Source organism: Schistocerca gregaria, chromosome X, assembly GCF_023897955.1.
Source record: "Schistocerca gregaria isolate iqSchGreg1 chromosome X, iqSchGreg1.2, whole genome shotgun sequence".
Classification (NCBI taxonomy): Eukaryota; Metazoa; Arthropoda; class Insecta; order Orthoptera; family Acrididae; genus Schistocerca; species Schistocerca gregaria.
In genome coordinates, this window is record NC_064931.1 from 397,975,023 (window position 1) to 398,263,380 (window position 288,358).

The 288,358-nt window shown below is 43.1% G+C and overlaps 1 protein-coding gene across 1 annotated transcript; it reads left to right on the forward strand.

Moving 5' to 3' along the window:
- The first annotated feature begins 39,875 nt into the window (after positions 1-39,875).
- On the forward strand, positions 39,876-161,818 carry LOC126298092 (protein enabled homolog). The gene is made up of 3 exons (XM_049989408.1): positions 39,876-40,113; positions 76,949-77,210; positions 161,473-161,818. The coding sequence occupies exons 1-3, from the start codon at positions 39,876-39,878 to the stop codon at positions 161,816-161,818; spliced, it is 846 nt and encodes a 281-aa protein (XP_049845365.1).
- Positions 161,819-288,358: the final 126,540 nt, after the last annotated feature.

Sequence of the window (288,358 nt, forward strand, 5' to 3'; positions counted from 1 at the left end):
TACGATTCTGGACCGGTTAGGGAATCGTCATTGAGTACGCAGCGTTCAGTGATTGAGAGCACTTCTCCTGTCTACGCTCATGTTGAGTCGTTATCTGAATTCTGTCCCTGTGGGTGGGAGTTCGCATTTCTTATCTGTAGAAAACAGAGAGAAGAAGATAGTATTAGATTATACTAGTCAGAGAACCGCCCTCTGCCGTCCTAGTGTTTAATGAATTTTTTTATTTTGTGGCTGAAGTTTGTATCTCTTTATGTCCATTGCACGTCGACATATAGACATTTGTAATGTATAAAGATATTTTAATCTACAATAAATGTATAAGCAGAAACGAGATTGTTATTTAGTAGTTACTCGCTCACTTAATCATTCATTTATTTTAAGTAGTTATTTATATGTTAAAGAGAAAGAAGGAGAAATAATATCACCGTTAAGAGATCCTAAGATCTGCTTCACGGGGAAATCAGAAAGGGCAAAATCTTCATGTTCGCCTTCAGTATTTTTCACGGCGCACATTCAATTCTACAATCGCATTTCAGTACTCAAAACATCTTCAATACAATAAGCCTTATTGATAGCTTTCTTTGTCACCTCCTAAGTATCTACAACAAAATTACTGTCGGAAGTTGCACTCTGCAAGACACAAAAGTTATCGGCACATGCACTTCCCTGCACATCTGGTCCAGGCTGCAGAAATGATTCAACTCTTCCGCCAGGGTATCCCACACTAATTATGCAAACAACAAATGTGGAGAACAAAACAGTACAACGACAAGGACACTTAATCTAATTCTAGCGTAACACTTACAATATCTTAACTTCTCCGCTTGAGCGGCTATCCAAGTCTACTACTTTACGTGCTTAAACGCAGTGAGCCACATTTATTGCTCAAAATGAAATACATTGCCCATTCAAAATGGGGAAATATATCACAAAATTCAGACTTTTCGACAAAACTCATCTTCATCTCCTAAGAAGCTATGCATGGTTAACGCCTTATACACTTCCACACAATAAGCCACACTCATTGATGATAGTTAAAAACGACGTTCATATTTACACATCCTTAGAACACAGTCTGCGTTTACTTGAGACATGTCACACATGAAAGCAGAACTGATAAGTTGCTAAAAGGTGCTCTAACTCGACGTGATACTCGCAGGGGTTAAAATGGAACAGTTAGTGCACTCACCCACTGCAAACTTGGCTTCAAAAGGCTCTGAGCACTACGGGACTTAACTTCTGAGGTCATCAGTCCCCTAGAACTTAGAACTACTTAGACCTAACTAACCTACAGACATCACACACATCCATGCCCGAGGCAGGATTCGAAACTGCGACCGTAATGGTTGCGCGGCTCCAGACTGAAGCGCCTAGAACTACTCGGCCACTCCAGCAGGCCCAATGCATACTGATGCTGTGTGTCGATGAAAATGCAACCCTGAGTTAGTCGAGAGTCATCGTCTCCAGGGAGGGTGGCTGGTGAGGTTCCTCTGTCACTGAAATTTAAAGGTGACACACAGTTCTGACATCAAAATGTGGAGGCCCAAAATGGATCACCTGTACATGTGGAGGTCTGAGTTGAGGTGGGCGATGGCTGCTCATAAAAACTTCACTGTTAGCCATACATTTTGCTGAAGGACAAACTAGAACATTCCGTGGTGCATCTTCCTCCATAGTGTCTGCTGAAGACAGCGAGTGTTAAGGAACTGATGCAACAGTTGGCCATGGACACAAACGACTGCACACTATGGCTGAAGGCTGGTTGCACCTGGTAGTCGGACCACAGGTTGGAAGATGCTACACTCACGGCACTCTTAAAACGATTAGCAGGGGCCCACAGTTAGTGGAGTACAAATCCCATGGTGGCAGCTTGTAGGCTCATGTCGCCTCGTGGAGCGGTATACACCTCTCCTCTTAAGTAGTAGCTACAAGACTGAGACACCTTTGACTGAAAATAATGGGAATTTGTGTTGGGACAGAGCGTTCTTGCTCTGCATATCACAGCGTGTAATCCATGTAGACCATAAGACGTCTGTTGGTTGGATGTGTAGTAACTGGCTGTGGTGTGCGTACTGTAAGACCTTCGGTACACTCACCATCAGATTATTTGACTTGTCACTCTACCGTCGGTCGCGGTGTCAGCGCTGGCTACAGTGGCGGCGGCGTCAGCCTGTGACGGTGTCTGGAATCCTGCGAGCTGCTCGGGGTTGACATCTGCTTCTGAGTCTGCAAAATGAAACAGCATAGGAGTTCTGCCTATATGTGGCTGCTGTCTTTGCTGCCGTAATTGATTAGTATGGCGAATAACTATGCCGCTTTTCGTTCTTATTCTATACATGACATTTCCATTGCATTCTACAATGATTCCTTGTGTCCAAGTGCGCTTTCCTCGACGGTAGATAGTTACGAGGACTTTGTCGTTTACGTGGAATCGTCGTCCTTTCGACGTTTGTTGATCATTTTCTGGATGCATTTTGGGTTTTAGGATGGACATCAAAGTCCTGAGTTGTCGCCCATGCACTATTTCTGCTGGTGACTGTGCCTCGTGCGGACTAGCTCTGTTTGTGACAGAAAAATTAATAAGGAAGTCTGCTTGTTGTACTGTTGCACCAACTTTGTCATGTGTGCCTTGAACGTTCGTACAAATCGTTTGGCGAGTCCCTTAGCCTCAGGGTGAAATGGTGCCGTCCTGTAATGTACAATTCTGTTCATCTGACAGAATGACTGGAATTCTTGCGACGTAAATTGTGTGCTGTTATCGGTCACTATGATTTGAGGGAATCCTTCAATGGAAAAGATCTTTGACAACGCTTGAATTGTTGTCGCTGAAGAAGTTGTACACAGTTGTAGTACAAAAGGGAATTTTTAAAATGCATCAATGACAATTAACCAAGACGTTCCAAGAAAAGGACCTGCATTGTCAATATGTAATCTTGACCAAGGTTCTGTTGCATGTGGCCATGGAAGATATTGTCTTGGCGCAGCTGATTTATGCGTCTGACATAATTTACAGTTAGAAAGCATTGTTTCAATATCTTTATCAATGTTCTTCCAGTAGCAATGTTTCTGGCCATGCGTTTTGTGCGTACTATGCCCCAATGACGTTGGTGTAACATTGTTAGCACTTTAGTCCTGAGAGCTTTGGGTATAACTAATCTTGTTTTTTCCGTTTGACTGTGAACTAATATGACGCCTTTGTGCACTGTGAGAGCATGTCTCATGTTCCAATAAGATTTCACTTCTGGCTGAGCGAACATGTTCTTATCGGTTGGCCATTCCGTAAGAGTATACTGCTATATCTTTGATAACACTGGATCTTTGGTCACTAACTTAGCTATTAAGGTGGCATTGGCGGGGAAATTTTTCACTACGTCCTCACTGATTACGTCTATCTGAAAACATACGTCCTCTGATTTGTCAAAATGTTCATCTTGACCCGCCGGTAGACGTGAAAGTACATCGGCGTTGGCATGTTTTGCCGTCGATCTATATAAGATCACGTAGTTGTAATTAGACAGTAGCAATGCTGAACGTCGTAAACGCTGTGCTGTTTTAGTGGATACACTATTATGTGGTCCGAATATTGTCATCAATGGCGTATGGTCCGTGAGTAGAATAAATTTTCTTCCGTATATGTAGTCATGAAACTTCTTCACTGCAAAGATAATTGCTACTGCCTCTTTTTCTACTTGGCTATAATTTCGTTGACATGAGTTTAAAGTTTTCGATGCGTATGCAATCGGTCGTTCAATTTCTTGATGTCTATGGGACATGACTGCACCGATCCCGTAATCTGACGGGTCCGCCGCAGTAGTGATCAACTTTTGCGGGTCATATGTCGTTAGACATTTTGCGTCTACTAAACTTTGTTTCAGTTTGTTGAATGCGTGCTGGCATTCTTTGGACCAATTCCGCGTGACTCCTATGCGAAGCAATCTGTGCAACGGTTCGGAAATTGCAGCTGCTTTCGGTATGAATTTCCGCTAATAATTAATTTGGCCTGATAAAGCTCTTAGTTGCTTTAAGTCTTTCGGAACTGGCAATTCCTGTATTGCTTCTTTATGCTGTGGTGTCGGACTGATTCAGTTATTTGACAATATATGTCGTAAATACTGAATTTTCTTGACAAAAAATATACGTTTGTCCTTGTTGCACCTGAGATTGGCCTTTCTGAGAACCATGAACAGTTCACCCAGGTTATCTAGTAAATATTGTGGAAATTTTCCTGGGACGATTTTGTCATCGATATAGTTAACTGAGTTATGACAGTGCCTAATTAATTGTTCATAGTAACGTTGAAAAATGCTTGGTACGCTAGCGACACGAAATGGTAAGCTCTTGTATCTGTACAATCCATATGGAGTATTTATTACCATAAACTTCTGTTTATCTTTGTCTAAAGGGATCTGCAGATATGCTTCCTTTAAATCCAGTTTGGCGAAATACACACCCCCTGCTAATTTATACATCAGTATGTACCTATAATGCACTGTGAATTGAAAGTATTCTTGAAATCTCCACAGATACGTAACGATCCATTGGGCTTTTCTATTACAACGATTAGTGTTGCCCAGGCGCTACTTGTGACAGGTTCGATAATACCATTGCCTTCTAAACGGTCACCTCGTCGCCAATGTGGTGTGCGGACTGTAAGACCTTCGGTACACACACTATCAGATTATTTGACTTGTCGCTCTAACGAAGTAGAGCAATGTGTCTCGTGTCTTATCATGGCGTGTTTATCTTCTGCCGTTAGGTCAGACGATAGAAATGTCACTTGCGCCCTTAGAGTAGCAGATTGACGGTGACCAGCTTTAAACAGAACTTGATCATTTTCACACACATTTATTAAAATAATAAAAAGCATACATATTACGTAACTTGATTCTGGATGCTGTTTACAACTGACAATCTGAAGTTCCTTTGGTCTTGGTACGTTAATCTTATTCTCACATATCTCTGATACTTGACAAAGTGTCTATGCATTTATCTTCATGGCTATGTACAGAAATATGATAATTTTATCAGGCGCAGACTGAAACTTGACTGTAGACTGGTACAGACTAATGCAGACTCGTACAGACTAATGCAGACTGACTAATCGGAGGTCTGTACAATCGTTATAACACCTCACCCATTCAAGTATCACTGCGTGAGTGTGATCCGCGAGGAGAAAAGGTTCTACATTAGCAGTAATCACATTGGCTGCGTTACACATTAATACGCGGATCAGCGGAAGCAGAATTTGGTCAGTCTCTAAGGCAACGCGAAATCGTAGTGCGGAGACGGACGAGCACTGCGCCTGCGCTGTTGTGCTTAGTGGGGCACACTCTAGTGGGAAAGTTGTGTACCCGCTAACTACGCGGAACTATGTACACAACACTGTCCTAGCAACGACTTTCTGCTGCGTCGTCGTTATGGCGGTGCCAGCCCCTTTCCTGGAGCACAATGTGGAAATCTGCCAGTGGCATTGCTGCATCTGACGTAATGGTGTTTGGTCGGCTCTGAGCTGGCCAACTCCTAAGATCTTTTGCAACAGCCATGACAACATCACAATTTTACTCAGTAGCGCTGAAAAATAGCGGTGGAACTGAAGATCGAATAACTGATTAGAAGATACTGTGTCGAACAGGGGAAAACAAGGGATTTATGGCACAACTTCGTTTCATAGGGCATATCCTGAGGCATCAAAGAATTGTCAGTTTGGTAATAGAGAAAAGTGTATATGTGGGTGCTGAGGAGAGGGGGGGGGGGGTTAAAATTGTAGAGAGAGACAAAGTCGTGAATACAGTTCGCAAGTCCATAATGATGTACACTGCATTAGCTGTGCAGTGCTGAAGAGGCTTGCACATAATAGACTAGCTTGGGAAGCTGCATCAAACCAGTCTTCAGACTGAAGACCACAACAACATTTGGGAAGGGAAGGGAGAGAGATTTACGCTTCTGTTTCACAATTTTGATAGTTCTTTACTGGGAGAACTCACGAGTAAGGTAGATCTCGTGTGATTCAGCGCTCTCGGCTGTAGACATGGCAAAAGAATTTCTATATTGCTCTAAACTAACGGCGCTGCTAATTATGGTATGAGAAAACATGTTTATCTCACACTGTTGGCCGATACAACCAACCGATGTAGCGTTTCTTGTATTATTTTGTTGTTGCAAACGTAAGTGTCTCTGGTATGACGTTAAAACTGCAACCACACGTGGAGTGACCAAAGTATAAGTGGTCCCCATCCAACAATAGCAACAACGTCTCGGGAAGGTGGATGAGCGAATGGAAGTTGTGACCTGTAACTGTTACCTTGCCTGCTTGCGAAGGTGGAAGGAAGATAGAGACTGCAAAGAAAATAGTCGTGATCACCAACCACTTTCCAGCAGGTAGTCAACTCAGTAACGTCAATTAAATTAACCAAGGGTTGCTTGTTGATTCCTGTTGTTAATTCCTATTAACCCAGGTTGGTGTTCGAGAGAAACGCAAAGTTAGAAGTATGGTTCGAATGTAATAGTTATAAGGGAAGTGCATAACATGATCGGTCAGTCGCATTATGCTGTATAGTTAACTGAGAATCGGACTTCGTTTCTGAGAGACTGCAGGTTCGTTGGAGCACCATAAAAGATCTGATAAATTGCTAATCTGAATTTGGATCACACTAATGGCGGACGGGATCCACGTCATCAGATTTGCATTTCTTTCACGAATAGCTGTACACAATGCGGATAAAGATATTAATACAAAGAGATACGTTTAGTTTGTTAAATTAGTACATCTGAAAAGTATTCATTAAAATGTACTTAAATATATTCATGGCTTTTAAGAGCTAACAAAATAGATGCTTACATAGCGAAAGCTGAAGAACAAAGGACGATACGAAACAGGAAGGCATCTCCTAGCTTGTTGCAGACAAAATGTGAAGGGTTCTCTGTTCTTTATTATCATAGAGAGTATTACATGTACTTATTAACATTTGTGGACTCTCTGGTAAACACATATTTCATAAACATAAAAAAAGAAAATTTTTATTGGTGTCTTACATTTTCCTACGATATTCAGGGTGTTACAAAAAGGTACGGCAAAACTTTCAGGAAACAATCCTAACACTCAAATAAAGAAAAGATGTTATGTGGACATGTGTCCGGAAATGCTTAATTTCCATGTTAGATCTCATTTAATTTCGTCCACCTACGCTCAATGGAGCACGTTATCATGATTTCATACTGGATACTGTACCTGTGCTGCTAGAACATGTGCCTTTACAAGTACGACACAACATGTGGTTCATGCACGATGGAGCTCTTGCACATTTCAGTCGAAGTGTTCGTACGCTTCTCAACAACAGATTCGGTGACCGATGCATTGGTAGAGGCGGACCAATTCCATGGCCTCCAAGCTCTCCTGACCTCAACACTCTTGACTTTCATTTATGGGCGCATTTGAAAGCTCTTGTCTATGCAACCCCGGTAGCAAATGTAGAGACTCTTCGAACTCGTATTGTGGACCGCTGTGATACAATACGCCATTCTCCAGCGCTGCATCAGCGCATCAGGGATTCCATGCGACGGAGGGTGGATGCATGTATCCTCGCTAACAGAGGACATTTTGAACATTTCCTGTAACAATGTATCTGATGCCACGCTGGTACGTTCTGTTGCTGTGTACTGAAATTCCATGATTAATGTGATTTGAAGAGAAGTAGTAAAATGAGCTCTAACATGGAAAGTAAGCGTTTCCGGACACATGTCCACATAACATATTTTCATTCTTTGTGTGTGAGGAATGTTTCCTGTAAGTTTGGCCGTACCTTTTTGTTACACCCTGTACTTGACTACGATACTGGCTGGTACATGAGTAGTCATTCAAGTCGGGTACAACAAGGTACAGTTCAGGGACGTGCCTGCCCGTGGGAATTGATGCAGCCACTGCTGGAATGACACTGCAGTTGGCTTGTATGGTGTCAATTGGACGGTGACAACCGGCTCAGAGCGAGCTCTGGTTGTGCAGTTTGCAACAGAGGTGGGCATCGTGGCGCGGCCTGTCCAGGAGCATAGCCATGGCATCCGTGTTAGCCTTGCCTAACGCTGCCGAGTCAGCCAGGGCAGCGGCATGGAGGTCTGACGGGCCGCACGGTGCAGAGTCGTGTGGCCGCACTGGGCTACAGCAGTCTCGAGCAGAGCGAGTCCCTGACGTCACCCCAAGGGCCGAGCAGTGCTGTTGCGGAAGAAGCCGAGTTGCAAATTAAGACGCAGCCCACGAGCCGCGGCCTCACTGCTGCGCACTGAGCGAGACTGTGACGTCACTGCACCAGTGCCGTGTGCAAGGTCTGGTGTGCTGCACCTACGAACTGTTGGTAGCACTGACCGCAGTTGCGAGCTACGGGCTACGAGCGGTGAAAAGAGCAGTGTTTAGTGGAGTGATGGGATTTCTTCATTTTTTTCGTGACACTCACTGCGCGATTATTCACGACTGAATTGTTCCTGCCATATGCTAAAAACAGGGCTATGAAATAATTTTGATGCCGAGTATACATGCGTTAATTATCCATACGTTCATGGTCTTTTGACTGCGCCGAAATAACACATCACTTACATGACGAAAGTGGTCTTCTTAATGTACTTGATGGCTCACTGAGCTAAGCTTACGATACTTGCTGGAATAAGCAACTGACAATGTTAGAATGTCTTCGTACAAGAAGCTCTATGAGAAGGGAGAAATAGCCCAAAATGAAGGAACTGATAATACGCTGATGAGAAATTACCTACACTGCACCTTCTCTTGTCATGGACGATGGCAATACAAAAGCATTTGAGCCAGGCGCCCCAGGACAGAGAAACTTGTGAAATCGGACTTTTACATAAACGTCTTAAATTGTAGTTATATGAAAGCTATTTGTTCAGAGATACTGTTAGGAAGCAACTTCCTCTGGCCATCATTCGTCATTGAAAAATGATATCTGAAGATAAGAGGTGTAAAGTCATGAAAAGGATACAATACATACCCTTCCTCATACTTTTGCAATCCCACAATACACTCTAACGACATTTTCCTTTACTGCATCTCCAACCGTCTTTTCTGTTTGTTCTCGCTAGTGGGTTCGAACGGAAGCGGCTTACCTTTCGATCTAGAAATAGTTGTCTCAATGTACTCTGCTCATCTGGGAGTTACAAAAAAAACAATTAGTGTTCTGAAATAGGAGAGACGCTCGTTCCTAAATGTTTCTTCACAACTGGTAACATGTGAATCCTTAGGAATCTATCTTGTCCTAAATCAGAGTTTGAATTTTCGCTATATATGCACTGAAATATGAATTTTGCTGTCCTCCGGTAAAATGAAGCAGGAGTAATGAGATATCATAGCCCTTCCCCATCAAAGAATAAATCTTGTTGAAACACATAAATTCTGCTGCTCCATTTAATGCTCAATTTTTACCCTTCACGCTACCCTCCAATACTACATTGGCGACCCGTTGATGCCTCAGAATATACCATACCAACCGATCCCTTCTTCTAGTGAAGTTGTGCCACAGATTTCTCTTCTCTTTAATCAACTCTGTACCTCCTCATTAGTAATGTGATCTACCCCTCTGATCTTCGGAATGCTTCTGTAGCACCACATTTCGAAAGCTCCTATTCTCTTCTTGTCCAAACTATTTATCGTCCATGTTTCACTTCCATACATGGCTACACTCCATACAAATACTTTCAGAATCGACTTTCTGACACTGATATCTATACTAGATGTTAACAAATTTCTCTTCTTCGGAAACGCTTCCCTTGCCATTGCCAGTCTACATTTTATATCCACTCTACTTCGACTATCATAATTTATTTTGCTCCCCTAATAGCAGAACTTATTTACTACTTTAAGCCTCTCATTTCCTAATCTAATTCCCACAGCATCACCCGATTTAATTGGACTGCATTCAATTATCCTCGTTTTACTTCTGTTGATGTTCATCTTATATCTTCCTTTCAAGGCATTGTCCATTCCATTCAGCTGCTCTTCCAGGTCCTTTGGTGTTTCTGACAGAATTACAATGTCATCGGCGAACCTCAAAGTTTTTATTTCTTCTCCATGGATTTTAATTCCTGCTCCGAATTTTTCTTTTGTTTCCTTTACTGCTTGCTCTATATGCAGATTGAAAAACTTCGGGGATAGGCTTACAACCCTGTTTCACACCCTTCCCGACCACTGCTCCCCTTTCATGCCCCTCGTCTCTTATAAGAGCTATCTGGTTTCTGTACAAATTGTAAATAGCAATTCGCTCTCTGTACTTTTCACCTGACACCCCAGAAAGAGAGTATTCCAGTCAGCTTTAACAAAAGTTTTCTCTAAGTCTACAAATGCTAGAAACGTAAGCTGCCTTTCCTTCATCTTTATTCTAAGATAAGTCGTAGCGTCAGTATTGTCTCATGTGTTCCAATATTTCTACGGAATCCAAACTGAACTTCCCCGAGGTTTCTAACAGTTCACCCATTCGTCTGTAAATAATTAGTGTTCGTATTTTGCAGCCGTGGTTTATTAAACTGATAGTTCGGTAATTTTCACATCTGTCAACACCTGCTTTCTTAGGGATTGGAATTATTATATTCTTCTTGATGTCTGAGGGTATTTCGCCTGTCTCATACATCTTGTTCACTAGGTGATAGAGTTTTGATAGGCCTAACTCTCCCAAGGCTTTCATTAGTTCTAATGGGGTGTTTTCTACTCCTGGGACCTTGTTTCGACTTAGGTCTTTCAGTGCTCTGTTAAACTCTTCACGTAGTCTCATATCTCTTATTTCATGTTCATGTACATTCTCTTCCATTTGTATAATATTGTCCTCGAGAACGTCGAACTTGTAAAGACCCTCCTAAGTATCTACAATAAAATTGCTGTCGGCAGTTGCACTCTGGAAGACACAAAAATCATTGGCACATGAACTTCCCTCCTCGTCTCACTAATTAAGCAAACAACAAGCGAGGAGAACGAAATAGTACGACGACAAGGACACTTAATTTAATTCTATCCTAACACTTACCGTAATTTAACTTCTCTCATTCAGCGGCTACTCATCACTACTACTTTACTTGATTAAAAGTAGTGAGCCACATTTATTGCTCAAAATGACATACATTGCATATTAGAAACGGCGAAAACTACCACAAAACTCCGACTTCTCGACAAAACTCATTTTTCCCTCCTAAGAGGTCACGCATGGTTAACACCTTATACACTTCCAGACAATGAGCCCCACGCAGTGATGATAGACAAAAATAACGCTCATATTTACATATCCTCAGAACACAGTCTGTTTACTTGACACATGTCACACATGAAAACAGAACTGAAAAGCTGCTAAAAGGTGCACTGACACGACGTGATACTCGAAGGGGAAAAAATAGAACAGTCAGTGCACTCAGGCACTGCTCACTGATGCTGTTTGTCAAAGAAAGTGCAACGATGAGGAAATCGGTAGGCATCGTCTCCACATAGGTTGTGTGGTAAGGTTCCTCTCTCACTGAAATATAGAGGTGACACGCACTTCTGACATCAAAATGTAGAGGTTTAGGATGGATGACCTCAACACGTGGAGGTCTGAGTTGAGATGGTGTATTGTTGTCGCGATGATGATCCATCGCTGTTCATAAAAACTTCACTGTTAGTCATACATTTTACTGGAAAACAAAGTAGCACATTCTGTGGTGCAATGTCCTCCATAGTGTGTGCTGAAGACAGCGGGTTTTAAGGAACTGAAGCAACAGGTGGTCATGGGCGCAAATGATTGACCTCTATAGCGGAAAGCTGGTTGCACCTGGTAGTTGGCCCACTGGCTGCAAGATGCTAAGCCCACAAAACTGATCTTAAAACCTGCAGCAGGGACCCACAGGTATTGGAGGCCATATCTCGTGGTGGTTGCTTGTGGCAGCATGTCGCCTCGAGGAGTGGCATACACCTCTTCTCGTAAGTAGTAGCTACCAGACTGAGACACCTTTGACTGTAAGTAATTGTAATTTATGTTGGGACAGAGCGTTCTCGCTTCGGAAATCACAGCATCCAACCATGTAGATCAGAGGAAGTCTGTTGATTGTATGTGTAGTATCTGGCCTAACAACGCCTTTCTGCTGTGTCGTCGTTACGGCGGTGCCACCCCCTTTTCTGGTTTACAATGTGGGAATATGCATCTGACGAAATGGTGTTTGGTCTGATGACCTTAGCAGTTAAGTCCCATAAGATTTCACAAACATATGAACATTGAACTAAGCTCTACTCTACTCACCGCCCGCAGCCCGTAGCTCAAAGCTGCGGTCAGTGCTACCAATAGCACATAGGCCACAGCACGCCACCGCTTGCGCAAGGCATGATGCAGTGACGTCAGAGCCTCGCGCAGTGCGGAGCTGTGAGTCCGCGGCCAGTAGGCTGCGTCTCCACACGCGACTCTTCTTAGCCCGTAGCATACAACTTGTTTCGCAACAGCACTGCTCGGCCCTTGGGGTGACGTCAGGGACTCGCTCGGCCGGAGATTGCTGTAGCACACTGCGGCCGCATGACTCTGCACCGTGCGGCGCGTCGGGCTTCCATGCGACTGCCCCAGCTGAACCGGCTGCTCTAGGCAAGGCTAGTACGGCTGTGATGGCTAAAATCCTGGGCGGGCCGCGATTCGATGCCCACCTCTGTTGCAAACTGCAAAACCAGAGGTCACTATCAGCATTGTCACCGTCCGATTGACATCATACAAGCAACTACGACGTCACTCCAGCAGTGGCTGCATCAATTCCCACAGTCAGACACATCCTGAACTGAAGTAATCTTGTCGTACACGAAATGAATGACTACTCATGTAACAGCGAGTATCATAGTCAAATATATAGCAGGAAAATGTAGGACACCAAGAAAACCTTTCTTTCGTTATGTTTATGAAATATGTGTGTACCAGAAAGTCCACAAATGTTAATAAGTACATGTAATACATTTTACAACAATGAAGAACAGAGAAGCCTTCACATTTTCCTGCGATCGGCTCGGAGATGCCTTCCTGTTTCGTATCGTCCTTTGTTCTTCAGCATTCCATCTTGTTAGCTCTTAAGTACAGCGAATATACGAGTGGCGTTTGAAAAGTCCGTAAAAAAATAAAAACTGCTTACGTGTTTGTGATAAACATTTTTTATTTTTCTACATAGTCCCCTTTTAGACATATACACTTCGTCCAGCGCTGTTCTAATTTGTAGATCCATTCCGAATAATAGGAATTGTCTAAGTCTCCATTATAGCTAATAGTTGCTGCCATCACCTCCTCGTTTGAATAAAATCTTTGTCTCGCCAGACATTTCTTCAAATTGGGGAACAAATAGTAGTCCGAGGGAGCCAAGTCTGGGGTATACGGGGTATGGGAAACGAGCTGGAATCTTATTTCCATTAATTTTGCCAGCAGAACTGCTTAGGTTTTTGCTGGTACACTGTCATGATGGAAAAGGACGGTCCTATAATAATAAATAATATTCACATGTAGTAGTTTACCCTTTTCCAGATTGTCGATGAGGATTATCCCTTGCGAATGCTAAGAGACAGTCGACATAACCTGTCTGGCCGAAGGAATGGTCTTCACCTTTTTTGGTCCAGATTCTCCCTTGGTAACCTATTGTTTAGATTATTGTTTGGTCTCAGGAGTATAGTAATGTATCCATGTTTCATCCACAGTGACGAAACGACGCTCAAAGTCCTGCGGATTCTTCTGAACAGCTGCAAACCATCCTTGCAACACTTCACACGATTCCATTTTTGGTCAAGCGTGAGCAATGGCGGAATGCTTCTTGTGGATAGCTTTCTCATATCCAAATGTTCACGCAAAATATTATGTACCCGTTCATTCGATATGCCCATAAAACTAGCAGTCTCACGCACCTCAACCCTTCTGTCATCCCTTACCATATTATGGATTTTATCAATGATTTCTGGAGTGGTAACCTCCACAGGGCGTCCAGAACGTTCAGCATCACTTGTGCCCATATGTCCACTTCTAAAAATTTTTAAATCACTTATAAACTGATCTAAGCGAAGGCTCAGAGTGACCATAATGTTTACCAAGCTTCTCTTTAGTCTCCTGAGGCGTTTTTCCTTTCATAAAGTAATATAAAATCACCACACGAAATTCTTTTTCGTCCATTTTTTGACAATCACTCGACTTCCTTAATTCACACGGGTGCCAAACACAAGGAAATAGACCAATATGACTGAAACTTGGTGTGTGTTCTTTCCAAAGATGCTACTAACTAAACATGACCTCTAAAGGCGACGGTGGTGTAATCTCTTGGAATTTGCAGAGACTTTTAAAACGTCCCTCGTATTCAAGTAAATTTAAATTAATACCTTTCAGATGTATTAATTTAACAAACTAAACATATATCTCTGTATTAATGTCTTTATCAGCTTTGTATACAGTTATTCATGAAATAAATGCAAAACTGCTGAGCCCGTCCGTGGTGGCCGAGCGGTTCTAGGGGCTTCAGTCCGGGATTGCGCGACTGCTACGGTCGCAAGTCGGAATCCTGCCTCGGGCATGGATGTGTGTGATGACCTTAGGGTAGTTAGGTTTAAGTAGTTCTCAGTTCTAGGGGACTGATGACCTCAGATGTTAAGTGCCATAGTGCTCAGAGCCTTTTGAACCAATTTCAAACTGCTGACGTGGAGCCCGTCCGCCATTGGTGTGATCCAAATACTGATTATCAATTTATCAGATCTTTTGTGGTGCACCAAACAACCTACAGTCTTTATTAAACGAAGTCCGATACTCATTTAACTATACAGCATAATTCGATAGACCGACCGTGTTATGCACTTGCCTTATGAAAATAACATGGGAACCACACCTGTAAGTTTGCGTTTCTCTCGAACACAAACCAGGAGTAACAGTAAATCACAACAGCAATCAAAAAGCACTGCTCAGTTAATTTCCATTGACAATACTGAGCTGACTACCTGCTGGTGAGTGGTAGGTACCACGACGATATTCTTTACATTCTCTATCTTCCTTCAACCTTCCTGCTCTTGATAGGTCACTGAGCCAGTCTAACGATAGTGCCTGGAATAAGCAGTTGACAATGTTAGAATGTCTTTGTGCAAGAAGCTCTCTGAGAAGGGAAAATGAAGAAACTGATAATACGCTGATGAAAGAACCTATTACGTTATGTATGCTATTCGATTTCTGTAATTCTTATACCATATCGTTTCTTTTATATCTTTTAAAACATAAGTGTTTTTGTAGCTCTTCCAAGCGGTGTCCAAGGAATTAGAACTGGGGAAATCGCCTACACTGCACCTTCTGTTGGCATGGACAATGACAATGTTAAAGCATTTGAGTCAGGCCCCCCAGGAGAGAGGATTGTGAATTTGGATTTTTACATAAACTCCTCAAATTATACGTAGATATAAAGCTATTTGTCCCGAGATGCTGTGAGGTAGAAACATTCCTCTGGCGACCAATCGTCATTTAAATATGGTATCTCAACATAAGAGGCGAAAAGTCATGAAAAGGATACAATACTTTTCCTTCCTCATACTTCATCAATCCCAGAATACACTCTAACGACATTCCGCTTTACTGCATCTCCAACCGTCTTTTCTCTTTGTTCTCGCTTGTGGGTTCGAACGGATATGGCTTACCTTTCGATCTAGAAATTGTTATCTCAGTGTACTCTGCTCTTCTGGAAGTTACAAAAATAAAATTAAATTTTCTGAAATAGGAGAGACGCTCATTCCTACTTGTTCCTCCAAAACTGGTAACATTTGAATCCTTGGGAATCCATGTTGTCCTAAATTAAAATTTGAATTCTTACCATATATGTACTTAAAAATGAATTTTGCTGTCCTGCGATAAAAGAAAAGAGAGGAGTAACGAGACTGGACATTTATTTCAGAGCCCCACCCCATCAAAGAACATATCTTGTTGAAGCACATAAATTCTTCTACTCCATCCGGTGGATTTCTAGTTGTGCAGTGGGTAGATGGGAGTGAGACATTCAGATAGCCTACACTAGATGCTATTCAACATCTTCAACGAACAATCAGTAAAGTATACAAGGACAAATTTGTAAACAGAATTAAATATTAGAAAGAAGAAATAACCATTTTTAAGTTTACCGGTGACACTGCAGTCCTGTCAGAGACAGCAAAGAACTTGGAATAACATTTGAATGGAATAGATAGTGCCATGGAAAGGAATTATTGTCTAGTACAACCTAACACTATCTTTTTCTCTCTGTATTCTACAGACAAGAAATGCGAACTCCCAGCCACGAGGACGGAATTCAGATAATGACTCAGTGTGAGTATTGACAGGGGAAGTGCTCTCAATCACTGGGCGCTGCGTACTCAACGAATATTCCATACCTAGTGACGAAGTCTAGAATCGTAAAAGTTAGCAACACCTTCGGTCACCTAAAGCAACTTCCCAGTTCCTTGCGGCACTATATCATACAAATTAAACATTAGTTATTATGCCCACATTTGTCCTATCATAACAAACGAACTTTGCGACGATATTTCAGTGGTGACAGCTTTCCCCAGTCTTTAACATTCTTCCACAGAGTTCCACTGCACGTCATCGAAAGCCAGTTTCGGCAAACGAAAAGAAGGTCTATCCCTGGGATTGCACAGCAGCCTTCGACTCCATCTCGCATTACACTGCAAGTGTTGTCACTTTGTCAATCTCCTGATCCACTGGCACAAGCCTTGTCGGCCCGATCATAAACCTTGCAAACACATTTGCTCTCTCTTCTCCTCCCACCTTATGAGGAGGCAGTGCTGTCAAATATGGTGCCGAAACTGCGGCCTTCGGAAATACTGAATGCGTTTGTACCATTTCAGTACCCAAAACATCTGCAATACAGTCAGCCAATTTGATAGATTTCAGTTTCACCTCCTAAGTATTTACAATAAAATTACTGCCGACAGATGCACTCAGCAAGACACAAAAATTGTCGGCATATGCACTTCCCTCCACATCTGGTCCAGGCTGCAGAAATTTGCAACCTCTCCGCTAGGAGGTCCCCCACTGATCATGCAAACAACAAACGAGGAGAACAAAACAATACAACGACAAGAACACTTAATCTACAGTAATTCTATGCTAACACCTACTGTAACTTAACTTTTTCGCTTGAGAGGCTAATCATGACTACTACTTTTACGCGCTTAAACGCAATGAGCCACATTTATTGCTCAAAATGATATACATTGACCATTCAAAATGGCGAAAATTACCACAAAACTCCGCCTTCTCGACGATACTCATATTCCCCTCATAAGACGCTACGCATGGTTAACACCTTATACACATCCAGACAATGAGCCCCAAACACTGATGATAGGTAAAAATATTTACACTTCCTCAGAACACAGTCTGAGTTTACTTGACACATGTCACACATGAAAACAGAACTAAAAAGCTGCTAAAAGGTGTACTGACTCAACGTGATACACGCAGGGTGTAAAATACAACAGTTAGTGCACTCACCCCCTGCATACTTGGCTTCAAAAAGGCTCTGTGCACTATGGGACTTAACTTCCGAGGTCATCATTCCCCAAGAATTTACAACTACTTAAACCTAACTAACCTACGGACATCACACATATACATGCCCGAGGCAGGATTCGAAACTGCGACCGTAGAGGTCGCGCGGCTCCAGACTGAAGCACCTAGAACCGCTCGGCCACTGAGGCGGGACAACCTGCATACTGATATAGACGAAACTGCAACCCTGAGGTAGTCGAGAGTCATCGTCTCCAGGGATAGTGGCTGGTATGATTCCCCTGCAATGTAATTTAGACATAACACACATTTCTGACATCAAAATGTGTTGTCCAGGATGGATGACTTTTACACGTGGAGCTCTGAGTTGAGGTGGTGGATTATTGTCGGGATGATGATCCATGGCTTCTCATAAAAACCTCACTCTTAGTCATACATTTTGCTGAAGAACAAACTAGAACATTCTGTGGTGCATCTTCCTCCATAGTGTGTGCTGAAGACTGCGAGTGTTAAGGAACTGACGCAACAGGTGGTCATGGCCTCGAAAGACTGCCTTCTATGGCCGAAGGGCATATCCTGAGGCATCAAGGACTTGTCTGTTTGGTAATGGAGAGAAGTGTGTATTTGTGGGTATTGGTGAGGTGTGGGTGTTTAAATTGTAGAGGGAGACAAGGTCTTGAATTCAAGTAGCAGGATCAAACTGATGCACATGGAATTAGCTCTGCAGCGCTGAAGAGGCTTGCACAGAATAGGCTGGGTTGGGCAGCTGTATCAAACCAGACTTCAAACGGAAGACCACATCAACAACATTGAGGAAGGGGATGGGAGGGAGATGTAGGCTTCTGGTATACAATTTTGCAAGTTATTTACTGGGACAACTCATGAGTGAGGTAGATCTCGTGTGATTCAGCACCCTGACTGGAAAAAAACGTTTGTATATTGCCCTAAATTAAAGGCGCTGCTCTTTCTCGTATGAGAGAAGCTATTTATCTCACACTGTTGGCCGATGCAACGAACTGATGTACAGTTCTTGTATGTTTTGTTGTTGTAAAAAGAAGTGTTCCTGGCATGACGTTAAACTGCAACCATACAGTATAAGTGGTCCCTATCCAACAATAGCAACAACCTCTCTCGAATGTGGATGATCCACTGGAAGTTGTTAGCTGTAACTGTTACCTTGCCTGCTTGCGAAGGTGGAAGGAAGGTAGAGAATGTAAAGAAAATAGTCGTGATCACCTACTACTTACCAGTAAGTGGTCAACACAGTATTGTCAATTGAAATTAACTGAGCAGTGCTTGTTGATTCCTGATGTGATTTCATGTTACTCCAGGTTTGTGTTCGAGAGAAACGCAACGTTACAGATGTATCTCCAATGTAATTTTCATAAGGCAAGTGCATAACGCGACCGGTAAATCGAATTATGCTGTATAGTTAATTGAGTCTCGGACTTCGTTTCTGAAAGACTGTAGGTTCTTTGTTGCACCATAAAAGATCTGATAAGTTGCTAACCAGTATTTTTATCACACCAAAGGCGGAGGGGTTCCATCTCAGCATTTTTGCATTCCTTTCATGAATAGCTGTATAGAAAGCTGATAAAACATTGAACAAAGAGATATGTTTAGTTTGTTATATTAATACATCTGAAAGGTGTTAATTTAAATATACTTAATTACGAGGTGCGTTTGAAGAGTCTGTGCAAAGTCCGAGAGATGCCACCACCGGCGCCTATCGAGGTCATGTTTAGTTAGTAGCATCTTTGGAAAGAACGCACACCAAGTGTCAGTCATATTAGTATTTTTTTTCTGTTAGGCATTCGTGTGAATCAAGGAGGTCGAGTGACTGTCAAAAAATGGGCGAAAAATAATTTCGTGTGGTGATTAAACATTACTTTATGGATGGCAAAACGCCTCAGGAGACTAAAGAGAAGCTTGATAAACATTACGGTGACTCTGCGCCTTCGCTTATAACAGTTTATAAGTGATTTCAAAATTTTAGTAGTGGCCACATTGGCAAAAGTGATGCTGAACGTTCTGGACGCCCTGTGGAGGTTACCACTCCAGAAATCATTGATAAAATCCATGATATGGTGATGGATGACAGAAGAGTTTAGGTGCGTGAGGCTGCTAGTGCTGTGGGCATCTCGAATGAACAGGTTCATAATATTTTGCATGAACATTTGGACATCAGAAAGCTATCCGTAAGATACGTTCCGCGATTGCTCACGTTTGATCAAAAGGGAACTGGGTGAAGTGTTGCAGGGATGGTTTACAGCTGTTCTGAAGAATCCGCAGGACTTTGAGCGTCGTTTTGTCACTGTGGATGAGACAAGGATACATTACTATACCCCTGAGACCAAACAAGAATCTAAACAATGGGTACCGAGAGAGAATCTGCACCAAAATAGGCGAAGACAATTCCTTTGGCCGGAAAGATTATGGAGACTGTCTTTGGGTAATCTCAAGGGATAATCCTCATCGACTATGTGGAAAAGTGTAAAACTATTGCAGGTGAATATTATTCATCGTTATTGAACCGTCCTTTTCGATCACGAAAATGCACCAGCACATACCTAAGCAGTTGTGGTCGCAAAACTAATGGAAATAGGATTCCAACACGTTTCAAATCCCCCACCCTCCATATTCTCCAAACTTGGTTCCCTCGGACTACTATTTGTTCCCCAAACTGTAGAAATTGCTGGCAGGACAAAGATTTTATTCAAACGAGGAGGTGATTACAGCAACTATTAGCTATTTTGCAGACTTGGACAATTCCTATTATTCGGAAGGGATCAACAAATTAGAACAGCGTTGGACGAAGCGTATATGTATAATAGGAGACAATGTTGAAAATAAAAATGGTTTGCCCCAAACATGTATGCAGTATTTATTTTTGCACGGACTTTTCAATGGCCCCTCATTCATGGTTCTTAAGAACTAACAGGACAGATGCATACATGCTAACAAAGAGAAAGCTGAAGAACAAAGGACGATACGAAACAGAAAGGCATCTCCCAGCTGATCGCAGAAAAAATGTGAAGGCTTCCCTCCTCTTCATAACGTTCCGTATTACAAGTACTTATTAACATTTGTGGACTTTCTAGTACACACATATTTCATAAACATAAAGAAAGAAAAATGTTCTTGGTATCTTATATTTTCCTACGATATATTTGACTACGACACTGGCTGTTACATGAGTAGTCATTCAAGTCGTGTACAACAAGGTTAATTCAACTTCTTGGCAGATTAAAATTGTATGCCCGACAGAGACTCGAACTCGGGACTTTTGCCTTTCGCGGGCAAGTGCTCTACTTGCCCGCGAAAGGCAAAAGTCGCGTGATCGAGTCTCAGTCGTGCACACAGTTTTAATCTGGCAGGAAATTTCCTATCAGCGCATACTGCGCTGCAGAGTGAAAATCTCATTCTGGAAGGTTAATTCAGTTTAGGGACATATCTGCCCGTGGGAATGGATCAGCCACTGATGGACTCACGCCGCCGTTGGCTTGTATGATGTCGAACGGTCGGTGAGGACTGCCTGAGAGCGAGTTCTGGTTTTGCAGTTTGCAGCAGAGGTGGGCATCGAGGCGCGGCCCGTCCAGTAGCGTAGCCACGACAGCCGTGCGAGCCTTGGATAGCGCTACCCGTCCAGCCGGGGCAGCCGCATCGGGGTCCGCCGGGCCGCACGGTGCAGTGCCGCTTGGCTGCACTGGGCTACAGCAGTGGCGGGCCGTGCGAGTCCCTGACGTCACCCCAAGGGCCGAGCAGTGCTGTTGCGAAACAACTTGTATGCACCGGGCTCAGCAGAGTCGCGTATGGAGACGCAGCCAACGGGCCGCGACCTCACTGCTACACACTGAGCGAGCCCGTGACGTCACTGCACCAGTGCCTTGCGCAAGCGCTGGCGTGCTGCGGCCTACGGTCTGTTCGTAGCTCTGACCGCAGTTGTGAGCTACGGGCTGCGAGAGGTGAGTAGAGCAGAGTTATTTCAAATGTTTAAATGTGTATGAAATCTTATGGGACTTAACTGCTAAGGTCATCAGAGAAAATGAGGGCGGAAACTAAACGTGGTATGCAGAAGAAGGTGCACGTGTCAATAAAAAGCGAAGTAAAAGAAAAACTAATGAGTGGTGAGTGGAGAACCACACAGCCTGAAGTGAATTTTAAAGGTTCAGTTTGGACCGTGGTGAAGCCTGTCGTGGATGGTGTAAGGAAAAGCGTTCATTTTGTTTGCTGTTCGCTGTGCAGTGAATTTTACTCTCATGCTGAAGGGTCAAGTGAAACTTCGCACATTTCTCGCCATCCAGGCACGTCTAATAATCAAGGGTCTTATGTAGACGAAAAACGACTTCCTAAACCTGCTCAGGACATAACTGTTGGTAAATGCGTGGCTATGTGTGCACGAGACGTAAGGTCCTACGAAACTATAAGTGGTGAGGGTACCCTGCAAAAGCCATTATGTTTCACCCCCCCCCCAAATGTGGCGCGATACATAGCATAAAGTGCTAAAAGCCTACGACATATAATTATGCCTGAGGTAATTGCTCATATAAGAGAAGGTGAATACTCAGCAACTACAGACATGCGGACATCCAATGTGAGAAGAAACAATTATCTGACATGAACTGTCTCCTGTTCCATTGACTGCACTCTCAGATATCGCATGTTATTTACAACCCAGTTTCCAGATGAACCAAAAATTCTAAGAGAATTGTTTAGACGATTTGTGTCTCTTCGTATCCACCACCCCACTTTGAAAGACATCAGCACACTACTGATCAAGGTACCAACATTGTCGTTCCACTGCCGGATATATTCACGACTGAATTGCTCCTGCCATATGCTAAATATGGGACTACAAAATAAATTTAATGCGGAGTGCATATGCGTCAATTGTCCATAACTTCATGGTCTTTTGACTGTGGCGAAAGAACACGTCACATACGTAAAATAAAGTGGTCTAATTAATGCTCTTGGTAGATAACTGAGCCAGTCTAACGATACTCTCTGGAATAAGCAGCTGACAATGTTAGAATGTGTTCGTGCAAGAAGCTGTATGAGAAGGGAGAAATAGCCGAAAATGAAGTAACTGAAAATACGCCAATGAAAGAACTTTTTATGTTATGTATGCTATTCGATTACTGTAATTCTTATACGCTAACGTTTATTTTACAGCTTCAAAAACACTAGGGATTTTGTAGTTCTTCAATGCGGCGTCCAAGGAATTAGAACTGGAGGAACCACCTACACTGCACCATCTGTTTGCATGGACAATGACAATGATAAAGCACTTGAGTCAGGCGCCCCAGAACAGAGAAGTTTCTGAAATAGTACTTTTACATAAACGCCTCAAATTTTAATTAGATGAAAAGCTATTTGTCCAGACATGCTGTGAGGTAGCAACTTTCCTCTGGCCACCATTCGTCATTTAATAATGATATCTGAGATAAGAGGCGTGAAGTCATGAAGTGGATACAATAGTTTTCCTACTTCATACTTCTCCAATCCCAGAATAAACTCTAACGACATTTCCCACTACTGCATCTCCAACCGTCTTTCTATTTGTTCTCGCTAGTGGGTTCGAACGGAAGTGGCTTATCTTTCGATTTAGAAATAGTTATCTCTATATAGTCTGTTCTTCCGGAAGTTACGAAAACAACATTTAAAGTTCGTAAATAGGAGAGATGCTCATTCCTACATGTTCCTCCACAACTGGTTACATGTGAATCCTTGGGAATCCATGTTGCCTTAAATGAAAGTTTGAATTTCTGCCGTAATGCACTGAAATATAAATTCTGCAGGTAAAAACAAGAGAGGAGTAATAAGGCTGGACATGTATTTCACAGCCCCACCCCACCAAAGAACAAATCATGTTGAAGCACATAAATTATGCTACTCGATCTGCTGGATGTCTAATTGTGCAATTTGAAGATGGGAGTGAGAGATTCGGGTAGCCTACACTCTATATCCTCCCCCCATGAACAATCGAGTTGGCGGTGGTCGGGAGGCTTGCGTGCCTCAGCGATACAGATGGCCGTACCGTAGGGTCAACAATAACGGAGGGATATCTGTTGAGAGGCCAGACAAACGTGTGGTTCCTGAAGAGGGGCAGCAGCCTTTTCAGTAGTTGCGGGGGCTACAGTCTTGATGACTGACTGATCTGGCCTTGTAACACTAACGAGAACGGCCTTGCTGTGGTGGTACTGCGAAGTGCTGAAAGCAAGGGGAAACTACAGCCGTAATTTTTCCCGTCGGCATGCACCTTTACTGTATGGTTAAATGATGATGGCGTCCAGGTGGATCAAATATTCCGGAAGTAAAATAGTCACCCATTCGGATCTCCGGGCGGGGACTACTCAAGATGACGTCGTTATCAGGGGAAAGAAAACTGGCGTTCCACGGATCTGAGTGTGGAATGTCAGATCCCTTAATCGGGCAGGTAGGTTAGAAAATTTAAAAAGGGAAATGGATGGGTTAAAGTTAAATATAGTGGGAATTAGTGAAGTTCGGTGGCAGGAGGAACAAGACTTTTGGTCAGGTGAATACAGGGTTATAAATACAAAATCACATAGGGGTAATGCAGGAGTAGGTTTAATAATGAATAAAAACATAGGAGTGCGAGTTAGATACTACAAACAGCATAGTGAACGCATTATTGTGGCCAAGATTGACACGAATCCCACGCCTACTACTGTAGTACAAGTTTATATGCCCACTAGCTGTGCAGATGATGAAGATATTGATGAAATGTATGATGAGATAAAGGAAATAATTCAGGTAGTGAAGGGAGACGAAAATTTAATAGTCGTGGGTGACTGGAATTCGAGAGTAGGAAGAGAAACAGAAGGAAGTATAGTAGGTGAATATTGATTTGGGGTAAGAAATGAAAGAGGAATCCGTCTGGTAGAATTTTGCACCGATCATAACTTAATCATAACTAACACTTGGTTCAAGAATCATAATAGAAGGTTGTATACATGGAAGAATCCTGGAGATACTAGAAGATATCAGATAGATTATATAATGGTAAGACAGAGATTTAGGAACCAGGTTTTAAACTGTAAGACATTTCTAAGGACAGATGTGGACTCTGACCACTATCTGTTGGTTATGAGCTGTAGGTTAAAACTGAAGAAACTGCAAAAATGTGGGAATTTAAGGAGATTGGACCTGGATAAACTGGCTAAACCAGAGGTTGTACAGAGTTTCAGGGAGAGCATAAGGGAATAATTGACAGGAATGGGGGAAAGAAATACAGTAGAAGGAGAATGGATAGGTCTGAGGGATGAAGTAGTGAAGGCAGAAGAGGATCAAGTAGGTAAAAAAACTAGGTCTCATAGAAATCCTTGGGTAACAGAAGAAGTACTGAATTTAATTGATGAAAGGAGAAAATATAAAAATGCAGTAAATGAAGCAAGCAAAAAGGAATACAAACGTCTCAAAAATGAGATCGACAGGAAGTGCAAAATGACTAAGCAGGGATGGCTAGAGGACAAATGTAAGGATGTAGAGGCTTATCTCACTAGGGGTAAGATAGATACTGCCTACAAGAAAATTTAAGAGACCTTTGGAGAACAGAGAGCCACTTGTATGAATATCAAGAGCTCAGATGGGAACCCAGTTCTAAGCAAAGAAGGGAAAGCAGAAAGGTGGAAGGAGTATACGGAGGGTCCATACAAGGGCGATGTACTTGAGGACAATATTATGGAAATGTAAGAGAATGTAGATGAAGATGAAATACGCATATGATACTGCGTGAAGAGTTTGAGAGAGCACTGAAAGACCTCACTCGAAACAGGGCCGTGGGAGTAAACAAAAATGTATTAGAACTACTGACGGCCTTGGGAGAGCCAGTCCTGACGAAACTCTACCATCTGGTGAGTAAGACGTATGAGACAGGCGAAATACCCTCAGACAGAAGAATATAATAATTCGCCCGCCTCTAGTGGTCGTGCGGTAGCGTTCTCGCTTCCCACTCCCGGGTTCCCGGGTTCGATTCCCGGCGGGGTCAGGGATTTTCTCTGCCTCGTGATATCTGGGTATTGTGCGATGTCCTTAGGTTAGTTAGGTTTAAGTAGTTCTAAGTTCTAGGGGACTGACGACCATAGATGTTAATTCTCATAGTGCTCAGAGCCATTTGAAGATGCTGAGATGCTTAAAGTAGTAAAGGAGTTTTGCTATTTGGGGAGCAAAATAACTGATGATGGTCGAAGTAGGGAGAATATAAAAGTAGACTGGCAATGGCAAGGAACACATTTCTGAAGAAGAGAAATTTGTTAACATCGAGTATTGATTTAAGAGTCAGGAAGTCGATTCTGAAAGTATTTGTATGGAGTGTAGCCATGTATGGAAGTGAAACATGGACGATAAATAGTTTGGACGAGAAGAGAACAGAAGCTTTCGAAATGTGGTGCTACAGAAGAATGCTGAAGATTAGATGGATAGATCACATAACTAATGAGGAGGTATTGAATAGATTTGGGGAGAAGAGGAGTCTGTGGCACGACTTGACAAGAAGAAGGGACCGGTTGGTAGGACATGTTCTGAGGCATCAAGGAATCACAAATTTAGCATTGGAGGGAGCGTGGAGGGAGACTAAGAGATTAATACAGTAAGCTGATTCAGAAGGATGTAGGTTCCAGTACTGGGAGATGAAGAAGCTTGCACAGGGTAGGGTAGCATAGAGAGCTGCATTAAACCAGTCTCAGGACTGAAGACGACAACAACAAACACAACAATCTATCTCATTCAACATCTACTCGGAACGAGCAGTAAAACATACAAGGATAAATTTGTAAACAGAATTAAATATCAGGGAGAAGCAATAAACATATTGAAGTTTACCGGTGACACTGCAATTTAGTCTGAGACAGCAAAGAACTTGGAATAACAGCTGAATGGAATAGACAGTGGCTTGGAAAGGGATTATAAGATAACCCTCAATGCAACTAAATGAAAGGCAATGTAACCTATTCGAACTGAACCTAGCAGTACCAACGGATTTTCCATAACGTGTACTACAAAAGGGGGGTGTAATATATGACCAACACATACCGATTTCGTTAACTTTCGTTCTCTTTTAGGCACAGCATACTTTTGAAAGATATATTTATGTGTAAGAAGTGTCATAAACCGGAAAATATGAATATGACACATGTTCTGAAAATTCTCATCCACTGACAAGACCTAAATTTTTGCGTTAATTTTTACTGAAATATTTAAAACATAATCTGGTAGAAGAAATCATTAAAAATCAGAAATACATTTTTTCAAAATTTTAAAATATAATGTACTTGACTAGATTCCAGCTTTCTGAATAGGTGGGGAAAAAGTATCCCTTCCCTCTCCCTTGGTATTCCGAGGGAATCTGATTACGGAATGAGACACTAAAAGCACTATTGGGCGGCAAAATAACTTATGATGGCCGAAGTAGAGAGACTACAAAATGAGGAGTAACTATAGCAAGAAAAGTATTATTGAAAACGAGGGATTTGCTAACGTCGAATATAAATTTTAGTGTTAGGAAGTATTTGTTGAAGGTATTTGTATGGTTTCACAGATGCTGCTGTAGGCGGGTTTAAAAATGAATGTGGAAAGTACTGCACGCAAATATACAGATTTGGCCCTGTCTGACTATCCCCTGAAAAAAATCTTAGTATCTCTTAACGGTGATATTATTTCCTGCTTCTTCCTCTTTAACATATAAACTAGAACATAAAAATAAATGAATGATTAAGGGAACAAGTAACTACTAAATTATAATGTTGTTTCTTATTACATATTTATTTTAGATTTAAACCTCTTTATATGTTACAAATGTTTCTATGTCGATGTGCCATGGACATAAAGAGATACAAATGAATTTCCTGACTAATATTGTAGATAAACTACCCAAATCTGCCCCTTCGTATGGCTACGCGATCTAATATAAAAAAAAAAAAAAACACGAAATGACTGATATCATCTACGTCCCAAACACTAAAAGGCACTACTTTCAAAGATGATCTACAGCGGTTTGCAACCTCAGTGGAAATGAAACTTACGTGATCACAGCTGTTCAGCTTTATAGCCCAAATAAGCCGAAGCAGTTAGCAATATCAGAGAATACACTGCGTTAGTGTGTCGGAGTGATGAATCTCGAGCACGTCTGCGGCGATGGAAGGACTCCAGCCACAAAATAAAAAACTCATTAAACGCTAGGACGGCAGAAGGCGGTCCTTAGACTAGTTTAATCTAATACTATCTTCTCCTCTCTGTATTCTACAGACAAGAAACGCGAACTCCCAGCCGGAAGGACGGAATTCAGATAACGTCTCAATGTGAATATAGGAAGGAAAAGTGCTCTCAATCACTGAACGCTGCGTACTCAACGACGATTCGCTACCCGGAGGCGAAGTCCAGAATCGTGTAAGTTAGCAACACCATCGGTTACCTAAAGCAAATTCCCAGTGCCTCGTGGCAATATATCACGCAGATTAAAGCATAGTGATTTTGCCCGTATTTGTTCTATCATGATATACGAACCTTGCGACACTATTTCACTGTTGGCAGCTTCCCCCAGCTTGAACATAATCCCCCTGAATTCCACTACACGTCATTAAAAGTCAGTTTCGGCATGATGCTTGATGAGTCTAGCCCTGGGATTGCACAGCAGCCTTCGCCTGTATCACCCCTTACACTACAAGTGTTGTCACTTTTGTCAATCTCTTGATCCACTGGCACAAGCCTTGTCGGCCCGATCATAAACCTTACAAACACATTTGTTCTTTCTTCTCCTCCCACCTTCTGATGAGGCAGTGCCACACAGATGGTGCCGAATATGCGTTCTCCGGAAATACTAAATGCACCTGTACCATTTCAGTACCCAAAACACCTGCAACACAATCAGTCTTATTTATAGATTTACGTGTCACTTCCTAAGTATCTACAACAAAATTACTGTCGGCGGTGGCACTCTGCAAGACACCAGAATCATCGGCACATGCACTTCGCTCCACATCTGGTCCAGGCTGCAGAAATTCGTAATCTCTCCGCCGGGGTATACCTCACTAATTATGCAAACAACAAATGAGGGAAACAAAACAGTATGACTACAAGGACAATTAATCTAATTCTATCCTAACACTTACTGTTACTTAACTTATGCGCTTTAGTGGCTACTCATGACGACTATTATACGCGCTAAAATGCAGTGAGCCAAATTTATTGCTCAAAATGAAAAACATTGCCCATTAAAAACGGCGAAAACTACCACTTCTCGACAAAACTCATATTCCCCTCCTAAGAAGCTTCACATGATTAAAACATTATACCATTCCAGAGTCTTCGCATAGTTAACACCTTATACTCTTCCAGTCAAAGAGCCACACACATTCATGATAGGCAAAATGACGTTCATCTTTACACATCCTCAGAACACAGTCGGAGTGTACTTGCCACATGTCACACATGGAAACAGAACTGGAAAGCTGGTAAACGGTGCAATGTCTCAATGTGATAGTCGCAGGAGAATAAATACAGTCAGTCCACTCACCCACTGCACACTGATGTGTGCCGACGAAACTGCAACACTGAGGTAGTCGAGAGTAATCGTCTCCAGGGAGAGTGGCTGGTAAGGTTCCCCTGTCACTGAAATTTAGACGTAACACACACTTCTGACATCAAAATGTGGAGGTCCAGGAAGGAGGACCTCTACATGTGGAGGTCTGAGTTGAGGTGGTGCATTGTTGTCGGGATGATGATCGATGGCTGCTTATAGAAACTTCACTATTCGTCATACTTTATACTGAAGAGCAAACTAGAACGTTCTCTGGTGAAACGTCCTCCATAGTGTGTGCTGAAGACAGCGAGTGTTAAGGAACTGACTCAACAGGTGGGCATGGCCTCAAACGACTGCGTTCTATGGCCGATTGCTGGTTGCACCTGGTAGTTGGCCCACGGGGTATTAGATGCTAAGGTCACAGCACTGATTTTAAAACCAACAGCAGGGGCCCACAGTTAGTAGAGGCCAAGTAACATGGTAGGTGGTTGTAGCCTCATGTCGCCTCGTAGAGCGCCACCTCTCTTCTTAAATATAAGCTACATGACTGATACATCTTTGATTGATAATTATGGTAATTCGTGTTGGGACAGAGGGCACTTGCTTTGCAAATCACAGCTTGCAACCAATTAGACCATAAGAAGTCTGCTGATTGGATGTGTAGTTACTGGCCTACCAACGCCTTTCTGCTGTGTCGTCGTTATGGCGATGCCAGACATTAACCTGGAGCACAAGGTGGGATTCTGCCAGTGGCACTGCTGCATCTGACGTAATGGTGTTTGGTCGACGCTGCTCTTTTGCAACAGCCATGGCAATGTCACAATTTTACTCAGTAGCGCCGAAAAATAGTGTGGCACTGCAGATCAAATAACTGATGGGGAAAACAAGAAATTTATGGCACAACTTCGTTTCGTAGGGTATATCCTAAGGAATCAAGGACTTGGCAGTTTGGTAATGGAGAGATGTGTGTGTATGTGAGTGTTGGGGTGGGGGGGGGGGGATGTTAAGATTGTAGAGGGAGACAAAGTCTTGAATACAGTTATCAGGTTCAAGCTGATGTACATTCCGTTAGCTGTGCAGCGCTGAAGAGGCTTCTGGATCAAACCAGTCTTTAGACTGAAGACCACAACAACAATATTGGGAAAGGAGACGGGAGCGAATGGTAGGTTTCTGGTCCATAATTTTGCAAGTTCTTTAGTGGGAGAACTCATTTGTAAGGTAGATCTCATGTGATGCAGCACCCTCGGCTGTTGACATTGCAAAAGACATTTCTACACTCCTGGAAATGGAAAAAAGAACACATTGACACCGTTGTGTCAGACCCACCATACTTGCTCCGGACACTGCGAGAGGGCTGTATAAGCAATGATCACACGCACGGCACAGCGGACACACCAGGAACCGCGGTGTTGGCCGTCGAATGGCGCTAGCTGCGCAGCATTTGTGCACCGCCGCCGTCAGTGTCAGTCAGTTTGCCGTGGCATACGGAGCTCCATGGCTGTCTTTAACACTGGTAGCATGCCGGGACAGCGTGGACGTGAACCGTATGTGCAGTTGACGGACTTTGAGCGAGGGCGTATAGTGGGCATGCGGGAGGCCGGGTGGACGTACCGCCGAATTGCTCAACACGTGGGGCGTGAGGTCTCCACAGTACATCGATGTTGTCGCCAGTGGTCGGCGGAAGGTGCACGTGCCCGTCGACCTGGGACCGGACCGCAGCGACGCACGGATGCACGCAAAGACCGTAGGATCCTACGCAGTGCCGTAGGGGACCGCACCGCCACTTCCCAGCAAATTAGGGCCACTGTTGCTCATGGGGTATCGGCGAGGACCATTCGCAACCGTCTCCATGAAGCTGGGCTACGGTCCCGCACACCGTTAGGCCGTCTTCCGCTCACGCCCCAACATCGTGCAGCCCGCCTCCAGTGGTGTCGCGACAGGCGTGAATGGAGGGACGAATGGAGACGTGTCGTCTTGAGCGATGAGAGTCGCTTCTGCCTTGGTGCCAATGATGGTCGTATGCGTGTTTGGCGCCGTGCAGGTGAGCGCCACAATCAGGACTGCATACGACCGAGGCACACAGGGCCAACACCCGGCATCATGGTGTGGGGAGCGATCTCCTACACTGGCCGTACACCTCTGGTGATCGTCGAGGGGACACTGAATAGTGCACGGTACATCCAAACCGTCATCGAACCCATCGTTCTACCATTCCTAGACCGGCAAGGGATCTTGCTGTTCCAACAGGACAATGCACGTCCGCATGTATCCCGTGCCACCCAACGTGCTCTAGAAGGTGTAAGTCAACTACCCTGGCTAGCAAGATCTCCCCATCTGTCCACCATTGAGCATGTTTGGGACTGGATGAAGCGTCGTCTCACGCGGTCTGCACGTCCAGCACGAACGCTGGTCCAACTGAGGCGCCAGGTGGGAATGGCATGGCAAGCCGTTCCACAGGACTACATCCAGCATCTCTACGATCGTCTCCATGGGAGAATAGCAGCCTGCATTGCTGCGAAAGGTGGATATACACTGTACTAGTGCCGACATTGTGCATGCTCTGTTGCCTGTGTCTATGTGCCTGTGGTTCTGTCAGTGTGATCATGTGATGTATCTGCCCCAAGGAATGTGTCAATAAAGTTTCCCCTTCCTGGGACAATGAATTCACGGTGTTCTTATTTCAATTTCCAGGAGTGTATATAACTCTAAAATAACGGTGCCGCTCATTCCCGTATGTGGAAAGCTGTTTAGCTCACACTATTCACTGATGCAGCGAACTGAAGTAGCGGTTCTTGTATATTTTGTTGTTGTAAACAGAAATGTCTCTGGTATGACGTTAACTTGCAACCACTCATGGAGTGACCACAGTATAAGTGATCCCCATCAAACAATAGCAACAAACTCTCTGGTAGGTGGATGAGCGAGTAAAAGTTCTGTGCTGTAACTGTTACCTTGCCTGCTTGCGAAGGTGGAAGGATGATAGAGAATGTAAAGATAATAGTCATGATCTCCTACCACTTACCACCAGGTAGTCAGCTCAGTAATGTCAATTGAAATTAACCGAGCATTGCTTCTTGATTCCTATTGTGATATCTCATTACTCCAGGTTGGTGTTCGAGAGACATGCAAAGTTACAGATGTGGCTCCAACGTAAATTTCATGAGGCAAGTGCACAACTCGATTAGCATTGTGCTGTATAATTAATTGAGTGTCGGACTTCGTTTCTGAGAGACTGCAGTTTCGTTGCTGCACCAGAAATATCTGATAAATTACTAATCAGTATTTGGATCACACCAAAGGCGGACGGGCTCCAAGTGAGCAGGTTTGCATTTCTTTCACGAACAGCTGAACACAGATCTGATAAAGACATTAGACTAAGAGATATGTTTAGTTTGTTAATACATCTGGAAGTTATTAATTTAGATACACTTAAATATATTCATGGTTTTTAAAAGCTAATAAGATACACTACTGGTCATTAAAATTGTTGCCCCAAGAAGAAATGGAGATGATAAACGTGTTTCATTGGATGCGTATAGTCTGGCCGTAATAATGTCCTTGATACACCTGGGCATTCAGTCAAACGGAGCTTGTACGGCGTGTACAGGTACAGCTGGCCATGCAGCTTCAACACGATACCACAGTTAATCAAGAGTAGTGACTAGCGTATTGTGACGAGCCAGTCGCTCGCCCATCATTGACCAGACGTTTTCAGTTGGTGAGTGATCTGCATGATGTGGTGGCCAGGGCCGCCCGTAGTGGCTGAGCCGTTCTAGGCGCTACAGTCTTGAGCCGCTCGAGCGCTACGGTCACAGGTTCGAATCCTGGCTCGGGTATGGATGTGTGTGATGTCCTTAGGTTAGTTAGGTTTAAGTAGTTCTAATTTCTAGGGGACTGATGACCTTAGAAGTTAAGTCCCATAGTGCTCAGAGCCAATTTTTTTTGTGGTGGCCAGGGCAACAGTCGAACATTTTCTGTATCCAGAACGGTCCGTACAGGTGCTGCACCATAAGGTCGTGCATTATCCTGCTGAATTTTATGGCATCGAATGAAGTGTAAAGCCACGGGTCGTAATACATCTGACACGTAACATGCTTCCAATGTGCGTTCACCGCGATGTCGCAAACACAGATGCGACCATCACGACGCTGTAAACCGAATTCATCGGAAAAAATTCGTGCAACAAAATTGGTCGTTGAGTTTACCATCGCAGGCGCTCTTGTCTGTGATGCAGTGTCAAGGGCAACTGCAGCCATGGTCTCCGAACTAAAGGTCCATGCTACTGCGAGCGTCGTCGAACTGTTCATGCAGATGGTTGTTGTCTTGCAAACGTCCCCATCTGTTGACTCAGGGGTCGAGACGTGGCTGCACGATCCGTTACAGCCAAGCGGATAAGATACCTCTCATCTCGACTGCTAGTGATACGAGGCCGTCGGGATGCAGCACGGCGTTCCGTATTACCCTCCTGAACCCACCGATTCCATATTCTGCTAATAGTCATTAGATCTCGAAAAACGCGAGCAGTAATGTCGCGATATGATAAACCGAAATCGAGATAGGCTACAATCCTACCTTTATCGAAGTCGGAAACGTGATGATACGCATTTCTCCTCCTTACACGAGGCATCACAGCAACGTTTCACCAGGCAATGCCGGTCAACTGTTGTTTGTGCATTAGAAATCGGTTGGAAACTTTCCTCATGTCAAAACTCTTTAGGTGTCGCCACCGGCGGCAACCTTGCGTGAATGCTCTGAAAAGCTAGTCATTTGCATATCACAGCATCTTCTTCCTGTCGTTTAAATTTCGCGTCTGCAGCACGTCATCTTCATGGTGTACTAATTTTAATGGCCCGTAGTGTAGATGCTTACACTGCGAAAGCGGAAGAACAAAGGACGGTACCAAACAGGAAGGCATCCCCTAACTGATCGCAGTAAAAATGTGAAGGCTTCTCTGTTCTTTATCAGCATAGAAAGTATTACATGTACTTTTTAACACTTGTGGACTCTCTGGTAAACACACATTTCATAAACATAAGGAAAGAAAAATGTTCTTGGTGTCTTACGTTTGTCTACGATACATTTGACTACGATACTCGCTGATACATAAGTACTAATTGAAGTCGTGTACAACAAAATTACGAGATTAGTGCATACAACAACAAAAAATATACTATTTGGCATGTATTAAATAAACCGTTTGACAAATCATTTACATAGGCACGTGAGATATTTGTACAAGATACACTAACTTAAAATTGAGAGGTATCAATGTTCTGAGTATAAGAGATTAAGTCAGTTCAGTGACGAGTCTGCCCGTGGGAACTGATGCAGCCACTGCTGGAGTGACTTCACAGTTGGCTTGTATGACGTCAATCGATCGGTGACAACCGGCTGAGTGCGAGCTTTGGTTGTGCACTTCGCAGCAGAGGTGGGCATCGAGGTGTGGCCCGTCCAGGACAGTGGTCATGACATCCGTGCGTTCCGTGCCTCGCGATGCCGGTTCAGACGAGGCAGTCGCATCGAGGTCCGCTGGGAAAGTCGTGCGAGGGGCTCGGCCCATGAGCTGCGGCCGCACTGGACTACAGCAGTATCGGGCTGAGCGAGACCCTGACGTCATCGTAAGTGCCGAGCAGTGCTGTTGCGAAAGAACACGTATGCCACGGGCTGAGAAGAGCTGCGCATGCAGACGCAGCCGACGGGCCGCGGCCTATAGTTCAGTTCTTTTATCTTGGCGGCTCGCGCATGCCCGCCCAGACGCGGCAGATTGCTGCGTTGCCAGTTGCACACGACGCACGCTCCAAGAGAAGCAGCGCTATTGTATAGCATAGTTCGCAAGCTTACGTTTAAGGCGGAGCGCGCAGTTTATGAAGTAAAGCCACCACGGGCGCATTAACCCTTCCGCTGCTACACAGACGTGCTCCCCGCATTCCGCGCTGTGCGAGAATTTGTCACTGCACTGCTCGCTTGTGCAGACACATGGTGTTCCGACTGCTTTGACACTCTTATCATTCGATTCCACAAAAACTATTTGTCCCAAAAATTAGATTTTCACACATCTTCTTGACTGATATCTTCCCACCATAAATGGCTTAATTTTGTTTCGATGTTCAACGCAGTTATTATGAAGCATTAAATATAGTAAACTATTGCACGAAATTTCGAAGAGTATGTGCCAAGCAAGATCGTAAAAGATGGAAAAGAGCCACCGTGGTACAACAAGCGAGTTAGAAAACTGCTCAGGAAGCAAAGGGTACTTCACAGCAAACATAAACATAGCCAAAGCCTTGCAGACAAACAAAAATTACGCGAAGGGAAATGTAGTATGAGGAGGGCTATGCGAGAGGCGTTAAATGAATTCGCAAGTAAAGTTCTATGTACTGATTTGGCAGAAAATCTTAAGAAATTTTGGTCCTATGTCAAAGCGGTAGGTGGATAAAAAAACAAAATGTCCAGACACTCTGTGACCAAAATGGTACTGAAACAGAGGATGACAGACTAAAGGCCCAAATACTAAATGTCTTCTTCCAAAGCTGTTTCACAGAGGAAGACTGCACTGTAGTTCCTTCTCTAGATTGTCGCACAGTTGACAAAATGGTAGATATCCAAATAGACGACAAAGGGATAGAGAAACAATTAAATCGCTCAAAAGAGGAAAGGCCGCTGGACCTGATGGGATACCAGTTCGATTTTACACAGAGTACGCGAAGGAACTTGCCCCTCTTCTTGCAGCGGTCTCTAGAAGAGCGAAGCGTTCCAAAGGATTGGAAAATGGCACAGGTCATCCCCGTTTTCAAGAAGGGACGTCGAACAGATGTGCAGAACTATAGACCTATATCTCTAACGTCGACCATTTGTAGAATTTTGGAACACGTATTATGTTCGAGTATAATGACTTTTCTGGAGACTAGAAATCTTCTCTATAGGAATCAGCATGGGTTTCGAAAGAGACGGTCGTGTGAAACCCAGCTCGCACTATTCGTCCACGAGACTCAGAGGCCCATAGACACGGGTTCACAGGTAGTTGCCGTGTTTCTTAACTTCCGCAAGGCGTTTGACACAGTTCCCCACAGTCTTTTAATGAACTTGCTGTTCCAACAGGACAATGCACGTCCGCATGTATCCCGTGCCACCCAACGTGCTCTAGAAGGTGTAAGTCTACTACCCTGGCCAGAAAGATCTCCGGATCTGTCCCCCATTGAGCATGTTTGGGACTGGATGAAGCGTCGTCTCACGCGGTCTGCACATTCAGCACGAACGCTGGTCCAACTGAGGCGCCAGGTGGAAATGCCATGGCAAGCCGTTCCACAGGACTAAATCCAGCATCTCTACGATCGTCTCCATGGGAGAATAGCAGCCTGCATTGCTGCGAAAGGTGGATATACACTGTACTAGTGCCGACATTGTGCATGCTCTGTTGCCTGTGTCTATGTGCCTGTGGTTCTGTCAGTGTGATCATGTGATGTATCGGACCCCAGGAATGTGTCAATAAAGTTTCCCCTTCCTGGGACAATGAATTCACGGTGTTCTTGTTTCAATTTCCAGGAGTGTAGTTCAACTTTCTTCGTTACTCTTCTCAGAACAACATATTTTTTGTGTATGTAATAACTCAGTTTCAGTTAATACACAGAGGCTGGATGCCACTGTACGAAAGAATGACAAATTATTTATTTAATTGATCACATGTGCACTCCCACAAAATAAATCCCTACATCCAATTATGTGAGATCTGTGAAATGAATGAATCTACGGTTGTCTGCTAACCGCAGATAGTGAATGTGCAATATATGATCATCTTTGAGACGGTCCTTTGGTCACCTTCACTTGAATACGGTATCATGGTGCTCCCCCACCTCGATGGAGGTGCGAGCTGACCTGAAGAACGGTCATATTTCAGCACTCTGGCGCTGGATCTTGTGTTGGTAAGACCTGTCATAGTTGTGCTCCGTATAAGACAAAAGAGTGAAGAGATGGTATGCATGTGAAATACTTAAGAGTAGTTTGGAATAATTATTTCTCTATTTCAGGCACTTTTGTGGGCAGAATTAAATGTCAGGCAGGTTACATTAAGGGGATCGTAGTATTCTTCGCAAGTGACCAATGGTTACAGTGAAACCACGTGTAACAATAAGTTGAAATACTTGCGAGTACTAGTACTAAGTTTAAATACTTCCGAGTGCTAAAGTTAAGCTGAATTACTGGCGTGTGTACTATAAGTTGGAAATATTTAAGAAATTACCTGTGCGGGACTAGAAATTATAGACGAGCACTTCCACCTGGTGAGTACTGTGTGAGTCTCAATCTGTGGATGACACTAAGGATAAAGAGTCCAAGGTATCAGTTAAGGACTCGCGTGTGTGACGAATATGATATTAATATTACCTTTGCGTGTTATGTTTACGTGTGACGCTAGATTCAAACTCCAATACTCTGAGAGGGAAGTAAGGTGAGTCAGCCGTCTATCCAGCAACGCCACTTGGCTTGCATTGCACAGGAAGACGTGCATATATCCTCCAGAGTTCATAGTAGGAAAGAAAAGTTACGAAGTGGGGCAGTGCTGTGTGAAACTTGAAGTGGGAAAGCTGAAAGTGAAGAGATTCTAACGTTGTGACTATTCTTTGTGGTGTATTCTGTGTTGTCAGTGGGATGTATTTCATGTAATGTAAGTATGTGTGGTTTGCATGGAAGAGTAGAAATATAGGTTCAGAGGCAGTGGGTAATTCATGTTCCTTTTTGTACCGCTCGGTCTGGAGGAATTTTCGTGATGATGGGTGTGACAGTTGAAGTGTGAGATAATGCAAAAGATCCACCATCCTATCCAGAAAGTGCACTGTAGCGTTAGATAATTACGAGAGCATTAGTTAGAGAATCACTAATTCAAAGCCATGCCCACTGGGCGGAGTTTCTCATCTGTAATTGTAGTATAAAATGTAATGGTGTGATTAGCTCATCTGTGAACCATAATAGAATTTATCTGAATAAAAAAGATGGTTAAAAGAAAAAGATTGGTGGCCTTGTTCTTCAAATAGTGTGTAGTCATGATATCCAGAATTTATGACGTGTGCGCCATTCATATTCAGTGCGATGGCTACGTGTTGATCAAAGCCGTTGGGTGAGAAAGAAAATGTGGTATTGCCAATGCATAGTGAACAATCATCCTTTTTGTGTAAATTTTTAATAGTCAGATGTGCGTTATCCGTTTCCGTTGTGTAATATTCAAACAGGAGATTAATTTGTAGTTTAATTTTGGGTACTTGAGCTCACAATCAGTCATTGATGTTTTGCGATAAATAAGAATAAATCCACTCGCTTGGTAGACCACTCATCTTGCAGGCCTGACTGCTTGATGCCACAGTATGAGCAAGGCATGTGGGTGCCTCTCATAATTTCGACCCTGCCAGGATTGTGCTGTTAGGGTTTGCTGTTAATATTTTTTAAATTCTTTTATGGGGTTTGTCAAGATTTTTACGTATATTGTGATAGCGCTAAGAAGTAAAATTTTTTGTTTCCAGTTTCTTTCTCGATTGGTGAGGATCTTTTATTTTTTTATGATTGCTATGTCGTCCAAGGCTGGAAGATCGCTGTACAATTTTTTTTTTTTTTTTTGCGAAATGTCCGTAGTAACTAGGTCGCAGTCGAAAAGAAGAGCGATTTTGGGGTGAACGTAGCAGTCGAGCAGGAAGTAGGTGTCGACCTTGGGTTAATGAGCGAGAACGGCAAACATTCGGAAGGGGCTGAATTGGTCAGTGGACCGCGGCTAGGTGATCCTTAAGGCGGCGGGCTTTGTCCACAATCGGGAGCTTTTCCCGACGACGCTGGCGACGTGATGAAAAAGTGGTAAATAAAGGTGAGCAGAATTGAATAATGTGGAGATATCTTAGATGTATGTTACAGAGAAGCCTGTGTATGCTGCAATCGAGATTGATGCGAATGGAGAAGGAAGGCAGGAAATGATGGAGTAATGGACGGACAGAGAGCCGAAATACGAACGAAGAGATGAGGACAACTGCACAACGTGAAAGGACACAAAGGGAGTATGAGATCCAGATGGTGAACGTTGTGGATACTGGCGTAAGATGTAATATAAGTGTAAATCTAATTCTTACCATAACATTTGCAATATGGCAAAAATAATATATTTGTTGTTGTTGTTGAAGCCTGGTACCAGTATAACTAACCAAAACATTCCCAAGAATGTGTACAGTTATTTTGCAGGATGAATAGTTTGTGTATTTTTTGTTCTTAGAGGAAATGTCGCAATTCTAAGTTGATATTTAGCAGGATGGATAATGGGTAAAGTGAATGCAGAGGTAAGCCGACGGAAAGGACGAAATCGGAGACTGTAATGCTATCTCCGAAACAACTCCATGTGTTATATGGTTGAGTATAACGGAGTAAAGGTATGTTAGCAGGATGGATAATGGGTAAAGTGAATGCAGAGGTAAGCCGACGGAAAGGACGAAATCGGAGACTGTAATGCTATCTCCGAAACAACTCCATGTGTTATATGGTTGAGTATAACGGAGTAAAGGTATGTTAGCAGGATGGGTAATCGGTAAAGTGAATGCAGAGGTAAGCCGACGGAAAGGACGAAATCGGAGACTGTAATGCTGTCTCCGAAACAACTCCATGTGTTATATGGTTGAGTATAAGGGAGTAAAGGTATGTTATGTTGACGTGAGTGAGGTGGTGTTAAGGTATGCAATGAAAGTGTAGCTAACCTTATCTAAGCTACAGTTTGACAGGCAAACGAGGTGAGCGCACCGAAAGTAGCCAATTACAATGTACAACTGCAGTTTTTACAGGGGATGTATAGAGATAATAAGGAAGGAGTTGAAGCGATGGATAAAGATAATAAGGAAAGATGGGAAGCATATAAAGAGAGATTGGAAGCGATGGATAAAGATAATAAGGAAAGATTGGAAGCGATGGATGAAGATAATAAGGAAAGATTGGAAGCGATGGATAAAGATAGTAAGGAAAGTTTGGAGGCAGTGGATAAGGGAAATAAAGAGGCAACGAGGAAGCAGGGTCTGTCCGCAGTTAATAATCGGTTAGATGAATGGGAGAAGAATCTGGGTGCGTTAAAGCAAGTACGTGAGGCCGTGAAAAAAAAAAAGCCAATAATTTGGAGGTACGAATAATTGCAATAGAGAGTGATATTATAGAACCTAGGGGCATGTTGCCGGATGAGCGAATCAAAGAGGAAGACGACATCAGTGAATTAGAACAACGGTTGTGTCGGATAAAGCAGGTGGCAAACCCAACTGGGTATAATCCAAGATCGCAAAACATAAATGCGGAAGAAGGCATGTCGTGTCGGTAGAAACGTACACTTGTTTTCCTGATCCTGATAACAACCAACATCCATGCCTGTGGCTGTCTCAATTTCAAGATTCATTACCTTCATCGTGGGGACCGCTCCTCAAAATGAAGTGTAACCATTTGAGGGACGAGGCTAGAGCGAAAATGCAGGAAGTTATTAAAGAGTGTAGTAGCTAAAAGACATTTTGTGACAAGTTTTTAAATGAATTCTGGTCGAAAAGTAAGCAGGACCAGGTTAAGCAAAGCATAATGATGATGCCAAATTGTAACGAAGGTGGTATATGAGATCCAGTGGTGTGCTATCAGAAAATGCTGGGACGAAATAGGTATTTGGATGTGCCATACGAACCTGGGGACCTCATTAGGATCTATATAACGAAGTTGCCAGTGAAATTGCGCAGAGATATAGCGATAGCAGGCAGAGGATTAGACGATTCTGCGTCATTTCAGCACTTGTAACAGGAACTGGGTTATGAGAGCAACATCGTGAACGGAGGTACGACTGATAGGTGAGACAGAGTCGAGGATAGGAACGGCAGAAACTGTCATAATGACAGGAGGGCAATGAATCCTGGCATTTCATTCTCGTCATAATGGATTGATGGATAGGAGAAACTAATCCAACATATCAGCCCTTAGCATATTGCTTTAAAACACATGCCGCTGTCACAGAAAATTGTCCATGTAGCAGACATACTCTACTGATATGTAGGTATGCAAATACCATACTTCTGATCATAGAATAAAACAGCAGTAATGACATCTGTTAGGCTGGTCTCTCAGAGCAAGTAGACAGTAAGGCTTACAAAAATTTGCAAATTTTGATTTGGAGCACTAAAGTAAAAGGACTGTTCCCTAAAAAAACCAGTTGCTAAAAACGTTATGTAGTGATGCCAATGAGTACAGTTTAATAAGTGCAATTTGACTACTGCAGGTACTTAACACGTAATTTAAAAAGTCAACAATGTGATCTGTATGGCATGGGGTAGATTTAAGCTGCTGTTACAGGTAACATCAGCTATGTGATCGAAGTTTTTAGATTAGCTGCCGTCTGATATATAGTATGTCATTGTCGCGGTGACAGTTATAATGAAGTGCTGCGTATGGTTGTTCGGAATCTGGTGTTAGGGAAAGAGGCCACTGGCACCAAAGTTTCTAACACTTGTGTTGTCCCTTTCTCCCAGCTTGTATATTCTCTGCACACATTTAATTTTCATGTAAGCACAGATTCCTAACTGGCAAATTCTTTACTGTGTATAGTGAACCATTCAGAGTGAGGCGGATTGCCGATGAAAATGCCGTACTGATTGAGACGATCAAGGAAAACAATCGTATGGGCTTCTTCACATTTCTAACATCAAATTATGGAAAAGTTAAGGATAGATCGAAAGGAGGCGAGTTATGGTAGATAGTCAGTTTATTTATTTGTGGTGTGCAACGCTATGCAGGGTCAAATCGAACATAAGAATTTTCAGGTGGGATGTCAGGAAGTATGATGGAATAGATTGGTCGAATGAGTCATAAACAGGAGTCGACAGAGTGGTGTCAAGCAGAAACGACGTGATGATTAATGAGTGGATAAAGATGGTAGATAGAGAGAGAAGCGACGTGATAAATAGTAGTGGATAAAGCTGATATTTAAGGAAAGAAGCGACGTGAAGCAGTGTGATTAATAAAGAAGAGATTCGAAATGATGAAACAGTGGTAAATAAAGGTGAGTAGAATTAAAAAAATGTGGAGATGTCTTAGATGTATGTTACAGAGAGGCCTGTGTATGCTGCAATCGAGATTGGTCCGAATGGAGAAGGAAGATCAGGAAATGATGGAGTAAAGGACGGGCAGAGAGCCGAGATACGAATGAAGAGATGAGGACAACTGCACAACCTGAAAGGACACAAAGGGAGTATGAGATCCAGATGGTGAACGTTGTGGAATACTGACGTAAGATCTAAAATGGTTCAAATGGGTCTGCGCACTATGGGACTTAACAACTTAGGTCATAAGTCCCCTAGAACTTAGAACTACTTAAGCCTAACTAACCTAAGGACGTCACACAACACCCAGCCATCACAAGGCAGAGAAACGTAAGATGTAATGTAAGTGTAAATCTAATTCTTACGATAACATTTGCAATATGCCAAAAATAATATTTTGTTGTTGTTGTTGAAGCGTGATACCAGTATAACTAATCAAAACGGTCCCTAGAATGTGTACAGTTATTTTGCAGGATGAATAATTTGTGTATTTTTTTGTTTCTTAGGTGAAATGTCGCAATTCTAAGTTGATATTTAGCAGGATGAGTAATCGGTAAAGTGAATGCAGAGGTAAGACGAAGGAGAGAGATGCCAGAGAGAAAGGACGAAATTGGAGACTGTAATGCTATCTCCAAAACAACTCCATGTGTTATGTGATTGAGTATAAGGGAGCAAAGGTATGTTATGTTGACGTGAGTATGGTGGTGTTGAGGTTAGCTGACTGCTAGGCCTATTCTTTTGGTATATTAATGGATCGAATGAGAAGGAAAATGTGTCAGTTGAGTGAGAGTCGTAGAGTAATGTGATCAATGCGCACATCCCTGTAAAGGGTATGCTACCTATCAATATGTAAAACATTATTGTGCTTTATTGTTTGATTTGGATGAACCTCGATGGTAGGTCAGAATATGACGTCATGTGGATGGTACATACATGTCCTATAAATGTTGTTATATATAATAAAAGTTAAAAATATGTAAAGAGATACTAATTTCTGTCTGTCACAAGCACGAAGGTGCAGTGTATGTTGTAGATTTAGAGTCATCAGTTTCTAAAATGTTTATTGTGTTAGGATGTAAAAATAGTTTACTATTTGATATTACGTAATAGGTAATTGTGAGCTGTATAGATTGTTCCTTATTTTTTTGTTGTTTCAGTCTGTCACAAGCACAAAGGTGCGTTGTATATTGTAGTTTTAGAATCAACAGTTTCTAATATGATAACTGGGATAGTATGTTAAAGTAGTCTACTATTTGATATTGTAATTATGAGATTATCGATTGTCTCTTATTCCTTTTTTTTAACACTTTCATTTTTTGTATGAGGGACGACAGTTACAATCAATAGCACAAGTGTGGGCTGTTTACAGAAAAGGATTAAATGTTGATGTTGTATGTGTTGAAAACTAGGGTGTATGATTTTATGTTTTTAGAACAAAGATTCTTTTATTACCAATGTATCTAATAGATCATACATGTAATCAATGAATATTTAAATATTGTAAGAATATCCTTTTGTCTGTAATTTTGCGAGATGCACGGAAGGGCCCGACTGATAGGGTGTCGTAGTGCTTAGGTGCCCACGCAGAACGCGCCGGTACCTACATAAAAATGCGGGAGGGCAAGCTCACGTCCGCATGAGAGAGGCGACAGAGCCGCTGCACTCCCCACTCCACTGTCGGTTGGGGTGCACTCCTTGCGCCCGCTACAACAGGTCAACGGCCTGGAGCGACACGCACCTACCACTGCCATTCATAAGTTGCGTCACCCTTACGAATGGAGACAGTATCCCGCACAGGCAACAGCAGGTGGTTTTTCTGCTCAACGGGTCGCCTGTCGGCGGCGCGACGGTAGAATGAACGACGCGCGGCAGAGTCCGGCTGCGTTTTTTTAACATCAGCTATTAACTAGTACTGGACTGTGGAGCGGTGAAACAAGATGACTGCTCGTGTGTCTCAATAAGTTGTAAAGTGAAGGACTAGTGTTTTCATGTTGTGAGTGGTGGAAAAGATTTTGTCTTCAGCAGACAGGACGAATATTTTGTTTTGTCTTGACCACGGAATGGTGGGTTCCATAAACGTTTGGGAGTGACTTGTTAAGTGTGCTTTCTAAAATGCATGTGGGACGCTTGTTATACTTAAAGAGGACAGTTGTCGTTTGGTGACTAATTATTGCCTGAACACAAGAAACTAAAGTGGGACACAGACATTTGCATTTGTAGTAGGAGACATTTCTTTAATTGGTGCGCGAATAAGTTCTGTTTGTTGGAACATCAAGACTTTTAATTACACCATGAACTGAAAGGAAATGACCGTGTGGAACAGTAGTTGTAGGGCAATTTCTGGACGACTACATTCGTGTGGATGGTAATCTGAGAGTGACTATGACATTTGAGATTAATGTGAGATACATTTACTGTTTAGTGTGTGTTCTAAATGCCGATTTGAGTGTCCTAAATACTTTCGTCCGGGTAACCATGGGAGAGCTTTGACACCGAGGCAGTGTTTCTAGGAAAACTGTCAGCGACTTTTTGACCCCGAGAAAATCACAGAATCAAATGGTTCTGTGTGACTCACAAGATAGGGAATAATGTATTTGCATTTGTAATTGTGTAAATATTTTTATATGTTTTATTCCTGAAGGGACAGTAAGTGTAATTGTATTTTAGTAACATATGTGTTTAGCATAGTTAGTGTGTTTTTTTGTTTGTTCTTGGTTAACAAGTTTATGTCGCATGTTTATTAGAATATTTGGTACAATGATGGTTTATTAGCCAGTGTCGTAATACTAAAATAGTGGCTCTTGTTGCATTGGTCAGTAAGGTTGTCACAGGGGACAAGAGTCTGCATTGCACAAAAATTAACTGATGCATTTTCATGCTGTGTACAGAAATAATCTAGTTGGTGTGTTGACTGAAGCCACTTATTTACATTATCACAGTGGTGATATTTCACATTGAAGTGTAACGGAGGCTAGTCGAAATGCAAGATCTTGTTGTCTAAATATGTAACAACAGAGAAATTAGCAGTAGAGTAAAATACGAGAGCTACTGGTGGATTCAAGCACTTATTGCTAACTATTTACTGCGTGTATTGATCAAAGTTGATGGACTGACTAGCTCACTAGCAGGTATTTATACTGCTGGACATGGATAAGGTTTAAACTCACAGTCGAGTAGTGGTGGCAATTGCTAAAGTGATGATAGTTACTGAGGTATGTCATTGTGTCTTAGATTGACTATATTACATAACCAGTACGTAACTTGTGTTATATTTCATTGTTTTTTCCTCAGTTTTATTTCTCTGTAGGTCTGATGTACATTTTAAAGTAATGGTATGGAGACTGACATTCTACATGTAACTAGTGTACGCAATTCTTTTTATTTTTTTATTTTGTTTTGTATTTAGACATTGCTGTGTAAAGATTATACCCCAAATTTATGTATGTCAGATTACTTACTATGTGTGGACGGTGAGCTTTTTAAAATTTCATTAGTACAATTAGTATTTTTTTATTTGTTATAGAATTAGTAAAGTTTGGATTACTCCTAAAATTAACGGAGGTCCAGGTAACTAAGCAAATTTTTATCTCACCATTTTCTTAATTTGTATGATGTAATGTTTTATTTGTCATTTGGATTGTTGTAAATTTGTATGTGTACATTACTCCGGATTGTGGAGAGTACAATAATACAACAAATGTGTCATTAAGTTGGTAAAGTAACAGCATTTGGTTGTCTACTTCAGGTCACAAGGGGGTAAGGTCTCCTGGTTGTTATCGTTCCTTGCTAATTTTGTTCGAATACAGCTTTCTTAAATAAATGTTCGGAACTACCCTCGCATTGCAAGGATAGTACCGTGATTTTTTTTTGCACCGGTAGGCGGTCAGAACAACATATTTTTTTTGTGGGTAATAACTAAATTTCACTTAATACACCGAAACTGGATACCAGTGTAGGAAAGAATAACAATTTATATATTTAATTGATCACTTGTGCACCCCCACAAAATAAAGTATTACATCCAGTTTGGTGAGATCTGTGAAATGAATGAATGTATGGTCGTCTGCTAACCGAAGACAGTGAATGTGCAATATATGATCATCTTTGAGACGGTCCTTTGGTCACCTTTGGTGGAACCAAAGAGGTGAAATTTACCTGAGCTTTGAGCGCCTGAAATGTGGCTGACCAATACGGTAACATGGTGCTCCCCTACCTTGACGGAGGTGCAGGCTGGCCTAAAGAATGGCCATATTTCAGCTCTCTGGCGCTGGATTTAGTGTTGGGAAGACATGTCTTAGGTGTGCTCTGTAAAAGACAAAAGAGTGGAGAGATGGCATGCATGTGAAATACTTAAGAGTAGTTTGGAATAATTATTTCTCTATTTCATGAACTTTCGTGGGGAGAATTAAATGTCAGGCAGGTAATGTTAAGGGGATTGTAGTACTTTTCGGAAGTGACCAACGGTCACAAAGAAACCACATGTAGCAATAAGTTGAAATACTTGCGAGTGCTAGTACTAAGTTGAAATACTTCTGAGTGCTAAAGTTAAGCTGAATTATGGCGTGTGTACTATAAGTTGGAAATATTCAAGAAATGGCTTGTGCAGGATTTGAAATTAGAGACGAGCAGTTCCACCTGGTGAGTACTGTAAGGAAAGTGCACTGTAGCGTTAGATAATTACGAGAACATAAGATAGAGAATCACCAATGTAAAGCCAAGCCCTCTGGGCGGAGTTTCTCATGTGTAATTGTAGTATAAAATGTAATGGTGTGTTTAGGTTATCTGTGAGCCATAATAGAATTTATCTGAATAAAAAAGATGGTTAAAAGAAACAGGTTGGTGGCCTTGTTGTTCGAATAGTGTGTGGTCATGATATCCAGAATTTATAACGTGTGCGCCATTCATATTCAGTGCGATGGCTACATGTTGATCAAAGCCGTTGGGTGAGAAAGAAAATGTAGTATTGCCAGTGCGTAGTGAACAATCACAGTTGTATAAATTTGTAATAGTCAGATGTGCGTTATCTCTTTCCGTTGCGTAATATTCAAACAGGAGTTTAATTTGTAGCTTAATTGTGGTTACTAGAGCTCACAATCAGTCACTGATGTTTTGCGATAAATAAGAATAAATCCACTCGCTTGGCAGACCACTCATCTTGCTGTCCTGACTGCTTGGTGCCACAGTATGAGCAAGCTATGTGGGCGCCTCTCAAAGCAATAAAAATTTTGCAGTGTACCGGTGACACTACAATTCTGTCAGAGACAGCAAAAAACTTGGAATAACACTTGAATGGAGTACACATTGCCCTGGGTAACCTCCCCACAAAATAAAATAGTGTAACTTTCCAACAAAATAAAATAATATGAATAATATTCTCATTTAGTGTAACTATCCAACAGTGAAAATATAATACAATATGTCAAACATTAGAAATTTTCCTGGCGCAGCTAAGTGCAATGCTGGCCAATAGATTTGTCTTATATAAAAGGAAAGAACTGATTTTTTTTCAATAATCGGGATGGCCAAAGATTGGAGAAATTAGTGAATTCTTTAAATTGAGATTAATGTCAAAAGTTGCTTTTTATGAGAAAGATTATTATTAACAGATTTTTTTTAAAAACATTTACATGGGACTTGATGTGACAATACTACATATGCGCGAGGCTGCTTTTACCTTATCCTACAACGCTGAGGCTCTGCCATCGCTGCACACGACCAGCCCAGCCAACACGAAACACCAGACACGACTGCTCGCTAGCAACAAAATAGTGGTACTGCAGTCAATACTGCTCTTTGGTCTCAGATTCTCTTCCAGCTTACATATCGCAGGCAGCTCGTGAGCAATACATCGAAATTACATCACCTCGAGTGCGCTAGCAACAAGTTCTTTAATTATGGACCTGTTACATAACCCTCCACTGGGGGGGGGGGGGGGGTCAAAAATTTGGCAGCGATGGCGAGTCAATTGGACTTGTCATGAGCAACAAATTTTTCTACAATCTATTTAGGTTACTAAGGCTACAATCACAGAGTATATACATCATTGATAAGTGGCGAACATATTAAGAAATTAAATAGAGTGCACATGCCCTGAGTACAAAACATATTCAGAAATGACAAAGTATATACGCAATGAGTACAAAATATATTAACAAAATAGAATGCACAAGCACGATAAAAGTTTTTAGCGTTTTTTAGTACTGAATTTATTAAGAAAAGAAATAAAGTGCACATGCACTATAAAAGTTTTTATCATTTTATAAGAATTTAAATGCACTGTATAAGCCTTTAGTATTTTACAGGAACTAGGAAAGTAACGGGATGGATTGCATCATGGTTGTAGCAGAGTAGGTTGCACGTAGCTGCACTGAAAGTCCATATCTTTCTACAGAAGCACAACACCAAGTCAGACAATCTGAAGTTCTCTTCCCTGAAGTATTTATCAGTGTAGCCATGACACTGAAATGTTGTATTAATATTTAATGTTATCATTTTGGTAGTACATTAGGTACACCAAACAGTAGGACCATAATAACATCTCCATCGTTCAAGGTGGTGGACAACTTGATATGTCAACACCATATTCTTGTAGAATCCATACTCTTACAACAACGTAGAATAACTGCAAAAACCAATATAGTGCTCCATGATCATGAGTATGGACAGGATAAACGGATATTGCAGTAATTAGGTCTGAAGGTGAAGGACACATTAAGTCTTATGCTAGTCATAGAATTACACGAGTGTATCAACCGATATGAACAATTATTGGCACTCATTGGCTAGTTACTAAAGATGTAGTAAATATTGAGTATTACAAAACACTATTCATAACTCATCTGATTGAATCAGTGGCATTCATTGGCCAGTTACTAAACATGTAGCAAGTATTGAGTATTACAAGACATTATTCATACCTCATGTGATTGAATCGCATTCATTGGCCAGTTACAAAGTATTCATATAGTGTTACAAAACATTATTCAGTGCTATTTACAAGTCATCAGTTAAAACAGGAGCTATTGGGTGTAGCATCAAGTTACTGGTGTTTATATACGATATCATGTAAGTGACATAAGACATATTTAAAATGTAAGACATTGGAACTATTACTCAAGGTCGGTAGTCCAATAATACATAGACATAATGGAATCAATACACAGAAAAATTCAATTTTTATTTAAGACTAAAAATATATCTTAAACTGGTAGCATTATTTAGTTGTATACTGGTAATAGTTGGGACTCTTAATAATTTTTTTAAGCAATGCATTGCACTGGGATCGATAATTAATTGCTGGAGCATGAAAATATTTGCTTTTGACTTATTGCTGGAAATAAGGATTATTAACGTCATTCATCATGAGTCAGCTCTAGAGAGGTTTACGAAATAAGTACAGTATATGTGATCACATTCATAACTGATATACACCACAGGGTAAAAAATGCAAGTACTAGAACAGGTTTAATAACTAACTGCTTATAGCATGTTATGTCACGAAAAGCTTCTCCTGGAAAAAATACAAAATGAATTATTGAGCTGAAAGAAGAAATGCATATTATGCAGAAAAATAGTGAACTTCGAATTAACAGGTAATGAAACGTGTACTTAATATGTATGTACTCTAGCTGTCTTTTCCAAAACATTCAGTCATTATACTATGCGACATAAGACATACTGTCAAAAGGAACTGCAAGAAATACTTAAATAACTACATAGCATTTCTTAACTAACAGTAAATAAATAAACATCATTATCATCATCTGCGAAGAAAAACATTATTCATATTAGCATATTCTTCATATAACTATTCATCATCATTTATTATCATCTGCAAAAAATAGATACTTCATTATGCATATTCATATTACCATTTACTTCATACAACTATTCATTATCATTCATTAATTCATATAGTATAGAGTTTCTTACTTCTATCATATTTCATCACAAAAATTAACATCTGTAGTTCTATCTGACAGTCTGCATCAATCGCCTTGTATTCTGAAAGAAAAATAATTAGTCAAGACTGCTATCATACGATGTATACAGTATATTCTGGTTAATGCTTGTTCATTCTGATCCATTTACTCTTCATGACAAGATATTGCATTTTCTTTCCTTCATTCTGATGGTAAAATTTCTATTTCATAGTAAACCACTGTGGTTGTTTAATTCATTTCTTTTACACGGTATTGCTTTCTGAAAAATGATGAATATGGATTAATATCTTGCATTTAATTCATATACCCATTAAATAAAAACTTGGTTCTAGTAATATAATTAAGCATACAGCATAGCATGACAGAAAACGTATTAGGTCAAAAACATAGAGAGTTTTCAAGTGCAAAAAATGTACACACAGTATCATAATGTAGTAGCAAAAAATGTAAAATAGTCAAGATGTTGAGATATAAGGCAAAATGTCAATGTCAACTGGTGTTTGTTACATCTTAAACATTTCATAGTGCATACAGACCAAAATTCTACTTTCAATAGGAAAACAATCATACATACACAAAATCGAAAATGTGCACGGTCTGATATATAACGACAAGAAAAGCGACCTGCTAACCTTACCTTGCCGGACACTTGCCAAGAAAAAATATGATAATCATCAGTAAGTGTTCACATCAATAACCGGAAAAGGCATTACAATGTGATAAATCATAATGTATGTTCATTCAATAAAGGGTTTAATGTTGGAGACATGGTGATTGCCTTTGCTTTTTCTGGTTCTCAAAGTTTCAGCATGTACCACATTGGGATGAGGAATGCTGCGAATTCTGTATGGACCTGCGTATAAAAGTTCAAATTTACTGCATCTACTCTTTCCTCTGTTGGATAAATAGTGTGTGCGTACTAATATCTTCTGTCCAATGTGAAAGTCACGGCGTGTACAAACCTGTTTTTGCTGTCTTCTCCGGCGCTCTGCGGCACGTTTGATGTTGTTGAGCGCAATCTCAATTATTTCATGGTGGCGTAGTCGACGAGATGTAGGAAAGGATACTAATTCTTTAATTTTGTTAGGTGGTTCAACATTTTTCAACATAACAGTCGGAGATAGCATATTGGATTCATTTGGTATGGAGTTAATTACGTCCCGGAATGAGAGTATGTGTGTATCCCAATCAATATGTCTTTTATGGCAGTATATTCTACATAATTTACCAATTTCTTTCATCAGTCGTTCACAAGGGTTCGAAGAAGCGTGCTACTTGGATATATAAATCGGAGAAATGTTTCTAGCTCGTAACATACGTGTCCATATCGCAGATCGAAATTGTGGTCCATTGTCGGAAATTACTTTCAATAGATGCCCTACATGAAATAAAAAATGTTTTACAAATGCATTCGAGATAGATTTAGCAGTAGCTTTGCGCAACGGAGTGAAGGTAACAAATTTCGAAGTGAGTTCAACAGCGACAAAGATGTAGCAAAAACCTCTATTAGTTCTGGGAATCGGTCCAAAAATGTCTACAGCGTCCATGTGTCTCAATTTAACAGGTACAATAGGATGTAACGGAGGAATATGCGAAGTCGTGTCCGATTTAGCTTTCTGGCAGATTTTACATGACGCTAAAAATCGTCGAATACGTTTCTCCATGTTGGTAAAATAACAGTTCTGTCTCAGTATAACAAAACATTTTCTGGCTCCATAATGTGCGTAACTTAATGAGTGTACCAAATTAATTTGTTAACAAGTTCGTCAGGAATGCATAATAACCAGTTGTTACAGTCATGGTGAGAGCGGCGAAACAGAATCTTATTGCGTACCGTGTAATGGTTTCTAATGGTAACGTTATTCTTATCTTGCCAAAGGTGTTTAATTTCTTTCCATACGTTGTCTTTACTCTGCTCTTGTGCTATGTCTCGTAATGACGATGAAATGAAATTTTCAAATGAGATCTGTTGAATATACATGATGCTGGAATTTGCTTGCCAGAAGTTGTTTGCGATGTCTTGCTGATTGTTGCAGAGAGAACGGGATAGTGCGTCTGCTACAATATTTTGTGTACCGGGAATGTAAACAATTGTAAAATTAAATTCCTGTAAATAAAGTTTCCACCTGCTTAATCTGTCATGTGTAAATTTAGCGGAAAGTAAAAACTGGATAGCTCTGTGGTCTGTGTAAACGGTAGTATGTCTTCCATAAAGAAAATGACTAAATCGGGGAAATGCTCATACAACACATAATGTTTCAAGTTCTGTAACAGAATAATTGCTTTCAGCAGGTGACAGAATGCGACTTGCAAAGGCGATGTTTTTAATTACTGTATGACCGTCTTCTTCAATTTCCTGAAAAACGTGTACGCCTGAAGCTGTGCTAGATAATAATGTCGTTGACGTGACGCGAATCAAGTACGAGTAGAAGTGATCCATCCCTTTTCTTAACAATATGGAGCGGGTTTATGTGCGGACTACCTGCTGATTTAATAATACCTTGGTCAAGCATAGTTTGCAGTTCTTTCTTAACTTGTTCTCTGTGAATATACGGAATGGGATAATGTTTAGCTTTAAATGTGTCGTGCTGTTTAACTTGAAATTCATACATGAAATCGGACATAGTACCAGGGATGTTGTCAAAAACTGGAGTTTGCTGTAAAAGAATTTTGCGTATTGCGTACGTTCGACGTCTGTATTTGCACTGCTTTGTTTAACCTTATCCGAAATCATTTGTATAACGTCATAGTCGGCTTCGTCTGGTGTATTGTAGTTGTGAACATACGTATCTGTGAAAAATGTGGAATGGCAGTTTATGTTACGTGATGCAGAAATAACCTCTGCTCGATTAATTGAATGTTTATATGCATATACAGCGTGCTGAAATTGTAATGCCAGTTGTACATCTTCATCTTTTAACATTAAATAGGAATTTTGAAAGTCAATAATTGCGTCATGTTGTACCAGAAAATTCGTACCTAAAATAAAGTCTGTTGTCAATAAGGGAAAAATCCAAAAATTGGAGTGGAACGTATGACCTGCAATACAAAATGATAAGTGTGTCTGTAATCTTACATCTACTCCTTTACCAGATACTGCTCCTTTTAGTTTAGTTTTACCTAATGGTAACGTAGGATAAGTATTCTCTTCGTTACATTCGTTGAAAGTTTCCTCATTTATAACTGACATAGGTGATCCAGAGTCGATTACTGCTGAAAATGACAGGGTGGCAAATGGTTTTTTGAATAACTGGTTTTCCCTGCAAAAGAGTGTCTCGGATGTCGTCAAAAGTAATAACATTCTCGTGAACAAGAGTCTGTGTATCAAAAGTATTGCTTACATCGCTGGAAGGTTCAATCTGTGCTGTATTTAGTCAAATTCTATCTCACGTGCTGTTATTTGCGGGAGGATGCTGTGGCATTTCCACTATTTGTACTGTTCTGTTACTTCTCCCTGACGTACACTCCTGGAAATTGAAATAAGAACATCGTGAATTCATTGTCCCAGGAGGGGGAAACTTTATTGACACATTCCTGGGGTCAGATACATCACATGATCACACTGACAGAACCACAGGCACATAGACACAGGCAACAGAGCATGCACAATGTCGGCACTAGTACTGTGTATATCCACCTTTCGCAGCAATGCAGGCTGATATTCTCCCATGGAGACGATCGTAGAGATGCTGGATGTAGTCCTGTGGAACGGCTTGTCATGCCATTTCCACCTGGCGCCTCAGTTGGACCAGCGTTCGTGCTGGACGTGCAAACCGCGTGAGACGACGCTTCATCCAGTCCCAAACATGCTCAATGGGGGAGAGATCCGGAGATCTTGCTGGCCAGGGTAGTTGACTTACACCTTCTAGAGCACGTTGGGTGGCACGGGATACATGCGGACGTGCATTGTCCTGTTAGAACAGCAAGTTCCCTTGCCGGTCTAGGAATGGTAGAACGATGGGTTCGATGACGGTTTGGATGTACCGTGCACTATTCAGTGTCCCCTCGACGATCACCAGAGGTGTACGACCTGTGTAGGAGATCGCTCCCCACACCATGATGCCGGGTGTTGGCCCTGTGTGCCTCGGTCGTATGCAGTCCTGATTGTGGCGCTCACCTGCACGGCGCCAAACACGCATACGACCATCATTGGCACCAAGGCAGAAGCGACTCTCATCGCTCAAGACGACACGTCTCCATTCGTCCCTCCATTCACGCCTGTCGCGACACCACTGGAGGCGGGCTGCACGATGTTGGGGCGTGAGCGGAAGACGGCCTAACGGTGTGCGGGACCGTAGCCCAGCTTCATGGAGACGGTTGCGAATGGTCCTCGCCGATACCCCAGGAGCAACAGTGTCCCTAATTTGCTGGGAAGTGGCGGTGCGGTCCCCTACGGCACTGCGTAGGATCCTACGGTCTTTGCGTGCATCCGTGCGTCGCTGCGGTCCGGTTCCAGGTCGACGGGCACGTGCACCTTCCGCCGACCACTGGCGACAACATCGATGTACTGTGGAGACCTCACGCCCCACGTGTTGAGCAATTCGGCGGTACATCCACCCGGCCTCCCGCATGCCCACTATACGCCCTCGCTCAAAGTCCGTCAACTGCACATACGGTTCACGTCCACGCTGTCGCGGCATGCTACCAGTGTTAAAGACTGCGATGTAGCTCCGTATGCCACGGCAAACTGGCTGACACTGACGGCGGCGGTGCACAAATGCTGCGCAGCTAGCGCCATTCGACAGCCAACACCGCGGTTCCTGGTGTGTCCGCTGTGCCGTGCGTGTGATCATTGCTTATACAGCCCTCTCGCAGTGTCCGGAGCAAGTATGGTGGGTCTGACACACCGGTGTCAATGTGTTCTTTTTTCCATTTCCAGGAGTGTATTACGTTCGGGATGATATCTACTGTCTGGTTCATTCATGATAAGCTGTTGTTGCCGATGATTCTGCTGCTGGTAAGACCGACTGTTACACTGAAAACTGTGCTCATTACTTTTACTTCTGTCATAATAATCGTTGCGATATGAGTTGAAATGGTGTGTTTTCTGTACGTAGTGATTTCCTTGTTGCTGTGCGTTACTATTTGGTGGAGCCGGCGCTATACGTGTAGGCAGCGAAACATTAAAGCTTGGTTGACCTTGCAGACTGCATTGTTGGTTAGGTATGCTAACCGACTTGTTGCGGAGAAAACCCTCTACTGTTGCCAAAATATGTTTGCGATTGCTGAAAATTTTGTACATACTGATGATTAAAATTTTACCACTTATTAAAATTACGCTGGTAGTTCTTGTCATTTCAGGAGTGTCTAATGAAAATGGTCACTTTCCGTAAAACTTGTCATATCTGGTTTTCTTTACTCATTCCTAATTCTAGATAGATCGATAGTTGAAGAGCTGTTTTGATAGATATAAAGGATAGTAGAACAGAAGGCAGCAGTGCAGAAAACTAAAGATGAAATAGCACTACTACGGCTCGGGGCCCTATGCACGCTACGGCACATATTTATGGAAGTGTAATGAATCCCCTGAGGTCACTTAGACGCTGCAAAAAAATTTTAGTTTCTGCGTTACAGGCAATGCCGGTGAAAATTCAAAAGCAAATTGTATCCAGTCCAATTCTAGTTTCTGCATTAAAGGCCAAGCTGATGAAAATACAAAAGCAAATTGTCGTATCCAGTCCAAAGGATGTATTTGTGTTCTGTCATTTTTAAATACCTTAGATTTTTGCACGGATAAAAATTGCTTATAATCAACGTTATCGTCTCTGACTGTGTGAACTGGTTCAGGATTGTATGACAATCCGTTTGTCTGTGTTTGCCCGGAATCAAAGTCACGTACTCTCTGTAAATTACCTAAATTGTACTTGCTATGTGAGTGTGAGAAATGTTCGGAAAGTGGCGTATGCTGTATCGTGTTACAGGCTGAGACATTTTTCATCTCCGTCAGTTCTTGCTGTAAAGACGACACTTTTCTACGCAATGTATTGTTGGACGAACCTATCTCATTAATTGTCTGCTGTAAATGCTGGAATTCGGGTGTCTGATTGAAAGAAATTGGTGACGTATCGTCTGATTTGGTGTCATTGTTATTTTCGGTAACGTCAATACGACTGGGCAATTCATCAAATTTTTCAGTCAGTGCTTTTACCTGATCATCATTTTTAGTGTTACAAGCATTAATTTGTTTTTGGTTTTTACGGGTAGTTTTGTTCAATTTCTTAACGTCTGCTTTAATGGCATCGGGATCCTGTATTAATTCTAATTGTTCAAGTCTGTTGGTCACTGTCTGAAAGTCTACTGTGTGTGTGTCTGTTGTTGTTTTAAGCAACAACTTAGTGCTACTGCAGTCAATACTGTTCTTTGGTCTCAGATTCTCTTCTAGCTTACATATCGCAGGCAGCGCGTGAGCAATACATCGAAATTACATCACCTCGAGTGCGCTAGCAACAAATTCTTTAATTATGGACCTCTTACACCTGGAAAGGGATTATGTTCTGAAAATTCACATCCACTGACAAGACCTAAGTTTTCCTTTAATTTTTACAGAAATATTTAAAACAATTACAATATCTGCTGGAAGAAATCATAAAAGATAACAAATATTTTTTATTTTATTTTAAAATATGATGTACATGACTAGATTACAGTATTCTGAGAAGGTAGGCAAATAGGACCTCTCCCTTGCTATCACGTGGGTTAAATCAGGAAGTGTTATGGAATCTGTTACGAAATGAGACACTACACATACTATAGGGCAGCAAAATAACTGATGACGACCGAAGTAGAGGAGATATAAAATGAAGACTGACTACAGCAAGAAAAGTATTAATGAAAAAGAGGGATTTGCTAACATCGAATATAAATTTTAATGTTAGGAAATATTTACTGAAGGTATTTGTATGGTTTCCAAGATGCTACTCCAGGCTGATGTAAAAACGAATGTGCGCAATGGAAAATACTGAAAGCGAAAATAAAGATTTGGCCCTGTCTGACTACCCCCTGAAGCAGGTCTTAGGATCTCTTAACGGTGACATTATTTCCTCCTCCTTGCCCTTAACATATAAATTACAACATAAAAATAAATGAATGATTAAGGGAACTAGCAACTACTAAATTGTAAATGTTGTTTCTGCTTATACATTTATTGATGATTAAAACACCTTTATATATTACAAATGTTTATGTGTGGATGTACAATGGACATAAAGAGATGCAAAATGAATTTCCTGACTAATATTATTGATAAACTGTCCAAATCTGCTGCTTTTTATGCCTACGTTATCTAATATAAATAACGCAAGGTAACTGATATCATCTAGGTCCCAAACACTAGAAGACGCTACTTTCAAAGATGATCTACAGTGGTGTGCAACCTCATTGGCAATGAAACTTAGATGATCACAGCTGTACAGCTTTATAGCCTAATAAGCCGAAGCAATTAGCAATATCACTGAATGTACTGCAGTGATGGATCTCGTGCACGTGTGCGACGATGGAAGAACCTCAGCCACAAAAGAAAATACTCTATAACACTAGGATGGGAGAAGGCGGTCCTCTTACTAGAATAATCTATTACTATCTTCTCCTCTCTGTATTCTACAGACAAGAAACACGAACTCCCAGCCGCAAGGACGGAATTCAGATAACTTTCCAACGTGACTATAGACAGGAGAAGTGATCTCAATCACTGAACGCTGCGTACTCAACGACGATTCCCTACCCGGAGGTGAAGTCCAGAAACGTGTAAGTTAGCAACACCTTCGGTCACCTAAAGCCACTTCCCAGTGCCCTGTGTCCATATACCACGAAAATTAAGGTTTAGTGATATTGCCCAAATTTGTCCTATCATGATAAACGAAATGTGCGACAGTATTTCACTGGTGACAGCTTCCCCGAGCTCGAACATTTTCCCCCTGGGTTCCATAGCTACGCATGGTTACCACCTTATACACCTGCAGACAATGAGCTACACTCACTGTTGATAGGCAAAAATAATGTTCATATTTACACATACTCAGAGCACAATCAGAGATTACTTGCCACATGTCACACATGAAAACAGAACTAAAAAGCTGCTAACAGGTGCATTGACTCGACGAGATACTCGCAAATGGGGAAAAATAGAACAGGCAGTGTACTCACCCACTGCATACTGATGCTGTGTGCCCGCGAAACTACAACCCTGAGGTAGTCGAGAGTCATTGTCTCCATGGATGGTGGCTGGTAAGATTCCCCCGTCACTGAAATTTAGACGTGACACACATTTATGACATCATAATGTGGAGGTCCACGATGAAATGCCCCTACATGCGGTGGTTTGAGTTGAGCAAGTTAATTGTTGTTGGGATTATGGTCAATGGCTGCTCATAAAAACTTCACTGTTAGTCATGAATTTTACTGAAGAACATTCCGTGGTGCAACGTCATCCATAGTGTATGCTGAAGACAGCGTGTGTTAAGGTACTGACGCAACAGGTAGCCATGGTCTCAAACGATTACCTTGTATGGCCGAAGGCTAATTGAACCTAGTAGTTGGCCGACAGGCTGGAAGATGCCAAGTTCACAGCACTGATCTTAAAACCAGCAGCAGGGGACCACAGTTAGTGGAGGCCAAATCTCGTGATGGCAGCTGGTAGCCTCATCTCGCCTCGTGGAGCGGCAACAGCTCTTTTCTTAAATAGCACCTTTTACTGAAAATAATGGTAATTTATTTTGGGATAGAGCGCACATGCTTTGCAAATCACAGATGGGAAACATGTTGACAATAAGAAGTTTGCTGATTTCATGTGTAGTTACTAGCTTACCAACGAATTTCTGCTGTGTCGTCGCTATGGCGGTGCCAGCTATTTTCCTGGAGCACAATGTGGGAATCTGCCAGTGGCACTGCTGCATCTGACGTAATGGTGTTTGGTCGACGCTACTCTTTTGCAACAGCCATGGCAATGTCACAATTTTACTCAGTAGCGCCGAAAAATAGTGTGGCACTGCAGATCGAATAACTGATGCGGAAAAAAAGAAATTTATGGCACAAGTTCCTTTCATGGGGCATATCCTGAGGCATCAAGGACTTTTCAAGTTGGTAGGTAATGGAAAGAAGTGTGTATATGTGGGCGCTGGGGAGCGGGGGTGTTAAAATTGTAGAGGGAGACACAGTCTTGAATACAGTTAGCAGGTTCAAACAGATGCATGTCGCATTAGCTGTGCAGCGCTGAAGAGGCTTGCACAGAATAGACTAGCTTGGGCAGCTGCATCAAACCAGTCTTCGGACTGAAGACCACAATAACAACATTGCAGAAGGGGGCAGGAGGGAAAGGTAGGTTTCTGGTCCTCAATTTTGCGAGATCTTTACTGGGACAAGTTGGAAGTAAGTTAGAACTAATGTGATTCAGCGCCCTCGGCTGTTGAAATGGCAAATGACGTATATATAGAGTTCTAAATTAACGGCGAAGCCCACTCTCGTATGAGAATAGATACCTATCTCACACTGTTGACCGATGCAACTAACTGATGTAGCGGTTCTTGTATTATTTTGTTGTTGTAAACAGAAGTATCTCTGGTATGACGTTAAACAGGAACCACACATGGAGTGACCACGGTATAAGTGGTCCCTACCCAACAATAGCATCAAGGTGGATGGGGGAGTAGAAGTTTTGTGCTGTAACTGTTACCCTGCCTGCCTGCGAAGGTGGAAGGAAGATAGAGAATGTAAAGAAAATAGTCCTGATCACCTACCACTTACCAGCAGGTAGTCAACTCAGTAATGTCAATTGTGGTTGTTAATTCCTGTTGTGATTTCCTATTACTCCAGGTTGGTGTTCGAGAGAAACGCAAAGTTTCAGATGTGGCTCCAATGTAATTTTCATAAGGGAAGTGCATAACGCGATCGGCCAATCACATTGTGCCGTATAGTTAATTGAGTATCTAATTTCGTTTCCGAAAGACTGTAGGTTCTTTGGTGCACCATAAAAGATCTGATAAATTGCTAAGCAGTATTTGGATCACACCAACGGCGGACGGGCTCCACGTCAGCAGTTTTGCATTTCTTTCACGAATAGCTGTATACGAACCTCATAAAGACATTATTACAAAGAGACATGTTTTTTGTTAAATTAATACATCTAAAAGGTATTAATTTAATTATATGTAAATACGAGAGTCATTTGAAATGTCTGTGCAACGTCCAAGAGATGGCACCACCGGCGATTAACAAGGCTATGTATAGTTAGTAGCATCTTTGGAATGAACGAACACCAAGTTCCAGTCATATTGGTCTATTTCTTTATGTTATGAATTCGTGTGAGTCAAGGAAGTAGACTGATTGTCAAAAATGGACGAAAAAGGAACCTCGTGTGGTGATCAAACCTTACTTTATGAAAGGCAAAACGCCTCAGCAGACTAAACACAAGCTTGATGAACATTACGGTGACACTGCGCCTTCGATTAGAACAGTTTATAAGTGATTTTAAAATCTTAGGAGTGGCTATATGGACACAAGCGATACTGAACGAGCCGGCCGAGTGACCGATTGGTTCTAGGCGCTACAGTCTGGAACCGCAGCGACCACTACAGTCGCAGGTTCTAATCCTGTTTCGGGCATGGATGTGAGTTATGTCCTTAGGTTAGTTATGTTTAAGTAGTTCTAAGTTCTAGGGGACTCATCACCTCAGATGTTAAGTCGCATAGTGCTCAGAGCCATTTGATGCTGAAGGTTGTGGATACCCCGTGGGTGTTACGACTCCAGAAATCATTGATAAAATTCATGATAAGGTGATGGATGACAGAAGAGTTCAGGTGCGTTAGATTGCTAGTGTTGCGGGCATGTCGAAGGAACGGTTACATAATATTTTGCATGAACATTTGGACGCTAGAAAGCTATCCGCAAGATGTGTTCCGCAATTGCTCACGCTTGACCAAAAATGGAATCGTGTGAAGTGTTGCAAGGATGGTTGCAGCTGTACAGAAGAATCCGTAGGACTTTGAGCGTCGTTTCGTGACTGTGGATGAGACATGGATACCTTACTATGCTCCTGAGACCAAACAACATTCTAAACAATTGGATACCAAGGGATAATCTGCACCAAAAAAGGCGAAGACCATTCTTTCGGCCGGAAAGGTTATGGCGACTGTCTTTTGGGATTCGCAAGGGATAATTCTCATCGATTATTTGGAAAAGGGTAAACCTATTACAGGTGAATATCATTCATTGTTATAGGACCGTCCTTTCCCATCATGACAATGCACCCGAACAAACTTAAGCACTTCTGGTGGAAAAATTAATGGGAATACGATTCCAGCTCGTTTCCCATACATCACTATTCTCCAGACTTGCCTCCCTCGGACTACTATTTGTTCCCCAATTTGAAGAAATCGCTGGCGGAACAAATATTTTATTCAAACGAGGTGGTGACTGCAGCAACTATCAGCTATTTTGAAGCCTTGGACAATTCCTATTACTTGTAAGGGATCAACAAATTAGAACAGCTTTGGACGAAACGTGTAAGTCTCAAAGTAGACTATGTTGAAAAAAAAATGTTTTATCCCAAATACGTAAGCAGTTTTTAGTTTTGCAGGGACTTTTCAAACGCCCCTCTTATATTCATTGTTCTTAAGAGCTAACAGGATAGATGCGTACATAGCGATAGCTGAAGAACAAAGGACGATACGAAAGTGGAAGGCGTCTCCTAGCTGATATCAGAAAAAAAGTGAGAGCATCTCAGTTCTTCATTATTCTAGAAAGTATTACATGTACTTATTAACGTTAGTGGTCTTTCTGGTACACAGATATTTCATAAACATAAAGAAAGAAACTTTTTTGGAGTCTTACATTTTCCTACGATATATTTTACTACGATACTGGCTGTTACATGAGTAGTCATTTAAGTAGTCAGTACAACAAAATCACAAGATTGGTGTAAACAAGAAAAAACAATACACAATTTGACATGTTGTAAATAAACAAATGATTTTAATTCACACACGAGATATTTTTACAAGATGTAGTTACTTAAAATTTCAGAGTAATCATTGTTCTAAGGATAAGAGCTTAAGTCAGTTCGGGAACGTTTCTGCCCATGGGAATTGATGCAGCCATCTCAGTTGGCTTGTATGATGTCAATCTGTCGGTGACGACCTACTCAGCTGGAACTGTGGTTATGCACTTTGTAGCAGAGGTCAGCATCGAGTTTCGGACCGTCCAGGACCTTAGCCATGACCCAAGTGCGAGCCTTGCCTCGAGCTGCCGGTTCTGTCGCGGCAGCCGCATCTAGGTCCGACGGGCCGCACGGTGCAGAGTCATGCGGCGACACTGGGCTACAGCAGTCTCGGCCCGAGCGAGTCCCTGACGTCACCCCAAGGGCCGAGCAGTGATGTTGCGAAACAACTTGTATGCCACGGGCTAAGCAGAGTCACGTATGGAGACACAGCCCACAGGCCGCGGCCCCAATGCTCCGCACTGAGCGAGGCTGTGACGTCACTGCATCAGTGCCTTGCGCAAGCGCTAGTGTGCTGCGGCCTACGTGCTGTTGTTAGCACTGACCGCAGATTTGTGCTACGGGCGGCGAGCCTTGTGTAGAGCAGTGTTTAGTGGGATCGTGGGATTTTTTCATTTTTGTCGTAACGCACAAAATGAGGTTGGAAACTAACCGTGGTCTGGAGACGAAGGAGGGCATGTCAAGGAAAACGGTAGTAAAAAAAATTAATCAGTGATAGTGGAGAACCACAAAGCTTGAAGCGTATCTTAAAAGTTCAGTTTTTACCGTGTTAAAGCCTATTTCTAATTTCGTTAGGAAAAGCGTTCATTTTGTTTGCAGTTCACTGTGCTTTTAAATTTGCTCTTATGCTAAAGGATCAGGTGGCACTTCGCACATTTCTCGCCATCCATGCGCGTCTAATAAACAAAGGTCTTATGTGGACGAGGGACGACTTCCTAAATCTGCTCTGGAGGTAACTGTCGGTAAATTTGTGGGTATGTGTGCACGAGATGTTAGGTCGTATAGAACTATAAGAGGTGAAGGTCTTATGGATCTTGTTCAGACGTTAATTGACACTGCAAAGGCCATTATGTCTCACCCCACAAATGTGTCGCGGTACATGGAAGGAAGTGTTAAAAGCTTACGACATATAATTATGCCTGAGGTAATTGCTCATATAACAGAAGATGGATACCCAGCAACTACGGATATGTGGACGTCCAATGCGAAAAGAAACCATTAACTGATATGTACTGTCTCCTGTTTCGTTGACTGGACTCTCTGATCTCGCATTTAGTTTGCACCCCAGTTTCCAGATGAATCAAAAACGGGCGGCCGCATTCTAAGAGAATTGTTTAGATGACCTATGTCTCTTGGTATCCACGACTCTGCTGTGAAAAACATACAGCACACTACTGATCAAGATATCAACATCGTCGTTGCACTGCGCGATTAATCACGATTGAAATGTTCCTGCCTTATGATCAATACGAGGCTACGAAATAATTATGATGCGGACTGTATATGCTTCAATTGTCCATAAGGTGATGGTCTTTTGACTGTGTCGAAAGAACGCATCAATAACATAAACAAAAGTGGTCTTCTTAATGCTCTTAATAGATCACAGAGCCAGTCTAACGATACTCGCTGGAATAAGCAGCTGACAATTTAAGAATGCCTTTGTGCTAAAATCTCTATGAGAAGGGAAGAATAGCCCGAAATAAAGGACCTGATATCACGCTAATAAAGAACTTTTCACTGTATTTATGCTGTTTTATTGCTGTTATTCTTATACGCAGTCGTTTATTTCAAAGCTTTTAAAACACGAGGGATTTTAGTAGCTCTTCAAAGCAGCGTCCAAGGAATTACAACTGGAGGAATCACCTATACTGCACATTCTGTTGACATGGACAATGACAGGACAGAGTATCTTCTGCAATCGGACTTTTACATAAACGCCTCAAATTATACTTAGATGAAAAGCTATTTGTCCAGATATACTGTGAGTTAGCAAGTTTCTTCTGGCCACCATTCGTCATTTAAAAATGATATCTGAAAATAAGAGGCGTAAAGTCATCAAAAGGATACAATCTTTTTCCTTCCTCATACTTCTCCAATCCCACAACACACTCTAACGACATTTCCCTTTACTGCATCTCCAACCGCCTTTTCTCATTGTTCTCGCTTGTGGGTTCGAAAGGATCAAGCTTACCTTTCGATCTAGAAATAGTTATCTCAATGTATTCTTCTCCTCTGGAAGTTACAAAAATAACATTTAATGCACTGAAATAGGAGAGACGCTCATTCCTATGTGTTCCTCCACAACTGGAATTCTTGGGAGTCCATGCTGTCCTAAATGAAAGTTTCAATTTTTGCCATATTTGCACTGATATATGAGTTTTGCTGTCCTCAGGTAAAATGAAATGTATAATGAGGCTGGACATGTATTTCAGATTACCCCCCCCCCCCCCCTCACCGCCCAAAAAAAAATCATGTTGAAGCACATAAATTCTGCTACCCCATCCGCTGGATTTCTAGTTGTACAATTTGAAGATGGGACTTAGACATTCGGGTAGCCTACACTCGATGTTACTCAACATCTACACTGAACAAGCAGTACAGAATACAATTATAAATTTGTGAACAGAATTAAATATGAAGTAGAAACAATAAACGTTTTGAAGTTTACTGGTGACACTCAAGTTCTGTCAGAGACAGTAAAGAAATTGGAATAACAGTTTAATGGAATAGATAGTGCCCTGAAAAGTGATTATGGGATAACCCCCAATGTAACTAAATGAAAGGTAATGAAACGTATATGAATTAAACCTAACAGTACCAACGTGTTTGCCATTACGTGTACTACAAAATGGGGGCGTAGTGCATGACCAATACATAGATATACGGATTTCGTTAATTTTCGTTGTCTTTTACGCACAACATACTTCTTAAAGATATATTTATGTGTAAGACCAAAATTTTTGCGTTAAGTTTTACTGAAAAATTTAAAACAATTACGGAATCTGGTAGAAGAAATGAGATAGTGGGTTCAAATGGCACTGAGCACTACGGGACTTAACATCTGTGGTCATCAGTCCCCTAAAAATTAGAACTACTTAAACCTAACTAACCTACGGACATCACACACATCCATTCCCGAGGCAAGATTCCAACCTGCGACCGCAGCGGTCACGCGGTTCCAAACTGAAGCGCCTAGAACCGCATGGCCACACCGGCCGGCAAGAAGAAATCATTAAAAATCATAAATATATATTTTTTTTTAATTTTAAAATATAATTTACATGAGTTGATTACAGCGTTCTGGAAACGTAGGAATAAAGTACCCCCTCCCTCCCCCTTGGTAATGCGAGGGTTAAACCAGGTAGTGTTCAGAGAACCAGATTACGAAATGAGACATTGGAAGGACTATTTGGGAGCAAAATAACTGATGATGGCGGAAGTAGAGAGGATATAAAATAAGGACTGTCTATACCAAAAAACTATTAATGAAAAAGAAGGATTTGCTAACATCGAATATAAATTTAAGTGTTAGGAACTATTTCCTGAAGGAATTTGTGTGGTTTCCTAGATGCTACTCCAGGCAGGTGTAAAAATGAATGTGCACAATGGAAAATACTGATCGCAAAAATTATGATTTGGCCCTGTCTGACTACCCCCTGAATCAGATCTTAGGATCTCTTTACGGTGATATTATGTCCTTCTTCTTGCCCTTTAACGTATAAATCTCAACATAGATGTAAAAGAATGATTAAGGGAACTAGTAACTAGTAAATATTAATGTTTCTGCTTATACATGTTTGTACATTAAAACCTCTTTATTTATTACAAACGTTTATATGTCAATGTGCAATGGACATATAAAGATACAAATGAATTTCCTGACTAATATTATTGATCAACTGCCCCAAATCTGCACCTATTTATGGCTGCGCGATCTAATATAAATAACGTGAGATGACTGACATCATCCGCGTCCCAAACACTAGGAGACACTGCTTTCGAAGATGATCTACATTGATGGGCAACCTGAGTGGAAATGAAACTCACGTGATAGCAGGTGTTCAGCTTAATAGCCCTAATAAGCCGAAGCAATTAGCAATATCACCGAATGTACTGCGTCCGGTGCCTCGGAGTGATGGTTCCCGTACACGTCTGCGACGATGTTGGATCTCCAGCCACAAAATAAAAAACTGATTAAACACTAGGACGGCAGAAGGCGGTCCTCTGTCTAGTCTTTTTCTCTCTGTATTCTACAGACAAGAAACACGAACTCCCAGCCGCAAGGACGGAATTCAGATAACTTTCCAACGTGACTATAGACAGGAGAAGTGATCTCAATCACTGAGCGCTGCGTACTCAACGATGATTCCCTACCCAGAGGCGAAGTCCAGAATCGTATAAGTTAGCAACACCTTCGGTCACCTAAAGCAACTTCCCAGTGCCTTGCGGCACTATATCATGCAATTTAAGCATTAGTGATTTTGCCCGCATTTGTCCTATCATGACAAACGAGCATTGCGACGGTATTTCACTGGTGACAGCTTTCCCCAGCTTTAACATTATCCCCCTGAGTTCCACCGCACATCTTCGAAAGTCAGTTTCGGCATGATGCTTGATGAGAAAGTCTAGCCCTGGGATAGCACAGCAGCCTTCGCCTGCAACACGCATTACACTGCAAGTGTTGTCAGTTTTGTAATCTCCTGATCCACTGGCACAATCCTTGTCTTCCCTATCATTAATATTAGAATCCATTTCCTCTTTCTTCCACTACGACGTTCTTTGAGGCAATGCCGTCACAGGTGGTGCAGAATTTGCGTCCTTCGGAAATACTAAATGCGTCTTTACCATTTCAGTACCCAAAACATCTGCAATACAATCAGCCTTATTGATAGCTTTCTGTGCAACCACCTAAGTATCTACAGCAAAATTACTGTCGGCAGTTGCACTCTGCAAAACGCTAAAATCATCGGGAGGTGCACTTTCCTCCACATCTGGTCCATGCTGCAGAAATTCGCAACCTCTCCGCCGGGGTATAACTCACTAATTACGTAAACAACAGACGAGGAGAACAAAACAGTACGACGACAAGGACACTGTATGCTACCGGTTCTGCCGCCCGTAGTGGCCAAGCGGTTCTAGGCGCTTCAGTCTGGAACCGCGCGACCGCTACGGTCACAGTTTCGAATCCTGCCTCGGACCTTTATATGTGTGCTGTCCTTAGCTCGGTTAGGTTTAAGTAGTTCTAAGTTCTAGGTGACTGATGACCTCCGATGCTAAGTCCCATAGTGCTGAGAGCCATTTGAACACTATTACTGTAATTCTTATACGCAATAGTTTTTTTATAGCTTTTAAAACTTAAGGGTTTTTGTAGCTCTTCAAAGCGGCGTCCAAGGAATTAGAACTGGAGAATCACCTACACCGCTCCTTCTGTTGGCATGGAAAATGACAGTGTTGAAGCATTTGAGTGAGGCGCCCCAGGACAGTGAAGCTTCTGAAATCGAACTTTTACATAAACGCCTTAAATTATACTTAGATGTAAAGCTATTTGTCCAGATATACTGTGAGGTAGAACGTCTCCTCTGGCCACCATTCGTCATTTAAAAATGATATCTGAAGATAAGAAGCGTAAAGTCATGTAAAGAATACAATAGTTTTTATACCTCATACTTCTCCAATCCCACAATACACTCTAACGACATTTCCCTTTACTGCAGTCTCGTCCAAACTGTGCCCCCGGGGCGCCAGCGCCCGCGATTGCCCGCGGCCAGCGGCCTGGGAGAATTCGGGTGTTGTCGCAGTGGCCGAGTCGTGTCGCTTAGCTGGCCGTGCGGACCGCCCTCCGTGCCTCGCCGTGCCCCTTTACGTGCCGGCAGCGGCCAAAAGCCGCACAAAGCCGTTAAGCAACAGACGTACGGCTGCAATGAATCGAGATGGATAGTCAACGGGAAGCAGACAAAAAGAAAGAGGAGCTAACCTTAAAGAGTTAGTCAAATTTTTATCGCCAAGTAATGAAGGGTTCTTAGATTTAGCAAGCTTTAACAGAGAGAAAAAGCGCTCATAAATATATGTGGAACCAAACATTGACAGAACTTTGGCCGCGTGCTTGTGCAAAAGAGGATCTTTCTCTAGTGGAAGACAGCTGTAAAAGTCATCCAGAGATTTACGCATAAGAAATCGGTCCTTCAGCCGGATATCACACTGCAGGTCAATCAGCTCTAGTTGAGGCACTTGTAAGACGCCCTCTGCCCGAAGGGAAAACAGGCGAACAAATATATCTAAGGCCGGCTGAAACTCACTTATCTCCAAAAGTCTGTTTTCAAACTGTTCTTGTAATTCGGAAATGATGTGAACATGATCTGAAAAATCCACATCTTCTTTAACGCTGTCTAGTGCAGAAATGTGACAACAATTCTTCTCGTGCAACTGTTTTTCTCACAAAATAAGATTTTTTGAAATGCTTGAATCGTCTGCACTAAATCAACAACAGAGTGATTTTCGCCATGGAGTGAAATGTTCAAAGTATTTAAATGACCACTGACAACACTCAAAAAAGCCAAATACGCCACACACATAGGTTCACAAAGTAATTCTTCTGGACGTCCTTTCATTTCCAAAAAGGTATTTATTTCGCCTCTCAAGGAGAAAAACCGACGAGGCACCTTTCCTCTGCTCATCCATTTAACTTCGGCGTGGTAGGGGATGTCGGGTTACTGTGCTTCGATAGCAGCCAGAAATTCTTTAAATTGGCGATGTGTGAGTCCATGCGATCGAAGATAATTAACCGTTCAAAGAACTGTCTCCATAACATTTTTATGTTGACAATCATCCCACAAATTGACTCCTGGTGTATCACACAATGGACTGCCGCGAATAAGGAACAGCCAACTTCAGCCATTTTTGACCTGACAAAACTCAGAACTCCAGTGCGTATCCCTCGTAGCGCAGGGGCTCCGTCCGTTGTTACACTGTTCAGGCGTTCCCATTTTAAACCCATTGACTCTAACACGTTTTCCGAGGGTAGAAAAATATCCAACCCCATGGTTGTGTCTTTTAGTGGTATAACGTAGAGAAATTCGTCTGTGACACGTAGAGTCTCGTCGACACCTCGAATGAATATGACGAGCTGAGATATGTCCGCAACGTCCGCGGACTCGTCAAGAGCGATAGAAAATGATATGAAGTTCGCCGCTCTGTCCATTAATTGCTGTTCCATGTTTGAGGCCATTTTTCAATTTTTTCCGTGAGGTCTGCTGGACAAATACAAGCCGAGTCGACGAGGCAATCCTTGATGAGATTCCTAGCCGCAAAGGGTTTCCCTGCTTTCGCAACTCTCAGCGAGCATTTGTAACTTGCGCGCAAACTTTTCCCACCTGTTTCCTGCTCCTACCACGGCAAAAAAACACAAATAAATTTTGTACAATCCTGTTTTTTAAAACACTTTTATCATTTCAACAATTGTTTCTTTCATCGAAACTCAAATAAAAAAACTAACAATGAAAGATTGGTTTTAGATGCGTTTTCCCCTAGTTACTCCGAGAAGCGGCCTAACACGCTAACCAGGACAGCGAAATGTGGTCGCAAAATAAATATTTATCTATTGGAATATCTGAATTTTAATTAATTTAAAATATAGATCAAACTACAACATAATTTTCCCATCCATAAAACACAGATATACAAAAACAAAGAATGACTCTTAATAACACTTTGCTTCCCGAGAGAGCATTTGTGACGGCTTTTCAGAAAGTGGCAAAAAAAGAACGCACCTGAAACTTTTTCTTATGCCTGTGGTACGCGATTTAATGCAACCCAAATATAAAAATTAACCGAAAAGAAATTTTCCTTGTTGCGGACAATGTGATATTCGATAAATGGCACATTGCTGAGTGACAGATTATAAAATATAGTTTTATTTATCATCTTTATAAATTATAAAGAGTCATGTGATAGGAAACACTTGCTTCACTCTTGAAATTTTCTTTCAGTTTTTCAAACTTTGACTTGCGTTCCTCTTACGACAAATTTTCGAACTGATGTTTGTGACAGGTATTAAAGTGCCGTTGAATCGAGTACTATTTTAAATACGTAAGGTTCCCGATGTCATACTAAACATTTGGCATGATTTTCGACAGCAGTACAAAGGAAATTAATTTCCCACTCGGGTTTAAATAGCGCGGACTCGCCGCTCCTCTTTCTTTTTGTCTGCTTCCCGTTGACTATCCATCTCGATTCATTGCAGCCGTACGTCTGTTGCTTAACGGCTTTGTGCGGCTTTTGGCCGCTGCCGGCACGTAAAGGGGCACGGCGAGGCACAGAGGGCGGTCCGCACGGCCAGCTAAGCGACACGGCTCGGCCACTGCGACAACACCCGAATTCTCCCAGGCCGCTGGCCGCGGGCAATCGCGGGCGCTGGCGCCCCGCGGGCACAGTTTGGACGAGACTGCAGTAAAGGAAAATGTCGTTAAAGTGTATTGTGGGATTGGAGAAGTATGAGGTATAAAAACTATTGTATTCTTTACATGACTTTACGCTTCTTATCTTCAGATATCATTTTTAAATGACGAATGGTGGCCAGAGGAGAAGTTCTACCTCACAGTATATCTGGACAAATAGCTTTACATCTAAGTATAATTTAAGGCGTTTATGTAAAAGTTCGATTTCAGAAGCTTCACTGTCCTGGGGCGCCTCACTCAAATGCTTCAACACTGCAATTTTCCATGCCAACAGAAGGAGCGGTGTAAGTGATTCTCCAGTTCTAATTCCTTGGACGCCGCTTTGAAGAGCTACAAAAACCCTTAAGTTTTAAAAGCTATAAAAAAACTATTGCGTATAAGAATTACAGTAATAGTGTAGCATACATACCGTAAAAAGTTATTTCATGAGCGTGATATCAGTTCCTTCAATTTGTGCTATTTCTCCCTTCTCAGAGAGCTTTTCGCACAAAGACATTCTAACATTGTCAGCTGCTTATTCCTGCGTGTATCGTTAAACTGGCTCACTGATCTATCAAGAGCATTAAGAAGACCACTTTTCTTTACGTAAGTCAAAAGTCCATGAACCTATGGACAATTGACACATATATACTCCGCAACAAAATTATTTCGTAGCCCTGTATTTAGCTAATGGAAGGAACAATTCAATCATGAATAATCGCGCAGTGCAACGACAATGTTGGTATCTTGATCAGTTGGGTGCTGCATGTTTCTCAAAGTAGAGTCGTTTATACCAACAGACATCAATCGTCTAAACAATTCTCTTAGAATGTTACCGCCCGGTTTTGGTTCATCTGGAAACTGAGTTGTAAAGAAAATGAGAGATCTGAGAGTCCACTCAAGGAAACAGAAGACAGTACATGTAAGATACTTGTTTCTTCTCGCACTGGATGTCCACATGTTTGTTGTTGTTGAGTATTAACCTTCTGTTATATGAGCAATCACTTCAGTCATAATTACATGCCGTAGGGTTTTAGCACTTTCTGCCATGTGCCACGACACACTTGTGGGTTGAGACATAATGAGCTTCGCAGTGACAGTTAAGGTCTGAATAAAATTCATAATTCCTTCAAACTTATAGTTCCACACGACCTTAGGTCTCGTGCACACATAGCCACGCATTTATCGACAGTTAGCTCCTGAGCAGGTTTAGGAAGTCGTTTCTCATCTACATAAAATCCCTTGTTTATTAGACACGCATGGATGGCGAGAAATGCTCGAAGTGCCACTTGACCCTACAGCACGAGAGTTAATTTCACAGCACAGCGAACAGCAAACCAAATGAAAGCTTTTCCTAACGCCATCCACAATAGGCTTTAACACGGTCCCAAATGAACTTCTAAGATTCGCTTCAAGATGTGTGGTTCTCTACTCATCACTGATTAGTTTTTCTTTTACTACCCTTTTTCTTGACATGCGCTCATTCCTCTGCAGACCACGTTTAGTTTCCGTGCTCATTTTGTGCGTTACGACAAAAAGGAAGAAACCCCATCCTCCCACTAAACACTGCTCTACTCAACTCTCGTAGCCCGTAGCTCGCAACTGGAGTCAGTTATACCAAACGTTGTAGTTTTAGCACACCAGTGCTTGCCCGCGGCGCTGGTGCAGTGACGTCACGGGCTGGCTCAGTGCGGAGCAGTGAGGCCACGGCCCATGCGCCACTCTGCTGACCCCGTGGCATACAGGTTCTTTCGCAACAGCACTGCTCGGCCCTTGGGGTGACGTCAGGGACTCGCTCGGCTCGAGGCTGCTGCAGTCCAGTGAGGCCGCTACTCGCGAGCCGGGCCTCCGTGCAGCACGACTCTGCACCGTCATGCCCGTCGGACCTCGATGCGTCTGTCCCGGCTGAACAGGCAGTGTGACGCAAGGCTCGCACGTCTGTCGTGGCTACGGTCCTGGACTGACAGCGCCTCGATTCCCACGTCTGCTACAAAGTGCACAACCAGAGCTCGCGCTCTGACCGATTGACATCATACAAGCGAACTGCGACGTCATTTCAACAGTGGCTGCATCAGTTCCCTTGAGCAGACTCGTCCCTGAACTGACTTAACATAACCTGTCAAATTGTTTATTTAAAACATGTCAAATTGTGTACTGTTTTTTTCTTGTCTACACCAATCTTGTAATTTTGTTGTACTGACGACTTGAATGACTACTCATGTAACAGCCAGCATCGTAGTCAAATATATCACAGGAAAATGTAAGACACCAAGAAAAATTTTCTTTCTTTATGTTCATGAAATATGTGTGTACCAGAAAGTCCACAAACGTTCATAAGTACATGTAATACTTTATACGACAATGAAGAACAGAAGCCATCACATTTTTCCTGCGATCAGCTAGGAGATGCCTTCCTGTTTCGTATCGTCCTTTGTTCTTCAGCATTTGGTATGTATGCATCTATCTTGTTAGCTCTTAAGAACTATGAATATACGACGGGCGTTTAAAAAGCCCGTACAAAAATAAAAACTGCTTACATGTTTGGGGTAAACCTTTCTTAATTTTCAACGTGTAACGAGTTAAAATCCTATTTCCATTAATTTTGCGACCACAACTGCTGAGGTGTGTGCTGGTGCATTGTCAGAATGGAAAATGACGGTTCAATAACGATGAATAATATTCACCTGTAATAATTTTACCCTTTTCCAGATAGTCGATGAGGATTATACCTTGCGAATCCCAAAAGAAAGTCGCGATAACCTTTCCGGCTGAAGGAATGTTTCTCCCTTCGTTTGGTGAAAATTCTCCCTTGGTAACCCATTGATTAGACTGTCGTTTGGTCTCAGGAGTATAGTAATGTAACCAAGTTTCATTCACAGTGACGAAACCACGCTCAAAGTCCTGCGGATTCTTCGGAACAGCTGCAAAGCATCCTTGCAACACTTGGTACAATTCCGTTTTTGGTCAAGCGTGAGCAATCGTGGAACGCATCTTGCGGATTGCTTTCTCATGTCCAAATGCTCGTGCAAAATATTATGTACCCGTTCATTCGAGATGCCCACAGCACTAGCAATCTCACGCACCTTAACTCTACTGTCATCCATCACCATATCATGGATTTTATTAATGATTTCTGGAGTCGTAACCTCCACAGGGCGTCCAGAACGTTGAGCATCACTTGTGCCCATATGGCCACTCCTAAAACTTTGAAATCACTTATAAACTGTTCTAATCGAAGGCGCAGTTTCACCGAAATATTTATCAAACTTCTCTTTAGTCTCCTGAGGCGTTTTGCCTTTCATAAAGTAATGTTTAATACCATACGAAATTTTTGTCGCCCATTTTTGGACAATCACTCGACTACCTTAACTCACACGAATGCCAAACACAAAGAAATAGACCAATATGACTGAAACTTGGTGTGCGTTCATTCCAAAGTTGCTGCTAACTAAACATGATCTCGATAGGCGCCGGTGGTGTCATCTCTCGGACTTTGCGCGGGCTTATCAAACGTCCCTCCTATATAAGTATATTCAATTTAATACCTTTCAGATTATTAATTTAACAAACTAATCATATATCTTTGTATCGAAGCCTTTATCAGCTATGTATAAAGCTATTCGTAAAAGAAATGCAAAACTGCTGACGTGGAGCCAGTCTGCCATTTGAGTGATCAAAAAAACTGATTAGCAATTTATGATATCTTTTATGGTGCACCAACGAACCTACAGTGTTTCAGAAACGAAGTCCGATACTCAATTAACTATACAGCACAATGCGAGTAACCGATCGTGTTATGCACTTACCTTATCAAAATTACATTGGAACCACATATGAAAGTTTGCGTTTCTCTCGAACAACAACCTGGAGTAATAGGAATTAAACCGAGGAATCAACAAGCACTGCCCAGTTAATGTCAGTTGACATTACTGATCTGATTACCTGTTGGTAAGTGGTAGGTGAACACGACTATTTTCTTTACATTCTCAATCTTCCTTCCACCTTCGTAAGCAAGCAATGTAACACACAGCTCACAACTTCCACTGGCTCATCCACCTTCGAGAGAGGTTGTTTCTATTGTTGGATACAGACCACTTACACTGTGATCACTCCATGTATGGTTGCAGTTTAACGTCAAACCAGAGACACTTCTGTTTACAACAGCAAAATAATACAAGAACCGCTACATCAGTTCGTTGCATCGGCCAACAGTGCGAGATAAATAGCTTTTCTCACAAGAGAAGCGCCGTTAATTTACAGCAATATAGAAAAGTATTTTCCCATGTCTACAGCCGAGGGCGCTGAATCACACGAGATCTACCTTACTCGTGAGTTCTCCCAGTAAAGAACTTGCAAAATTGTGGACCAGAAGTCTACCTCTCCCTCCCACCCCCTTCCTCAATGACGTTGTTGTGGTCTTCAGTCTGAAGACTGATTTGTGGCAGCTGCCCAAGCTATTCTATTCTTAGCAGGCCTCTTCAGCGCTGCACGGCTTATGCAATATGCATCAGTTTGAACCTGCTAACTGTATTCAAGACATCATCTCCCTCTACAATTTTAACACCCCCCGCCCCTCACCAATACCCACATATACACACTTCTCTCCATTACCAAACTGACAAGTCCTTGATGCCTCAGGATATGCACTGTAAAACGAAGTTGTGCCATAAATGTCTTGTTTCCCCAGTTCGACTCAGTATCTTCTTATCAGTTATTCGATCTCCAGTGCAATCATTTTTTGTTTTCGGCGGTACTGAGTAAAATTGTGATGTTGGCATTTCTGTTGAAAAAAGTCTAGGGAGTGGGCCAGCTCAGAGCCGAGCAAACACTATTTCTTTCAAAAATGGTTCAAATGGCTCTGAGCACTATGGGACTCAACATCTTAGGTCATAAGTCCCCAAGAACTTAGAACTACTTAAACCTAACTAACCTAAGCACATCACACACATCCATGCCCGAGACAAGATTCGAACCTGCGACCGTAGCGGTCGCGCGATTCCAGAGTGTAGCGCCTAGAACCGCATGGCCACCCCGGCCGGCAAATACCACGACAGTTGACGCATATATACTCCGCATTAAAATTATTTCTTAGCCTCGTATTTAGCATACGTCAGGAACAATTCAATCGTGCATATATCGCGCAGTTCAACCACATGGTTTGTACCTTGATCAGTCATGTGCTGTATGTCTTTCATAGTAGAGTGGTGGATAAATTCTCTTAGAATGTTACCGCCCGTTTTGGTTCATCTGGAAACTGAGTAGTAAACAAAATGCGAAATCTGAGAGTCCATTCCATGAAACAGAAGACAGTACATGTCAGATAATTGTCGCTTCTCGCACTGTATGTCCACATGTCTGTAGTTCCTGAGTATTCACCTTCTGTTACAGGAGCAATTACCTCAGGCATATCTATATGTCGTAGGCTTTCAGCACTTTCTGCCATGTACCGCGACACATTTGTAGAGTGGGGTATAATGGCCTTTGCAGTGTCAACTAACGTCCAAACAAGATCCATAAGACATTCATCTCATAGTTTCGTACGACCTTACGTCTCGTGCACACATAGCCACACATTTATCAATAGTTATCACCTGAGCTGGTGTAGGAAGTCGTTCCTCGTCCACACAAAACCCTTGTTCAATAGTCACGCATGGATGGCAAGAAATGTGTGAAGTGCCAGTTGACCCTTCAGCTTGAGAATCAATTTCACCACTCACAATAGACTTTAACACGGTCCAAACTGAACTTTTAAGATTCGCTTCAGGATGTGTGGTTCTCTACCGAGCACTGATTAATATTTCTTTTAGTTCCCTTTTTATTGACATGCGCTCCTTCTTCTGCAAACGACATTAATTTCCTCGCTCAGTTTGTACGTTACGGCAAAAATGAGGAAATCCTACCACCCCACTTAGCACTGCTCTACTCACCACTCGTAGCCCATAGCTCGCAACAATGGCCTCCAATTCGTGTCCTCAGAGTTTGAAGCGTCCTGTGCTGCTAATGGCATTCGCCATCTGACCTCAGCCCTGTTCCACCCCCAGTCAAACGGCGAGGCTGAACACTTTGTGCATACGTTTAAGTCGCAGATGAGCAAGTTGCGCACCAAACACTCTCACAAGTACGCGCTCTGCTCTTTCATTGCTTCATATTCCTCGCACCCGCTCGGCAACCGTTCCTCAGTGGAATTGCTACATGACCGCGCCCATCGGTCGCTCCTGCCGCACCCGCCGCCGTGCGCTGCCGCTGCTCCGCCACTTTCTGGCTTGGCGCCGCATGATTTAGTGTTCTATCGCGTATTCTCTGACAGCCAGCGCTGGGAGCAGGGACGCGTTCTTCACTAGCTTGGCCGCGCCTTATTTGTCATTTCTGGTTACTCCAGCACTGACAAGCGACACCGGAACCGTATCCGTTTGTGGCGTCGTCAGATTTCTGCCGTTCGTTGTATTTCTGCCGTTCGTTGTTTTCCGGCAGAATTGGAGGCTTCACAGATTCCGCCGCCTCAGCCCACGACTCCAGCGGGCGCGCCTGCTATCGTCGCCTTGCAGTCACCATCAACGGACGGGCGCCTCTCGCCGCTACCACGTGCCCACCTCCGGCCGCCGCCACCGCGTTCCTCCACAGTGCCGGAACCGATGTACGCTGAGGCTGCCGTCACGCCGCCGCCGCCGTGGCCCACAGAGGTCGTTGCTCCGCCTCCTCATCCGAGCATACCCAGTGGTGGTGCGCGGCCTGGGCGGGTTTCCAGGGACCGTTTTCCTCGCCCCTTCGCGAGCAATTCGGGGTCACGGGTGGAAAGTACGTCCTAGCAATTCCGCTGTCTGCTGCGCCCCCCTGGATTCCTCCACCCCTCGTCGGAAGCCCTACTCAACGACGGTGTGTCGTTTCAAGGGGGGAGGGATGTGGTGCCACTGAGTAAAATTGTGATTGTGGTATCGATAGCTACGATGCCACGCCGTAGGTGAAAGTTCTTAAGTTGGTACTACAACAGACAGTTGCTGTGGAGGTCTACGAGCTCCGTGACAGATTCTTCCCATTTTGATCAAGAGCAGATGGCCAGGAGACTTTGCTTGCTATTGAGACTATGTACTACTTATGATGGGTCTAAGGCTTCGCACCTCAGTGCAAAGTTATGTATTAAGTTAAAATTGTGATGCAGTAAAACCATTTTTAAGAGCAGTACCTAGAGATTTTCACCTTTTCCTACTCCTACTCACTTCTTTCATTCGGCCAACCTTTCACTTTACAGGAGCAGACTCATGTGCGGCATTCCAGGCGGAATACAAAAGTGATATTGCCATGGCTGTTGCAAAAGACTTTGTTAGTGGGTCAGCTCAGAGCCGACCAAACACCAATACGTCAGATGCAGCAATGCCACTGGCAGATTCCCACATTGTGCTCCAGGAAAGGGGCTGGCGGTGCCATAACGATGACACAGCAGAAAGGCGTTTGTAGGCCAGTTACTACACATCCAATCAACAGACTTCTTTTGGTCTAATTGGCTGCGAGCTGTGATTTGCAAACCAAGAACGCCCTGTCCCAACATAAATTAAAATTATTTTCAGTCAAAGGTGTCTCAGTCTGGTAGCTACTATTTACGAGGAGAGGTGTATGACGCTCCTCGAGGCGACATGATGCTATAAGCAGCCACCACGAGATATGGCCTCCACTAACTTGGGCTCCTGCTTCCGGTTTTAAGATCAGTGCTGTGGCTTAGCATCTTCCAGCCAGAGGGCCACGTTCATGCCAACTACTAGGTGCAATCAGCCTTCCGGCTTAGAAGGCAGTCGCCTGAGACCATGGCCACCTGTTGTGTCAGTTCCTTAACACTCGCTGACTTCAGCACACGTTATGGAGGACGTTCCACCACAGAATATTCTAGTTTGACCTTCAGTAAAATGCATGACTAATAGTGAAATTTTTATGAGCAGCCATCGATCATCATCCCGACATCAGTCCACCACCTCAACTCAGACCTGCACATGTACGTCTACATCTACATGGATAGTCTGCAAATGACATTTAAGTGCCTGGCAGAAGGTTCATTGAACCACATTGAACCACCTTCACAATTCTCCATTATTCCAATGTCAATACCGCGCGGAAAAAATATCTTTCCGTAGGAGCCCTGATTCCCCTTATTTTATCGTTGTGATCGTTCCTCCCTATTTAGGTCGGTGTCAACAAAATAATTTCGTATTCAGAGGAGAAAGTTGGTGATTGGAATTTCGCGAGAAGGTTCCGTCGCAACGATAATCATCTTTCTTTTCATGATTTCAAGCGCAAATCGTGTTCATTTCTGCGACACCCTCTCCCATACTTCATAATAACACAAAACGTGCTGCTCAGTCAGTCCTCTCTGGTAAGGATCCCACACTGCGCAGCAGTATTCTAAAAGAGGACGGGCAAGCGTAGTATCCACTTGTAGCGTAGAGTCCTCTTTAGTTGGTAGGTCCCATTTTCTAAGTGTTTTGGACTCCTGATGACTTTATTAGTCGATAAACGACAGTGTCATCTGCAAACAACCGAAGACGGCCGCTCAGATTGTCTTCCAAATCGTTTATATAGATAAGGAACAGCAAAGGGCCTATAACGCTACCTTGGAGGAACGCATGAAATCACTTCTGTATTAGTTGATGACTTTGCTTTAATTACTGCCAACTGTGACCTCTCTGACAGGAAATCTCAAATCCAGTCACACAATTGACACAACATTCCATAGGCACGCAATTTCACTACGAGCAGCTTGCGTGGTACCGTGTCAAAACCTTCCGGAAATCCAGGAATACGGAATCGATCTGAAATCCCTTGTCAATAGCACTCAGCACTTCGTGTGAATAAAGAGCTAGTTGTGTTTCACAGGAATGATGTTTTCTAAACCAGTGTTGACTGTATGTCAATAGACGGTATCCTTCGAGGTAATTCACAATGTTCGAACACAATTTATGTTCTAAAATCCTGCTTTATATCGACGTTAACGATATGGGCCTGTAATTTAGTGGATTACTCCTACTACCTTTCTTGAATGTTGGTGAGACCTGTGCTACTTTCGAGTGTTTGGGTACGGATCCTTCGTCGAGCGAACGGTTGTATATGATTGTTAAGTATGGAACAAATCCAACAGCATACTCGGAAAGGTACCTAATTGGTATCCAGTCTGGACCAGAAGACCTGCATTTGTTAAGTGATTTGAGTTGCTTCACTACTTCGAGGATATTTACTTCTACGTTACTCATGTTGGCAGCTGTTCTGAATTCGAATTCTGGGATATTTACTTAGTCTTCTTTTGTGAAGAAATTTCGTGAGGCTGTGTTTAGTAACTCTGCTTTGGCTGCACTGACTTCAATAGTATCTCCATTGTTATCGCGCAGAGAAGACATTGATTGGTTCTTGCCGCTAACGTACTTCACAAACGACCAGAATCTTTTTGGATTTTCTGCCAGGTTTCGAGACAAAGTTTCGTTGTGGAAACTGTTATAGGCGTCTCGCATTGAACTCCGCGCTAAATTTTGAGCTCCTGTAAAGGATCGCCAATCTTGGGGATTTTGCGTGTGTTTAAATTTGGCATTTTTGTTTCGTTGTTCAAAAAAATCTTCAAATCTGTGTGAAATCTTATGGGACTTAATTGCTAAGGTGATCAGTCCCTAAGCTTACACACTAATTAACCGAAATTATCCTAAGGAAAAATACACACACACACACACACATGCCCGAGGGAGAACTGGAACCTCCGCCGGGACCAGCCGCACAGCCCATGACTGCAACGCCCGAGACCGCTCGGCTAATCCCGAGCGGCGGTTTCGTTGTACCTGCAACAGTGTTCTAACCCGCTTATTGTACCAAGGAGGATCAGCTCCGTTGTTTGTTTGTTTATTTGTTATAAGTTTCTCAATTGCTGCCGATACTATTTCTTTGAATTTAAGCCACATCTGGCCTACACTTATATTATTAATTTGGAATGAGTGGAGTTTGTCTCTCAGGAAGGCGTCAAGTGAATTTTTATCTGCTTTTCTGAAAAGGTATATTTTTCACTTATTTTTCGAGGACTTGGGAACTGCAATATTCAGTCTCGCTACGACAACCTTTTGTTCACTAATCCGTATATCGGTTTTGATGCTCGTTATTAACTCAGGATTGTTTATTGCTAAGAGGTCAATTGTGTTTTCATAACTGTTTACCATTCGCGTGGGCTCATGAACTAACTGCTCCAATAATTTACGGAGAATGCGTTTACAAAATTTCGGATGATATTTTATGCACACTTCGGAATTAAACATGTATTTTCGCCAACATATCGAGGGTAAATTAAAGTCACCATCAACTATTATCGTATGAGTCGGGTACGTGTTTGAAATCAAACTCAAGTTTTCTTTGAACCTTTAAGCAACTGTATCATATGAACTGGGAGGTAAGTAAAAGCATCCAATTATTATACTATTCCGGTTGCCAACAATGACCTCTGCACATACTAACGCACAGGAAGTATCTACTTCAGTTTCGCGACATGTTAAACTACTTCTGACAGCAGCAAACACACCACCGCCAACGGTGTTTAGCCTATCTTTTCGGAACACCGTTAGGTTGAAAACTGGCTCTCAACACTATGGGACGTAATATCATAGGTTATCAGTCACCTAGAACTTAGAACTACTTAAACCTAACCAACCTAAGGGCATCACACACATCCATGCCCGAGGCAGGATTCGAACCTGTGACTGACAAATTGCAACTGTTATACCAATATAAATCGGAGAAAGACGAAGGTAATGAGAAGTAGTAGAAATGAGAACAGCGAGAAACTTAACATCAGGATTGATGGTCACGAAGTCAATGAAGTTAAGGAATTCTGCTACCTAGGCAGTAAAATAACCAATGACGGACGGAGCAAGGAGGCCATCAAAAGCAGACTCGCTATGGCAAAAAAGGCATTTCTGGCCAAGAGAAGTCTACTAATATCAAATACCGGCCTTAATTTGAGGAAGAAATTTCTGAGGATGTACGTCTGGAGTACAGCATTCTATGGTAGTGAAACATGGACTGTGGGAAAACCGGAACAGAAGAGAATCGAAGCTTTTAAGATGTGGCGCTATTGACGAATGTTGAAAATTAGGTGGACTGATAAGATAAGGAATGAGGAGGTTCTACGCAGAATCGGAGAGGAAAGGAATATGTGGAAAACACTGATAAGGAGAAGGGACAGGATGATAGGACATCTGCTAAGACATGAGGGAATGACTTCCGTGGTACTAGAGGGAGCTGTAGAGGGCAAAAACTGTAGAGGAAGACATAGATTGGAATACGTCAAGCAAATAATTTAGGACGTAGGTTGCAAGTGCTACTCTGAGATGAAGAGGTTAGCACAGGAGAGGAATTCGTGGCGGGCCGCATCAAACCAGTCAGTAGACTGATGACCCAAAAAAAAAAAAATACCAATGGTTCCTGTATCAACGTTCTTCCTGTGTTCAGCTTGCACCCTTTGAGACTGAAAACCTTCTTGTGTTTTCCCGAGACCCTCTAACCTAAAAAACCGCCCAATCCACGCCACAAAGCCCCTGCTACCCGTGTAGCCGCCTCCTGCGTATAGTGGACACCTGACCTATTCAGCGGACCCCGAAATCCAGCCACCCGTTGGCGCAAGTCGAGGAATCTGCAGCCTACACTGTCGCAGAACTGTCTGAACCTCAGATTAACCCACCACTCGGCTCTGAACCAGATGTCTGCGATCGGTAGTGTCGACTATGCTGCAAATGGTCAGCTCTGCTTTCATCTTGCAAGCAAACCTGGCAGCCTTTACCACTTCTGTTACCCGCTAGAAACCAGAGAGAATCTCTTCTGATCGAAAGTGACTCACATCACTGGTACTGACATGAGCAACCACCTGCAGGTGGCTGCACCCTGTGCTCTTCGTGGGATCGATGGAAGACCCTTTCCACATCTGGAATGACTCCACCCGGTATGCACACGGAATGCACATTGGTTTTCTTACCCGCCTTGTCAGCAAGGCCCTAAGGAGTCCCATAGCGCGCCTAACGAGCGAGCTCCCATGTACCAATAATGCCACCCACTGCTATTGCCCGGATTTTGCAGGCTGAGTGGTTTCCTATGAAACAGGACAGGCGACAGCATCTGGCTCAGCGATAGCGTCAGCCACAGACAGTGCCTGGAACCTGTTTGTCAAACAAACTGGGGAGGCCTTACGTGAGGCCGCTTGGGAACTCTTTTGCCGCCTGCTTCGCCCTGGGGCGACATCTACATTTTGTTGTCAGAAGTGTGTGTGTCACCACTAAATTTCAGTGACAGAGGAACCTTACCAGCCACCCTACCTGGAGACGATGACTCTCGACTACCTCAGGGTTGCAGTTCCGTCAACAGTCAGCACCAGTATGGAGTGGGTCATTGCGTTTACTGTTCTTTTTTTCCGCTACGAGTATCACTTCGAGTCATTCCACCTTTTACAAGCATTTCAGTTCTGTTTTCATGTGTGACATGTGGCAAGTAAACACAGACTGGGTTCTGAGGATGTGTAAATATGAACGTTACTTTTGCCTATCATCAATGAGTGTGGCTAATTGTCTGAAAGTGTATAAGGTGTTAACCATGCGTAGCTTCTTAGGTGGAGAAGATGAGTTTTGTCGAGAAGTCGGAGTTTTGTAGTAGTTTCCTCCGTTTTCAGTGGGCAATGTATTTCATTTTGAGCTATAAATGTGGCTCGCTGCATTTAAGCGCGTAAAGTAGTAGTCATGAGTAGCCGCTCACGTGGAGAAGTTAAGTTGCAGTAAGTGTTAGGGTAGAATGAGATTAAGTGTCCTTTTCGTTGTACTGATTTTTTGTCCTCGTTTGTTGTTTGCATAGTTAGTGAGGTATACCCTGGCAGAGGTAGCGAATTTTTGCAGCCTGGACCAGATGTGGAGGAAAGTGCACCTGCCGATGATTTTAGCGTCTTGCAGAGTGCTACTGCCGACCGTAATTTTGCTGTTGATACTTAGGAGGTTGCACAGAGAGCTATCAATAAGGCTGACTGTATTGCAGATGTTTTGGGTACTGAAATGGTTGGGGTTGTTTGGGGGGGGGGGAGGAGACCTAACTGCAAGGTCATCGGTATCATTGGATTAGGTAAGGACGGGGAAGGAAGTCGGACGTGTTCTTTCAAAGAAACCATTCCGGCATTTGCCTGGAGAGATTTAGGGGAATCACGGAAGACTTAAATCACTATGACCGGACGCGGGATTGAACCGTCGTCCTCCCGAAAGCGAGTCAAGTGTGCTAACCACTGCGCCACCTAGCACTGTACTGAAATGGTGCAGACATATTTGGTATTTCCGAAGGACGCTGATTCGGCACCGCCTGTGACAGCACTGCCCCCTCAGAAGGTGGGAGCAGAAGAAAGAGGAAATGTGTTTGCAAGGTTTAGGATAGGCCCGAAAAGGCTTTTGCCACTGGACCAGGTGATTGACGAAAGTGACAACACTTGCAGTGTAATGGGTGATGTAGGGGAAGGCTGCTGTGCAATCCCAGGGCTAGACTTTCTCATCAAGCATAATGCCGAAACTGACTTTCGGTGACTCGCGGTGGAACTCGGGGACATAATATTCAAGCGGGGGGAAGCTCTTACCAGTAAAATAATGTCGTAAGGTTCGCTTATCATGATCGGATAAATGAGGGCAAAATCACTAAGGCTTAAATTGCATGATACAGTGACACAAGGCACTGGAAAGTATCTTAAGGGGGCCAAAGGTGTTGATAACTTATACTACTCTTCGCCTCCGGTTAGAGAGTCGTTGTTGAGTACGCAGCGTTCAGCGACTGAGAGCACTTGTTCTGTCAATACTGACGGTGAGGCAGCTAAATTCCGTCCTTGTGATTTGAAATTCGCGTTATTTATCTGTAGGACACAGAGAGGAGAAGATAGTATTCCATTATATTAGTCAAAGGACCACCTTCTGCAGTCCTAGTGTTTGAATGAGTTTATTATTTTGTGGCTGGAGTTCTTCCATCGTCGCAGACGTGCGCGAGAACCATCACTCCGACGCAAAGGACGCAGTACATACGGTGATATTGCTAATTGCTTCGGCTTATTAGGGCTATAAAGCTAGACAGGTGCGATCATGTAAATTTCATTTCCACTGACGTTGCACACCACTGTAGATCATCTTTGAAAGTAGTGTCTTCTAGTGTTTGGTATGTAGATGATGTCAATCATCTCGCGTTATTTATATTAGATCGCGTAGCCATAGAAAGGGGCAGATTTGTGCAGCTGGTCAATAATATTAATCAGGAAATTCATTTGTATCTCTGATGTCTATTGCACATCGACATGTAAACATCTGTAATATATAAAGGGGTTTTAATCTACAGTAAATGTATAAGCAGAAATGACTTTTATTATTTAGTAGTTACTTGTTCCCTTAATCATTCATTTATTTTTATGTTGTAATTTATATGTTAAACAGCAAGAAGGAGGAAATACTATCACTGTGGAGAGATCCTAAGATCTGCTTCGGGGGGTAGTCAGACAAGGCAAAATCTTCATTTTCGCGTTCAGTATTTTCCATTGCGCACATTCATTTTTACACCCGCCTGGAGTAGCATCTACGAAACCACACAAATACCTTCAGGAAATACTTCCTATCACTTAAATTTATATTCGATGTAAGCAAATCCCCCTTCATCACTAATACTTTTCTTGCTATAGCCAGTCTTCATTTTATATTCCCTGTTCTTCGGCCATCATCAGTTATTTTTATGCCCAATTGTCCTTTAGTGTCTCATTGCGTAATCTGATTCCCTTAACAATACCTGATGTAACCCTCGCATTACCAAGGGTGATGGCTACTTTTCCAGAACACTGTAATCTGGTCATGTACATTATATTTTAACGTTTTGAAAAAAAATATAATTCTGATTTTTAATTATGTCTTCTACCAGATTCCGTAATTGTTTTAAATTTTTCAGTAAAACTTAACGTACAAATTTTGGTCTTGTCTGTGGATGCGAATTTTCAGAACCGGTGTGATATTCATATTTTCAGGTTTAGGACACATCTTACACATAAGTGTATCTATAAAAAGTATCTTGTGCGTAAAAGACAACGAAAATTTCGAAACCCATAAATCTTTTTGTTGGTTATATATTACGCCCCCCTTTCGTAGTACACGTTATGGAAAATCCGTTGGTACTGCTAGGTTTAATTCGATTACGTTCCATTACCTTTCATTTAGATCCATTGAGGGTTATCTCATATTCTCTTTCCAGGGCACTGTCTATTCCGCTCAACTGTTATTCCAAGTTCTTTGCTGTCTCTGACAGAATTGCAGTGTCGCCGGTAAATTTCAAAATGTTTATTGCTTCTCCCTGATATTAAATTCTGTTTACAAATTTATCCTTGTATGCTTTACTGCTTATTCGGTGTAGATGGTGAATAACATCGAGTGTAGGCTACCATAATGTTTCACTTCCATCTTCCCATTGCACAACTAGTAACCCAGCGGCTGGAGTAACAGAATTTATGTGCTTCAATAAGATTTGTTTTTTGATGTTGTGGGGCAGTGAAATACATGTCCAGCCTCATTATAACTCTCTTCTTTTTACCTGAGGACAGCAAAATTCATATTTCAGTGCATATATGGAAAAAAATTCAAACTTTCGTTTAGGACAACATGGATTCCCAAGGATTCACGTGTTACTAGTTGTGGAGGAACATGTAGGAATGAGCGTATCTCCTATTTCAGAATATTAAATGTTACTTTTGTAACTTCCATAAGAGTAGAGTACATTGAGATAACTATTGATAGATTGAAAGGTAAGCCAGTTCCGTTTGAACCCACTAGCGTGATCAATGAGAAAGGAAGGTTGGAGATGCAGTAATGGGAAATATCGTTAGTGAATTGTGGGATTGGGGAAGTATGAGGAAGTAAAACTATTGTATCCTTTTAATGACTTTACGCCTCTTATCTTCAGATACCATTTTTAAATGATGATTGGTCGCTAGAGGAAAGTTGCTTCCTCACAGCATCTCAGGACAAATAGCTTTTCATCTAAGTATAATTTGAGACGTTTATGTAAAAGTCCAATTTCAGAAGCTACTCTGTCTTGGGGCGCCTGACTCAAATGCTTCAACATTGTCATCGTCTATGTCAACAGAAGGTGCAGTGTAGGTGATTTCTCCAGTTCTAATTGCTTGGACGCTGCTTTGAAGTGCTACAAAAACCATTATGTTTTAAAAGCTATAAAATAAACGTATGCGTATAATAATTACATTAATAGAATAGCATACATACCGTAAAACGTTCTTTCATCAGCATGATATCAGTTCCTTCGGTTCCGGTTATTTCTCCATTCTCATCGAACTTTTCGTACAAAGACATTCTAACATTGTCAGCTGCTTATTCCAGCGAGTATCGTAGACTGCTCAGTGATCTATCAAGAGCATTAAGAAGACCACTTTTCTTTACGTAAGTGATATGTTGGTTAACGTGTAGGTGATTTCCCCAGTTTTAATTCCTTGGAAGCCGCTTTGAAGAGCTACAAGATAAGGGTATTATCTTTTAAAAGCTAAAAAATAAACGATTGCCCATAAGAATTACAGTAATTGAATAGTATATATAACGTGAAAACATTCTTTCATCAGCGTATTTTCAGTTCCTTCATTTTGGGCTAATTCTCTCTTCTCAGAGAGCTTCTCGCACAAACACATTCTAACATTGTCAGGTGCTTATTCCAGCGAGTATCGTTAGACTGGCACAGTGATCTATCAAGAGCATTAAGAAGGCTCCTTTTCTTTACGTTTGTGACGCGTTCTATCGCAGGAGTCAAAAGACCATGAACGTATGGCCAATTGACGAATATATACTCCGCATCAAAATTATTTCGTAGCCCTGTATTTAGCATATGGCAGGAACAATTCAATCGTGAATAATCGCGCTGTGCAACGACAATGTTGATATCTTGATCAGTTGTGTGATGAAAGTTTCTCAAAGCAGAGTGTTGGATACCAAGAGACATAAATCGTCTAAACTACCCACTTATAATGTTACCGAGCGTTTTTGATTCATCTCGAAACTGAGTTTTAAGGAAAATGCGAGATCTTAGAGTCCAGTGAACGAACCCTCACATCTTATTGTTCTGTACGACCTTACGTCTCATGCACACATAGCCACGCGTTTATCGACAGTTACCTCCTGAGCAGGTTTAGGAAGCCGTTTCTCGTCCACATAAGACCCTTGTTTATTAGACGCTCATGGATGGCGAGAAATGTGTGAAGTGCCACTTGACCCTTCAGCAATAGAGTAAAATTCACAGGACAGCGAACTGCAAACAAAAGGGACTGTTTACCTAACGCCATTCACACTAGGCTTTGACACGGTCCAAACTGAACTTTTAAGATTTGCTTCAAGCTGTGTGGTTCTCTACTCATCACTGGTTAATTTTTCTTTTACTTCCCTTTTTCTTGACATGCGCTCCTTCCTCTTCAGACCACGTTTAGTTTCCGAACTCATTTTGTGCGTTACGGCACAAATGTAGAAATCCCACCACTCCACTGAACACTGCTCCACTCACCGCTCGCAGCCCGTAGCTCGCAACTGCGGGCAGCACTTCCCACAGCCCGTAGGCCGCAGCACGCCAGTGCTAGCGCAAGGCACTGGTGCAGTGACGTCACGGGCTCGCTCAGTGCGGAGCAGTGAGTGCGCGGCCCGTGGGTTGAGGCCGTGGCATACAGTTTCTTTCGCAACAGCACTGCTCCGCCTTTCAGGTGACGTCAGGACTCGCTCGGCCGGAGTCTGCTGTAGTCCAGTACGGACGCATCTCGCGGGCCGGCCCTCTGTGCACGGCTCTGCACCGTGCTGCCTGTCGGACTCGATGCGGCTGTTCCGGCTGAACCGGCAGCGCGGGACAAGGCTCGCTCGTCCTGGAAGAACCGCGCTCGATGCCCACCTCTGCTACAAAGTGCACTAGAGACACGTCCCTGAACTGACTTAACCTTTTATCCTCGGAACAATGATTCCTCTGAAATTTTAAGTTACTCTGTCTTGTACAAATATCTCATGTGCCAATGAAAATTATTTGTCAAACTGTTTATTTAAACATTTCAAATTGTCTATTGTTTTTTCTTGTATACACCAATCTTGAAATTTTGTTGTACTGACGACTTGAATGACTACTCATGCAATAGCCAGTGTCGTAGTCAAATACATCGTAGGAAAACGTAAGACATCGAGAAAAATTCTCTTTCGTTATGTTTAAGAAATATGTGTGTACCAGAAAGTCCACAAATGTTAATAAGTACATGTAATACTTTCTACGATCATGAAGAACAGAGAAGCCTTCACATTTGTTCTGCGATCAGCTAGCAGATGCCTTCCTGTTTCATGTCGTTCTTTGTTCTTCAGCTTTCGCTATGTATGCAGCTATCTTGTTAACTCTTAAGAACTATGAAAATGCGACTGACGTTTGAAAAGCATAAAAACAAATTGCTTATATGTTTGGGTTGAACATCTTCTGTTTTTCAACACAGTCTCCATTTAAACTTATTCACTTCGTCCATCGCTGTTCTAATTTGTTGACCCCTTCCGAACAATAGGACCTGTCCAAGTCTGCAAAATAGCTAATAGTTTCTGCAATCACCTCCTCGTTTGAATAAAGTCTTTGCCGTGTCAGCCATTTCTTCAATTTGGGGAACGAATAGTAGTCTTAGGGTGCCAAGTCTGGGGAATAGGTTGGGGGGGGGGGGGGGGGGGGGGGATGTGAATTGGAATCGTATTTCCATAAATTTGCAACCACAACTGCTGAGGTGTTTACAGGTGCATTCTCGTGATGGAAAAGAACGGTTCAGAAATGATGAATAATATTCACTTGTAATAGTTATACCCTTTTGCAGATACTGGAAGACGATTATCACTTGCGAATCCCAAAAGAAAGTCGCCAAAATCTTTATGGCCGAAGGAATGGTCTTCGCCTTTTTTGATGCAGATTCTCCCTTGGTAGCCCATTGTTTAGATTGTTGTTTGGTCTGAGGAGTATAGTTATGTATCTATGTTGCATCCGCAGTTACGAAACGACGCTCAAAGTCCTACAGATTCTTCTGAACAGCTGCAAACCATCCTTGCAGCACTTCACACAATTCCGTTTTTGGTCAAGCATGAGCAATCGCTGATCGCATCTTGCGGATAGCTTTCTCATGTACAAATGATCTTGCAAAATATGTTCTGACATCTATCACCATATCATGGATTTTATCAATGATTTCTGTAGTCGTAACCTCCAGAGGGTGTCCACAAAGTTTATCATCACTTGTGCCCATATGGCCACTCCTAAAATTTTGATATCACTTATAAACTGTTCTAATCGATGGCGCAGAGTCACCGTAATGTTTATCAAGCTTCTCTTTAGTCTCCTGAGGCGTTGTGCCTTTCATAAAGTAAAGTTTAATCACCACACGAAATTATTTTTCTTCCATTTTTTGACAATCACTCGACTTCCTTGATTCACAAGAATGCCAAACACAAAAGAAATGGACCAATATGGCTCAAACGTGGTGTGCGTTCTTTCCAAAGATGCTAATAAATAAACATGACCTCGATAGGCGCCGGTGGTGGCATCTCTCGGACTTTGCACAGACTTTTCAAACGCCCGTCGTATTTAAGTATATTTAAATTAATACCTTTCAGATGTATTAATTTAACAAACTAAACATATCTCTTTGTATTAATGCCTTTATCAGCTCTGTATTCAGCTATTCGTAAAAGAAATGCAAAACTACTGACTTGGAACCCGTCCGCCATTAGTGTGATTCAAAAAATGATTATCAATTTATCAGATCATTTATGGTGCGCCAAAGAACCTACAGTTTTTAAAAAACGAAATCCGATACTCAATAAACTATATAGCAAAATTCGATTGACCGATCGCGTTATGCACTTGCCTTGTGAAAATTACATTGGAGCCGCATCTGTGACTTTGCGTTTCTCTCGAACACCATCCTGGGGTAATAAGAATTAACAACAGAAATCAACAAGCACTGCGCAGTTAATTCAATTGACATTACTGAGCCGATTACCTGCTGGTAAGTGGTAGGTGATGACGACTATTTTCTTTACATTCTCTATCACCTTCGCAAGGAGGCGAGGTAACAGTGAAGCTCACAACTTCCACTCGCTCATCCACCTACCAGAGAGGTTATTGCTATTGTTGGATAGGGACCACTTATACTGTGGGCACTACTTGTATGGTTGCAGTTTAACGTCATACCAGAGACGCATCTGTATACAACAACAAAATACTACAAGAACACCTACATCAGTTCGTTGCTACGGCTAACACTGAAAGATAAATACCTTTTTTCATACGAGAATGAGCAGCGCCATTAATATAGAAATGTGTTTTGCCATGTCAACAGCCGAGGGCGCTGGATCACACGAGATCTATGTCACTCGTGAGTTCTCCCAGTAAAGAACTTGCAAAATTGTGGACCCGAAGACTACCTCTCCCTCACGCCCCTTCCTCAATGTCGTTGTTGTCGTCTTCAGTCTGAAGACTGGTTTGATGCAGCTGCCCAAGCTACTCTATTCTCTGCAAGCCTCTTCAGCGCTGCAAAGCTAATGCAATGTGCATCAGTTTGAACCTGCTAACGGTATTCAAGACTTTGTCTCCCTCTACAATTTTAACACCCCTCTCCCCATCCCCAATACCCACATATACACACTTCCCTCCACTACCAAACTGACAATTCCTTGATGCCTCAAGATATGCCCTATGAAACGAAGTTGTGCCATGAATTTCTTGTTTTCCCTATTTCGACTCAGTATCTTATCATCAGTTATTCGATCTGCAGTGCCACCACTATTTTTCGGCGCTAGTGAGTAAAATTTTGATGTTACCATGCCTGTTGCAAAAGATCTTGGGAATCGGCCAGCTCAGAGCCGATCAAACACCATTTCTACATCTACATCTACATCCATACTCCGCAAGCCACCTGACGGTGTGTGACGGAGAGTACCTTGAGTACCTCTATCGGTTCTCCCTTCTATTCCAGTCTCGTATTGTTCGTAGAAAGAAGGATTGTCGGTATTCCTCTGTGTGGGCTCTAATATCTCTGATTTTATCCTCATGGTCTCTTCGCGACATATATGTAGGAGGGAGCAATATACTGCTTCACTCCTCGGTAAAGGTATGGTGTCAAAACTTCAACAAAAGCCCGTACCGAGCTACTGAGCGTCTCTCCTGCAGAGTCTTCCACTGGAGTTTATCTATCATCTCCGTAGCGCTTTCGCGATTACTAAACGATCCTGTAACGAAGCGCGCTGCTCTCCGTTGAATCTTCTCTGTCTCTTCTATCAACCCTATCTGGTACTGATCCCACACTGCTGAGCAGTATTCAAGGAGTGGGCAAACAAGCGTACTGTAACCTACTTCCTTTGTTTTCGGATTGCATTTCCTTAGGACTCTTCCAATGAATCTGTTGGCATCTGCTTTATCGACGATCAACTTTATATGATCATTAAATTTTAAATCTCTCCTAATGCGTACTCCCAGATAATTTTTGGGATTAACTGCTTCCAGTTGTTGACCTGCTATATTGTAGCTAAATGATAAGCGTCAATTCGCTGCAGATCCTCCTGCATTTCAGTACAATTTTCCATTGTTACAACCTCTCGATATGCCACTGCATCATCCGCAAAAAGCTTCAGTTAACTTCGGATGTCATCCACGAGGTCATTTATGTATATTGTGAATAGCAACGGTCCTACGACACTCCCCTGCTGCACACCTGAAGTCACTCTTACTTCCGAAGACTTCTCTCCATTCAGAATGACATGCTGCGTTCTGTTATCTAGGAACTCTTCAATACTATCACACAACTGGTCTGATAGTCCATATGCTCTTGCTTTGTACATTAAACGTCTGTGGGGAACTGTATCGAATGCCTTGCGGAAGTCAAGAAACACGGCATCTTCCCCAGGAACCCGTTCCAATGGCCCTCTGACTCTCGTGGACGAATAGCGCGAGCTGGGTTTCACACGATCGTCTTTTTCGAAACCCATGCTGATGCCTACAGAGTAGATTTCTAGTCTCCAGAAAAGTCATTATACAACTAATGACTACAACTGATAGACTCTAGAGATATAGGTCTATAGTTCTGCACATCTGTTCGACGTCCCTTCTTGAAAAATGGTATCATATGTGCCCTTTTCCAAACCTTTGGAACGCTACGCTCTTCCAGAGACCTACGGTACACCGCTGCAAGAAGGGGGGCAAGTTCCATTGCGAACTCTATGCAAAATCGAACTGGTATCCCGTCAGGTCCAGCGGACTTTCCTCTTTTGAGCGATTTTAATTGTTTTCTATCCCTCTGTCATCTATTTCGATATCTACCATTTTATCATCTATGTGACAATATAGATTAGGAACTACAGTGCAGTCTTCCTCTGGGAAACAGCTTTGGAAAAAGACATTTAGTATTTCGGCCTTTAGTCTGCCAACCTCTGTGTCAGTACCATTTTGGTCACAGTGCCTGGACATTTTGTTTTGATCCACCTACCGCTTTGACATAAGACCAAAATTTCTTAGGATTTTCTGCCAATTCAGTACATAGAACTTTACTTTCGAATTCATTGAACGGCTCTCGAGTAGCCCTCCTCACACTACTTTTCGAATTGCGTAATTTTTGTTTTTCTGCAAGGCTTTGGCTATGTTTATGTTTGCTGTGTAGTTCCCTTTGCTTCCGCAGCAGTCTTCTAACTCGGTTGTTGTACCACGGTGGCTCTTTTCCATTTCTTACGATCTTGCTTGGCACATACTCATCTAACGCATATTGTACAATGGTTTTGAACTTTGTCCACTGATCCTCAACACTATCTGTACTTGAGAAAAAACTTTTATGTTGAGCCATCAGGTACTTTGTACTCTGCTTTTTGTCACTTTTGCTAAACAGAAAAATCTTCACAACCTTTTTTAATATTTCTCTTTACGTCTGAAAGCATCGATGCAGTATCCGCTTTATGATCGCTGATTCCCTGTTCTGCGTTAACTGTTTGTCACCAGAAGGTCTAATATGTTATCGCCACGAGTCGGTTCTCTGCTTAACTGCTCAAGGTAGTTTTCATATAAAGCACTTAAAAAAATGTCGCTGGACTCTTTGTCCCTGCCATCCGTTATGAACGTTTGAGTCTCCCAATCTATATCCGGCAAGTTAAAATCTCCACCCAGAACTAAAACATGGTGGGGAAATCCACTTGAAATATTTTCCAAATTATCCTTCAAGTGCTCAGCCACAACAGCTGCTGAGCCAGGAGGCCTATAGAGACGTCCAATTACCTTGTCTGACCCTACTTTAACCGTGACCTTCACCAAATTATTTCATATTTCGGACCTCCGTCAATTCCCTTCGATACTATTCCACGTCTTATCGCTATAAACATGCCTCCTCCTTCACTGTCCAACCTGTCTCTGAAGTATACATTCCAATCTGAGTTCGCTGCAGCAATGCCACTAACAAATTCCAACATTGTGCTCCAGGAAAGCGGCTGGCACCACCATAACGACGACACAGCAGTAAGGCGTTGGTAGGCCAGTAACTACACATCCAGTCAACAAACTTCTTATGGTTTACATGGTTACAAGCTGTGACTTACATAGAAGGCCCTCTCTGTCCCAACATAAATTATCATTATTTTCGGTCAAAGGTATCTCAGTCTGTTAGCTACTATTTAAGAGGAGAGATGTATGCCGCTCCACGTGGCGACATGAGGCTACAAGCAGCCACCATGGGACTTGGCCTCCACTAACTGTGGGCCCCCGCTGCTGGTTTTAAGGTCAGTGCTGTAAGCGTAGCAACTTCCAGCCTGTGGGCCAACTACCACGTGCAACAAGCTTTCAGACATAGAAGGCAGTCGTTTGAGACCATGGCTAACTGTTGCGTCAGTTTCGTAACACTAGCTGTCTTCAGCACATACTATGGAGGACGTTGCATTACAGAATGTTCTAGTTTGTTCTTCTGTAAAATGTATAACTAATAGTGAAGTTTTTATGAGCACCCATCGATCATCGTCCCGACAATAATCCACCACCTCAACAACGCGTGTAGATGTCATCCATCCTGGACCTCCACTTTTGATGTCAGAGGTGTGTGTGTCACGTGCAAATTTCAGTGATAGGGGAACATTACCAGCCACCATCCCTAGAGACGATGACTCTGGACTACCTTAGGGTTGCAGTTTAGTCGACACACAGCACCAGTGTGCAGTGGGTGAGTGTGCTGAGTGTTCTATTTTTCTCCCTGTGAGGCCGACCGCGGTGGTCTCGCGGTTCTAGGCGCGCAGTCCGGAACCGTGCGACTGTTACGGTCGCAGGTTCGAATCCTCCCTCGGACATGGATGTGTGTGATGTCCTTAGGTTAGTTAGGTTTAAGTAGTTCTAAGTTCTAGGGGACTGATGACCACAGCAGTTGAGTCCCTAGTGCTCAGAGCCAGTTGAACCAGTATCTCCCTGTGAGTATCACATCCAGTAAGTGCAACTTTTAGCAGCTTTTCAGTTCCATTTTCATGTGTGACATGTGTCAAGTAAACTCTGACTGTGTTCTGAGGATGTGTAAATATGAACGTTACTTTTGCCTATCATCAATGAGTGAGGCTCATTGTCTGGAAGTGTACAAGGTGTTAAGCATGCGTAGCTTCTTAGGAGGGGAAGATGAGTTTTGTCGAGAAGTCGGAGTTTTGTGGTAGTTTTTGCGTTTCGAATGGGCAATGTATTTCATTTCGAGCAATAAATGTGGCTCAGTGCGTTTAAGCACGTAAAGTAATATTCATGAGTAGCCGCTCAATGGGAGAAGTTAAGTAACAGTAAGTGTTAGGATAGAATTTGATTAAGTGTCCTTGTCGTCATAGTGTTTTGTTCTCCTCGTTTGTTGTTTGAATAATTAGTGAGGTATTCCCTAGCGGAGAGGTTGCGAATTTCTGCAGCCTCGACCAGATGTTGAGGGAAGTGCATGTGCCGATGAGTTTTGCGTCTAGCAGAGTGCATACAACTGCCGACCCTAATTTTGTTGTAGCTAATTAGGTGGTTGCACAGATAGTTATCAATAAGGTTTATTGTGTTTCAGACGTAATGGCTAATGAAACGGTAAAGACGCATTTAGTATTTCCGAAGGCCGCAGATTCCGTACCGTCTTTGACGGCACTGCCTCCTCAGAAGGTGGGAGGAGAAGAAAGAGGAAATGTTTTTGCAACGTTTAAGATAGGGCCGACAAGACTTGTGCCTTGTACTCACGTTGAGACGTTATCTGAATTCCGTCCTTGTGGCTGGGAGTTCGCTTTTCATGTCTGTAGAATACAGAATGGAGAAAGTAGTATTACATTGTAGTAGTCAGAGGACCGCCTTCTGCCGTCGTAGTGTTTAATGAGCTTTTTTTTATGTGGCTGGAGTTCTTCCATCGTCGCAGAGGCGTACGAAAACCATCACTCCGACACGTGGGGAGCAGTACATTCGGTGATATTTCTAATTGGCTTATTAGTGCTATAAAGCGCTGTGATCACGTAAGTTTCATTTCCACTGAGGTTGCACACCACTGTAGATCATGTTTGAAAGTAGTGTCTTCTGGTGTTTGGGACGTATATGATATCAGTCATCTCTCGTTATTTATATTAGATAGTGTAGCCATAAAAAGGGGCAGATTTTTTCAGTTTATCAACAATGTTAGTCAGGAAATTTATTTGTATCTCTTTATGTCCATTGCACATAGACATATAAAAATTTGTAATATATAAAGGGGTTTCAATCTACAATAAATGTATAAGCAGAAACAACATTAATATGTTGTAATTACTAGTTCCCTTAGTCGTTCATTTATTTTTATGTTGTAATTTATATGTTAAAGAGCAAGAAGGAGGAAATAATGTCACCGTTAAAGATCCTAAGATCTGCTTCAGGGAGTAGTCAGACAGGGCTAATTCTATATTTTTGCGGTCAGTATTTTCCATGGCGCACATTAACGTTTCCAACCTGCCTGGAGCAGCATCTTGGAAACCATACAAAGACCTTAAGAAATACTTTCTAACACTTAAATGTATATTCGATGTTAGCAAATCCCTCTTTTTCATTAATTCTTTTCTTGCTATAGTCAGTCTTCATTTTATATCCTCTCTACTTTGGCCATCATCAGCAATTTTTCGGACGAATATACCTCTTAGTGTCTCATTTCGTAATGTGATTCACTTAACACTACCTGATTTAACCCTCTCAATAGAGAGGGAGAGGATAGGGATACTTTACGCCTACCTTTCCACAATACCGTAATCTAGTCATGTTCATTATATTTCAAATTTAAAAAAATGTATTTGTGATTTTTAGTGATTTCTTCTACCAGATTCTGCAATTGTTTCAAATTTTCCACTGAAACGTACCGCAAAAATTTAAGTCTTGTCAGTATATGTGAATTTTCAGAACATGTGACTATGTCATATTTTCAGGTTCTGGACCATTCTTACACGTAAATATATATTTAAAAAGTATGTTGGGCGTAAAAGACAACGAAACTTAACGAAATCTGTGTTGGTCAGATATTACGCCTCCCTTTTGTAGTACACGTTATGGAAAACCGTTTTCTACTGCTAGCTTTAATTGTAGTACGTTCCATTACCTTTCATTTAGTTCCAATGAGGGTTATCTTATAATCCTTTTCCAGGGCACTATCGATTCCATTGAACTGTTATTCCAAGTTCTTTGCTGTCTCTGACAGAAGTGCAGTGTCACCCGTAAACTTCAAAATGTTTATTGCTTCTCCCTGATATTTAATTCTGTTTACAAATTTATCCTTGTGTCCTTTACTGCTTGTTCGGTGTAGATGTTGAATTACATCGAGTGTAGGCTACCCGATTACCTCAGTCCCATCTTCAAATTGCACAACTAGTAATCCAGCAGATTTTGTAGCAGAATTTATGTGCTTCTACAAGATTTGTTTTCTGATGGGGTGGGGGTCTGGAATACATTTCTAGCCTCATTACTCCTATCATCTTTTTAGCGCACGACAGCAAAATTCATATTTCAGTACATATACGGCAAAAATTCAAACTATCATTTAGGACACTATGGATTCCCAAGGATTCACATGTTACCAGTTGTGGAGGAAAATGTAGGAATGAGCGTCTCTAATATTTCTGAACATTATTATTGTTATTTTTTTTGTAACTTCCAGAAGAGCCGTGTACTTTGAGATACCTATTTCTAGATGGAAAGGTAAGCCACTTCCGTTTGAAGCCGCTAGCGAGAACAAAGAGAAAGGAAGGTTGGAGATCCAGTAATGGGAAATGTCTTTAGTGAATTGTGGGTTTGGGGAAGTATGAGGAAGGAAAACTATTGTATCCTTTTTATGACTTTACGCCTCTTATCTTCATATATCATTTTTAAATGAGGAATGGTGCCCAGAAGAAATTTGCTACCTCACAGTATCTCTGGACAAATAGCTTTTCATCTAAGTCTCATTTGAGGCGTTTATGTAAAAGTCCGATTTCAGAAGCTTCTCTGTCCTGGGGACTCAAATGCTTTAACATTGTCGTCGTCCCTGTCAACAGAAGGTGCAGTGTAGGTGATTTCTCCGGTTCTAATTGCTTGGAGGCCGCTTTGCAGAGCTAAAAAACCCTTATGTTTTAAATGCTATAAAATAAACGTTTGCGTTTTAGAATTATAGTAATAGAATAGCATACTTCTGTGGCGTAGCATGAATGGAGACTTTGAGACTTAGTCGTCCCTGTATTCTTGCTTAAAAAAGATGCAATAGTAATTCATAACAACAATATAAACAACTTTCTACTATGAGCACTAAATGAACGAAGGCATCAGCTTTGTAGGCCGCGCCGCCGCACCCTGAGTATTGGTGTATCTGCCTGCTTGAGACTCGACTGCTCTGTCTCCGCCTCCCTTCTCTTACCTGGCTGTGTGCGTCTGAGCGTTAGTGGCGTTCTCGGCTCCCCTCCACTTCCCCTTCCACGAAGGCCGCTGTGCTTCACTTGGTAACAGGTATCGAGGCTAGTACCTGCCGCTTCTACGCTGACTTTTAACACGGAAGTGAACAGTCGCACGGTTTGTGTTCATAGTCATTCTTGTGAGATTTTAGTGCATATTTTCGTTGTGTCGCCAACAGGAGTGAGCCAGCAACTGAAACACTTTACAGAATTTTTATTGAAAACGCCTTTTTCTACATTAACGTACGAAAAATGTGCGAATTGAAGGACAAACGAGCTACTCCTATACTGAGTGTAGTTTTAAGTGAAGCCAAAGAAAATCTCACTTTTCAGACAGCTTGGTACGAAAAGTATGCTCGGCTGACTTCAAATGCAGTTATTAACAGATTATATTGTTATATATGTCTTCTGTTTGGTTGTGAAAAGAAATGATGCAGTAAGGGCATTTGTACAATAAAGCCGCTCATCTGACAGCAATAAAATACAACAAACAAGTAGCATCCAGCAGGAGAGTATTGGCTCGTCTTATTCAAGCAATTATATTTCTTTGTAAACAAGAACTAGCCTTTTGCGGCCACCGAGAAGACGAATCCTCCAGCAACAAAGGTAACTGTCTGGAATTGTTGGATTTGCTTGGTCAAGGAGAGCAGTTAATCCGAGACCATCTGTCATCATCTTCAACCTTTAAGATATACAAAATGATGTAACAGAAATGATAACTTTGACAGTTAATGAGAAAATATAATCTGAAATTCAGAACTGCAATTTCATTTCCATTCAGGCTGATGAAACATTAGACGTGTCATGTAAGATTCAAAGGAGTATAACATTCAGGTACTGTATTTGAGACAAAATTGAGGAAAGATTAACTGGATATTACGATGTTTCTGGAGATAAAACTGCTGAAGGTTTGTCAAACATTATTCATGCATTATTGAAAGAATGGAATGTGGAAGGAAGAGTTGTCAGTCAAACATATGATGGCGCTTCCGTAATGGCAGGCGGAGAAAGGGGACTACAACAATTGGTGAAGCAGTTCTGTCCCTATGCGCTGTTTATTCAATGTTACACATACCAACTGAATTTGGTACTGTTACATGCCTCCAAAATCATTCGACAACTACGCATGTTTGTAAGTAATCTTATTGCATTCCATTCGTTTTTCAGCAAATCATCAAAACGAACTGTATTGCTAACTGAGAAAGGATTTGAACTGCCACCTGCAAGCAACACTCGCTGGAACTTCCGTTCCAGGGCAGTTTCAAGAACATCTAGTCATTTCTTAGGGCTATATAGTGTTTTTAATTATATATTTGATGACACAGACTCTCAGTGGGACCCAGAATCTTTGAGCTGTGCTGTGGGAATGAAACGACGGATGGATGATCCTACGTTTGTCTTCTTGCTTTGATTATACCCAGGGTTCTTGGTTTATGTTGAGCATCTCTTTAATGTACTTCAGTCAAAATCTGACAGTATAACAGCTTGCCACGACAAAATAAGAACTGTTTTGACAAATGTACGACAGTTAGGAACAGAAACATTCGATGATGAATGCATTAAATGCAGCTTGCGTTTAAATGGCAACTTATCACGCTGTGACAGTCAAAACACATCTCTCAGGGCACTAACGTACGAGATACGGGATTTTTATATTGTTCTGATGGAAAGGTTTCCATAAACTCAGTTTGTTGAACTTTTGAAAGAAAAGTGTTTCCTGAACTATCAAAAAGAGTTCCCAAAGTTCAAACTGCTTCAATTATTAGAAAAATGTTCTTTTTTCAAACAAGAACAACTTGAAAGTGAACTGTGTAACGTAAACGCTGATGAGAAAAAACACATATCTCCAAGAATTCTCTTAAAGTACATTGTCAACAATGATTTAGACTCCGTTTATGAAGAAACTTCGAAGTTCCTGCGTTTGGTTTTGACCCAACCTGCAACTACAGCAAGCAGTGAACAAAGCATGAGTGCTCTTAAACGAGTGAAGAACTATTCATTACGCCACGAGAAGTCGAAAATACACATCGAGTGAAGAATTATTTGAGATATTCAATTTCCAACATCCGGCTGTCGTTTTTTAGCACGTTAGCCATAGAAAAGACACTACCTGGAGAACTATCCAGTGACCATATCTAAGTAGACCGACTTCTAGACTTATTCGTGGAAACAAAAGACAGGCGCATTGCACTTGTGTACAAGAAAATATAAGTGCTTCTTCTCTTGCTGCTGGGGTTCTACAAATTTGTCATCGTTTCTTGAAAAATTAGTTATTATTATTATTATTATTATTATTATTATTCGTGGTGGTGGTAGTAGTAGTAGTAGTAGTAGTAGTAGTAGTAGTAGTTGCTGTTTTACTTGCTGCATTTCGTTTCATTTGTTTAAATTATTGTTTATTGTACTATTTTGCCTCCCTATAATAACTGCACAGTCTCCCCAACCTTTACAACCACGCTACGCAACTTACACACATACAGTGAAAAGTTCTTTCATCAGTGTGATATCAGTTCCTTCATTTTGGGCTATTTCCCTCCTCTCAGAGAGGTTCTAGCACGAAGACATTCTAACATTGTCAGCTGCTTATTCCAGCAAGTATCGTTAGACTGGATCAGTGATCTATCAAGAGCATTAAGAAGACCACTTTTCTTTACGTAAGTGACTCGTTCTTTCGCCGCAGTCAAAAGACCATGAACGTATGGACAATTGACACATATATACTCCGCATAAAAATTATTTCGTAGCCCTGTATTTAGCATATGGCAGGAACAATTTAATCGTGAATAATCACGCAGTGCAACTACTATGTTAGTACCTTGATCAGTCGTGTGCAGATGTTGTTCATAGTAGAGTGGTGGATACCAAGAGACATAACTCGTCTAAACAAATCAATTCCTATGTTACCGCCCGTTTTTAATTAATCTGGAAACTGAGTTGTAAACAAAATGCGTGATCTGAGAGTCCAGTCAATGAAACAAGAGACAGTACATACCAGATAATTGTTTCTTCTTCCACTGGATGTCCACATGTCCGTAGTTGCTGAGTATTCACCTTCTGTTATATGAGCAATTACCTCAGGCATAATTATATGTCGTAGGCTATTAGCACTTTCTGCCATGTACCGCGACACAATTGTGTAGTGAGACATGATGGCCTTTTGCAGTCTCGATTAACGCCTGAACAAGATCCAAAAGACTTTCATAGTTCCGTACGACCTTACGTCTTGTGGACACATAGCCACTCATTTTTCGTCAGTTATCTCGTGAGCAGGTTTAAAAACATAAGACACTTGTTTATTAGACACTCATGGATGATGAGAAATGTGCGAAGTGCCACTTGACCATTCAGCAGGAGAGTAAATTTCACTGCACAGCGAAAAGCTAACAAAATGAACGATTTTCTTAACGCCATCCACAATAGGCTTTAACATGGTCCAAACTGTACATTAAGATTCACTTCAGGCTGTGTGGTTCTCTACTCACCGCTGATTAGTTTTTCTTTTACTTCTCTTTTTCTGGCCATGTGCACCTTCTTCCGCAAACCACGTTTAGTTTCCTCGCTCATTTTGTGCGTTAAAAAAAAAAATGAGGAAATCCCACCACTCCACTAAACTCTGCTCTACTCACCGCTCGTAGCCCGTGACTCGCTACCAACAGGCCGTAGGCCGCAGCACAGGAGTGTTTGCGCCCGGCACTGGTGCAGTGACGTCACGGGCGCGCACACTGAGGAGCAGCGAGGCCGCGGGCCGTGGGCTGCGTCTCTACGCGCAACTCTGCTGTGTCCGTGGCATACAGCTGCTTTCGCAACAGCACTGCTCGGCCCTTGCGGTGACGTCAGGCATTTGCTCGGTCCGAGACTGCTGTAGGTCAGTGCGGCCGCTGCTCGCGGGCCTGGCCTCTGTGCACGACTCTGCACTGTGCGGCCCGCCGGACCACGATGCGGCTGCTCCGACTGAACCGGCAGCCCGAGGCAAGGCTCGCACGGCTGTCATGGCCGCGGTCCTGGACGAACCACACCTCGATGCCCACCACTGCTGCAAAGTACACTCAGCCGGTCGTCGCCGACCGATTGACATCATACCAGCCAGCTGCGACTTCACTCCAGCAGTGACTGCATCAATTCCCAAATGGACACACATCACTGAACAGACTTAAACTCTTATCCTCAAAACAATGATAGCACTCAAATTTTAAGTTAGTATACCTTGTACAAGTATCTCCCATGCCAATTAAAGTGATTTGTCAAAATTTTTATTTGGAACATGTCAAATTGTGTATTGTTTTTTCTTGTATACACCAAGGTTTTTATTTTGTTGTACTTAAATGACTTGAATAACTGCTCATGTAGCAGCAGTATCGTAGTCACTCAAGGTGGCGAATGGAAGACACCGAGAAAACTTTTCTTTCTCTGTGTTTATGAAATATATGTGTACCTGAGAGTCCACAAATGTTAATAAGTATGTGATCAAATTTTCTATGAGAATGTAGAACAGAGAAGCCTTCTCCTTTTTTTCTGCAGTCAGATAGGAGATGTCTTCTTGTTTTTTATAGTCCTTTGTTCTTCAGCTTTCGCTATGTAAGCGTCTCTGGTGTCAGCTCTAAATTACCATGAATATATTTATGTATATTTAAATTAATAGTTTTCAGATGTGTTAATTTAACAAACTAAACATATCTCTTTGTATTTATGTGCGCCTCCGCAGTGTTGCGGTGGCTTTGTGTGTCCTTCATCATTATTTTTATTATCATTTACTCGCAAGTTGCCGATGTAGCGACATCTAAAAAGGGCTTGCAATGCGGCGGCCGAACTCCCCTGCATGGAGCCACCCAGCAAACAATGCCATAAAATAACTTGTTTTACATTTTTGTGTTAATGTCTTTATCAGCTTCGTGTACAACTATTCGTGAAAGAAATGCAAAACTGCAGACATGGAACCCGTCCGCCATTGGTGTGTCCAAATACTGATTATCAATTTATCAAATCATTTACGGTGCACCAACGAAACTGCAATCTTTCAGAAACGAAGTCCAATACTCAATTAACTACACAGCATAATGCAACTGACCGATAGCGTTATTCACTTACCACATGAAAATTACATTGGAGCCACATCTGTAACTGCTGGTAAGTGGTAGGTGATCATGACTATTTTCTTTACATTCTCTATCTTCCTTCCACCGTCCGCCGCTCGTGGTCTTGCGGAAGCGTTCTCGCTTCTCGCGCCCGGATTCCCGAGTTCGATTCCCGGTGGGGTCAGGGATTATCTCTGCCTCGTGATGACTGGGTGTTGTGTGATGTCCTTAGGTTAGTTAGGTTTACGTTGTTCTAAGTTCTAGGGGACTGATGACCATAGATGTCAAGTCCCACAGTGCTCAGAGTCATTTCAACAATTTTCTTTTTCCTTCCACCTTCGCACATAGGTAAGGCAACAGTTGCAGCTCACAACTTTCACTCTCTCGTCTAAATTCCAGAGAGGATGCTGCTATTGTTGGCTATACAGTGGTCACTCCACGTGTGGTTGCAGTTTAACGTCATACCAGAGACATTTCTGTTTACAACAACAAAAGAATACAAGAACCGCTGCCTCAGTTCGTTGCATCGGCTTTTAGTGTGAGATAAATAGCTTTTCTCATACGAGAATGAGCACCGTCGTTAATTTAGAGCAATACAGAAACGTTTTTTACCATGTCAATAGCCGAGGGTACTGAATCACACGACACCTACCTTTCTCATGAGTTTTCCCAGTAAAGAACTTGCAAAATTGTGGACCAGAAGCCTACTTCTCCCTCCCACCCCCTTCCCCAGTGTTGTTGTTGTGGTCTTGAGTCTGAAGACTGGTTTGATGCAGCTGCACAAGCTAGTCTATGTTGAGCAAGCCTCTTGAGCGCTGCACAGCTAATGCAGTGTACATCAGTTTGAACCTGCTAACTGTATTCAAGACTTTGTTTGCCTCTACAATTTTAATACCCCCCCCCCCCTCCCCAACACCCACATATACACACTTCTATCCATTACCAAACTGACACTTCCTTGGTGCCTCAGGATATGCCCTACGAAACGAAGTCGTGCCATAAGTTTCTTGTTTTCCTCAGTTCGACTCAGTATCTTGTTATCAGTTATTCGATCTGCAGCACCAGCACTAATTTTCGGCGCTACTGAGTAAAATTGCGATTGTGGTTTCGATAGTTACGATGCCACGGCGTAGGTGGAATTTCTTAAGTTGGCACTGCGACAGACACCGACGACAGCGCCCTCTAACCGGTGCTGCGGAGGTCTACGAGCTCCGCGACAGATTCTGCCCATTTTGATGAAGAGCAGACGGCCAGGACACTTCGCTTGCTATTGAGAGTATGTACTACATATCACGGGTCTAATGCTTCCCACCTCAGTGCAACGTTATGTATTCAGTTAATATTGTAGTATAGTAAAACCATTTCCAAGAGCAGTACTGGGACATTTTCACCTTTTCCTGCTTCTAGTCACTTCCTTCATTCAGCCAACCTTTCAGTTTATAGGAACAGACCCACGCACTGCCTTCCAGGTGGGATACAAAAGTGCATGTGCCGATGTTTTTTGTGTCTTGCAGAGTGCAACGGCGGACGTAATTTTGTTGCAGATAATTAGGAGGTTGCACTGAAAGCTATCAATAAGGCTGATTGTATTGCAGATGTTTTGGGTACTGAAATGGTACAGACGCATTCAGTATTTCCGAAGGCCGCAGATTCTGCACCATCTATGACAGCACTGCCTCCTCAGAAGGTGGGAGAAGAAGAAAGAGGAAATGTGTTTATAAAGTTTCTGATATGGCCAACAAGGCTTCTGAGAGTGGATCAGGAGATTGACAACAGTGACACGACTAGACTTTCCCATTAAGCATCATGCCGAAACTGACTTTTGATGACGAGCGGTGGAACCCAGGTTGATAATGTTCAAGCTGGGGGAATCTGTCACCAGTGAAATACACTCGCAAGCGTTGTTTGTCTTGAAAGACAAATGCGGGCAAAATGACTAACTCTTAATTTGCATAATATAATGCCACAAGGCACTGGTAAGTTGCTTTGGGTGACAGAAGGTGTTGTTAACTTATACGATACTGGACTTCGCCTCCGGGTAGGTACTCAGCTTTCTGTGTTTGAGAGCTCTTCTTCTGTCAATACTCACGTTGAGCAATCTAAATTCCGTCCTTGTGACTGGGAGTTCGCGTTTCTTCTCTGTAGAACACAGAGAAAAGAAGATAGTATTAGATTGTACTAGTCAGAGGACTGCCTTCCACCGTCCTAGTTTTTGATCGAGTTTTTTATTTTCTCACTCATACGCACCGGACGCAGTACATTCGGTGATATTGCTAATTGCTTCGGCTTATTAGGGCTATAAAACAGAACAGCTGTGATCACGTAAGTTTCATATCCACTGAGGTTGCACATCACTGTAGATCATCTTTGAAAGCAGTGTCTTCTAGTGTTTGGGACGTAGATGATGTCAGTCTCTCACGTTATTTATATTAGATCGTGTGGACATAAAAAGGGGCAGATTTGGGCAGTGTATCAGTAGTATTAGTAAGGAAATTTATTTCGATTTCTTTATGTCCACTGCACATCGACATATAAACATCTGTAATATATAAAGGTGTTTTAATGTACAATTAATTTATAATCAGAAACTACACTTATTATTTAGTAGTTACTTGTTCCCTTAATCATTCATTTATTTTTATGTTGTAATTTATATGTTACAGAGCAAGAAGGAGCAAATAATATCAGCGTAAAGAGATCCTAAGATCTGCTTCAGGGGGTAGTCAGTCAGGACCAAATCTTTATTTCCGCCCTCAGTATTTTCCATTGTGCACATTCATTTTTACACAACCGCCAGGAGCAGCATCTTGGAAACCATACAGATATCTTCGAGAAATACTTCCTAAGACTTAAATTTATATTAGATGTTAGGAAATCCCTCCTTTTCATTAATACATTTCTTGCTATAGTGAGCCTTCATTATATATCCTCTATACTTCGGCCACCATCAGTTATTTTGCTGCCCATTAGTCCTTTTAGGGTCTCATTTCGTAATCAGGTTCCTTTAACAGAACCTGATTTAACCCTTGCAATACCAAGGGGGAGGGAAAGGGTACTTTATGCCTACCTTTTCAGAATTTAAAATTCTGAAAAATATATTTATGATTTTTAATGATTTTTTCTACCAGATTCTGTAATTGCTTTAAATTTTTCAGGAAAACAAAATGCAAAAATTTAGGCCTTGTAATTGCATGTGAATTTCCAGAACAAGTGACACATTCATATTTTCAGGTTTAGGACTGTTCTTACACATAAATATATCTATAGAAAGAGTGGGGGAAGTTTGAATTTTGGTGGGAAAAAAGACCAGTTGTGCTATGTGCACTAACGGAAGCCTCCAGAAGGAAAAAATGCGGGAGTTCGAATTCTAACAGGATAATGCATGCAGAACTGTACTTGTCTTTATTATTATTCATTATTATTGATTATAATTTATTACATTCATTATCATTTATTATTATTTAAATAAACAAATTTAGCTATGTCCTCTAACCTAAGCTCACAGAAAAAATAGGCCCCAAATTCAAATTCCAACAGGATAAAGCATGCAAAACCGTACTTGTCTTTATTATTATTCATTTTTGTTGGTTATCATTCATTTATTATTATTATTATTGACCTGCCTCCACTGGAAAATTCCTTTCAAATACCAATTCCAACATGATAATGGCTGCAAAACATTACTTTTGTTCATTATTATTCATTATCATTTATTAACATTCATTATCATTCATTTTCGTTTATTATCATTCATTATCATTTATTATAATATATTATTTTATTATTTATTATTATAGGCCTACCTCCACTAGAAAATTGCGCCAAATTCAAATTCCAACACGATAATATCTTGAAAACTGTACTTCTATTTATTATTATCATTTCTTATTTATTCAAGATATACGATTATACCGGTCAGAAAGCCATTTTCCTTACATCCATAACAAAAATCTATCACAAGTTCAAATCCCAACACCATAATCGATCACACGTACGAACTTTCTCCGTCGCTAATCTTTTTTCACTGGTGACCTATCACAATCGCGTCAAATAATAAACTGCACTTATAGTAACTTAAGCCATGTCCTTTGACTTTGCAGGGGGGGAAGCGACTGAAGACTTTATTTCAAGCAGTACGGTCATCACTTTTTCTCCAGCACAGTCAACACACATATTTGATATCGTAGTGCAGTCGCCACTGCACCCGTACTCCAACTGAATTAGTTCAAATCCTCGCCACCCCCTGGCCAGCAGGCGGAGACAATGCCGACGCATGTCACGTGTGGCGGCCGCTCGCGCTGGACTGCCGGTACACTGGGGGCGAGCCCAGCGATCGCTCCCACGTCATCAACTCCACCCTTTTGGCGCCAAAGTTGTTTTCCTGGGCACGTTCAAACCTGTCGATGACGACCGCTTACCATCCACTTTTGGCCGTAAAGTTTGCTCGACAGTGGAATCCGCCATGACTGTATAACAGCACGTTTGGTCGGCACTAGAACGCTCGCTAATTGACTCTCTCTCGCGCGTGTGTTATAACAGGAAAGTCGCTGCTTCCGCCCCACTTACGTCACACACCCTCCATACACGCGACGGACAAAGTCTTCTGTAAATATGCTAATTCCCACATCGCTCATCTAACCTATCAATTAGCTAAGTACTTAATTCCATTACAGTTTTAATCATTTTAAATAATTCAATTTACAATTTCATATACGTATGCAAACTACCTAATTTCGACTACTTTTCGAGGACCAGACAGCCATCTCTTCCTAGGAACCAGGGCCGAGTTTGAGTTCTGGCAGTAAAGAAAGGTCACTTCCACTTTCTCTACCTACCTAACAAGACTGTTCGAAGGAATGGGCACTTGTACTAACCTCAGCCACCTGACCGCCACTTCCTTCTAGGAACCAGAGCCAAGTTTGAAACCTGGCAGTGAACAAATCTCACTTGCGCTTCCGCCACCAACCTAAGAAAATTGTTGCAAACCAAGCTCATCACCACTGAACTAAGCGACCAGCACTTAAACTCTCCCTACACGTTTCGGTTAAAAGGACTCACCCTGCACTAGGCCCATGCATGGACGAACCAGTTTACTTTATTTTGGAATGGAGTGTATGTATCACACCGACATGTTCCACACCATACACACCTGCAAAACACTCCTACATAACTCATTTATAACGCTCTAGACATACGCTTGCTAACTGTAAACGGTTAAAAATAATTTTAATTTGTAATAGCTTTGAGTAATTTCATATATGTCACAACTTTGTATTTCCTAGATCTATGTTTTCTGTTAAAAACGTGAACGTAAAAAATTTCATAATATGTGTCGAGAAACATCGCAGTCCATAATAGCTTTATAAATTTCTATATATGCAACTCCTTCACATTTGCTGTGCCTAAGTTCTTTGACCAGAACCGACGAGTTTCAGTGTGAGCAACATCTTTAGATTTGCTACATCTAAGTTCTTTGACCACAGCCCCCATGTTTGTATGTAAACATAGTGTATTTCACGAGTGCACATCATAATAATGTAATATGGAGCTATACCTGATATATGGACATGAAACTGACCATAAGTGTGTAACTGAGTGGCAAAACTATCATCACAGCATAACTGTAATAATGGAGCTTCATCTTTTTGAAAGTACAGATATATTTTCGTCAAATGCTGCCTTACCACTTGCAATTGTCCCACATGTATTTGTGTAGTCACCAGCAAATAATCTTTTTGTATTTATACAGTGATCTCCAGCAGTACAAACATGTAAATGAATGTATAAACACCTGAAGATGAGCGCAAGTTCGTGTCGTGTGACGAATAAACAACCTTTTATTGTGACTGGTAGCAGATATTTTTCTACAACCCCATAAAGGAACAGTCACGGAGTTCAACAGCATCCACTATGGATAAAATTCATTTAATGTTACCTAGCCAGGTATTACGAACTCTCAATGCATTGAAAACATGTAAAATCAAAATGATGAAGGCCATTCAAGCAATCAAATTCAAGAAAAAGTGCCTTTTGTCTAAAGTAATACCGAAATACATTAAAATTAATGTTAGGAGCTACATTAAGTTAGCCAAAATAGCAAAGTCAAAATGTGAGACTGTTTGGTTAAAAACTGAAATCCAGTCATTATACAAGCGTAAAGATGCCCTTAACAAACAAATGCTGAAACTCCACTTGGCACTAAGCAACTCCTTGACTCAAATGCAATTTATGTGTATTGTAGATCAAATTAATGACCAAGTGTGCAAAGGACAACTAGTACTTTCAACGAGACATAATCAAAAATTACTTGGTCTTAATCCTAACAAACTGCAACAACTACAATCTCCTTCCACATCAGAACAAAGTTTTTACGATAGGGTGATTAATTCAACCACCATCTCATTTGACAAAAATGAAACTTAATTACTTGAGAAGGGTCTCAAATATAATATGCCACCTTTACTCACTGATAACAATATCAAGGAATTAATTGTCTACTCTGAAATGGCATGTGACTCAGCTCAAATAAATAATAATGAAAAGATTAGTATTGGGCTGCAAGTTAACAATATCACACACAAAACTTACAAAATCAAATAACTTTGACTCCTAATGCTCAGAAATATTAAAAGAAAACTATCTGAAAACAAAGCTCTGGTAGTCAAATCTCATAAAGGGGACTCAGCTGTTGTTAAGTATGAATCTGAATATATCTCAAAAACTATAGAATTTTTCCAGAATAATAACATATATGAAATACACAATGACCGCACACCCAAATTTCAGGGCCAGCTTAAGAAACTACTGAAATCTTCTGACTTCCTTTTATCTGACTCTGATGTTCTAAAATGCCTTGTTATGAACCCATCTGCACCAAAACTGCGTTCGCAACCAAAGTTTCATAAGGAAAGCTGCCCTATATGCACCATAGTCAACTCAAGAAACAGTCCAGCATATTTTATCAGCAAGAAACTTAAAGACATTCTTAGTAACTTTTATACCTATGAAAACAATTTTTCAGTTAAGAATAGCTATGAACTTATTGAGCACATCAAAGACTTACCAATACCAGAGGGTGCCAAATTTTCTTCAATGGACATAATAAACATTTACACCAACATTCCTGTACATGACTATTCAGATAATTAGAAACAACCTATCAAAACACAAAAAGCTAACCATGGCTGAGATATGTGAACTCATTGACTTGCTAGAAATAATTCTATCACACAGTTATTTTACTTTTAATAACAACATTTATAAACAGGAAGATGGTCTTGCAAATGGCAGTAGTTTGGCAGGAATACTTGCAGATATTTATATTAGCCACATAGAAAATACATTTTTCAGATCAGATAGTTCACTTAAAAATAAAATAATATACTACAAAAGGTATGTGGATGATACTACTATTGCCGGCTGGAGTGGCCAAGCGGTTCTAGGCGCTACAGGCTGGTACCGCGCGACCGCTAGGGTCGCAGATTCGAATCCTGCCTCGGGCATGGATGTGTTTCAAGTCCTTAGGTTAGTTAGGTTTAAGTAGTTCTAAGTTCTAGGGGACTGATGACCACAGAAGTTAAGTCCCATAGTGCACAGAGCCATTTGAACCATTTTCGATGATTCTATTATCTTGTACAATGGTACAACTGAGGGGATTGAGAAACTAGTTAAAGGCCTCAGCAGCATGCACAACGACATCAAATTCACTGTAGAACATCAAGTAGATAAAGGCACCAATTTTCTTAACCTTACAATATCTAATGTAAACAACAAACATGCCTTCCAGATTTTCAGAAAACCTACCACTAGTGACGTTGTCATTAACAACTCCTCATGTCATCCAGCACAACACAAAATGACATTCTTCAGATCCACACTTAATCGTATACATAAAATCCCACTCAGCCTCCATGATGAAAAAAAAAAAGAAATTAACATTATAAAAGAAATTGCACGGAGTGAAGGATACAACTCAGATGTATTTGATAAACTTAACAACAAAATCAAGAAAGAAACATCCACACCTACTAAATCAGATTCAATAGAAGGAAAAAACACATTCTCTTGCATACCATTTATGGGTAAGTTTTTATACCAAATTGCCAACCTCTTACGGAAAACTGGTATTCAAATCTCTTTCAGCACTAGCAACAAGCTACAACAGCACATCATCCACATCAGTAAGACAAACAACCAATGCCACCACAAATCAGGTATTTACAAATTTTTATGTGACAATTGCCCACAGTTCTGCATATGCCGAACTGCAAGGAGTTTCACTCTATAATACCGAGAGCATATGGATGCCTTCTGGCTAAATAATTTTGATAAATCCACCTTTACAATGCACCTAAAAGACCATGGCCACTCAGCCACAGCCTTTACAGAAGACCTACAAATACTACACACTGTGAACAAAGGCAAGAAAATGAATCTGCCTGAAGAACAAGAAATTTATATCCAGAGCTCTAACTCAACAGACCTTGTTCTAAACGAACAAGTGGAACTTGCAAATAATTCCTATCTTTACATATTTCATGAAATATTCAAAAACAGAAAATAATTATCCTCTGATATAAAAACAAAGTAATATTCTATGGAAATTCGATGTAGCAGTCATACAACAGTCCAAGGGTCATTGACATAATTTGAAATAGTCATATTATAAACACAAACTGTAACTGGCATTCTATAATGTGTAATAGCTTTAAACAAAATTTTCATATATGTAACATTATTGAACCTCCTAGACCTAAGTTCTCTGACACGAGTGTGGCACAAAACAGTTCTAGCTGTCATTTTTTGGTTTTTAAATTTTTTTAATTTTTAATTTGAGTAATTTCATATATGTAACAACATTGCACTCCCTAGATCTAAGTTTTCCGTCAAAAATGTGAACGAAAAAAATTTCATAATGTGTGTCAAGAAACATCGCAGTCTATAATAGCTTTTTAAATTTCTATATATGCAACACCTTTGCTCTTGCTGAGGCTAAGTTCTTTGACCAGAATCTACGAGTTTCTGTGTGAGAAACATCTTTACATCTGCTACAGGTAAGTTCTTTGATCACAGCCCACATGTTTGTATGTAAACATAGTATATTTCACGAGTGCATGTCATAATACTGTAATATGGAGCTATACCTGATATCTGGACGTGAAATTGACAATAAGTGTGTAACTAAGTGGCAAAAGTATCGTCACAGCATAACTGTAAAAATGGTGCTTCATCTTTTTGTAAGTGCAGATATATTTTCGTCAAATACTGACTTACCACTTACAATTGTCCCACTTGTATTTGTGTAGTCACCAGCAAATAATTTTTTTGTATTTATACAGTGATCTCCAACAGTACAAAGATGTAAATGAATGTATAAACACCTGAAGATGGGCGCAAGCCCGAAACCGGTCGTGTGACGAACGAACAACCTTTTATTTCGACTGGTAGCGGATATTTTTCTACAACCCCGTAAAGGAGCAGTTACGGAGTTCGAGAGCATCAACTATGGATAAAATTCATTCAGTTCAAAATAACTCATAGCACAGCCTACAGACATGTGAACCACTAGAAAATAATGCAAAACATTTACGTCCAAATAGCAAAACAACTCCTAATTTTCAGAAATAATTTCAGTCCATGGGCTGGTGGAAGGAGTGAACTATATTTATTTTGGCCATATCTTTTTGAAACTTTGGCATCACATAGGTTTAGATATGTAAGGCTGACGTAAAGCAGGTTCTAAACTCCAGTAGTGCACTACACGTGACAACACAACCACACCCATCAAGATATTCATTCCAATCCAGAACTGTAACTCCTCTTCAGATAAATTTTTCCATTAATTTGTTGACTCACTCACAGTCTGGCCAGATTGCCGTTTTTGCGCAAAAACCACTCAGGCTGCGCTGTGCTGCTCGAGGAAGTAAGGAAGGACTGCACTCTATTTATTAGGAACCCTTTTATTTAGTCGTGGAGTATATTTGTCACAAAATACCCGCACTGATCCGCCTGTGGTCATCTGACACAGGCCACAAACGTGTAAACAACTCCTAATTTCACCATACAATAGCAAACAGCTCTTAAATAATGCAGTACAAAATATCAGCAGACTAGCTCTGTACTCTTAAACTCTCCAAATAAAGCACAGCACAGTGCACAGACATGTTCGAAAAACAGTGCAACAGACGCGCCCAAACACCCACAGCTGCCAAACCGACCGAAAGTCTTTGCTCGGCCTTCCCCAGACATGCACTCAACACAATTGCATTCGCACCTAACACCGGAGAAATTGATATCGCCTATGCACCTTAGATTACGCTCCAAGGCAGGCCGCGCACACGAGCAGTCGGCGGGGAGGGGGTTCCAGAGCCTCCAGCCAAGTTCAGCATCCGAGCGCTCGTGACAGCCGACCAGAAAGGGCTCTCACCTCTGACACATGTGAAAGCTGCATTGTTCTTCTCATGTATACAGCCGGCGTCTATTGTCAGAATAGTCCACAGATTGTTGACACACGATTAACACGGCCGGGAAAACATTTACTACTCGCATGCAACCAAGATGGTGACGGAAAACCAATCACTCTGATCTGCACTGCAGGCGCGTGTAATCATTGAGAACACTCTATTTGTTTTTTCGAACAACTTATTTAAACATACAGTATATCTATCACGCAATTACAAAACACCCACCCAGATGTGCCCTGTGGCATGTTGCACAGTCCACAGACACGCACCCAATCATAATTTCAGTACACACTATAGCAAACTGCTACTAAATAATTCCTCACACAGATGTGTAGATACGCTCAGTACTCGTAAACTATCCTAATAACACATAGCAGAGCCTGCAGATCCGCTCTCAAAATAACTCAGCAGACGTGCGCTGGTAACCCTCTCCCCCCCCCCCCCCCCAACCTCACTCCACACCCTGCCCACAGGATCGTGAAGTCACCCATCCGTCTGATTTCAGACCTCGGACAGGCCCTGCACGAATGGGCAATCGTTAGTTGACGCGGTCAACGCGCTCGTCAGTGGTCAAAGCACACACATACGTCCACCCAGGACAGCGATCCGTCACAATCGGGGCCGCGACCACCGAACGCTGGTGAAAGTCAACTTTATATCAACGTAGCATATTTCGAAAGCGCAGCCACCGTACGCTAGACACATCATAGCAGCACATGTCTTTACTTCCTATGACACTGTAGCACACTGCCCATTGCTCCTGACATGACATTACATGGCCCTTTAACTAAACATAACTACACATCCCTGCTCTCGCCTCGTCATGTGACCAGCCATCTAAAACCTTCTAAATATTATTCTTAGGTTACATTTTCTTTAAAAATAAGATGTAATTTACTCCTCCCACAGCACCTAACCTCACACCCATCCCACCATCAACATACACAAACGTCCTCAACCCTATCTTGATGCTCATATATGACCCCACAAACCATGTCCATCAATCAATTCACCATTCTCATCCTCTCTTTTCGAATTACAAATGTAGCCTCTATCTAAACACCAATCAACTCATCTTTCCCGCACTTTCAGCACTAAAACTAATTTTACACACACCCAGAAATACCAAACCCAATTAAAGAGTGAACCTTTTATACAGAGCATCAAGCACATACGTCACTCACACCAATATTCAAAGCCTGGTCCATATTTACCACCTCCATCTTTAATTAAATATTATTACCATTGCCTCAACACTCTGCCAGCACTCGATTTGGACCTATTTTCCACTCTTAACTCTTATCACTAGAAGTAGAATATCACTATCTATAGATTGAATAAATTACCACATAAAAAAATCTCGCCCAGCCGCTTAGAGACTACTATATCTGAACACATAGCATCATTCAACAACTATCACTTTCTCTTATCTAATAACTCATCCATCATGTCTGGGGGGCAGGGTCACCCCTTTCTTTCGTTCTTTCAGCAGCAGACAGCTATTTTTTACAGAGGTAGCTAAATTGCGCCATCAACTTAACATCACCAATCGCGAAACATATCTTCGAATACATCAACACTCTTACTCAATTACACAGTGGTCCCGCTGAGGACATGACCTTCAATATTACAGTTCTTAATGCAATAACCACCGAAACAAGTACTAAATGCTCAAACTAATCCCATAGCATGTTACAAAGCGAACGTCTGAGCGCTGCCGCCGGCACGCCAAAGCGACATATCAGTCCATCTAAACCGCCGTCCACTCAGCCCCAGGACCAGCATGTTGAAGTGGGCTCTCTCTATACCTTAATTCCAGCTATTGTCTAACGACACACAGTGCACAAATGGATTCCTGAATAGCGCAGATCTCTATCCCCCCCTGCATCTCCAACTGGACACGTAAACAGTGTCCCTTCCAGCCAGCAAACCCAACGTCATTCACCCTTCGTTGGCAATTTCCACTCACAAACCTTAAACACTCGCATATATAAAACCATATTCACTCCTGCCAAAACTCACTTAATAACAAAAAAGCATTCTCCCTTTCTAAGCATAGATGAGTATGCATTTATCTTCACCCATCTGATATCTGCAATTTAAGGCGGAGATACACATATACATTACCTTCTGCAGCCTAACTAGAAACAGAATGACCTCAGTTACTGCAACAGGACCTTGTTTTGACCATTCGCTGGAAATGTGCGCAGTGTTGTATGTCCCAAACTAGATACAAGTACAACAGATCCATAACATCCTATCATGTTTATTCATTACCATCAAACAGTGAAAAAAAATTACCAGCTAAAAAAGCTCATCATATTTACAAGTCACAAAGGCACCAATGCGATCCACCTCCAGCACGGACAAAGCAAATTCATAATACTCTCCCTGAATAACTCAGAGTGCATGAACACAGTCATACAGAAAACAGAGCAATCACTCTCCGAATGTGAAGGTGGCTGGATACACCTGGGGTACATTTACATGCAATTTTAAAACACTGAACGATAGGTTATGTCACGGGCGCATGGATGGATCTGACATAAAATAGAAAGAAATGCGAAAACCGATTAGCGCATACGTATAAACTAACCTAACATACACCGAAATGCGGTGAGAATGAGGACGTACTTGCTTATCTTCTGTTTCGCATGGAGCAATTTGCAAATGGAGTAAAGTATGCGGCAACAAGAGGAATGTAGGAAAACGATGACATTGAAGCGAGCACAATCAGGATGGTAGTCAATCTTTTCTCGTCGAGTACGTATTATAGTGTATGTCTACTGAGGTAGCACAGACACAGGCAAGTTGAATACTGTATTTGATGCCTTTGAGGAGGACAGAGAATCATTCACGTCTAAACTTACTTACCTCTTTGTTAAAGGATAACAGAGAGTTTATCGGATGATCGATTGAGATAGAGCTGTAACTAGGTACGACGTAAACGTTGACTCATATATTCTAGAGAAGGACAAGTTGCTGAAGGTCAGTTTTTTTCTTGTGTTCTATTTGGGTGCTTTAGTCACTTGATATAGCCTGCATTCTAATCGTATACAGCTACATGTTCCATATGTGATTTAAAGCACTGTCTACTTGCGATCGTTAATGGTGAACCCATCGGTCATCAGAGGACTTCCATCTCATGTGTGATGAAAGTTGACACATTCCTCTAAACGCACTTTGATTTACGTGACCCCTACCCTGTCGCATGCTTGGTGTACAATCGAGATTTCAGCGCCATAATTAAGTTAGCTGTGGGTATTTGTGAGGGGCTGTAATCATTGTGTACACACTTTCCGACAGACGGGTGTTTACAGAGTTGGTGACGGGATGACTTTTAATTTTCACACGTTGGACGCTGCTGTTATGCGTATCTGTTTGCTTGTAGGAAGTACCACCTGCTGCTACCATTTTTATGTATACCTGATGGAGTAATAGTATAATTTCTGACTCGTGATCGGATGTGATCAGTGGGAAGTAGATGTGTCCACTCGTATCATAGAAAGAAAAAGTCTTACGATTGGGGGAGACATAGCTCAGCGTAGGGGAACTGGGGATAAGGCTGTATGTCTGACAGGATGAAAAATTAGGCGAGCTAAGGTTGTCGTCCGTTTTTAAGTGCTCAACGTTGTAGTCTTAGGTGTGTGTGTGTGTGTGTGTGTGTGTGTGTGTGTGTGTGTGTGTGTGTGTGTTTATGTTCTCTCTCTCTCTCTCTCTCTCTCTCTCTCTCTCTCTCTTTTACTAGAATCTTCGATGCACCAATCCTAGACTCTAGAACAATACATTACACATGATAGATTGGATGATTTACGTAAAAATCTGTCGAACTATGCTGTGTATAAATATCGCTCCGTTCTTGTTCTTCTTAACTGTATGCTATTAAATTAAGGCACTTTGAGGTCTGTTACTATAGATCGATATGGTGTGCTAAGCTCCAAGACTTGGTTACATTTCGAGAAATGTAGTGCACTTGGAGGGGTTAGGACTAGGAAAGCTCTATTCAGTGAAGAGAGGTGGAGTGTAGCTGTATTCGTCTGCTCGGTTGAGGAATAAATGGGTAGTGATGTTGTGGGATAGGTTGGTCAATGCCGAGGTGAGGATGGTCTTTTAATTTAAGAGGGCGAGATTGCTCTGTGACTGCCATACGCAGAGAGATTGATCGAGTACTATGCGCGAGGTCTTAGAAATATGTATAGCGTTGTCTGGTATACTTTGATCGTTTTTATGTGTTTGAGAATTAAGTGTGAATGGACGTGCTGAGCAGTCATCTATGAATGTTCACAATGATACTTGCAAAGCAGAGGAGGTATGGCTTAGCTATGATAGTGAAATTAGGAAAACAAGCTGCCACATGATTGGTCAGTGTTGGACATAATGTAAAATTTTTCGCGATATCAGCTGTGATGGATAATATTACAGTAGATCGGTGGTGTCTTACCCATTGCATCTGTGCATAATGATTGAGTGACAATGCTTGTTTGAGTTGGGGGACAAATTTTGGTTGATGGACCGCAACTTCCAGGGTTGCTAACACTGAAAACGGTGATCGCGTATTTGTGTACAAAAATGACCAATCAGAGTTATAAACTATTCGGTCACTGCGACATATGAGTTGAAATGTATAGGTGGTCAATCACTTTCGAGGGAAGTCGCCACAACGCCACCAGGCTCTTCTAGTTTCCTTGTGTTGTGGCTGTCCTTTATTTAAAATCATTCAATGTTATGCTATCGACTGTAAGAATACGTTTTACAAGGTGGAAGGTATAGTTTCCTGCGAGAGGCCGTGCATCAGTCCGTGTTAATGTCTGTTTAGAATCAGACACTGACTTCGAAGTCGTGGCAGTAAGACGAAATGTTTGTCAGTGTGCAAAATCATGTTACAAAACACTGTTGGAACAAGGGTCAGAGGTAGCTTCTCATTCGCTTAGAGTATGGGTGATGAAACTTTAAAGTGGTCTGTGCAGCGTCTGTATATTTAATATGATCTTGTTAACATAGGCAGCTGCAGTTTGCGGTGTCTGACTTGGTGAGCTGTTAGGAATTCTTGGATGGTCGCATTCAGGGAGAGTATTGTGAATTCGCTTTGTCCTCGCTGGAGGTGGATCGCATTGGTGCCTTCGTGACATATAAATATGATGAGCTTTTATAGCTGGTAATTTTGTTTCACTGTTTGATGGTAGAGGATAAAGATGATTGGGTGTTGAGGACCTGTTGTACTTGTATCTAGTTTCGGACGTACTACATTGCGCTCATTTCCGGTGAATGGTCAAAACAAGATCCTGTTGCAGTAACTGAGCTCGTCTTGTTTCTATACAGCATGCAGAAGGTAATAGATATGTCTTTCTCCAACTTAAATTGCAGAGATCAGATGGGTGAAGATAAATCCATACTCATCTATGCTTAGAAAGGGAGAATGCTTTTTTGTTATTAAGTGAGTTTTGGCAGGAGTGAAGATTGGATTAGTACCAGGTTTGGTGGTTATCGGATTAAGGACTGTAATATTGAAGGTCATATCCTCAGCGGAACCGCTGTGTAATTGAGTAAGGGTGTTTACGTATTTGAAAAAATGTTTCGTGATTGGTGATGTTAAGTTGATGGCGCAATTTAGATACCACTCTAAAAAATAGCTCCCTACTGCTGAAAGAAAGAAAGAAAGAAAGAAAGAAAGAAAGGGGTCATCTTGCCCCCGGACCTGATGGATGAGTTATTAGATAAGAGCAAGTGATAGTTGAATGATGCTATTTGTTTGGATATAGGAGTCTCCAAACGGCTCGGCGAGATTTTTTTTATGTGGAAATTTATTCAATCAATAGATAGTGACATTCTACCGCTAGTGACAAGAGTTAAGAGCGGAAAAATAGGTCCAAATCGAGTGCTGGCAGAGTGTTGAGGCAATGGTAATAATATTTAATTAAATGTGGTGGTGGTAAATATGGACCAGGCTTTGACAATTGGTGTGAGTGTCGTATGTGCTTGATGCTCTGTATAAAAGGTTCACTCTTTAATTGGGTTTGGTATTCCTGGGTGCGTGTAAAATTAATGTTAGTGCCGAAAGTGCGAGAAAGATGAGTTGATTGGTGTTTAGGGAGAGGCTACATTTGTAATTCGAAAAGGGGGGACGACAATAGTAAATTGATTGATGGACATGGATTGTGGGGTGATATATGAGCATCAAGATAGGGTTGACGACGTTAGTGTAAGTTGATGGTTGGATGGGTGTGAGGTTAGGTGTGGCGGGAGGAGTATATTACATCTTATTTTTAAAGAAAATGTTGTAAACTAAGAATAATATTAAGAAGGTTTTAGATGGCTGGTCACATGACGAGGCGAGAGCAGGGATGTGTAGTTATGTTTAGTTAAAGGGCCATGTAATGTTGTGTCAGGGCCAATGCGCAGTGTATCGTAGAAGATAAGGACATGTGCTTCTGCTATGATATTTGTAGCATATGGAGACTGCGGTTTGGAATTATGATGCGTTGATATAAAGTTACTTACCCACGTTCAGTGGTCCTGGCTTGGTGTTGTGACGGATCGGTATCCTGGACGTATGTATGTGTGTGCTCTGACAGCTGACAAGCGCGTTGAGCGGGCCAACTCATGCTTGCGGAAGCCGAGTAGGGGCTGTGTGAGGTCTGAAATCAGGCGGATGTGTAATTTCACGATTCTATGGGCAGGGTGCGGAGGGAGGGGGGGGGGGAACCTGTGCACGTCTGCTGAGCTATTTTGTTAGAGGATCTACAGGCTCTGTTATGTGTTATTAGGATAGTTTACGAGTACTGAGCGTATCTACACATCTGTGTGAAGAATTATTTAGTAGCAGTTCGATATAGTGTCTGTTGCACTGTTTTCAAGCATGTCTGTTCACTGTTCTGTGCTTTATTTGTAGAGTTTAAGAGTATAGAGCGCGTCTGCTGATATTGTGTACTGCATTATTTAAGAGCTGTTTGCTATTGTGTGGAGAAATTAGGAGTTGTTTACACGTTTGTGGCCTGTGTCAGATGACCACAGGCGGATCAGTGCAGGTGTTTTGTGACAAATATACTCCACGACTAAATAAAAGGGTTCCTAATAAATAGAGTGCAGTCCTTCCTTACTTCCTCGAGCAGCACAGCGCAGTCTGAGTGGTTTTTGCGCAAAAACGGCAATCTGGCCAGACTGTTAGTGAGTCAACAGATAAATGTAAAAAATTATCTGAAGAGGAGTTACAGGTCTGGATTGGAATGAATATCTTGATGGGTGTGGTTGTGTTGTCACGTGTAGTGCATTACTGGAGTTTAGAAGCTGCTTTACGTCAGCCCTACATATCTAAACCTATGTGATGCCAAAGTTTCAAAAAGACATGGCCCAAATAAATAAAGTACACTCCTCCCACCAGCCTATGGACTGAAATTATTTCTGAAAATTAGGAGTTGTTTGGCTATTTGTACGTAAATGTTTTACATTATTTACTAGTGGTTCACATGTCTGTAGGCTGTGCTATGGGGTATTTTTAACTGTTTACAATTAGCAAGCGTGTGTCTAGAGCATTGTAAATAAGTTATGTAGGAGTGTTTTTCAGGTATGTATGGTGTGGAACATGTCGGTGTGATACATATACTCCATTCCTAAATAAAGTAAATTGGTTCGTCCATCCATGGGCCTAATGCAGGGTGGGTCCTTTACCCAAAACGTGTAGGAAGAGGTTAAGTGCTGGTGGCTTAGTTTAGTGGCGATGAGCTAGGTTTGCAACAATTTTCTTTGGTTGGTGGTGAGAGCGCGTGAGAGCTTCATTTACTGGCAGATTTCAAACTTGGCGCTGGTTCCTAGGAGGATGTGGCGGTCGGGTGGCTGAGATTAGTACAAGTGCCCATTCTTTCAAACAACTTTGTTAGGTAGGTAGAGAAAGTAGAAGTGATGTTTGTTTAATGCCAGAATTCAAACTCGGCACTGGTTCCTAGGAAGAGGTGGCTCTCTTGTCCTCGAAAAGTAGTTGAAATTAGGTAGCTGAAAACCTTTGCATACATATATGAAATTGTAAATTGAATTATTTAATATGATTAAAACTGGAATGGAATTAAGTACTTAGGCAATTGATAGGTTAGACGAGCGATGTGGAACATACCTTATTTACAGAAGATTTTTGTCCATTGCGTGTATGGTGGGTGTGTGACGTAAGCGGGGCGGCGGCGCAGCGATTGTACTGTTATAACGTGTGCGCAAGAGAGAGTCAATTAGCGAGCGTTCTAGTGCTGACCAAACGTGCTGTTATACAGTCATGGCGGATTCCACTGTCGAGCAAATTTTGTCCGCTAAAAGTGGAGCACTGCATCTCGCTCGCACAAGAACACATCGTGGATGGTGAGCGGTCGGCATCGACAGGTTTGAATGTGCCCTGGAAAAAACTTTGGCGCCAAATGTGTGGCAGGGAACATCCGACCGTTGCGTGATTCAGCTCCAAGGCCAACAATTTCAGCGGGAAACGTGCAGAGGGAACGAATACACGTGGTGAGCGGACAAGGGACAATTGTGACGTCAAACTCGGCAAGTTCCAGCCTGTCCAGAAAAACATGTTTACGACGTGGGAGCGTTTGCTGGGCTCGCACGCAGCGTACCGGCAGTCAAGCGCTAGAGACCGCCTCACGCGACAGGCTTCGGCAGTTGGGTCGCGGACGCCGTGGCGACTGCACTCAGATATCAAAGATGAAATAAAGTCTTCAGTCCCTTCCCCCTTACAAAATCAAAGGACGTGACGTAGGTTACTATAAATCCAGTTTATTATTTGACGTGATTGTGATAGGTTACCAGTGAAAAAAGATAAGTGACGGAGAAAGTTCGTACGTGTGATCAATTACGGTGTTGGGATTTGAACTTGTGATAGATTTTTGATATGGATGTAAGAAAAATTGATTTCTCACCGAGAAAAGTGGACATCTCGAATAAATAATAAATGATAATAATAAATAGAAGTACAATTTTAGTGACATTATCGTGTTGGAATTTGAATTGGAGTGAATTCTCTAGTGTAGGCAGGTCAATAATAATACATAATAATAAATGATAATAAATGATAATGGTTAATAATAAATGATAATCAATAAAAATGAATAATAATAAAGACAAGTACGGTTTTGCAAGCATTTTCCTCTTGGAATTTGAATTTGGGACCTATTCTTTCTGTGGGCTTAGGTTAGTGGACATAGCCCAATTTGTCTGTTTAAATAATAATAAATGATAATGAATGTTAATAAATGATAATCAATAATAACGAATAATAAGAAAGACAAGTACAGTTCTTCATGCATTATCCTGTTGGAATTGAAACTTCCTGCCATTTTTTTCCTCTGGAGGCTTAAGTTTGTGAAAACAGAACAATTCGTCTGTTTTCCTACCAAAATTCAAACTTCCCGCCATGTTTTCTGTGAGGTTAGGTTAGTGGACGTAGCACAATTGGCCTATTTTCCGCCAAAAGCCGCCATCTTGGATAACGTCAAGCATTGTTACCAAGTCTAAATGCCGATATCCTGGATGACATTATTGCCGCCATCTTGAATAAATTTGGCAACAATGCACTTTGTCATCGTACATAGGCTGCCCCACTAAACACACAATGTTTATAGCTTCTCCTTCATTGTGTTTAAAAATTTATCCTTGTATACTTTACTGCTGCATCTTCCCATTGCACAACTAGAAATTCAGCAGCTGGAGTAGCAGAATTTATGTGCTTCAACAAGATTTGTTTTTTGATGTGGTGCGGCTCTGAAATACATGTCCAGTCTCATTACTCCTCTCTTCTATTTACTGGAGAACAGCAAAATTCATATTTCAATGCATGTACAGAAAAAAAACAATCTTTAATTCAGGACAACAAGGATTCCCAAGGATTCACATGTTAACAGTTGTGGAGGAACATGTAGGAATGAGCATCTCTTCTACTTCATAACATTCAATGTTATTTTTGTAACTTTCAGAAGAGCAGAGTAGGTTGAGATAACTGTTTCTATATCGAAACGTAAGCCAGTTCCGTTAGAATCGACTGGCGGAAACAAAGAGAAAAAACGGTTCGCGATGTACTAAAGGGAAATGTCGTTAGAGTGTATTCTGGGATTGCTGAAGTATGAGGAAGGATAACTGTTGTATCCTTTTCATGACTCTACGCCTCTTATCTTCAGATATCATTTTTAAATGACGAATGGTCGCCAGAGGAAAGTTGCTACCCACAGCATCTCTGGACAAATAGTTTTACATCTAAATATAATTTTCTGTGTTTATTTAAAAGTTCGAGTTCTCAAGCTTCTCTTTCCTGGGGCGACTGAATCAGATGCTTTATCATTGTCATTGGCCATGTAAACAGAAGGTGCAGTGGAGGTGATTTCCCCAGCTCTAATTCACTGGACGCCGCTTTGAAGAGCTACAAAAACCCTCATGCTTTGACAGCTATAAAATAAACGTTTGCATAAAAGAATTGCAGTAATAGAGTAACATGTTGTTGTTGTGGTCTTCAGTCCTGAGACTGGTTTGATGCAGCTCTCCATGCTACTCTATCCTGTGCAAGCCTCTTCATCTCCCAGTACCCACTGCAACCTAAATCCATCTGAATCTGTTTAGTGTATTCATCTCTTGGTCTCCCTCTACGATTTTTACCCTCCACGCTGCCCTCCAATCCCAAATTGGTGATCCCTCGATGTCTCAGAACATGTCCTACCAACCGATCCCTTCTTCTAGTCAAGTTGTGCCACAAGCTCCTCTTCTCACCAATTCTATTCAATACCTCCTCATTAGTTATGTGATCAACCCATCTAATCTTCAGCATTCTTCTGTAGCACCACATTTCGAAAGCTTCTATTCTCTTCTTGTGTAAGCTATTTATCGTTCACGTTTCACTTCCATACATGGCTACACTCCATACAAATACTTTCAGAAACGACTTCCTGACACTTAAATCAATATCTCTGTATTTTATCCATGTCACCTTCAGAATTTCAAAGAGAGTATTCCAATCAACATGGTCAAAAGATTTCTCTAAGTCTACAAATGCTATAAACGTAGGTTTACCTTTCCTTAATCTTTCTTCTAGTATAAGTCATAGTGTCAGTTTGCATCACGTGTTCCAAAATTTCTACCAAATCCAAAATGATCTTCCCCGAGGTCGGCTTCTATCAGTTTTTCCATTCCTCTGTAAATAATTCGTATTAGTATTTTGCAGTGTGTCTTATTAAATTGATAGTTTGGTAACTTTCACATCTTTCAACACCTGCTTTCTTTGGGATTGGGATTATTATATTCTACTTGAAGTCTGAGGGTATTTCGCCTGTCTCATACATCTTGCTCAACAGATGGTAGAGTTTTGTCAGGACTGGCTCTCCCAAGGTTGTCAATAGTTCTAATGGAATGTTGTTTACTCTGGGGGCATTGTTTCGACTCAGGTCTTTTAGTGCTCTGTCAAACTCTTCACGCAATAATATATCTCCCATTTCATCTTCATCTACATCCTCTTCCATTTCCATAATATTGTCCTCAAGTACATCCTCCTTGTATAGGCCCTGTGTATACTCCTTCCACGTTTCTGCTTTCCCTTCTTTGCTTAGAACTGGGTTTTCAAAAAAGCTCTTGATATTTTTGTATGTGCTTCTCCTTTCTCCAAAGGTCTCTTTAATTTTCCTGTAGGCAGTATTTATCTTACCCCTAGTAAGATAAGCCTCTACATCCTTACATTTGTCCTCTAGCCATCCCTGCTTACCCATTTTGCACCCCCTGTCGATCTCACTTTTGAGACGTTTGTATTCCTTTTTTCCTGCTTCATTTACTGCATTTTTATATTTTCTCCTTTCATCAACTGAAGTCAATATTTCTTTTGTTACCCAAGGGTTTCTACTAGCCCTCGTCTTTTTACCTATTTGATCCTCTGCTGCCTTCACTATTTCATCTCTCAAAGCTACACATTTTTCTTCTACTGCATTTCTTTCCCCCATTTCTGTCAACTGTTCCCTTATGCTCTGCCTCAAACTCTGTACAATCTCTGATTCTTTCAGTTTATCCAGGTCCCATCTCCTTAAATTCCCACCTTTTTGCACTTTCCTCAGTTTAAATCTACAGTTCATAACCAATAGATTGTGGTCAGAGTCCACATCTGTCCCTGGAAATGTCTTACAACTTAAAACCTGGTTCCTAAATCTCTGTCTTACCATTATATAATCTATCTGATACCTTTTAGTATCTCCAGGGTTCTTCCATGTATACAACTTTTTTTATGAATCTTAAACCAAGTATTAGCTATGATTAAGTTATGCTCTACCCAAAATTCTACCAGGCAGCTTCCTCTTTCATTTCTTAGCCCCAATCCATATTCACCTACTACACTCCTGGAAATGGAAAAACGAACACATTGACACCGGTGTGTCAGACCTACCATACTTGCTCCGGACACTGCGAGAGGGCTGTACGAGCAATGATGACACGCACGGCACAGTGGACACACCAGGAACCGCGGTGTTGGCCGTCGAATGGCGCTAGCTGCGCAGCACTTGTGCACCGCCGCCGTCAGTGTCAGCCAGTTTGCCGTGGCATACGGAGCTCCATCACAGTCTTTAACACTGGTAGCATGCCGCGACAGCGTGGACGTGAACCGTATGTGCAGTTGACGGACTTTGAGCGAGGGCGTATAGTGGGCATGCGGGAGGCCGGGTGGACGTACCGCCGAATTGCTCAACACGTGGGGCGTGAGGTCTCCACAGTACATCGATGTTGTCGCCAGTGGTCGGCGGAAGGTGCACGTGCCCGTCGACCTGGGACCGGACCGCAGCGACGCACGGATGCACGCCAAGACCGTAGGATCCTACGCAGTGCCGTAGGGGACCGCACCGCCACTTCCCAGCAAATTAGGGACACTGTTGCTCCTGGGGTATCGGCGAGGACCATTCGCAACCGTCTCCATGAAGCTGGGCTACGGTCCCGCACACCGTTAGGCCGTCTTCCGCTCACGCCCCAACATCGTGCAGCCCGCCTCCAGTGGTGTCGCGACAGGCGTGAATGGAGGGACGAATGGAGACGTGTCGTCTTCAGCGATGAGAGTCGCTTCTGCCTTGGTGCCAATGATGGTCGGATTTAACTTTAGATGTATCAGCGCTTTGTTCAGGCTTAGAGTACGTAACAAACTTAAATCTATTCCTCCTACTATATTTACGCCATGGTACACCGGTTGACCTCTGAGGATTCAAATCAAATGCACCCATTTTATTACTACAAGCTATACGTACTTTTTCAAGTGCGCCCTGATCCTTAAATATTTTTTTGTTAGCTTTATCGTCCAAAGTTAGTCGTTCAATCCTAACATTAACCCTGTAAACTTATGTTACAATTTTATTAATGATTACAGAACCAAATTTATTACCAAAAAACATAAATTCTTCAGTAATATCATAATGCTGAAGCATAGAAAAGTTCTTTGCTTTTTTGTCATGTTTCTCCAAAACCTTTTCGCCCAATAGTCGTCAACAAACCCAAGTTGATGAACATAACACAGTTAATTCTTCGCCGGAGCAGAGGAGAAGTGAAAACTCTTCCCAATATCATTTTGACGACGGATGGGAAGTGCCACTGTCGTGCATGCCAGCGTACCAATTCGGAGCTGCAGGGGCATCCTGTGCGAGTGAAAACCCTGTGGGTATGTGTGTTTGTCCTTGGGATAATTTAAGCTAAGTAGTGTGTAAGCTTAGGGTCGAGTGACCTTAGCAGTTAAGTCCCAAGCTTTCACACACATTGGAATATTTGACGAAAACTCTGTCCTACTCACCGCTCACAGCCCGTCGCTCACAGCTGCAGTCAGCGCTACCAACAGCACGTAGGCCGCAGCACGCCAACGCTTGCGCACGTCACTGATGCAGTGACGTCACAGCCGCACACAGTGCGGAGCAGTGAGGCCGCGGCCCGTGGGCTACGTCTCCATACGCGACTCTGCTGAACCCGGTGTGTACAAGTGATTTCGCAACAGCACTGCTCGGCCCTTGGGATGACGTCAGGGACTCGCTCGGCAAGAGACTGATGTAGCCAAGTGCGGCCGCATGACTCTGCACCGGGCGGCCCGTCGGGCGTGCATGCGGCTGCCCCGGCTAAACCGGCAGCGCTAGGCAAAGCTCGCACCACTGTCATGGCTACGGTCCTGGACGGGCCCCGCACCTCGATGCCCACCTCTGCTGCAAAGTGCACAACCAGATCTCGCTCTCAACCGGTTGTCACCGTCGGATTGACATTATACAAGCCAACTGCGACGTCACTCCAGCAGTTGCTGCATCAATTCCCCCCGGCAGACACGTGCCTGAACTGTCTTAACCTTGTTGTACACGACTTGAATGACTACTCATGTAACAGCCAGTATCGTAGTCGAATATATCGTAGGAAAATGTAAGACACCAAGAAAATTTTCCTTTCTTTATGTTAATGAAATATGTGTGTACCAGAAAGTCCACATATGTTAATAAGTACATGTAATACGGGCCGATAATGAAGAACGCAGAAGCCCTTACATTTTTTCTGCGATCGGCTGGGAGATGGCTTCCTGTTTCGTATCGTCCTTTGTTCTTCAGTTTTCGCTATGTATACATCTATCCTGTTGGCTATTAATAACCATGAATATACGAGGGGTGTTTGAAAAGTCCGTGCAAAATAAAAACTGCTTACATGTTTGGGGTAAACCTTTTTTATTTTTCAACATAGTCTCCTATTAGACTTATACACTTCGTCCAACGTTGTTGTAATTTGTTGATCCCTTCAGAATAATAGGAATTGTCCAAGTCTGCAACGTAGCTAATAGTTGATGCAATCACCTCCTCGTCTGAATAAAATCTGTGTCCCACCAGCCATTTCTTCAAATTCGGGAACATATAGTAGCCCGAGGGAGCCAGGTCTGGAGAATATTGGGGGTGGCGGATGTGAAACGAGATGGAATCCTATTTTCATCAATTTCGCGACCACAATTGCTGAGGTGTCTGCTGGTGCATTGTCGTGATCGAAAAGGACGGTCCAATTACGATGAAAAATATTCACAGAGTTTTACCCTTTTCCAGATAGTCGGTGAGTATTGTCCCTTGCGAATCCCAAAAGACAGTCGCCATAACCTTTCCGGCCGAAGGAATGGTCTTCGCCTTTCTTGGTACAGATTCTCCCTTGGTAACCCATTGTTTAGATCGTTGTTTGGTCTCAGGAGTGTAGTAATGTATCCATGTTTCACCCACAGTGACGAAACGACCTCAAAATGCGGGTTCTTCTGAACAGCTGCAAACCATCCTTGCAACACTTCGCACAATTCCTTTTTCGTCAAGCGTGAGCAATCGCGGAACGCATCTAGCTTTCTCCTGTCCAAATGTTCGTGCAAAATATTATGTACCGTTCATTTACGATGCCCACAGCATTAGCACTCTCACACACACCTTAACTCTTCTGACATCCATCACCATATCATGGATTTTATCAGTAATTTCTGGAGTGGTTTCCTCTACAGGGCGTCCAGGAAGTTCAGCATCACTTGTGCCCACATGGCCACTCCTAAAATTTTGAAATCACTTGTAAACTGTTCTAAGCGTAGGCGCAAAGTCAACGTAATGTTTATCAAGCTTCTCTTCAGTCTCCTGAGGCGTTTGGTCTTTCATAAAATAATATTAAATCACCACACGAAATACTTTTTCGGCCATTTTTTGACAGTCACTCGACTTCCTTTATTCACACGAATGCCAAACACAAAGAAATAGACCAATATGAGTGAAACTTGGTGTGCGTTCTTTCCAAAGATGCTAATAAATAAACATGACGTCGATAGGCGCCGGTGGTGGCACACCTCGGACTTTGCACAGACTTTTCAATCGCCCCTCGTATTTAAGTATATTTAAATTAATACCTTTCTGACGTTTTAATTTAACGAATTAAACATATCTTTTTGTATTAATGTCTTTATCAGCTTTGTATACAGCTATTCGTGAAAGAAATGCAAAACTGCTGACATGGAGCCCGTCCGCCACTGGTGTGATCCAAATACTGATTAGCAGTTTATCAGATCTCTTATTGTGCACCAAAGAACCTACAGTCTTTCAGAAACGAAGTACAATACTCAATTTAGTAAACACCATAATTCGATTGACCGATCGCGTTATGCACTTGCCTTATGAAAATTACGTTTGAGCCACATCTGTAATTTTGCGCTTCTCTCTAACACCAACCTGCGGTAATAGGAATTAACAACAGAAATCAACAAGCACTGCTCAGGTCATTTCAATTGACATTACTGAGATGACTACCTGCTGGTAAGTGGTAGGTTATCTCTACTATTTTCTTTACATTCTCTATCTTCCTTCCACCTTCAGAAGCAACAAGGTAACAGTTACAGCTGACAACTTCCACTCGCTCATCCACCTTCAAGAGAGGTTGTTGCTATTGTTGGATAGGGACCACTTATACTGTATGGTTTCAGTTTAACGTCGTACTAGAGACACTTTGGTTGCATCGGCCAACACTGAGAGATAAATAGTTTTTCTCATACGAGAATAAGCAACGCCATTAATTTAGAGCGATGTAGAAACGTCTTTTCGCATGTCAACAGCCGAGGGCGCTGGTCACACTAGATCTACCTTACTCATGAGGTTTCCCAGTAAACAACTTGCAAAGTTGTGGACCACAAGCCTACCTCTCCGTCCCACCCCCTTCCGCAATGCTGTTGTGGTCTTCAGTCCGAAGACTGGTTTGATGCAGCTGCCCAAGCTAGTCTATTCTGTGCACGCCTCTTCAGCGCTGCACAGTTACTGCAATGTGCATCAGTTTGAGCCTGCTAACTGTATTCAAGACTTTGTCTCCCTCTACAATTTTAACACCAACCCTCCACAACATCCATATATATGCACACTTCTCTCCATTACAAAACTGAGAAGTCCTTTTTGCCTCAAGATATGCCCAATGAAACAAAGTTGTGCCATAAATTTCTTGTTTTCCCCAATTCGACTCGGTATCTTCTTATCAGTTATTCCATTTGCAGTGTCACCACTATTTCTAGGTGCTACTTAGTAAAATTTTGATGTTCCCATGGCTGTTGCAAAATATTTAGGGATTGGGCCAGCTCAGAGCCGACCAAACGCCATTACGTCAGATGCAGCAATACAACTGGCAGATTCCCACATTGTGCTCCAGGAAAAGGACTGGCACCGCCATAATAACGGCTCAGCAGAAAGGCGTTGGTATGCCAGTAACTACACATCCAATCAACAGACTTCTTATGGTCTACATGGGTACAAGCAGTGATTTGCAAGCCAAGAACGCTCTGTGCCAACATAAATTACCATTATCAGTCAAAGGTGTCTCAGTCTGGTAGCTACTATTTAAGGTAGTGGAAGGTAGGTGGTTAGTGTTTAACGTCCCGTCGACAACGAGGTCATAGGAAACGGAGCGCTAGCTCGGGTGAGGGAAGGATTGGGAAGGAAATCGGCAGTGCCCTTTCAAGGGAACCATCCCGGCATTTGCCTGAAACGATTTAGGGAAATCACGGAAAACCTAAATCAGGGTGGTTGGAGACTGGATTGAACCGTAGTCCTCCCGAATGCGAGTCCAGTGTGCTAACCACTGCGCCACCTCGCTCGGTTACTACTACTATTTAAGAGGAGAGGTGTTGCCGCTCCATGACGCGACATGACGCTAGAAGCAGCCACCGTGGGATTTGGCCTCCAGTAACTGTGGGCCCAGCTGCAGGTTTTAAGATTAGTCTTGTTAGCTTAGCATCTTCCAGCCTGTGGGCCAACTACCAGGTGCAACAAGCCTTCAGCGATAGGAGGCAGTCAGTTGAGACCATGGCCACCTGTTGCATAAGTTCCTTAACACTCTCTGTCTTCAGCACTATGGAGGACGCTGGACCACAGAATGTTCTAGTTTGTTCTTTAATAAAATGTATGACGAACACTGAAGTTTTTATGAGCAACCATGGATAATCATCAGGACAACAATCCAGCACCTCAACTCAGACCTCCACATGTAGAGGTCATCCCTCCTGGAACCCCACATTTTGATGTTAGAAGTGGCACCTCTTAATGTCAGTGACAGGGGAACCTTACCTGCCACACTCCCTGGAGACGATGACACTCGACTACCTCAGGGTTGCTGTTTCTTCGATACACAGCATCATCGTGCAGTGGGTGTGTGCATTTACAGTTCTATTTTTTCCAGTGGGAGTATTACGTCGATCATTGCACCTTTTAGCAGCTTTTCAATTCTGTTTTCATGTGTAACATGTGTCAAGTAGGCTCAGAATGTGTTCTGAGGATGTGTAAATATGAACGTTGTTTTTGCCTGTCATCAATGAGTGTGGCTGTTTTTCTGGAAGTGTATAAGGTGTTAACCATGCGTAGCTTCTTAGGAGAGGAAGATGAGTTTTGTCGAGAAGTCAGAGTTTTGTGGTAGTTTTCGACGTTTTGAATGGACAATGTATTTCATTTTGAGCAATAAATGTGGCTCACTGCCTTTAAGAGTGTAAAGTAGTAGTCATGAGTAGCCCCTCAAGCGGAGAAGCTAAGTTACAGTAAGTGTTAGGATAGAATTCGATTAAGTGTCCTTGTGGTCGCACTGTTTCGTTCTCCTCGTTTCTTGTTTTCATAATTAGTGAGGTATACCCTGGCGGAGAGGTTGCTAATTTCTGCAGCCTGGACCAGATGTGGAGGGAAGTTTATGTTCCGATGATTTTTTTGTCTTGCAGAGTGCAACTGCCGACAGTAATTTTGCTCTAGATATTTCGGAGGTGACACAGTAAGCTATCAATTAGGCTCATTGTATTCTACATCTACATCTACATCCGTACTCCGCAAGCCACCTGACGGTGTGTGGCGGAGGGTACCCTGAGTACCTCTATCGGTTCTCCCTTCTATTCCAGTCTCGTATTGTACGTGGAAAGAAGGATTGTCGGTATGCTTCTGTGTGGGCTCTAATCTCTCTGATTTTATCCTCATGGTCTCTTCGCGAGATATACGTAGGAGGGAGCAATATACTGCTTGACTCTTCGGTGAAGGTATGTTCTCGAAACTTCAACAAAAGCCCGTACCGAGCTACTGAGCGTCTCTCCTGCAGAGTCTTCCACTGGAGTTTATCTATCATCTCCGTAACGCTTTCGCAATTACTAAATGATCCTGTAACGAAGCGCGCTGCTCTCCGTTGGATCTTCTCTATCTCTTCTATCAACCCTACCTGGTGCGGATCCCACACTGCTGAGCAGTATTCAAGCATTGGGCGAACAAGCGTACTGTAACCTACTTCCTTTGTTGTCGGATTGCATTTCCTTAGGATTCTTCCAATGAATCTCAGTCTGGCATCTGCTTTACCGACGATCAACTTTATATGATCATTCCATTTTAAATCACTCCTAATGCGTACTCCCAGATAATTTATGGAATTAACTGCTTCCAGTTGCTGACCTGCTATTTTGTAGCTAAATGATAAGGGACCTATCTTTCTATGTATTCGCATCACATTACACTTCGGTACATTGAGATTCAATTGCCATTCCGTGCACCATGCGTCAATTCGCTGCAGATCCTCCTGCATTTCAGTACAATTTTCCATTGTTGCAACCTCTCGATACACCACAGCATCATCTGCAAAAAGCCTCAGTGAACTTCCGATGTCATCCACCAGCTCATTTATGTATATTGTGAATAGCAACGGTCCTATGACACTCCCCTGCGGCACACCTGAAATCACTCTTACTTCGGAAGACTTCTCTCCATTGAGAATGACGTGCTGCGTTCTGTTATCTAGGAACTCCTCAATCCAATCACACAATTGATCTGATAGTCCGTATGCTCTTACTTTGTTCATTAAACGACTATGGGGAACTGTGTCAAACGCCTTGCGGAAGTCAAGAAACACGGCATCTACCTGTGAACCCGTGTCTAAGGCCCTCTGAGTCTCGTGGACGAATAGCGCGAGCTGGGTTTCACACGATCGTCTTTTTCGAAACCCATGCTGATTCCTACAGAGTGTTGTGGGTACTGAAATTGTACAGACGGATTTAGTATTTCCGATGGACGCAGATTCGCACCATCTGTGACGGCACTGCCTCCTCATAATGTGGGAGGAGAAGGAAGAGGAAATGTGCTTGCAACGTTTATGATCGGGCCAACAAGGCATGTGCCAGTGGGTCAGGAGATTGTGCATGCTCTGTTGCCTGTGTCTATGTGCCTGTGGTTCTGTCAGTGTGATCATGTGATGTATCTGTCCCCAGGAATGTGTCAATAAAGTTTCCCCTTCCTGGGACAATGAATTCACGGTGTTCTTATTTCAATTTCCGGGAGTGTATAAAGGGGTTTTAATTTTCAATAAATGTATAAGCAGAAACAACATTTATAATTTAGTAGTTGCTAGTTCTCTGTATCATTCATTGATATTTATGTTGTAATTTATATGTCAAGGGCAAGGAGGAGGAAATAATAGATTCTAAGACCTGCTTCAGGGGGAAGTCAGAATGGGCCAAAACTTTATTTTCGCGTTCGGTATTAACCATTGCGCACATTCATTTTTACATCCGCCTGGAGCAGCATCTTGAAAACCATTCCAATACCTTCAAGAAATACTTCCTAACACTTAAATTTATATTCAATGTTAGCAAATCCCTTTTTTAATAATACTTTTCTTGCTATACTCAGTCTTCATTTTATATTCTCTCTACTTCGGCCATAATCAGTTATTTTGCTGTCCAATAGTGGTTTTAGTGTCTCATTTCGTAATCAGTTGCCCTGAAAACTTTCTGATTTAACCCTCACAATACCAAGGGAGAGGGAAGCGGTACTTTATGCCTACCTTTTCAGAATAGTTTATTCTATATTTTAATTTTTGAGAAAGAATATATTTTTGATTTTTTATGATTTCTTCTACCAGACACCACAATTGACTTAAATTTTTCAGTAAGACTTAATGGAATAATTTACGCCTTGTCAGTGGATGTGAATTTGCAGAACAGGTGTCAAATTCATATTTTCAGGTTTAGGACCCTTCTTACACATAAATATATCTTTATAAAGTATGTTGTGCGTAAAAGAAAAAGGAAATTGACGAAATGCGTGTATCTTTGTGTTGGTCATATATTACGCCCCCCTTTTGTGGTACACGTTATGGAAAATCCGTTGTTACTGCTAGGTTTAATTCGAATACGTTCCAGTACCTTTCATTTAGTTCTATTGAGGGTTATCTTATAATCCCTTTCCAGGGCACTGACTATTCCACTCAAATGTTCTTATCTGTCTCTGACAGAATTGTAGTGTCACCGGGAAAATTTCAAAATATTTATTGCTCCTCCCTAATATTTAATATTATTTACAAATTTATCATTGTATGATTTACTGCTTGTTCGGTGTAGATGTTGAATGACATCGAGTGTAGGCTACCCCAATGTCTCACTCCCATCTTCAAATTGCACAACGAGAAATCCAGTGGCTGGAGTAGCAGAATGCATGTGCTTTAACAACATATGTTCTTTGATGTGATGGGGCTGTGAAACACATGTCCAGCTTCATTATTCCTCTCTTCTTTTTACCTGAGAAGTGCAAAATTCATATTTCACTGCATATATGGAAAAATACAAACTTTCATTTAGGACAACATGGATTCCCAAGGTTTCACGTGGTACCAGTTGTGGAGGAACATGTAGGAATGAGCGTCTCTCCTATTTCCGAACATTAAATGTTATTTTTGTAACTTCCAGAGAAGCAGAGTACATTGAGATAACTGTTTCTAGATCGAAAGGTAGGTCAGTTCCGTTCGAAACCACTAGCGTGAACGAAGAGGAAAGTCGGGTAGAGATGCACTAAAGCGAAATGTCGTTAGAGTGTATTGTGGGATTAGAGAAGTGTGAGGAAGGATAACTATTGTATCCTTTTTATGACTTGACGCTTCTTATCTTCAAATATCATTTTTAAATGACAAATGGTGGTAAGAGGAAAGTTGCTACCTCACAGTATCTCTGGACAAATAGTTTTCATCTAAGTATAATTTGAGGTGTTTATGTAAATGTCCGATTTCAGAACCTTCTCTGTCCTGGGGCGCCTGACTCAAATGCGTCAAAATTGTCATTGTCCATGTCAACAGAAGGTGCAGTGCAGGCGATTTCTCCAGTTCTAATTACTTGGGCGCCGCTTTGAAGCGCTACAAAAACCCACATGTTTTGAAAGCTACAAAATAAACTATTGCATATAAGAATTACAGTAGGAACAGCATACATATCGTGAAAAGTTCTTTCAAAAGCGTTATATCAGTTCCTTCATTTCGGGCTATTGCTCCCTCCTCAGAGAGCTTTTCGCATAAAGACATTGTAACATTGTCAGCTGCTTATTCCAATGACTGTCGTCAGAATGGCTCAGTTATCTATCAAGATCTTTAGGAAGACCACTTTTATTTACGTAAGGGAAGTGTTCTTTCAACGCAACCAAAAGACCATGAACTTATGGACAACTGATGCATACATACTCCGCATTAAAATTATTGGATACCAAGGTACACAAATCGTGTAAACAATTCTCTCAGAATGTTACCGCCCGCTTTTGGTTCATCTGCAAACTAGGTTGTAAAGAAAACGCGAGATCTGACAGTCGAGACAATAAAACAGGAGACAGTACATGTCAGATAATTGTTTCTTCTGGTTGCCACATGTCCGTAGTTGCACAGTATGCGTCTTCTGTTATATGAGCAATTACCTCAGGCATAATTATATGTCGTAGGCTTTTAACACTGTCTGCCACGTACCGCGACATAGTTGTGGGGTGAGATAAAATGGCCTTTGCAGTGTCGATTAACGTCTGAACAACATCCATAAGACCTTCACCTCGTATAGTTCCGTACGACCATAAGTTTCGTGCACACATAGCAACGCAATTATCGACAGTTATCTCCTGAGCGGGTTTAGGAAGTCGTTTCTCGTCCACATAACACCTTTGTTTATTAGACACGCATGGATGGCGAGATATGTGCGAAATGCCACTTGACCCTTCAGCATGAGAGTCAGCTTCACCGCACAGCGAACAGCAAACAAAATTAACGGTTTTCCTAATGTCATCCGCGATACATTTTAATAGGGTCCAAATTGTACTTTTCGTTCCAGGCTATGTAGTTCTCTGCTCACCACTGATTAGTTTTTCTTTTACTTCCCTTTTTCTTGACATGTGCTCCTTCTTCTGCAAACCACGTTTAGTTTTCATCTCTCATTTTGTGTGTTACGAAAAAAATGAAGGAATCTCACCACTGCACCAAACACTGCTCCACTCACCCCTCGTAGCCCGTAGCTTACAACTGCGGTCAGTCCTATCAACAGCCCGTAAGCCGCAGCACACCGATGCTTGCGCAAGGCACTGGCGCAGTGACGTCACGGTCTCGTTCAGTGTGGAGGAGTGAGGTCGCGGCCCGTGGGCTGCGACTCTACGCGCAGCTCAGCTCTGTCCGTGGCATACGTGTTCTTTCGCAACAGCACTGCTCGGCCCTTGAGTGACGTCTGGGACTCGCACTGCCCGAGACAGCTGCAGCCCAGTGCGGCTGCAGCTCGTGGGCCGAGCCTCTTCGCACGACTCTCCCGGCGGAGCTCGATGCGGCTCCCCTCCCCAACCGGCAGCGCAAAGGAAGACTCGCACGTCTGCCGTGGCTACGGTCTTGGACGTGCCGCGCTTCGATGCCCACCTCTGCTGCAAAGTGCACAACCAGAGCTCAAACTCAGCCGGTTGTCACCGACCGATTAACGTCATACAAGCCAACTGCGAAGTCCCTCGAGCAGTGGCTGCTTCAATTACCACGGGAAGACACGTCCCTGAAGTAATCCCTCTTATCCTCAGAACATTGATACCTTTCACATTTTAAGTTTGTGTATCTTGTACAAATATCTCACGTGCGAATGTAAATGATTTGCTAAACTGTTTATTTAAAACATGTCAAACAATGTATTGTTTTTCTTGTATACACCAGTCTTGTAATTTTGTTGTAGACGACTTGAATGAGTACTCATGTAACAGCCAGTTGTTTCTTGTTGTTGTTGTCTTCAGTACTGAGACTGGTTTCATGCAGCTCTCCATGCTACTCTATCCTGTGCAAGCTTCTTCATCTCCAGTACCTACTGCAACCTACATCCTTCTGAATCTGCTTAGAGTATTCATCTCTTGGTCTCCCTCTACGATTTTTACCCTCCACGCTGCCCTCCAATACTAAATTGGTGATCCCTTGATGCCTCAGAACATGACCTACCAACCGATCCCTTCTTCTGGTCAAGTTGCAGGTTTGTCAACAGACAGCATCAGTATGGAGTGGGTGATTGCGTTAACTGTTTTTCCCCTGCGAGTATCGCGTAGAGTCAGTCCACTTTTTACCAGCTTTTCAGTTCTGTTTTCGTGTATGACATGTGGCAAGTAAACGTAGACTGTGTTCTGTGGATGTGTAAATATGAACGTTATTTTTCCCTATTATCAATGCGTGTGGCTCATATTCTGGAACGATGTAAGGTGTTAACCATGTGTAGCTTCTTAGGAAGGGAAGATGAGTTTTGTTTAGAAGTCGGAATTTTGTGGTAGTTTTAAATGGGGAAAGCATTTCATTTCGAGTAAAAACGGTGTCTCACTACGGTTAAGCACGTAATGTAGTAGTCATGTGTAGGTGCTCAAGCGGAGAAGTTAAATTACAGTAAGTGTTAAAATGGAATTAGACTAAGTGGTCTTGTCGACGTACTGTTTTTTGCTCCTCTCTGTTGTTTGAATAATTACTGAGGTATACCCTGTCGAAGAGGGTGCAAATTTCAGTAGCCTGGACCAGATGTGGAGGGAAGTGCATGTGCCGATGATCTTTGTGTCTTGCAGACTGCAAATGCCGACAGTAATTTTGTTGTAGATACTTTGGATGTTGCACAAAAAGCTATCAATAAGGCTGATTGTATTGCAGATGTTTCGGGTACTGAAATGGTACAGACCCATTTAGTATTTCCGATGGCCGCAGATTCGGCAACATCTGTGACGGCACTGCCTCCTCAGAACGTGGGAGAAGAAGAAAGAGGAAATGTGTTTGTAAGGTGAATGACATGGGGCGACAGGGCTCGTGCCACTGGATCAGGAGATTGACGTAAGTGACGACACTTGCAGTGTAATGCGTGATGCAGTCGAAGGCTGATGTGCAATCCCAGGGCTACACTTTCTCATCAAGCACCAAGCCGAAACTGACTTTCGACGACGCGCGGTGGAACTCAGGGGGATGATGTTGAAGCTGGGTCAAGCTGTCACCAGTGAAGTACAGTCGCAAGGTTCGTTTGTCATGAAGAACAAATGTAGGCAAAATCACTAAGGCTTAATTTGCATTATATAGGGGTAAAAGACCTGAATGTATATTCACTCACGTAACAGCCAGTATCGTAGTCAAATATATCGTCGGCAAATGTAAGACACCAAAATAAAGTTTCTCTCTTTGTGTTTATGAAATATGTGTGTACCAGAAAGTCCACAAATGTTAATAAGTATATGTAATATGGGCATATAATGAAGAACAGAGAAGCCTTCACATTTTTTCTGCCATCAGCTAGGAGACGCCTTCCTGTTTCTTATCGGCCTTTGTTCTTCAGCTTTCCCTATGTATGAATCTATAATACTAGCTCTTAAGGACCATGAATAAACGAGGAGCGTTTGAAAAGTCCGTGTAAAAATAAAAACTGCTTATATGTTTGGGGTAAACCTTTTTCAACATAGTCTCGTGTTAGAATTATACACTTCGTCTTACGCTGTTCTAATTTCTTTCTCCCTTTCGAATAAAAGGAATTCTCCAAGTCTGCAAAATAGCCAATAGTTACTGCACTCACCTCCTCGTTTGAATAAAATATTTGTCCTGCCAGCCATTTCTTCAAATTGGGGAACAAATAATAGTCCTAGGGAGCCAAGTCTGGAGAATAGGGGGTAGGGGTGGGGTGGGGTGGGGGACGTGAAACGATTTCGAATTCTATATCCATCAATTTTGCGACCACAATTGCTGAGGTGTATGCTGGTGCAGTGTCAGGATGGAAAATTACGGTCCAATAACGATGAATAATATTCACCTGTAATAATTTTAACCTTTTCCAGATAGTCGATGAGGATTATCCCTTTCAAACCCCAAAAGACAGTCGCCCCAATCTTTCGTGCCGAAGGAATGGTTTGCCCCTATTTTGGTGCACATGCTCCCTTGGTAACCCATTGTTTTGAGTGTTGTTTGGTCTCAGCAGTATAGTAATGTATCCATGTTTCAACCACAGTGACGAAACGACGCTCAAAGTCCTGCGGATTCTTCTGAACAGCTGCATAACATCCTTGCAACACTTCGCACAATTACGTTTTACGTCAAGCGTTCTTTATTAGACACGAATGGATGGCGAGAAACGTGCGACGTGCCACTTGACCCTTCAGAATGAAAGTAAATTTCACTGCACAGCGAACAGCAAAGAAACTGACTACTTTTCCTAACGCCATCCACAACAGGTTTTAACACTGTCCAAACTGAATCTTTAAAATTCGTTTCAGACTGTGTGGATCTCTACTCACCACTGATTAATTCTCCTTTTACTTCCTTTTTTAATTACATGCGCACCTTCTTCTTCAAACCACGTATAGTTTCCGCGCTCATTTTGTGCGTTACGAAAAAAATTAAGAAATCCCACCACTCCACTAAACTCTGTCGATCTAAGGCGCTGCAGTTATGGACTGTGCGGCTGGTCCGAGTGGAGTTTCGAGTCCTCCCACAACCATAGGTGTGTGTGTTTATCCTTAGCATAATTTAGCTTAAGTAGTGTGTAAGCTTAGGGTTTGAAGACCTTAGCAGTTAAGTCCCATAAGATTTCACACACATTTTAACATTTGCATTAAACTTTGCTCTACTCACCACTGACAGCCCGTAGCTCACAACTGCGGTTTGTGCTACCAACAACCCGCAGGCCGCAGCATGCCAGCGCTTGCGCGAGGCACTTGTGCAATAACGTCACGGGCTCACTCAGTGCGGAGCAGTGACACCGCGGCTGCAAATCCATACGCGACACAGCTGAGTCCGTGGCACACAAGTTGTTTCGCAACAGCACTGCTCGGCCCTTGTGGTGACGTCAGGGACTCGCTCGGCCCGAGACTGCTGTAGTCGAGTGTGGCCGCACGACTCTGCACCGTGTGGCCTGTCGGACCTCGATGCGGCGAATGCTGGACATCTGCCACGCCGGACATTTGCCACGCCGGACATTTGCCACACTTTTCCTTTCGCCAGGTAGCCTCAAGTAAGGCACGCCCTTTCTCGTACTACTTCTGTACGCTTTCAAAGCGACGTCTCCACATCTTACTCGATACAAGCAGTACGTAAGGACCTTCTTCTTCGACATCTTGGTCAAATACAGAGCTTCTATCCCAAAACCGAAATATTTATAACTTTTGGGAAACGAAAGCAATATCGATGATTATGTCAGTATGTGATAAGTTCTGCCAAGCATAAATATAGAGCCTTCTGTCTGTACGGTAGCTTCCTTTCATGCTTACTGATTGCGATAGAAACAGTCCATCGCCATGGGGGTAACAAGAAAGAACGATGTAAAGAGAATTCGAATGTACGCTTATCATTCCTTTTTGATCACTGCATTTGTGCCTACTTTAATTACTACAATTACATGCTCAAAAGACAATAAGGAAAGAAGAAATGGGTATGTGAATGTTTGAAAAGAAGAACGACGTACTCCATGTTAATTTACTCTCTAAAATGCGATATCCCTTGCGGCGAAATACTAGTTAATAAAGTGTAAAGGGAAAATGTTCAAAACACGAGTGCAAATACGTTCACTAAACAGAGATAAGAACATGTATGATTGACATGTCATCTAAAGTCGACGTACAATTCTAAAATGTTAGAAATAAGGAAATGAAGTAATACAGAATACTGTACTTGTAACGTACGTTGTTGTTCTACAGTGTTTAGCTCTGGTATTTACAGGGTTACAGAAAGCATCCTAGGTCTTGGAGGGAAAAGACGTAATTGTAATGATTTGCACTACAACAGAAACAAGAATTACAACTTAAGGAAAAATAATGTAATGTGTGTTCCAGCTCACAAGCGACATTGAAGCAGATAGTTCCTGTGACTTAGTATGGGCAGACGTTATATTCGACAACCGGAATAAATTACTAACTGGCTCCTTTTACCGAACCTAGGTCTCAGATGAAACAGTTGCTGAACAGTTCAAAGAAAACTGGAGTCTCATCACAAATAGGTACCCTAATCATACAATTATAGTTGGCAGTGTCTTCAGTCTACCTTCCGTATGTTGACAAAAATACATTTTCAAACCCTACTGTAGATAGAAAAAAACTTCCGTAATTGTTCTAAATGAATTTTTTAAAAGTATTTTGAATAATTAGTTCATGAAGCCATTCAAATTGTAAATGGTTATGAAAACACACTTGACCTCTTAGCCACAAATAATCCTGAGCATCACAACAGGTACAAGGATTAGCTAACACACAGTCGTAGCGAGGCTCAATTCCGTAACAAAGAAATTCACCAAAACTAAACACGAAATATATCTATTTGTAAAAGCAACTAAAAATTCAAGTGACGTCTTTCTAAGAGATAGTCTCCAATCCTTCCAAACTATGTAAGTGAAGACCATATATGGCTTAAAGTTCAAAGAAATAGTATCAACAGCACTCAAGAGGTTCACACCGAATAAATTAATAAGAGACGGAACTGATCCCCCACACCGGCCGGGGTGGTAGAGCGTTTCTAGGCGCTACAGTCTGGAACTGCGCGGCCGCTATGGCCGCAGGTTCGAATCCTGCCTCGGGCATGGATGTGTGTGATGTTCTTAGGTTAGTTAGGTTTAAGTAGTTCTAAGTTGTAGGGGACTGATGACCTCAGAACTTAACTCGCTCAGCCAGAGACTGCTGTAGTCCAGTGCGGCCGCACGACTCTGCATTTTGCAGCCCGTCGGACCTCCATGCCGTTGCCCTGGCTGAACCGGATTAGGGAAGGATGGGGAAGGAAGTCGGCTGTGCCCTTTCAAAGGAACCATCCCGGCATTTGCCCAGAGTGCTCTAGGGATATCACGGAAAACCTAAACCAGGATGCAGGGACGCGGGATTGAATCGTCGTCCTCCTGAATAGTCTGAGAGAGCAAAGCCTGGAGAATAGGGAAGGGGTGGGGGACGTGAAGCGACTTGCAATCCTATTTCCATTAATTTTTCAACCACAGCTGCTGAGGTGTGTGATGGTGCATTGTCAGGATCGAAAAAGACGGTCCAATAACGATGAATAATATCCACCTGTAATAATTTTACCGTTTTCCAGATAGACGATGAGGATTATCCCTTGCGAATCCCAAAAGACAGACGCTATAACCTTTCCGGCTGAAGGAGTGTTTTTCCCCTTTTTTGGTGCACATTCTCCCTTGGTAACCCATTGTTTCGAGTGTCGTTTTGTATCAGGAGTTTCATTCACAGTGACGAAACGAGGCTCAAAGTCCTGCAGATTCTTCTGAACACCTGCAAACCATCCTTGCAACACTTCGCACAATTCCGTATTTGGTCAAGCGTAAGCAATCGCGGAACGCCTCTTGCGGATAGGTTTCTCATATCCAAATGTTCATGCAAAATATTATGTACCCGTTCACTAGAGATGCCTACAGCACTAGCAATCTCACGCATCTTATCCCGCCTGTCATCCATTACCATATCAGGGATTTTATCAATGATTTCTGGAGTGGTAACCTACACAGGGTGTCCAGAACGTTCAGCATCACTTGTGCCCATATGGGCACTCCTAAAATTTTGAAATCATTAATAAACTGTTTTAATCGAAGGCGCAGAGTCACCATAACGTTTATCAAGCTTGTCTTTATTTTCGTCCTTCTTTTTTTTTACATTCACTCGACTGCCTTGATTCACAAGAATGCCAAACACAAAGAAATAGACCAATAAGACTGAAACTTGGTGTGCGTTCTTTCCAAAGATGCTACTAACTAAACATGACCTAGATAGGCGTCGGTGGTGGCATCTCTCGTACTTTGCGCGGGATTATCAAACGCCTCTCGTATTTCAGTAAATTCAAATTAATACCTTTCAGATGTATTAATTTAACAAACTTAACATATCTCTTTGTATTAATGTCTTTATCAGCTTTGTATACAGCTATTCGTGAAAGAAATGCTAAACTGCCGACGTGGAGGTCGTCCTCTATTGGTGTGATCCAATTACTGATTAGCAATTTATCAGATCTTTTATGGTGCACAAACGAACCTTCAGTCTTTAAGAAACGAAGTCCGATACTCAATTCACTATACTGCACAATGCGTTTGACCGATCGTGTTATGCACTTGCCTTATGAAAATTACATTGGAGCCACATGTGTAAGTTTCCGTTTCTCTCGAACAAAAAACCTGGGGTAATAGGAATTAAACCGAGAAATCAACAAGCACTGCTGACTTAATTTCAGTTGACATTACTGATCTGATTACCTGTTGGTAAGTGGTAGCTGAACAAGACTATTTTCATTACATTCTCTGTCTTCCTTCCACCTTCGTAAGCAGCAAGGTAACAGTTACAGCTCACAACTTCCACTCGCTCATCCACCTTCGAGAGAGGTTGTTTCTATTGTTGGATAGGGACCACTTATACTGTGATCACTCCATGTATGGTTGCAGTTCAACGTCATACCAGAGACACTTCTGTTTACAGCAACAACATAATACAAGAACACTTACATCAGTTCGTTGCGTCGGCCAACAGTGTGATATAAATAGCTTTTCTCATACGAGAATGAGCAGCGCCGTTAATTTTGAGCAATATAGAAAGGTATTTTCTCATGTCTACAGCCGAGGGCGCTGAATGCCACGATATCAACCTTACTCATGAGTGCTCCCAGTAACGAACTTGCAAAATGTGGGCCAGAAGCTTACCTCACACTCCCACCACCTTCCCCAATGTTGTTGTTGTTGTGGTCTTCAGTCTGAAGACTGTTTTGATGCAGCTGCCCAAGCTATTCTATTCTGAGCAAGCCTCTTCAGCGCTGCACGGCTAATGCAATGTGCATCAGTTTGAACCTGCTAACTGTATTCAAGACATTGTCTCCCTCTACAATTTTAACACACACACACCCCTCCCCAATACCCGCATATACACACTTCTCCATTACCATACTGACAAGTTCTAGATGTCTCAGGATATGCCCTATAAAACGAAGTTGTGCCATAAATTTCTTGTTTTCCCCAGTTCGACTCAGTATCTTCTTATCAGTTATTCAATCTGCAGCGCCAGCCGTATTTTTCGGCGCTACTGAACAAACTTGTGATGTTGGCATGGCTGTTACAAAAGCTCTAGAGAGTGGACCAGCTCAGAGCCGATCAAACACCATTTCGGCCGATGCAGCAATGCCACTGACAGATTCCCACATTGTGCTCCAGGGAAGTGGCTGCCGCCGCCATAACGAGGACGCAGTAGAAAGGCGTTGTTAGGCCAGGAACTACACATTCAATCAACAGACTTCTTATGGCTTACATGGTTACAAGCTGTGATTTGTAAAGCATGAACGCTCTGTCCCAACATAAATTACCATTATTTTCAGTCAAAGGTGTCTCAGTATGGTTGCTACTATTTAAGAGGAGAGGTGTAGGCCGCTCCACGAGGCGTCCTGAAACTACAAGAATCCACCATGGGATTTGGCCTCCACTAACTGTGGGATGCTGCTGCTGGTTAAAAGGTCATTGCTGTGGGCTTAGCATCTTCCAGCCTGTGTACCAACTACCAGGTGCAACCAGCCTTCCGCCACAGAAGGCAATCGTTTGCGAACATGCCCACCTGTTGCGTCAGTCCCTTAACACAAGCTATAGAGGACGTTGTGCAACAGAATGTTCTAGTTTCAAAAATGGTTCAAATTTCTCTGTGCTCTATTGTACTTAACATCTGTGGTCATCAGTCCCCCAGAACTTAGAAATACTTAAACCTAACTAACCTAAGGACATCACACACATCCATGACCGAGGAAGGATTCGAACCTGCGACCGTAGCGGTTATGCAGTTCCAAACTGAAGCGCCTGGAACCGCACGACCACACCGGTCGGGAATGTTCTACTTGTTTCTTTAGTAAATGTATGACCAATGGTGAAGTTGGTATGTGCAGCGATTAATCATCATCCTGACAACAATCCAACAGCGTTAGAAGTGTGTGTCATGTCTGAATTTCAGTGACAGGGGAACCTTAGCAGCCACCCTCCCTGGAGACAATGACTCTCGACTACCTCAGGGTTGCAATTTCGTCGACACACAGCATCAGTATGCAGTGCGTGAGTGTTCTATTTTACCCCCTGCGAGTATCACGTCGACTCATTGCACCTTTAGCAGCTTTTCAGTTCCGTTTTCATGTGTGATATGCGTCAAGTAAACTCAGTCTGTGTTCTGAGGGTGTGTAAACACGAAGGTTATTTTTGCCTAACATCAATGAGTGTGGCTCATTGCCTGGAAGTGTATTAGGTCTTAACCATGCATAGCTTCTTAGGAGGGGAAGATGAGTTTTGTCGAGAATTCGGAGTTTTATGGTAGTTTCCGTCGTGTTTAGTGGGCAATGTGTTTCATTTTGAGCTATAAATGTTGCTCACTGCGTTTAAGCGCGTAAAGTAGTAGTCATGAGTAACCGCTCAAATGGAGAAGTTAAGTTACAGTAAGTGTTAGGATAGAATTACCTTAAGTGTCCTTGTCGTCGTACTGTTTTGTTCTCCTCGTTTGTTGTTTGCATAATTAGTGAGGTATACCCTGGCGCAGAGGTGGCGGATTTCTGCAGCGTGGACCAGATGTTGAGGGAGGTCCATGTGCCGATGATTTTCGTGTCTTGTAGAGTGCAACTGCCTACAGTAATTATGTTGTAGATACTTAGGAGGTTGCACAGAAAGCTATCAATAAGGCTGATTGTATTGCTAATATTTAGGGTACTGAAATGGTACAGACGCATTTAGTATTTCCGAAGAGCGCAGATTCGGCACCATCTGTGACGGAACTGCCTTCTCAGAAGATGGAAAGAGGAGAAAAGGAGATGTGTTCGTAAAGTTAATGATCGGGCCGACAAGGCTTGTGCCTGTGGATCAGGAGATTGACGAAAGTGACAACACTTGCAGTGTAATGCGTGATGCAGTCGAATGCTGATGTGCAACCCCAGGGCTACACTTTCTCATCAAGCATCAAGCCGAAACTGACTTTCGATGACGCGCGGTGGAACTCAGGGGGATGATGTTCAAGCTGGGGGAAGCTGTCACCAGTGAAACACTGTCGCAAGGTTCGTTTGTCATGAAGAACAAATGCAGGCAAAATCACTAAGGCTTAATTTGCATGATATAGGGGCAAAAGTCACTTGGAAGTTACTTTAGGTGACCGAAAGTGTCTCTGACTTACACGATTCTGGACTTCGCCTGCGAGTAGGGAATCGTCGTTAAGTATGCAGCGGTCAGTGATTGAGAGCACTTCTCCTGTCAATACTGAAGTTGAGCTGTTATCTGAATTCCGTCCTTGTTTCTAGGAGTTCGCGTTTCTTGTCTGTAGAATACAGAGAGGAGAAGATAGTACTAGATTATACTAGTCGGAGGACCGCCTTCTGCCTTTTATGTGGCTGGAGATCTTCCACCGTCACATACTTCTACGAGAACCATCACTCCGACGCACGGGACGAAGTACATACGATGATATTGCTAATTGCTTCGGCTTATTAATACTATAAAGCTGAACAGCTGTGTTCACGTAAGTTTCATTTCCACTGAGGTTGCACACTACTGTAGATCTTTTTGAAAGTAGTGTCTCCCAGTGTTTGGGACGTAGAAGACGCCAGTAATCTCGCGTTATTTATATTAGATCGCGTAGCCACAAAAAGAGGAACATTTGGGCAGTTGATCAATAATATTAGTCAGGAAATTCATTTGCATGTCTTTATGTCCATTGCCCTTCCCCATGAACCATGGACCTTGCCGTTGGTGGGGAGGCTTGCGTGCCTCAGCGATACAGATGGCCGTACCATACGTGCAACCACATCGGAGTGGTATCTGTTGAGAGGCCAGACAAACGTGTAGTTCCTGGAGAGGGGCAGCAGACTTTCCAGTAGTTGCAGGGGCAACAGTCTTGATGATTGACTGACCTGGCCTTGCAACATTAACAAAAACGGCCCTTGCTGTGCTGGTACTGCGAACGGCTGCAAGCAAGGGGAAACTAAGTCCGTAATTTTTCTCGAGGGCATGCAGCTTTACTGTATGAAGTAATGATGATGGCGTCATCTTGGGTAAAATATTCCGGAAGTAAAATAGTCCCCTATTCGGATCTCCGGGCGGGGAGTACTCAGGAGGACATCGTTATCAGGAAAAAGGAAACTGGCGTTCTACGGATCGGAGCGCGGAATGTCAGATCCCTTAACCGGGTAGGTAGATTAGAAAATTTAAAAAGGGAAATGGATAGGTTAAAGTTAGATATAGTGGGAATTTGTGAAGTTCGGTAGCACGAGGAACAAGACTTCTGGTCAGGTGAATATAGGGATAGAAACACAGAATCAAATAGGAGTAATGCAGGAGTAGGTTTAACAATGAATAAAAAAATAGGAGTGCGGGTAAGCTACTACAAACAGCATAGTGAACACATTATTGTGGCCAAGACAGACACGAAGCCCACGCCTACTACAGTAGTACAAGTTCATATGCCAACTAGCTCTGCAAATGATGAAGAAATTGAAGAAACGTATGATGAGATAAAATAAATTATTCAGGTAGTAAAGGGAGACGAAAATTTAATAGTCATGGGTGACTGGAATTCATCAGTAGGAAAAGGGAGAGAAGGAAACATAGTAGGTGAACATGGATTGGGTCTAAGAAACGAAAGAGGAAACCGCCTGGTAGAGTTTTGCACAGAGCATAACTTAATTATAGAAAACACTTGGTTCAAGAATCATGAAAGAAGGTTGTATACATGGAAGAATCGTGGAGATACTAGAAGGTATAAGTTAGATTATATAATTGTAAGACACAGATTTAGGAACCAGGTTTTAAACTGTCAGACATTTCCAGGGGCAGATGTGGACTCTGACAACAATCTATTGGTTATGAACCATAGATTTAAACTGAAGAAACTGCAAAAAGGTGGGAATTTAAGATGGAACCTGGATAAACTGAAAGATCCAGGGGTTGTACAGAGTTTCAGGGAGAGCATAAGAGAACAATTGACAGGAATGGAGTAACGAAGTACAGTAGAAGAAGAATGGGTAGCTCTGCGGGATGAAGTAGTGAAGGCAGCAGAGTATCAAGTACGTAAAAAGACGAGGGCTAGTGGAACTCCTTGGGTAACAGAAGAAATACTGAATTTAACTGATGAAAGGAGAAAATATAACACACAGTAAATGAAGCAGGCAGAAAGGAATACAAACGTCTCAAAAATGAGATCGACAGGAAGTGCAAAAGGGCTAAGCAGGGATGGCTAGAGGGCAAATGTAAGGACGTAGAGGCTTATCTCACTAGGGGTAAGATAGATACTGCCTACAGGAAAATTAAAGAGACCTTTGGAGAAAAGAGAACCACTTGTATGAATATCAAGAGCTCAGATGGAAACCCAGTTCTAAGAAGGGAAAGCAGAAAGGTGGAAGGAGTAAATAGAGGGCCTATACAAGGACGATGTACTTGAGGACAATATTATGGAAATGGAAGAGGATGTAGATGAAGATGAAATGGGAGATACTATACTGCGTGAAGAGTTTGACAGAGACTGAAAGACCAGAGTCGAAACAAGGCCCCGGGAGAAGACAACATTCCATTAGAACTGCTGACGGCCTTGGGAGAGCCAGTCCTGACAAAAGTCTACCATCTGGTGAGCAAGATGTATGAGACAGGCGAAATACCCTTAGACTTCAAGAAGAATATAATAATTCCAATCCCAAAGAAAGCAGGTGTTGGCAGATGTGAAAATTACCGAACTATCAGTTTAATAAGTCACAGCTGCAAAATACTAACGTGAATTCCTTACGGACGAATGGAAAAACTGATAGAAGCCGACCTCGGGGAAGATCAGTTTGGATTCCGTGGAAATGTTGGAACACGTGAGGCAATACTGACCCTACGACTTATCTTAGAAAATAGATTAAGGAAAGTCAAACCTAGGTTTCTAACATTTGTAGACTGAGAGAAGGCTTTTGACAATGTTGACTGAAATATTCTCTTTCAAATTCTGAAGGCGGCAGGGGTAAAATATAAGGAGCGAATGGCTATTTACAATTTGTACAGAAACCAGATGGCAGTTATAAGAATCGAGGGGCATGAACGGGAAACAGTGTAGGGAAGGGAGTGAGACAGGGTTGTAGCCTATCCCCAATGTTATTCAATCTGTATATTGAGCAAGCAGTAAAGGAAACAAAAGAAAAATTCGGAGTAGGTATTAAAATCCATGGAGAAGAAATAAAAACACTGAGGTTCGCCGATGACATTGTAATTCTATCAGAGACAGCAAAGGACTTGGAAGAGCAGTTGAACGGAATGGACACTGTCTTGAAAGGAGGATATAAGATGAACATCAACAAAAGCAAAACGAGGAAAATGGTATGTGGTCGAATTAAGTCGGGTGATGCTGAAGGAATTAGATTAGGAAATGAGAGGCTTAAAGTAATAAATGGGTTTTTCTAGTTGGGGAGCAAAATAACTGATGATGGTCGAAGTAGAGAAGATATAAAATGTAGACTGGCAATGGCAAGGAAAGCGTTTCTGTAGAAGAGAAATTTGTTATTATCGAGTATAGATTTAAGTGTCAGGAAGTCGTTTCTGAAAGTATCTGTACGGAGTGTAGCCATGTATGGAAGTGAAATATGGACGATAAATAGTTTGGACAAGATGAGAATAGAAGCTTTCGAAATGTGGTGCTATAGAAGAATGCTGAAGATTAGATGGGTAGCTCACATAACTAATGATGAAGATACCGGTTAGTAGGACATGTTCTGAATCATCAAGGGACCACATATTTTGCATTGGAGGGCAGCGTGGAGGGTAAATATCGTTGAGGGAGACCAAGAGATGAATACATTAAGCAGATTCAGAAGGATATGGGTTGCAGTAAGTACTGGGAGATGAAGAAGCTCGCACAGGATAGGGTAGCATGGAGAGCTGCATCAAACCAGTCTCAGGACTGAAGACCACAACAACAACATGTCCATTGCACATCGACATATAAACATTTGTAATGTATAAAGAAATTTTAATCTACAATAAATGTATCGCCAGGAAAGGACATTAATGTTTAGTAGTTACTAGTTCCCTTAATCATTCATTTATTTTTATGTTGTAATTTATATGTTAAAGAGCAAGAAAGAGAAAATAATATCGCTGTTAAGAGATCCTAAGATCTGCTTCAGGGGGTAGTCAGACAGGGCCAAATATTTATTTTTGCGTTCAGTATTTTCCATTGCGCACATTCATTTTTACATCCGCCTGTAGCACCATCTTGGAAACCATACAAATACCTTTAGGAATAATCGCTAACACTTAACTTTATATTCGATGTTAGCAAATTCCTCTTCTTCGTTAATGCTTTTCTTGCTATAGTCAGTCTTCATATTATATCCTCTCTACTTCGGCCATCATCAGTTATTTTTCAGAATACTCTAATTAGTCATGTACATTGTATTTTAAAATTTTGAAAAGTTATATTTGTGATTTATAAATGATTTCTTCTACCAGATTCAGTAATTGTTTTACATTTTTCACTAAATCTTAACGCAATGATTGAGGCCTTGGCAGTGGATATGAATTTTCAGAACAGGTGTCATATTCATATTTTCTGGTTTAGGACCCTTCTTACGCATAAATATATCTTTAAAAAGTATGCTGTTGATAAAAGACAATGAAAATTAACGAAATCCGTATATCTTTGTGTTGGTCATATATTACGACCCCTTTTTGTAGTACACATTATGGAAAATCCGTTGGTACTACTAGGTTTATTTTGAATGAGTTCCATTACTATTCATTTAGTTCCGTTGAGGGTTATCTTATAATCCCTTTGCTATCTACTCCATTCAACTTTTTTAACTGCTATTCCAAGTCCTTTGCTGTATCTGACAGAATTGCAGTGTCACCAGTAAACTTCAAAACGTTTATTGCTTTCCCCTGATATTTAATTAGCCTGCCGGAGTGGCCGTACGGTTCTAGACGCTACAGTCTGGAACCGCGAGACCGCTACGGTCGCAGGTTCGAATCCTGCATCGGGCATGGATGTTTGTGATGTCCTTAGGTTAGTTAGGTTTAAGTAGGTCTAAGTTCTAGGGCACTGATGACTTCAGAAGTCCCATAGTGCTCAGAGCCATTTGAACCATTTTTGATATTCTGTATACAAATTTATCCTTGTATGCTTTACTGCTTGTTCGGTGTAGATGTTGAATGACATCGGGTGTAGGCTACCTGGATGTCTCAATCCCTTCTTCTAATTGCACAACTAGAAATCCATCATATGGGGTAGCAGAATTTAAGGACTGCAAAATTCATTTTTCAGTGCATATACGGCAAAAATTCAAACTTTCGTTTAAGACAACATGGATTCCGAAGGATTCAGGTGTTACGATTACTGGAGAAACATGTAGGAATGAGCGTCTCTCCTATTTCCGAACATTAAATGTTATTTTTTTTAACTTCCGGAAGAGCAGAGTACATTGAGAGAACTATTTCTGGATCGAAAGGTAAGCCAGTTCCGTTCGAACCTACAAGTGAGAAGCTACAGAAAAGACAATTGGAGATGCAGTATTGGGAAATGTCGTTAGAGTTATTGTGAGATTGTATCCTTTTCATGACTTTACGCCTCTTATCTTTAGATATCATTTTTAAACGACGAATTGTGGCCAGAGGAGAGCTGGTACGTCACAGTATTTCTGGACAAATAGCTTTACATCTAAGTACAATTTGACGCGTTTATGTAAAAGTCCAACTTCAGAAACTCCTCTGTCGTGGGGCGCCAGACTCAAATGCTTTAACATTGTCCATGTCAACAGAAGGTGCAGTGCACGTGATTTCTCCAGTTCTAATTCCTTGGTCGCCGCTTTGAAGAGCTACTAAAGTCCTTATATTTTAAAAGCTATAAAATAAACGATTGCGTATAAGAATTACAGTAATAGAATGGCAAACATACCGTGAAATGTTCTTTCATCTGCGTGATATCAGTTCATTCATTTCGGGCTATTTCTCCCTTCTCAGAGAGATTCTCGCAAAAAGGCATTCTAACAATGTCATCTGCTTATTCCAGTGACTATCGTTAGATTGGCTCAGTGACCTATCAAGAGCATTAAGAAGATCACTTTCCTTTACGTAAGCGACCCGTTCTTTCACCGCAATCAAAAACCCATGAAAAGAAATGGCTCTGAGCACTATGGGGCTTAACGTCCCCTGGAACTTAGAACTACTCAAACCTAACTTATATCTAAGGACATCACATACACCCATGCCCGAGGCATGATTCGAACCTGCGACCATAGCAGTCGAGTAGTTCCTGACTGTAGCGCCTAGAACCGCTCGGCCTCACCGGCCGGCAAAGACCATGAACGTATGGATAATTGACGCATATATACTCCGCATTAAAATTATTTTGTAGTCCCGTATTTAGAACACGGCAGGAACGATTCAGTCGTGAATATAACTCGCTGTGCAATGACATTGTGCTGCATGTCTTTCAATGTAGAGTGGTCGATACCAAGAGACATAAATCGTCTAAACAATTCTCTTAGAAAGTTACCGCCCGATTTTGGTTCATCTGGAATCTGAGTTGTTAACAAACTGCGAGATTTGAGAGTCCAGTCAATGAAACATGTCAGATAATTGTTTTTTCTGGAGCTGGATGCCCAGATGTCTGTAGTTGCTAAATATTCTCCTTCTGTTATATGAGCAGTTACCTCTAGCATAATTATATGTCGTAGGCTTTTAGCACTTTCTGGCATGTATCATGACACAGTTGTGTGGTGAGGTACAATGGTCTTTGTAATGTCCACAACGTCTGAACAAGATCCATAAGACCTTCATCTGTCATAGTTCCATACGACCTTACGTCTTGTTCACACAGAGCCATGCATTTATCGACAGTTATCTCCTGAGCAGGTTTAGGAAGTCGTTTCTCGTCCACACAAGACCTTTGTTTATTAGACACGCATGGATGGCGAGAAATGTCGAAGAGCCATTTGACCCTTCAGCATGAGAGTAAATTTCACTGCATAGCGAACAGCAAACAAAGGGAACGTTTTTCCTAACGCCATCCGCAACGGGCTTTAACAAGGTCCAAACTGAACATTTAAGAGGTGCTTCAGGCTTTGTCGTTCTCTGCTAACCACTGATTAGTTTTTCTTTCACTTCCCATTTTATAGACATGTGCACCTTCTTCTGCAAACCATAATTAGTTACCTCACTCATTTTGTGCGTTACGACAAAAATTAAGAAATCCCACCACCTCACTAAACACTGCTCTACTCACCGCTCACAGTACGACTGTGGCTGCACACAGCACTGGTGCAGTGAAGTCACGGCCTCGCTCAGTGTGCAGCATTGAGGCCGCGGCCCGTTGGCACACAGGTGCTTTCGCAACAGCACTGCTCGGCCCTTGGGGTGACGTCAGGGACTCGCTCGGCCCGAGACTGCTGCATTCCAGGGCGGCCACAGCTCGTGGGCCGGGCCTCTGTGCACACAGTGCGGCCCGTCGGACCTCGATGCGGCAGCCCCGGTTGAAACTGCAGTGCGAGGCAAGGCACGCACGGCTTACATGTCAGCGCTCCTGGACACTCCTCGATGCCCACCTCTGCTGCAAACTGCACAACCAGCGCACGCTCTCAGCCAGTTGTCACCGACCGATTGACATCATACAAACCAGCTGCGATGTCACTCCCGCAGTGGCTACATCATTTCCCATGGGCAGACACGTCACTGAACTGACTTACCCTCTTATCCTCAGAACACTGATACCTCTCAAATTTTAAGTTAGTGTATCTTGTACAAATCACTCCCTTGCAAATGAAAATGATTTGTCAAACTGTTTATATAAAACGTGTCAAATTGTGTATTGTTTTTTCTTGTATGCACCAATCTTGTAGTATTGTTGTACTTACGATTTGAATGACTACTTTTGCAGTGTCCAGTGTCGAAATCAAATGTATCGTAGGCAAATATAAGTCATATAGAAAATTTTTCTTTTTTTTATATTTATGAAATTTGTGGGTAGCAGAGAGTCCACGATGTTCATAAGTAGATGTAATGCTTTCTAAGATAATAAAGAACCTTTTCTGCGATTAGCTACGAGATGTCTTCCTGTTTTGTATCGTCCTTGGTTCTTCACCTTCCGCTATGTAAGCATCTATCTTGTTAGCTCTAAAGAACCATGAATATATTTAAGTCTATTTAAATTAATACCTTTCAGAAGTATTAATTTCAGAAGTATTTAAATTAATACCTTTCAGAAGTATTAATTTAAAAAACTAAATGTATCTCTTTGTATTAATGTGCTTATCAGCTTTGTGTACAGCTATTCGTGAAAGAAGTGCAAAACTGCTGATGTGGAGCCAGTCTGCCATTGGTGTGATCGAAATACAGATCTGTCATGGTGCCCCAATGAAGCTGCAGTCTTTCAGAAAGAAAGTCTGATACTCAATTAACTACACAACATAATGCCATTGACCGGCCACGATATGCACTTGCCTTATTAAAATTACATTGGAGCCACATCTGTAACTTTACATTCTCTCGAACACCAATCTGGAGTAATAAGAAATCACAACAGCAATCAACAAGAACTGCTCGGTTAATTTCAATTGACATTACTGAGATGACTACCTGCTGGTAAGTGATATGTGATCATGACTATTTTCTTTACGTTCTTTATCTTCCTTACACCTTCGCAAGCAGGCAAGGTAACAGTTACAGCTCATCACTTCCACTCGCTCATCCTCCTTCCAGAGAGATTGCTGCTATTGTTGCCTATACAGTGGTAACTCCACGGTGGTTACAGTTTAACGTCATACGAGATACATTACTGTTTATAACAACAAAAGAGTACAAGAACCGCTACATCAATTCGTTGCATCGGCCAGCAGTGTGATATAAATAGCTTTTCTCATAAGAGAATCAGCAGCGCCGTTAATTTAGAGCAATACAGAAACGTCTTTTGCCATGGCAACAGCCGAGGGTGCTGAATCACACGAGACCTACTTTCCTCACGAATTTTCGCCGTAAGGAACTTGCAGTATTGTGGACCAGAGGCCTACTTCTCCCTCCCGCCCCCTTCCCCAGTGTTGTCGTTGTGGTGTACAGTCTGAAGACTGGTTTGATGCAGCTGCCCAAGCTAGTCTACTCTGTGCAAGCCTCTTCAGCGCTCCACAGCTTATGCAATGTACATCAGTTTGAACCTGCTACGTGTATTCAAGACTTTGTCTCCCTCTACAATTTTAACAGCCCCCCCTCACCAACACCCACATATACACACTTCTCTCCATTACCAAATTGACAATTCCTTGGTGCCTCAGGATATGCCCTATGAAAGGACGTCGTACCATAAGTTTCTTGTACTCCCCAGTTCGACTCAGTATATTCATATCAGTTATTCGATCTGCAGCGCCACCACTAATTTTCGGCGCTACTGAGTAAAATGGTGATTGTGGTATGGATAGCTACGGTGTGGGTAAAAGTTCTTAAGTTGGCACTACGACAAACACATCCTCTAGCCGGTGCTGTGGAGGTGTACGAGCTACGCGACAGATTCTTCCCATTTTGATCAAGACCAGACGGCCAGGACACATCGCTTGCTATTGAGACTATGTACTACATGCGACGGGTCTAAGGCTTCCCACCTCAGTGCAAAGTTATGTATTCAGTTAATAATGTGATATAGTAAAACCATTTCTAAGAGCAGTACCGAGAGGTTTTCACCTTTTCCTGCTCCTACTTACTCGGCCAACCTTTCAGTTTGCAAGAGCATAACCACGCGCCGCCTTCCAGGCGAGATCCAAAACTTGGCATTTCTTTTTTTGCTCGGTACAACTTTAGCTTTTTTGTGATATGCCCGTGAGGCTTAGTGACTGTCTTTTTGTGTTCCAACCATTCGCTATTAAGACTTTCATTGGTGTAAACCATGGCTTCGTCACAGGATCACTCTTCACTGTCCGATCTTGTAGGTTTTCAGGGTGAGCAAATGACGCAGCTGCTTGCTGCCATAAGTTGACTGGTCACACTACAAACTGCAGCTACTTCGGTGACTCCGACGCCACCGCCTGTACCGACGCCGTCTCCGACGGCGCCGCCATTTCTTGCCTTCAGTCCTGAGGTTGAAAGCAGGACATAATACATCAAGTTAGAATCCTACCTCGAGCATGGATGTGTGTGATGTCCTTACTTTAGTTAGTTTTAAGTAGTTCTACGTTCTAGAGGACTGATGACCTCAGAAGTAAGTTACGTCCCATAGTGCTCAGAGCCATTTGACCCACGGTTTGCTTTTTTCATTTCCAATTCGGATGTTGTGTTGTACCGTGTGCTCGTGAAATTGTTTCCCACCACCTGCCCAGAAACTAAAACTTACAATGAAGAGGTTGATGCTTTGAACTCCAACTTTCGTGATAGTGTAAATGTGGTAGCTGCACGCAACAAATTCTTTCGTCTCAGTTGTCGCTCTACTCAGTCAAATAAAGCTTGGTTAGCAGGCCTTTAGGCACTAATTTCTGATTGTGACGTTAATTACTCGTGTGGACACTCATATGCCGATGTAATGTTTAGACACGCTATTGCGTACAATGTGGCGGATCACCGCATCCGCAAACAAATCCTCAGATTTAAAAACCCGTCTTTGCAGAAACTAGTAGACTTGCTAGACACACAAGATACATTATACATGGCTACTTCCGCGTTCGAGGTGACCCCGGGTGTGTGACTGTTAGCGCGGCACAACACGTGTCCTCCCACCCGCCAGCACGGCCAGCCACGCCGCGCCGCTCGATCGCAAGTAAACAAATTTCACACCAGGCACCCACTAAGAAACTGAAATTACATCCAAACTCCTTTCGTGCCCACCCACGGGACATTTTCCCATCCCGTCAAGCACTGATATTTTTGTAATAAGAAAGGACATGCGCAAGCTGTGTGTAGTAAGATAAACTCTAATGCACAACTTGTCTCCCGTCCTCGTGACTCATGTGGGCGTCGCAGCAACCGCCATGATCATGATTCACATCAGTCTATGTATGTTAATGCCATTTATTCAAAGCCTTCTGCTTTAAGTGCTTCGACAGCACGTCGTGGGAATCAAATTTTGCGAGACACTTCCTCTGGCATTCTGCGGGATGCGAGGTAACTTTTTGTGACTTTGCTCATTTGTTGATGTGCTGTTCACATGCAGCTGGACACTGGTGTGCCAAAAATATATTCAAATGTGTGTGAAATCTTATGGGACTTACCTGATAAGGTCATCAAAATGGTTCAAATGGCTGTGAGCACTACGGGACTTAACATCTATGGTCATCAGTCCCCTAGAACTTGGAACTCTTAAACCTAGCTAACCTAAGGACAACACACAACACCCAGCCATCACGAGGCAGAGAAAATCCCTGACCACGCCGGGAATCGAACGTGGGAACCCGGGTGCGGGAAGCGAGCACGCTACCGCACGACCACAAGATGCGGGCGATAAGGTCATCAGTCCCTAAGCTTACACACTACTTGACCTTAATTAACGTAAGGACACACACACACACACACACACACACACACACACACACACACATGCCCGAGGGAGGACACGAACCTCCGCCTTGACCAGCCGCACAGTCCATCAATACAGTGCCTGAGACCACTCGGCTAATCCTGCGCGGCTTGGTGTGTCAGTTTCTTTACTGAACAAATCGACGTATGACTTGCTTATTCACTCCCACTTCATGGTTCACATTCCACCCTGACTACACTTGCTGCACAGGGAATCTCAGTGCTTGGCGTGTGTAGTTTGCTAGCCACATATGGTGCCACGACGCGCACAGTGTCTTTCCATGTCCTCTGCTCTAGTCATGCTACGAATATTTTTGGCATGGACCCATTTGAACTTTTGGCCTCGCTATTCAGGACAATGTACTTTGCATCAACGCTATTGACCATGCAGACAGTGTTGCCACACTAAGCGACGATTTTGGTGATCTCTTTTCTGATGGCCTTGGTTGTGCCACACACTTTGCAACGCATGTTGTAGTTAAAGGCATGCCTATTTTTCGGGGTGTACGCACGGTACCCCATGCATTGCGCGACGCCGTAGCCTCTGAACTTAAGCATTTGCGAGACATTGGTGTCATTGAACCTGTTTCTGCTTCGCCATGAGCTTCGCCTATAGTGTGTGTGAAGAATAAAAACGGCTTTCTCCGTATCTGTGCTGACTTTAAGTCTACAGTAAAACCCCGACAGTGGTAGCTACATTTCCCTCACTGCGCCGTGAAGACATTTTTGATAAGCTTGGTGCGGGAAAATTCTTTTCAAAGATTGACTTGCGGGAGGCATACTTTCAGATTCCACTCGACGAACAGTCGCAGTGCTATTTTGTGATCAACACCCACCTTGGATTGTTCAAGTTTCGCCGCCTTCCGTTCGGTTGTGCTTCGGCTCGTGCTATTTTTAAGTCTTATTTGCAGCAGTTGTGTGCCTCTGTCCCTGGTTGCTCAAATTATCTGGACGATATAGTGGTATAAGGTCGCACCGCTGACGAACATTTGCAGAATTTGCGTGTCTTATTGTACTTTTGCCGGCAGGACCAAAGTGTAACAGAGGCAAGTGCAAATTTTTTCAAACTGCGATTCAGTATTTGGGACATACGATTAACGAGCAGTGTATCCAACCCTCGCCCTCACATCTTAGTGCAATTAGAGTTTTGGAGGCACCGTGGAACCTGAAAGAACTTCAGTCTGTGTTGGGCAAAATTTCATATTGCATTCGGTTTATACCAAATGCAGCGCAGATTGCAGCGCTTTTGCATCGCCTTCGGCGTAAGAACGTTCATTTTGTTTGGTGTTCAGAATGTGAGGCTGCTTTCCACAAGCTCAAATCTGCTTTGTTGAGTGATCGCTGTTTGATTCCTCTCGATCCCTGCAAATAGGTATTTTTGGCTATCGAAGCATCTTCTCACGGTTATCGGAGGGGTTCTCTCACACCGCGTTAAGTCTGTCGATCTGCCTACAGCTTTTGTGTCTAAGTTGCTCAATTCTGCCCAGAAAAACTATTATCAAATCGAAAAAGAAGCTTTAGCTATTGTACGGTATATGGTGTGACAAAGTTTCACAATTTTTTGTACGGTCGCAAGTTTTATTTGCTCACCGACCATAAGCCTTGGATGTCGTTGTTCCACCCGTCAAAGCCAGTTCAGGCCCGTACTGCACAAAAGTTGCGAAGTTGGTCTTTGTTTTTGTCAAACTACAATTACGAAATCTTGTTTCAGCCCACGGGCCAGCATGGCAGTGCTGATGCTTAGTCTCGTCTGCCTATCGCTTCTGACGAAGTGTCTCATTCTTCCGAACTGTCCTGCATGTTTATTGATTCACAAGATAAGGAATGAGCTGATGGTTTTCCGGTGGATTTTCGTCGCACTGATTCCGCGACAGCCGCCGATGCTTCTTCGCAGATTCTTTCTCAGTATATTCGTACTCAATGGCCTCCATCTGCTACGCAGATTCGTGATCCGCTTGTCCGACGTTACTTTGCGCAACGTCACAACTTGCTTGTACACCACGGTGTTATCTTGTTACGAACTGACAATGATCAGGCTTTTGTGGTTGCACTTCATTCGTTCCAGTCGGAAAATCTCTGCTTGCTGCACGCTGGTCATTGGGGTATAGTGCGGATGAAGCAATTTGCGCATCGTCACTGCACTTGGGTTGGCGGTGATAAACATATTGAGAATTTGCTTGCTAAATGTCGCTCTTGCGTGGAGCATCAATCTGATCGCCGCCAGCGCTTCTTTGCGTGGCCGACTCCTACTGCGCCTAGGCAGCGCGTTCATATTGATTTTTCCGGACCTTTCTGGGACACCCGCTGGTTAATAGTCATTGATGCGTACAGATACTTTCCTTTTGTTGTACCTATGTCTTCTACTACATCTGCCAGTAATATTCAGTCATGGACGTCTATTTTCTGCATTGAGGGCTTTCCTGAAGTTATTGTCTCCGACAAAGGCCCCCAGTCCATGTCCTCGGAGTTTGAATCGTTCTGTGCTGCTAATGGCTTTCATCATCTGACCTCAGCCTCATTCCACTGCCAGGTGAACGGCGGGGCTGAAGGCTTTGTGCGTATTTTAAGTCGCAGATGAGCAAGTTGCGCGCCACGCACTCTCGCGTGCACGTGCTTTGGACTTTCCTTGCTACATATTGCTCACAGCCGTTCGGCACCCGTTCCCCAGCGGAACTGCTACATGGCCCAACCAGCGGTCGATCCTGCAGCTATTGCACCTGCCGCCACGTGTTCCCGCTGCTTCGCCTCGTTCTGCCTTGTCGCGGCATGATTTAGTTTTCTGTTGCGTTTTCTCTGGCAGGCAGTGCTGGGAGCAGGGACACATACTTTGCCAGCTTGGCCGCGCCTTATTTGTTATTTCTGGTCCCTCCGGCACTGACAAGCGACTTCGGAACCAGATCCATTTCTGCCGTCCTCGGTTTTCTGCCGCTGGTTGTTTTGCAGCAGAATTGGAGGCTTCACGGGTTCCACCGCCTGAGCCCACATCTCCACCGACAGCCCCTCCACCGCTCACGCCCCGCCGCGAGCGCGCCGGCTGCTACCGGTCCGGTCACCTGCATGGGGTGGGCGCCTCCCGCCGCCACCACTGCACCATCTCCAGCCGCCGTCGCCGCCGCCGACATGTTCCTCCACAGAGCCGGTACTAATGGACGTTGAGGCTGCTGTCACGCCGCTGCTCCCATCACCCACGGAGATCGTTGCTCCGCCTCCTCATCCGAGCATACGCAGTGGCGGTGCGCGGCCTGGGCATTTTTTCCACGGGCGTTTTCCTCGCCTCCTCACGAGTAATTTGGGGTCGCGTGTGGGCAGCACGACTTGTCAGTTCCGCTGTCTGCCCCCTCAGCTGCGCCCCCCTGGGTGCTCCACCTGTCGCCGGAACCCCTACTCAATGACAGTGCATCATTTCAGGGTGGAGGGATGTGGTATCGATAGGTACAATGCCACGGCTTTGATGAAAGTTCATAAGTTGGTACTACACCGATGATAGCGCCCTCTAGCCGGTGCTGTGGAGGTCTACAATCTCCATGACAGATTCTGCCCATCTTGATCAAGAGCAGATGACCGGGAGACTTCGCTTGCTATTGAGACTATGTACTACTTACTATGGGTCTAAGGCTTCACAGTGCAAAATTATGCATTAAGTAAATATTGTTATATACTAAAACCATTTCCAAGAGCAGTACAGAGAGATTTTCACCTTTTCCTGCTCCTAATCTTTTCCTTCATTCAGGCAATCTTTCAATTTACAAGAACAGGTCGACACACGGCCTTCCAGGTGGGATACAAAAGCGATATTGCCATGGCTGTTGCAAAAGACTTTGTTAGTGGGCCAGCTCAGAGCCAACCAAACAACATTACGTCAGATGCAGCTATGCCACTGGCAGATTCCCACATTATACTCCAGGAAAGGGGCTGGCATTGCCAAAACGACGACACAGCAGGAAGGCGTTTGTAGGCCAGTTACCACACATCCAATCAACAGACCTCTTATGGTCTACATGGTTGCAAGCAGTGATTTGCAAAGCAAGAACGCTCTGTCTCAACAAAAATTACAATTATTTGCAGTCAAAGGTGTCAGTCTGGTAACTACTATTTGATAAGAGAGGTGTTGCCACTCCATGAGTCGACATGAGGCTTCAAGCAGCCACCATGGGATTTGGCCTCCACTAACTGTGGGCCCCTGCTTCTGGTTTTAAGATCAGTGCTGTGACTTAGCATCTTGCAGCCGGCGGGCCACCATCAGGCCAACTACCAGGTGCAAACAGCCCTCCGCCATAGAAGGCAGTCGCTTGAGACCATGGCCACCTGTTGCATTGGTTCCTTAACACTCGCTGTCTTCAGCACACGTTGCACCACAGAATGTTCTAGTTTGATCTTCAGTAAAATGTATGACTAATAGTGAAGTATTTATGAGCAGCCATATATAATCCTGACAACAGTCTACCACCTCAACTCAGACCACCACATGTACATCTACATCTACATAGATACTCTGCAAATCGCGTTTAAGTTCCTGGCAGAGGGTTCATCGAACCACCTTCACAATTCTCTATTATTCCAATGTCTTATAGCGCGCGGAAAGAATAAACACCTATATCTTCCCGTACGAGCTCTGATTTCCTTTATTTTATCGTGGTGATCGTTCCTCCATATGTAGGTCGGTGTCAACAAAATATCTTCGCATTCACAGGAGAAAGTTGGTGATTGGAATTTCGTGAGAAGATTCCGTCGCAACGAAACACGCCTTTCATTTAATGATTACCAGCCCAAATCCTGTATCATTTCTGTGACACTCTCCCCATATTTCGTGATAACACAAAACGTGCTGCTTTTCTTTCAACTCCGTCATTCCTATGTGGTAAGGATTCCACACTGTGCAGCAGAATTCTAAAATAGGACAGAGAAGGGAGTATCCTCTTGTGGCATAGTGTCCTCCTTAGTAGGTTTATTACATTTTCTAACTGTCCTGCCAATAAAATGCAGCTTTTGTTTAGCCTTCTCCACAAAATTTTCTATGTGCCTTTCCAATTTAGGTTGTTAGTAATTGTAATACCTAGGTATTTAGTTGAAAATACTGCTTTTAGATTAGACTGATTTATCGTCTAACCGAAGTTCAAAGAATTTTTCGTACCATTCATATATTATTTCTAAATCGTTTTGCAATTTGTTTTGATCATCTGATGACTTTTTTAGTCGATAAACGACAGTGTCATCTGCAAACAACCGAAGACGGCTGCTCAGTTTGTCTCCCAAATCGCTTATATAGATAAGGAACAGCACAGGGCCTATAACACTAACTTGGGGAACGCCTGAAATCATTTTCGTATTACTCGATGACTTTCCGACCGTTACTACGAACTGTAACCTCTCTGACAGGAAATCACAAATCCAGTCACATAACTGAGACGATATTCCATAAGCACTCAAATTCACTACGAGCAGCTTGTGTGGTACAGTGTCAAAAGCCTTCCGGAAATCCAGGAATACGGAATCGATCTGAAATCCCTTGTCAATAGCACTCAGCACTTCGTGTGAATAAAGAGCTAGTTGTGTTTCACAGGAACGATGTTTTCACAACCCTTGTTGACTGTGTATCAATAGAAAGTTTGCTTCGAGGTAGTTCATAATTTTCGAACGCAATATATGTTCTGCATGTCGACGTTAACGATATGGGCCTGTAATTTAGTGAATTACTCCTACCTTTCTTGAATATTGGTGTGACCTGTGCAACTAACAAATTTTGGGTACAGACTTTTCGTGGAGCGAACGGTTGAATATGACTGTTAAGTATGGAGCTAACACATCAGCATACTCGTAAAGGAATCTAATTGGTATACAGTCTGGACCAGAACACTTGCTTTTATTAAGTGATTTGAGTTGCTTCGCTACTTCGAGTATATTTACTTCTACGTTACTCAAGTTAGCACCTGTTCTCAATTATAATTCTGGGATATTTACTTTGTCTTCATTTGTGAAAGCATTTCGGAACGCTGTGTTTAGTAACTCTGCTTTGGCAGCACTGTCTAAGATAGTAACGCCATTGTTATCGCGAAGAGAAGGCACTGATTGTTTCTTGCCGCTAACGAACTTCACATACGACCAGAATCTTTTTGGATTTTCTGCAAGGTTTCGAGACAAAGTTTCGTTGTGGAAACTGTTATAGGCCTCTCGCATTCAACTCCGCGTTAAATTTCGAGCTCCTGTAAAGGATCGCCAATGTTGGAGATTTTGCGACTGTTTAAATTTGGCATGTTTGTTTCGTTGTTTCTGCAACAGTGTTCTAACCCGTTTTGTGTACCAAGGATAATCAGCTCCGTAGTTTGTTTCTTTATGTGGTATAAATCTCTCAATTGCTGCCGATACTATTTCTTTGAATTTAAGCCACATCTGCACAACAATTATATTATTAATTTGGAATGCGTGGAGATTCTCTCTCAGGAAGGTGACAACATAAATTTTATCTGCTTTCTTGAATAGGTATTTTTCGCTCATTTTTCGAGGATTTGGGGATTACATTATTCAATCTCACTACGACAACCCAGTATTCACTAATCCCTATATCGGTTCTGATGCTCGTTATTAACCTAGGATTATTTGTGTGTTTTCACAACCGTTTACTTTTCGCGTGGGCTCATGAACTAACTACGCGAAATAATTTTCAGAGAATGCGTTTAAAAAAATTTCGGATCATATTTTATGCCTACTTCCGGAATGAAACATGTATTTTTGCCAACATATCAAGGGAAAATTAAAGTCGCCACCAATTACTATCGTATGAGTCGAGTACGTGTTTGAAATCAAACTCAAGTTTTCTTTGAACTTTTCAGCAAGTGTATCATCTGAACTGGGAGGTCAGTAAAAGGATCCATTTATTATTTTATTCCGGTTGCCAACAATGACCTCTGCCCATACTAACTCACAGGAAGCATCTACTTCAATTTCGCGACCAGTTAAACTACTTCTGACAGCAACACCATTAAGTTCAAAAATGGCTCTGAGCACTACGCGACTTATAATAGAGGTCATCAGTGCCCTAGAACTTAGAACTACTTAAACCTAACCAACCTAAGGACATCACACACACCCTTGCCAGAGACAGGATTCGAACCTGAGACCGTGGCAGTCTCGCAGTTCCGGATTGAGACGAGTAGAACGGCTTGGCCACCGTGGTCGGCACACCGTTAAGTTCTTCGCAAAAATTTCGGCTGAGCTTATATGCGAATTTAGCGAGCTTTCAGTGCCTCTAAGGATTTGAGAATCAGTGCTTTCTATTATCGCTTGGAGCTCTGGTACTTTCTCAACACAGCTACGACAATTTACAACTGTTATACCAATGATTCCTGTATCTACGTTCTTCCTGTGTTCAGCTTGTACCCTTTGTGACTGAAGAACTTCTTGTGTTTTCCCGAGACCCTGTAACCTAAAAAACCGCCCAATCCACGCCACACAGCCCCTGCTATACGTGGGCACCTGTCGTATTCAGGGGAACCGGAAACCCAACAACCCGTTGGCGGAAGTCGAGGAATCTGCAGCCTACACGCTCGCATAACCGTCTGAGCCTCAGATTCAGCCCCACCATTCGGTTCTTTACCAGAGGTCCACAATCGGTCGTGTCGACTATGCTGCAAATGGTCAGCTCTGCTTTCTTCTTGCAAGCAAGACTGGCAGTCTTTACCACTTCTGTTAGCCGCTCGAAACCAGAGGGAATCTCATCTGATCCAAAGTGAAACAAATCATTGGTACTGACGTGAGCAATCACTTGCAGTTGGCTGCACCCTGTGCTCTTGAGGGTACCGGCCGCGGTGGTCTAGCGGATCTAGGCGCTCAGTCCGGAACCGCGCGACTGCTACGGTCGCAGGTTCGAATCCTGCCTCGGGCATGGATGTGTCTGATGTCCTTAGGTTATTTAGGTTTCAGTAGTTTTAAGTTCTAAGTGACTGATGACCTCTGATGTTATGTCGCATAGTGCTCAGAGCCATTTTTGAACCTAACGGTGTTACACATCTGGAATGACTCCACCCGCTATGCACATGGAGTGCACGTTGAATTTCTTACCCTTTTCGTCAGCCAAGTCCCTGAGGGGTCCCATAACGCGCCTAACGTTGGAGCTCCCAACTACCAATAATCCCACCCTCTGTGATTGCCCAGAACTTGCAGGCTGAGTGGTTTCCCCCGAAACAGGACAGGTGACATCATCTGGCTCAGCGACAGCGTCAGCCACAGACAGTGCCTGGAACCTGTTTGTCAAACGAACTAGGGAGAGGGACGCCTTCCGTGCGGGCGCTTGTGAAGTCTTTAGCCGCTTGCTTCGCCCTGGGGCGACCTCTACATTTTGATGTCAGAAGTGTGTGACACCACTAAATTTCAGTGACAGAGGAACCTTACCAGCCACCCTCCCTGGAGACGATGACTCTCGACTACCTCAGAGTTGCAGTTTCGACTACAGACAGAATCAGTATGGAATGGGTGATTGCATTGACTATTCTTTTTATTCCCGTGCGAGTATCACTTAGAGGCAGTCCACCTTTTACCAGCTTTTCAGTTCAGTTGTCATGTGTTACATGTGGAAAGTAAACTCAGACTGTGTTCTGAGGATGTGTAAATACGAACGTTATTTTTCTCTATCAGCAATGGGTGTGGCTCGTTGTCTGGAAAGATATAAGGTGTCAACCATGTGTAGCTTCTTACGAGGGGAAGATGAGTTTTGTTTAGAAGTCAGAGTTTTGTGGTAGTTTACGGCGTTTTGAATGGTGAATGTATTTAGTTTCGAGTTATAAATGTAACTCACTACATTTAGGCACGTAATGTAGTAGTCATGAGTAGACGATCAAGTGAAGAAGTTACCGTAAGTGTTAGGATAGAATTACCTTAAGTGTCCTTGTCGTCGTACTGTTTTGTTCTCCTCGTCTGTTGTTTGCATAATTAGTGAGGTACACCCTGTCGGAGAGGTTGCAAATTTCAGTAGCCTGGACCAGATGTGGAGGGATTGCATGTACCGATGATTTTTGTGTCTTGCAGAGTGCAACTGCCGACAGTAATTTTTCTGTAGATACTTAGGAGGTTGCACAGAAAGCTACCAATAAGGCTGACTGTATTGCAGGTGTTTTGGGTACTGAAATGGTACAGACGCATTTAGTATTTCCGAAGGCCGCAGATTCGGCACCATCTGTGACGGCACTGCGTTCTCAGAACGTGGGAGGAGAAAAAAGAGAAATGTCTTTGCAACGTTTATGATCGGGCCGACAAGGCTTGTGCCAGTGGATCAGGAGATTGACAAAAGTGACAACACTTGCAGTGTAATGCGTGATGCAATTTTAGGGTTAGGCTTTCTGATCAAGCATCATGCCGAAACTGATTTTCGATGTAGTGCCATGGAACTCAGGTGGATAGTGTCAAACTGGTGGAAGCTGTCACCAGTGAAATACTGTCGCAAGGTTCGCTTGTCATGAAGTACAAATGCAGGCAAAATTACTGATGCTTAATTTTCATGATAAAGTGCCACAAGGCACTGGGAAGTTCCTTTAGGTGACCGAAGGTCTTCCTGACTTATACGATTCTGGTTTTCGCCTCCGGTTAGGGAGTCGTAGTTGAGAACGCAGCTTCCAGTGAATGAGAGCACTTCTACTGTCTATACCCACGTTGAGACGTTTCTGAATTCCGTCCTTGTGTCTGGGGGTACGCGTTTCTTGTCTGATGAATACAGAGAGGAGAAGATAGTATTTGATTATACTAGTCAGACGCCTTCTGCCGTCCTAGTGTTTAATGAGTTTTTTATTTTTTGGCTGGAGTTCTTCCATCGGCGCAGACGTGTACGAGAACAATCACTCCGACTCACGAGACACAGTACATTTGGTGATATTGCTAATTGCTTCGGCTTATTAGGGATATAAAGCTGAACAGCTGTGATCACGTAAGTTTCATTTCCTTTGAGGTTGCACACCACTATAGATCACCTTTGAAAGTAGTGTCTTCTAGTGTTTGGGACGTAGACTATATCAGTCATCTTGTGTTATTTATACTAGATCGCGTAGCCACACAAAGGGGCACATTTGGGCAGTTGTTCAATAATATTATGCAGGAAATTCATTTGTATCTCTTTATGTCCATTGCACATCGACATATAAAAATTTGTAATGCATAAAGAAGTTTTAATCTACGCTAAACGTATAAGCAGAAACAACATTAATATTTAGTAGTTACTAGTTCCCTTAATCATTCATTTATTTTTATGTTGTAATTTAATGGAACCGAGGAAATAATGTCACCATTAAGAGATCCTAAGATGTGCTTCAGGGGTTAGTCAGACAGGGCCAAATCTTCATTTTCGCGTTCAGTATTTTCTATTGTACACATGCGCTTTTGCACCGGTCTGGAGTAGCATTTTGGAAACCATACAAATACCTTCAAGAAATACTTCCTAAACTTAAATTTCAATACTATTCCAGCAAATCCCTCTTTTTCATTAATACTTTTCTTGCTATAGTCAGTCTTCATTTATATCCTCTCTACTTCGGCCATCATCAGATATTTTGTTGCCCAATAGTCCTTTTAGTGTCTCATTTCGTAATCAGATTCCCTTAACACTACCTGATTTAACCCTCACAATGGCAAGGGGGAGGGAAGTGGAGCTGTATGTCTACCTTTTCAGAATACTGTAATCTAGTCATGTACATTATATTTTAAAATTCTGAGAAAACTATATTTCTGATTCCTTCTACCATATTCTGTAACTGTTTTAAATTTTTCAGTAAAACTTAACGCAAAAAGTTAGGTCTTTTCAGTGGATGTGAATATTCAGAACATGTGTCATATTCATATTTTCAGGCTTAGGACTCTTCTTACACATAAAAATATCTTTAAACAGTATGTTGCGGGTGAAAGATAACGAAAATTAACGAAATCCGTATATCTTTGTGTTGGTCATATATTACGCCCCTCTTTTGTAGTACACGTTTAGGAAAATCCGTTGGTACTGCTAGGTTTAATTCGAATACGTTCCATTCCCTTTCATTTAGTTCCACTGAGGGTTATCTTATAATCCCTTTTCATGGCACTATCTATTCCATTCACCTGTTATTCCAAGTTCTTTGCTGTCTCTGAAAGAATTGCAGTGTCACCAGTAAACTTCAAAATGTTTATTGCTTCTCCCTGATAATTAACTCTGTTTACAAATTTATCCTTGTATGCTTTACTGCTTGTTTAGTGTAGATGTTGAATAACATCGAATATAGGCTACCCAAATGTCTCTCTCCCATCTTCAAATTGCACAACTAGGAATCCAGCAGATGGAGTAGCAGAATTTATATGCTTCAACAAGATTTGTTCTTTCATGGGGTGTGGCTCTCAAATACATGTCCAGTCTCATTACTCCTCTCTTCTTTTTACCTGTGGGTAGCTAAATTTATATTTCAGTACATATACGCCTAAAATTCAAACTTTTTTGATTTAGGACAACATGGATTCCCAAGGATTCACATAATTCAACTTGTGGACGAACATGTAGTAATGAGCGTGTCTCCTATTTCAGTTCATAGAATGTTATTTTTGTAACTTCCAGAAGGGCAGAGTACATTGAGATAACTATTTCTAGATCGAAAGGTAAGTCTCTTCCGTTCGAACCCACTAGCGACAACAAAGAGAAAAGACGATTGGAGATGCACTAAAAGGAAATATCGTTAGAGTGTATTGTGGGATTGGAGAAGTATGAGGAAGTAAAACTATTGTATCCTTTTCATGACTTTAAACCTCTTATCTTCAGATATCATTATTAAATGACGAGTGGTCGCCAGAGGAACGTTGCTACCTCGCAGCATCTCTGGACAAATAGCATTTTAATCTAAGTATAAATTGAGGCATTTATGTGTAAGTCCGATTTCAGTAACTTCTCTGTCCTGCGACGCCTGACTCAAATGCTTTAATATTGTCATTGTTCGTGTCTACAGAATGAGCCGTGTTGGTAATTTCGCCAGTTCTAATTCTTTGGACGCCGCTTTGAAGAGCTACAAAACCCCTTATGTTTTAAAAGCTATAAAAGAAAAGACTCCGTATAAGAATTACAGTAATCGAATATCTTACATAAGGTAAAAACTTCTTTCATCAGCGTATAATCAGTTTCTTCATTTCGGGCTATTTCTGCCTTCTCAGAGAGCTTCTAGCGCAAAGACATTCTAACATTGTCAGCTGCTTATTCCAGCGAGTACCGTTAGACTGGCTCAGTGATCTATCACGAGAATTAAAAAGACCACTTTTCTTTACGTAGGTGACGCTCTCTTTCGCCACAGTCAAAAGACCATGAAATTATAGACAATTGACGCATATATACTCCGCATACAATTTATTTCGTAGCCCTGTATTTAGCATATTTCTGGAACAATTCAATCATGAGTAACCATACAGTGCAACGACAATGTTGGTACCTTGATCCGTAGTGTGCTGCATGTCTTTCAAAGTAGAGTCGTGGATACCAAGAGACATTAATCGTCTAAACACGTCTCTTAGAATATTACCGCCGGTTTATGGCTCATCTGGAAACTGAGTTGTAAATAAAATGCGAGATGTGAGAGACCGGTCAATCAAAAAGGAGACAGTGCATGTCAGATAATTGTTTCTTCTGGTGCAGGATGCCCACATGTCTGTAGTTGCTCAGTATTCACCTACTGTTATATGAGCAATTACCTCAGGCATAAGTATATGTCGTAGGCTTTTAGCACCTTCTGCCGCGTACCGTGACGCAGTTGTGGGGTGAGACATAATGGCCTTTGCAGTGTCGATTAACATCTGTAGAAGATCCATGAGACCTTCACCTCGTATAGTTCCGTACGATCTTACGTCTCGTGGACACATAGCGACGCATTTATCGACAGTTATCTCCTTGACAGGTTTAGGAATTCGTTTCTCGTCCACACAAGACCCTTGTTTATTAGACCCGCATGTATGGCGAGAAATATGCGAAGTGCCACTTGACGCTTCAGCATGAGAGTAAATTTCACCGCACAGCGAACAGCAAACTAAATGAACGTATTTCGTAACGCCATCCACACAGGCTTTAACACAGTACAAACTGAACTTTTAAGATTCGCTTCAGGCTGTGTAGTTCTCCACTCACCACTGATTAGTTTTTCTTTTACTTCCCTTTTTATTGACATGCGCATCTTCTTCTGCAAACCACATTTAGTTTCTGCGCTCATTTTGAGCGTTATGGAAAAAATGAAGAAATCCCACCACTCCACTAAACTCTGGCGGTCTAAGGCGCTGCAGTCATGGATTCTGCGACTGGTCCCGGTGGAGGTTCAAGTCCTCCCTCTGGCACGGGTGTGTGTTTGTCCTTAGGATAATTTAGGTCAAGTAGTGTGTAAGCTTAGGATCTGATGACCTTAGTAGTTAAGTACCATAAGATTGCACACAGATGTGAACTAAACTATGCTCTACTCACCGTAGCTCTCAACTGCGGTCAGTGCTACCAACAGCCCGTAGGCCGCAGCACGCCAGCGCTTGCACACGGCACCAGTGCAGTGACGTCACAGGTTCTCCCAGTGAGGAGCAGTGACGCCTCAGCCCCAGGGCTGCGTCTCCATGCGCGCTGACTCCGTGGCATACAAGTTGTTACGCAACAGCACTTCTCGGCCCTAGGGGTGACGTCAGAGACCCGCTCGGCCCGAGACTGCTGTAGGCCAGTGCGGCCTCCACGCGGCTGCCCCGCCTGAACCGATAGCGCGAGGCAAGCCCCGTACGCTTGTCATGAGTACGCTCCTGGACGGGCCGCACCTCGATGCCCACCTCTGCTCAAATTCCACAACGAGAGCTCGTCCTCAGCTGGTTGTCACCGTCCGATTGACATCATGCAAGCCAACTGCGACGTTGCTCCAACAGTGGCTGCATAAATTCCCTCGGGTGGACACGTACCTGAACTGACTTAACTTTGTTGTACAAGACTTGAATACCTGCTCATGTAACAACCAGTATCTTAGTCAAATATATCGTAGGAAAATGTAAGACACCAAGAAAAGTTTTTTTATGTTTATGCAATATGTGTGTACCAGAAAATCCACAAATGTTAATAAGTACATGTAATACGGACCTATAATAAAGAACAGAGAAGCCTTCACATATTTTCTGCTGTCAGCTAGGAGATGCCTTCGTGTTTTGTATCGTCCTTTGTTCTTCATACGATGACTTTCGACTACCTCACGGTTCCAGATTCGTCGACACACAGCATCGGTGTGCAGTGGGTGAGTGCACTGACTGTTCTGTTTTTTTTTCCGCTGCGAGTATCACGTCGAGTCAGTGCACGTATAAGCAACCTTTCAGTTCTGTTTTCATGTGTGACATGTGTCAAGTAAACTCAGACTGTGTTCTGAGGATGTGCAAATATGAGTGTTATTTTTGTCTATCATAAATGAGTGTGGCTCATTGTCTGGAAATTAAATTGTTAACCATGCGTAAGTGCTTAGGAGGGGAAGATGAGTCCTGTCGAGAAGTCAGAATTTTGTAAAGTAATAGTCATGAGTAGCCTTTCAATTGGAGAAGTTAAGTTACAGTAAGTGTTAGGATAGAGTTAGATTAAGTGTCCTTGTCGTCATAGTGTTTTGTTGTCCTCGTTTGTTGTTTGCATAACTAGTGAGGTATACCCTGGTGGAGAGATTCTGAAATTCTGCAGCCTGGACAAGATGTGGAGCGAAGTCCATGTACCGATTATTTCTGTGTCTTGCAGACTCAACTGCCGACAGTAATTTAGTTGCAGATACTTGGAGGTGACGGAGAAAGCCATGAAAAAGGCTGATTGCTTTGCAGATGTTTTGGGTACTGAAATGGTACAGACGCATTTAGTACAATCCTGGAAATGGAAAAAAGAACACATTGACACCGGTGTGTCAGACCCACCATACTTGCTCCGGACACTGCGAGAGGGCTGTACAAGCAATGATCACACGCACGGCACAGCGGACACACCAGGAACCGCGGTGTTGGCCGTCGAATGGCGCTAGCTGCGCAGCATTTGTGCACCGCCGCCGTCAGTGTCAGCCAGTTTGCCGTGGCATACGGAGCTCCATCGCAGTCTTTGTGCAGTTGACGGACTTTGAGCGAGGGCGTATAGTGGGCATGCGGGAGGCCGGGTGGACGTACCGCCGAATTGCTCAACACGTGGGGCGTGAGGTCTCCACAGTACATCGATGTTGTCGCCAGAGGTCGGCGGAAGGTGCACGTGCCTGTCGACCTGGGACCGGACCGCAGCGACGCACGGATGCACGCCAAGACCGTAGGATCCTACGCAGTGCCGTAGGGGACCGCACCGCCACTTCCCAGCAAATTAGGGACACTGTTGTTCCTGGGGTATCGACGAGGACCATTCGCAACGGTCTCCATGAAGGTGGGCTACGGTCCCGCACACCGTTAGGCCGTCTTCCGCTCACGCCCCAACATCGTGCAGCCCGCCTCCAGTGGTGTCGCGACAGGCGTGAATGGAGGGACGAATGGAGACGTGTCGTCTTCAGCGATGAGAGTCGCTTCTGCCTTGGTGCCAATGATGGTCGTATGCGTGTTTGGCGCCGTGCAGGTGAGCGCCACAATCAGGACTGCATACGACCGAGGCACACAGGGCCAACACCCGGCATCATGGTGTGGGGAGGGATCTCCTACACTGGCCGTACACCTCTGGTGATCGTCGAGGGGACACTGAATAGTGCACGGTACATCCAAACCGTCATCGAACCAATCGTTCTACCATTCCTAGACCGGCAAGGGAACTTGCTGTTCCAACAGGACAATGCACGTCCGTATGTATCCCGTGCCACCCAACGTGCTCTAGAAGGTGTAAGTCAACTACCCTGGCCAGCAAGATCTCCGTATCTGTCCCCCATTGAGCATGTTTGGGACTGGATGAAGCGTCGTCTCACGCGGTCTGCACGTCCAGCACGAACGCTGGTCCAACTGAGGCGCCAGGTGGAAATGGCATGGCAAGCCGTTCCACAGGACTACATCCAACATCTCTACGATCGTCTCTATGGGAGAATAGCAGCCTGCATTGCTGCGAAAGGTAGATATACACTGTACTAGTGCCGACATTGTGCATGCTCTGTTGCCTGTGGTTCTGTCAGTGTGATCATGTGATGTATCTGACCCCAGGAATGTGTCAATAAAGTTTCCCCTTCCTGGGACAATGAATTCACGGTGTTCTTATTTCAATTTCCAGGAGTGTATTTTCGAATGGCGCAGATTCGGCACCATCTGTGACGGAACTGTTTTCTCAGAAGGTGGGAGGAGGAGAAGAGGAAATGTGTTTGTAAGGTTAATGATCTGGCCGAGAAGGCTTGTGCCACTGGATCAGGAGATCGACAAAAGTGACAACACTTGCAGTGTAATGCGTGATGCAGACGAAGGCTGCTGTGCAATCCGAGGGCTAGACTTTGTCATCAAGCATCATGCCGAAACTGACTTTCGATGACTCGCGGTGGAACTGAGGGGGATAATATTCGAGCTGGGGGAAGCTGTCACCAGTGAAATACACTCACAAGCTTCGTTTGACATGAAGGACAAATGCGGGCAAAATCACTAAGGCTTAATATGCATGATATAGTGCCACAAGGCACTGGAAATTTGCTTTAGGTGACCGAAGGTGTTGCTAACTTATACGATTCTGGACTTCGTCTCCGGGTAGAGAATCGCCGTTGAGTACCGCGGTGTTCCGTGTTTGTGAGCACTCCTCCTGTCAATACTCACGTTGATACCTTATCTGAATTCCGCCTTTGTGGCTGGGACTCGCGTTTCTTGTCTGTAGAATACAGAGAGGAGAAGATAGTATTAGATTATACTACTCAGAGGACCACCTTCTGCCGTCCTAGTGTTTAATGAGATTTTTATTTTGTGGCTGGAGTTCTTCCATCGGCGCAGACATGAACGAGTGTCATCACTCCGACGCACGGGACGCAGTAAATTCGGTGATATTGGTAATTTCTTCGGCTTATTAGGGCTATAAAGCTGGACGGCTGTGATCACGTATGTTTCATTGAACTGAGGTTGCACACCACTGTAGATCATCTTCGAAACAAGTGTCTTCTAGTGTTTTGGACGTAGATGATATCAGTTATCTCGTGTTATTTATATTAGATCGCGTAGCTACATAAATGGGCATATTTGGGCAGTTGATCAATAATATTAGGCAGGAAATTCATTTGTATCTCTTTATTCCATAGCACATCGACATATAAACATTTGTAATATATAAAGATTTTTAATCTACAATAAACATATAAGCAGAAAAAACATTAATATTTAGTAGTTACTAGTTCCCTTAATCATTTATTTATTTCTATTTTGCAATTTATATGTTAAAGAACAAAAAGGAGGAAATAATATCACCGTTAAGAGATCCTAATATCTGCTTCAGGGGTTAGTCAGACAGGGCCAAATCTTCATTTTCGCGTTCAGTATTTTCCATTGGGCACATTCATATTTACTCCCGCATGGAGTAACATCTTGGAAATCATACAAATAATAATTTCAAGAAATACTTCCTAACACTTAAATTTATATTCGATGTTAGATAACCTCTCTTTTTCATTAATACTTTACTTGCAATAGTCAATCTTCATTTTATATTCTCTCTACTTCGGCCATTCTCATTTATTTTGCTGCCCAATAGTCTTTTTAGTGTCTCATTTCGTAATCAGATTCCCTTAACTCTTCCTGACCTAACCCTCGCGATACCAAGAGAGACGCAAGGGGTACTTTCTGCCTACATTTTCAGAACACTGCAAACTAGTCATGTACATCATATATAAATATTTTGAAAAAATATATTTGTGATTTTTAATGGTATCTTCTTCCAGATTCCGTAATTGTTTTAAATTTTTCAGTAAAATGTAAGACAAAAATCAGTGGTATAGAATTTTCAGAACGTGTTATATTCATATTCTGAGGTTTAGGACCCTTCTTACACGTAAATATATCTTTAAAAAGTATGTAGTGCGTAAAAGACAACGAAAATTGACGAAATACGTACATCTTTGTGTTGGTCGTGTATTACGCTCCCTTTTTGTAGTAAACGTTATGGAAAATCCGTTGGTACTGCTAGGTTTCTTTCGAATACGTTCCAGAATATCAAACTTTCATTTAGGACAACATGAATTCCCACGGATTCACGTGTTACCAAGTGTGGAGGAACATGTAGGAATGAGCGTCTCTTCTATTTCAGAAAATTAAATGTTTTTTTATAGCTTCCAGAAGAGCAGAGTAAATTGAGATAGCTATACCTAGATCGATAGTAGGCTAGTTCCCTTCGAACGCACTAGCGAGAACAAAGAGAAAAGACGTTTGGAGATGCAGTAAAGGAAAATGTCGTTAGAGTGTATTGTGGGATTGGAGAAGTATGAGGAAGGAAAACTATTGTATCCTTTTCGTCACTTTACGCCTCTTACCGTCGGATATCATTTTTAAATAACGAATGGTGGCCAGAGGAAAGTTGCTACCTCACAGTATCTCTGCATAAATAGCTTTTCAGCTAACTATAAATTAAGGTGTTTATGTAAAAGTCCGATTTCAGAAACTTCTCTGTCCTGGGGCGCCTGACTCAAATGCTTTAACATTGTCATTGTCCATGTCAACAGAATGTGCAGTGCAGGTGATTTCTCCAGTTCTAATTCCTTGGACGCCCCTTTGAAGAGCTACAAAATCCCGTATGTTTTAAAAGCTATAAAATAAACGATTGCTTAAAAGTTTACCGTAATCGCTTAGCATACATACTGTTATTTCATCAGCGTGATATCAGTTCCGTCATTTTGGGCTATTTCTCCCTTCTCAGACAGATTCTCGCACAGAGACATTCCAACATTGTCAGCTGCTTATTCAAGTGATTATCGTTAGACTGACTCAGTTATCTATCTAGAGCATTAAGAAAATTACTTTTCTTTAGGTAAGTGGTACGTTCCTTCGCCGCAGTCGGAAGACCATGAAGTTATGGAGAATTGACGCTTATATACTCCTCGTTAAATTTATTTCGTAGCCCTGTATTTAGCATATGGCTGGAACAATTCAATCGTGAATATATCGCGCATTGCAACGACAATGTTGGTACGTTGATCAGTCGTGTTCTGTATGGTTCTAAGGGCGCTCAGCGCTATGGGACTTAACATCTGAGGTCATCAGTCCCTTAGAACCTAACTGACCTAAGGACATCACACACATCAATGTCCGAGGCAGGATTCGAAACTGTGACCGTAGCAGTCGCGCAGTTCCAGAGTGAAGGGCGTGTGCTATACATCTTTCAAATTAGAGTGGTGGAAACCAAGGGACATAAATAGTCTAAGCAATTCTCTTAGAATATTACCGACCGTTTCTGGTTCATCTGGAATCTGGGATGTAAACAAAATGAGAGACCTGTGAGTCCATTCAATGAAACAGGAGACAGTATATGTCAGCTAATGGGTTTCTTCTCGCGCTGGACGTCCACATGTCTGTAGTTGCTGAGTATTCACCTTCTAATGTGTGAGCAATTACCTCAGGCATAATTATATGTCGAAGGCTTTTAACACTTTATGCCACGTGCCGTGACACTGGTGTGGGGTGAGATATAATGGGCTTTGTAGTGTCAACTAACGTCTGAACAAGATCCATAAGACTTCTGTATGACTTTATGTCTCGTGCACATACAGCCACACATTTATCGACAGTTATCTCCTGAGCAAGTTTTGGAAGTCGTTTCTCGTCCACATAAGACCCACGTTTATTAGACATGCATGGATGGCAAGAAATGTGTGAACTGTCATTTCACCATTGAGCATGAGAGTAAATTTCACAGTACAGCGAACAGCAAAGAAAATGAACGCTTCTCCTAATGCCATCCACAACAGGCTTTAACACGGTCCAAACTGAACATTTAAGAGTCGCTTCAGGCTTTGTCGTTCTCTAGTAACAACTGATTAGTTTTTCTTTCACTTCCCATTTTATTGACATGTGCACCTTCTTGTGCAAACCACGTTTAGTTTCCCGTTCTCATTTTGTGTGTTACGAAAAAACTGACGAAATCCCACCACTCCATTGAACACTGCTCTACTGACCGCTCGTAGCCCGTAGCTCGCAACTGTGGTCAGTGCTACCAACAGCCTGTTGACAGCAGCACACCAGTGCTTCCACAGTGCACTGGTTCCGTGACGTCACGGACTCGCTCAGTGCGGAGCAGTGAGCCCACGGCCCGTGGGCTGCGTCTCAATGCGCATCTCTTCTGTGCCTGTGGCATACAGGTTCTTTCGCAACCGCACTGCTCAGCCCTTGGGGTGACGTAAGGGACTCGCTACGGTCCTGGACGAGCCACACCTCGATGTTCACCTCTGGTACAAAGCGAACAACTAGCTCCCACACTGAGCCGTTCGTCACCGACCGATTGACATCCTAGAAGCCAACTGCGACGTCACTCCCCCAGTGATTGAATCAAGTCCCACGGGCAGACACATCCCTGAACTGATTTAACCTTTTATCCTCAGAACAATGTTATCTCTCAAATTTTAAGTTAGTCTATCTCGTACAAATATCTCCCGTGCCAATGAAACTAATTTGTCAAACTGTTTATTAAAACATGTCAAATTGTGTATTGTTTTTTCTTGTATACATAAGTGTTGTAATTTTGTTGTAGAGACGACTTGAATGACTACTCATGTAACCGCCAGTATCGTTGGCAAATGTATCAAAAAAATGGTTCAAATGGTTCTGAGCACTATGGGACTCAACTGCTGTGGTCATTAGTCCCCTAGAACTTAGAACTAATTAAACCTAACTAACCTAAGGACATCACACACATCCATGCCCGAGGCAGGATTCGAACCTGCGACCGTAGCAGTCGCACGGTTCCGGACTGCGCGCCTAGAACCGCGAGACCACCGCGGCCGGCGGCAAATGTATCGTATGAAAATGTAAGACACCAAGAAAATTTTTCTTTCTATACGTTTATGAAATACATGTGTACCAGAAAGTCCAGAAATGTTAAAAAGTACATGTAATACTTTCTGTGATAATAAAGAACAGAGAAGCCTTCACATTTTTTCTGCGATCAGCTTGGAGATGCCTTCCTGTTCGGTATCGTCCTTTGTTCTTCACCTGTCGCTATGTATACATCTATCTTCTGAGCTCTTCTGGTGATGTTGCGGTCTTCAGTCCAGAGACTGGTTTGACGCAGCTCTTCTTGCTAGTCTATCCTGTGCCAGCTTCTTCATCTCCCAGTGCCTACTACAACCCACATCCTCCTGAATCTGTTTAGTGTATTCATCTCTTGGTAGCTCTCTACAATTTTTACACTCCGTGCTGCCCACCAATACTAAATTGGTGATCCCTTAATGCCTCAGAATATGCCCTACCAACCACCTCCGTCTTCTAGTCAAGTTGTGCCACAAATTTCTCTTCTCTCTAATTCTATTCAGTACCTCCTCATTAGTTATGTGATGTACCCATCGAATCTTCAACATTATTCTGTAGCACCACATTTCGAAAGCTTCTATTCTCTTCTTGTCCAAGCTATTTATCGTCCACGTTTCACTCCCATACATGGCTACAGTCCATACAAATAATTTCAGGAACGACTTCCTGTCACTTAAATTTATACTCGATGATAACAAATTTTTCATCAGAAACGCTTTACTTTACATTGCCAGTCTACATTTTATATCCTCTCTACTTCGACTATCATCAGTTATTATGCTCCCAAACTATAAAAACTCATTTACTACTTTGAGCCTCTCATTTCCTAATCCAATTCCTACAGCATCACCCGAATTAATTGGACTACATTTCATTATTCCCGTTTTTCTTCTGTTTATGTGCATCTGCTATCCTCCTTTCAAGACTGTGTCCATTCCGTTCAGCTGCTCTTATAGGTCCTATGCTGTCTCTGACAGAATTACAATGTCATCGGTGAACCTCAAAGCTTTTATTTCTTCTCCATGGATTTTAATTCCTACCCCAAATTTTTCTTTTGTTTCCTTTACTGCTTGCTCGATATACAGATTGAATAACATCGGGGATAGGCTAGAACCCTGTTCACTCCCTTCCCAACCACTGCTTCCCTTTCATGCCCCTCGACTCTTATACCTGCTATCTGGTTTCTGTACAAATTGTAAATAGCCTTTCGCTCCCTGTATTTTACCCCTGCCACCTTCAGAATTTGAAGGAGAGTATTCCAGTCAACATTGTCAAAAGCCTTCTCTAAGTCTACAAATGCTAGAAACGTAGGTTTTCCTTTCCTTAATCTATTTTCTAAGATAAGTCGTAGGGTCAGTATTGCCTCACGTGTTCCAACATTTCTATCGAATCCAAACTGATCTTCCCTGAGGTCTGCTTCTACCAGTTTTTCCATTCGACTATAAAGAATTTTTGTTAGTATTTTGCTGCCATGGCTTATCAAACTGATGGTTCAGTAATTTTCACATCTGTCAACACCAACTTTCTTTGGGATTGGAATTATTATATTCTTCTTGAAGCCTGATGGTATATAGCCTGTCTCATACATCTTGCTCACTAGATGGTAGAGTTTTGTTAGGCCTGGCTCTCCCAAGGCTGTTATTAGTTCTAATGTGATGTTGTCTACTCCCAGGGCCTTGTTTCGACTTGGGTTATTCAGAGCTTTGTCAAACTCTTCATGCAGTATCACATCTCCTATTTCATCTTAGTCTACATTCTCTTCCATTTCTATAATATTGTCCTCAAGAACATCGCCCTTGTATAGACCCTCTACATACTCCTTCCACCTTTCTGCTTTCCCTTCTTTGCTTATTACTGGATTTCCATCTGAGCTCTTGATATTCATGCAAGTGGTTCTCTTTTCTCCAAAGATCTCTTTAATTTTGCTGTAGGCAGTATCTATCTTATCCCGTAGTGATGTGTGCCTCTACATCCTTCCATTTGTCCTCTAGCCATTCCTGCTTATCCATTTTGCACTTCCTGTCCATCTCATTTTTGAGACGTTTGTATTCTTCTTTGCCTGCTTCAATTACTGCATTTTTGTATTTTCTCCTTTCATCAATTAAGTAATACGCGAGGGGCTTTTGAAAAGTCTCTGCAAAAATAAAAACTGCTTACATGTCTGGGGTAAACCTTTTTTATTTTTCAACGTAGTCTCCTTTTAGACTTACACACTTCGTCCAATGCTGTTGTAATCTGTTGGTCCGTTCCGAATAAGTCTGCAAAATAGCTAATAGTTGCTGAAATCACTTCCTCGTTAGAAATAAAATCTTTGTCCCACCAGCCAAATTGGTGAACAAACAGTAGTTTGAGGGGGCCAAGTCTGGAGAATTTGGGGGGAGGAAGGGAATGTGAAACGAGTTGGAATCCTATTTCCATTTTTTTGTGACCACAACTGCTGAGGTGTGTGTTGGTGCATTGTCGTGATGGAAAAGGACGGTCCAATAATGATGAAAAATATTCATCTGTAATAGTTTTACCCTTTTCCACGATTATTCCTTGCGAATCCCAAAAGACAGTCGGCATAACCTTTCCGGCGAAAGGAATGGTCTTCGCCTTTTTTGGTGCAGATGCTCCCTTGGTAACCCATTGTTTAGATTGTTGTTTGGTCTCAGGAGTATAGTAATGTATCCATGTTTCATCCACAGTTAGGAAACGACACTGAAAGTCCTGCGGATTCTTCCTGAACAGCTGCAAACCATCCTTGCAACACTACACAGGATTCCGTTTTTGGTCAAGCATAAGCAATCGTGGAACGTATCTTGCGGATAGCTTCCTCATGTCCAAACGTTCATGCAAAGTATTATGTACCCTTTCATTCGAGAGTTCCATAACATTAGCAATTTCACGCACCTTAACTCTTCTGTCATCCATCACCATATTATGAATTTTATCAATGATATCTAGACCTCCACACGGCGTCCAGAACGTTTAGTTCACTTGCGCCAATATGGCCACTCCTAAAATTTTGAAATCACTTATAAACTGTTCTAATCGAAGGCGCAGAGTCACCGTAATCTTTATCAAGCTTCTCTTTACTTATTTAATATGGTCAGCCTAAAACATGTTCAAAATTTGGTAAGGAAGGTCACTTACATTCCGAGTGACTCCAATAAGCCGGCCGAAATGGCCGAACGGTTCTAGGTGCTTCAATCTGGCACCGGGACACCGCTACTGTCGTAGGTTCGAATCCTGCCTCGGGCATGGATGTGTGTGATGTCCTTAGGTTAGTTAGTTTTAAGTAGTTCTAAGTTCCAGGGGACTGATGACCTCAGCTGTAATGTCCCATAGTGCTCAGAGCCATTTGAAACTTTCTTTTTCTACTCCCATGTCACAACCTCCACTGCAGGGTGTGGCACCTCCACAAACACTGACAATCCTCCCAGTAACTTACTAGGCGGCACTTACGACACCTCTGACTTCCCACAGTACCAGAATCAACCTCTGCAGGTAGACACCAGGTCAATCATCAGACTGGTTAGTGGCAGATCTCTGATCAATGTCATTCTTACTACCAGACACTGGAGGCACCACAGACAGCAGGATGGCAATCGTGCACTTGCCATTCCAACTGAAGCTTTTGTGCTGGTGAGGTGTGAGTCAATGGCATCGTCTAACATGTAAGGCCACACACAAAAACAGCCAAAATGCCGAAAGAGACACTGCAGGACAACGTCAGAACACAGCAACTCCCACTCCTACACGAGGGAGGCCATGACGCTGACGCCGTTGCCACTGACTCCACACCTGCAGATCGGGCGGTGGGGCACGTGAAGTACCTCTACCAGTCCTCTGCGGCGTCAGTGATCAACAGGTATAGTACAATGCAGGCTACGAAGCTACTCAGTCAGTCACCATTAACTACCACGACCTTATGGAACATGAACAGACTTCTACGACTACGTAGTGGACCGGGGAAGTCGAGACTGAGTAGAATCTTCATCCAGGTCCCGTTGAGGTCTCAGCAACATCTTGAGGGCCGCGGTCGGCGGAATGTGACATCACTCACGAAATCCGCTACTCTCCATGGATAACACTAGCCAACTACCACACAAACAGTTCACGACGAATATTAACATGGTTACCTCTGCTGTCAATATTCATCATCTGAGAGAAACAATACGAGTCGCAGAAGGCGTCTTTGCATTCCTATAAGAAGTTCGAAAAACGGCATTTGCGAACCTTTATGGCTATGCAATATACTGTCTGGTGGTCCCGCATAGACTGGTGGGGCGATTTTAATGAAAGCCACCAACATCACATACCTCTCCTCCGCAAGAGGATTGGCAGTCACAGAACTTGACACGAGATTTATTAATGTTTATGCACCGTCCGACAGCTTTAAACGTCGTGACTGGGCCAGGTTCTACCACGATAAAAATAACACATATCAAAACAAAACTGCATCGTTTTAGAGCCTACTGAAGAAGCCTTAGAGTTTAAAAAAAACGTGAAACGCGTCTGGGAGAAATAAATTGCAGTGCAGCAGGAAAAGGCGGTTTTTATTTACGAAACAAACATTTCTGTGCTTGCTGCGGAGGATGGCCACGCAAACGAACTTGTCATCCCACTATAAGTTGGCCACGAGTGTGGAAAACGATACACCACCACATTCTGCCAACCACCACGGGAACGATTTGTTATCAATTCACCAACAAAAATTATGCGACGAGAAACTAGTCCCATGCTATCGAATTAACAGAATCCCCACTTTCGCCAAGTGTCACCTTTGGACACTGATAAACATCACGTGCTTGTCGTCTTTCACCTTTTGGCGACTGATACAGAATATCTTGGCTTGTTATATCCGTGACACACATGATGTGGTTGAATCTCGATCCCTTCTGTGTCCGGATGACTATCACTTTCCACAAAAGGGTGTAACAATTGACTACATCTCGGCGAAGGGAAGAAAGTGGAGCTTGATTACTGGTAGTATCTGCAGAACTCTCACAATTCTCCGTGAACGCTCACTGAGGTACCGTACATCTTTGAATGTATGCAGTGTTTTCTTAGACCACCCCTGCTACTTGGGGAGTACCAAGCTCAGTGTAATGTAACGAGCAGCGTCACACTGAAGACAGAATGATTTATGTTGCAAGCAGTGATAAAGTAAAGCGACTGGCTGATTCAAGGAATGCTGCATTGATTGATACGTTAGCAACGCAGCATGATTCAGTTGTAGATATTTTAGACGGCACTGTTGGAGACCGAAAATGACAGTGGCAATGGTCAATAAAACTCCAGTTGCAGCATTTCTGGAAGAAAATTTCTTCTATATGAAGAAGCGTAAGTCATATACAAAGTTATTTCAGTTTACGCTTTTTTTCAATTTTTATTGTAACATTCTGTTTTATAGGATTTTCATTTGTACACATTTACTAATTATAATCATGTAATAAAAAATTAATTAAAAAATTATAGAACTGGTACAGCCTATCGCCTTGGGAATATTAGGGGCAACGCCTGAAGAGGGACAATGCATTTCTTTAGTTTATGGTAAGGTTAAAACTGCTGTGTCAAACAGAGGGGGCTTTGAGGAAAAAAAGAAAAAAGTGGTCAGGGCATCTGCCTAGTAAGCAGGAGACCCAGGATCGAATCACGGGAAGGCACAAATCAACATTGATTTGAGTCCTTGCCCACCTGCATTCAGTACCTATAATTACTTTGTGTCTTAACAGGGAATTCAGTGGCTGTGTAGTACGACTGCGATGTCAAATAGATACTTTTGCACATACCAAAGAACAGTGGTTCCAAAATTTTTACGGCCTGTGGCCTCGTTTCACAAAAATCAGATATGCGCGAACTCCCGGCTTATAAAACTAAAGTACTTACTGTAAGATGGAAGTAACTGAATTTAAAGCAAATAGTTTAACAGTCACAATGCTTTACATTTCAGTTGTATTACATCAAAATGGCTGATGAAGTCTTTTGCACAGCGGGTAGGACTAGCGTGCAATATTAAAGTATTTCACATTTTTCCGTTACTCTACAAGTTTTCATTATAGAACTAACTGGCTCATTCCTTCCTCGGAATTCTGTGACGAGGATGCGATTGCTCTTTGTGTGACTTAAATCTGAAATCAGGAACCACAGAAGTCTCATATAATCTTCGCTGAGAAGTTTGTTTCTGGATTAATTTTTTATATGTGTATAAGAAGGAAAAGCATTTTCGTTCGAATATGTGGTAGGAGGCAGGTGATACATTTGTAAGCGCTGTATTTCATAGAATGGGAAATTCCGCCTTTATGCTTCACAAGAAACTTATTGGTGACAAAGATTTATTTTCTGTAACTTAAAGTCACTAGAAGCCTAGAGTATCTGTACTTCATGATGATTCAAAAGTTACTGTTTCTTCCAAGAGATTGAGAATCCAATTGATATTTCTAGATAAAACAGGGAAATAGTCTCTGCAAGTTTTTTCCAAATTCATTCAAATATTCCTTAATTATATTTTTGCCTGTTTTGTTCGAAGTAAGAGTATTTTCTGCTAGGAAATCGTGAAGAATATAAAGCACTCAGTTTGCCTGCAGTTTACACAGATTTCCAAAACTATAAGAGTTTAATGAACGCTTCGATACAGTGTTGCATGTTACACAAATTTGTGTTTGGTCCTTGAAATAATAAAAATTGAAGTATTGTTTTTTAACAAATGTCTGTCAAATGAACCAGTCTCAAGCCAGACTTTGGCTTGGGAAAGGTGTACCAGGTAAGAAAAAGATATACTTCATGCAATATGAGAACAGTTCTCATATAACAGATATAACCATCTAACTTCTGTGAATGTCAATAAAATATCTGAACACTTGCCATTTCATAATACATTACTGCCAAAAATCGATAGTTAGTAGGACAGCCTTTAATGATATTAACTATTTTTAATGTATTGTATGGCACGAAGATGATTTAACAATTAATTGCAAACAATAGTGGAGTTTTGAATAACCATTTGCTCCTTATGTTACGGCCACAAGACCAGGGGTGCTTTACTGTGTCGGTAAACACTGTGTCAAGTAAAAAACAGCTTGCTAACGGGCCACAAAGATTTAGTTTTTTGCCCACAACATTGTAGTGCCCGATACGCGCGCGAGTCAAATGTAGTTGGAGTCGCAAACGTTGGCGATCGAGTTTAGGCTTGTTTTGCGCACCTACATCACCCATTCTTTGACAGCCAATGAGCGTTCAGTGGGGTTCTGAGCGCTCTACTGTGAACGCCATAGCTAATTTGAGCATTAAAACTGACAGTAGTGAGTTGTCTAATGAATTTCGATTCCATTTGTTGAGAGTTGTCACTGCTGATTGTCGTGGTAAGTGACAAACTCTGCATTCGCAAGCTAGAGACGTCATTTGCAATATATACGCTTTCTTCAAGCGGAAAGCGCGCGCATGCGCGTACCGCAACTGTCGCTAGGAATCGTCATCAGTGCAGTTCCTGTCAGTGCCTCGACATGCGCGAACCGCCATCATTCGTGCATCAGACTACAGCAGCCGAGCCCCCCAGGCTGCCGGGTGGACTGGGGGCTCTGGCAGAGCACTCTGTCAGAGCGGTCCGCCCCGCCGCATTCGACGGTGCTGCAAGACAGTCTGTGACTGTGCTGTGTCAGCTCGCCTGAGCCCATCGCACTGGGCGTGCTGCGTCACAGCGCGGGCAGCTCTAGGTGGACACTCCGCAGAAACACTCCCCGCATGTCTCTCGATAGAGGAAGGAAGTCTTATGTTCGCATAAGCACTATACCAGACAGATCGAGGTGGCGCAGTGGTTAGCACACTGGACTCACATTCTGGAGGACGCCAGTTGAAATCCGCGGGCAACCATCCTGATTTAGGTTTTCCGTGATTTCCCCCAATCGTTTCTCATCATTCCCTAACCTAATAGGACCGATGACCTTGTTGTTTGGTTCCCACCCCCGAATCAACCAACACTATACCATTCACTCAATATGAGCACCTTGCGTTGTTCGAGAAACAAAGAAATGGTAGTCCATATGATGCCACACACGAATCAACAGGTCCATGTTTACTGAATTTACAGCTTTAACCATTCGACTTCTCAGCTCTTGAAAAGTAGCTGCCAGGGGTGGGAAAAGACAGTGCCCTTTGAGTGTCCCCACAGAAAATAACCGCATCGAGCGAGGCCTGGTGACCTGTGAGGCCAAAAGGCAATGAACAAGCTCTCGTTGTCCACCTCTTCCAATCCAACGCTGTGGGATAGTGTTGTTAAGACAACGCCACACCTCAAGGTGAACGTGAAGCGGGACGCCATCATTCATAAAAATGAAGTCACTGGTATCTGCGTGACGTTGAGGAAACAACCAATTTTGCAGCACGTTTATGCATGACATTCCAATCAGTTTCCTCTGAAAAAAGAAAGGTCCCAAATTCTTACGCTATGTCGGTTTATTTTATCATATAGATGAAACGTCGATTGGTCTGAAGAGATGAGCTGTTCGGAAAATGTGTCCTCTGCCATGTACTGGAGAACTGAGATGCAAAATTTGTACCTCCCCTTATGGTCGCCGGGATGCAGTTGCTGCAGCAACTGCAACTTGGAAGCCTTCATATGCAGGCGACGTTTCAGAACATGCTACATCGCTGTTTGAGAAATGAAGTGGTATCAGACGCAAAATGCGGCGTATTGACACCAAATGTAGTGGATGGGTGCCAGGAGGTGCCGTATTAAAACTCGTCCGAGCATCTCAGATGATTTATTCGTTTCCACTACAGTCGTTCGTTGACCTCGGTCTACGTCATTGGCCCCGCATTGCTAAGGAAGGACCCTCAGTGGCCTGTGCAACGCAACACTGTGTCGTGCCGGCCTTGTTCGCCAGCTGCAGAGCCCTAATTGCGTCAGGATGGCTGTGCCAGCAGCCGACTCAGTGCCCACCGTCCTCGTTGACTCTGCGCTGCTCCGCCGGGAGCCGTAGGCTGGCCCCGCTACTGTTTCGTCCTCAGCTGGCGTAGCTGGGAACGCAGTGGCAGTAACCGCCCCCATTCCGGCGTCCGAACCTGCAGCCCTCGCCTTGTACGTCTCCGGCGTGTGCAGGGAGACGAGACGACTGCCCATGGTACCGACCCGAAGAGTGGCCACACTGGCTGGCTGCGGACCCCGCGTCGGCCTCAGAGGGTCAAACCAACGACCCACCGTGGACTGGAACGCGGTCGCCTCATCTGTTGCCGTGTGTCGATGGTAGTGTGACGTGCCCCTCCATGCAGGAGAGCGGCCACACTTGAATGAATCTCGTTAGTAAACAACACCTATTTACACTTGGCTTCGCGGCTCTGTTTCGCTAAAACATCGCTACGAGTCACCCCACACACCGGTTCCGCCAGAGGACCCCTTCTGCATACAGCTTGTGACATGCGAACCGCTGCGGTTCCATGGCCCTTGTGGCCTCCATTCCACTTCGCAACCGCTGGTCAGCTTATCTCACAGGCTGTAACTTGTGCTCCGAAATACTGCACCAAATCTGACTTCCCTATCTTAAACTGTGTGCCGCTACAAGGAAGTTGAAGTTCCCGACCAGCACGTCTTTTAGGCTTGCGAGGGTACCTTGTGAACGCATCTCGGATGCGCTCGACATTTTCATCAGACTTGGGTATCCGACCAGTGCTCTTCCCTTTGCATATGCAACCACCTTTCAAGAATTTTGTGTACCAGTCATAAATTTGCTTGTGCAGAGGCGGCCTCTTGCAGAATCGACGGCGAAATGCACGTTGCACTTCAACAATGAATTGCCTTCGCGCAGATTCCAACACATACAGTGATTTCTCTCATGATGTAGTCACCATGTTGCTACAAACAGCAATGCACCTGTGCCACGCTTTGAACCTTCCTCACCCAGTGATAATGGACATTGCTTGCTTGGTTAATCTTTTTTCGAACTCCTTTTGTAAATGTGATCTGTTGTAAACATAGAAGTTACAAAATTATTGCCCTCTCTGCAACCAAGCAAAAGCTGTTCTTATTTTGTATTTCTTTCCTTTTGACCCTCCTCTTTTTTTGTTTACAGAATTTATTTAGTAAAGTAAACGTAGGTTATTTACTGGTAACGAGACAATGTGGAAGCTTATAGTCTCTTAGTTGTGAGGCAATGCGCTAGCTTTTTGTTGTACTGTACTTTGCACTAAACCAGGGGAGACCGCGAACCGGTAAATGAAATACACTCCTGGAAATGGAAAAAAGAACACATTGACACCGGTGTGTCAGACCCATCATACTTGCTCCGGACACTGCGAAAGGGCTGTACAAGCAATGATCACACGCACGGCACAGCGGACACACCAGGAACCGCGGTGTTGGCCGTCGAATGGCGCTAGCTGCGCAGCATTTGTGCACCGCCGCCGTCAGTGTCAGCCAGTTTGCCGTGGCATACGGAGCTCCATCGCAGTCTTTAACACTGGTAGCATGCCGCGACAGCGTGGACGTGAACCGTATGTGCAGTTGACGGACTTTGAGCGAGGGCGTATAGTGGGCATGCGGGAGGCCGGGTGGACGTACCGCCGAATTGCTCAACACGTGGGGCGTGAGGTCTCCACAGTACATCGATGTTGTCGCCAGTGGTCGGCGGAAGGTGCACGTGCCCGTCGACCTGGGACCGGACCGCAGCGACGCACGGATGCACGCCAAGACCGTAGGATCCTACGCAGTGCCGTAGGGGACCGCACCGCCACTTCCCAGTAAATTAGGGACACTGTTGCTCCTGGGGTATCGGCGAGGACCATTCGCAGCCGTCTCCATGAAGCTGGGCTACGGTCCCGCACACCGTTAGGCCGTCTTCCGCTCAGGCCCCAACATCGTGCAGCCCGCCTCCAGTGGTGTCGCGACAGGCGTGAATGGAGGGACGAATGGAGACGTGTCGTCTTCAGCGATGAGAGTCGCTTCTGCCTTGGTGCCAATGATGGTCGTATGCGTGTTTGGCGCCGTGCAGGTGAGCGCCACAATCAGGACTGCATACGAGCGAGGCACACAGGGCCAACACCCGGCATCATGGTGTGGGGAGCGATCTCCTACACTGGCCGTACACCTCAGGTGATGGTCGAGGGGACACTGAATAGTGTACGGTACATCCAAACCGTCATCGAACCCATCGTTCTACCATTCCTAGACCGGCAAGGGAACTTGCTGTTCCAACAGGACAATGCACGTCCGCATGTATCCCGTGCCATCCAACGTGCTCTAGAAGGTGTAAGTCAACTACCCTGGCCAGCAAGATCTCCGGATCTGTCCCTCATTGAGCATGTTTGGGACTGGATGAAGCGTCGTCTCACGCGGTCTGCACGTCCAGCACGAACGCTAGTCCAACTGAGGCGCCAGGTGGAAATGGCATGGCAAGCCGTTCCACAGGACTACATCCAGCATCTCTACGATCGTCTCCATGGGAGAATAGCAGCCTGCATTGCTGCGAAACGTGGATATACACTGTACTAGTGCCGACATTGTGCATGCTCTGTTGCCTGTGTCTATGTGCCTGTGGTTCTGTCAGTGTGATCAAGTCATGTATCTGACCCCAGGAATGTGTCAATAAAGTTTCCCCTTCCTGGGACAATGAATTCACGGTGTTCTTATTTCAATTTCCAGGAGTGTAATAAATATTACCTGAGAATAAACATATAAGTGTCTAACGAAATAAGGAAAAGTACTTTGCCTCACCCGCTGTAGTCTGCATGCAGGCTCGGAGCCACACCGACGTCAGTCTTTGACTTGGTGGAAGTGCAGGCCCCCTACCGGCGAGATTAGGATCGACAAGCACAACAATGCACGTGCGGCGAGGTACATCATCTTCGAACGTCACGTGTTCAATATTTGTCCTCTCTTTTTCGGGTGATTCCGACATTTGCGGCCTCATATGTCTAATGTTAAATTACTTGTCTCAGCGTCATCTACGGTGCTTGAAGGACACATTCCTCACACATAGACGAATACACATGATCGGAATGCGCCAGCATACCACGTGCAACACTTTCTCACAGGAGATGTTCAATATGCCCTCCGTGATCGTTGATACATGCGTCAACCCGCCGTCGTAGTGAATCTCGACGCGCTAATGTATCCCTGGAGTATTGCGTATGGTTTCGCTACCTTCCGCAATACAGGCACTGAGACTCTGAACGTTTTGTACTAGGTTTCCACGCAAATACCTGCACAAATAAAAGTCCAGTGGGCTTAGTTCCGGAGAGCGTGGGGGCCATGGAATTGGTCCATCAAATCGGCATCTGTCATCTCTGCATTTGTGTACTCTGCCAATGCAGGACGAAAGATTGTGATTAACTCTACATAGTAACCCGCGTGCTTGCAACGGTCGTATTGATCGCCAGAACAGTTGATGTTACTTGAAAGCACATCATAAGGTAGGACGCATGGCAACAGGAACATGTAAAACAAACCACTGGCGGTGCATAACGTAACAAGACGTCAGCAAACGAGCATGTTCCCCATGATTCTAAAGTTCTGTCTTTTAAAAATTCAAACTTAATTTGAAAAACAGCGTACATAAATCGAACATACGTAACAAAACCTGCAAAAAACGAAAACGTTTCCACCAATAAAAATGGCGGAGAAGGGAAGGTAATGTTCGAAAAGAGATCACCATACTTTTTCACTCATTTGTCTCCGATAGAGTTACTATGATAGAGAAGGTCATCAACATGTCTGGAGCTAAAAGTGATCGACTTGCGCTGAGTAAAGAACCGCTAGAACTAAAATTTCTTTCAGAAAAGGTCAAGATGCTTGTATAATAATATTTTTCTGGCGACCCTCTGAAGAGTAGGAAAATTTTGGCCGCTCGTTTTCCAGTAAGAAGCCACATTGTCTTCTCTTTTGAGCAAGACTATCATCGACATCTGCCCACAATGGATACTTCTTTCCTTTCTCTGGTAGTTGAGTTCTTGTGGAATTTGGTGAAAGCATTCTCTTTTCGTGGCTTGTACATGCCTCTTCCACCATAACGTTTTTTATCTGATGGTAAAAGTACAAAAGCTCATTTTGCAAACAGCGCCAATGTGATCCCCACTCTGAATATGAAAGTTTATTGAAAATAAAACCAGATGTCCTGTTGTTGAAGGTATTTGAACTATCTGATACAATTTCAGGGCTCCGCCCATGTCGCTCACAAATTCGATTGGGCGATCTGACAAAGTATTCTCATATATTCGGCTATGCTTCAAGGGAAGGAACATCGACTCAGAATGTATGAGGCGTGAACTTGATTCTGTGACCGACCTCGGAAGTCGTCAGTTCCCTTGGGAAATGGCCACCGGGGAGTTATTACCATAGCAATAAATGGATTCTACATCTTACCTTTGCCATGACTTTACGCTCTTATTCTCAGATATCGTTACTAAATGACGAATGGTGGCCAGGGGAAAGTTGCTACCTGGACAAATAGCTTTTATGGAAAAGTCCGATTTAAGAAGTTTCTCTGCCTTGGGACGCCTTACTCAAATGCTTTAGCATTTTCATCGCCAATGTCAACAGAAGGTGAAGTGTAGGTGATTTCTGCAGTTCTAATTCCTTGGACGCAGCTTTGAAAAGCTACAAAAACCCTTATCTTTTAAAAGCTATATAATAAACGTTTGCGTTTAAGATTACAGTAATAGAATAGCATACATACCGTAAATAAGTTCTTTCATCGGCGTGATATCAGTTCCTTCAGTTCGGGCTATTTCTCCCTACTCATAGAGCTATTTGTGCAAATATATTCTAACACTGTCAGCTGCTTCTTCCAGCGAGTATCGTTAGACTGGCTCAGTCACCTACCAAGAGCATTAAGAAGACCACTTTTCTTTACGTAAGTGACGCGTTCTTTCGCCGCAGTCAAAACACCATGAACTTATGGACAACTAACGCATATATACTCCACATTAAAATCATTTCGTAGCCCTGTATTTGACATATGGCAGGAACAATTCAATCGTGAATATATCGCGCAGTACAACGACAATGTTGGTACCTTGATCAGTCTTATGCTGTATGTCTTTCAAAGTACAGTGGTCGATACCAAGAGACTTAAATCGTCTAAATAATTCTCTTAGAATGATACCGCCCGTTTTTGGATCATCTGGAAACAGAGTTGTAAACAACACTGAGATCTGAGAGTCCAGCCAATGAAATAGGAGACAGTACATGTCAGATAATTCTTTCTTCTCGCGCTGGATGTCCACATGTCTGTAGTTGCTAAGCATTCACCTTCTGTTATGCGAGCATTTAACTCAGTCGTAATTACATGTCGAAGGCTTTTTGCACATTCTGCCGTGTACCGCGAACAGTTGTGGGGTGAGACATAATGACATTTGCAGTGTCGATTAAAGTCTGAAAAAGATCCATAGGACCTTCATATCTTCTAGTTCTGTACACCCTTACGTCATGTGCACACATAGCCACGCATTTATCGACAGTTATCTCCTGATCAGGTTTAGGAAGTCGTTTCTCGTCCACGTAAGACCCTTGTTTATTAGACACGCATAGATGGCAAGAAATGTGTGAACTGTCTTTTGACCCTTCATCATGAGAGTAAATTTCACAGCACAGTGAACAGCGAATAAAATGAACGCTTTTCCTAACTCCATCCACAATAGGCTTTAACACGGTCCAAACTGTACTTTTAAAATTCGTTCCATGCTTTGCGGTTCTCTGCTCACCACTCATTAGTTTTTCTTTCACTTCCCTTTTTCTTGACATGTGCACCTTCTTCTGCAAACCACGTTTAGTTTCCCGCTCTCATTTTGTGTGTTACGAAAAAAATGAATAAATTCCACCACTCCACTCAACACTGCTCTACTCACCGCTCGTAGCCCGTATCTTGCAACTGCTGGCAGTGTTACCAACAATTCATAGGCTGCAGCACACCAATGCTTGCGCAAGGCACTGGTGCAGTGACGTTACGGGCTCGCGCAGTGACGAGCAGTGAGGTCGCGGCCCGTAGGCTGTGCCTCCACGCTCAATTCTGCTGAGCCCGTGGCATACAGGTGCTTTCGCAACAGCACTGCTCGGCCCGTGGGATGACGTTATGGACTCGCTCTACCCGAGACTGCTGTAGTCCAGTGCGGCCGCAGCTCGCCGGACGAGCCTCTTCGCACGACTATCCCGGCGGACCTCATGCGGCTGCCCCGCCCGAACCGGCAGCGCGAGACAAGGTTCGCACGACTGTATAGCCACGGTCTTGGACGGGCCGCGCTTCGATGCCCACCTCTGCTACAAAGCGCACAACCAGAGCTCACACTCAGCCGGTTGTCACCGACCAATTAACGTAATACAAGCCAACTGCGAAGTCCCTCCAGCAGTGGTTGCATCAATTACAACGGGAAGACACGTTCCTGAACTGACTTAACCCCTTATCCTCAGAACATTGATACCTTTCACATTTTAAGTTAGAATATCTTGTACAAATATCTCACGTGCGAATGTAAATGTTTTGTCAAACTGTTTATTTAAAACATGTCAAATAATGTATTGTTTTTCTTGTATACACCAGTCTTGTAATTTTGTTGTACACGACTTGAATGAGTACCCATGTAACAGCCAGTATAGTAGTCAAATGTAACGGAGACAAATGTAAGACACCAAGACAATTTTTCTTTCTTTATGTTTATGAAATATGTGTTTACCAGAGAGTCCAGAAGTGTTAAAAATTACATGTAATACTTTCTATGATGATGAAAAACAGAGAAGCCTTCACATTTTTTCTGCGATCAGGTAGGGGATGCCTTCCTGTTTCGTATCGTCCTTTGATCTTCTGCCTTCGCTATGTAAGCATCTACACTACAGTCCATTAAAATTGCTACACCGCGAAGATGACGTGCTACAGACGCGAAATTTAACTGACAGGAAGAGGATGCTGAGATATGCAAATGATCAGCTTTTCAGAGGATTCACGCAAATTTGCCGCCGGCAGCGACACCTGCAATGTACTGACATGAGGAAAGTATCCAACCGATTTCTCATACACAAACAGCAGTTGACCGGTGTTGCCTGGTGAAACGTTGTTGTAATGCCTCGTGTAAGGAGGAGAAATGGGTAGCGTCACGTTTCCGACTTTGATAACGGTAGGACTGTAGCCTATTGCGATTGCGGTTTATCATATCGCGACTTTGCTGCTCGCGTTGGTCGAGATCCAATGACTATTAGCAGAATAAGGAATCGGTGGGTTCAGGAGCGTAATATGGAACGCCGTGCTGGATCGAGATGATAGGCATCTTATCCGTTTGGCTGTAACGCATCGTGCTGCACGTCTCGATCCCTGTGTGAACCATCTGCAAGAACAGTTCGACGGCGTTTGCCGTTCTAGGTACATCAGTCCGGAACCGCGTGACTGCTACGGTCGCAGGTTCAAATCCTGCTTCGGGCATGGACGTGTGTGATGTCCTTAGGTTAGTTAGGTTCAAGTAGTTCTAAGTTCTAGGAGACTGATGACCTCAGAAGTTAAGTCCCATAGTGCTCAGAGACACTTGTACCATTTTTTGAATGTTTGCAACAGCATGGACTATCAGCTCGTAGACCATGGCTGCGGTTACCCTTGGCGCTGCATCCCAGACAGGAGCTCCTGCGATGGTGTACTCAACAACGAACCTAGGTGCACGAATGGCAAAACGTCTTTTACTCAGATAAATCCAGGTTCTGTTTACAGCATCATGATTGTAGCATCCGTGTTTGGCGATATCACGGTGAACGCAAAATGGAAGCGTGTATTCGTCATCGCCATATTGGCTTATGACCCGGCGTGATGGTATAGGGTGCCATTGGTTACACGCCTCGGTCACCTCTTTTTCTCACTTTGAACCGTGGACGTTACATTTCATATGTGTTGCGACCCGTGGCTCTACCCTTCATTCGATCCCTCCGGACCTTACATTTTAGCAGGATAATGCACGACCGCATGTTGCAGAAACTGTAAGGGCCGTTCTGGATACAGAAAAAGTTCGACTGCTGCCTTGGCCAGCACATTCTCCAGATGTCTCACCAACTGAAAACGTCTGGTCAATTGTGGCCGAGCAACTGGCTCGTCACAATACGCTAGTCACTACTATTGATTAACTGTGGTATCGCCGGCCAGTGTGACCGAGCGGTTCTGGGCGCTTCAGTCTGGAACCGCGTGACCACTACGGTCGCAGGTTCGAATCCTGCCTCGGGCATGGACGTGTGTGATGTCCTTAGGTTAGTTAGGTTTAAGTAGTTCTAAGTTCTAGGGGACTGATGACCTCAGCTGTTGAGTCCCATAGAGCTCAGAGCCATTTTTTTGAACTGTGGTATCGTGTTGAAGCTGCATGGCCAGCTGTACCTGTACACGTTGTCCAAGCTCTGTTTGACTCAATGCTCAGGCGTATCAAGGCTGTAATTACGGCCAGAGGTGGTTGTTCTGGGTACTGATTGCTCAGAATATATGCACCCAAATTGCGTGAAAATGTAATCATATGTCAGTTCTAGTATAATGTATTTGTACAATGTAACCCGTTTATCATCTGCATTTCTTCTTGGTGTAGAAATTTTTATGGCCAGTAGTGTATCTTGTTAGCTCTTAAGAACCATAAATATATTTAAGTGTATTTAAATTAATAACTTTCAGATGTATTAACTTAACAATCTAATCATATCTATTTGTATTTAAGTCTTTATCAGCTTTGTGTTCAGCTATTCGTGAAAGAAACGCAAATCTGCTGACGTGGAGCTCGTCCGCCATTGGTGTGATCCAAATATTGGTTAGCTATTTATCAGATCTTTTATGGTGCACCTACGAAACTGCAGTCCTTCAGAAACCAAGTCCGATACTCAATTAACTATACAGCATAAAGCGATTGACCGATCGCATTATGCACTTGCATTATGAAAATTACAATGGAGGCATATATGTAACTTTGCGTTTCTCTCGAGCTCCATCCTGGAGCAATACGAAATCACAACAGGAATCAACAAGCACTGGTCAGTTAATTTCAAATTATATTACTGAGCTGACTACCTGCTGGTAAGTGGTAGGTCATCATAACTATTTCCTTTACATTCTCCATCGTCCTTTCACCTTCCCAAACAGGCAAGGTAACAGTTAAGCTCACAACTTCCGCTCGCTCATCCAACTACCACACAAGATGTTGCTATTGGGACCACTTATACTGTGGTAGTGTGAGCTAAATAGCTTTTCTCATACGGAATGAGTAGCTCCATTAATTTAGGGTAATATAGAAACGTATTTTACCATTTCAACAGCCGAGGGTGCTGCTAACTTATACGATTCTGGATTTTTCCTCTGGGTAGGGAATCGTCGTTGAGTACGCAGCGTTCAGTGATTGAGAGCACTTCTCCTGTCAAAACTCACGTTGAGATGTTATCTGAATTCCGTCCTTGTGGCTGGGAGTTCACGTTTCTTGTCTGTAGAATACAGAGAGGAGAAGATAGTATTAGATTATACTGGACAGAGCCTTCTGCCGTCCTAGTGTTTAATGAATTTTTTTATTTCGTGGCTGGAGATCTTCCATCGCCCCAGACGTCTACGAGAACCATCACTCCGGACGCAGTACATTCGGTGATATTGATAATCACTTCGGCTTATTAGGGCTATAAAGCTGAACAGCTGTGATAATGTAAATTTCATTTCCCCTGAGGTTGCACAGCACTGTAGATCATCTTTGAAAGTAGTGTCTTCTAATGTTTGGGACGTGTAATGATATCGGTGATCTCGCGTTATTTGTATTAGACCGCGTAGCCATAAAAAAGGGCACATTTTGGCAGTTGATCAATAACATTAGTCAGGAAATTCATTTATATCCCTTTATGTCCATTGCACATTGACATATAAACATTTGTAAGATATAAAGGTGTTATCTAAAATAAATGTATAAGCAGAAAGAACATAAATATTTAGTAGTTACCAGTTCCTTTAATCTTTCATTTATTTTTATGTTGTAATTGATATGTTAAAGAGCAAGAAGGAAGGAAGGAAGGAAGAGGAAGAAGGAAGGAAATAATATCACCGTTAAGAGATCCTAAGATCTGCTTCAGGGGGTAGTCAGACAGAGCCAAATCTTCATTTTCGAGTTCAGTATTTTCCATTGCGGACATTCATTTCTACACCCACCTGGAGCAGCATCTTGGAAACCATACAAATACCTTCCAGAAATACTTCCTGACACTTAAATTTATATTCGATGTTAGCAAATCCCTCTTTTCCATTAATACTCTTCTTGATATAGTCAGTCTTCATTTTGTATCCTATCTGCTTCGGCCATCATCAGTTATTTTGCTGCCCAATAGCCCATTTAATGTCTCACTTCTCATTCAGAGTCCCTTAACACTACCTGATTTAATCCTCATAATACCAAGGGGGTGGGAAGGGGAGCTTTATGCCTACCTTTTCAAAACACTGTAATCCAGTCATGTACATTATATTTTAAAATTCTTAAAAAATATATATTTCTGATGATTCCTTCTAAAAGATTCCGAAATTGTTTTAGATTTTTCAGTAAAACGTAACGCAAAAATTTAGGTCTTTTCAGTGGATGTGAATATACAGTACATGTGTCATATTCATATTTTCAATTTTAAGACTCTTCTTGCACACAAATATATCTTTAAACAGTATGCTGTGCGTAAAAGAAACGAAAATCAACGAAATCCGTATATCTTTGTATTGGTCATATATTACGCCCCCCTTTTGTAGGACACGTTGTGGAAAATCCATTGGTACTGCTAGGTTTATTTCGAATAGGTTCAATTACCTTTCATTTAGTTCCATTGAGGGTTATCGTATAATCCCTTTCCAGGACACTATCTGTTCCATTCAACTGTTATTACAAGTTCTTTGCTGTCTCTGGAAGAATTCCAGTGTCACTGGTAAACCTCAAAATGTTTATTGCCTCTCCCTGACAACAGCGAACAGCATACGAAGTGAACGCTTTTCATAACACCTTCCACAATAGGCTTTAACGTGGTCCAAACGGAACTTTTAAGATTCACTTCAGGCTGTGTGGTTCTCTGCTCACCACTGATTACTTTTTCTTTTACAATCCCTTTTTCTTGTCATATGCACCTTCTTCTGCAAAAAATGGTACAAATGGCTCTGAGCACTATGGAACTTAACTTCTAAGGTCATCAGTACCCTATACCTTAGAACTACTTAAACCTAACTAACCTATGGACGTCATACACACCCATGCCCAAGGCAGGATTCGAACGTACGATCGTAGCGGTCACGCGGTTCCAGACTGTAGCGCCTAGAACCGCACGGCCACCACGGCCGGCTCTTTCTTCCACAAACCACGTTTAGTTTCCGAACTCATTTTTGCATTACGAAAAAAAAGAAGAAATCCCCTGACTCCACTAAACACTCCTCTACTCACCGCTCGTAGCCCGTAGCTCTAACTGCGGTCAGTCCTATCAACAGCCCGTAAGCCGCAGCACACCGATGCTTGCGCAAGGCACTGGCGCAGTGACGTCACGGTCTCGCTCAGTGCGGAGCCCGTGGCCTGCGTCTCCTTGCGCAACTCAGCTGAGGCCGTGGCATACGTGTTCTTTCGCAACTGCACTGCTCGGCCCTTGGGGTGACGTCAGGGACTCCCTCAGCCTGGCTGCGTTCACACTGCCGGCCGGACCGGGTCGGGATGACGCTTACTGGCTCCGCTCGTGCCGACGTGTAGTGCACTCACACTGCGCGCCGCGCCGAGCCAGGACGGCGAAATGGGGGGAAAATTCACTTCTCCGATTTTCATGTTTTAAAAATCCTTAGCGGTATATAAGATTTCGCCACATCGTTTTACGAACTTATTTTTTCCTTAAAAGCGTTACTTACGTCGTGAAAAAAGAAAAAGTCTACTTTTCGTTTCGCGGGATTTCTTAATTTCGTAACGCTTCCCAACCGATTTTGAAGAAAGTATGCGGCTAAAGAATCTGATTTTTGTACAGGTTGGAGTGTAACATCTTAGCTTCGTATTGAATCATTTATCTTTCCATATTTCTTAATAGTCATTGTGAAATGATGCTACTTGTCAACGTTGTGCACTTGATTTACAAATCTTGTAGTGAAAAAGTTATGTAGCGGGTAGCTCACCGTTAGATCCGTTTTAGACCATACATTGTTGGGAATGAAATGTAGCTAAAGGTACCAATAAGTTTTTGAAATGATAGTGACACTGATATCTGTCTCTGGTCACAAGTAATGCGAGCTATTCAGTGGCGTCAGTGCGGCGTCCGCAAGCCACGGAGTTCGCGCGGTTACAGCTTGGTTTAGTGTAGTCATATAATGCAGGGCAGAAAAGAACTAATTACTAGTGATCAGCGCAGACCTAGTGTCGGTCCCCCGTATTATTTTAATGGTCTCATTGTCTAGATAAATCCCAATGTATAAGAATTTTTCCCTCGGCTACTGGACAATCATCTGCTATGCTTTTATAATTGGCCACACGTTGCATCACAAAAGACCAACAATTATTTGTCATCAACACCCTACAATTAGTATAATGTACATTTCGTATTTCCAACTAAAAGATAAGAGTATATTAATCTAAGATGAGATCTTGCTCCTGATGCATTGTAATAAAAGCTTGCAATATTCTACATGATTTCTTTCTAGTTGCATATAATAAACAGCAGATGTTAAAAAATATAAATACATTTACAGATGTTACTAAGTTTGACTTTTGCAGTTTACGTAAGTGTAGTACTGCAAGCTGTAAATAATTACATTCTTTATATCGCCTCTCTCTCCACTTAGAAAGATCTGTGGATAGCTCTTACAAGTAGTCTATTTTAGGAAATGTATGCAATGAAGCCGGCCGCGGCGGTCTAGCGGTTCTAGGCGCTCAGTCCGGAATCGCGCGACTGCTACGGTCGCAGGTTCGAATCCTGCCTTGGGCGTGGATGTGTGTGATGTTGTTAGGTTTAAGTAGTTCTAGGGGACTATTGACCACAGATTTTGAGTCCCATAGTGCTCAGAGCCATTTGAACCAATGCAATGAAACCAAGGCTGAGTGCGACAGCGTTTCAATCAACGCTTTGCTGGATCATTTGACGACGAACTGATTAAGTTATCGTTTTCTGTAAGGTGCTGCCATTTCGATTTTTCTACGGTAACTGAAAGAAAATGAGCGGATTCAGCATAGCCTCAAGCACGGCAGGACAGGTAAATGAATTATTGTCGATTGATGTGTTGGATTCTCGTCTAGTCCAAAGCAGTGTAATGGATGAGATGTGTGTGTCACTGTTTGCTTCTGTGTATTTTTTCGTCTTGGTGGTCTTGTCCCCAGCGGCTAAGATATCTTAATTCATTAGCAGCTGAAGGTCGAAATAACACAGGTACAGCCAGAAGCTTTTCACCACTATCCAATTAGAACCTTCTTATGTAACAATGATTTCATTGTTATCTTAGTTATGTTTTCACATTATAGTGACTCGTCGAATTTTGAGCACATTGTAATAGGGTGGACATGTATCACTATCAAAGAACGTTTCAGGCAACAATTACAAAAATAATACAGTTTCACATTAATATAATACAAAAAGCAAAGTTGTCTGTAATGAAGAAGCAAGTTGAATTAGCGCAGTCATTGTTTTGAAGAACCTGGCACTGCACTCACTGCCTCCAATTCACTATAAACAAGCTATTGTATTTTAAGTTTCACAAACATTTGCCGCTGAACTGGAAGGGAGTTTCTTGCACTCCTGAGACTCATCAGGAAGTGTTATGTATCATCGTTTTGGGTCATGTATTGATGTGCATTCATCACAGCTAATTTGTCCTTTTCGAGCTTTAAAAATTCTTCTTCAATATTTGGCCCACTACTTCTTTTTTTTTCCTTTGTGATGCTGTGCTTGCCAGTGGCGACGTTTCATCAACTGATACCAAATTGACGGACACAAGTTAATCTCATGTGTATGTTATTCTGCATTCATTAAAGTAAGAACATCGCAAAAAGATGTCACCGACAACAGTTTATAGTAACCTGCCACAGCATGACTTTACAATTCATTGTCATCTGGTGGGGACACATTTCCGTCCCTCAGTGACGCTCATATCTGCCTCCGTTTACAAGTAAGTGTGAACTATTCAGTGGCGGCAATGCTCCGATCGCTCACAAGCTATTGTTGTAAGTGCATGTAAGTACGGTAGATTAAATAAATGAAATAAAAGTAATTTCGCAAGTATCATTATAATAAACGTAATTTTTCAACACTGATTGTGACATGTGAGGTAACATCTTAAAATAAAAGAAGTGTGCAGTCACACTCTTGATGGAAGCAGAAGGGAGAAGAGTGATGCGTGAACTGCAGAAGCTGTAGTGCTGCTCCACAGGCTCGCGCCGGCAATATTAAACACTCGGGATGTCGCCGGCTGGGCTCCGGGAGGCTCACGCCTTGTCGGCGCGGCCCGGCCGCCAGTGTGAACACCGCAATTCAAAACCATGTGTTTGATACCAAAGCTGGCGGCGGCCCGGCCAGGCTCGGCCCGGCCCGGCCGGCAGTGTGAACGCAGCATTGCCGCCACTGAATAGTTCGTATTTACTTGTAAACCGAGACAGATATAATGTGTCACCGAGGGACGGAAATGTGTCCCTACCAGATGATAATGCATTGTAAAGTCATGCTGTGGCAGTTCCTTATCAGTGGAAATAGAACCACTGAGTGAAAGGGCATTATCTCAAAGCTCTTCGCCTATCAATCTGCCTATCTTACAAGGTCATCAGTGGCTCCACATAATGAACCATCACCACTGCCAAGCGCTGCATCATGAAGAAAAAAGGAGAAAATAGTTGGAAAATACTGAAGGAGTATTTCCGCGATTCTTCGTTGAAGGCACAGCGAGACATTACCCAAAATGACGAAGCTAATTACTTCCTAATGGTTCTCAGGAGTCCCATAAACTCTCTTCCCCTCAGAGGTAAGCTTTTGTGAAATTTAAAATACAAAATCATGGCTACAATTAATTGGAGGTAGTGAATGCTTCACAAAGTTCTACTGCAAACCAAAAAGTGTGTGCTAACGAATCTTACCTTATCGTTATACACAATTTTTATTCTGCTCTTTTACTTCTGCGAAAATTTGTGTTCTGTTTCGAAATTTTGTCTTGAATGTTCTGCAGCACATACTGAAATGTATTATGATTCATTCTGTGATTTGAATAAATTTTTTTAGGATTGTTTTTAAGTTCTTCATATAAAGAAAAAAACTCTCCTAAATGTCTGTCGCTATTTATCGGATGAATCCATAACCTCCTAGTTCTTCTGTACTTCAAAACTCGACGAGTTACTGCAGAGTCAAAACAATACCAATAAAAGAGTGAAGACATTGTTCTACACGACAGCACAGACTAGCTAAAGGCGAGCAACTGTTGACTGCAGCTGCGTTTTCTACTGACTTGCTTGTCAGCTGTCGAAGGGTGGGGATCTTTCTAAATTTATTTATTTGGCCTCCGGCCAGCCATTTAGCCAAAGAATGGGGATTACCTTGACAGTGCAGCGCAGCCCGCCAAGGAAGAAAGAAAACAATGAGGAACAATGAAACGCAGATCTGTGCCGATCTACAGTAGTTTCATTAACTCTCCATTATTTTTTCTGTCAAAGTAGACAACGAAACTACAGAATTGCGCTTCAGTTATCTTTTAGTTCGAAATACGAAATGTACATCATACTAATTCTAGGATGTTGATGGGAAATAATTGTTTGTCTTTTGTGATGCAACGTGTGGCCAATTATAAAAGCATAGCAGATGATTGTCCAGTAGCCGAGGGAAAAATTCTTATACATTGGGATTTATCTAGACAATGAGACCATTAAAATAATACGAGGGACCGACACTAGGTCTGCGCTGATCACTAGTAATTAGTTCTTTTCTGCCCTGCATTATATGACTACACTAAACCAAGCTGTAACCGCGCGAACTCCGTGGCTTGCGGACGTGGCACTGACGTCACTGAATAGCTCGCATTACTTGTGACCAGAGACAGATATCAGTGTCACTATCATTTCATAAACTTTTTGGTACTTTCAGCTAAATTTCATTCCCAACAATGCATGGTCTAAAACGGATCTAACAGTAAGCTACCCGCTACATAACTTTTTAACTACAAGATTTGTAAATCAAGTGCACGACGTTGACAAATATCATCATTTCACAATGACTGTTAAGAAATATGGAAAGATAAATGATTCAATACGAAGCTAAGATGTTTCACTACCACGTGTACAAAAATTAGATTCTTTAGCCGCATACTTTCTTCAAAATCGGTTGGGAAGCGTTACGAAACTAAGAAATCACGCGAAACGAAAAGTAGACTTTTTCTTTTTTCACGACGTAAGTAACGCTTTTAAGGAAAAAATAAGTTCATAAAACGATGTGGCAAGTCTTATATACATCTAAGAATTTTTAAAACATGAAAATCGGAGAAGTGGATTTTCCCCCATTTCGGCGTCCCGGCTCTGCGCGGTGCGCAATGTGAATCCACTACACGTCGGCCTGGGCTGGCTAGGCAAGAGTCGAGCCAGCACGCGTCATCCCGGCCCGGCCCGGCCGGCAGTGTGAATAAGACTGCTGTAGTCCCATACGGCCACACAAATCTGCACCGTGTGACCACTCGGACCTCGATACGGCCTCCCCGCCTAAACCGGCAGCGCGAGGCAAGGCTCGCGCGGCTGTCATTGCCACGGTCCTGGACGGGCCACACCTCGATGCCCACCTCTGCTACAAAGTGCACAACCAGAGCTCACACTCAGCCGGTCGTCACATCACTGAAGTTACTTAACCTCTCATGCCCAGAACACTGATACCTCTCAAACTTTCAGTTAGTGTATCTTCTACAAATATCTCCCGTGCCAATGTAAAAGATTTGTCAAACTGTTTATTTGAAACATGTTTCAGTGCATATACGGAAAAAATTCAGACTTTGATATAAGACTACATGGATTCCCAAGGATTCACATGTTACCAGTTGTGGAGCAACATGTAAGAATGAGCGTCTCTCCTATTTCCGAAAATTAAATGTTATATTTGTAACTTCCAGAAGAGCAGAGTACATTGAGATAAGTATTTCTAGATCGAAAGGTAAGCCAGTTCCGTTCTAACCCACTAGCCAGAACGAAGAGTAAAGACCGTTGGAGATGCAGTAAAGGGACTTGTCGTTAGAGTGTACTGTGGGACTAGAGAAATATGAGAAAGGAAAACTATTGTATCCTTTTTATGACTTTACGCCTCTTATATTCAGATATCATTTCTAAAGGACGATTGGTCGCCACAGGAAAGTTGCTACATCACAGTATCTCTGGACAAATAGCTTTTCATCTAAGTATAGTATGAGGCGTTTATGTAAAAGCCCGATATCAGAAAATTCTCTGTCCTGGGGCGCTTGACTCAAATGCTTTAACATTGTCATTGTCCACGTCAACAGAAGGTGCAGTGCAGGTGATTTCTCAGGTTCTAATTCCTTGGACGCCGCTTTGATGAGCTACAAAAACCCTTATGTTTTAAAAGCTATAAAATAAACGATCGCGTATACTGTAATAGAATAGCAAACATACCATGAAAAGTTCTTTCATCAGCGTGATATTTCTTCCTTCTCAGAGAGCTTTTCGCACAAAGACATTCTAACATTGTCAGCTGCTTATTCCAGCGACTATCGTTAGGCTGGCTCATTTATCTAACAAGAGCATTAACATGACCGCTTTTCTTTAAGTAAGTGACGCGTTCGTTCGCCGCAATCAACAGACCATGAACTTATCGACAATTGGCGCATATATACTCCGCATTAAAATTATTTCATTTTGGTACCTTGATTAGTCTTGTGCTGCATGTCTTTAAAAGTACAGTGGTCGATACCAAGAGACATATATCGCCTACACAATTCTCTTAGAATGTTACCGCCCGTTTTTGGTTCATCTGGAAACTGACTTGTAAACAAAATGCGAGATATGAGAGTCTAGTCAATGAAAGAGGAAGCAGTACATGACATAATTGTTTCTTCTCGCGCTGGATGTCTACATGTCTGGACCTGGATGCGGCTGCCTCGCCTGAACCCGCAACTCAAGGCCTCGTACGGCTGTCATGGCTACGGTCCTGGACGGGCCGCGCCTCGATGCCCACCTCTCCTGCGAAGTGCACAACCAGAGCTCAGACTCAGCCTGTCGTCATCGACCGATTGAAAAAAAAAATTGCTCTGAGCACTATGGGACTCAACTGCTGTGGTCATTAGTCCCCTAGAACTTAGAACTACTTAAAGCTAACTAACCTAAGGACATCACACACATCCATGCCCGAGGCAGGATTCGAACCTGCGATCGTAGCAGTCGCACGGTTCGGGACTGGGCGCCTAGAACCGCGAGACCACCGCGGCCGGCGACCGATTGACATCATACAAGCCAACTGCCATGTCATTCCAGCAGTAGCTGCATCAATTCTCATGGGCAGACACGTCACTGAACTGAATTAACCGCTTATCCTCAGAACATTGATAACTCTCAAACTTTTAGTTAGTGTATCTTCTATAAATATCTCCCACGCCAATGTAAATGATTTGTCAAACTGTTTATTTTTGAAATATGTCAAACTGTGCATTGTTTTTTCTTGTATACACCAATCTTGTAATTTGGTTGAACTGACGACTTGAATGACTACTCGTGCAACAGCTAGTATCGTAGTCAAATGTATCGTAGGATACCGTAAGACACCAAGAAAATTTTTCTTTCTTTATGTTTATGAAATATGTGGGTACCAGAGAGTCCACAAATGTTAATAAGTACATGTAATATTTTCTATAATAAAGAACAGAGAAGCCTTCACATTTTTTATGCTATCAGCTAGGAGATGCTTTCCTATTTCGTACCGTCCTTTGTTCTTCACCTTTTGATATGTAAGCATCTATCATGTTAGCTCTTAAGAACCATGAATATATTTAAGTATATTTAAATGAATACCTTTCAGTTTTCTGTTCAGCTATTGATCAAAGAAATGCAAAACTGCTGACATGGTGCCCGTCGCCATTGGTGTGATTCAAATACTGATTAGCAATTTAACAGACCTTTTATGGTGCGCCTACAATCCTGCAGTATTTCAGAAACGATGTCCGATACTCAATTAACTATACACCATATTTCGATTGACCTATCGCGTTAAGCACTTGCCTTATGAAAATTACATTGGAGATACATCTGTAACTTTTCGATTCTCTCGATCACCAACCTAGAGTAACAAGAAATCACAACAGGAATCAACAAGCACTACTAATTTGAATTGACATAACTGAGATGACTACCTGCTGGTAAGTGGTAGGTGATTACGACTATTTGCTCTACATTCTCTATCTCCCTTCCACCTTCGCAGGCAGGCAAGGTAATAATTACAGTTCACGACTTCCACTCGCTCATCCACCTTCCAGAGAGGTTGCTGCTATTGTTGCTTATACAGTGGTCACCCCACCTGTGGTTATAGTTTAACGTCATACCACTGACACTTATGTATATAACAACAAAATAATACAAGAACCGCTACTTCAGTTCGTTGCAGGGGCCGAAACTGTGCGATAAATAGCTTTTCTCATACGAGAATGGGCAGCGCCATAAATTAAGAGGGATATAGAAACGTCTTTCGCCATGTCAACAGCCGACAGTGCTGAATCACACGAGATATACATTAATCACGAGTTCTCCCAGTAAAGAACTTGCAAAATTCTGGACCAGAAGCCTAACTCTCCCTCCCGCCCCCTTCCACAATGTTGTTGTTGTGGTGTTCAGTCTGAAGACTGGTTTGATGCAGCTGCCCAAGCTGGTCTTTTCTGTACAAGCCTCTTCAGCGCTGCACAGCTTATGCAGTGTACATCATTTCGAACCTGTTAACTGTATTCAAAACTTTGTCTCCCTCTAGAATTTTAACAAATGATGTTGTGCCATAAATTTCTTGTTTTCTCCAGTTCGACTCAGTATCTTCTTATCACTTAATCCTTCTGCAGTGCCACCACTATTTTTCGGCGCTACTGAGTAAAATTGTGATATAGCCATGGCTGTTGCAAAAGACCTTGGGAGTGGGCAAGCTCAGCACCGACCGAACACCATTACGTCAGATGCAGCAATTCCACTGGCAGATTCCCTCATTGTGCTCCAGGAAAATAGCTGGCACCGCCATAACGACGACACAGCAGAAAGACGTTGGTAGGCCAGTTACTACACACCCAATCAGCAGACGTTTTATCGACCATATGATTGCAAGCTGGTATTTGCAAATCAAAGCTTTGTCCCAATATAAAACATCATTAATTCCAGTCAAAGGTGTATCAGTGTGGTAGATACTATTTAAGACGAGAGGTGTATGCCGCTCCACGAGGCGACATGAGGCTAGAAGCAGCCATCACAAAATTTGGCATCCACTAACTGTAGCCCCTGCTGCTGGTTCTAAGATCAGTGCTGTGAGCTTAGCATCTTTCAGCCTGTTGACCAACTACCAGGTGCAACCAGCCATTGGCCATAGGAAGCAGTCGTTTGAGACCTTGAAAACCTGTTGCGTCAGTTCCATAACACTCGCTGTTTTCAGCACACACTATGGAGAACATTGCACCAGACAATGTTCTTGTTTGTTCTTCAGTAAAATGTATGACTAACAGTGAAGTTTTTATAAGCATCCGTCGATCATCAACCCGACAACAATACACTACCTCAACCTAGACCTCCAAGTATAGAGGTCATCCATACTGGACATCTGCAATTTGATGTCAGAAGAGTGTGTCACCTCTAAATTTCAGCGACAGTGGAACCTTAGCAGCCACCCGGCCTGGAGACGATGACTCTCGACTACCTCAGGGTTGCAGTTTCGTCGACACACCGCATCAGTATGCAGTGGGCCGGCCGGAGTGTCCAAGCGGTTCTAGGCGCTTCAGTTTCAAGACGTGCGACCGCTAGAGTTGCAGTTTCCAATCCTTCCTCGAGCATGGATGCGTGTGATGTCCCTAGGTTAGTCAGGTTTAAGTAGTTTTAAGTTCTAGGGGACTGATGACCTCAGAAGTTAAGTCCCATAGTGCTCAAAGCCATTTGAAGTCAAGTATGTAGTGGGTGAGAGCACTAACTGTTCTATTTTACCCCCTGCGAGTATCACGTCGAGTCAGTGCACCTATTAGCAGCTTTTCAGTTCCGTTTTCAAGTGTGACATGTGTCAAGTAAACTCAGATTGTGTTCTGAGGATGTGTAAATATGAACGTTATTTTTACCTATCATCAATGATTGGGGCTCATTGTTTGGAAGTGTATCAGGTGTTAGCTATGCGTAGCATTTTAGGAGGGCATCATGAGTATTGTCGAGAAGTCGGAGTTTTGTGGTAGTTTTCGCCGTTTTGAATGGGCAATGTATTTCATTTTGAGCAATAAATGTGGCCCACTGTGTTTAAGCACGTAAAGTAGTAGTCATGAGTAGCCACTCAAGCAGAGAAGATAAGTTACTGTAAGTGTTAGGATAGAATAAGATAAGTGTCCTTGTCGTTGTACTGTTTTGTTCCTCTCGTTTGTTGTTTGCATAATTAGTGGGGGATACCCTGGCGGAGAAGCTGCGAATTTCTGCAGCCTGGACCAGATGTGGAGGGCAGTGCGTGTGCCGACAATTATTCTGTCTTGCAGAGTGCAACTGCCGACCGTAATTTTGCTGTAGATGCTTAGGAGGTGACACAGAAAGCTATCAAAAAGGTTGAATGTATTGCAGATGTTTTGGGTACTGCAATGGTACAAACGCATTTAGTATTTCCGAACGCCGCAGATTCGGCACCATATCTGACGGCACTGCCTCCTCAGAAAGCGGGAAGAGAAGAAAGAGGAAATGTGTTTGTAAGGTTTATGATCGGGCCGACAAGGCTTATGCTAGTGGATCAGGAGACTGACAAAAGTGACAACACTTGCAGTGTACTGTGTGATGCAGGCGATGGTTGCTGTGCAATGCCAGGACTAGACTTTTTCATCAAGCATCATGCCGAAACTGACTTTCGATGACCCGCGGTAGAACCCTGGGGGATAGTATTCAAGCTGGGGGAAGCTGTCACCAGTGAAATACTGCTGCAAGGTTCGTTTATCACGATAGGACAAATGCGGGCAAAACCACTAATGCTTATTTTGCATGATACATTGCCACAAGGCACTGGGAATTTGATTTAGGTGACTGAAGGTGTTGCTAACCTATACATTTCTGGACTTCGCCTCCGGGTAGGGAATCGTTGTTGAGTACGCAGCGTTCAGTGACTGAGAGCACTTCTTCTGTAAATACTCACGTTTCTTGTCTGTAGAATATAGAGAGGAGAAGATAGTATTAGATTATACTAGTCAGAGGACCACCTTCTGCCGTCCTAGTGTTTAATGAGTTTTTATTTTGTGGCTGGAGTCCCTCCATCGTCGCAGACGTGTAAGAGAACCATGACTCCGACGCACGGGACGCATTACATTCGGTGATACTGCTAATTGCTTCGGCTTATTAGGACTACAAAGCTGAACAGCTATGATCATTACCACTGACGTTGCACACCACAGTAGATCATCTTTGAAAGTAGTGTCTTCTATTGTTTAAGAAGTAGATGATATCGGTGATCTCGAGTTATTTATATTAGATCGAGTAGCCATATAAAGGGGCACATTTGGGCAGTTGATCAATAATATTGGTCAGGAAATTAATTTGTATCTCTTTATGTCCATTGCACAACGACATATAAACATTTGTAATATATAAAGGGATATTAATCTACATTAAATGTATAAGCAGAAAAACATTAACATTTAGTATTTACCAGTTCCCTTAATCTTTCCTTTATTTTTATGTTGTAATTTATATGTCAAAGAGCAAGAAGGAGGAAATAATATCACCATTAAGAGATCCTAAGTTCTCCTGCAGGTAGTACTCAGACAGGGCCAAATCTTTACTTTCTCGATCAGTATTTTCCATTGCGCACATTCATTTTTACACCCGCCTGGAGCAGCAACTCGGAATCCATACAAATACCTTCCAGCAATACTTCTTAACACTCAAATTTATGTTCTATGTTACGAAATCCCTCTTCTTCATTAATACTTTTCTTGCTATAGTCAGTCTTCATTTTATATTCTGTTGTGCGTACAAGACAACGAAAATGAATGAAATCAGTATATCTTTGTGTTGGTCATATATTACGCCCTTCTATTTTAGTACATGTTATTTAAAATCCGTTGGTATTGCTAGGTTCAGTTCGAATACGTTCCATTACCTTTCATTTAGTTCCATTTCGGTTTATCTTATAATTCCCTTCCGGGGCACTATCTACTCCAGTGAACTGTTATTCCAAATCCTTTGATGTCTATTACAGAATTGACAGTACTTCAGTGTCCCCGGTAAACTTCAAAATGTTTATTGCTTCTCCCTAATATTTAATTCTGTTTACTAATTTATCCTTGTATGCTTAACTGCTTGTTGATGTAGATTTTGAATAACATCGAGTGTAGGCTACCTGAATGTCTCACTCCAGTCTTCCCATTGCACAACTAGAAATCTTCCGGATGGAGTAGCAGAATTTATGTGCTTCAACAACATTTGGTCTTTGAATACATTTCCAGTCACATTACTCCTCTCTTCTTTTTATGGCAGGACAGCAAAGTTCACGTGTCATTACACGTACGGCAAAAATTCAAATTTTAATTTAGGACAACATGGATTCCAAAGAATGCACATGTTACCAGTTGTGGAAGAACATGTAGGAATGAGCGTCTCTCCTATTTCAGAACATTAAATGTCATTTTTGTAACTTCCAGAAGAGCAGAGTACATTGAGATAACTATTTCTGGATCAAAAGGTTAAGCCACTTACGTTAGAACCCATTAGCGAGAACAAAGACAAAAGACGGTCGGAGATGCAGTAAAGGGAAATGTCGTGTATTCTGAGATTGGAGAAGTATGAGGAAGGAAAACTATTGTATCCTGTCATAACTTTACGCCTGTTATCTTCAGATATCATTTTTAAATGACGATTGGTGGCCAGAGGAAAGTTGTTACATCACAGTATCTCTGGACAAATAGCTTTTCATCTAAGTATAATTTGAGGCGTTTATGTAAAAGTACAATTTCAGAAGCTTCTCTATCCTGGGGGCCTGACTCAAATGCTTTAACATTGTCATTTTCCATGTCAACAGAAGGTACAGTCTAGGTGATTTCCCCCGTTCTAATTAATTGACGGTGCTTTGAAGAGCTACAAAAACCCTTATGTTTTAAAAGCTACAAAATAAGCAATTTCAAATAAAAATTACAGTAATAGAATAGCACACATAACGTAAAAAGTTCTTTCATCACCGTATTGTCAGTTCCTTCATTTTGGCCTATTTCTCTCTTCTCAGAGAGCTTCTCGCACAAAGAGATTCTATCATTGCCAGCTGCTTATTCCAGCGATTATCGATAGACTGGCTCAGTGGTCTATCAAGAGCATTAAGACAACTTTTTTACTTAAGTGACGCGTTCTTTCGCCGCAATCAAAAGACCATGAAATTATGGACAATTACGCATATATACTCCACATCAAAATTATTTCGTAGCCATGTATTTAACATAAAGCAGGAACAATTCAGTCTTGAATAATCACGCAGTGTAACTACCATTTTGGAACCTTGATCAGTCGTGGGCATATGTCGTTCAAAATAGAGTGGTTGATACCAAGAGACATAAACCATCTAAACAATTCTCTTCGTACGTTACCGCCCGTTTTTTGTTCATCTGGAAACTGTATTGAAAACAAAATACGAGGTCTGAGAGTCCAATCAATGAAACAGGAGACAGTACATGTCAGATAATTATTTCTTATCGCACTGGATGTCCACATGTCTGTATTCAACTTTTGTTAGACGAGCAATTACCTCAGGCATAACTATGTGACGTAGGCTCTTAACACTTTCTGAAATGTACCGCGACACAGTGGGGTGAGACATAATGGCCTTTGCAGTGTCGATGAACGTCCAAACAAGATCCATAAGATCTTCGCACTTATAGCTCCATACGACCTTACGTATCGTGCACACATAGCCACCCATTTATCGACGATTATCTCCTCAGCGGGTTTAGAAAGTCGTTTCTCGTCCACATCAGACCCTTGTTTATTAGACACGGACGGATGACTGGAAATGTGCGAAGTGCCACTTGACCCTTCAGCGTGAGAGTCAATTTCACCGCACAGCGAACAGTAAACAAAATGAACGGTTTTCCTGACGTTATCCGCGATAGGCTTTAACACGGTCCGAACTGAACCTGTAAAATTCGCTTCGGGCGGTGTGGTTCTTTACCTTTTACTTCCCTTTTTATTGACATGTGCACCTTCTTCTGCAAACCACGTTTAGTTTCCGCTCTCATTTTGTGCGTTACCACTCCACTAAACTCTTGCGGTTTAAGACGCTGCAGTCATGGACTGTGCAGCTGGTCCCGGTGGAGGTTCGAGTCCTCCCTCGGGCATCTACATCTACATCTACATCTACATCTAAATCTACATCTACATGACTACTCTGCAAATCACATTTATGTGCTTGGCAGAGGGTTCATCGAACCACAATCTTACTATCTCTCTACCATTCCACACCAGAACAGCAGGCGGGAAAAACGAACACCTAAACCTTTCAGTTCGAGCTCTGATTTCTCTCATTTTATTTTTATGATCATTCCTACCTATGTAGGTTGGCTCAACAAAATATTTTCGCATTCGGAAGATAAAGTTGGTGACTGAAATTTCGTAAAAAGATCTCGCCGCGACGAAAAACGTCTTTGCTGTAATAAAATCCGTCCTATTTTGCGTATCATATCTGCCACACTCTCTCCCCTATTACGTGATAATACGAAACGAGCTGCCCTTTCTTGCACCCTTTCGATGTCTCCCGTCAATCCCACCTGTTAAGGATCCCACACTGCGCCTCAATATTCTAACAGAGCACCAACGAGTGTAGTGTAAGTTTCCTCTTTAGTGGACATGTTGCATCTTCTATGTGTCCTGCCAATGAAACGCAACCTTTGGCTCGCCTTCCCCACAATATTATCTATGTTGTCTTTCCAAATGAAATTGTTCGTAATTTTAACACCCAGGTATTGACAGCCTTGAGAATTGTACTATTTATCGAGTAATCGAATTCCAACGGATTTCTTTTGGAACTCATGTTGATCACCTCACACTTATCGTTATTTAGCGTCAACTGCCACCTGACACACCATACAGCAATCTTTTCTAATTCGTTTTGGAACTGATACTGGTCTTCGGATGACGATACTAGACGGTAAATTACAGCATCAGCTGTGAACAATCTAAATTAGGCTCATAATACCACAATTCTTCCAACACAATAACAGCTGGAGAATAATTAATCTTGTTGCCGTACAACGTTATAGCAAGTTCATCAATCCTCTGTTGGTTTTTAGGAACAAGGAAGGCGAGGCGTAGATCGTCTGGGTAATTTCGGATATGGTCTCAGTTGGCATAGAAAAATTCCAACACAGACATTAGCTGTATACAAATACCTTTATTCAGAATGTAACATTACATTTCCTCTTACAAAACGTCATATAGCCTCTATTCCTTACAACAAATGTAACGTATTTTACTTCACTCTGAACATTATCGTTTTTCTCAGGTTCATCACCAGGAATTCGAAGTCCAATGTAAAATGGATTGGTACATTGAAGAAGGCGATTCTTTACTTTACATTCCTTCTCTAGATCTGTCCAGGATTTAACTTTAGATATATCAGCACTTTGTTCAGGCTTAGAGTACGTAACAAACTTAAATTTATTCCTCCTACTATATTTACGCCATGGTACACCGGCTGACCTCTGAGGGTTCAAATCACATGCACCCATTTTGTTATCACAAGCTATACGTACTTTTTCAAGTGAGCCCTGATCCTCAAATATTTTATTGTTAGCTTTATAGTCCAACGTTAGTGGTTCAATCCTAACATTAACCCTATAAACATATGTTACAATTTTATTAACAATTACAGAACCATATTTGTAACCAAAAAACATAAATTCTTCAGTACTATCATAATGCAGAAGAGTAGAAACGTTCTTTGCATTTTCGCCATGTTTCTCCAAAACCTTTTCGACCAATAGTCGTCAACAAACCCAAGGTGATGAACATAACACAATTAATTCTTCGCCAGAGCACAGGAGAAGTGAAGATGCTTCCCAATATCATTTTGACGACGGATGGGAAGTGCCACTGTCGTGCATGCCAACGTACCTATTCGGAGCTGCAGGGGCATCCTGTGTGAGTGAAAACCCTGTGGGTGTGTGTGTTTGTCCTTGGATAATTTAAGTTAAGTAGTGTGTAAGCTTAGGGTCGAATGACCTTAGCAGTTAAGTCCCATAAGGTTTCACACACATTTGACCATTTGAACTAAACTCTGCTCTGCATACCGCTCGCAGCCCGTAGTTCACAACTGCGGTCAGTCCTACCAACAGCTCGTAGGCCGCAGCACGCCAGCGCTTGCGCAAGGCACTAGTGCAGTGACGTCACGGGCTCGCTCGGTGCGGAGCAGTGAGGCCGTGGCCCGTGGGCTGAGTCTCCATGCGCGAGTCTGTTGAGCCCGTGGCATACGAGTTGTTGCGCAATAGCATTCCTCGACCCTTGGGGTGACGTCAGGGACTCGCTCTGCCCGAGACTGCTGTAGCCCAATGCGGCCACACGACTCTGCACCGTGCGGCCCGTCGGACGTACATGCGGCTGCCCCGGCTGAACCGGCAGCGCTACGCAAGTCTCGCACCGCTGTCATAGCTACGCTCCTGGACGGGCCCCGCACCTCGATGCCCACATCTGTTGCAAAGTGCACAACCAGATCTCGCTCTCGGCCGGGTTTCACCGTCGGATTGACATCATACAAGCCAACTGCGATGTCTCTCCAGCAGTGGCTGCATCAATTCCCACCGGCAGACACGTCCCTGAACTGACTTAACCTTGTTGTACACGACTTGAATGATTACTCATGTAACAGCCAGTATCGTAGCCAAATATATCGTAGGAAAATGTAAGACCCCAAGAAAGTTTCCTTCCTCTATGTTTATGAAATATGTCATTACCAGAAAGCGCACAAATTTTAATAAGTACACGAAAAACGGGCCGATAATGAAAACGCAGAAGCCTTCACATTTTTTCTGCGATCGGCTAGGAGATGCCTTCCTGTTTCGTATCGTCCTTTGTTCTTCAGCTTTCCGTATATATACATAAATCCTGTTGGCTATTAATAACCATGAATATACGAGGGGCGTTTGAAAAGTCCGTGGAAAAAAAAAAAAAAACTGCTTACATGTTTGAGGTAAACCTTTTTTTTATTTTTCAACATAGTCTCCTTTTAGACTCATGCACTTCGTCCAACGTTGTTGTAATTTGTTGATCCCATCAGAATCATAGGAATTGTCCAAGTCTGCAACATAGCTAATAGTTGCTGCAATCACCTCCTCGTTTGAATAAAATCTTTGTCCCACCAGCCATTTCTTCAAATTCGTGAACATATAGTAGTCCGAGGGAGCCAAGTCTGGAGAATATGTGGGGTGGCGGATGTGAAACGAGATGGAATCGTATTTTCATTCATTTCGCGACCACAACTGCTGATGTGTCTGCTGGTGCATTCTCGTGATCGAAAAGGACGGTCCAATTACGATGAATAATATTCACAGAGTTTTACCCTTTTCTAGATAGTCGATGAGTATTGTCCCTTGTGAATCCCAAAAGACAGTCGCCATAATGTTTCCGGCGAAAGGAATGGTCTTCGACTTTTTTGGTACAGATTCTCCCTTGGTAACCCATTGTTTAGATCGTTGTGTGGTCTCAGGAGTATAGTAATGTATCCATGTTTCATCCACAGTGACGAAACGACGCTCAAAGTCCTGCGGATTCTTCTGAACAGCTGCAAGCCATCCTTGCAACACTTCGCACAATTTCGTTTTTGATCAACGTAAGCAATCGCGGAACGCATCTTGCGGATAGCTTTCTCATGTCCAAATGTTCATGCAAAATATTATGTACTCGTTTATTCGCGATGCCACAGCAACAGCAATCTCACACGCACCTTAACTCTTCTGACATCCATATCATGGATTTTATCAGTGATTTCTGGAGTGGTTTCCTCCACAGGGCGTCCAGAACGTTCAGCATCCCTTGTGCCCACATGGCCACTCCTAAAATTTTGAAATCACTTGTAAACTGTTCTAAGCGAAGGCGCAAAGTCAATGTAATGTTTATCAAGCTTCTCTTTAGTCTCCTAAAGCGTTTTGCCTTTCAAAAAATAAGGTTAAACCACCACACGAAATACTTTTTCATCCATTTTTTGACAATCACTAGACTTCCTTGATTCACATGAATGCCAAACACAAAGAAATAGACCAATATGAGTGAAACTTGGTGTGCGTTCTTTCCAAAGATGCTAATAAATAACACACCAGACAGTTAATAAACTACAAAATAACAGTCATTGACGATGGACTTAAGTAAAAAATAGACTATCGATAAAAAGAAGTCATTAGTTCTGAAATGGACAGTATATAAAGAAACAATATGCCACCTATTTTGTCCTCATAAAAATCTTTTACTTATTTTCTCCTTATAAAAACAAAGAATAAAAAATTATCTTGTTGGATGTTTTCCCTTTTTTTAACATTTGTGCAATTATTTAGGATAATATCTCAATAGTTGTGTATGTATATTTCTTTGTCAAAGCAGTAATTGGAAATAATTCTTATTTGTTAATGTAACATTGTTGAAATGAGTGTCTAGAAACAAAAACATTTTACTTGCACATGATATTTAGAAAATGTGTTAGGAATAGATTAATTACTATATTTATAAAAACAATATTTCTAAGAAAATCGATGTGAAAGACTCCTCACTTTCGATAACAAATTTCTTAAAAAACAAACTTCACACTTAAATAAAGAAAGAAAATAACTAAAAATTAATAATAGCATAAAAATATTCTTATCTTGTCATTTTTAATTATAATGTGGAAGAATATAAAAATATAAATTAGTAATACAAACTAGCATAAAACAGAATGACGTGGCTGGACGGTAGGCAACAAAATTTAGACACCGGAATAATTTTTGACTGACTTAGACAACGATTCAATCATTGCCTAAATTCAGAACGAAAATTAATTTCGAAGGGTGGTGATATGTAAGGTGTCAGGCATATCCAAAACCTTCCATGAAAACCCTGACATGATAAGCAAATCCAGTAGTATGTCACATAGCTCCGAATAAATCGTGACATTAAATTAACCAAAGTAATACGAGTAACGAGTGTTCAAATGGAATACCACAGAATAACACAAGAATGCCTAAATGCATGTCGTACCTTCCCACCGTGAGACCGACGCAGTTCCGAGGGGAGAAACGAGAACAGAAGCCGAGAGCAGAACCGTGTTAAGCTAGAAGGACCTACGATAAGAAACGGACTGGACACACACGTCGCCAGCTAACCACTAGGGCACACCACCCACACTTTGAGCATGAGACTTTTTCGCGTCTCCGTTACGTCAAGGACCACCCCACAGCCCATGTTAAAAGCTAGAGCCCTCCAGAAAAACAGTATAGATCTTACGATAACACATAAAGGGCCACTACCACCCGCAAGTTTTAGCGTGAGACTTTTTCGCGTCTCTGTTACATTAGGACCACTCCCAGCCCATTTTAAAAGATAAAGCCCTCCAGAAGAACAGTATAGATCTTACAATAACGCTAAAAGGACCACAAGAGTTGCAGGTTTTAGCATGAGACTTTTTTGGCTCCCTGTTACGTTGCAAACTTTAAAAACATTGCCCCACCACGAAAACTATAACGTTTCTCATTGGATAGACAGAATTTTTGTAGGCGGAGCTTGAGATTAACATTGAGACCCTGATTGGACAGATCAAAACACAGCCAGATAGTTTATTTTTAACCAACTTCGGTAAATTGTAGTAAGGAGAAGTTAGGAGAGAGTTGCTTCCGAGATGGCGAGGTGAGCGGAGCTGTGCTGCCCGCCTCTGCCCTGACGCTGCCTAAACACCGACAAGGTAATGAACGCACGCGATGCCGCATTTTTGAGCGCATAAGGCTTCACTCAGAACTGCAGATGTCTCATCTGTTACACCCCCTTTTTGCGTAATACTAGTGTCGATCGTTAATTAAAACTCATGGTATTCACATTTGCCACTTGAAGAACAGATCTGAAACGCGATGATTTTTCTTTTACATAGTTATTGAGAAGCCACATCAGCCACTGTCATTTACGACAAGTTAGATAAGTAATTAAAGATGATTGAGGGTCACTGTAGACCATTTTGATAGTTTTCTCTTTTGTGAAACTTAATTTAAAACTAAATTATAGATTTGATATGGCATAGGTCATTCTTCGATCGATTGTAGAACTTGGAAACCCATTCAGGGAATATTCGTTCATATATTTGTTGAACGCAGTTGGTTTTTACCATCCTGTATTAAAACATTTCCTTTTATCAATAGTGCAATTTATAAACAATGTTTTGGGAGTAGAATAAAATTTCCAATGGTAAACTTAACCGCTTTTTCGACGTTATTTTACCAGCTAACTAAAAATAGGAAAGCCTTGAACCCCTTCCACTATATTTAGTTAGTATTAAGATTCTTTTACAGGGAGTGCAGCGGAGCTGACGCTGAGAACATTAAGTATTTGGTTATATCATCGCTAGTCTCACTGAACTCTTCTGAATTCTACATGTCATGTGTGGTCTGGCTTCTCCTTACCAGCAACAGGTCCCAGGTTCAAATTAGACAATTCCCTAAATAACACGCTCAGAGCGTCTATGCACGAAAGTGGTAGGGAGACACGATATAGAACAAACAGATACCACCATGAATGTTTACACACTATTTCTATGTGCTTCTTAGTAAAATTTGATGCTCCCATGGCTGTCGCAAAATATCTAGGGATTCGACCAGCTCAGAGCCGACCAAACCCCAATACGTCAGATGCAGCAATACAACTGGCAGATTCCCACATTGTGCTCCAGGAAAAGGGCTGGCACCGCCATAATAACGATTCAGCAGAAAGGCGTTGGTATGCCAGTAACTACACATCCAATCAACAGACTTCTTATGGTGTACATGGGTACAACAGTGATTTGTAAACCAAGAATGCTCTGTGCCAACATAAATTACCATTATTTTCAGTCAAAGGTGTCTCAGTCTGGTAGCTACTATATAAGAGGAGAGATGTTGCTGCTCAACGAGGCGACATGACGATAACAGCTAGAAGCCTCCAGTAAATGTGGGCCCAGCTGCAGTTTTTAAGATCAGTTTTATTATCTTAGCATCTTCCAGCCTGTGGGCCAACTACCAGGTGCAACAAGCCTTCAGCGATAGGAGGCAGTCGTTTGAGACCATGGCCATCTGTTGCATCAGTTCTATAACACTCGCTGTCTTCAGCGCTATGGAGGACATTGGACCACAGAATGTTCTAGTTTGTTCTTCAGTAAAATGTATGACCAACACTGAAGCTTTTATTAGCAACCATGGATAATCATCCCGACAACAATCCACCACCTCAACTCAGACCTCGACATGTAGAGGTCATCCATCCTGGAACCCCACATTTTGATGTGAGAAGTTTCACCTCTAAATGTCAGTGACAGGGGAACCTTACCAGCCACACTCCCTGGAGACGATGGCACTCGACTACCTCAGGGTTGCTGTTTCGTCAACACACAGCATCATCGTGCAGTGGGTGAGTGCACTAACTGCTCTATTTTTTCCAGTGCTAGTATCACGTCGATTATTGCACCTTTTAGCAGCTTTTCAGTTCTGTTTCATGTGCGACATGTGTCAAGTAGACTCAGAATGTGTTCTGAGGATGTGTAAATTTGAACGATATTTTTGCCTGTCATCAATGAGTGTGGTTGTTTGTCTGGAAGTGTATAGAGTGTTAACCATGCGTAGCTTCTCAGGAGGGAAGATGAGTTTTGTCGAGAAGCCGGAGTTTTGCGGTAGTTTTCGACTTTTTGAATGGGCAATGTATTTCATTTGGAGCAATAAATGTGGACACTGCGTTTAAGCGTGTAAAGTAGTAGTCGTGAGTAGCCGCTCAAGTGGAGAAGTTAAGTTACAGTAAGTGTTATGATAGAATTAGTTTAAGTGTCCTTGTGGTCGCACTGTTGTGTTCTCCTAATTTCTCGTTTTCATAATTAGTGAGTTATACCCTGGCGGGGAGGTTACGAATTTCTGCAGCCTGGACCAGATGTGGAGGGAAGTGCATGTTCCGATGATTTTTTTTTATCTTGCACGGTGCAACTGCCGACAGTAATTTTGCTCTAGATACTTCGGAGGTGACACAGAAAGCTATCAACAAGGCTGATTGTATTGCAGGTGTTGTGGGTACTGAAATTATACAGACGGATTTAGTATTACGATGGACGCAGATTCGGCACCATCTGTGACAGCACTGCCTCCTCATAATGTGGGAGGAGAAGGAAGAGGAAATGTGTTTGCAACGTTTATGATCGGGCCGACAAGGCATATGCCAGTGCATCAAGAGATTGACAAAAGTGACAACACTTTCAGTGTAATGCTTGATGCAGACGAAAATTGCTGTGCAATTCTAGGGCTAGACTTCCTCATCAAGCATCATGCCGAAACTGACTTTCGATGAATCGCTGTGCAACCCGGGGGAAAAATGTTCAAGCTCGTGGAAGCTGTCACCAGTGAAATGCTGTCGCAGGGTTGGTTTATCACGATAGGACAAATGTAGGCAAAAAAACTAAAGCTTAATTTGCATGATATAGGTGCACAAGGCATTGCGAATTTCCTTTAGGTGACCGAAGGTGTTGCTAACTTATACGATTGTGGACGTCGCCTCTGGGTAGGGAATCGTCGTTGAGTGCGCATCGTTCAGTGATTGAGAGCACTTCTCCTGTCTATACTCACGTTGTGACGTTATCTGAATTCCGTCCTTGTGGCTGGGAGTTCGCCTTTCTTGTCTGTAGAATATAGAGAGGAGAAGATAGTAATAGATTATACTAGTCAGAGGACAGCCTTCTGCCGTCCTAGTGTTTAATGAGTTTTTTATTTTGTAGCTGGAGTTCTTCCATCGTACCAGACGTGCACGAGAACCATTACTCCGACGAACAGGACGCAGGATATTCGGTGATATTAGTAATTGCTTTGGCTTATTAGGGGTATAAATCTGAACACCTGTGATCACGTAAGTTTCACTTCCACTGAGGTTGCACACCACTGTAGATTATCTTTGAAAGTAGTGTCTTCTAGTGATTGGGACGTAGATCATATCAGTCATCTCGCGTTATTTATATTAGATTGCGTAGCCATAAAAAGTGGCAGATTTGGGCAGTTTATAAATAAAATTAGTAAGGAAATGCATTTGTATTTCTTTATGTTCATTGCATATCGACATACAACATTTTTAATAAACAAAGGGGTTTTAATTTTCAATAAATGTATAAGCAGAAACAACATTTATAATTTAGTAGTTGCTAGTTCTCTTTATCATTCATATATATTTATGTTGTAATTTATATGTTAAGGGCAAGGAGGAGGAAATAATAGATTCTAAGACCTGCTTCAAGAGTAGTCAGAATGGGCCAAAAGTTTATTTTCGCGTTCAGTATTAACCACTGCGCACATTCATTTTTACATCCGCCTGAAGCAGCATCTTGGAAACCATTCAAATACCTTCAAGAAATACTTCCTAACACTTAAATTTATATTCGATGTTAGCAAATCCCTTTTTTTTATTAATACTTTTCTTGCTATAGTCAGTCTTCATTTTATATTCTCTCTACTTCAGCCATCATCAGTTATTTTGCTGCCCAATAGTGGTTATAGTGACTCATTTCGTAATCAGTTACCCTGAACACTATCTGATTTAACCCTCACAGTACCAAGGGAGAGGGAAGCGGTACTTTATGCCTACCTTTTCAGAATATTTCAATCTAGTAATGTACATTATATTTCAAACTGTTGAAAAAAATATATTTTTGATTTTTAATGATTTCTTCTACCAGATACCATAATTGTTTTAAATTTTTCAGTAAAACGTAATGGAAAAATTTACGTCATGTCAGTGGATGTGAACTTGCAGAACAGGTGTCAAATTCATATTTTCAGGTTTAGTAGCGGTCTTACACATAAATATATCTTTAAAAAGTATGTTGTGCCTAAAAGACAAGGAAAATTAACGACATCCGTTTATCTTTGTGTTGGTCACATATTACGCCCCGTTTTGTAGTACACTTCATGGAAAATCCGTTGGTACTGCTAGGTTTAATTCGAATACGTCCCATTACCTTTCATTTACTTCCATTGAGGGTTACCTTACAATCCCTTTCCAGCGCACTGTCTATTCCACTCAAATGTTCTTTTCTGTCTCTGACAGAACTGTAGTGTCACCGGTAAACTTCAAAATGATTATTGCTCGTCCCTAATATTTAATACTGTTTACAAATTTATCCTTGTATGCTTTACAGCTTGTTCGGTGTAGATGTTGAATGACATCGAGTGTAGCCTACCCGAATGTCTCACCCATCTTCAAACTGCAAAACGAGAAATCCAGTGGCTGGAGTAGCAGAACGCATGTGCTTTAACAAGATATGTTCTTTGATGTGATGGAGCTGTGAAATACATGTCCAGCTTCATTATTCCTCTGTTCTTTTTACCTGAGGAGTGCAAAATTCATATTTCATTGCATATATGACAAAAATTCAAAATTTCATTTAGGACAACATGGATTCCCAAGGACTCACGTGCTACCAGTTGTGGAGGAACATTTAGGAATGAGCGTATCTCCTATTTCCGAACATTAAATGTTATTTTTGTAACTTCCAGAAGGGCAGAGTACACTGAGGTAATTATTTCTAGATCGAAAGGTAAGTCAGTTCCGTTCGAACCCACTAGCCTGAACAAAGAGTAAAGACGGGTAAAGATGCACTAAAGCGAAATGCCGTTAGAGTGTGTTGTGGGATTGGAGAAGTGTGAGGAAGGAAAACTGTTGTATCATTTTCATGACTTTACACCTCTTATCTTCAAATATCATTTTTAAATGACGAATGGTGGTCAGAGGAAAGTTGCTGCCTCACAGTATCTCTGGACAAATACACTCCTGGAAATTGAAATAAGAACACCGTGAATTCATTGTCCCAGGAAGGGGAAACTATTTACACATTCCTGGGGTCAGATACATCAAATGATCACACTGACAGAACCACAGGCACATAGACACAGACAACAGAGCATGCACAATGTCGACACTAGTACAGTGTATATCCACCTTTCGCAGCAATGCAGGCTGCTATTCTCCCATGGAGACGATCGTAGAGATGCTGCATGTAGTCCTGTGGAACGGCTTGCCATGCCATTTCCACCTGGCGGCTCAGTTGGACCAGCGTTCGTGCTGGACGTGCAGACCGCGTGAGACGACGCTTCATCCAGTCCCAAACATGCTCAATGGGGGACAGATCCGGAGATATTTCTGGCCAGGGTAGTTGACTTACACCTTCTAGAGCACGTTGGGTGGCACGGGATACATGCGGACGTGCATTGTCCTGTTGGAACAGCAAGTTCCCTTGCCGGTCTAGGAATGGTAGAACGATGGATTCGATGACGGTTGGATGTACCATGCACTATTCAGTGTCCCCTCGGCGATCACCAGAGGTGTACAGCCAGTGTAGGAGATCGCTCCCCACACCATGATGCCGGGTGTTGGCCCCCTGTGTGCCTCGGTCGTATGCTGTCCTGATTGTGGCGCTCACCTGCACGGCGCCAAACACGCATACGACCATCATTGGCACCAAGGCAGAAGCGACTCTCATCGCTGAAGACGACACGTCTCCATTCGTCCCTCCATTCACGCCGGTCGCGACACCACTGGAGGCGGGCTGCAAGAAGTTGGGGCGTGAGCGGAAGACGGCCTAACGGTGTGCGGGACCGTAACCCAGCTTCATGGAAACGCTTGCGAATGGTCCTCGCCGATACCCCAGGAGCAACAGTGTCCCTAATTAGCTGGGAAGTGGCGGTGCGGTCCCCTACGGCACTGCGTAGGATGCTACGGTCTTGGCGTGCATCCGTGCGTCGCTGCGGCCCGGTCCCAGGTCGACGGGCACGTGCACCTTCCGCCGACCACTGGCGACAACATCGATGTACTGTGGAGACCTCACGCCCCACGTGTTGAGCAATTCGGCGGTACGTCCACCCGGCCTCCCGCATGCCCACTATACGCCCTCGCTCAAAGTCCGTCAACGGCACATACGGTTCACGTCCACGCTGTCGCGGCATGGTACCAGTGTTAAAGACTGCGATGGAGCTCCGTATGCCATGGCAAACTGGCTGACACTGACGGCGGCGGTGCACAAATGCTGCGCAGCTAGCGCCATTCGACGGCCAACACCGCGGTTCCTGGTTTGTCCGCTGTGCCGTGCTTGTGATCATTGCTTGTACAGCCCTCTCGCAGTGTCCGGAGCAAGTATGGTGGGTCTGACACACCGGTGTCAATGTGTTCTTTTTTCCATTTCCAGGAGTGTAGTTTTCAACTAAGTATAATTTGAGGTGTTTATGTAAAAGTCCGACTTCAGAACCTTCTCTGTCCTGAGGCGCCTGACTCAAATGCGTCAAAATTGTCATTGTCCATGTCAACAGAAGGTGCAGTGCAGAAGATTTTTCTAGTTCTAATTACTTGGACGCCACTTTGAAGCGCTACAAAAACCCATATTTGTAAAAGCTATAAAATAAGCTATTGCGTATAAGAATTACAGTAGGAATAGCATACATATCGTGAAAATTTCTTTCATCACAGTGGTATCAATTCCTTCATTTCGGGCTATTTCTCCCTCCTCAGAGAGCTTTTCGCACGAAGACATTGTAACATTGTCAGCTGCTTATTCCAACGACTGTCGTCAGAATGGCTCAGTTATCTATCAAGATCTTTAGGAAGACCACCTTTCTTTACGTCTCCGTAGTTGCAGAGTATGCGTCTTCTGTAATATGAGCAGTTACCTCTGGCCTAATTATATGTCGTAGGCTTTTAGCACTTTCTGGCATGTATCACGACACAGTTGTGGGGTGAGATATATTGGCCTTTGCAGTGTCGATTAACGTCTGAACAATATCCGTAAGACCTTCACCTCTTATAGTTCCGTACGACCTTACACATAGCAACGCAATTCTCGACAGTTATCTCCTGAGCGGGTTTAAGAAGTCGTTTCTCGTCCAGATAAGACCTTTGTTTATTAGACACGCATGGATGGCGAGAAATGTACGAAGTGCCACTTGACACTTCGGCATGAGAGTAAATTTCACAGTACAGCGAACAGCAAAGAAAATGAACGCTTTTCCTAACGCCATACGCAATAGATTTTAATAGGGGCCAAATTATACTTTTAAAATTCGTTCCAGGCTGTATAGTTCTCTACTCACCACTGATTAGTTTTTCTTTTACTTCCCTTTTTCTTGACATGTGCACCTTCTTCTGCAAACCACGTTTAGTTTCCCGCTCTCATTTTGTGTGGTACGAAAATAATGGAGGAATTCCACCACTCCACCAAACACTGCTCTTCTCACCCCTCGTAGCCCGTAGCTTACAACTGCGGTCAGTGCTACCAACAGTTCGGAGGTGCAGCACACCAGTGCTTGCGCAAGGCACTGGTGCAGTGACGTCACGGGCTCGCTCAGTGTGGAGCAGTGAGGTCGCGGCCCGTGGCTGCGACTCTACGCGCAGCTCAGCTCAGTCCGTGGCATACGTGTTCTTTCGCAACAGCACTGCTCGGCCCTTGGGTGACGTCAGGGACTCGCTCTGCCCGTGACAGCTGCAGCCCAGTGCGTCCGCAGCTCGCGGGCCGAGCCTCTTCGCACGACTCTCCCGGCGGACCTCGATGCGGCTGCCCCGCCCGAACCGGCAACGCGAGGCAAGGCTCGCCCGTCTGCCCTGGCTACGGTCCTGGACGGGCCGCGCTTCGATGCCCACCTCTGCTGCAAAGTGCACAACTAGAGCTCACACTCAGCCGGTTGTCACCGACCGATTAACGTCATACAAGCCAACTGCGAAGTCCCTCCAGCAGTACACGACTTGAATGAGTACTCATATAACAGCCAGTATAGTAGTCAAATGTATCGGAGACAAACGTAAGACACCAAGAAAATTTTTCTTTCTTTATGTTTATTAAATATGTGTTTACCAGAGAGTCCACAAGTGTTAAAAAAGTACATGTAATACTTTCTATGATGATAAAAAACACAGATACCTTCACTTTTTTTTCTGCAATCAGCTAAGGGATGCCTTCCTGTTTCGTATCGTCCTTTGTTCTTCCGCTTTCGCTGTGCAAGTATCTACACTACAGTCCATTAAAATTGCTACACCACGAAGATGGCGTGCTACAGACGCTAAATTTAAGTGACAGGAAGAGCAGGCTGAGATATGGAAATGATTACCTTTTCAGAGCGTTCACGCAAGGTTGCCGCCGGTAGCGACACCTACAACATGCTGACATGAGAAAAGTTTCCAACCGATTTCTCATACAGAAACGGCAGTTGACCGGCGTTGCCTGGTGAAAGGCTGTTGTGATGCCCCGTGTAAGGAGGAAAAATGCGTATCATCACGTTTCCGGCTTTGATAAAGGTAGGACTGTAGCTTATTGCGATTGCGGTTTATGGTATCGCGACATTGCTGCTCGCATGGGTCGAGATCCAATGACTATTAGCAGAATAAGGAATCGGTGGGTTCAGGAGGGTAATACGGAACGTCGTGCTGGATCACAACGCCCTCGTATCACTAGCAGTCGAGATGAGAGGCATCTTATGCGCTTGGCTGTAACGGAGTGTGCAGCCACGAATCGATCCCTGAGCCAACAGATGGGGACGTTTGCAAGACAACAAAAATCTGCACGAACACTTCGAAGACGTTTGCAGTAACATGGACTATCAGCTCGGAGACCATGACTGCAGTTACCTTTGACGCTGCATCACAGACAGGAGCGCCTGCGATGGTGTACTCAACGACGAACCTGGATGCACGAATGGCAAAATATCATTTTTTTGGATGAATCCAGGTTTTGTTTACAGCATCATGATGGTCGCATCTGTGTTTGGCGACATCGCGGTGAACGCACATTCGAAGCGTGTAATCGTCATGGCCATGCTGGCGTATCAACCGGCGTGATAATATGGGGTGCCATTGGTTACACGTCTCGGTGACCTCTTGTTCCCACTTTGAACAGAGGACGTTGCATTTCAGATGTGTTACGACCCGTGGCTCTACCCTTCATTCGATCCCTGCAAAACTTTACATTTTAGCTGGATAATGCACGACCGCATGTTGCATGACTGTACGGCCGTTCTGGATACAGAAAATGTTCGACTGCTGCCCTGGCCAGCACATTCTCCTGATCCCTCACCAATTGAAAACTTCTGGTCCATGGTGGCCTAGCAACTCGCTCGTCACAATACGCTAGTCAATAGTCTTCATTAACTGTCGTATCGTGTTGTAGGTGTATGTTCAGCTGTACCTTTACGCTCCATCCAAGTTCTGTTAGACTCAATGCCCAGGTGGTTGTTTTGGGTACTGATTTATCACGATCTATATATCCAAATTGCCTAAAATGTAATCACAGTCAGTTCTAGTATAATATATTTGTCCAATGAAACAGTTTATCATCTGCATTTCGTCTTGGTGCAGCAATTTTAATGGCCAGTAGTGTATGTTGTTATCTCTTAAGAGCCATGAGTATATTTAAGTGTATTTAAATTAATAACGTTCAGATGTATTAACTTAACAAACTAAACATCTCTCTTTGTGTTAAGCTATTCGTGAAAGAAATGCAAAACTGCTGACGTGGAGCCCGTCCGTCATTGGTTTGTTCCAAATACTAAGTAGCAATTTATCAGATCTTTTATGGTGCCCCAACGAAACTGCAGTATTTCAGAAACGAAGTCCGACACTCAATTAACTATACAGAATAATGCGATTGACCGATCGCATTATGCACTTGCCTTATGGAATTTACATTGGAGACACATCTGTAACTTTGCGTTTCTCTCGAACACCAACCTGGAGTGATAGGAAATCATAACAGGAATCAACAAGCACTGCTCGGTTAATTTCGATTGACAATACTGAGCTGACTACCTGCCGGTAAGTGGTAGATGATCATGATTATTTTCTTTACGTTCTCTATCTTCCTTACACTTTCGCAAGAAGGCAAGGTAACAGTTACAGCTCACAATTTCCACTCGCTCATCCACCTATTAGAGAGGTTGTAGCTGTTGCTGGCTGCGGAGCACTTATACTGTGGTCACTCCGTGTGTGGTTGCAGTTTAACATCATACCGGACACAATTCTGTTTATAACAACAAAATATACAAGAACCGATACTTCAGTTCGTTGTATCGGCGAATAGTGTGAGCTAAATAGCTTTTCTCATACGGGAATGAGCGGCACCGTTAATTTAGAGTAATATAGAAACGTCTCTTGCCATGTCAACAGCCGAGGGTGCTGAATCACACGAGATCTACCTTACTCATGAGTTCTCCCAGGAAAGAGCTTGCACAATTATGGACCAAAAACCTCCCTTTCCTTTATATCTCTTCCCCAATGTTGTTGTTGTGGTCTTCAGTCTGAAGATTGGTTTGATGCAGCTACCCAACCTAGTCTATTCTGTGAAAGCCTCTTCAGCGCTGCACAGCTAACGCAATGTGCATCAGTATGAACCTGCTAACTGTATTGAAGACTTTGTCTTCATCTACAATTTTAACACACACCCCCCTCTCCCCAACACTCGCATATACACACTTCTCTCCATTACCTAACTCACAAGTCCTTGATTGTGGTATCGATAGCTACGATGCCACGGCGTAGATGGAAATTCTTAAGCTGGCACTTCGACAGACACCGACGACAGCGCCCTCTAGCCGGTGCTGTGGAGTTCTACGAGCTCCGCGACAGATTCTGCACATTTGATCAAGAACAGATGGCCAGGACACTTCGCTTGCTATTGAGACTATGTATTACATGCGACGGGTCTAAGGCTTCCCACCTCTGTGCAAAGTTACGTATTCAGTTAATATTGTGATACAGTAAAACCATTCCTAAGAGCTGTACCGAGTGATTTTCACCTTTTCCCTCTCCTACTCACTTCCTTCAATCCGCCAACCATTCAGTTTACTGGAAGAGACCCACTCATTGCTTTCCAGGCAGGATAGAAAACTTGGCGACGAACTGGGATTAAAATATTTCTTTCCTCTCTTCTCATTTCGGTTTCCTCTGGGTACTGCTTTAGTTTTATTGTGATATCCCCGTGTGGCTGAATAACTGTCTTTAAGTGTTCCCACCATTCCCATAAGACTTTCATTTGTGTAAACCATGGCTTCACCACAGGAACAGGCTTCGCTGTCCGATCTTGCAGGTTTTCAGGGTGAGCAAATGACGCAGCTGCTTGCTGCAATTATAAGACTGGTCACACTACAAACTGCAGCTACTTCGTCTTCTCCGACGCCACCGCCTGTACCGACGCCGTCGCCTATGGCGCCGCCATTTCGTGCCCTCAGTCCTGACGTTGAACGCTGACCAGAATACTTCGCACAGCTCGAGCCACACTTCGCAGCTTCCAACATACCAGGTACAGAGCGGCTTTTTTTTTTTCATTGTCAACGTGGGTGTTGTGTTGTACCGTGTGGTCGTGAAATTGTTTCCCACCACCCGCCCAGAAACTAAAACTTACAACGAAGTGATTGATGCTTTGAACTCCCTCTTTCGTGATAGTGTAAATGTGGTAGCTGCACGCTACAAATTCTTTCGCCTCCGGCGTGGCTCTATTCACTCAGATAAAGCTTGGATAGCAGACCTTCAGGGACTAACTTCTGATTGTGACTTTAATTACTCGTGTGGACGGTCATATTCGGATGTAACGATTAGAAACGCTATTGCGCAGAATGTGGCGGATCACCGCATCCGCGAAAAAATCCTCAGATTTAAAAACCCGTCTTTGCAGGAAATAGTGGACTTGCTAGACAGACAAGATACATTAGACATGTCTACTTCCACGTTCGACGTGACCCCGGGTGTGTGACTGTTAGCGCGGCACAACACGTGGCCTCCCACCCGCCAGCACGGCCAGCCACGCCGCGCCGCTCGCGCGCAAGTAAACAAATTTCACACCAGGCACCCACTAAGAAACTGAAATCATGTCCGAACTGCTTTCGTGGCCACTCACGGGACAGTTGCCCATCCCGCCAAGCACTGTGTTATTTTTGTAATAAGAAAGGGTATGTGCAAGCTGTGTATAGTAAGAGAAATTCTAATTCACAACCTGTGTCCCGTTCGGACGACTCGCGTGGATGTTACCGCAACGGCAACCGCCATGATCGTGATTTACATCAGCCTATGGATGTTAATGCAATTTATTCAAAGCCTTCTGCTTCACGTGAGTCGACAGTTCGTCGTGTGAATCAACTTTTGCTAGACACTTCCTCGCCCGCATCTCGTGGTCGTGCGGTAGCGTTATCGCTTCCCACCCCCGGGTTCCCGGGTTCGATTCACGGCGCTGTCAGGCATTTTCTCTTCCTCGTGATGGCTGGGTGTTGTGTGATGTCCTTAGGTTAGTTAGGTTTAAGTAGTTCTAAGTTCTAGGGGACTGATGACATAAAATGTTAAGTCCCATAGTGCTTAGAGCCATTTGAACCATTTTTTTAGACACTTCCTCTCGCATTCAGCGCGATGCGAGGACACTTTTTTTTTACTTTTCTCATTTGTGTCTGTTCTGTTCGCATGCGGCTGGCCACTGGTGATTCATTTTCTTTACTGAACAAATCGACGTATGACTTGCTTTATTCACTCCCGCTTTATCGTTCATATTCCACACTGACAGCACTTAACTGCATAGGAAATCTCAGTGCTTGGCGTGTGTAGTTTGCTAACCACATATGGCGCCACGACCCTTACAGTGTCTTTCCATGTGCTCTGCTTTTGTGATGCTACTAATTTTTTTGGCTTTGACGCATTTGAACTTTTTGGCCTCGCTATTCACGACAGTGTAGTTTTCAACGACGCTATTGACCATGCAGAGAGTATTGCCACACTGTGCGACGATTTTGCCGAATTCTTTTCTGATGGCCTTCGTTGTGCCACAGACTTTGCAGAGCATGTGGCAGTTAAAGACAATGCCATGACTATTTTCCGGTGTGCACTCTCGGTACTGCACACACTGCACGACGCCGTAGCTTCTGAACCTAAGCATTTGCAAGTCATTGGTGTCATTGAACCTGTTTCAGCTTCGCCATAGCCTTCGCCTATAGTGTGTGTGAAGAAACCAAACGGTCGTCTTCGTATTTGTGCTGACTTTAAGTCTAAAGTAAATCCCCAGATAGTGGTAGCTACATTTCCCTTTCTGCGTCCTGAAGAAATTTTTGATAAGCTTGGTGCGGGAAAATTCTTTTCCACGATTGACTTGCGGGACGCATACTTTCAGATTCCGCTCGACGAACAGTCGCAGCGCTATTTTGTGATCAACACCCACAGTAGATTGTTCAAGTTTCGCCGTCTTCCGTACGATTGTTCTTCAGCTCCTGCTATTTTTCAGTTTTATTTGCAGCAGTTGTGGGCCACTGTCCCTGGTTGCTCAAATTATCTGGACGATATAGTGGTATAAGGTTCACCCCTGACGAACATTTGCAGAATTTGCGTGCCTTAGTTATTGTTCTTTAGCAGGTAGGACTAAAGTGTAACAGAGGCAAGTAAAAATTTTTCGAACTGGGATTCAGTATTTAGGGCATATGACTAACTAACAGGGTATCCACCATTCACCCTCACATCTCAGTGTAATAGAGACTTGCCAGCACGCAGGAACTAGAAAGAACTTTAGTCTGTGTTGGGCAAAATTTCGTGTTATATTCGGTTTATACCAAATACAGCGTAGATTGCAACGCTTTTGCATCGCCTTAGACGTAAGAACGTTCCTTTTGTTTGATCTTCGGAATGTGAGGCTGCTTTCCTCAAGCTCAAATCAGCTTTTTTGAGTCATCGCTGTTTGATTCCTTTTGATCCCTCCAAACCAGTTATTTTGGCTGTCGATGCATTTTCTCACTGCATCGGAGCGGTTCTCTCTTACTGCATTAGGTCTGTTGACCGCCCGATAGCTTTCGCGTCTAAGTTGCTCAATTCTGCCCAGCAAAACTATTCTCAAATCGAGAAAGAAGCTTTAGCTATTGTATATGGTGTGACAAAGTTTCATGATTTTTTTGTAATGTCGCAAGTCCTATTTGGTCACCGACCTTAAGCCTTTGATGTGGTTGTTCCACCAGTCAAAGACAGCTCCGGCCCATACCGCACAAAAGTTGCAACGTTGGTCTTTGTTTTTGTGTAACTAAAATTACGAAATCTTGTTGCGGCCCAATTCCGAGCATAGCAATGCTGATGCTTTGTCTCGTCTGCCTATCGGTGCTGACGAAGTGTCTGAGTCTTCCGAATTGTCCTGCATGTTTGTTGATTCGCAAGATAAGGAATTAGCTGATGGTTTTCCGTAGCATTGCTTCCGCGACAGCCGCCGATGCTTCTTTGAAGATCTTTTGCAGTATATTTGTACTCAATGGCCTCCATCTGTTACGCAGATTCGTGATCCACTTGTTCGACGTTACTTTGCGCATCGTCCCAAATTGTCTGCACACAATGGCGTTATATTTTTACGAACTGACAATGATCAGTCTGGTGTGGTTGTACCTCGTTTGTTGCAGTCGGAAATACTCCGCTTGCTGGTCATTGTGGTATAGTGCAGATGAAGCAATTAACGCCTCGTCACTGCACTTGAGTCGGCATTGATAAACATATTGAGAATTTGCTTGCTAACTGTCGCTCTTGCGTAGAGCATCAATCTGCCCGCGTTCATATTGTTTATTGCGGATCCTTACTGGGACACCCGCTGGTTAATAGTCATTGATGCGGACAGCAACTTTCCTTTTGTTGTACCCATGTCTTCTACTACATCTGCCAGAACTATTCATGCTTTGACATCTATTTTCTGTCTTGAGGGCCTTCCTGTAATTATTATCTCCGACAATGGCCCCAATTCGTGTCCTCAGAGTTTGGATCATTCTGTGCTACTAATGGCATTCGCCATCTGACCTCAGCCCCATTCCACCCCCAGGCGAACGGCGAGGCTGCACATTTTGTGCGTATGTTTATGTCGCAGATGAGCAAGTTGCGCGCCACGCATTCTCGCGAGCATCCGCTGTGGACTTTCCTTGCTTCATATTGCTCGCAACCGCTCGGCACCCGTTCCCCAGTGGAATTGCTACATGGCCGCGCCCATCGGTCGCTCCTGCAGCTATTGCAACAGCCGGCCCGCTCCCCAGCTGCTTCGCCTCGCTCTGGCTTGGCGCCACATGATTAAGTGTTCAATCGCGTATTCTCTGGCAGGCAGCGCTGTGAGCAGGGACTCATTCTTCGCCAGCTTGTCCGCGCCTTATTTGTCATTTATGGTCTCTCTGGCACTGACAAGCGACACCGGAACCAGTTCCGGTTGTGCCACTCTCGGTTTTCTGCCGTCGGTTGTTTTCCGGCTGAATTGGAGGCTTAACGGATTCCGCCGCCTCAGCCCACGACTCCACCGACGGCCCCTTCGCCGCTCGCTACCCCGCCACGGTCACCCCGCCTGCCATCGTCAAAGTCGCCGCTGCCATCCCTGTTACCTGCATGGGACAGGCACCTCTCGCCGCCACCACGGCCCCACCCCAGGCCGCTGCCGCCACCGCCACCGCTGCCGTGTTCCTCTGTTTTCCCAGTACCGATGGACGCTGAGGCTGCCGTCACGCCGCCGCCGCCGTCGCCCACGGAGGTCATTGCTCCGCATGCTCATCCGAGCGTACCCAATGGCGGTGCACGGCCTGGGCAAGTTCTCCAGGAGCAAATCGGGATCGCGAGTGGACAGCACGCCTCGGCAGATCCGCTGTTCGCCCCCTCAGTTGCGCCCCCTGGATGCCTCCACCTGTCGTCGGAAGCCCTACTCAATGGCGGTTCATCGTTTCAGGAGGAGGGATGTGGTATCGATAGCTACGATGCCACGGCGTCCATGAAAGTTCTTAAGTTGGTGCAACAACAGACGACAGCGCCTTCTAGCCGGTGCTGCGGAGGTCTACGAGCTCCTTGACAGATTCTGCTCATCTTGATTAAGAGCAGACAGCTGGGACACTTCGCTTCCTATTGAGACTATTTACTATTTACGATGGGTCTAAGGCTTTGCACCTCTGTTCAAAGTTGTGTATTCTGTTAATATTGTGATATAGTAAAACAATTTTTAAGAGCAGTATCGAGAGATTTTCACCTTTTCCGGCTCTTATTCACTTCCTTCATTCAGCCAACCTTTCAGTTCACAGGAACACAACCACACACTGCCTTCCAGGAGGGATACAAAAGTGATATTGCCATGGCTGTTGCGAACGACTTAATTACTGGGCCAGTGAACAGCAGTGAAAATGACCGCTTCTCCTAACGCCATACACAATAGGATTTAACACAGTCCAAAATGTATTTTTAAAATCCGTTTCAGGCTATGTGGTTCTCTACTCACCACTGATTAGTTTTTCTTTTACTTCCCTTTTTCTTGACATGTGCTCTTTCTTCTGCAAACCACGTTTTGTTTGCTCTCTCATTTTGTGTGTTACGAAAAAAATGAGGAAATCTCACCACTCTTCTAAACACTGCTCTACTGATCGTTCGTAGCCCGTAGCTCACAACTGCGGTCAGTGCTACCAACAGCCCGTAGGCAGCAGTACACCAGTGCTTGCACAAGGCACTGGTGCAGTAACGTCACGGGCTCGCTCAGTGCGGAGCAGTGAGGTCGCGGCCCGTGGGCTACGTCTTCACACGCAACTCTGCTGTACCTGTGGCATACAGGTGCTTTCGCAACAGCACTGCTCGGTGGTGGAGGTGACGTCAGGGACTTGCTCGACCCGAGACATCTGCAGTCCAGTGCGGCTGCAGCTCGCGGCCCGGGCCTCTGTGCACGACTCTGCACCGTGCAGCCCGTCGGATCTCGATGCCTGAACCTGCAGCCTGAGGCAAGGCTTGCTCGGCAGTCATGGCTACAGTCCTGGACAGGCCGCGCCTAGATGCCCACCTCTGCTACAAAGTGCACAACCAGAGCTCACACACAACCAGTCGTCACCGACCGATTGACATCATACAAGCCAAAGGCGACGACACTCCAGCACTGGCTGCATCACTTCTCACGGGCAGACGCGTCCCTGAACTGACTGAACCTCTTATCCTCAGAACAATGATACCTCTAAAGTTTTAAGTCAGTCTATCTTGTAAAAATATCTTCCGTGCCAATGAAAATGATTTGTCAAACTGTTCATTTAAAACCTGTCAAATAGTGTATTGTTTTTTCTTGTATACACCAATCGTGTAATTTTGTTGTACTGACGACTTCAATGACTAGTCATGTAAAAATGGTTCAAATGGCTCCGAGCACTATGAAACTTAAAGGTCATCAGTCCCATAGAACTTAGAACTACTTAAACCTAACTAACCTAAGTACAACACACACAGCCATGCCCGAAGCAGGACTCCAACCTGCGAACGTATCGGTTGCGCGATTCCAGACTGAAGCGCCTAGAACCGCTCGGCCTCAGACCGTCGCACTACTCATATAACAGTCAGTATCGTTGTCAAATGTATCGTAGAAAATTGTAAGAAACCAAGAAAATTTTTCTTTCTTTATTTTTATGAAATATGTGTGTACCAGAAGTCCACAAATGTTAATTAGTACTTGTAATACTTTCTACGATAATGAAAACAGAGAAGCCTTCACATTTTTTCTGCAATAAACTAGGAGATGCCTTCCTGTTTCGTATCATCATTTGTTCATCCGCTTTCGCTATGTAAGCTTGTATCCTGTTAGTTCTTAAGAACCATGAATATATTTATTGTGCTTAAATTAACAACTTCCAGATATATTCATTTAACAAACTAAACATATTTCTTTGAATTAACGTCTTTATTAGCTTTCTTTTCAGCTATTCTTGAGAGAAATGCGAAACTGCTGACATGAAGGCCGTCCACCATTGGTGTGATCCAAAGACTGATTAGCAATTTATCAGATCTTTTATGGTGCAACAGTGAAACTATAGTCTCTCATAAACGAAGTCCGATACTCAATTAACTATACAGCATAATGTGATTGACCGAACACGTTATGCACTTGCCTTATCAAAATTACATTGGAGACACATCTGTAACTTTGCGTTTCTCTCGAACACCAACCTGGAGTAATAGGAAATCACAACAGGAATCTACAAGCACTGCTTCGTTTAATTTGAATTGAAATTAGTGAGCTCACTGTCTCCTGATAAGTTGTAGGTGATCACAGCTATTTTCTATACATTTTCTATCTTCATTCCACCATCGCAAGCAGGCAAGGCAACAGTTACAGCCCACAACTTCCACCCGTTCATCCACCTACCAGAGAGGTTGTTGCTATTGTCGGACGGGGACCACTTATACTGTGGTCACTCCATGTGTGATTGCAGTTTACCGTCATAACAGAGACATTTCTGTTTAGAACAACAAAATATACAAGAACCGCTACTTCAGTTCGCTGCATCGCCCAATAGTGTGAGCTTAATAGCTTTCCTCATACTGGACTGAGCAGCACCATTAATTTAGAGTAATATAAAAACGTCTTTTGCCATGTCAACAGTCGAGGGTGCTGCATCACACGAGATCTACCTTACTTGCAAAATTATGGACCAGTAACCTACCTTTACCTCCCGTCTCCTACCCCAATGTTGTTGTTGTGAACTTCAGTCTGAAGACTGGTTCCATGCAGCTCCCAAACTAGTCTATTTTGTGCAAACCTCTTCAGCGCTGCACAGCTAACGCAAAGTACATCAGTTTGAACCTGCTAACTGTTTTAAGACTTTGTCTGCCTCTACAATTTTAAAACTGCACCCCCCCCCCCCCAACACCCACATATACATACTTCTCTCCACTATTTTCTCTCCATTACTTTCAGTCAAAGGTGTCTCAGTCTCGTAGCTACTATTTAAGAATAGAGGAGTTGAGGCTCCACGAGGCGACATGAGGCTACAAGCAGCCACCATGAGATTTGGCCTCCACTAACTGTGGGCCCCTGCTGCTGGTTTTAAGATCAGTGCTGTGAACTTAGCATCTTCCAGCTTTGGTCCAACTACCAGATGCAACCAGCATTCAGCCATAGGAAGCAGTCGTTTGAGACAATGGTCACCTGTTGCGTCAGTTCCTTCACACTCGCTGTCTTCAGCACACATTATGAAGGACGTTGCACTACGCAATGTTTTTTTGTTCTTCAGTTAAATGTATGACTAATAGTGAAGCCATCGATCATCAACCCGACAACAATACACCACATCAATGCAGATCTCTACATGTAGAGGTCATCCATCCTGGACTTCTACAGTTTGATGTCAGAAGTGTGTGTCACCTCTGAATCTCAATGACAGGGGAACCTAACCAGCCACCCTTCCTGGAGACGATGACTCTCAACTACCTCAGAGTTGCAGTTTCGTCGACACACAGCATCAGTGTGCAGTGGGTGAGTGCACTGACTGTTCTTTTTTTCCCTGCGAGTATCATGTCGAGTCAGTGCACGTTTTAGCAGCTTTTCAGTTTTGTGTGACATGTGTCAAGTAAAGTCAGACTGTGTTCTGAGGACTTGTAAATATGAACGTTATTCTTTTCTATCATCAATGAGAGTGGATAAGGTGTTAACAATGCATAGCTTCCTAGGAGGGGAAGATGAGTGTTGTCGAAAATACGGAGTTTTGTTATCGTTTTCAAAATTTTGAATGAGTAACGTATTTCATTTTGAGTAATAAATGTGGGTCACTTCATTTAAGGACGTAAGGTAGTAGTCATGAGTAGCCGCTCAAGCGGGAAAGCCAAGCTATAGTAGATGTCAGGATAGAATTAGATTAAGTGTCCTTGTCGTCATACTGTTTTGTTCTCCTCGTTTGTTGTTTGCATAATTAGTGGGGGATACCCTGGCGTAGAGGTTGCGAATTTCTGCACCCTGGACCAGATGTGCAGGGAAGTCCATGTGCCGATGATTTTTGTGTCTTGCAGAGTGTAACTGCCCACAATATTTTTGTTGTAGTTTCATAGGAGGTGACGCAGAAAGCTGTCAATAAGGCTGATTGTACTGCAGATGTTTTGGGTACTGAAATGGTACAGACGCATTTAGTATTTCCGACGGCTGGAGATTCGGCACCATCTTTGACGGCACTGCCTCCTCAGAATGTAGGAGGAGAAAAAACGGGAAATGTGTTTGTAAAGTTTATGATCGGTCCAACAAGGCTTATGCCAGTGGATCAGGAGATTGACAAAGTGACACACAGGGCTAGACTTTCTCATCAAGCATCATCCCGAAACTGACTTTCGATGACGAACGGTGGAACACAGGGGTATAATGTTCAAGCTGGGGGAACCTGTCACCAGTGAAATACTGTCGCAAGGTTCGTTTATCATGATAGGGAAATGCAGGCAAAATCACTAAGTCTTAATTTGCATGATATAGTGCCACAAGGCACTGGGAATTTGCTTTAGGTGACTGATGGTGTTGCTAACTTACACGATTTTGAACTTCGCCTCCGGGTAGGGAATCGTCGTTGACTAAGCAGTGTTCAATGATTGAGAGCACTTCTCCTGTCTATACTCACGTTGATACCTTATGTGAATTCCGTCCTTGTGGGTGGGAGTCGCGTTTCTTGTCTGTAGAATACAGAGAGGAGAAGATATTATTATACTATACTAGTCAAAGGACCGTATTCTACCACCGGCTGGGGTGGCCGAGCGGTTCTAGGCGCTACAGTCTGGAACTGCGAGACCGCTACGGTCGCAGGTTCGAATCCTGCCTGGGGCATGGATGTGTGTGGTGTCCTAGGATAGTTAGGTTTAAGTGGTTCTCAGTTCTAGAGGACTGATGAGCACTGCAGTTGAGTCCCATAGTGCTCAGAGCCATTTGAACCATTTGAACCGCCATCTGCCCTCCTGGTGTTTAATGAGTTTTTTATTTTGTGGTTGGAGATCTTCCATCGTCGCAGTCGTGTACGAGAACCATCACTCCGACGCTTCGGACGCGGTACAAATGGTGATATTGCTAACTGGGTCATTTCCACTGAGGTTGCACATCACTGTAGATCATCTTCGAAAGTAGTGTCTTCTAGTATTTGGGACGAAGATGACGTCAGTCATCTCGCATTATTTGTGTTAGATCGCGTAGCCATAAAAAGCGGCACGTTTGGGCAGTTGATCAATAATATTAGTCAGTAAATTGATTTGTATCTCTTTATGTCCATTGCACATCGTTATATAACATCTGTAATATAGAAAGGGGCTTTAATCTACAATAAATGTATAAGCAGAAACAACATTTATTATTTAGTACGTACTACTTCCCTTAAAAATTCATTTACTTTAATGTTGTAATTTATATGTTAGAGAGCAAGAAGGAGGAAATAACATCACCGTTAAGAGATTCTAAGATGTGCTTCAGGTGGTAGTCAGACAGAGCCAGATCTTCAATTTTGCGTTCAGTATTTTCCATTGCGCACATTCATTTTTGGTTCAAATGGCTCTGAGCACTATGGGACTTAACATCTGAGGTCATCAGTCCCCTAGAACTTAGAACTACTTAAACCTAACTAACCTAAGGATATCACACACATCCATGCCTGAGGCAGGATTCGAACCAGCGACCGTAGCAGTCGCACGGTTCCGGACTGCGCGCCTAGAACCGTGAGACCACCGCGGCCGGCAAAGTCATTGTACTCGTACAAAATACGTGTTCCAAAATTCTACAACTGATAGACGTTAGAGATAAAGGTCTATAGTTCTGCACATCTGTTCGACGTCCCTTCTTAAAACGTTGACGACTTCGCGTACTTTGTGTAAAATCAAACTGGTATCCCACCAGGTCCAGTGGCCTTTCGTCTTTTGAGCGATTTTAATTGTTTCTCTATCTTTCTGTCGTCTATTTCGATACCTACCATTTTGTCATCTGTGCGACAATCTAGAGAAGGAACTACAGTGCAGTCTTCCTCTGTGAAACAGCTTTGGAAAAATACATTTAGTATTTCGGCCTTTAGTCTGTCATCTTCTGTTTCAGTACCATTTTGGTCACAGAGTGTCAGGACATTTTGTTTTGATCCACCTACCGCGTTGACATAAGACTAAAATTTCTTAGGATTTTCTGCCAAGTCAGTATATAGAACTTTACTTTCTAATTCATTGAACGCCTCTCACATAGCCCTCCTCACATTACATTTCGCTTCGCGTAATTTTTGTTTGCCTGCAGGGCTTTGGGTATGTCTATGTTTGCTGTGAAGTTCCCTTTGCTTCTGCAGCAGCTTTCTAACTCGGTGGTTGTACCACGGGGGCTCTTTTCCAACTCTTACGATCTTGCTTGGCACATACTCATCTAACGAATATTGTACTATGGTTTGGAACTTTAACCACTGATCCTCTACACTAACTATACTTGAGACAAAACTTTTGTGTTGAGCTGTCAAGTACTCTGAAATTTGCTTTTTGTCACGTACACGATATGGAAAATCCGTTAGTACTGCTAGGTTTAATTCGAATAGGTTCCATTAGTTTGCATTTAGTTCCATAGAGGGTTATCTTATAATCTCTTTCCAGGGCCTATCTATTCCATTCAACTGTTATTCCTAGTTCTATAATGTATCTGACAGAAGTGCAGCCGACCTGGGTGGCCGAGTGTTACTAGGCGCTACAGTCTGGAACCGCGCGACCACTATGGTCGCAGGTTCGAATCCCGCCTCGGCCATGGATGTGTGTGATGTCCTTAGGTTAGTTAGGTTTAAGTAGTTTTAAGTTCTAGGGGACTGATGACCTGAGACGTAACGTCCTGTAGTCCTCAGATCGATTTGAACCATTTGAACAGAACTGCAGTGTTACCAGTAAACTTAGAAATAATTATTGCTTCCCTTGATATTTAATTCTGTTTACAATTCATCCTTGTATGCTTTACTGCTTGTTCGGTGTAGATGTTGATTAACATCGAGTGCAGGCTACCCGAATGTCTCACTCCCATCTTCAAATTGCACAACTAGAAACCCAGCAAATGGAGTAGCAGAATTTATGTGCTTCAAGATGATTTGTTCTTTGATGGGGAGCGACTGTGAAATACATGTCCAGCCTCATTACTCCTCTCTTCTTTTTACCTGAGGACATTAAAATTCATATTTCAGTGCATATAAGGCAAAAATTCAAACTTTGATTGAGGACGACATGGATTTCCAAGGATTAACATGTTACCGGTTGTGGAGGAACATGTAGGAATGAGCGTCTCACCTATTTCAGAACATTAAATGTTATTTTTGTAACTTCCAGAAGAGCAGAGTACATTGAGATAACTATTTCTAGATCGAAAGGTAAGCCACTTCCGTTCGAACCCACTAGCGAGAACAAAGAGGAAACATGGTTGGAGATGGAGTAAAGGGAAATGTCGTTAGATTGTGTTGTGGGATTGGAGAAGTATGAGGAAGGAAATCTATTGTCTCCATTTCATGGCTTTACGCCTCTTATCGTCAGATATCATTTTTAAACGACGAATGGTCGCCAGAGGGAAGTTGCTACCTCACTGTATCGTAGGGTCCGTCATTTGTTTGTTTATTTGGTATAAATCTCTCAATTGCTGCCGATACTATTACTTTGAATTTTTCGGGCATTTGGGTATTACAATGTTCACTCTCAGTACAACAACCCTGTGTTCACTAATCCCTATATCAGTTTTGATGCTTGTAATTAACTCGGTATTATTTGTTGCTAAGAGGTAAACTGTGTTTTCACAACCGTTTACTATTCGAGTGGGCTGATGAACTAATTGATCGAAGTAATTTTCAGAGAATGCGTTTAGCAAAATTTCGGATTACATTTTATGCGTAATTCCGGAATTAAACACGTATTTTCGCCAACATATGGAGGTTAAATCAAAGTCATCACCAACTATTATCGTATGAGTTGGATAGGTGTTTGAAATCAAACTCAAGTTTTCTTTGAACCTTTCTGCAACTGTATCATCTGAAATGGGAGGTCAGTAAAAGGATCCAACTACTATTTTATTCCGGTAGCCAACAATGACGTCTGCCAATACTAATTCACAGGAAGTATCTACTTCAATTTCGCGACAAGTTAAACTACTTCTAACACCAACAAACACGCCACCGCCAAAAGTGTTTAGCCTATCTTTTCTGAAAACCATTAGGTTCAAAACCTACACTGAGCACTATGGGACTTAATATCAGAGGTCATCAGTCCCCTAGAACTTAGAACTACTTAAACCTGACCAACGTAACACACATCCATGCCCGAGGCAGGATTCGAACCTGCGACCATAGCAGTCTCGCAGTTCCGGACTCAAACGCCTAGAACCACTCGACCACCGCGGCTGGCACACCGTTAGGTTTCCATTTTAAGCCAGCGTTCAGTGGCTATAACGGTGCTTTCCATTAGTACTTGGTGCTCTGGTACCTTTCCAACACAGCTACAACAATCTACAAATGTTATACCAATGATTCCTGTATCTACGTTCTTCCTTTGCTCAGCCTGCACCCTTTGAGACTGAAGCCCTTCTTGTGTTTTCCCGAGACCTCTAACCTAAAAAAAAAAAAAAAACCAATTCACGCCACACAGCACTTGCTACCCGTGTAGCCGCCTCCTACGTATTGTGGACACCTGACCTATTCAGCGGAACCCGAATCCGAACCACCCGTTGGCGCAAGTCGAGGAATCTGCAGCCTACACGCTCGCAGAACGGTCTGAGCCTCTGATTCAGACCCAACACTCGGCTCTGTACCAGAGGTCTGCAATCGGTCCTGTCGACTACACTGCAAATGGTCAGCTCTGCTTTCATCTTGCAAGCAAGACTGGCAGCCTTTACCTCTTCTGTTAGCCGCTTGAAACCAGAGAGAATCTCTTCTGATCCAAAGTGACACACATCATTGGTACCGACTTGAGCAACCACCTGCAGTTGGCTGAACCTTGTGCTCTTTGTGGCATCCGGGAGGAAACTTTCCACATCTGGAATGACTCCATCCGCTGTTCCCACGAAATGCACATTGGCTTTCTTACCCTCCTTGTCAGCAAGGCCCTAAGGGGCCCCATAACGCGCCAGACGTTGGAGTTCCCAACTACCAACAATCCTCTGAAACAGGACAGGCGACAGCATCCGGCTCAGCGACGGTGTCAGCCACAGACAGCACCTGGAACCTGTTTGCCAGACAAACCAGGAAGGCCTCACGTGCTGCCGCTTGGGAAGTCTTTTGCCTCCTGCTTCGCCCTGGGGTGACCTCTACATTTTGATGTCAGAAGTGTGTGTCACCACTAAATTTCAGTGACAGAGGAACGTTACCAGCCACCCTACCTGGAGACGAAGACACTAGACTACGTCAGGGTTGTAGTTTTGTCAACAGACAGCATCAGTATGGAGTGGGTGATTGCATTAACTGTTTTTTTTTCCTGCAAGTATCACCTAGAGTCAGTCCACCTTTTACCAGCTTTTCAGTTCTGTTTTCATGTTTGACATGTGGCAAGTAAACTCAGACTGTGTTCTGTGGATGTGTAAATATGAACGTTATTTTTCACTATCATCAATGCATGTGGCTCATATTGTGGAAGGATGAAAGGTGTTAACCATGTGTAGCTTCTTAGGAAGGGAAAATGAGTTTTGTTTAGAAGTCGGACCTTTTTGGTAGTTTTGAATGGGGAATGTATTTCATTTCGAGTAAAAACGGTGTCTCACTACGTTTAAGCACGTAACGTAGTAGTCATGTGTAGATGCTCAAGTGGCAAAGTTAAGTTACAGTAAGTGTTAGAATGGAATTAGATTAAGTGTCCTTGTCGACGTACTGTTTTGTTCTGCTCGTCTGTTGTTTGCATAATTAGTAAGGTATACCCTGTTGGAGAGGTTGCAGATTTCAGTAGCCTGGACCAGATGTGGAAGGATTGCATGTGCCGATGATCTTTGTGTCTTGCAGAGTGCAACTGCCGACAGTAATTTTGTTGTAGATACTTTGGAGGTTGCACACAAAGCTATCAATAAGGCTGATTGTATTGCAGATGTTGCGGGTACTGAAATGGTACAGACGCATTTAGTATTTCCGAAGGGCGCGGATTCGGCACCATCTGTGACGGAACTGCCTTCTCAGAAGGTGGGAAGAGGAGAAGAGGAAATGTGTTCGTAAAGTTAATGATCGGGCCGACAAAGCTTGTACCAGTGGATCAGGAGATTGACGAAAGTGACAACACTTGCAGTGTAATGCGTGATGCAGTCGAATGCTGATGTACAATCCCAGGGCTATACTTTCTCATCAAGCATCAAGCCGAAACTGACTTTCGATGACGCGCGGTGGAACTCAGACGGATGATGTTCAAGCTGGGGGAAGCTGTCACCAGTGAAATACTGTCACAAGGTTCGTTTGTCATGAAGAAAAAATGCAGGCAAAATCACTAAGGCTTAATTTGCATCATACAGGGTCAAAAGGCACTGGGAGGTTGTTTTAGCTGACCGAAAGTGTTTCTGACTTATACGATTATGCAGCGTTCAATGATTGAGAGCACTTCTCCTGTCAATACTGACGTTGAGCCGTTATCTGAATTCCGTCCTTGTGGCTAGGAGTTTGCGTTTCTTGTGTGTAGAATACAGAGAGGAGAAGATAGCATTAGATTATACTAGTCGGGGACCGCTTCTGCCTTTTTTTGTGGCTGGAGACCTTCTATCGTCACATACGTGTACTAGAACCATCACTCCGACACACGGGACTCTGTACATACGGTGATATTGATAATTGCTTCGGCTTATTAATACTATAAAGCTGAACAGCTGTGCTCACTTAAGTTTCATTTCCACTGAGGTTGCACACTACTGTAGATCTTTTTGAAAGTAGTGTCAACTAGTGTTTGGGACGTAGAAGACGCCAGTCAACTCGCGTTATTTATATTAGATCGCGTAGCCACAAAAAGAGGCACATTTGGGCAGTTGATCAATAATATTAGTCAGGAAATTCATTTGCATGTCTTTATGTCCATTGCCCTTCTCGATGAACCATGGACCTTGCTGTTGGTGGGGAGGCTTGTGTGCCTCAGATGGCCGTACCATACGTGCAACCACAACGGAGGGGTATCTGTTGAGAGGCCAGACAAACATGTGGTTCCTGAAGAGGGGCAGCAGCCTTTTCAGTAGTTGCAGGGGCAACAGTCTGGATGATTGACTGACCTGGCCTTGCAACATTAACCAAAACGGCCCTTGCTGTGCTAGTACTGCGAAGGGTAGAAGCAAAGGGAAACTACGGCCGTAATTTTTCCCGAAGGCGTGCAGCTTTACTGTATGAATAAATTATGATGGCGTCCTCTTGGGTGTAATATTCCGGAGGTAAAATAGTCCCCCATTCGGATCTCCGGGTGGGGACTACTCAGGAGGACATCGTTATCAGGAAAAAGAAAACTGGCGTTCTACGGATCGGAGCGGGGAATGTCAGATCCCATAACCGGGTAGGTCGATTAGAAAATTTAAAAAGGGAAATGGATAGGTTAAAGTTAGATATAGTGGGAATTTGTGAAGTTCGGTAGCAGAAGGAACAAGACTTTTGGTCAGGTGAATACAGGGTCATAAACACAGAATCAAATAGGAGAAATGCAGGAGTAGGTTTCATAATGAATAAAAAAATAGAAGTGATGGAAAGCTACTACAAACTGCATAGTGAACGCATTATTGTGGCCAAGATAGACGCGAAGCCTACGCCTACTACAGTAGTACAAGTTTATATGCCAACTAGCTCTGCAAATGATGAAGAAATTGAAGATACGTATGATGAGATAAAATAAATTATTCAGGTAGTGAAGGGAGACGAAAATTTAATAGTCATGGGTGAATGGAATTCGAGAGTAGGGAAAGGGAGAGAAGGAAACCTAGTAGGTGAATATGGATTGGGGCTAAGAAATGAAAGAGGAAGCCGCCTAGTAGAATTTTGCACAGAGCACAACTTAATCATAGCTAACACTTGGTTTAAGAATCATGAAAGAAGGTTGTATACATGGAAGAACCCTGGAGATACTAAAAGGTATCAGATAGATTATATAATGGTAAGACAGAGATTTAGGAACCAGGTTTTAAATTGTAAGACATTTCCAGGGGCAGATGTGGACTCTGAACCCAATCTATTGGTTATGAACTGTAGATTTAAATTGAAGAAACTGGAAAAAGGTGGGAATTTAGGATGGAACCTGGATAAACTGAAAGAACCAGAGGTTGTACGGAGTTTCAGGGATAGCATAAGAGAACAATTGACAGGAATGGGGGAAAGAAGTATAGTAGAAGAAGAATGGGTAGCTCTGCGGGATGAAGTAGTGAAGGCAGCAGAGTATCAAGTAGGTAAAAAGACGAGGGCTAGTAGAACTCCTTGGGTAATAGAAGAAATATTGAATTTAATTGATGAAAGGAGAAAATGTAAAAACGCACTAAATGAAGCAGGCAAAAAGGATTACATACGTCACAAAAATGAGATCGACAGGAAGTGCAAAATGGCTACGCCGGGATGGCTAGAAGGCAAATGTAAGGATGTAGAGGCTTATCTCACTAGGGGTAAGATAGATACTGCCCACAGGAAAATTAAAGACACCTTTGGAGAAAAGAGAACCACTTGTATGAATATCAAGAGCACAGATGGAAACCCAGCAAAAAGCAATGAAGGGAAAGCAAAAAGGTGGAAGGAGTAAATAGAGGGTCTATACAAGGATGATGTACTTGAGGACAATATTATGGAAATGGAAGAGGATGTAGATGAAGATGAAATGGGAGATACGATACTAAGTGGAGAGTTTGACAAAGCACTGAAAGAGCTGAGTCGAAACAAGGAGCCGGGAGTAGACAACATTCCATTAGAACTACTGACGGCCTTGGAAGAGCCAGTCCTGACAAAAGTCTACCATTTGGTGAGCAAGATGTATGAGACAGGCGAAATACCCTCAGACTTCAAGAAGAATATAATAGTTCCAATCCCAAACAAAAGGAGGTGTTGACATATGACCCTGAGACTTCAAGAAGAATATAATAGTTCCAATCCAAAACCAAAGGAGGTGTTGACATATGTGAAAATTACCGAACTGACAGTTTAATACGTCACAGCTGCAAAATACCAACGCGAATTCCTTACAGACGAATGGAAAAACTGGTAGAAGCCGACCTCGGGGAAGATCGTTTTGGATTCCGTAGAAATGTTGGAACACCTGAGGCAATAGTGACCCAAAGACTTATCTTAGAAAATAGATTAAGTAAAGGCAAACCTATGTTTCTAGCATTTGTAGACTTAGAGAAGCCTTTTGACAATGTTGATTGGAATATTCTCTTTCAAATTCTGAAGGTGGCACGGGTAAAAAGCAGGGAGCGAGAGCCTATTTGCAATTTTTACAGAAACCACGTAGCAGTTATAAGAATCGAGGGGCATGAAAGGGAAGCAGTGGTAGGGAAGGGAGTGAGACAGGGTTGTAGCCTATCCCCGATGTTATTCAATCTGTATATTGAGCAAGCAGTGAAGTAAACAAAAGAAAAGTTCGGAGTAGGTATTAAAATCCATGGAGAAGAAATAAAAACTTTGAGGTTCGCCGATGACACTGTAATTCTATCAGAGACAGCAACGGACTTGGAAGAGCAAAAAAATGGCTCTGAGCACTATGGGACTTAACATCTTAGGTCATCAGTCCCTAGAACTTAGAACTACTTAAACCTAACTAACCTAAGGACATCACACAACACCCAGCTATCACGAGGCAGAGAAAATCTCCGACCCCGCCGGGAATCGATCGCGGGAACCCGGGAGTGAGAAGCGAAAACGCTACCGCACGACCACGAGATGCGGGCACTTGGAAGAGCAGTTGAACGTAATGGACAGTGTCTTGATAGGAGGATATCAGATGAACAAAGGAGGATATCAGATGAACAGCCGGCTGCGGTGGTCTCGCAGCTCTAGGCGCTCAGTCCAGAATCGCAGGACTGCTACGGTCGCAGGTTCGAATCCTGCCTCGGTCATGGATGTGTGTGATGCCTTAGGTTAGTTAGGTTTAAGTAGTACTAAGTTCTAGGGGACTGATGACATAAGATGTTAAGTCTCATAGAGCTCAGAGCCATTTGAACCATTTGAACCATCAGATGAACATCAACAAAAGCAAAACGAGGATAATGGAATGTGGTCGAATTAAGTCGGGTGATGGGAAGGGAATTAGATTAGGAAATGAGACACTTAAAGTAGCAAAGGAGGTTTGCAATTTGGGGAGCAAAATAACTGATGATGGTCGAAGTAGAGAAGATATAAAATGCAGACTCGCAATGGCAAGAAAAGCGTTTCTGAAGAAGAGACATTTGTTAACATCGAGTATAGATTGAAGTGTCAGGAAGTCGTTTCTGAAAGTATTTGTATCTAGTGTAGCCATGTAAGGGAGTGAAATTTGAACGATAAATAGTTTCGACGAGAAGAGAACAGAAGCTTTCGAAATGTGGTGCTACAGAAGAATGCTGAAGATTAGACGGGTAGATCAAATAACAAATGATGAGGTATTGAATAGAATTGCGGAGAAGAGGAGTATGTGGCAGAACTAGACAAAATGGAGGGACCGGTTGGTAGGACATGTTCTGAGGCATCAATGGATGACAAATTTAGCATTGGAGGGCAGCGTGGACTGTCAAAATCGTAGAGGGAGCCCAAGAGATGAATACACTAAGCAGATTCAGAAGGATATGGGTTGCAGTAAGTACTCGGAGATGAAGAAGCTTGCACAGGATAGGGTAGCATGGAGAGCTGCATCAAACCAGTCTCAGGACTGAAGACCACAACAACAACAACACATTCATTTTTACACCCACCTGGAGCAGCATGTCCATTGCACATCGACATATAAGCATTTGCAATGTATAAAGAAATTTTAATCTACAATAAATGTATCACCAGGAAAGGACATTAATATTTAGTAGTTACTAGTTCCCTTAATCACTGATTTATTTTTATGTTGTAATTTATATGTTAAAGAGCAAGAAGGAGAAAGTAATATCGCTGTTACGAGATCCTAAGATCTGCTTCAGGGGGTAGTCAGAGAGGGCCAAATATTTATTTTTGTGTTCAGTATTTTCCATTGCGCACATTCATTTCTACATCCGCCTGGAACACCATCTTGGAAACCATACAAAAACCTTTAGGAGTAATCCCTAACACTTAACTTTATATTCGATGTTAGCAAATCCCTCTTCTTTATTAATGCTTTTCTTGCTATAGTCAATCTTCATATTATATCCTCTCTACTTCGGCCATCATCAGTTACTTCGCTGCACAATAGTGCTTTTAGCGTCTCATATCGTAATCTGATTCCCTTAACATTACGTGATTTAACCCTCACAATACCAAGGAAAATGGAAGGGGTACTATATGCCCACCTTTTCAGAATACTCTAATCTAGTCATTGTATTTTAAAATTTTGAAGAAATATATTTGTGATTCATAAATGATTTCTTCTACCATATTTCGTAATTGTTTTAAATTTTTCAGTAAACCTTTACGCAAAGATTTAGGTCTTGTCAGTGGATGTGAATTTTCAGAACAGGTGTCATATTCATATTTTCTGGTTTAGGACCCTTGTTAAGCATAAGTATATTTTTAAAAAGTATGCTGTGCATAAAAGTCAATGATAATTAACGAAATCCCTATATCTTTGTGTTGGTCATATATTACGACCCCCTTTTGTAGTACACGTTATGGAAAATCCGTTGGTACTGCTAGGTTTATTTTGTGTGCGTTCCATTACTTTTCATTTAGTTCCATTGAGGGTTATCTTATAATCCCTTTTCAGGGCACTATCTACTCCATTCAACTGCTATTCCAAGTCCTTTTCTGTATCTGACAGAATTGTAGTGTCACCAGTAAACTTCAAAATGTTTATTGCTATCCCCTGATATTTAATTAGCCGGCCGGAGTGCCCGTATGGTTCTAGGCGGTGCAGTCTGGAACCGCGAGACCGCTACGGTCGCAGCTTCGAATCCTGCATTGGGCATGGATGTTTGTGATGTCCTTAGGTTAGTTAGGGTTAAGTAGTTCTAAGTTCCCGGGGACTGATGCCCTCAGAAGTTAAGTCCCATAGTGCTCAGAGCCATTTGATCCATTTTTGATATTTAATTCTGTTTACTAATTTATCCTTGAATGCTTTACTGCTTGTTCGGTGTGGATGTTCAATGACATCGGGTGTAGGCTACCCGGATGTCTCACTCCCTTCTTCAAATTGCACAATTAGAATACCAGCATATGGAGTAGCAGAATTTAAGGACTGCAAAATTCTTATTTCAGTGCATATACGGCAAAAATTCAAACTTTCATTTAGGACAACATGGATTCCTAAGGATTCACGTGTTACGAGTACTGGAGGAACATGTAGGAATGAGCGTCTCTCCTATTTCCGAACATTAAATGATATTTTTTTAACTTCCGGAAGAGCAGAGTGCATTGAGAGAACTATGTCTGGATCGAAAGGCAAGCCAGTTCTGTTCGAACCGACTAGTGAGAAGCAAGTGAAAAGACAGTGGGAGATGCAGTAGTGGGAAATGTCGTTAGAGTGTATTGGGGGATTGGGGAAGTACCAGGATGGAAAACTATTGTATCCTTTTCATGACTTACGCCTCTTATCTTTAGATATCATTTTTAAACGACGAATTGTGCCCAGAGGAAAACTGGTACCTCACAGTTTCTCTGGACGAATAGCTTTACATTTAAGTATAATTTGAAGCGTTTATGTAAAAGTCCGACTTCAGAAACTCCTCTGTCGTGTGGCGCCAAACTCAAATGTTTTAACATTGTCACTGCTCATGTCATCAGAGGGTGCAGAATAGAATGGCAAACATACCGTGAAATGTTCTTTCATCAGTGTGATATCAATTCCTTCATTTCGGGCTATTTCTCCCTTCTCAGAGAGCTTCTCGCACAAAGACATTCTAACAATGTCATCGGCTTATTCAAGTGACTATCGTTAGATTGGCTCAGTGATCTATCAAGAGCATTAAGAAGGCCACTTTTCTTTACGTAAGTGACCCGTTCTTTCACCGCAATCAAAAAACCATGAAATGAAATGGCTCTGAGCACTATGGGACTTAAAGTCTGAGGTCATCAGTCCCCTGGAACTTAGAACTACTCAAACCTAATTAATCTAAGGAAATCACACACATCCATGCCCGAAGGCAGGATTTGAACCTGCGATCGTAGCGGCCGAGTAGTTCCAGACTGTATCTCCTAGAATCGCTCGGCCTCCCCGTCCGGCAAAGACCATGAACTTATGGATACTTGATACATATATAATCCGCATTAAAATTATTTTGTAGCCGCGTATTTAGCACACAACAGGAACGATTCAGACGTGAATATAACGCGCTGTGCAACGACATTGTTTGTGCTGCATGTCTTTCAATGTAGAGTGGTCGATACCAAGAGACAAAAATTGTCTAAACTATTCTCTTAGAAAGTTACCGCCCGATTTTGGTTCATCTGGAATCTGAGTTGTTAACAAAATGCGAGATCTGAGAGTCCAGTCAATGTAACATGTCAGATAATTGTTTCTTGTGGCGCTGGATGTCCACATGTCTGTAGTTGTTGAGTATTCTCCCTCTGCTATACGAGCAGTTACCTCTGGCATAATTATAAGTCGTAGGTTTTTAGCACTTTCTGGCATGTATCACGACACAGTTGTGGAGTGAGGTACAATGGCCTTTGTTATGTCCACTAAAGTCTGAACAAGATCCATAAGACCTTCATCTGTCAGAGTTCCATACGACCTTACGTCTTGTTCAGACATAGTCATGCATTTATCGACAGTTATCTCCAGAGCAGGTTTAGGAAGTCGTTTCTCGTCCACACAAGACCCTTGTTTATTCGACACGCATGGATGGCGAGAAATGTGCGAAGAGCCACTTGACCCCACAGCATGAGAGCAAATTTCACTGCACAGTGAACACCAAACAAAAGGAACGTTTTCCCTGACGCCATCCACAACGGGCTTTAACACGGTCCAAACTGAATATTTAAGAGTCGCTTCAGGCTTTGTCGTTCTCTGCTAACCACTGATTAGTTTTTCATTCACTTCCCATTTTATTGACATGTGCACCTTCTTCTGCAAACCACATTTAGTTACCTCACTCATTTTGTGCGTTACGACAAAAATGAAGAAATCCCACCACCCCACTAAACACTGCTCTACTCACTGCTTCTAGCCCGTAGCTCGCAACTGCGGTCAGTACTACCAACAGCCCGTAGGCCGCAGTACGACTGTGGCTGCACACAGCACTGGTGCAGTGACGTCATGGCCACGCTCAGTGTGCAGCATTGAGGCCGCGGCCCGTTGGCATACAGGTGCTTCCCCAACTGCACTGCTCGGCCCTTGGGGTGACGTCAGGAACTCGCTCGGCCCGAGACTGCTGCATTCCAGTGTGGCCGCAGCTCGCGGGCCGGCCTCTGTCACGACACTACACCGTGCGGCCCGTCGGACCTCGATGCGGCAGCCACGGCTGAAACGGCAGTGCGAGGCAAGGCACGCACGGCTTACATGTCAGCGCTCCTGGATGGGCAACTCCTCGATGCCCGCCTCTGCTGCAAACTGCACAACCAGAGCTCGCTCTCCTCCAGTTGTCACCGACCGACTGACATCATACTAGCCAACTGCGACATCACTCCAGCAGTGGCTGCATCAATTCCCAGAGCCAGACACATTACTGAACAGACTGAACCTCTTATCCTCAACAATGATATCTTTCAAATTTTAAGTTAGTGTATCTTGTACACATATCTGCCGTGCCAATGAAAATGATTTGTCAAACTGTTTATTTAAAACATGTCAAATTGTGTATTGTTTTTTCTTGTATGCACCAATCTTGTAGTTTTGTTGTACTTACGACTTAATGGCTACTTTTCCAGTGTCCAGTGTCGAAATCAAATGTATCATAGGCAAATTAAGACATATGGAAAAATTTTCTTTTTTTATGTTTATGAAATGTGTGTGTATCAGAGAGTCCACGAATGTTCATAAATAGATGTAATGCTTTCTATGATATTAAAGAAACTTTTGTGCGATTAGTTAGTAGAGGTCTTCCTGTTTAGTATCGTCCTTGGTTCTTCTCCTTTCGCTATGTAAGCATCTTTTTTGTTATCTCTTAAGAACCATAAATATATTTAAGTCTATTTAAATTAATACCTTTCAGATGTATTAATTTAACAAACTAAATGTATCTCTTTGTATTAATGTCCTTATCAGCTTTGTATACAGCTATTCGTGAAAGAAATGCAAAACTGCTGACGTGGAGCCAGTCTGACATTGGTGTGATCCAAATACAGATCTGTTATGGTTCCCCAATGAACCTGCAGCCTTTCAGAAACGAAGTCTGATTTTCAACTAACTACACAACATAATGCCATAGACCGACCACGATATGCACTTGCCTTATGAAATTTACATTGGAGCCACATCTGTAACTTTACATTCTCTCGAACACCAACCTGGAGTAATAAGAAATCACAACAGGAATCAACTGTGGTGTCACCGCCAGAAACGACACTTGCTAGCTGGCAGCCTTTAAATCGGCCGCGGTCAGTTAGTATACGTCGGACCCGCATGTCGCCACTATCAGTGATTACAGAGCGAGCGCCGCCACACTGCAGGTCTAGAAGGACTTCCTAGCACTCGCCCCAGTTGTACAGCCGACTTTGCTAGCGATGATTCACTGACTTCTACACTCTCAATTGCCGAGACGATAATTAGCATAGCCTTCAGCTACGTTATTTTCTACAACCTAGTAAGGCGCCAGTATCCGTACTATTGATATTGTGAATCATGTACCATAAAGAGCGACGTTCTCCATTAATGGATTAAAGTTAAGTATTCCACCAGCTACGTCCGTTTTTCTCCCTTCTAATTCCCTTGTCATGTTCCAGACCTCACGCCAGCGTGCGTGAGCTGAGACGCGTGCATTTCGGCCTCCTTTAGAAAAACACGGTTGGCTCTCCTGCCAACCACAACATTGGCGACGAGGGTACAAGTGTTCTTATCTAAATGGCCCTGATTTACTTGTGTAATGGCTTCGCCACTATCTCCAGATATACTGTCCGAATTTTATCGCTTACAGAATCAGCAGATGCAGGCCCTACTGGATGCCCTTGGACAGCTCGTCCAGGGTCAACGGGCGATGCAAAACGATGCGGCAGCAGTCGCTTCACCGCTAACGCAGCCACAACACGCTGTTGTACACACTTTTCGACCTTTTGATGCTGCACTGGAAAGCTGGACGGAGTGGTCACGCCAATTTGGATTCCATCTCGCCACCTACAGAATCCAAGGTAACGAGCGGCAGCCATTTCTGTTGTCTTCCGTCGGCTCGAACACGTACCGTGTGATAGTCAAATTATTTCCCCGACGCGATGTAGCAACTCTGTCCTACGAAGAAATTTTGTCTGCATTAGATGCATATTTCAAAGAATCAGTCAATGTGGTTGCGAAATGGTATACCTTCTTTCGAACAAAACGTACGGCAGGTCTGACTAATCGGGAGTGGGTTGCAACCTTGCAAGGGCTTACTCGGGATTGTGCATTTGAGTGTCAATGTGGACTCCCTTATTCAGATACTATGGTACGTGATGCAATTGCATAGAACGTTTCCGATGTTCGTATAAGGGAGCAGATTTTGAAACTTGTAAATCCCTACCTTCAACAAGTGTTGGACATATTGGATCGGCAGGATACAGTTGACTTTGCTCAGGAATCCTTTGAAACTTCGCCAGCAGTGTGTCAGGTTCACCGGCCCGCCGGGCGAGCTGCACGGAGCAGTAAACAGCCGTCGTGCCCGGCCGCGCCGCTGCCGCCAGGCTCTCAGCTACGTGTGCCGCGCCAGCAAGCAAATGCAGTGATCAAATCATGCCCGCGGTGTGCTAGTAAACATTCGGGTGAGAATTGCCCGTCACTTCAAGCTATTTGCTTTTATTGTAATAAAAAAGGACATGTTAAGAGTGTTTGCCAGAAAAAGCTCATATCGGAAGCTCAAAACCGTTCCAGGCCCTTTGCTTCGCGCCAGAATCGGAATCGGACCAAGGATACTCAGGCTCGCGAAACTTCGCCCATGGAAATTCATGTAGTTCATTCCACTCCGCCCAGTGCCACTATCTCTAACAGTGACTGTGTTCGTCCCAAAAATAGTGTGCGTCGACATCGCCGGCACTCCCGTCAAGTCACAAGTGATTCTGTACCAGTGTCAGTTCACGTTGCACGAGACAGTCGCTCTTGTCGTCAGCAGGACAATAAACTTTATGTAGACTTCGACATTGACGGCAAAGTGATACCATTCCAGCTCGATACCGGAGCTGCAGTTTCACTGATCAACCAAGACACTTACAAACTGCTGTGCACACCTCCGTTGCGTGCCGCAAATGTTAAGCTAAGCAGCTATTCAGGTCAACACATCCCTGTGTTAGGACAGTGAAGCCTTCTTGCAACATACAAAGGACAAACAAAACTTGTGTCATTTTACGTCCTTCTTCTTCTGCAGTGAACTTGTTTGGTTTCGATTTATTTCAGTTGTTTAATTTGTCTATAGTAAATCAGGTCCTATCAGTGAACCAGACTGTGCCTTCAGACAGTGTTTCTCGTCTCTGTGAAGAATTTTCAGACATTTTTGCACCGGCCCTCGGTTGCGCTAAGAACTATAATGCACATTTGGACCTGAAAGTAAACGCGCAACCGAAATTTTTCAGAGCGCGCAATGTTCCCCACGCATTGCGTGAGGAGGTCGCAAAAACATTACATGATTAGGAATCACAAGGTGTAACTGAACGTGTGCAGGCTTCTCTCTGGGCATCACCCTTAGTAATTTTGCCAAAACCTTCCGGAAAGTTGAGACTTTGTGTGGACTTAAAGGCAACAGTGAATCCACAACTAGTGATTGCAACTTTTCCTTTACCCCGCCCGGAAGATCTTTTTGACAAACTGTGTCCGGGTAAATATTTTTCAAAGTTGGACCTCGCAGATGCGTACTTGCAAATACCGGTGGACGAAGAATCCCAGCGCGTTTTGGTGGTTAACACGCATCTTGGGTTGTATCAATTCAAACGACTGCCATTCGGGTGTGCATCCGCCCCTGCATTGTTTCAGCGATATTTACAAACTGTTTGTGCGTCGGTCCCTTCTGCAGCAAATTATCTGGACGATATTGTGATCTCCGGAAAGACGGAAGAAGAACATTTGGCCAATCTCAGAACATTATTTCAGGTCTTGCGACAAAATGGTCTTCGCTTGCGAAAGGACAAATGTGTGTTTTTTGCTCGGGACTTGCCATACCTGGGACATGTACTCAATGCCCAAGGCATATATACCAGTCACACGCACCTTCGTGCCATACACGACTTACCTTCGCCGCAGAATTTGAAGCAGCTACAGAGTGTGCTGGGAAAAATTACGTATTACAATAAATATGTGCCGCATGCCTCTTCCATTTCAGCTCCGCTTTATCGCTTACGCCGTAAAGGTGTTCGGTTTGTCTGGACGACGGAATGTGAACGCGCCTTTCGCCAGTTGAAATCGGCGTTGCTTTCCAATACCTGCATTACGCCATTCGATCCCCAGAAGCCCCTTTTGTTGATGGTGGATGCATCGCATTTCGGGATCGGTGCTGTGCTTGCTCACAAAGATGGATCGCACGATCGCCCTATTGCCTTTGCGTCCAAATTGCTCTCGTCTGCGCAACGAAATTATTCACAGATCGAGAAAGAAGCATTAGCTCTCGTATTTGGTGTTACAAAGTTTCATGATTTCTTGTATGGTCGTCACTTTGCCATCATCACAGACCACAAACCTTTGACATCGCTTTTTCATCCGACCAAGCCTGTACATCCACGTACGGCGCAGAAATTCATTCGCTGGTCTATTATCCTCTTGCAGTACCGCTACGATATCTTGTATCGGTCCACTGCTAAGCACGGAAACGCCGATGCGTTGTCCCTCTTGCCTGTTGCTGTGGATAGGGCATTCGATTCCTCCGAATTTGCTTGCATGTTCATTGATGCGGAAACCGATGACGTGGTCGAATCGTTTTCGATTGATTTTCGTCGTGTAGCTACAGCAACAGCTGCCGACCCTGTCCTTGCTCCCGTTCTGCGTTTTGTTGCTACGCAATGGCCCTTGTCAAAGTCACGGAGCGGGGACCCGTTGGTACGCCGATTTTTTGCTCACAAGGAGAGACATTTTGTACGACGTGGTGTTTTGCTGTTGCGTTCTGATAATGATCAGTCCAGGGTCGTGGTACCACGTTCTTTACAGTCCCCTGTCTTACAGCTTCTCCACCAAGGACATTGGGGTATAGTGAGAACGAAACAACTTGCTCGTCAGCACTGTACCTGGTTCGGAATCGATGCCGCGATTACGAATATGTGCTCTTCTTGCATGGTGTGTGTCGAACACCACTCAGCACCACCGCGGAAATTCTTTGCATGGCCAAAAGCCACTTGCCCTTGGCAACGCTTACACATCGATTTTGCTGGTCCATTCTGGAATGCTCGATGGTTAGTTGTGGTAGATTCATTCAGTAATTTTCCTTTTGTTGTCTGGATGTTTTCCACGACGTCATCTGCCACCATCCAAGCGTTATCCGCTATCTTTTGTATTGAAGGTCTTCCACGGACTATTGTTTCCCACAATGGCCCACAATTCGTGTCCGCAGAATTTCAGTCATTCTGCAAGGCCAATGGTATTCAACATCTGACGTCCGCGCCGTTTTCGCCACAGTCAAACGGTGCCGCTGAACGATTGGTCAGGACTTTCAAGTCACAGATGGTGAAGTTGAAAGAGTCGCATTCTCGGGAGGACGCGTTATTGTTCGTTTTGTCCTCGTATCGCTCTCAGCCCCGAGATGGTCGCTCGCCGGCTGAGTTGCTCCACGGTCGTCATCATCGAACCTGGATGTCTTTGCTACATCCGCCGCATCAGGTTGCTGTGCAGTGGCAGACACCTGCTTTTGCTCCAGGTGACGTTGTCTACTATCGCCACTATCGAGGTTCATGGCGTTGGCTCGAATGGGGCATTCTTCGCTGCCTCGGCCGCGCTATGTATCTGGTTTTGGGGGCCTCTGGTGAGGTGCGTCGGCATTTCAATCAGCTGCGTCTCTGTCGTCGCACGGGATCTGCCGCTCGCCGTCTGCTTCAGCGACGGTGCCGTCCGGTCAGCGCCCTGGGGACCCATCTACTGGCTCGCCTCAGCCCCAGGTGTTACCGACGCTGCCTTCAATTTTGCCCCATGGCGACGCGCCTCCGCCGCCGCGGCCGCCGCCTGTTCTCCCGCCGACGCCCTCAGAGGACGCGTCGCTGCAACCGCCGGGCGCCTCCCTGGGTCACGCGCCGCCGATCGCTTCCCGTGACCAGTTGTCCTCCGACATGGAACTCTTGCCCGCTCCGGACCATATGTCGTCTTCGCCCGTCGGGTGCCCCGGCCCGATGGAGGTCGACCCTTCTGCCCCTCCTGTCTCTCTACGGGCGCATACACTGCATGTTGGCGTGCACCCTGGAGCAGGTTTACAGCCGTTTCCTAGCTCCCCGCGGTCCGAATGGCAGGGTGCGTGTGGCACAGCCTCGCCTGTTGTTAGGCCCCCAACCTCGTCGCATACGTCAACATGCGGTTCTACCCACGGCGGGCGGAAGCCTTATGCCACAACCGTACGCCGATTTGCGGGGGAGGAATGTGGTGTCACCGCCAGACACGACACTTGCTAGGTGGCAGCCTTTAAATCGGCCGCGGTCCGTTAGTATACGTCGAACCCGCATGTCGCCACTATCAGTAATTGCAAACCGAGCGCCGCCACACTGCAGGTCTAGAGAGACTTCCTAGCACTCGCCCCAGTTGTATAGCCGACTTTGCTAGCGATGGTTCACTGACATCTACGCTCTCAATTGCCGAGACGATAGTTAGCATAGCCTTCAGCTAGCAAGGCGCCAGTATCCGTACTATTGATATTGTGAATCATGTACCATAAAGAGCGACGTTCTCCATTAATTGATTAAAGTTTTTCTCAATTCTAATTCCCTTGCCATATTCCAGACCTCACGCCAGCCTGCGTGAGCTGAGACGCGTGCATTTCGGCCTCCTTTAGAAAAACACGGTTGGCTCTCTTGCCAACCACAACATCAACAAGCACTGCCCGCTTAATTTCAATTGACATTACTGAGATGACTCCCTGCTGGTAAGTGGTATGTGATCACGACTATTTTTTTTACATTCTCTATCTTCCTTCCATCTTCGCAAGCAGGCAAGGTAACAGTTACAGCTCACGATATCCACTCGCTCATCCGCCTTACAGAGAGACTGCTGCTATTGTTGCTTATACAGTGGTCACTCCACGGTGGTTACAGTTTGACGTCATACGAGAGACATTTCTGTTTACAACAACAAAAGAGTACAAGAACCGCTACATTAATTCATTGCATCAGCCAACAGTGTGATGTAAATAATTTTTCTCATACGAGAATGAGGAGCGCCGTTAATTTAGAGCAATACAGAAGCGTCTTTTGCCATGTCAATAGCCGAGGGTGCTGAATCACACGAGACCTACATTTCTCACGAGTTTTCGCAGTAAATAACTTGTAAAATTGTGGACCAGAGACCTACTTCTCCTTCCCGCCCCCTTCCCCCAGTGTTGTTGATGCGGTGTACAGTCTAAAGACTGGTTTGAGGCAGCTGCCGAAGCTAGTCTATTCTGTGCAAGCCTCTTCAGCCCTTCACGGCTTATGCAATGTATCAGTTTGAACCTGCTCCGTGTATTGAAGACTTTGTCTCCCTCTACAATTTTAACAGCCCCCCCCCCCTTTCCAACACCCACATATACACACTTCGCTCCAATACCAAATTGACAATTCCTTGGTGCCCCAGGATATTCCCTATGAAAGGACGTAGCGCCATAAGTTTCTTTTACTCCCCAGTTCGACTCAGTATCTTCATATCAGTTATTCGATCTGCAGCGCCACCATTAATTTTCGGCGCTACTGAGTAAAACGGCGATTGTGGTATCGATAGCTATGGTGCCATGGCGTAGGTTAAAGTTCTTAAGTTGGCACTACGACAAACACTCCCTCTAGCCGGTGCTGTGGAGGTCCACGAGCTACGCGACAGATTCTTCCCATTTTGATCAAGAGCAGACGGCCAGGACACTTCGCTTGCTACTGAGACTATGTACTACATACGACGGTCTAAGGCTTCCCACCTCAGTGCAAAGTTATGTATTCGGTTAATATTGTGATACAGTAAAATCATTTCTAAGAGCAGTACCGAGAGATTTTTACCTTTTCCTGCTCCTACTCACTCGGCCAACCTTTCAGTTTGCAGTTTGCAAGAGCAGAACCACGCACCGCCTTCCAGGTGAGATACAAAACTTGTCATTTCTTTTTTTACTCGGTAAAATGTTTGCTCTTTTGTGATACGCCCGTGGGGCTTAGTGACTGTCTTTACGTGTTCCCACCTCTGGCTATTAAGACTTTCATTGGTGTAAACCATGGCTTCGCCATAGGATCACTCTTCATTGTCCGATCTTGTAGGTTTTCAGGCTGAGCAAATGACGCAGCTGATTGCTGCCATAAGTTGACTGGTCACACTACAGACTGCATCTACTTCGGTACATCCGACGCTACCGCCTGTTCCGACGCCGCCACCGACGGCGCTGCCATTTCTTACCTTCAATCCTGAGGTTGAAAGCTGACCGGAATACATCCCACAACTCGAGGCACACTTTGCCGCTTACAACATACCAGGTACAGAGCGGCTTGCTTGTTTCAGCCGACCAGAGTGGCCGAGCAGTTCTAGGTGCTATAGGCTGGAACCGCGCGACCGCTACGGTCACAGGTTCGCATCCTGCCTCGAACATGGATGTGTGTGATGTCCTTATGTTAGTTAGGTTTAAGTAGTTCTAAGTTCTAGAGGACTGATGACCTCAGAATTTACGTCCCATAGTGCTCAGAGCCATTTGACCCACGTTTTGCTTTTTTCATTGTCAATTCGGGTGTTGTGTTGTACCGTGTGTTCGTGAAATTATTTCCCACCACTTGCCCACAAACTAAGACTTACAATGAAATGGTTGATGCTTTGAACTCTCACTTTCGTGAGAGTGTAAATGTGGTAGCTGCACGCAACAAATTCTTTCGTCTCAGTCGTCGCTCTACTCAGTCAAATAAAGCTTGGATAGCAGGCCTTTACGGACTAATTTCTGATTGTGACGTTAATTACTCGTGTGGACACTCATATGCGGATGTAATGATTAGACACGCTATTGCGTAGAATGTGGCGGATCACCGCATCCGCGAACAAATCCTCAGATTTAAAAACCCGTCTTTGCAGGAAGTGGTGGATTTGCTAGACAGACAAGATACGTTAGAGATGGCTACTTCCGCGTGACCCCGGGTGTGTGACTGTTAGCGCGGCACAACACGTGCCCTCCCACCCGCCAGCACGGCCAGCCACGCCGCGCCGCTAGCGCGCAAGTAAACAAATTTCACACCAGCTACCCACTAAGAAACTGAAATTACGTCCGAACTGCTATCGTGCCCACACACGGGACATTTGCCCATCCCGTCAAGCATTGTTATTTTTGTAATAAGAAAGGACATGTGCAAGCTGTGTGTAGTAAGATAAACTCTAATTCACAACTTGTCTCCCGTCCTTGTGACTCATGTGGGCGTCACCGCAACACCAACCGCCATGATCATGATTCACATCAGCCTATGGATGTTAATGCCATTTATTCAAAGCCTTCTGCTGTAAGTGCTTCGAGAGCTCGTCGTGGGAATCAAGTTTTGCCAGACACTTCCTCTCGCATTCAGCGCGATGCGAGGTAACTTTTTGTGACTTTGCTCATTTGTGGATGTGCTGTTCACATGCAGCTGTGCCAAACATATATTCAAATGTGTGTGAAATCTTATGGAACTTACCTGCTAAGGTCATCAGTCCCTAAGCTTACACACTACTTAACCTAAATTAACTTAAGGACAAACACACACACACACACACACACACACCCATGCCTGTAGGAGGACTCGAACCTCCGCCTTGACCAGCCGCACAGTCCATAAATGCAGCGCCTGAGACCGCTCGGCTAATCCCGCGCGGCTTGGTGTGTCAGTTTCTTTACTGAAGAATCGACGTTTGACTTGCTTATTCACTCCCACTTCATCGTTCACATTCCACCCTGACTACACTTGCTGCACAGGGAATCTCAGTGCTTGGCGTGTGTAGTTTGCTAGCCACATATGGTGCCACGATGCGTACAGTATCTTTCCATGTCCTCTGCTCTAGTCATGCTACGAATATTTTTGGCATGGACGCATTTGAACTTTTGTCCTCGCTATTCAGGACAATGTACTTTGCATCAACGCTATTGACCATGCAGACAGTGTCGCCACACTAAGCGACTATTTTGGTGATCTCTTTTCTGATGGCCTTGGTTGTGCCACAGACTTTGCAACGCATGTTGTAGTTAAAGACATGCTTATTTTTCTGGGTGCACGCACGGTACTGCACGCACTGCGCGACGCCGTAGCCTCTAAACTGAAACATTTACGAGACATTGGTGTCATTGATTTCTGCTTCGCCATGGGCTTCGCCTATAGTGTGTGTGAAGAAACCAAACGGTCGTCTCCGTATCTGTGCTGACTTTAAGTCTACAGTAAAACCCCGACAGTGGTAGCTACATTTCCCTTACTGCACCCTGTAGACATTTTTGATAAGCTTGGTGCGGGAAAATTCTTTTCAACGATTGACTTGCCGGAGGCATACTTTCAGATTCCGCTCGACGAACAGTCGCTGTGCTATTTTGTGATCAACACCCACCTTGGATTGTTCAAGTTTCGCCGCCTTCCCATCGGTTGTGCTTCGGCTCCTTCTATTTTTCAGTCTTATTTGCAGCAGTTGTGTGGCTCTGTCCCTGGTTGCTCAAATTATCTGGACGATATAGTGGTATAAGGTCGTACCCCGGACGAACATTTGCAGAATTTGCGTGTCTTATTGTACTTTTGCAGCCAGGACGAAAGTGTAACAGAGGCAAGTGCAAATTTTTTCAAACTGGCCTTACGTGCGGGCGCTTGGGAAGTTCAAAATGGTTCAAATGGCTCTGAGCACTATGGGACTTAAAATCTATGGTCATCAGTCCCCTAGAACTACTTAAACCTAACTAACCTAAGGACAACACACAACACCCAGCCATCACGAGGCAGAGAAAATCCCTGACCCCGCCGGTAATCGAATCCGGGAACCCGGGCGCGGGAAACGAGAACGCTACCGCACGACCACGAGATGCGGGCGCTTGGGAAGTCTTTAGCCACTTGCTTCACCCTGGAGCGAAATCTACATTTTGATATCAGAAGTGTGTGACACCACTAAGTTTCAGTGACAGAGGAACCTTACCATCCACCCTTCCTGAGGGTTGCAGTTTCGTCGACAGACAGCATCAGTATGCACTGGGTGATTGCACTGAGTGTTATTCCCCCCCCCCTGCAAGTATCACGTCGAATCAATCAGGATATGTAAATATGAACGTTTTTTTTCTCTGTCAGCAATGGGTGTGGCTCATTGTCTTGAAGGGTATAAGGTGTAAACCATGTGTAGCTTCTTAGGAGGGGAAGATGAGTTTTGTCGAGAAGTCGGAGTTTTGTGGTAGTTTACGCCGTTTTGAGTGGGGAATGTATTTCATTTCGAGCAATAAATGTAGCTACATTTAGGCACGTTATGTAGTAGTCATGAGTAGACGCTCAAGTGGTGAAGTTAACTTACAGTTTTGGAGGAAGATGTAGGAATGAGGGTTTCTCCTGTTTCAGAACATTAACTGTTATTTTTGTAACTACCAGAAGGGCAGACTACATTGGGATAACTATTTCTAAATCGAAAGGTAAGCCAGTTCGGTTCGAACCCACTAGCGAGAACAAAGAGAAAAGACGGTTGGAGATGCAGTAATGGAAAATGTCGTTAGAGTGTATTGTGGGATTGGAGAAGTATGAGGAAGGAAATCTATTGTCTCCATTTCATGACATTACGCCTCTTATCGTCAGATATTTTTAAATGACGAATGGTAGGCAGAGGAAAGATTCTATCTCAAAGTATCTCTGGACAAATAGCTTTTCATCTAAGTATAATTTGAGGCATTTATGTAAAAGGTCGATTTCAGAAGCTTCTCTGTCCTGGGGCGCCTGACTCAAATGATTTAACATTGTCATTGTCCATGGCAACAGCAGGTGCAGTGCGCTTGATTTCTCCAGTTGTAATTCCTTGGACTCCGTTTTGAAGAGCTACAAAATCTCTTAAGTTTCAAAAGGTATATAATAAACGATTGCGTATAAGATTACAGTAATCGAATAGCATACATAACGTAAAAAGATCTTTCATCAGCGTATTATCAGTTCCTTCATTTTGGGCTGTTCTTCCCTTCTCCGGGAGCTTCTCGCACAAAGACATTCTAACACTGTCACCTGCCTATTCCAGCGACTATCGTTAGACTGGCTCAGTTATGGCAGGAACAATTCAGTTCTGAATATATCTCGCAGTGCAACGACAAAGTTGGTATCTTGATAAGTCGTGTGCTGTATTGTTGAAATGGCTCTGAGCACTATGGGACTTAACTTCTGAGGTCATCAGTCCCCTAGAACGTAGAACTACTTAAATCTAACTAACCTAAGGACATCGCAAACATCCATGCCCAATGCATCCATGGCCGAGGCAGAATTCGAACCTGCGACCGCAGCGGTCATGCAATTTCAGACTGAAGTATGGTGTATGTCTATAAAAATAGAGTGGTGGACACCAAAAGACACAAATCGTCTAAAGAACTCTATAGAATATTACCGACCGTTTCTGGTTCATATGTAAACTGGGTTGATCTGAGAGTCAAGTCAATTAAACAGGAGACAGTACATGTCAGCTATTGGTTTCTTCTCACTGTGGACGTCCACATGCACGTAGTTGCTGAGTATACACTTTCTGTTATATGAGCAATTACCTCAGGCATAATTATATGTCGTAGGCTTTTAAAAATTTCTGCAAAGTACCGCGTCACAGTTGTGGAGTCATTTATAATGACCTTTGCAGTGTCGATTAACTTCTGAACAAGATCCAAAAGACCATCACATTTTTTAGCTCCATGTGACCTTACGTCTCGTGCACATATAACCACACATTTATCGACAGTTATGTCCTGAGCAGGTTTAGGAAGTCGTTTCTCGTCCACACGAGACCCCTGTTTATTAGACACGCATGGATGGCGAGAAATATGCAAAGTGCCACTTGACGCTTCAGCATGAGTGTAAATTTAACCGCACAGCAATCTGCAAACACTGATTACTTTTTCTTTTACTCCCCTTTGTCTTGACATGCGCTCCTTCTTCTGTAAACCACGTTTAGTTTCCCCGATCATTTTGTGCGTTACGAAAACATGAAGGGATTCGACCTCTGCACTAAACACTGCTTTACCCACCGCTCGTAGCCCGTAGCTCACAACTGCGGTCAGAACTACCAACCGCCCATAGGCCGCAGCACAACAGTGCTAGTGCACGGGACTGGTGCTGTGACGTCACGCGTCGCTCAGTGCGGAGCAGTGAGGCCGCGGACCGTCGGCTGTGGCTCCATAAGCGACTCTGCTGAGTCCGTGGCATACAGGTTCTTACGTAACAGCACTGTTCAGTGCTTGGGGTGACGTCAGGGACTCGCTCGGCCCGAGACTGCTGCAGTCCACTGTGGCCGCAGCTCACGGGCGGGGCCTCTTTACACGACTCTGCACTGTGCGGCCCGTCGGACCTCGATGCGGCTGCCCCGGCAGAGCCGGCAGCGCTAGGCAATGCTCGCACGTCTGTCAAGGCTGCGCTCCTGGACGGGTCGCGCCTCGATGCCCACCTCTGCTACAAAGTGCACAATGAGAGCTCACACTCAGCCGGTCGTCACCGACCGATTGACATCATACATGCCAACTGCGACGTCCTTGTGGCTGGGGGTTGTCGTTTCTTGTCTGTAGAATACAGAGAGGAGATTATAATATTAGATTATACTAGTCAGAGGACCACCATCTGCTGTCCTAGTGTTCACTGAGTTTCTTATTTTGTGGCTGGAATTCTTCCATCGGAGCAGACGTGTATGAGAACCATCACCCCTAGGCACGGACGCAGTACATTCAGTGATATTGCTAATTGCTTCAGCTTCTACATCTACATCTACATCCGTACTCCGCAAGCCACCTGACGGTGTGTGGCGGAGGGTACCCTGAGTACCTCTATCGGTTCTCCCTTCTATTCCAGTCTCGTATTGTACGTGGAAAGAAGGATTGTCGGTATGCCTCCGTGTGGGCTCTATTCTCTCCGATTTTATCCTCATGGTCTCTTCGCGAGATATACGTAGGAGGGAGCAATATACTGCTTGACTCTTCGGTGAAGGTATGTTCTCGAAACTTTAACAAAAGCCCGTACCGAGCTACTGAGCGTCTCTCCTGCAGAGTCTTCCACTGGAGTTTATCTATCATCTCCGTAACGCTTTCGCAATTACTAAATGATCCTGTAACGAAGCGCGCTGCTCTCCGTTGGATCCTCTCTATCTCCTCTATCAACCCTACCTGGTGCGGATCCCACACTGCTGAGCAGTATTCAAGCATTGGGCGAACAAGTGTACTGTAACCTACTTCCTTTGTTGTCGGATTGCATTTCCTTAGGATTCTTCCAATGAATCTCAGTCTGGCATCTGCTTTACCGACGATCAACTTTATATGATCATTCCATTTTAAATCACTCCTAATGCGTACTCCCAGATAATTTATGGAATTAACTGCTTCCAGTTGCTGACCTGCTATTTTGTAGCTAAATGATAAGGGACCTATCTTTCTATGTATTCGCATCACATTACACTTCGCTACATTGAGATTCAATTGCCATTCCGTGCACCATGCGTCAATTCGCTGCAGATCCTCCTGCATTTCAGTACAATTTTCCATTGTTGCAACCTCTCGATACACCACAGCATCATCTGCAAAAAGCCTCAGTGAACTTCCGATGTCATCCACCAGGTCATTTATGTATATTGTGAACAGCAACGGTCCTATGACACTCCCCTGCGGCACACCTGAAATCACTCTTACTTCGGAAGACTTCTCTCCATTGAGAATGACGTGCTGCGTTCTGTTATCTAGGAACTCCTCAATCCAATCACACAATTGATCTGATAGTCCGTATGCTCTTACTTTGTTCATTAAACGACTGTGGGGAACTGTGTCAAACGCCTTGCGGAAGTCAAGAAACACGGCATCCACCTGTGAACCCGTGTCTAAGGCCCTCTGAGTCTCGTGGACGAATAGCGCGAGCTGGGTTTCACACGATCTTCTTTTTCGAAACCCATGCTGATTCCTACAGAGTAGATTTCTAATCTCCAGAAAAGACATTATACTCGAACATAATACGTGTTCCAAAATTCTACAACTGATCGACGTTAGAGATATAGGTCTATAGTTCTGCACATCTGTTTGACGTCCCTTCTTGAGAACGGGGATGACCTGTGCCCTTTTCCAATCCTTTGGAACGCTTCGCTCTTCTAGAGACCTACGGTACACCGCTGCAAGAAGGGGGGCAAGTTCCTTCGCGTACTCTGTGTAAAATCGAACTGGTATCCCATCAGGACCAGCGGCCTTTCCTCTTTTGAGCGATTTTAATTGTTTCTCTATCCCTCTGTCGTCTACTTCGATATCTACCATTTTGTCAACTGTGCGACAATCTAGAGAAGGAAGCACAGTGCAGTCTTCCTCTGTGAAACAGCTTTGGAAGAAGACATTTAGTAATGTCTGTCATCCTCTGTTTCAGTACCATTTTGGTCACAGAGTGTCTGGACATTTTGTTTTGATCCACCTACCGCTTTGACATAGGACCAAAATTTCTTACGATTTTCTGCCAAGTCAGTACATAGAACTTTACTTTCGAATTCATTGAAAGCCTCTCGCATAGCCCTCCTCACACTACATTTCGCTTCTCGTAATTATTGTTTGTCTTATTAGGGCTATAAAGCTGAACAGCTGTGATAACTTAAGTTTCATTTCCACTGAGGTTGCATACCACTGTAGATCATCTTTGAATGTAGTGTCTTCTAGTGTTTGGGACGTACATGATATCTGTCATAACGTGTTATTTATATTAGATAGCGTAGCCACAAAAATGGGCACATTTTGGTATTTGATCAATAATATTAGCCGGGAAATTCATTTCTATCTCTTTATGTCCATTGCACATCGACATATAAATATTTGTAATGTATAAAGAAATTTTAATCTACAGTAAATGTATAAGCAGAATCAACATTAATATTTAGTAGTGACTAGTTCCCTTAATCATTCATTTATGTTTATGTTTTATTTATACACTCCTGGAAACTGAAATAAGAACACCATGAATTCATTGTCCCAGGAAGGGGAAACTTTATTGACACATTCCTGGGGTCAGATACATCACATGATCACACTGACAGAACCACAGGCACATAGACACAGGCAACAGAGCATGCACAATGTCGGCACTAGTACAGTGTTGTTGTTGTTGTTGTTGTTGTTGTCTTCTGTCCTGAGACTGGTTTGATGCAGCTCTCCATGCTACTCTATCCTGTGCAAGCTGCTTCATCTCCCAGTACCTACTGCAACCTACATCCTTCTGAATCTGCTTAGTGTACTCATCTCTCGGTCTCCCTCTACGATTTTTACCCTCCACGCTGCCCTCCAATGCTAAATTTGTGATCCCTTCATGCCTCAAAACATGTCCTACCAACCGATCCCTTCTTCTAGTCAAGTTGTGCCACAAACTTCTCTTCTCCCCAATCCTATTCAATACCTCCTCATTAGTTACGTGATCTATCCACCTTATCTTCAGTATTCTTCTGTAGCACCACATTTCGAAAGCTTCTATTCTCTTCTTGTCTAAACTAGTTATCGTCCATGTTTCACTTCCATACATGGCTACACTCCAAACGAATACTTTCAGAAACGACTTCCTGATACATAAATCTATATTCGATGTTAACAAATTTCTCTTCTTCAGAAACGCTTTCCTTGCCATTGCCAGTCTACATTTTATATCCTCTCTCCTTCGACCATCATCAGTTATTTTACTTCCTAAATAGCAAAACTCCTTTACTACTATAAGTGTCTCATTTCCTAATCTAATTCCCTCAGCATCACCCGATTTAATTTGACTACATTCCATTATCCTCGTTTTGCTTTTGTTAATGTTCATCTTATATCCTCCTTTCAAGACACTGTCCATTCCGTTCAACTGCTCTTCCAAGTCCTTTGCCGTCTCTGACAGAATTACAATGTCATCGGCGAACCTCAAAGTTTTTACTTCGTCTCCATGAATTTTAATACCTACTCCAAATTTTTCTTTTGTTTCCTTTACTGCTTGTTCAATATACAGATTGAATAACATCGGGGAGAGGCTACAACCCTGTCTCACTCCTTTCACAACCACTGTTTCCCTTTCATGCCCCTCGACTCTTATGACTGCCATCTGGTTTCTGTACAAATTATAAATAGCCTTTCGCTCACTGTATTTTACCCCTGCCACCTTTAGAATTTGAAAAAGAGTATTCCAGTCAACATTGTCAAAAGCTTTCTCTAAGTCTACAAATGCTAGAAACGTAGGTTTGCCTTTTCTTAATCTTTCTTCTAAGATAAGTCGTAAGGTCAGTATTGCCTCACGTGTTCCAACATTTCGACGGAATCCAAACTGATCCACCCCGAGGTCTGCATCCACCTTTCGCAGCAATGCAGGCTGCTATTCTCCCATGGAGACGATCGTAGAGATGCTGGATGTAGTCCTGTGGAACGGCTTGCCATGCCATTTCCACCTGGCGCCTCAGTTGGACCAGCGTTCGTGTTGGACGTGCAGACCGCGTGAGACGACGCTTCAGCCAGTCCCAAACATGCTCAATGGGGGACAGATCCGGAGATCTTGCTGGCCAGGGTAGTTGACTTACACCTTCTAGAGCACGTTGGGTGGCACGGGATACATGCTGACGTGCATTGTCCTGTTGGAAAAGCAAGTTCCCTTGCCGGTCTAGGAATGGTAGAACGATGGGTTCGATGACGGTTTGGATGTACCGTACACTATTCAATGTCCCCTCGACGATCACCAGAGGTGTACGGCCATTGTAGGAGATCGCTCCCCACACCATGATGCCGGGTGTTGGACCTGTGTGTCTCGGTCGTATGCAGTCCTGATTGTGGCGCTCACCTGCACGGCGCCAAACACGCATACGACCATCATTGGCACCAAGGCAGAAGCGACTCTCATCGCTGAAGACGACACGTCTCCATTCGTCCCTTCATTCACGCCTGTCGCGACACCACTGGAGGCGGGCTGCACGATGTTGGGGCGTGAGCGGAAGACGGCCTAACGGTGTGCGGGACCGTAGCCCAGCTTCATGGAGACGGTTGCGAATGGTCCTCGTCGATACCCCAGGAGCAACAGTGTCCCTAATTTGCTGGGAAGTGGCGGTGCGGTCCCCTACGGCACTGCGTAGGATCCTACGGTCTTGGCGTGCATCCGTGCGTCGCTGCGGTCCGGTCCCAGGTCGACGGGCACGTGCACCTTCCGCCGACCACTGGCGACAACATCGATGTACTGTGGAGACCTCACGCCCCACGTGTTGAGCAATTCGGCGGTACGTCCACCCGGCCTCCCGCATGCCCACTATACGCCCTCGCTCAAAGTCCGTCAAGTGCACATACGGTTCACGTCCACGCTGTTGCGGCATGCTACCAGTGTTAAAGACTGCGATGGAGCTCCGTATGCCACAGCAAACTGGCTGACACTGACGGCGGCGTTGCACAAATGCTGCGCAGCTAGCGCCATTCGACGGCCAACACCGCGGTTCCTGGTGTGTCCGCTGTGCCGTGAGTGTAATCATTGCTTGTACAGCACTCTCGCAGTGTCCGGAGCAAGTATGGTGGGTCTGACACACCGGTGTCAATGTGTTCTTTTTTCCATTTCCAGGAGTGTATGTTAAAGAGCAAGAAGGAAGACATAATATTACCGTTAAGAGATCCTATGATCTGCTTCTGGGGCCAAATCTTCATTATTTCCGCGTTTATTATTTTCCATTGCGCACATTCATTTTTACACCCTACAGCGTCCCCAGTGAAATAATATGAAAAGACTTAAAAACCAGTATTTATACATAAGATGCATTTAAAAATGGATTAATACACATTTTTATCATGCTAAGCTTGAAGACAATGTCCAGACTTCAACCAACCGCGTGGTTAATTTGGATATAGAAACACAAAAATGTATTGATATATATGTTTGGAAGTGCAAGTTCAAAGTCGAAAAAGAATTTAATAAATGGCTGGAAGTGAAGGATCGCGAGATATCTGCAAAGATTGAAAGTGATGTAAAAAGAGATGTAGAAAAAGCGACTGCGGCTGCGAGTGTAAATATTGACCCTAGCGCTGCCGCACTACATGCCGAACTAACACAGATCAAATTCCGTGTGACAACGGAGTTGCCGAATTGGCAACAGAAGGTCGCGTGGAGACTGTCTGTGTTGTTATGCAATGTTAACAGTGGCGGACAGATAATGAATCCGACTCCGTGTACTGATTACTATAATAACACAGACGGTATGCAGGGTGCGAGTGCGCAACCGCAACCTAATGTGAATTACGCGCACGAACAATATGCGATACCGTGCAGCGCACATCACGAAGTAATGAATGTCACAGAACGTAGCAATCAGATGTGCAGAAAGGAGGACCATGTGATAAAACACATGACATTCCAACCCTTCAATAGCGAAAAACAAAATATTCACCCTGTGGTATTCATTAAGAGCTTTAGGAATGTGTTTCCCAGGACACGGACGGAAAGACAAAGAATACAGTTCGTGGTCTCCTTTATTCAAGGTGACGCGGCACTGTGGGCCACCGACGTCTCAGAAAAATGTCTAACGGTGCAACAGTTTGAAGGTGCATTCTTGCAAAAATTCTAGTCCGATAGCGTCCAAGAAAGACTACGCGAGGAGATGTACAGTCCAGAAATATACAATCCTAAGGTGGGAACGTTACGCAAATATTTTTAAAGTATATAAACAAATCCAGGTACTGGGACGAGCCAATGTCCGATAGTGACATCAGATTAATAAAAATGAAGTTGCCCAGTGAAATTAAAAGATATTTCATCTATGTGTCGGAATATGATATAGAACAATTCATGGAAATAGTGGATTATGTTGACTTACTGATCGAAGACATGAAAACCGAAAACAAGTGGAACCATACAGGCTGTAATCAACAAAAATCCTATTACAATGGCAGCCACAGTAACGGTAGTAACTTTCTACCAAATGGTAACGGGAATAGGGAAGAGCACCGACAACAGAATCGAGGCACAAACAATGGCAATGGTTATAACGGCAACGGTTATAATCGTCAAAATCGGAAGAGACATCATGATAGACGCATGACTAATGGATATAATGGTAACGGCAATCCGCAACTGCAGAACAACCGAAACCAGTGGCGTGGTTGTAATGAACCGACACCACAGTGGCAACAAAACACAGCGCCACAATGGAACGCCAACCTAGGTCCATCACAGAACACGTCAGGAAGTTACAACCGACCACCGCAAAACCAGAGCCATACGTAGTATCAAAATACACCATCGGGGAGGCAGGGCAGCCAACTCAGCAGTAGCAACAACAACAACCAGAACCACAATGTAGGATTAGTGGAAGTGACAGACAACTGTCAACCCACTAATGCTCATCCGTTAAACTAAAGACAGCCACAATACGCTCTCCGTTGCTGGCTGCAGGATGGTGTAGTGAGGGCACATTCACGGATGACAGCCATAAACTTTGTATGCTGAGATACAATGAGGGAATAAAAACAGAAAAGGAACTTGTAGACATACCGCAGAAATGTAACCGAACCGACAAAAGTGTTGTGACAGGCTATATCGCAAGCAGATATGTATGGAGCACCAATACAGATAGTCGATACCGGTGCATCAACCAATGTCATGAGTGCGAATTTTTACAAGTACTTGAGTCGAAACAATAGAATACGAGTATTGCCATTGAAGAATTTTCGTGTAACGGGTGCAATAGGTGCACAATCTCATATCATAAAGCACCAGGTGCAAGTCGAGTTTACGGTAGGAAATGAAGTAATGAAAAGCTCGTTCCTAGTAGTTAAGGGATTAGGTGTTGCTTGCCTTCTGGGGATGGAATTTTTACGCCAGAGGGACGCAAAAATCGACCTCTTGTGCGGGGAAGTAAGCCTTATGAATGAGGGTAGCCGTGTAATTTTGCCATTGTTAGGGACACGGGAAGTGCCCGGTAAATATTGCCGGAGCTTTCAGCCTAGAATCGAAGAAATACAGGTAATGAATTTATATTCTCACTTAAGTACAAGACAAGCATGTTATAAAGAGTTTATTACTGAAGACAGAGAGGAAAATGGCTCTGAGGACTATAGGACCTCACTTCTGAGGTCATCAGTCCCCTAGAACGTAGAACTACTGAAACCTAACTAACCTAAGGACATCACACACATCCATGCCCAAGGAAGGATTCGAACCTGCGACCGTATCGGTCGCGTGGTTCCAGACTGTAGGGCCTATAACAGCTCGGCCACTCCGGCCCGCAGAGAGAGGAAAAAAGGAAACTGATAACCTTGAAAGCCAGGGAGTCAGAACAAAACGAATTGACTCAACTACTTACAGATTATGAGAATGTGTTTTCGTAAAAACGCTGTTTCGTCGAGGGCTACACCTATATTATCGAAGTGGTACCTCACGATACTTTGTGACACGCAAACTACACCATCCCGTGGTCAAAGAAGGAGACAGTTACGAAGGAAATGAGAAAAATTCTCGATTGGGGGCTAATTGAACCATTTCTATCTCCGTACAGCAGTCCGCTCGTGGCAGTAGCGAAAGCGGACGGCAGTACACGTCTCGTGCTTGCTGCGCGCGATATTAACAAAATAATTGTACCTGTCAGAACGCGACCAGAAAACCTGGATGAACAGATACAGAAGATTAATGGAGTTCAATATCTGACCTCTGTCGATATGCGTTCTTCGTATTGGCAAATCCCACTAACTGAATCATCAGGAAAGTACACTGCCTTTGTGTTTTCTGGCAGAAGTTACCAATTTAAAGATTTATCATTTGGATTAAATGTTAGTGCAGGTGTCTTCATTGCAGCGCTCGATACAGTATTAGGAACAGATTTGTTGGACCGAGTAACGTTGTATGTCGATGACTTATTAATAGCTACTCCCGATTGGGAAAGCCACATGGACACGCTGAGATGCGTACTAAAAAGATTTTCTGAGGTAGGCGTAACAGCAAACCTCGCAAAATCCAAATTTGGCAGGGGGGGGGGGGAATAAAATTTCTTGGTCATGTAATATCACCTACAGGTATTGTGCCCGATCCGAAGAAAATGGCAACAATTGAGAACCTCCTCCCCTCCTAGAACCAAGAAACAGCTACAGGCATTCCTGGGTCTAGTGTCATTTTTCAGACGATTCATACCTGACCAGCTTTTAAATGATTATACCCTATTAACCTTGTTGAGAAAGAATACACCTTGGATATGGAATGAACTATGCCAGTAGTCATTTGAGCAAATATGAAGAGCCCTTCTAAATGCTAATCTACTGTCACATCCTGACATGTCCAAGGAATTTTGCCTTGCTAGAGACGCTTCCACTGTGGGACTAGGCGCTTGTTTATTACAAATCGAAGAGGAAGGTGGAAACAAGAACGTAAGAATAATCGGTTTCGCAAGCCGAGTGTTGTCAAGTTGTGAACGATCATATACAGAACTCGGAACAATAGCAGTAGTATGGGCCATGAAGAAGTTCCTATATTATGTGTACGGAAAAAATGTAAAAAATTTCTGTGATCATCAGGCCTTAAGTTTATTGCTAGCATGCAAGTTAATGCACGACAGGTTGACTATCTGGATGCTTGCTCTGCAGGAATATCAATTTCAGATAATGAATATAAAAGGTTGTGTCAACATAGTACCTGACTCTTTATCACGGTTGCCGCAAGGTCTGCCTGAGCTAACAACAATACTAGAACAGGCAACAGAGTACACAATTTTAGTCATGAAATATCCTACTTCTCGCAAAAAGTTCTTGCAGGCGTGCAAGCAACTGCCTAGGTTACAGGACGAAGATCCCGCCTTGGGAAAAGTCAAACAAGAACTCAAAGCTTCGGGTGGAAATCAGAAAGGTAGCCATTATTCTGTGCAAAATGGGGTATTATTTTACCGGAAGGATGTTAACAAGGACTTGTGTTGTATCTGTGTACCGGAAGTGTGTATCAGTGATTTAATCTGGCATATGCACCTTTCGTGGGGACCTGTGCGCATTGAAAAATGTAGAGCACTTCTCGCAAGACAATGTCATTTTAGGAACATGAAAAGAATAATTCGGAATGTTGTAAGGACATGTGTAGTTTTTCAACGGACGAAACCAACAAATTTGCCCACTGTAAGTGAATTGCACCCTGTTGTTCCTAACAAACCACTACGACTAGTTTCTGTTGATATTCTAGCGCAACTACCTACTGGCAGAGGTGGTGTGTAATATATATTTGCTGTATATGGTGTCTTTTCCAAATTTCTGAAATTGTGTCCTGTAAAATCTTCAACGGCCACACCCCTCATTCACAAATTACGAAAAGATTATTTTGTTAATGTTGGCAAACCACAGATCATATTATCCGATAATGCCACCTATTTACTGGTCTCAAATGGAAAACATTTCTACAAAAGCAAGGTATTAAACACATTTTTGTAGCTCGATTTCACCCTGAGAGCAGTTTTGTAGAGCGTACCTTTAACGAGTTGAACAGGTTCATGAGAACTTACATTCCGAATCGCTACACCAAGTGGGCAGAATACGTTTCGACTTTTGAGGGACTCCACAATAGATTGCCACATTCAGCCACCGGTTATACTCCACTGGGAGTCATGTTTGGAAAGAATGAAACCGACAGCTGGCTGTCACCATTACCGACTGTACCACGACTAATTGTACCTCACGAACAAATTATAACTGAGACTTAAAATAATTTGACGAGGTGCGAGGAGCGACGAAAGGAAAAGCATCACAAGAAGATAAAGAAGGTAACACTGTATCAACCAGATGACTTGGTGCTAATAAGGACTCATCCCAAGTCATCTCTGTTAGCGAAAAAGAATAAGAAATGGCAACTGGTGTATGCCGGGCCCTACAAAATCACAGACATACCACATGGATGTAGCTAAAAGAAGTTCTCTCAGTAGAGCAACATTTACATATGTGAATAGTTGGTAAAGTTTATAGTGTATTTTTTTTCTGTGGGTAATCGTTCAGATTTTAGTGTAACAGGCAAAGACAATGAGGCACACAGGATTAGTGTGATTCAATTTTGTAGATGTTAAGACATAACACTAATTTGAAAGTGACTGCAAAGAAATGAACGTAGGTTTAAGAATATTTTATAAATTTTGTTTTGAAAAGGCTTTAAAATATTTTTAAAAGAATTCAACAGCATGTAATGATGAAAGAATTTTTCATTAGTGTGTCATGAATATTTTTGAACTGTAGTAGTAATGAAACTTACGAAATTCAATATTATAGTTCATATGTTATTCCATGTATTTATGTCTATACCGATCCAGAATATAATTTACTAAACAACATGAGTGCAGGGTGTACATCACCCAAGGTATATGATGTGTTGTGGACAAGGTAAAAAGCAAATCAATAAACGCGACTAACGCTAAGCACTGTTAAAATATAATGCCACTGATCTAGGAACTTGCGCGCTATGCCTAGATTAAAAATAATGTGAGAGCGAAGTTTTGTAAAAAATGGTTCAAATGGCTCTAAGCACTATGGGACTTAACTTCTGAGGTCATCAGAGCCCTAGAACTTCGAACTACTAAAACCGAACTAACCTAAGGACATCACACACATCCATGACCGAGGCAGGATTCGAACCTGCGACCGTAGCAGTCACGCAGTTCCAGACTGAAGCCCATAGAACCGCTCGTCCACTCGGGCCGGCGTGTGCTGTACATATTTCAAAGTAGAGTGGTGGAAACCAAGAGACATAAATCGACTAAACAATACTCTTAGACTATTACCGACCGTTTTTGGTTCATCTGGAAACTGGGTTGTAAACAAAATGCGAGATCTGTGAGTCCAGTCAATGAAGCAGGATGAAGTACATGTCAGCTAATGGTTTCTTCTCGCGCTGGACGTCCACATGTCCGTAGTTGCTGAGTATTAACCTTCTGTTGTATGAGCAATTACCTCAGGTAGAATTATATGTCATGGGCTTTTAGCACTTTATGCCATGTACCGCGACACTCCTGTGGGGTGAGATATAATGGGCTTTGTAGTGTCAACTAACGCCTGAACAAGATTCATAAGATCTTCACATCTTATAGCTGTGTATGACCTTCTGTCTCGTGCGCATTTATCGACAGTTATCTCCTGAGCAGGTTTTGGAAGTCGTTTCTCGTCCACACAAGACCCTTGTATAAGACATTATTGGGTGGCGAGAAATGTGCAAAGTGTCACTTGACCCTTCAGCATGAGAGTAAATTTCACCGCACAATGAACAGCAAACAAAATGAAAATTTTTAGTAACGCCATCCACAATAGGCTTTAACACGGTCCAAACTAGACTCGTTTCAGGCTGTGTGGCTCTCTACTCACCACTGATTACTTTTTCTTTTACTTCCCTTTTTCTTGACTTGCACTCCTTCTTCGGCAGGCAGCGTTTAGTTTCCACGCTCATTTAGTGCGTTTCGAAAAAAAAAAAACTTAAGAAATCCTACCACTCCACTAAACACTGCTCTACTGACCGCTCGTAAGCCCGTAGCTCTTAACTGCGGTCAGTGCTACCAGCAGCCTGTAGACAGCAGCACAGCAGTGCTAGTGCACGGCACTGGTGCAGTGACGTCACGGGCTCGCTTAGTGCGGAGCAGTGAGGCCACGGCCCGTCGCCTGCGTCACAATGCGCAGCACTGCTGTGCCTGTAGCATACACGTTCTTTCGCAACCGCACTGCTCAGCACTTGGGATGACGTCAGGGACTCGCTCTGCCCGAGACTGCTGCAGTCCAGTGCTGCCGCAACTCGCCGGCAGGGCCTTTGTGCACGACTCTGCACTGTGCGGCCCGTGGCTGCCCCGGCGGAACCTGCAGCGCGCGGCAAAGTTCGCGCGGCTGTCATGGCTACGGTCCTGGACGAGCCACACCTTGATTTTCACCTCTGCTACAAAGCGCACAACTAGAGCCCACACCGAGCCGTTGTCACCGACCGATTGACATCGTACAAGCCAACTGCGAAGTCACTCCAGCAGAGGCTCAATCAAGTCCCACGGGCAAACAAGTCCCTGAACTCACTTAACCTCTTATCCTCAGAACAAGGTTACCTCTCAAATTTAAAGGTAGTCTATCTCGTACAATTGTCTCCAATACTAATAAAAACCATTTGTCAAACTGTTTATTAAAACATGTCAAATTGTGTTTTTTTTTTTTTTTGTAAACATTAATCTTGTATTTTGTTGTACTGACGACTTGTATGGCTACTCATGTAACCGCCAGTATCGTTGTCAAATGTATCGTAGGAAAATGTAAGACACTAAGAAAATTTTTCTTTCTTAATGTTTATGAAATATGTGTGTACCAAAAAGTCCACAAATGTTAAAAATCACATGTAATACTTTCTGTGATAATGAAGAACAGAGAAGACTTCACATTTTTTCTGCGGTCTTCAGTCCAGAGACTGGTTTGATGCAGCTCTCCTTGCTACTCTATCCTGTGCAAACTTCTTCATCTCCCAGTACCTACTACAACCTACATCCATCTGAATCTGTTTAGTGTATTCATCTCTTGGTCTCCCTCTACAATTTATACCCTCCACGCTGCCCTCCAATACTAAACTGGTGATACCTTGATTCCTCAGAATAGGCCCTACCAACCAATCCCTTTTTCTCTTCTCTCTAATTCTATTCAATACCTCCTCATTAGTTATGTGATCTACCCATCTAATTTTCAGCATTCTTCTGTAGCACCACATTTCGAATGATTCTCTTCTCTTCTTTTCCAAACTATTTATCGTCCACGTTTCAGTTCCATACATGGCTACACTTCATACAAATACTTTCAGATACGACTTCCTGACACTTAAATCAATACTCGATGTTAACAAATTTTTCTTCTTCAGAAACGCTTTCCTTGCCATTGCCAGTCTACATTTTATATCCTATCTACATCGACCATCATCAGTTATTTTGCTCCCCAAATGGCAAAACTCCTTTACTACTATAAGTGTCTCATTTCCTAATCTAATTCCTTCACCATCACCCGACTTAATTCAACCACATTCCATTATCCTCGTTTTGCTTTTATTGATGTTCACCTAGTATCCTCCTTTCAAGACACTGTCCATTTCGTTGAGCTGCTCTTATAGTTCCTTTGCTGTCTCGGACAGAATTACAATGTCATCGGCGAAGCTAAAAGTTTTAATTTCTTCTCCATGGATTTTAATTCCTACCCCAAATTTTTCTTTTATTTCCTTTACTGCTTGCTCAATATATAGATTGAATAACATTCGGGATAGGCTACAACCCTGTCTCACTCCCTTCCCAACCACTGCTTCCCTTTCATGCCCCTCGACTCTTATAACTGTTATCTGCTTTCTGTACAAATTGTAAATAGCCTTTCCCTCGCTGTATTTTACCCCAGCCACCTTCAGAATTTGAAAGAGAGTATGCTAGTCAACATTGTGAAAAGCCACCTCTAAGTCTACAAATGCTAGAAATGTAGGTTTGCATTTCCTTAATCTATTTTCTAAGATACGTCGTAGTGTCAGTATTGCCTCACGTGTTCCAACACTTCTACGGAATCCAAACTGATCTTCCCTGAGGTCTGGTTCTACTAGTTTTTCCATTCGACTGTAAAGAATTCGTGTTAATATTTTGCAGCCATGGATTATTAAACGGATGGTTCGGTAATTTTCACATCTGTCAACACCTGCTTTCTTTGGGATTGGACTTATTATATTCTTCTTGAAGCTAGAGGGTATTTCGAATGACTCATACACCTTGCTCACTAGATGGTAGAGTTTTGCTAGGCCTGGCCCTCCCAAGGCTGTCATTAGTTCTAATGTGATGTTGTCTACTCCCAGGGCCTTGTTTCGACTTAGGTCTTTCAGTGCTATGTCAAACTCTTCATGCTTTATCATATCTCTTATTTCATCCTAATCTACATTCTCTTCCATTTCTATAATATTGTCCTCAAGAACATCGCCCTTGTATAGACCCTCTATATAATCCTTCAACCTTTCTGCGTTCCCTTCTTTGCTTATTACTGGATTTCCATCTGAGCTCTTAATATTCATGCAAGTGGTTCTCTTTTCTCCTACGATCTCTTTAATTTTCCTGTAGGCAGTATCTATCTTACCCCGTAGTGATATGCACCTCTACATCCTTCCATTTGTCCTCTAGCCATCCCCACTTACCATTTTGCACTTCCTGTCGATCTCATTTTTGAGACGTTTGTATTCTTCTTTGCATGCTTTATTTACTGCATTTTTGTATTTTCTCCTTTCATCAATTAAATAATACGGGAGGGGTGTTTGGAAAGTCTGTGCAAAAATAAAAACTTCTTACATGTTTGTGGTAAACCTTTTTTATTTTTCAACATCCTCTTCATTTAGGTTAATACACTTCGCGCAGTGCTGTTGTAATCTGTTGATCCCTTCAGAATAAGTCTGCAAAATAGCTAATAACTACTGAAATCACCTCCTGGTTAGAAATAAAATCAAATTGGGGAAAAAACAGTAGTCTGAGGGAGCCAAGTCTGGAGAACTGGATGGACGGGGAGGACGTGAAACGAGTTCAAATCCTATTTCCATTAATTTTGTGACCACAACTGCTGAGGTGTGTGTTGGTGAATTGTCGTGATGTAAAAGGACGGTCCAACAACGATGAAAAATATTCACCTGTAATAGTTTTACCCTTTTTCACGATTATTCCTTGCAAATCCCAAAAGACAGTCGCCATAACCTTTTCATGCGAAAGGAATGGTCTTCGCCTCTTTGGTGCAGAGTCTCCCTTGGTAACCCATTGTTTACATTATTGTTTGGTGTCAGGAGTATAGCTATGTATCCATGTTTCATCCATAGTGAGGAAACGACGCTTAAAGTCCTGTGGATTGTTCCTGAACAGCTGCAGACCATCCTTGAAACAGTACACACGATACCGTTTTTTGTCAAGCGTGAGCAATCTTGGAACGTATCTTGCGGATTGCTTCCTCATGTCCAAATGTTTATGCAAAGTATTATGTACCCGTTCATTCGAGGTGCCCACAGGATTAGCAATTTCACGCACTTCAACTCGTTTGTCATCAAATTACCATATTATTGATTTTGTCAATGATAACTTGAGTAATAACCTCCAAACTGCGTCCAGAACGTTCAGCATTAGTTGTGCAAATATGGCCAATCCTAAAATTTTGAAATCACTTATAAACTGTTCTAATCGAAGGCGCAAAGTCACCGTAATCTTTATCAAGCTTCTCTTTAGTTATTTACTATGGACAGCCTAAAACATGTTCCAGATGTGGCAAGGAAGGTCACTTACATTCCGAGTGACTCCAATGAGCCGGCCGAAGTGGCCGAGCGGTTCTAGGCGCTTCAATCTGGCACCACGGCACCGCTACAGTCGCAGGTTCGAATCCTGCCTCGGGCATTGATGTGTGTAATGTCCTTAGGTTAGTTAGGTTTAAGTTGTTCTAAGTTCCAGGGGACTGGTGACCTCAGCTCTTAAGCCCCATAGTGCTCAGAGCCATTTGAACCTTTCATTTTTTACTCCCATGTCAAAACCTCCACTGCAGGACGTGGCATCTCCACAAACACTGACAATCCTCCCAGTAACTTACAAGGCGGCGCTTACGACACCTGTGACTGCCCACAGTACCAGAACCCACCTCTGCAGGCGGACACCAGGTCAATCATCAGACTGGCTATAGGCAGATCTCTGTTCAATGTCATTCTTACTAACAGACACTGGAGGCACCACAGACAGCAGGATGGCAATCGTGCACCTACCATTCCAACTGAAGCTTTTGTGCTGGCGAGGCGTGAGTCAATGCCATCGTATAACACGTAAAGGCACACACCATAACAGCCAAAATGCCGAAAGCGACACTGCTGGACAACGACAGAACACAGTAACTCCCACTCCTACACGAGGCAGGCCATGACGCTGACGCCGTTGCCACTGACTCCATACCTGCAGATCGCGCGGTGGGACACGTGAAGTACCTCTACCAGTCGTCTGCGGCGAATAGTGATCAACAGGTATAGTCCAATGCAGGTTACGAAGCTTCTCAGTCAGTCGCCATCAACTACCACGACCTTATGGAACATGAGCAGTCTTCCACGACTACATTGTGGACCAGGGAAGTCGGGACTGAGTAGAATCTCGATCCAGGTCCCGTTGAGGTCTCAACGACACCTCGAGGGCTGTGGTCGGCGGAATGTGACATCACTCGCGAAATCCGCTACCCTCCATGGATAACCCTAGCCAACTACGACACAAACAGCTCACGACGAATATTAACATGGTTACCTCTCCTGCCAAGATTCAGCATCTGAGAGAAACAATACGAGTCGCAAAAGTGGTCTCTGCATTCCACCGAGAAGTTCGAAAAACTGCATTCGCGAATCTTTATGGCTACAAAATATACTGTCTGGTGGTCCCACATAGACTGGCGGGGCTATTTTAATGCGTGACAAAGCCACCAAAATCACAATTTCCCTCCTCCGCCAGAGGATTGGCAGTCACAGCACTTGAAACGAGATTTATTTATGTTTATGCACCGCCCGGCAGCACCAAACGTTGTGACTGGCCATGTTCTACTCCGCTAAACATAACACATATCAAAACAAAACTGCATCGTTTTAGAGCCTGCTGAAGAAGCCTTAGAGTTAAAAAAACGCGAGAGGCGTCTGGGAGAAATAAATTGCAGTGCAGTAGGAAAAGGCGGCTTTCACTTACGAAACAAACATTTCTGTGCTTGCTGCGGAGGATGGCCACGCAAACGAACTTGTTACCCCACTGTAAGTTGGCCACGAGTGTAGAAAACTATACACCAACACATTCTTCCAACCACCACAGGAACGATTTGTTATCAAGTCACCAACAAAAAATATGCGACGAGAAACTGGCCCCATGCTATCAAACTAACAGATTCTCCACTTTTCCCCAAGTGTCACCTCTCGGACACTGATAAACATCACGTGCTTGTCGTCTTTCAGCGTTTGGCGACTGATACAAAATATCTTGGCTTGTTATATCCGTGAGACACATGATGTGGTTGAATTTCGATCCCTTCTGTGTCCTGATGAGTATAACTTTCCACACAAGGATGTGAAAATCGACTACATCTCGGCGAAGGGGAGAAAGTGGAGCTTGATTACTGGTGGTACCTGCAAAACGCTCAAAATTCTCCGTGAACGCTCAGTAAGGTATCGTACATCTTTGAATGTCCGCAGTGTTTTCTTAGATCACCCCTGCTACTTGGGGAGTGCCAGGCTCAGTGTAATGTAACGAGCAACGTCACACTGAAGACAGAATGACCTATGTTGCATGCAGTGATAAAGTAAAGCGACTGGCTGATTCAAGGAATTCTGCATTGATTGAGACGTTAGGAACGCAGCATGATTCAGTTGTAGATATTTTAGACGGCACTGCTGGAAACAGAAAATGACAGTGGCAATGGTCAATAAAACTCCAGTTGCAGCATTTCTTGAAGAAAAATTCTTCTATATGAAGTAGTGTAATTCATATACAAAGTTATTTCAGTTTATGCTTTTCTCAATTGTTATTGTAACATTCTGTTTTATAGGATTTTCATTTGTACACATTTACTAATTATCATCATGTAATAAAAAATTAATTATAACATTATAGACCTGGTAGAGCCTATCGCCTTGGGAATATTAGGGGCAACGGCTGAAGAGGGACAATGCATTTCTTTAGTTTGTGGTATGGTTAAAGTGGTGGTGTCAAATAGAGGCGGCTTTGAGGAAAAAAAGAAAAAAGTGGTCTGAGCATTTGCCTAGTAAGCAGGAGACCCAGGTTCGAATCACTGGAAGGCACAAGTCAAAATTGATTTGAATCAATGCCCACTTGCAGCCAGTTTCTGTAATTACTTTGTGTCTTAACAGAGAATTCAGTAGCTGTGTAGTACGGCTGCGATGTCAAATAGATACTTTTGCATATACCACAGAACAGTGGTTTCGAAATTTTGACGGTCTGTGGCCTAGTTTCACAAAAATCTGATATGCTCGAAGCCCCGCCTTATAAAACAAAAGTACTCACTGTAAAATGGAAGTAATTGAATTTAAAGCAAATTTTTTAATAGTCACAATACTTTACATTTTAGTTGTATTACATCAAAATGGCTGATGAGGGCTTTTGCACAGCGGGTAGGACTAGTGTGAAATATTATAGTATTTCAGCTTTTTCTGTTACTCTATAAGTTTTCATTATAGAACTAACTGGCTCATTCATTCCTCGGAATTCTGTGAGGAGGATTCGACTTCTCTGCATGTGACATTATTTTCGCTGCGAATTTGTTTCTGGGTTAATTTTTTATATGAGTATAAGAACTAGAAGTATTTTCGTTCAGTTAGGTGCAGGAGACAGGTGATACATTTGTAAGGTCTTTATTTGATGGAATGGAAAATTCCGTCTTTAAGTTTAACAAGAAACTTATCGGTGACAAATATTTATTTTCTGTAGCTTAAAGTACCTAGAAGTCTAGAGTAGCTGTACTTCATGTTGATTCAAAAGTTATTGTTTCTTCCAAGCGATTGAGAATCCAATTGATATTTCTAGATAGAACAGGGAGTAGTCTCTGCAAGGTTTTCGAAATTCTTTGAAATATTCTTTAATTATATCTTTTACATTTTCGTTCGAAGTAAGATTAATTTCTGCTAGGAAATCGTAAAGGATATCAAGCACTCAGTTTGGTTGCAGTTTACGCAGATTTCCAAAACTATAAGAGTTTAATGAACGATTCTATATGGTGTTGCATGTTACACAAGTTTGTGTTTGGTCCTTGAAATAATAAAATTTGAAGTATTGTTTTTTAACAAATGTCTGTCAAATGAACCGCAGTCTCTAGCCAGATATTGTCTTGGGAAAGGTGTATCAGGTCAGAAAAAAGGATACTTCATGCAATATCAGAACAGTTCTCATATAACAGATATAACTATCTAACTTCTGTGAATGTCAATAAAATATCTGAACACTTGCCATTTCATAATATAGTATTGCCAAAATTCGAAATTAGTAGGACGGTCTTTAATGAAATTAACTATTTTTATGTATCGTAAGGCAGAAAGTTAATTGAACAATTAATTACAAACAATGGTGGAGTATTGAGTAACCATTTGTTCCTGATGTTACGGCCACAAGACCGAGGGGTTGTTTACTGTGTCGTTAAACACTGTGTGAAGTAAAAACCTTCCATCTAACGGGCCACAAATATTTAGTTTTGTGCCCACAAGACTGTAATGCCGGAAGTGCGCGCGAGTAAGCTGTAGTTGGAGTCGCAAACGTTGGCGATCGAGTTTAGGCTTGTTCTGCGCACTTACATCACCCACTCTTTGACAGCCAATGAGCGTTCAGTAGTATTCTGAGCGCTCTACTATGAACGCCGTAGCTAATTTGAACATTAAAACTGACAGTAGTGAGTTGTCTACTGAATTTCGATTCCATTTGTTGAGAGTTGTCACTGCTGATTGTCGTGGTAAGTGACAAACTCTGCATACGCAAGCTAGAGACGTCATTTGCAAAATATATGCTTTCTTCAGGCGGAAAGCGCGCGCATGCACGTACCGCAACTGTCGCTTGGAATCGTCAACATTGCAGTTCCCATCAGTGCCTCGACATGCGCGAACTGCCATCATTCGTGCATCAGACTGTAGCAGCCATGCCCCCAAAGCTGCTGGGCGGACTGCGGGCTCTGGCGGAGCACTCTGTCAGAGCGGCCCGACGCGCCGCACTCTCCTTCTTCGGCCCACCCCGCCGCATTCGACGCTGCTGCGAGCCAGTCTGTGACTGTGCTGTGTCAGCTCGCCTCAGCCCATCGCACTGGGTGCTGCGTCACAGCGCGGGCAGCTCTAGGTGGACACTCCGCAGAAATACTTCCCGAATGTCTCTCGATAGAGGAAGGAAGTCTTATGTTCGCATAAGAACTATACCAGACAGAGCGAGGTGGCGCAGTGGTTAGCACACTGGACTCACATTCTGGAGGACGCCAGTTCAAATCCGCGGCCAACCATAATGATTTAGGTTTTCCGTGATTTCCCCCAATCGTTTCTCATCATTCCCTAACCTGACAGGACCGATGACCTTGTTGTTTGGTTCCCACCCCCGAATCAACCAACATTATACCATTCACTCAATATGAGCACATTGCGTTGTTCGAAAAACATCGAAATGGTAGTCCACACACAAATCAACAGGTCCATGTTTATTGAATTTACAGCTCAACCATTTGACTTCTCAGCTCTTGAAAAGTAGCAGCCAAGAGTGGGACAAAGACAGTGCCTTTTGTGTGTCCACACAGAAAATAATTTCGACGAGTTAGGCCTGGTGACCTGTGAGGCCAAAAGGCAACGAACAAGCTCTCG

Bases quoted from the DNA above. Each gene is read 5' to 3' on its own strand.
- LOC126298092 (XM_049989408.1), top strand. From the start codon at position 39,876: ATGGATAAAGATAATAAGGAAAGATGGGAAGCATATAAAGAGAGATTG. The intron at 40,114-76,948 runs GTGCGTTAAAGC...GTTTTCCGGCAG, and splicing joins TGAATGGGAGAAGAATCTGG to AATTGGAGGCTTCACAGATT. The intron at 77,211-161,472 runs GCGGGTTTCCAG...TTTCTCTGGCAG, and splicing joins AGTGGTGGTGCGCGGCCTGG to GCAGTGCTGGGAGCAGGGAC.